Genomic DNA, 288,358 nt, shown 5'->3' with positions numbered 1-288,358 from the left:
GCCCCAGTTGAGCCCCTAATGCTGTAAACTTGGACTGTTATAAAGAGCTTACCAAGACTTCTTGGCTCAATCTCCTCTTCTGATTACAGCATCTTCACTGCTTCCAGAGTCATCTTATCAAAACAGCTAGGAGCCCCTCGTCCTGCTCACACACCTTCCGAGTCACCCCATTGACTCCAGGTGAGGCTGAGACTCCTCAGCAAGCACTAAGCTCTCAGCTTGCTTTCCCATTCTCGTCTCCAGGGTGCCCCTTCCCTTCAATCTAATAGAAAGTCACAGTTTTAATTTCGCCACTGTTTTCATCTTTATCACCTGTCCTCTGGATTCGAATCTCCTTTTTTTCCTCCTTCCCCTGTGACCTCATCTATAGAACTCTACCTCTCTAAGGCCCAGTCCAAATGTAGCTTGGTTCATAAAGTTTCCCAAGATTTCTCTGAGCAGAATCTGTCTTTTCCTCTTTCTGCTGCCATAGCACTATGACTACATGTAACTCAGTTTGTTTTGATCATTGTTTTTTCTATCCTTTCCATGATCTGCTTGTAATTGAAGGGCAGGGGAGGTGTCCGATTGATCTGTACCTTGGCATTCAGAGACAAGTTGTTCTACCCCTTGTCTCACTACTCTCTCCCCTGAAATTTGGACATCATTTATTTTTCTCTTCCTACATGCTACTCCTCTTGTTGATCTTGGACCAAAGGTCCTGATTTTGATTTTCTGGAAAGCCAGTGCTATTCTCCTTCCAAATCTTCCTCTGAAAGATAGTAATAACAGGTAATCTCATCAGCCCTTTTCCTGCGGCAGAAGCTGTGATCACACAAGTTCCATTTTCTCTGTCCTAAAACTCAGTGTGGTAACTCATTAAGGTCAGGAGGGCTGAATCCTGGGAAAAGTCCCATGGCCCCATTTTGCAGATGTGAGAAATGGAGGTCAATGACTACTTCTCAGGGGATGTTAAAGATAAAAAAAATCAGCTGGGCCTGGTGGCTCACGCCTGTAATCCCAGCACTTTGGGAGGCCGAGGCAGGCAGATCACAAGGTCAGGAGCTTGAGACCAGCCTGACCAATATGGTGAAACCCCATCTCTACTAAAAATACAAAAATTAGCTGGGCATGGTGGCGTATACCTGTAATCCCAGCTACTCAGGAGGCTGAAGCAGGAGAAATGCTTGAACCCAGGAGGCAGAGGTTGCAGTGAGCAAGATCACGCCACTGCACTCCAGCCTGGTGACAGAGCAAGACTCCGTCTAAAAAAAAAAAGATAAAAAAATCAAACTGCTGGTGAATAAGCATCATGGGTGATGACTATCTGGGGCTGGTATCGTGCAGGTGGTAAACAGCTATAGGTAAAGAAAGGCAGATTTATTAGAGAAAGTAATAAAATTTGTTGCAAGAAAGCAATGGGCAAGTCAGCAAGAGAGGAGCTGACTGCAAGGGGGTTTTATAGGATGGTGTTTGTGTTGGAGAAAGCTACGTGCAGTACTAATAATGCCAAGGTTGCAGTGAGCTAACTTGCAATTTTCTCTCAGCCGAAGGTCTGGTGATAGCTGGGCACAGGATGATTGTGAGTTATTTGTGCAGGAGGGCTATGTGTCCTGGACCATGAAGAAAGGCAGACTTGTAGCTCATCTGCATTCTCTTTTTGCTGTCCTCTGCACCCACCAGCCTTACTCTTTTCCCATTATCAAGACTCTACAGTGAGGACTTTTGTTGAAAACTTGAGATGCAACATTTAGATGATCCTTGGCTTTTTATATGATTGTTAGACGCTTTTAAAAATGTCACTTTACCCCCACTTATAGTCTATAATATTAGATCTAAGTGTTCTCAGAAATACTTGTCTAACTCCCTGGAGAATGTGAGGAATGGACAGAAGGTAAGTAACTGGCCCAAGGCCACATAGCTAGTGGGTGCCACATTGTGTATATGATACAGCATTAACCCAAATATAGAGAGAAGAGGAAGTTCTGCTTGAAGCTAGGGATGTTGAGGGCATGTAGATTTCCTTCCAAAACAGATAGAGTTGGCCTCTTCTCAACATATTATTGAATTGGTTGCCACAGCCACAATGATTGACTAAATTGGTCACCTAACTTAGTCACCCATACCTTTTCCCAAAACAATGTAGGTAACTGTCTCAGATTCTGCCTTTGGGACATCATGCCAGAGCCAGCTTGCAAGCACTGCCACTATAGAAAAAGGCAGTGTGAAAAGACCTGGCCAATGGGGCAGAAATGCTCCTTCTAGGCCAACTTGAAGAGTTGTTGGGAGAATTAAAATAGAGTGGCTGCAGAGGGCACCCTATAGCTCCTGACTAAACATTTAATGATGATCACCCATATGAAATACTCTTTTTTTTTTTTTTTTTTTTTTTTTTTTTAAGAAATGAGGTCTTGCTTTGTTGCCCAAGCTGGAGCACAGTAGCATGATTATAGGTCACTGCAGCCTTGAATTCCTGGGCTCCAGGGATCCTCCCACCTCAGCCTCCCAAGTAGCTGGGACTACAGACATGTGCCACCATGCCCAGCTAATTTAAAAAAAAATTATTTAGAGACAAGGTCTTTCTGTGTTGCCCAGCCTGATCTAAACTACTTTTATATAATCTCAGAACTTGCATCTGGAAGAAGCTGTAGAGATCTTCTAGTTTAACCTCTTCAATGAGGGATACCTGATGGATGGTCTGGAGTAGAGACTTGCTACTCAAGGCATGGGCTGCAGGCCAGCTGCATCAGTGTAATGTGCATACCTGGGATGCTGTGAAAATGATCTAAATGCTACTCAGGTTTCTCTGTGGAAAGGGGTACTAGCCACTCCCTCGTTGGAAAGCTTTGTTAGTTATTCCGTGTGCTGAGTTGAGGTCTTCCTCTCATGATGTACATCCCTTGGTTGGGATTCGGCCTTTTGGTGCAACACAGAGACAGTCTTTCCTGCTTTCTCAAGGGCAATTGCTCAGTCATTTGAAGATAACCATCATTTGTCTCCTGAGTCATCTCTCTGCCTAAGAAGCCTGATTCCTTCAGCTGTACATCATGACCCGTGATTTCCTAAACCTTCCCAATTTTGCTCCCCTGCCTTTGGACAGTTTTCAGGTTTATAATGAATGCAGAGCCTCCTTCCTGAAAAGATTAGAGTTGGTTTATGGCAGCAAGAGCAAAAATGCAGCAAGGTTTATTGCTGCATTTATCTTTATTCTTGATAGAAAAGGGAAATTAGGATCAGGAAAAATGAGGAAGCAAATATGATAACCGTAAGGATTAATAAAATTGATATAATCCAGCATAGAATTTGGCTTGAGCATCTAAACAGCAAAAGTGAAAAGAAATGAACAATAGTTATGGATATTTGTTGTTAAAAAGGAGAATGCATACAAGAGTTTCATGGGAGATCTGTTTTTTCTTGACTCTAAGCTTCTCCTGCAAGTCATTTATTTATTTATTTTTATTTTTATTTTTATTTATTTTTGAGATGGAGTCTCGTTCTGTCACCCAGGCTGGAGTGCAGTGGCGCAATCTCGGCTCACTGCAAGTTCCGCCTCCCGGGTTCACGCCATTCTCCTGCCTCAGCCTCCCAAGTAGCTGAGACTACAGGTGTCCGCCACCACGTCTGGTTAATTTTTTGTATTTTTAGTAGAGACAGGGTTTCACAGTATTAGCCAGGGTGGTCTCGATCTCCTGACCTCATGATCCGCCTGTCTCGGCCTCCCAAAGTGCTGGGATTACAGGCGTGAGCCACCGCGCCCAGCCTATTTATTTATTTATTTTTAAATTTATTTATTTTGAGACAGAGTCTCTCTCTGTCACCCAGGCTGGAGTGCAGTGGCACAATCTTGACTCACTGCAACCTCTGCCTCCTGGGTTCAAGCAATTCTCCTGCCTCAGCCTCCCAAGTAGCTGGGACTACAGGCGCACACCACCATGCTCAGCTAATTTTCGTATTTTTATTAGGGACGGGGTTTGGCTATGTTGGCCAGGCTGGTCTCAAACTCGTGGCCTCAAATGATCCAACTGCCTTGGCCTCCCAAAGTGCTGGGATTACAGGCGTGAGCTACTGCACCCGACCCTGCAAGTCTTTTTAAAAAATAAACTTTTAATCTTGGAATAATTTTAGATGTACAGAAAAGTTGCAAAGAGAATATGAAGTTCCTGTATACTCATCCAATTCCTCCTAATGTCAACATCTTCTAGAACCATATGATACATTTGCCAAAACTAAGGAACTAACACTGGTACATAACTGTTAGCTAAACACCAGACTTTATTTTGATTTCAGCAGTTTCTCCACTAATATCCTTTTACTGTTCCAAGATTCAATCCAGGATATCACGTTAGCTGTAGTCATCTGGTCTGCCTGTTCTCCCCTGATCTGCGAGTTTTTCAGGTTTTTCTTCGCACAGGGTTTTTATTGCTGTCCTTCTTGTTCTTGTCGGGAATGTTGAATAATCTCCTTAATAAGATTTATAACAAAAGCAGAGTCAACTTTTGTGCTCCATCTCTTGTGACACTCAGTGAAAGTTGGTATTAAACATTCCAGGGCATTTCAGTGAAAGATGATTTTGTAGAAGGGGTCAGTGGGGGCTTTCTGGTGGTTTAACCTGAACAGTAGATAGGATTGAAGTCAGAAGTGCATGACTCTAGGCCTTCCTTCTTAAACGTCACTTCTCTTAGTAAGGCTTTCTAAAAGAGGTAGGAGTAGGTAGTTTAGGGTTATATTCTCTGACAATGGCCTGAAGGGATGGTATCTGTATTGCTGATTAAGAAAAAATCCTCACCTTATAGGAAAATGGGTGATGTATGGTGGTTCATCATCATGCTGATATAAAATCTACCTTCTTTGTTAGCTTAAAAATGTACTCTATGCAGAATCCCCCCCGCCTCCCCCGGCCTGCCAGTTTTCTCTCCTTTCCATTAAACTTAGGAGATGGGTGCTCTCAAAGATTTTTTCCCCCAAGCTGTTGTTACCTGAGCTTTGGGGAAAAATAAGAACTGATGCCAAATCCAGTCCCCCACAGGAAGTGGGCCGTGGGAATACTGTGGTGATGCGGCAGAATCAGGCAGCATAAAAAGGAGCTGGGAAAGGAATGCGTCATAACAGACTGGAAAATGTGGATTATTCAGGGACAAACAGACCCTGTGGTCTGGTTGAAAGAACCTTTCTGGCAAAGCAGCCGAGTCCTCAGCCGGTGTAAGAATCTCACTGCTGATAGCAACACCTTGGCCTATTTCACACGGTGCATTATAGAATTTTGCAGCCTTGACAATAGGAATGAGTTCTCTTGCTCTAGATGAATAAGAGTTTCAGATATCAAATAAGCGGGATGGTGTTATTTGGGTAAAAATATCCATCTACAGAAATCTGAGGCCAGGTAATAGTCTAATCTCAGATGGCTTCTGAAATGCAATATTGCCTTTCAAGGATGAAACATTCTTTGTTATGGGAGTTGTACATTAAATGGTCGAATTTAACTCATTAAGTACTCCTGGGGCATTGGTGGGGGGATTGTAAAAAGAGTAGAAATTTCAGTCGGTTGGAAACTGTGACATATGTTCAATTTAACTCAACAAATAATATTTTGTGGACATGCCACGTGGCTGGTACTGTGCTAGGCTCCGGGGATACAGAAATGAGTAAGACAAAGTTTTCAACTTTGAGGGTTTGATGGCTTAGAAGGAGACAGCATAACAGAAGTTCAACATAATGTGTTAATTCAGTTCTTCTAGGTCGATGTGTTTACAGGTCATTTACGTGTTCTTTACATTGTTTGAATTTTGCGTCTATTATGGTCACTTTTGTATTGTAATATCTAGAAAACCAGTGAAATGAAGAACAGGGGAACTCTGTATCAAAAGCCACTGGAAACAGTGACAGCATTAGGTGAACATTAGAAAAGAGGCATTCCCAAAGTGCTATGGCAGCACAGATAATAGCTATTTCAACCAACCTGGGGATTAAGGGGCAGCTTCCTGGAGGAGGTGACACCTGAGCTAAATCTTGAGATAAAAGAAACGCTGGAAGTGAGATGTAGCAGCATTGATAGGAACACACAGGAATGCAGGAACGATGTTAGAACCACAAGCAGTTCTGTCCTATTCAGAGGTAAAATGTGCGTCAGCGAGTGGTGGAATGAAACTAGTAAACCGTGCTCCAGAGCTTGCATTTCGACTTTGGCTGATGGAGAATCACAAATGGTTCTCATCGGGGCCTGACACTTTCGTGTTTTAGATAAATCTCACTGGTGACCACCTGAAGGATGAGTTCAGTGAGAGACAGATTGGATACTGGGGATTCTGGAAAGATGTTGGTTGCAGAACACTGTCATGACCCCCTGTCCTTTTCTCTCTGCTAGGTTCATTGACCAGTAAGACAAGTGTGGCTCCCTATTGGAGGCTAGAGAGGGATCCCAAACACATCTGGAGCTTTGAGCATGAGAGGAAGCGCAGGCAAGGGCCCGTGGAGGGTTGCATTGGTGCACTATTATTTGCAATACTGAGAGAACACCCAAGGACCTGGGAGGAAGCCAAACTTTCTGGCAAAGCTTAGGCCAGAGCCCACTGATCCAGAGGGCACAGGCTGCTGATTCCACAGGTCTTGGTCCCCCTCAAGAGGAACCGCCCTGCTGGGTTGAACTGCTCTCTTTCCATGTGGTTGGGAGAGGACTGGTCTTCCCAAAGTCCCTGAGATACTGGGTGTCTCCTCAGGGGCTTCAGTCAAGAGGCCCTCGCTTGCCAGGCCACTGGGCCCTGACTCACAGGAGAAACAGTTCCTTCCCAAGCGGCCAGCTCCTTGGGGCCTGCAAGAGCTCAACATCCCAACCTGCATTAAGTCTTTGCCTACTTTCTTTGCAAGTCGGCAAAGAAAGGCCTGAACCATTTAGCAGGCTCAGAGGCTTGAAGCAAAACTAGCCAAAGCCAGGCTAGGGAGTGCTGGTTCAGACTTGGGAAGAAACAAGAGATTCAAAGACATCGTGTAAACCTTACTGAAATATTAGACTATATTGCAAAGGAATTGTCAAAGAGCAAAAAAAACAAGAAGTTTCTGGAAATAAAAAAATTATTTCTAAATTTAAAAAATGAAATAGGTTAACAACAACAACAACAAAATGAAACAAACATTGATTTAGTAATTTGGACAATCAAAACGGTTACCAGATCACTGATTACTTGTGGTCCCAGCTCAGCTATTAAGTGATTCACAGGTTTTAAAAGACAGCCAATGAAGTCATAGTGTTCGTGTTCTCAAAGGTTGTGTGTGTATTGCATTTTCACAATATCATCTTCTGCAACATTTCACTGAACAGATTCAGTTCTTCTAGGTCCATGTATTTGCATGTCATTTACATGGATTGAATTTGGCATCTATTATCATCACTTTTGTACTGTAATATCTAGAAAAGCATTGAAAGAAGAACAGGAGAACTCTCTGTATCAAAACCTATTGCAAACAGTGAAAGCAGCAGTTAAGGGAACATTTATAGGTTGAAATGTGTTGCAGCATTTCTCTAGCTTAAAAAGGATAGATGGCTCATAAGTGGTTCACAGAAGCATCAAAATGGAGATGAAAACAATAACGTAAACACCACAACCCAAACATAGAATGTGCAAATATAGAATGTGACTCTGTGTGCCGGAAGAAGTAAAACTGCACAATTTGTCAAAAGAGGAGTGCAAATAAGAAGTATGAGAGTAAATAAATGAGAAATTGGATTTTAATGGAAGCAATCTATTTTCTACCTGAGACTTCAAGTGCTTTGCTGAACTGGTGTTATCTCAGCCACGTGTTTACTGTCTTTAGAGCCCGAACCTATTGCCTCAGGGCTTAGTGACCACGAATTTTAATACTGAGGATAAGACACTAGACTGTCCGTGGTACAAATAGGACAATTGCAGAAAGTTTGTCTTTTCTTTAACATTTGATGATTTTCTTCTCAGGGAGAAAGAAATCAATGATGTATTATTTGGCATATTTTAAAATTACCTCCAGGGGCTGCAATGGAGCATGAAAAGCTACTTCCCAAAGAGTAGATTAGGAATCCATTCAGCACTGATGCCAAGCCCAGAGTCATCCCTCCAGCTTTTCAGTGTGATGTGCTTATTGACTTAGCATCTGACAGAGAGCTGAAAGGAGTCTTCAGTGAGTCATTCTCCACGATTTTCGTGTCCCTGTTCAACCCAAATATCTAGCACTCTCCAACACAGCCAAACTCTTGCTGCCCTGCTCAATAACTTACAACTGGTAAGTTTAGGTAAATATGGAAGAAACCAGTCAGATGTGGAATCTTGTGACACAAACTCCAAAGAGCGAGAGTTCAAACTGTCGTTTTTTTCATTGATCTGAAATGAGTAGTATTGATTTTATGTATTTTATCATAAAATTTACAATGAGTCTCTTTAGAAATGCCCTAAAATTTGTGCTCCAAATGTCCATTAAGTGGTCTGTGGATGGATAGCTAAAGTTAGAGAAATCTTGGTTTAACCTAACAGATCTTGTTAAATAAATGCTCTTCCCTTCCATACTGGATGAAGTATATTTCCTTATTCCTCTAGGGACATTTCTCTCCTGACAGCGTCTCTATTAGGGTTTTTCCAGAGAAACAAAACAGATAGGAGATATATATGTATGTGTGTATACACACAGACGTACCTTGGAGACATTGCTGGTTCAGTGAATATTGCTATAAAGTGAGTCACATGAAATTTTTGTCTTCTCAGTGCATATAAAAGTTATGTCTGCACTATATTGTAGTCTATTAAGTGTGCAATAGCATTATGTCCAAAAAACAATGTACATACCTTAATTGAAAATACTTTACTGCCAAAAAATACTAATGATCATTTGAGCCTTCAGCAAATCATAATCTTTTTGCTGGTGGAAGGTCTTACCTTGATGTTGATGGCTGCTAACTCATCAGGGTGGTGGTTGCTGAGGGTTGGAGTGGCTGTGTCAATTTCTAAAAATAAGACAACAATGAAGTTTCTCACGTTGATTGACTCTTCCTTTCAGGAAAGATTGCGCTGTAGCATGGGATGCTGTTTGATAGCATTTTACTCATAGTAGAATTTCTTTCAAAATTGGAGTCAATCCTCTCAAACACTACTTCTGCTTTATCAATTAAGTTTATGGTCTAAACCTTTGTGGTCATTTCAACAATGTTTATAGCATTTTCACCAGGAATAGATTCTATCTCAAGAAACTACTTTCTTTGTTCATCCGTAGGAAGCAACTCCTCATCTGTTCAAGTTTTATTATGAGGTTGCAGCAATTCAGTCACATCCTTAGGCTCCACTTCCAATTCTAGTTCTCTTACTATTTCCACCACACCTGCAGTTCCTTCCACCACTGAAAACTTAAAACTCCTTGAAGTCATTCATGAGAGTTGGAATAAATTTCTTCCAAACTCCTACTAATGTGGATATTTTGACCTTCTCTTATGAATCACAAATGTTCTTAGTGGCATCTAGAGTGGCAAATCCTTTCCAGAAAGTTTTTAACTTACTTTTCCCAGGTCCTTCCGGGGAATCATTATCTATGGTAGCTATAACCTTATGAAATGTATTGCTTAAATAATAAGACTTGAAAATCAGAATGACTCCTTGATCCATGGACTACAGAATGAATGTTGTGTTAGCAGGCATGAAAACCTTAATCCCCTTGTACATCTCCATTAGAGTTCTTGGGTGACTTGGTATATTATCAATGAGTGGTAATATTTTGAAAGGAATTTTTCTTTTCTGAGCAGTAGGTCTCAACAGTGAGCTTAAAATATTAAGTAAACCACGTTATAAACAGATGTACTGTCCTCCTGGCTTTGTTATTTCATTTATAGAGTACAGGAAGAGTAGATTTAGCATAATTCTCAGGAGCCCTAGGATTTTCAGAATGGACAATACATTGACTTCAATTTAAAATCACCAGCTTTATTAGCCCCTAACAAGAGAGTCAACCTGTCTTTTGAAGATTTGAAACCAGGCATTTACTTCTCTCTAGCCATGAAAATCCTAGATGGCATCTTCCTTCAATACAAGGCTATTTTACCTACACTGAAAATCTGTTGTTTAGTGAAGCCACCTTCATCAATGATCTTAGTTAGATCTTCTGGAGAACTTGCTGCAGCTTCTACATCAGCACTTGCTGCTTCACCTTGCACTTTTATGTCATGAAAATGCCTTTTTCCCTTAAACCTTATAAGCCAACCTCTACTAGCTTCCACCTGTTCTTCTGCTGTTTCCTTACCTCTCTTAGACTTCATAGAATTGAATAGAGTTAGTGCCTTGCTCTGGATTAGGCTTCAGCTGAAGGGAGCGTTGTGGCTGGTTGGATCTTCTAGTCAGACAATTCAGACTTTCTCCATATCAGCAATAAGGCTGTTTCCCTTCCTTATCATCAGTGTGTTGATAGGTGGAAGGTCTGGAGTAGCTCTTTTAATTTCCTTCAAAAACTTTTTCTTTGCATTCATAGCTTGGGTAATTGTTTGGCACAAGAGGCCTAGCTTTTCACCTATCTTGGCTTTAGACATGCCTTCCTCACTAAGTTTAACCCTTTCAAACTTTTTTTTTTTTTGAGATATAGTCTTGCTCTGTCACCCAGGCTGGAGTGCAGTGGCATGATCTCGGCTTGCTGCAAACTTTGCCTCCCTGGTTCAAATGATTCTCCTGCCTGAGCCTCCCGAGTAGCTGGGATTGCAAGTGTACACCACCATGCCTGGCTAATTTTTGTATTTTTAGCAGAGATGGGGTTTCGCCATGTTGGCCAGGCTGGTTTTGAACTCCTGACCTCAAGTGATCTGCCCGCCTTGGTCTCCCAAAATGCTGGGATAATAGGCATGAGCCACTCTGTCCGGCCTGTAGCTTTTAAGTGAGAGACATACAATTCTTCCTTCTACTCGAATACTTAGAGACCATTGCTGGGTTCTTCAATGGCTTAATTTCAATAATATTGTGTCTCAGGGAATATGGAAACCCAGGGAAATAAAGAGAGATGAAGAAATGGCCGGTTGGTGGGGTAGTCAGAACACCCACATTTATTGATGAAGTTCACCATCTTCCATGGGCACAGTTTGTGGTCCACCAAAACAATTACAATAGTAACATCAAAGATCACTGATCACAGATCATCATAACAAATATAATCATAAGAATAATGTTTAAAACATTGTGAGAATTACCAAAATGTGACACAGAGACACAATGTAAGTACCTGCTGTTGGAAAAATCTTAATGACAGAATTGCTCAACATAGGGTTAACACAAACCTTCAATTTGTAAAAACACAATGTCTGCCAAGTGCAATAAAGCAAAGCTGAATGAAATGAGATATACCTGTATGTATGGGTGTGTGTGCGTGTGTGTGTGTATGTCTTATATATCTTATGTATGTATGGATATAGATGAAGAGATATAGGGAATTGACTCATGTAATTACAGAGCCTGAAAAGTCCCAAGATGTGGAATTCAAAGACTGAGAACCAGGAGAGCCAATGGTACAAGTTCCAGTCCAAGTTCCAAGGCAGGAGAAGATCAATATTCCAGCTCCAAGGCCATCAGGTAGACAGAGAGAGTAAATTCCCTCTTACTCAGCCTTTTTAAAATTCAGGCCTTCAATTGATGGGATGAGGTCTGCCCACACTGGGGAGGGCAATCTGCTTGACTCAGTCTACTGATTCAAATGTTAATCTCATCCAGAAACACCCTTATAGACATATCCAGAATAATATTTAACCAAATATTTGGGCACCCCATGGAGCAGTGAGGTTGACATGTAAAATTAATCATTATAGGGTCCTCAGCCCTCCTCAATGAGGGATTACATATGGCATTCCAACAGTATCTATGCAAGATGTGGATGAACTCCAGAAGAGAATAGAGCTTAAGTTGTTTTTCCAAGAAGCACCACAGCCCACACAATCACGTTGATATGCTTCTAGTGTGACTGTACCATCAATTTTCTTGGTGTGCCTGGAACCTCGATGTTTCTGAATCACTCATCCACAGAAAAGGACTCATATATCAGGGTCCTTAATTGCAAGTAACAGACACTGATTCTGACTGACATTAGTAGCAAAGCAATTTATTAAAAGGATGTTGGGCAGCTCACACCCACTCACTGAGAGGCCTTGGAAAACTAGACTTGAAGGCTACATAACCAGGAGGAGCCATGATCAAAATTACTTTTATAGGATTGGTTCTATTTCTGTGTGACTATCACTGCTGCCTCTGCCACTGTATGGAGATAGCACTGCAGGCACTTCTGGCTCTGGATGAGCAATAGCCATTGTGGCCCCGGAGTTCATTCTTGGTACAATGCTGCCAGATAGAATTATCTGCGGTTTTCACTTCTTTGCATAACTGCCTACTGGCTCAAAGTCTGCAGCAGGTGTTTTGTTGTTGTTGTTGAGATGGAGCCTGGCTCTGTCAAGCTGGAGTGCAGTGGCGCGATCTTGGCTCACTGCAACCTCCATCTCCCAGGTTCAAGTGGTTCTCCTGCCTCAGCCTCTTGAGTAGCTGGGACTACAGGCATGTGCCACCATACTTGGCTAATTTTTTTTTTTATTTTTAGTAGAGACGGGGTTTTGCCATGTTAGCCAGGCTAGTCTCAAACTCCTGACCTCAAGTGATCCTTCCGCCTTGACCTCCCAGAGTGCCAGGATTATAGGCATGAACCACCGTACCAGGCCCAGGTGTTTCTTATTGGTGGAGTCTAGATCATGTGCCCATTACTGACATGGAGGAGAGCCCAGGGAAGTGAATTTCTGGAATTTTCTAATGGTTTCTAAAGTGGCAGATGAGTTTTGCCTTCTACCAGAAACTGCAAGATTGGAATTCTCTGAATTTTGCCAGTATAATGAGGACAATACAGAATTGTAGTTAAAAGTGTGAACTCTGTGTGGAGTCCAAACTCCTTGGATTCCAAAATTTGAGATCTGCCACTTACTGTATGACTTTGTCTTTTTTTTTGTTTGTTTGTTTGTTTGTTTGTTTTTTGAGACAGAGTCTAGCTGTGTCACCCAGGCTGGAGAGCAGTGGTGGGATCTCGGCTCACTGCAACCTCCACCTCCCGGGTTCAAGTGATTCTCCTGCCTCAGCCTCCTGAGTAGCTGAGATTACAGTGCCTGCCACCAGGCCCAGCTAATTTTTGTATTTTTGGTAGAGACAGGGTTTCACTGTGTTGGCCAGGCTGGTCTCGAACTCCTGACCTTGTGATCCGCCCGCCTCGGACTTCCGAAGTGCTGAGATTCCAAGTGTGAGCCACTGTGCCCGGCCAATATGACTTTGATTAAATTATGAAATATCCCTAGGACTCAGTTTTCCTATCTGTAAAATGAGAATAGTAGTGCCTAGCTCATAGGATTTGGGTGAAGATTTTCTTAGTTAATATGGATAAAGCACTTAGAACAGTGCCTGACACACAATAAGCCCTCATGTTAAATGTTAGCTCTGAAGGTGGGGCATTCGAGTGATTGTGGTCAAAGAGCATGGTAACTGTTGATCAGAGACCACTAGTTTGGTTGTCCCATGCACATAATATACTCTTCTTCCCATATTTACATTTCCAAATGTAAACTGCAAAGCTCCAGGCTCACATAGTGCAGCGGAATATAACAGAAAATATATCTGTCCCTCTCCCAAAGAAGAGTGCCCCAGAGACTCATCAGTTACCACATCTAGCTCCATTATAGGCTATTTGGATAAGCTTCATTCTCATGGACCGAGTACTGATACACCCTACATAAAATGATGAGGGAAAAGGAGAGGAACAGGAAGGATAAAATTCACAAAGATACATACATGCTTACTTGACACACCAGAAAAGAAAACATGGTGAGATGCTGTAGTTCTTGTTCCTAACCTACTGTTGAAGCCATGGTTAATAATTAGGACTTCTCTTCCAGGGCTTCCATTCCTTGTAGCCAAGTGTGTTAGTCAGGGTTCTTTTAGAGGGAAAGAACCAATAGGATATATATATATAATTGATATATATGTAAATTCATATATATGAGCTTATTAATTCATATATATGAATTTATTAATAGGATATATATATATGAGTTTATTAAGTATTAACTTACATGATCGCAATGTCCCACAATAGGCCGTCTGCAAGCTGAGGAGCAAGCAGAACCTGTCCGAGTCCCAAAACTGAAGAACTTGGAGTCTGATGTTCAAGGGCAGGAAGCATCGAGCACAGAAGAATGTAGGCTGGGAGCCTAGGCCCGTCTCTCCTTTTCATGTTTTTCTCCCTGCTTTATATTGGATGGCAGCTGATTAGATTGCACCCACCAGATTAAGGGTGGATCTGCCTTCCCCAGCCCACTGACTCAAATGTTAATCTCTTTTGGCAACACCCACACAGACACACCCAGGATCAATACTTTGTATCCTTCAATCCAATCAAGTTGACATTCAGTATTAACCATCACTCCAGGTGACGTGGGCTACTAAGAAATGGATAACAAACGTTGCAGTAGTTTTTAGTAGTGTGTTCAGGTGAAAATCCTTGATTAGGTGACATTAGAGCAGGGACCTGAAGGAGATAGGGAATGAGTGATGGGGTTGTCTAGGGGAAAGCCTTCCATTTTCAGATTAAGGTAGGTTAGGTTATTCTGGCAAATCCTGTTTCTGAAAATAGCTAAAATGTTGGATTTTTAAAATACACTTTTTATTTTGGAACAACTTTTGGCTTATGCAAACATTGTTAGGACAGTATAGACAGCCTCCATCTACCCCTCACCCCGTTTCCCTTATTGTTAATATCTTGTAGGACCACAGTACATTTGTCAAAACTAGGAAGCCAGCATTGGTACAAACCTATTAACTCCAGCCATTATTTGAATTTCACTAGTTTTTAAATTAATGTCCCTTTTCTGTTCCAGGATTTAATCCCGGGTACCACATGCCATCTACTTGTTATATCTCCTCAGTTTCTTCTGACCTGTGACAGCCTGGCTTTGTTTTTCCTGACCTTGACAGTTTTGAGTACTGGCTATTTTGCAGAATGCCTCTCAATTGGATTTTTTCTGATTTCTTTCCTTCTTTCCTTCCTTCCTTCCTTCCTTCCTTCCTTCCTTCCTTCCTTCCTTCCTTTCCTTCCTTCCCTCCCTCCTTTCTTTCTCTTTCTTTCTTTCTTTCTTTCTTTCTTTCTTTCTTTCTTTCTTTCTTTCTTTCTTTCTTTCTTTCTTTCTTTCTTTTTCTTTTCTCTTTCTTTTTCTTCTTTCTTTTTCTTTCTCTCTTTCTTCTCTCTCTTTCTTTCTTTTACCAATTTCTAAAAAATGTGTTGAAATACATATAACCTAAAACTTACTGTTTTAACCATTTACATGTGTACATTTCAGTGGTACGAATACATTTATAATGTTGTGCAACCATCATCATGATCCTTCTCCAGAATTCTTCTCATCTTGTAAAAATGGTACCCTATAACCCATCAAACAACAATTCCCCTTTTTCCCTTCCCCCACAGCCTCTGGCAACTGCCATTCTACTTTCTGTTTCTGTGAATTTGTGCTTTCTAGGTGCCTCCCTACTAGTGGAATCATACAATATTCATCCTTTTGTGACTGGCTTATTTCACTAAGCATAGTCCTCAAGGTTCATCATGTGGTAGCATGTGTTAGAATTCTCTTCCTTTTTGAGGCTGAATAGTATTGCATGGTACGGCTAGACCACACTGTGTTTATTTATTTACCCATTGATGGACATTTAGGTTGTTTCCATTATTTGGCTATTGTGAACAATGCTGCCATGAACATTGGCCTACCAAGTGTTTAATTTGAAATGTTAGATAGCTAATACATTCACATGGCTCAAAGACAAAAGAACGAATACCTAGTGGAAAGTCTTGCTCCCACCCATGCCCATGTCACTCAGTTCCCTTCTGCAACCTTTGCTATCAATTTCTAACGTGTCCTTCCAGAGGTGTATGATTTCCTTTCTTTTTGGCACAGATGACACTGACTATCCTATATACATTATTGTGCACCTGTTTTTAACAATGTTTCTTGGAGATATAAGTTAAGAGCATTCTCGTTATACAATATACAATGAATTTTGCATAGAATATCATTGTATGGATATACCATATTTTATTCAACCATCCCTGATTGATTGGCATTTAGGTGGTTTCCAAGCCTATGCTTTAGAAACACAGCTGCAATGAATAATCCTGTAGAACTGTCATTTTTTATGCATAAATATATTTGTTTGATACATTCCTGGAAATGGAATTAGTCAAAAGACATTGCATGAGTAATGTATATGTATAGAGTCAAATGTATATAGATAGATATCTATATATATCTCAAAATTACTCATATATATGTGAGTAATATATTTAGCCAAACTGCCCTCCATGGAAGTAGTTCCAGTTTATGCTCCCATCAGCAGTATGAGAGTGCCTGCCTACATAACCTTGCCAACACAATGTGTTATCCAAGATTTTGACCTTTTCTAATTGGATAGGTGAAAAAGTGGTTGCTGGTATCCAAAGAAAGACTTGTCTAAGAATGTACATATTAGCCTTATAAAAGTGTTTAAGAAACAATATACCAGTAAAAAAAGAAACAGAAAGAAAGAAAGAAAGAAAGAAGAAAGAAAAAAGAAAGAAAGAAAGAAAGAAAGAAAGAAAGAAAGAAAGAAAGAAAGAAGAAAGAAAGAAAGAAAGAAAGAAACCGGCTGTGCCAAGAATAGTGGTGTGTGCCTGTAACCCCAGCTACTCGGGAGGCTGAGGTGGAAGAATGGCTTGAGCCCAGGAGTTTGAGACCAGACTGGTCAACATAGTGAGACCCCACCTCTAAAAAATAAAAAAGACTGTGAAAATCATGCAACTCCAGGGCATCCTCCTCAGTGCCCATCTCAGAGGCACTGTGGAGGACAGTGGGCAAGGCAGCACCTCCAGGGTCCAGGACAAGGGGGCAAAGAGGCCAGTGGGCAGAGAGGGTCATTTCAAAGGCAGAACCAATGGTTGCTGGCCTGACACACTGAGGAGCTCAAGACTGCCAACCAGAGTGTCTGCTCTGTTCACTTTTAGTGGGATATGGCATGCGTGTTGTGGATGAGTGACTGCCTTGTATTTTTCTCTTTTCTGAAAAATGTTGATTCACTTATTCTATTACTTCCTTAACACTGTTGAGCAGGTGAATTAAATATATATATATTTTTTATCTAACAGATCACTAGACCTTGAGAAGACACATTTGGACCTAAGATCCTGGACTTTGAGCTGGATGTGGCACCTGGCTCAGATATTGGGGAGTTGGGGGGGTCTCTGGGTAGACCGTGGCAGACACTGTTGGATCCTTGGTGAACATTCGTCCCACTTTCCTTTGGCCTCTTCTTCCTTGTTTACTGGTTTTGTTGGGGGGCAGGTAGCATTTGCCCAGCTGAAAGTCATGAGTAGTGATGGATTTATCCCAATCCAGAAGCCTTCAGGGCAATGGTTTGTTTTTCTGGTAAAAAGAATAGATGCAACTGGTACCATCTTTTCTCTCATCTTCCTACCTTGATGCAGGCAAGCTGCCTGGACCTGCAACAGCTATCTGGTAACAATGAGGCAACAACTAAGGATGATAGGGCAGAACAGAAAAAAGGAGCCTGGGCCTTTGGCCTCACTGGGCTTCTGTACCAGCTCTGCAATTCTTATTTCCAGAGCTCTTGTTATATGATATAATTCAGTCTTTATTGCTTAAGCCACTATTAACATCAATATTCCATTGCTTAGAGCTGGGAGCATTCCTAATGTATACGCATGAATGGCTAAAGTGTCATTTCTTAATATTAATTTTTTTAAAGTGTCATAAGCTCTGATCAGTTCAGACAACCAATCTCAGGTCCCCCTCCTACTTTCCCTGAAGGTTGATTGCCCAAACCACCCTACTTTCTGTGTCATTTTTCAAGGACTGTGAAGGGTCTGAGATTTTATCCTGCTCGCAAGCTAGTAAGTCAGCTTGCCAGAGTTTCATGGATGCTGGCAGAAGATATGAGGCTCCTGGGTCAGAGACAAAGGACTCTGTTACTTATTGCAATGACTGTAGCCAGAATACCATCATTTATACTGCTTCCTTGAGCCCCAGGGATGTGAAGATGTTTAGATGATACCTGCATACACAGTGGGGTTCATTTCAAGAGAGGAATCCCAAGCCTAAGTAACCTGAATCTTTTATAATGAGTTTAAGCCTGCCTGACTTTTGCCCTGGAAGGAGACATTATCTTTGTTATTCTGCACAGAGAATCAATATGCCCTGCCTTCTGCTTCTGAGGACGTACCTCTGTTTTCCAAAGCTGTTCATTCTCCAAAATCCTTGGAGAGACACCCTGGAACAAAGACAATGACAACCTCTGCTCTAAGACATGCAGAAAGGTGAGAAACCCATGGAAATTGTCTCCCAACATCAGACTGTATTCTTAGTTAAAAGTAATAGAAATGGGCCGGGCGCAGTGGCTCACGCCTATAATCCCAGCACTTTGGGAGGCTGAGGTGGGCAGATCACGAGGTCAGGAGATTGAGACCATCATGGCTAACACGGTGAAACACTGTCTCTACTAAAAATACACAAAATTAGCCGGGTGTGGTGGCAGGCACCTATATTCCCAGCTATTCGGGAGGCTGAGGCAGGAGAATGGCGTGAACCCAGGAGGCAGAGCTTGCAGTGAGCCGAGATCGTGCCACTGCACTCCAGCCTGGGCGACAGAGCGAGACTGTCTCAAAAAAAAAAAAAAAAGTAATAGAAATGGACTCTGGCTCATTTAAGCAGAAGGAACTTGTTAAACCAATGTAAGATACAACCACTTTAGATAACTAGATATATGGCATTATCTAGTAAGCCTGGGGAGGCTCATGTGGTACGACCTATCAGTTCTACTCCTAGGAATATACCCTCTAGGAACCCTGGCACACAAAGACCAAGAGCTATGTACCAGAGGGTCTACAGCAGTATTATTTATATTAACATAACATTAGAAATAACTCATATATCTGCCCATAAGGGAATGTACAAATTGTGATACACTCTTTCAGTGGAATTCTATTAGAGCCGCAGCAGTAAAAATGAGTGAACTAATAGCCACATGTATCATCCTGGAATAATCCATAATCATAATTTTGAGTGAGATAAAGCCAGTTTCAGAAGGATACATGGAGTATGACACCATTTGTGTGAAGTTTAAGAATATACAGGATGATTGCTGTGTAGTGGTCAGGGTTCCCTAATACATAGTAAAGTATTAAAGATGCATGAAAATGGTAATGTCAATTCCAAGCAGTCTGTTGCCTCTCTATGGGGAGGCAAGCAGGATTTAACTGATTTGTCCAAGTTTTACATTTAAGCTTTATTATTGATTAAAATTGTCTAAGAAATAATGTTGGTTAGCTCAGTAGAAGGGTAGAGACATGCAGACCTGGGCTCAGAGGCCACTGAGCCAGGACCAAAGGATATAATCCCAGCACATTCCTGTACAGAGCTGGTCTGGGGAGGACACAATTGTTGTCCTGCTGAAGGCTACACCCTCGGTACCAGCACCAGGAGCCCTGGCTCTGGACACAGGTTGCCGCCCCAGCACTATACCACTCTTCCTCCAGGGGCTCAATCTCGTTAAACTTCAGAATCATCTGTGCTCTTTGCTTCCTTGCCTCGCTCACTCCTGTTTCAAAGCCTCAGCCATGTGATCATGCTCTAGCAGCAAGGGGACTGGGAAGATAATCAGCTGGCATTTTTGGCCCCTGTAGTGGGAGGTAGCCTCTGCCTGTCACTAAAATTCTTAAGATTGGGAACACCCCAAATATTGGAAGGAGGTTCAGACGCTGGGTGATCCAAAAAGTGGCAATGTTCATGACAAACTTCAATCCATGTGGTCAGGTGGAGTGTGTAAAGAAATCATCCTAGGAAACAGAAATAGAAGAAATGACAACATTCAGGTGGTGTTTTTCTAGAATGTAGGAAGAAAACAGATAAAATTTCACAGGCTAAACTTTACCTGGTTATGAGTAGTACTGAAATCTCAATTCCTCTGTCCATGGTTGTTTTCTAATGAGTTATTTTTTAAAATTAAACTGAAATGATCTCCTTTGTTAGGCTGTAAGCTCTTCAAAGTCCAGGACCCTTCCTTATCTTGGAGAGACGCCATGTTTGCTCTGGAAAGCCAGGGGTATTCAGGTCAGAGACAACTGGGCATAAATCCTGGGTCTGCTGCTGCTTAGCTGAATGGCAGTGGCTCCATTAGACAGCCTTTCTCAGTCTTGGCATCTTTAAGCCATCCCTGTACATTTTATAAAATTAATCATGGAAGAAGGAAGGGGAAGAAACGAAGATAAACCAAGCTTGCAGCACACTCAGTATTAATCATGAGGGCAGCCTGCTCTCTGACCTGCTTCCTCATAGCTGTTTGGTGCCTGTTGCCTCAGAATCACGTAGAACCTGCAAGATTATAGTTCCCCTTAACTGCTCTATAGATAACAGCTTGAATGTTATAAAGTGTTACATTTTCCATTTGAGATATTCTTTCAGGTTCTGCATACCAATGAAGCTACTGACGTCAGCTGGTCTGAAGGACCTCACAGAAGCTGACTCACCAAAGAATGCAGTTTTCATATTCTGATGATTTCATCCCCTCTCCTCTAACCAATCAATGACCCCAATTTTCCAACCCATTTCCCCTTCATGATCCCCCTAAAAACCCCAGCCTAGAGCTCCTCAGGGTGATGGATTTGAAGGTCTCCTTCCATCTCCTTGCTTGGAGCCCTGTGATCATTAAACTCTTTCTCTGTTGCAAACTCTGCTGTCTCAGTGTAGTTGGTCTGTTACTGTGCAATGGGCATACCAACCTGTTGGTCCTGTAACATCCTCATGAGCAAAATGGAGCTTGCATCCACTTCTCTGTGTGGTAAAGATGAAACTCAACGTGAATAAAATTAGAGAGTAGATGTTCAGTAAATATTTACTCCTTTCCCTTATCTCTAGGCCTTTTCTATTTCTCTTCAGGCTGTAGCACTGGGCTTAGAAAGCCCTTGGCTGGTGTTTGCTGAATGAATTTGGCTTCATTATAACATTTGTAGACATGTTTCTTCCCTTCCTGTTTGTAGCTGCCATGTGTGAGTTTATCTATAGCCCTTTTGGCAGCTTGGTATAATTCTTTTTTTCACGGGCAGCCTTTAGGAAATTCTTATATGCCAATACAACTTCACTGTTGCTACTTTTCTTCATTCGCTAAACAGTTCATTGAACAAATGGAAAAACCAGATATGTGCTTGGCTCCAGGGGTAAATGACATGGATCTCACTGCCACAAAACTGGCAGCTGCAATCAGAGGGACGGGCTTGACAATCTGTCTCCCCTAGAATGGTGAGCTCAGACAATGCGCAGCTCTCACGGCCATCTAACCCAGCAGTTCAACATACACAATTTTATTCTGCTGTTATGTCATATAATTCTCCATATTAAAAAAAGAGTTTTCAGTTGATTATGGTTTGGTTTAATTATCTTATCAGAATATTTTGAGAAAATGACATTCCTACATATGTCTCCCAACATGCCCAAAGCACAACTTTTACTTTACTTTTATTTACCATGTCTCAGTGGTCTTTTGCGTAGGAATTAGCCATTTTAAATTTCCTGCTTCGCGTAGTTTCGAAAAGCTCTATTTCCAGTTTTATCTCTACCTCTTCCTACTGAGAAGGATCATGACTACAACAACTGCCACTGAGAACTAATTATGAAGCGGCAGTGAAATTACTGTATCAACAGTCTCATTAATCCAATCACTTGGGATAAACCCTGGTGGAAATTAATAGTGGCTGTAACATAGCAGGGGATTGGCCTACCGGAAGCACAGGATGGACTGCTGAGCCCATCTGGCTCCAAATTCTGACGCTCAATCCTGTGGAGGAAGGGAAGAAAGATGGGAAGGCGCAGACTTTCAGCAAGGCTGTTGAAAAGAGGTGACGGCGTAGAGTACAGTAACAGTTGAAATGAATGAATCAGGGCTAATGTATGGACAATGTTCTAAACCATCGTGGAAAGAAAAAAAAAGCAAGTTGCAGAATGATAAAAAAGGTTTCGAAATCTACAAAACAACTCTTTATGGTATTTACATGTGCATACTTAAATAAAAAACTATTAAATAGGCCAGACTCAGTGGCTCACGCCTGTAATCACAGCACTTTGGGAGGCCGAGGCAGGTGGATCACCTGAGGTCAGGAGTTCGACACCAGCCTGGTGTCGAACATGGGGAAACCCCCCTCTACTAAAAAGACAAAAATTAGCCAGGTGTGATGGCACATCCTTGTAGTCCCAGCTGCTCGGGAGGCTGAGGCAGGAGAATTGCTTGAACCCAGAGGCAAAGACTGCAGCGAGCTGAGATTGCGCCATTGCACTCTAGCCTGGGTGACAAGAGCAAAAACTCCGTCTCAAAAAAAAAAAAAAAGCTATTAAATATACACGGGCACGACAGGTTCTGAATTCAGTACAGTGGTTGTCTCTAGAGAGGGAGGAAGGATGTGGGAGCTACCTGGGGACTCAAATGTTGCAATGCTTCAATTAAAGACAAGAAAGAGCTGAAGCAAAAGGAGGGAACATGTGTGAGGACAGGAGCTTTGCCACCCCAGGGATACAGCCAAGGTGATATAGCCAGGAGTAGATGGAACTGGATGGGAGACCTCAATCCACATATTGTTTGTGCTGTGGCTGGGTTGTGAGGACCTTGAGTGAATTTTTGCAATCATTTCTGTACTTCCTTTTGCAGAATGGAGAAACTCATATTGGCCCTGCTTCCTCAAAGTGTTTCTGTGAAAATCCTTCCTCGATGTACATAAATACATTGTGAAGACCCTTGAGGGAGGGATTCTTAGCAACCCATGAGAGCTTTAGAGCAGGTATGGTCAGGCTGGGAAAAGAGTGAGATGCTCCCAGCAAGAGACCTCTGTATTCATCAGCACTACAAAGCTTAGATGTGGAAAACAAAATCATTCCAAAAAATATGAGGAAATACCTGGCAATTACAGAGAAAAATGTCCCTAAGGCTATTCCACATTCCTTACCTTTAGGGATGGCTCCATGCCTGACAGTACCTGTTGAGACCTTCCAGACTGTTCTGTGTACAGGCTCACCGGGTAGAAGGAAAAGAAGATGAATGAGAAAAAACATCTGACGTTACCTACCTGCAGCAAATCAGTCTGCTCTTCCTCAAGGGCACAAATTGTGCAAGATTCATCTGCATGCATGAGCCTGGGGGCTCTCTATTCAGGCTTTTTACACAGGAGATTTTTAGCTTACTGGGGACATAGAGTGGATGCAGTTATGTCTTGGAGACCCTCACCTGCAGTCTCCCCTCAAAAGATGATCCCTTCAATGAACCCTATACTTGCCGCCACCAAAATTTTGACTAATCGTTTGGTTTATTTTATTTTATTTAACTTTTATTTTAAGTTCAGGCGTACATGTGCAGGTTTGTTATATAGGTAAGCTTGTGTCATGGGGGTTTGTTGTACAGATTATTTTGTCATCCGGGTATTAAGCCTAGTACCCATTAGTTATTCTTCCTGATCCTCTCCCTCCTCCCAACCCCCACCCTCTGAGAGGGCCCAGTGTGTGTTTTTCCCCTCATGTGTCCATGTGTTCTCAGCATTAAGCTCTTACTTATAAGTGAGAACATGGGGCATTTGGTTTTCTGTTCCTGCATTAGTTTGCTAAAAATAATGCCCTCTAGCTCCATCCACGTTGCCGCAAAAGACATGATCTTATTCTTTTTATGGCTGTGTAGTATTTCAGGGTGTATATGTACCACATTTTCTTTATCCAGTCTATTATTGATGGGGATTTAGATTGATTCCATGTTTTGCTATTGTGAATAGTGCTACAGGGAACATATATATGCATGTGTCTTTACAATAGAATGATTTATATTCCTTTGGATATATACCCAGTAATGGGATTGCTGGGTCGAATGGTATTTCTGTTTTTAGGTCTTTGAGGAATCACCACACTGTCTTCTACAATGGTTGAACTAATTTGCAATCTGCTTGGATTATTTTAAGACAAACGACCTCTGCCAGAGGTTGCGTTGTCTGTTGGGTTTTGGGTATTCATTGCGTTTGTCTCTGCATGTCTGTGTCCATTCTCTGTCTCTGGCTGACTTACTGTGTCTGGGTCTCTTTCCTTCCATGCTTCCTCTGTCATTTGTTCTTCTCCCCTTCTTCCTCTTCCAAGCCCTTTGCTGCTGCTGTCCACACAATTTCTTCCTGTCTTGGATGGCTGCTCTCTTTTCTCTCTTTTTCTTGAGTTTGATCTTTCTCTCCTTATCTGATGTTTCTTTGAATGTTTTCTGGTGCCCATTGGTTGGGGACCAATAAGAAGCCTCTCTCTGTTGAAATGGTCACTCGGACTCAAACTATGACTTCTTGCCTATTTTTCTGCAGGAATACACTTTGCCTTGAGTAGAGCTTGCTGGGAGAAAGTGAAGGGGAGTGGCCATCCATTTTCTTCTGCATGAGGGACGGTTCTCTCACTTCTACCAGACACCTAGAGGGAGATGAGGCCAGGACTATGCTGAGTTCTTTGCCTTTGAGATGATGCTGGGCTGTGGTTGAGAGAGTTGCTTTCAGGGAAGTAAATCCCAAGAAGGGGACGCAATATGACATTGCTGTTCAGAGATGATTATCCTTTGGGATTTCAGAGAGCAGTTCAGTAGACAGAAAAATCCTTATTCAGGCAGTTATAGCTTTTTGCTGTCGCATGTCCCTGCACAGGGTATCAAAAAGAAAAATAACAGAAAAAAATGGTTCCATTTCTCCTAAGATCTCTGTGGCCCCTTGTCTGGCCTGCGCTCACCACATTGGTATTGTGGAATGAGGACTGAATTTACTTAAGCCTGTGGAATTAATCTGCAGCTCTACACTGACAAAGGTGCAGACTGAGACATCGAACAGTGAAATAGTGGGGTTGTAAGGCCGTTTGTAGTGAGCAGACAGCGCGAGTTCAAGGTAGCAAGGAAGAGTTCCAGCTTCTTATCTGGGTCTCAGAAAATTTTTAATTTTTTTGGTCAGTGATGACAAGCACTGTGGACTACTCAGGCTCAGAAGGTTTGGCTGCTAGTTCACAACTAGATATGTTTCTCTAGTTTTTTGTTTTGTTTTGTTTTGTTTTTTGAGACAGAGTGTCACTCCATCACCCAGGCTGGAGTGCAGTGGCATGATCACAACTCATTGCAGCATCGACCACCTGGGCTCAAGTGATCCTCCTGCCTCAGCCTCCCAAGTAGCTGGAACTACAGGTGTGTACCACCTCACCTGGCTGATTTTTACACTTTTTGCGGAGACGGGCTTTTTGTTGACCAGGCTGGTCTTGAACTCCTGGCCTCAAGTGATCCTCCTTGCTCCAGTTAAGTGTTAAAGCCAGAGTTAATCTGGATTAAGAGTACATCTATGTGATGCACACCCAAACCCTCCCACCCATGTGTGTATCATGTAGATGAGAGTGTAGCTGCAGCCTGTCTAGAGTGTAGACAGATTCCCCCTTCCCTTTGGAGGTGATCCTGCCCCTGATGCATGTCCTACAGGCTTTGATGGGCACTTGCTTCTCACCAACAGGCCTAGAGCTGCCAAGTGCGTGGTTCATACCTCCTGTGGGGCTCTGTCCCACCACACTGGGAATGTACGGTACGGTCCCGTGCCCTGCCTTGCAGCCCTGGGCCATGGCTGTCTTCCTTGTTCTGGACATCAGGACATGAAGGGAGGCTGCATGGCCAAGTGGATCAGAGCACAGGCTGCAACCTCTGTGTCTGCCTCCTCATCCCTTCAAGGGGGATAATAGTCCCTACCTCGTAGAGTTCAGTGAAGATTAAATGAAATCACTTAGAGGAGGACCTGGAAGCTCAAAGACTTAGAATTGTCAGAGAGCCAGGTCAGCCTCCTTTGTTTACCCTCTCTCCTTGGGCCTCAGGAATCTTTGGTTGGGGCCTGCGGAGAGGGAGAGGTGCTCAGCTCTCCAGATGGAAGGCCCTGCCCTGGCCCCTCCAGGCCTTGCATCTCCAGGCCCAGGGAGTCTCCTCCATTAGCTCCTTGGCCTCAGGCACCCTCTCCTTGCTGGGGACCTGGGCTATTTTATTAAACTGGAAAGCACAGGTGTTTACAGGAATGTGCCTTGTCCCATCTTAGATCTGAATGAAAGCTCCAAAGAGGTTCGTCTTCCATTTAATGGCCCCAAGAAGCAGGATCTGGATGGAGAGTACAGGATTTCACCTTATCAAAAAGAAATTTCCAACAGAGCCAGCCAGAGATAGAATGGCCACACCTGGGAGAGGTTAATGTCGGCAAAGGGCAAGAGTTCATTGGGAAAGTCGTTGGAAGGACTCTGGCATTAAGTAAACAATAGGGCAAGGTGTCTTTCAGGTTGCATTCTATTCTAAGGCTCTGTGTCTGTGAAAGCCACGTGGCTCAGTGGGGCATCGTTGTTTGTTTCGTTTGTACTCTTTTCTCATCTTAGAGCACGTTTGAGTTTTATGGCAGCAAAGCCCAGTGAGGATTCTGATTCTTAGTCCCTCCCTCCTGCCTGATCACCTCCTTCCTCTCTACTTTAGCCTTTCTTCTGAAGGACACATCATTCATTCACCCATCATTCATTCAGCAGATGCCAATCATCTGCTGTGAGCCAGGGCAGGGCTAGGCTTGGAGGAGGAAATAATCTGAATGAGATGTGCTTCCTGCCTTCAAGGATGTTTCATTCTGGGATGGGCAGACAGACACACAGGACAGAGAAAAGAATTTCGTCTGTAAAAGAATTCATTTTTTGTTTGGAAATTTAGTTTTCTTAACTTGTAAGCATTCAAATGCTATTAAAAGTACATAGTAAAGAAAGTAGACATCGTCTGAAATCCTGGCCACTCTGAGATAACCACCTTTGTGTATATAAAAAGTAAAGTAGAGGTTCCTCTTCAAAGAGACTTTCCTCCCATCTAATTAGGAATAAATAGTAACTTCTCTTAGAAGCAAAATTTATTCAAAGACCTGTGCTAACATTCGTAGATATCTGCTAGCCGTCATAAAGAAATCAATGTACTTTGTGTTCTTAGCTGCCACAATTTAGCCTAAATATTTGCCCTGGCATGCTTATACTGGTCCAAGCAAGCATTAGGTCATAGCCTATTCCTCTTCCTTATTTGAAGGTGTTTTTACCTTTTTACCTTTCTGAGCATTCCACAAGTTACTCCCTCCTTCCTTTGTTCTCCTCTGCCTTTACCTCTTTTAAAAAGTTCTAAGTTGCTAGCCAATCGGGACAAATACAGAACGTGAGGTCCCGTTCCAGCCAGTGGAAACTGGACACAGCAGTAGGGTGGACATGTCAGGTTATAAATAACCCTGTCTCCTTTGTTCAGTGTACTCTAGTGACAAAACTGCTTGTGAGTGTACCTTTTCTGCAGAAAGTAAAAATGGCCTTGCTGAGAAAATTAAATTTGTGTTCAAATGCTATTTCTTTGCAGTACCCGGGAACAAGTATTTCAAACACGTATCAATTATATAAACATATGACAAAACAGATATAAGCAAAATGATGGGGTGATGCTGTGAGTACTGAAAACAGAAGATTTCTATTGGATATGGAAAGAGTAGTGATAGATAAAAACACAGGGTATTGTGGGAGTCCAGAATTAGATTGGGGGTGAAAAACATTCTAGATCCTTTTTCGTCCCTCTTTCTGCCATCCCAGTTCTTTTTTCTTTTTTTGAGACAGAATGTCACTCTGTCATTCTGACTTGAGTGCAGTGGCATGATCTTGATGTCCTGGGCTCAGGTGACCCTGCTGCCTCAGCCTCCAGAGTAGCTAGGACCACAGGCACACACCACCACATGTGGCTAATTTTCTCTTTTTTTCTTTTTTTTGTTTTTGAGACGGAGTCTCGCTCTGTCACCCAGGCTGGAGTGCAGTGGCGCAATCTCGGCTCACTGCGAGCTCTGCCTCCCAGGTTCACGCCATTCTCCTGCCTCAGCCTCTCCGAGTAGCTGGGACTACAGGTGCCCGCCACCACGCCCGGTTAATTTTTTGTATTTTTAGTAGAGACGGGGTTTCACCGTGGTCTCGATCTCCTGACCTCGTGATCCGCCCGCCTCAGCCTCCCAAAGTGCTGGGATTACAAGCGTGAGCCACCGCGCCTGGCCTCCATGTGGCTAATTTTTAAAATTATTTGTAGAGACGGGGTCTTGCTATGTTGTCGAGGCTGCATAGTTCCCAGTTCTAGTTTCCAGTCTAGTTCTCCTGGTTCCCTCATTGCTGTTTCTATTGTCCCTGCTTAGAAAAATGAATTTGCCTCTTCCCATTCAAATCAAAGAGCAAATTTATTGCTTGAAGCAATAAATGTTTGAAACATACAGATAAAAATAAATAAAGCAATAAATGTTTGAAACATGCAGATAAGATTAAAGAATAAAAACTCACATACCCATTATCCAGCTTCATCAAATCTTAATATTAAGCCATATTTGCCAGAGAATTATTTTAAAGAAATTACACATGACAGATACAATTGAGGCCTCCTGTGTACCCTTCTTGGATCTTTTCCTCTCCCTCCCTCTCCTGCCAGAGGAGATCATTCTCATGAATTCAGCCTTCATGATTTCCATTCACATTTTTATATTTTTGACACATAGGCTGTATATCCATAAAAATTATAAAGGATTGTTTTGCCTATTTAAAAAATTTATATAAATGGTATCTTTGTTGTAAATATGTCCCACTGTATCTTGGGGTTTTTTTGTTTTTGTTTTTTTGGGCTTTTTTCTCAACATTCTTTCTGGAATTTATTCAAAGCAGATAGATGTAACTCTTGTTCTTTCATTTTAAATGCCATATGGTGTTCCAATGTCTGAATATAACACAGTTGACTTTTCCATTCTTCTGTGGTGGGCATTAGGTTATTTCCATTTGGGGGGGACTTGTTTTGTTCTGTTTCTGTTATGTACAATCAACATTCTTGTACCTGTCTTTTTAGGCTCATATGTAAGAATTTTTTCAGGCCATTTACAGATTTTAAACTGGCAGATCAGAGTATGCACATTTTTAGCTGAACTGGATGTCGCCAACTTGCTGTGCAAAGTCCTATGAATTTATACTCTGATGTGCAGTATGGGATTTCCTGTTTCTCTCCATCTTTCCCAATCTTTGCCTGATGAGTGTTTTGATGTTTTGCCAATCTGACGGGTCTGAGTGTGTCCAGAGTTGGTTCCTTCCGGTGGGTTCGTGGTCTTGCTGACTTCGAGAATGAAGCCACGGACTTTCACGGTGAATGTTACAGCCCTTAAAGATGGCATGGACCCAAAGAGTGAGCGGTAGCAAGGTTTATTGTGAAGAGTGAAAGAACAAAGCTTCCACAGCATGGAAGGGGACCTGAGTGGGTTGCTGCTGCTGGTTGGGGTGGCCAGCTTTTATTCCCCTTATTTGTCCCCACCCATGTTCCATTTTTGTCCTATCAGAGTGCCCTTTTTTCAATCCTACCTGCGATTGGCTACTTTTAGGATCCTACTGATTGGTGCATTTTGCCGAGCGCTGATTGGTGCATTTTACAATAGTCTTGCCAACTACAGAGTGCTGAATGGTGCATTTTTACAGAGCACTGATTGGTGCATTTTACAATCCTCTTGTAAGACAGAAAAGTTCTCCAAGTCCCCACTTGACCCAGGAAGTCCAGCTGGCCTCACCTCTCATGAGGACATCTCATTGTTGTTTTACTTTGTATTTTCCTCATTGCCAGAGACATTGTGCATCTTTCCATGTGTGTTAGCTACCCGGGTTTTCTCTCCTGAGAACTGCTCTTCCTGTTGAGACAGCCAGATGGGAGACGGTTCCTGGAGAAACTCCAACCAGCCCGCCCACTGGGGTGGAGACTTGGGAAGTCTGAGCCATTTGCAGTGGGGAGGAGCCTGGGCCCTCCTCTTCCTGTGTGGAACCTGGAGTTCAAGCTGCGGCAGGAAGTGCTGTAGCAGGGACTCTGGCCTGAATTTTTGTGGCCATGGGACAAAGAACCCTGTCTTTTTCCTTTTGCAGGACTTTTCCTGCAACACTGTCTCTGCCCATTTTTCCTAAGAATGTCACTGGCATCTTCCCCATGAGAAGGAGAAAGCAGCCCCTGACATCCAGGAGCTGGCCTGGGACTGTCAGCAAGGCCTGTTGAACAACAAATTTCATACAGCATCAACATCAGATAAGGTCACACTGGGACCACTACGGATTAAGACAAAAACAAGACCCCTCTCTAATCATGCTGAAACGTAAATAATACAAGAACATTGTCCAAGCCACAGAATACCAGGCATGCCCCTGTGGTAGGTAGAATTGTAAGCTGCCCCCAAGATTCCGGGCCCCTGGTATACACGCACCTATCCCCAGTTACTTAGCAAACATTAGCTACTGCTGTGAAGGGAATTGACAGATGTAATTAACATCCCAAATCAATTGACCTTAACATAGGGAAATTAGGCCAGGTATGGTGGCTCACGCCTGTAATCCTAGCACATTGGGAGGCAGAGGGGGAGGATTGCTTGAGCCCAGGAGTTCAAGACCAGCCTGAGCAGCATGGCAAAACCCCATCTCTACAAAGAATACAAAAAAATTAGCCAGGCATGGTGGCACATGTCTGTAGTCCCAGCTACTGGGCAGGCTGAGGTGGGAGGATCACCTGAGTCCAGGGAGGTCGAGGCTGCAGTGAGCTGTGATCAGCCACTGCACTCCAGCCTGGGCGACAGGAAAAAAAAAAAAAAAGGAAATTATCCAGGTGGGCCTGACCTAACCATATGAGCCCTTTAAAAGCATAGTTTTCACCAGCTGGCCACAGAAGAGGAAGTTAGAGAGACACATGCGGGCTGGCCTGAAAGAAAGCAAACTCCATCCTGGGAACTGTTTACGGAGGGCCAAGCAGCAACAACTGCAGGGAGCCTCTAGGAGCTGACAGCAGGCCCCGGCCTTCAGCTAGAAGGAAAATGGGAACATCAGTCCCATAGTTGCTAGGAAATGAATTCTGCCAGCAGCCGGTGTGCCTGGAAGAGGATCCAGGGCCCAGAGGACAATGGCAGCCCTAGCCCAGGGAGACCCTGAGAGAGAATCCAGCCATGCCACTCCTAGACTTCAGTCCTGTAGTATCTTCAGAAATGGAGAGAACACTTCGGTGGTGTTTTATGGCACTAAGTTTGTGGTCGTTTGCTACAAAGCAATAGAGGACGAATCAGCATCTCCCAGACAATGGGAGTGACCACTGTGTCTTTGCCACGTACAGCTTTAGCCTGAGTCTAGTTTCCCTCCTCCTAGGTAAGAGGTATTAAGATACCAAGTCACAGTGTTCCCCCTGCTTCCTGACAGCATCCAATCTGGAGCGTTGCCTTCCTCAAACCACCTAACACACGCCCAGACCCTTAAGTCCTTCTGAACACCTTCTTACTGGGACACTCCACGCTCCCCGATGGAGTGTTTTCCTTGGCGGCAACGCGTGATAAACCGGACTCGTCCAGCTGCAGGTGTGTTCCTGTGGTCTTTGACTGGAGGATTAGGACATCCTACAAGGTGGGTACCGCAGGCCCCGGGGGACAAAGAATTGAACTGGAGATTTGAGCTTTACAACTAGCCTCGGCACTCACTGGCCATGTTATACAACAGAGTCACCTACTTTTTGGGATCTTAGTTTTTTCATCGGTAGAATGAGAAGGTGGGGCTGGGTGATCTTTAAGGAAGCTGCATGGTGGAGTGGAAAGACTTCTGGAGTCAGCCAGTCCTTGGTTTAATCTCTGTTCTGCCCTCACCAGCCACGTGGCTTTGGGTAAACATTCATTTTCCCAAGCCACATTTGCTTCAGCCTGGCCAACATAGTGAAATCCCATCTCTACTCAAAATACAAAAATTAGCCTGGCATGGTGGCACATGCCTGTAGTCCCAACTACTCAGGAGGCTGAGGCAGGAGAATCGCTTGAACCCGGGAGGCAGAGGTTGTAGTGAGCGGAGATCTCGCCACTGTACTCCAGAATGGGCAACAGAGCGAGACTCTGTCTTTAAAAAAAAACAAAACCCTACACCTCATTAACCTCCACCTGTTGGCTTCCCCTTCAGAAGTCCCCTTTCCTTCAGGTCTTCCTGGGAGTTCCCAGTGAGTGTCTTGGGGCTCTCACATGAGTGGAGAGGCTTCCCGCCCGTGCTGGACTGTGGCTTCCAGTCCTGCAGCTTCCAGTCCTGCAGCCTTAGGCTGGAGCCTGCTGCTCAGAGCTCTGCCTCGCTGGCTGTTCCACCATCATTCTCAGATCAAAGCAGTACTTCTCCCAGGCCTCAGTTTTACAAGTGTCGTCTGTAAAGGAAGACTAACAGGAGGGTCTCCCAGCAACGCTGTTGGGATCTCAAGGGGTGACAGCAAATGCAACCACTCCTGCAGTTCACCCATACCCCTTTCTCCCAGGTGGCCACCAGCATGCCCGCTTCAGCTGGACTTGAGGAAAAGTCCCACCACTCCTCTCCACCCCTTAGTTCTGTACCTGTGCCAAGTTCAGCTCATCTTGTCTAAACTTGTACTCATTAGTTTCTCCAGAGCAACAGAATGAAGTTTCTGAGGAGTCAGAGATTGTGTGATTGATTAATTGATTGATGGATTGGAATTAGCTTACATGATTAGGGAAACTAAGAAGTTGCAGGATCTGTGGCTGGCAAGATAAAGACCCAGGAGAGCTTATGTTGTAGTCCAAGTCCGAAGGTCTGAGAAGCAAGAGAGCTGATGGTGTAAATCCTGTAAATTTTATTCCAGTGGCTGGAGAAGACTCATGTCCCACCTCAAGCAGTCAGGCAGACAGAGAGAAAGAGAGATTGATTGACTGATTCTCTGTTTCCTGCTTTTTGTTCCAATGAGACCCTCAGTGGATTGGATGATATCACCCACATTGGGGAAGGCCATCCACTGCGCTCGGTCTCCTGACTCAACTGTTCATCTCATCCAGAAACCTCTTCACAGAAACACCCAGAGTAATATTTAACCAAATATCTGGGTGTCCTGTGGCCCAGTCAAGTTGACACATAGAATTAACCACTACACAGCTCTTCTTCAGGAACAACTTCTCTGTCTGGCCCTGAAATCTCTCCGCTCCCCCAGAAGTTGCCTTCAGTTAAGCCATTGTAGTTCTGTAGACATATTTATATATATTTGAATCTAAATCACCAGTAACTTGTTATCTTGACACCTGTCTTTGAGCACCCCTCTGCGTCATGCCTGATGCCATGTGCTGGCGATAGGATGGGGATGAAGGGAGTGAACTCTGCTGCTGCCAGGAGACCCTCATGGTGACAGAGGGCACCAGTGAGTGAGTACGATGATAAATAACAATAGAATCACAGAGTGTGATTGATGCCAGGAAGGAAATAAATAGAGGTGGAAGGGGAGTGGTGGTGGGACACTCACTGTAGAGCTGTGGGCCAGGTGGAACCTTCCGGAAAGCAGGTGGCTGCAGGGACAGCAGGGGTGCCCCACTTGCAGAAACTGCATTATACAGTGTCCTTGTATTCATCCATTTGGCCGCCATCGCAAAGTACCGCAGACTGGGCAGCTTCACTAACAATTTACTTTCTCACTGTTCTGGAGGTTGGAAGCTCAAGATCAAGGTGCCAGCAGGGCTGGTTTCTCCTAAGGCCTCTCTTTCTGGCTTGTGGATGGCCGTCTTCTCCCCGTGTCCTCACCTGGCCTTTCCTCTATGTGTGTCTGTGTCTTCATAGGAGGACACCAGTCCTGTTGGGTAAAGATCCACTCTAACAGCCTCATTTTAACTTAATCACCTTTTTAAAGATCCTATGTTCAAATGAGGTAGGTTAGATAGACTGGCCATAGACTCCCTTAAAGGAGAAAAAAATTTGCCAAATAGGAGGAGAGAACAAACCACCTGACAGTGTGCAAACCGCGGCCTGGGCTTGGTTCCCAGCAATGTTGGGATCTCAAGGGTTGACAGCTGGAACATCCTGCAGCAAGGAGGGAGAAGGGCAGAGGGGAAATTCTCGAATTTATTTATTTATTTATTTATTTATTTATTTATTTATTTAGAGACAGAGTCTCGCTCTGTCACCCAGGCTGGAATGCAATGGTGCGATCTCAGCTCACTGCAACCTCCACCTCCCGGGTTCAAATGATTCTCCCACCTCAGCCTCCCAAGTAGCTGGGATTACAGGCACCCACCAGCATGCCTGGCTAATTTTTGTATTTTGAGTAGAGACGGGGTTTCACTATGTTGGCCAGGCCGATCTTGAATGCCTGACCTCAGGTGATCCCCCTGCCTTGGCCTCCCAAAGTGCTGGGATTATGGGCATGAGCCACCGAGCTCAGCTGAAAATCCCTGAATTCACGCAAGCCCAGAAACCCATGCGTAGTGTCCTTGGGCTGACCTATGCTCATTATAACAGTAACAAACACGCCCCTGGGTGGAGAGTTAAGATGCTAATGAGACGTGATGTATGTACTAGCACGTACAACAATAGCATGTGTGCATCCAGGGGACCACCTAAAACATGCTTCACAGCAATGCCTGTTCCCGCCCCTTCATGAATAACCTTGTAAGCCACCCGTGAAGGGATTTCCCCATGTCAATCGGTGCTGTCTCGCCTTTGAGGGGCCCGCTTTGATCAGCTGTCAGGGGGAACTTTCACATTGCAAGAAACTCTTTTGCCAACTTTGACTTTGGTCTTGTTGTCAAATTCTTTTGTGCGGTGAAGTCAAGAACCTGAACCGACCCACTGGCAACACAAATACTGTCCCATCCTGAGGTCCTGGGGGTTAGGGCTTCACCATAGGAATATTCCAGAAAACACAATTCCACCTTTAACAACCCTGTAGGGCTTGGTCTAGACAGTGTTGGAGTTCATCCTAAGTGTAACTGATCTGAGAAAATTGAGTTCTGTAGATTAACTGAGCTATGTGGAGTAAAGGCTAGGCTGATGTAACAAGGTGACCCAATGACATTTAGTGGCTTTAAGAACACAGAAGTTTATTCTTTTTTTTTTTTTTTTTTTTTTGAGACAGGGTCTTGCCCTGTTGTCTAGGCTGGAGTATAGTGGTGCCACCATAATTCACTGCAGCCTCCACTTCCCAGGATCAAGTAATCCTCCCACCTCAGCCTCCTGAGCACCTGGGATTACAGGTGCACACCACCAAGCCTGACTAATTTTTTTTGTATTTTGTTGTACAGACAGGGTTTCACCATATTGCCCAGGCTGGTCTCAAACTCCTGAGCTCAAGTGATCTGCTTTGGCATCTCAGTGCTAGGATTACAGGTGTGAGCCACCATGCCTGGCCAGAAGTTTATTCTCTCAAGTTTAGGTCCAGGCTTCTGTCTTACGACCTCACCCAGGAGCCTGGACTAGTGAGTGCCATCCTCAACAAGTGACATGAGAGTTGCACATGTCACTTTCAACTACAACCCATAGGTTAGAGCTGAGTCCCATAGACACACCTGGCTGTAGGAAAAGTTGGGAGATTTTGCCTCTAGCTGTCCAATCCTGCATCCAAAAAGCAGGAAGAAGAAACTGGAGGTCGCCTAGCTTGGCGGAGTCTGCCCTGCGTAGCTGGGATTACAGACGTGTGCCACCATGCCCAGTGAATTTTTGTATTTTTAGTAGAGACAGGGTTTCACCACTTTGGCCAGGCTGGTCTTGAACTCCTGACCTCGTGATCTGCCCGCCTCAGCCTCCCAAAGTGCTGGGATTACAGGGGTGAGCCACCGCGCCCGGCCCCCATCTGATTCTTTAGTGATCCTAGAGAAAAGTACACCTTGGTTAAGTTCCATATGATTTCCTCTGCTAATTTATTAACTTTTTCATTTGCTCCCAGGAGTCAGCTATGAAAGATAAATGTATCCCGTTCTTCGAGGAGAGCCTTGGTTGGAGACTGAGGCTATCAGTGGGAGGGGACTTGCCAGGAGACAGAGCTTCAAACCCCAGCTCTGCTACCGAGGGCTGGAAGTTAATTGAGCAGAAACATGAGTTAGTCAATTGTCATTCGAGTCAGACCACGCGGCGGCCACACTATATCATCAAAGCTGAGGCATTCTGGGAAAGACTATGATTACCCCCATTCATTATGCTGGGAGTCTTTAGACACTTCAAACACGCTAGATTACAAAGTTGCTGGGGCGGAACCTGGAAAAGATAAAGTTATAATTGAAAGCTACTTACGTGATATATTTTAAATGACTTTGACTTTCTACTTCTAGGCATGTTAAGAAATCTCAAATAATTGTTTTTGGCCGGAGCTAAATTTAGACCCTCTGAGATGGATGGCTGTGTCGTGCTCTTGCTCAAGGAATGTTAATGGTTTCTTGTTGTTTCCTAAGTGCTGTCGCTTAGAAAACACAGCGCCTACTGTGTGCGTGCCTCTGACAGGCCCTTGGAATTATTTTCTTTAATCTCCGTGATACCCTTGGATAAGGTTGTCAGATTTAGCAAATAAAATATGGGATGCTCCATTGCATTTGAATTTCATATAAACAATAAATTTTTAAAGTAAAAGTAATCCCAGTGCTTTGGGAGGCTGAGGCAGGAGGATCACTTGAGGCCAGGAGTTTGAGACCTGCCTAGGCATCACAGCAAGACCCCATCTCTACAACAAAAATAAAATAAAATAAAATAAAATAAAATAAAAGCCAGGAATAGTGGCAAGCACCTGTAGTCCCAGCTACTCAGGAGGCTGAGGGGGGAGGATCACAAAAGCCCAGGAGGTCGAGGCTGCAGTGAGCTGTGATCATGCCACTGTACTCCAGCCTGGGCATCAGAGTGAGTCTCTGTTTCTCTAAAGAAACAACAGCAACACAAATTAAAAGTATGTCCTAAATATTGCATTGGACTTACTTGGGCTAAAAAAATTATTTGTCTGAAATTCAGATGCATCTGGGTATCCTGCATTTCATCTGGGAACCCTACCTGGGAAGTAGATGGTACCATCTGCATTTTTCAGACGAGGAAATGGAGAGTCAGGGAGTCTTACTTGGGGTCATGCAGCCAGTAAGGGCACAGCAGGGTGAAACACAGTCTTTTGGATTTAGAAGGCTGTGGTCTCACCAGCATACTGTGCTGCCACTCAGTGGCATGTGCAGACCATACCATTGTCTCCAGCCTGTGCTTCTCAACCCTCCTGACCTGACCCTAACATATCCGCCCCCCCCCTCCCCCAGTTTCCTCTTCACTGCTCTGCTCACCTCATCCAGGACCCTTTACTGGCAGTGAAGGGGGCGTTCTGGTTCTCAAGAAGCTCCTGACCCACACTTTGGGTCCATATGTGCTGACCCAATGTGGAAACACTATTCACCAAAACTAAGACTTGCCGAGTGCCTGCTGTATACCTACAGCCAGCTCAGCCTTTCCCACGTGATATCCGGCCACCAGCAGGTGATGCAAAAATTTTAGGTAGAACAAGGTTGAACGTTCTTGAAATAGCAGTGTGTTTGTCTTAATGAGTCATAGGAAAATCATAAGTTCCCTACCGGCCTGCACGCATCAGGGTTCGTGGCTGATTGCTCAGGAGGAGTAACTGACAGAGTCTGGCAAAATCAGATGGATGGCCCGGGTGACCCAAGCTGGTAGAAAATCCTGCATTCCTGCCCTGGAGGCCTCCAGACCTCAGCATCATCCTGTATATAATAAGGGGGCTGAACTCGTGGTAATGAGGTGCTTGGCTCATGTTTATGGAGCATTTGCGTGGCTCCAGACACTCTTATATGTGACACTCATGTACCCTTTTTGCAGCGGAGAAAACAGGATGGATGGGTGTAGCAGCAAGTCCAGCCTGCTGGATTTTGCCTTCTCTCTGTTTAATCTCACACCTCCCACTCCAAAACAGTGCCTCTCAGCAGAGGGGATCCTTGGTAATGTCTCAAGTTATTTTTGGTGTTCAAAACCGGGAGGTGCTACTGGCGTCAAGTGGGTGGCAGCCAGGAATGCTGTTTAATATCCTACAATGCCTGGAATGGCCCTCACCACAGAGAATAATCCAGCCCCAGATGTTGTTAGCGCAAGGGAGAGAAACCCCACTCTAAACCCGAGAGAGGAAGAGGGGCAACCGCCCCAGACACAGTGTCTTCCTCCAGCCACCCACCATCCTGCTTTCACATATCCATGCCCTGCTCAAGAACACTCAATGGCTCCCTAGTTCCCGTGGTCTGACCTTATGTTCAAATTCACGGCTTTGGAGAAGGGTGTGGCTGGTGCTGTCCCACAGGCCAGAGACACTGGGCATGAGCTTCCTATTTCCATCACACCTGACCTCCAGGTCACCTTAAGAAATTAAAAATCTACTTTTCATTAAAAAAGCACAAGGTCCTGTTCAATAGAGATCAGACAGGTATACAAGTTATTATAGTTGTATATATATCAAGTGATAAGTGTGGGGAGTTGAGGAAATAATTTACTCTTCCTGCGAGGGCTGGCAATGCCTCATGGGGCAGATGACAGTCAAGCTAGGTCTAGGAAAATAAGCAGGGATCAGCAGAGAAGGAAGAGGGGTTGTTCTAGGCAGAGGGTGGGGAATGACATGCTCCGTTGAGGAATGGTGAGCCTCTAGGGGCTCTGAAGCTGTGGCGCTCAGGCTTTTGTGAACCTGAACATCACCTGGTGAATGTGTTTGCAATTCTGTCTGGATCTGCGCGTGGGTTCGGGAGTCTACACTTAAATCAGTACGCAGGGTGATTTATTTTCTCTTTCTCCCTTCCCTCCCTCTCTCCCTTCCTTCCTTCCCTCTTTCCTCCCTCCCTTCCTTCCTTCCCTCCTTCCTTTCTTCCTTTTCCCTCCTCTCTCCTCTCTCCCCTCTCCTCTTTCTCCCCACCCCCTTTTTTTTCTGAGGCAGGCCCTCATTCTGTTGCCCAGGCTGGAGGGCCGTGGCATGAACACGACTCACTGAAGCCTCGACCTTCTGGGCTCAATTGATCCTCCCGCCTTAGCCCCCTGGGTAGCTGGGACTACAGGCTCACACCATCATGCCTGGCGCATTTTTGTATTTTTGGTAGAGATGGGGTTTTGCCATTTTGCCCAGGCTGGCTTATGAACTCCTGGGCTCAAGCAGTCTTCCTGCCTTGGCCTCCCAAAGTGCTGGGATTACAGGTGTGAGCGACTGCTCCCGGCCCTCAGGTGATTCTGATGCAGGTGCTCTACCAAGAATTCTGAGAAACAGGCTTCCAGGGAACACCCAGAGAAGAAGCTGAAAGTGCAGACTAGACCAAGGGAACGATTTGTATGCTCGGTTGAGGAGTTATGATCTTGTTTTAACTGAAAGACAACCTTAGACTCTCTTAAGGAAAGGTCAAGACATCGTCTCCCAAAATAAAAATAGAGGTGTTTCTGGAAGTTTAACTTTGAAAAGATTTCAAATAATGAAATTAGAGCAATTTTAGCTGGATCGCTTGAGCCCAGGAGTTTGAGACCAGCCTGGGCAGCATGGCGAAACTCCATCTATACAAAAAATACAAAAAAAAAAAAAAAAAGAAAAAAAGAAAAAAAGCAGGGTGTGGTGGCACATACCTGTGGTCCCAGCTACTTGAGGGGCTGAGGCAGGAAGATTGCTTGAGCCCAGGCGTTCGAGGCTGCAATGAGCTATGATTGTGTCACTGCACTCCAGCCTGGGCGACAGAGCAAGACCCTGTCAAAGAGAACAAAATTAGAGTCATTTTGACAATTCAACTAGATGGGATGTGATGGGAGAATTTCATCTATAAATTTGGGACTGAGATTAAATTCCAAGGATCAGCTGGAGACAAGGAAGCTGGCCAGCTGGACGTGTGGGTTGATGAGCTTTCAGATGCTTAACTTCCATCTATCACAGAGCTGGACCAAGCATCATTTTTCCCTCTTTGGTGGAATACTTAGCTGATAGCATTGGGAAACTGGTAGCTGATTCTTTCAGGCTGAAGAAACAAGTATATTTGCCTTCATAGCACTTTGAAAGAAAGTATCCAGTGGACATAATGTCATAAATGATAATATGATTTCTGTTTTCTGAGTTACTCATGTAAAAATTTATTTTTATTGTAAAATGAGCACACATTTATTTACAAAATACAGGAAAACACTGAAGAGTAGAAGGAAAAACATCATTCCTATCCTTATTTTCCAAACAAAATCCATTACTTTTCTAGTTTTGAAATAGACGATTAATTGTCATTTGATGTTACTTTCAGTTTGGACTGACTTGGTATGCAAGTGACCCCAGCTTATCTCAGAAAAGGTGACTTTTTTTTTTTTCCTGGCACAGACCTGAATGAATGACCTAGTTTAAATTACATTCAATTTGACAAATATCATTGAATGCCTGCCACGTGCGTGGTGCTGAGTTAGAGCCTGTGGTGGTTACAAAGATTAATAAGACACAGCACTTGACGCGAGCAGGTTATAAACTAGCAAGAGAGGCAGACCTGTGTAGAACAAGATAGGAGGATAACCCCAAGGTCAGCAGACAGAAGCTCATTCCATGGGCTGTTGATATGGAGGGTGGGAGTGAGAAGTATGAAAAAAATGTTTTGAGATTGTGGCATTTGAGCTGGAACGGAAAGGGCTCCTTGGCGTTGGACCGTAGAATCTGCAGGGAAAAACAATGAAGAGGTGAAATACATGGAACTTGGCAAGGGTGGCTATTGTGGCTTGAGTATGTAATAAATGGAGAATTGATTCATCAGAATTCCAAGTAGCTGCTCTCCACAAAAGAAGAGGACTTGGAGAAGAAGAGGGGGCTTTAGAAACTAAGGAGAGTCACTGCGACACAGGTGACAGCCAATGATGGAAGAGGAAATGCCGGTACAGCAACGTGGCAGGGAGGTAGGGAATTGTGTGTGTGCATGCATGCATGTGTATGTGCATAGGCGCATGTGTATGTGCATAGGCACATGTGTACATGTGGATGCATGTACATGAGTGTACACGTGTGTGTGGATGCATGTACATGAGTGTACACGTGTGTGTGGATGCATGTACATGAGTATGCGTGTGTGTGGATACATGTACATGAGTGCGTGCATGCGTGTGGATGCATGTGAGTGTATGTGCATGCATGTGTGTATGTGTGCATTTGTATATGTGTGAACATGTGTATATGCATGTCTGTGTGTGTGTGTGTGTGTGCAAGTGCATTTGTATATGCATGATATGGTTTGGATATGGTTCCTGCAAATCTCATGTTGAAATGTAATCTGCAGTGTTGGAGGTGGGGCCTGCTGGGAGGTGACTGGATTATGGGGGTGGATTTCTCAGGAATGTCTTAGCACTATCTCCTTGGTGCCGCCTTTGTGATAGTGAGTGAGTTGTCATGAGATCTGGTTGTTTAAAAGTGTGTGGCATGCCCCCCGCCCAACCTCTTGCTCTTGCTCCATTCATGTGAAGTGCGTGCTCCCGTTTCACCTTCCACCATGAGTAAAAGCTCTCTGAGCCCTCCCCAAAAGCTAAGCAAATGCCTGTACCATGCTTGCTGTGCAACCTGCAGAACCACAAGCCAATTTAAACTCTTTTCTTTATAAATTACCCAGGCTCAGGTATTTCTGTATAGCAATGCAAGAACAGCCTAATACAATGTGTGTACATGTGCACATGTGTGTGCCTGCATGCTCGTGCATGTGTGCATATGTGTGAAGACAGAGAAGGGAAGAGACTGACTTTTGGAAGTTGCTGTTACTGAAAAGTAATTGATAAAGAGAGAGTCCAAAGAGGATTCTAGAGACCCTTTTGTATGACACACCTTGTAAAATTCATAAGCCGCTCTTTCTCATCTTTAAGATTATCCTTCAAGAATTTGCTGTTGGATTTTGCTTTTTTTTTTTTTTTTGAGATGGAGTCTCACACTCTCCCCAGGCTGGAGTGTGGTGGCGTGATCTTGGCTCACTGCAACCTCTGCCTCCTGGGTTCAAGCAATTCTCCTGACTCAGCCTCCCGAGTAGCTGGGATTACAGGTGAGCGCCACCACGCCCAACTAATTTTTTTGTATTTTTAGTAGGGACGGGGTTTCACCATGTTGGCCAGGATAGTCTCGATCTCTTGACCTCGTGATCCGCCTGCCTCGGCCTCCCAAAGTGCTGGGATTACAGGCCTGAGCCACCATGCCCGGCCGGATTTTGCTTTTTTTTTGGATGAGTTGACAGACAGAGTCAGATGGCCCAATTATAGTCTGACTTCCTATCTAATTTTTAATAGTGGGTCCTGCAAACTTTTCAATTAATTGAGATGTATTTTTATTTCCTTGTTCTATCACCCTGTATCAGCTATCTGTTGCTGGGTCCAAAGCACCCGGAACTCTGGCTAATCAGAACTATTTTATGGCTTATGACTCTATGGGTCAGGTATTTGGGCAGGGCTCAGTGGGTTCAGCTCTCTGCTCCAAGTGTTATCAGCAGGATCAGCTGGGCTGGAGGACCTAGTATGACCTCCCTTACATAGATGGAGTCTTGGTGCTGGCTGTCTGCTGCGGCATCATGGGTCTCTTTCCTGTGGCATCTTCTTCCCCATGGTCTCTCATCCATCAGGTCTCACTCTCCATGTGGCTCCTCCCTCCAGCAGGAGAGCCTGGACCTCTTTACATGGTAATTGGGTAAAAAAGGAAGAGGAAATGGAAGCTGCAGATCTTTTAGTTCTGGAACACACACAATGCTGCTTGTACCACATTCAGGAGACCACAGCGAGTGTCAAGACCCGCCCAGATTAAAGAGGCAGAGAACTAGATACCTCCTCCTGGCAGGAGATGCTTGAGAATGTCATGGCCATGATTTCTAATCCACCAAATATCCCAATGACATTCCCGGGGTTCTTTTTGGTCCCTGGCCCTGCCCTCTCTGGGAAAGTCTCCCTGCCCTAAAACACCCAGCCTCTCTAGGCTCCATGCCTGCACCACAGCCAGCCTGAGTCCCATGTGGATGGGACAGGGCACCGGGTTGGGGCCATGCATTATCGATCTCCATGGACCGCCTCTCTCCATCTAGGGAAAAATTCAATTTCCCAGAGAATTGACGTATCCACTGGGGCGTGGTTCAACGTTAACTTCTTTCCAGTCTGAGACTGGAAATGAGAAAAGTGCTCCAAGTGCATGAAACACAGTAGGAGGAGAGATTTGAAAGCCAGAACTACAGAGGATCTCCAGGTCTCTAAACATACCAGCAGAAAATCATCCATGACTCTTCTTCTCCTTAAATGGGAAAGATCTTCACATTTCCATTTGTAATTTGCCAATATACATTTTTCTCATATATTTTACAAAGTTTATGTTTTCTTATTCTAGAAATAATCTGTTATTGTTTGAAAAGAACTTAGAAAATTCAGAAACTTATATGGGAGAAGGAAATCATGCCTAAATCTTACTACCTTGAAATGGCCACTGTTACTATTGAAACTATCAGGTGGAATATTAGGTAATACGAAATGATATTTTTAACTACATATTGGCTATGACACATAATAAAACAAACACTTGCGAGTCTACCACCCAACTTAACAACTAGGACATTGCTACATATTATGTACTCCATATTAGGGGTCCCCAGCCCTGGGCCACAGACGGGTATTGGTCTGTGGCCTGTTAGTTACCAGGCCACGCAGCAAGAGGTGAGCAGCAAGCGTGTGAGCAAAGCTTCACTGGTATTTACAGCCATTCCCCATCGCCTGCATTATTGCCCAAGCTCTCTCTCCTGTCAGATCAGCGGTGGCATTAGATTCTCATAGGAGCGCAAACCCTATTGTGAACTGTGCATGCAAGGGATCTAGCTTGCATACTCCTTCTGAGAATCTAACTAATGCCTGATGATCTGTCACTGTCTCTCATCACTCCCAGATGGGACTGCCTAGCTGCAGAAAAACAAGCTCAGGGCTCCCACTGATTCTATATTATGGTGAGTTGTATAATTATTTCATTATATATCACAATGTAATAAGAATAGAAATAAAATGCATAATAAATGTAATGTGCTTGAATCATCTGGAAACCATCACACTCCCCTGTCCATAGAAAAATCGTCTTTGTGCTGGGCATGGTGGCTTACACCTGTAATCCCAGCAGCTTGGGAGACCGAGGCAGGTGGATCACCTGAGGTCAGGAGCTGGAGACCAGCCTGGCCAACATGGTGAAACCCTGTCTCTACTAAAAGTACAAAACGTTAGCCAGGCATGGTGGTGGGTGCCTGTAATCTCAGCTACTCAGGAGGCTGAGGCAGGAGAATCGCTTGAACTCGGGAGGCAGAGGTTGCAGTGAGCCGAGATCGCGCCATTGCATTCCAGCCTGGGCAACAGGAGCAAAACTCCATCTCAAAAAGAAAAGACAAGACAAGAAAAATTGTCTTCCATGAAACTGGTCACTGGTGCCAAAAAGGTTGGGGACCACTGCTCTATATTATAAGTGTATAAATATATGTGATATATATTAATAATATAGATGATATACAATATGTATATATTATCTACAATGGATATGTAGATAATATATATTACTATGTTACTGTATTCCTGTATTATATATACTATGTATATATTACATAATACATGGTACACATAGTAGATTGTCTTTTATGCATATACAGGTTTCGAGGTGGGACTAACCCAGGAAGATGCTACCAACATAAGATGGTCAAGTGTGGTGTCTCTCAGTTGAGAGTCCAAGGTTATCAGCTGGCAGAAGCACACCCAATGGCATGGAAACTTCCAGCAACTTCTCACAGATTCCACCCCCTGGCCTCCCTGCAAGAGGCAGACGGCAGACGTCATTGTGAATTTTGTGTTTGTTACTCCCTATGTACATGTATCCTAAATACCATTTTGCTTGGTTGATATTTATATTTGCCATTTTAAGCTTCATAAATCACAGGCAGCAAGCCTGCCTGTCCATTCCAGAAGGAGGCATGGTCTTCATGATACTGTGCAGCACACACACCTGACTTGCTCTGGAAGGAGATACTCTGTCTACCACAGGTTTTCACCATACAGACATCCTTGAAAATATACCCCGGAAGTAAGGGCTCTTTCTCAAGATGTGCAGGATTGAGCAGCTCGTGGCTAAGTGTCTCTCAACAGGAATTCATCAGCGAGCTGCACAGGCCCGACCTATTCTGCTCTCTGCAAGCTGACATTTTAGCTGGGGAGACCGGACTTTGCATAAACAAACTCAACAGACTGTCTTTGGTACACTGAAGGAGTTACAAAAGCATCAAGGTGAGACTTATTCAGGAAAACATGACTAAGATGGGATGGTTAAGTGAGGCCTCTCTCAGTGGAGAGGCAAGCAAAAGTTACCAGCTGGCAGAAGCAGGCCGCAGGCAGTGGGAACCGCCTGCACGGCTGTTCAGAGACACAGGAAGCGTGGTGTGTATGGGAGCTGAAAGGCTGGTGGGTCTGGAAAGCAGCGAGCTGGGGATAAAAGAGGCTTGAGGCCTTGAAGCCATGGTGAGCAGTCTGAGATTTATTGTGAATGGGTATGAAAGGGTTTTACACAGGGGAGTGATAACAATCTGATTTGCATTTTTGCTAGGCACACTTTGCTGCCCACACAGAAGGGATTGGAGGGGTTTTTGAAATCCTTGACAAGTCTCTGCTGTTTCTGATTGAATTTTTAATCTATTCATTCAACCTGACATCAGATGGGCTTTGACTTCCACATTCTCAGAATTAAAACTGACTTTTAAATGTTATCGTGGGTTTGTCTGTAGCTTCTAGTACAAGCACATCACTTTTACTTATCTCCCTCTGCTCTCTTCTTGGGCACTTATGTGCACTCCTTCTGGTTGGTTCAGAGAGGTGCAAAGACCCCAGCCAATGTGGGGCTGCAGATTCCTTTAGGATGGAAAGACAAGGGAAGGAAGTGGCAGCTGAGCAATTCGGACTTCGTCATGGTATGCAGGCCTTCACGCAAGGGAATGGGAGATGGCATTCAGCTTGAAAGCCGTATTGAGCAGGTAGCCTCTGGGGAAAACAGCCAACGATTTCATGCTTTGAAATCAAGCAGACTGAAGTCTGTGTGCCTGGATCCTACACATTTGCTTTGAGGGTTTGGTTTGGATTAGACCTATAGGTTTTGTGGCGGATGAAGGTGAACAGGTCATGATGGGGCCACTCCCAAGCTGGGGATTTCTTGGAGGGCTCCCATTGAACTCAAAATATGTACAGATTTCCACACTTTGAGCCATAGCCCATCCATGTTTTGTTTTAATATCAGCATGCTTTTTTTGGTTTGTTTTTGTTTTTTTGTTTTTTTTGAGATGGAGTTCACTCTTTTGCCCAGGCTGGAGTGCAATGGCACTATCTTGGCTCACCACAACCTCCGCCTCCCAGGTTTAAGCGATTCTCCTGCCTCAGCCTCCCGAGTAGCTGGGATTACAGGCATACACCTTCACGCCTGGCTAATTTTGTATTTTTAGTAGAGATGAGGTTTCTCCATGTGGGTCAGGCTGGTCTCGAACTCCTGATCTTAGGTGATCCACCCGCCTCCACCTCCCAAAGTGCTGGGATTACAGGCGTGAGCCACCACACCCGGCCTATCAGCATGCTTTAAGCTGGGTGTCTGGAGTACAACTGGTCCTGTTGGCCTTCGGCTTTGTGTGCGTGGACTCGGAGTCGTGTATGCCCCGGCATGAACTTCTGTCAGTTCTCGGCTTAACCTCACATCTTCCCTGAAGCCTTTGCTTCACGCCAGCCCACTCCTGCCTCTCACGAGTTCCTGGGATCTCCTGCACTTCTCCTTCATAAGATGACACAGTCGTGCTGGTTTATCTTCTTCTATTCTATTTTATTATTTTTTTCAGGGATTTACAGTAGATGGAAATTGTGCTGATATAATGTCTGTCTCCCTCTCTAGGAAAAGCTCCAGGAGGGTGGGAAGTTTTGTTCATCTTGATCATTCTCTGAAGGTGCCCTTTCCTAAAACAAAAGTGTTGACCTGTTTACCTTTATCTTTCTTTATTGTCTTAGGGCCCCATCTGTCTCACTGATCTTCAGACCCCAGCATAGAGTTGTCACCTCATGACCTTGTGAACAAGGGCACAGGTGTCGTGGAAGGGGCAGGTCAGAGACTCACGTGCCTGTGCATGGGTCTCAGCTCCCCCTCTTACAATGTGGGGGACCTTGGCCAAGTTTCTTGGAGACTTAGTTGCTTTATGTGTAAAAAAGAAATACAGTCTAATGATGCGTTGGGGGATCAATGTGGGAATGAAGCAAGTTAGTACTTGTGAAGTGTGTGGTTGTTTTTGTTGTCTTGCAGCAGCCGAGGCTCGCTTTCGCCCTTCTTAAGGTTTGCGGGGCTCCTCGTTTGGAGGGCGTAATAGCAATACTCCTGTCCTCATCCTGCAGAGAGGCTTCACCTGCCAGAATCCAATTCCTTCTTCATCAGGGACCTCACGATTGGCCACCATCTCTCAGCCTGTATTTTCCCCAAGGGGTCTAATTTTCATATCCTTCAAAGATGTGAAAATTACCTCCCTACAATTTGGGGGAACCCTACATGAAGTCCTGTGTTGTCACAACCAAAGAGGATTATTTTCCCTGTGGGAGGTGTCCTAGGAGCTGCCTTGAAGATAGCACTGAGCTGGCTGGGCACGGTGGCTCATGCCTGTAATCCCGGCACTTTGGGAGGCTGAGGCAGGTGGATCCCTTGAGGTCAGGAGTTTGAGACCAGCCTGGCCAAAATGGCGAAACCCTGCTTCTACTAAAAATACAAAAATTAGCTGGGCATGGTGGTGCATGCCTGTAATCCCAGCTACTCGCAAGGCTGAGGCAGGAGAATCGCTTGAACCCTGAGGGCGGAGGTTGCAGTGAGCCAAGATCATACCATTGTACTCCAGCCTGGATGACAGAGCAAGATTCTGTCAAAAGGAAAAAAAAAAAGGAAAATCAGAAAATAGCTCTGAGCTATTAGGAGCAACTGGCTTTAGTATTCTGGCTCAGGAAGCACATGCCAGTCAATCTAGTGCTCACAGTCACCCTGTGAGCCTGGGGTCAAAATTATCTTCATTTTACAAATGAGAACACAGATTGCCCTTGTTCTTTCCAGAGGCCAGAAATCGAGAGAGCCAGGCCCTCCGCCCCCAAAGCCCTGGCTCTGCGCTAAACACATGGTTGATTGGAAGCGTTGGCCTGATGGCCCCTGGGGCTCATAAAGGTGAACTGGCCTCATTCCCAAGTTCATCTGATTGATCCACAAAAAGCGTCCATGGCTTCATTCTGGACTTTTGATGCCCTGCCTGATTTTTGCTGATAGCTTGCTTGGGCAGTGATTCTGCGTGGATGGCTCCTACTTCTGAAAAGCCTGGTGTTCAGGGCTGTCTCATGAATTTAGAAGGCTCCTATCGGCTTTGGGAAAGTGAGGTAGGGATGGAGTGAACTGGAGTTCTTGGCCACAGTTTTCCTCATCTGTTGCAGCTTCTCTGCTGTCCAGGCCACTCTATGCACAATTGTTTCCTTCTTGGCTCAAGATGCCAGAAGATTGGATCAGTCAGGGTTCTCTAAAGAAACAACCAACAAAAGATACTAATCTTTCTCTCTCTCTCTTTTCCTCTCGCATCTATCCATCTATCATCTATCATCCATCTATCTATCCATCTACCATCTATCTCTCTACCTACCTACCTATCCACCTGCCTACATTTATTTTAAGGAATTGGCTCCCACAGTTGTGGGTGCTGGCAAGTCTGAAGCTGGCAGGGAAGACTGACAGGCTGCAAATTCAGGTAACAGTTGATGTTGCAGTCCTGAACATGAATTCTGCAGAACAGGCTGGCTACTCAGGTAAGCTTTCTATGCTGCAATCTTCAGGAGAATTTCTTCTTTTCTGGGAAACCTTGGTCTTTGCACTTAAGGTCTCCAAGTGATTGGATGGGGCCCACCCACATTATGACAGGTAGTCCGCTTTACTGGAAGTTTACTGATTTAAATGTAATCATATCTAAGAAATAACTTCATGGCAACATCTAGACTGGTGTTTGGCCAAACAACTGGGCACTGGGGCCCAGCCAGGTTGACGTGTCACATTAACCATCTCACAGCGAATGTGGGACTCAGCCACCCCAGTATCTGTGGTCACCGCCCATGTTTGTCCTCCTCTCCTCCTGCCGCCTGCCGAAAAATTCACTAATGTTTGGATGACTCTTTACTTTCTCTTCTCCTTCCAGAATAATTCTGGGCACTGTCTCAGGCTTCCATGCTTTTCTTGCCACCTCTACTTGCCCACCTGTCACCTATGAGGCTCTGAGGCTGTTCTAAGTTGGACCAAGTACTCTAAGATGAATCACTCTCTTTGCTACATCTGTTCAAACTTTCTCTATGGACTTTTTTAGAAAACCTGGACCATGCAAATCATCTTCACAAAACTTGTCCAAATGCCAAGAAGGCAAGGAAAATTAGTGTTCATTCAGTGTTTACAATGACAGCTAATATGTTCATAGTAGATAACATTTATGATACAGTAAAATTGTACATTCATGTGTTTATGAGTATATAATGGAACCTCTCTTTTAATTAGCATGTATGGTATATTTATGGTATATTTATGCCAATTCTTGCATAGATTTTTCTTGTAAGTAATATAAGAACTGATTTATAGATGGTGATATGGTTTGGATTTGTGTCCCCACCCAAATCTCCTGTTGAATTGGAGGAGGGGCCTGGTGGTGTTACTAGATGGAAGGTCTTGACTGTGAGTTGTCCAGGTTCTTGGCATGTTGAACAAATAATTGAACAAAATGCACAAACAAAGCAACAAAAGAATGAAGCAAAGAAAGCACAGATTTATGAAGTGCAAGTGCACTCCACAGAGTGGGAACAGGCTGGAGCAAGCAGCTCAAGAGCCCCCGAGTTGCAGTGTCGTTTAGGGTTTGTATTAGGCTAAAAGACTTTGGTAACACTCCGAGGTGCCCTTGAAAGGCCTCCAATTGGTTACACCCTATGAAAGACTGGCCCATGACCAATCAGAGGCTGAAGTGAAAACTCCTGTCTTGTTATCATAGGAACTGGCTGCACCTGCTGTTCTTCCCATATGCCTTAACCCTTGATTACCCTAATTCCCTATTCTCCTGCCTCAGTGGGAGGTGATTGGATCATGGGAACGGATTTCCCCTTGCTGTTCTCACGATAGTGAGTGAGTTCTCACGAGATCTGAGCATTTAACAGTGTGTGGCGCCTCCCGCTTCGCTCTCCTGCTGCCATAGCAAGATGTGCTTGCTTTCCCTTTGCCTTCTGCCATGACTGTGAGTTTCCTGAGACCTCCTAGTCATGCTTCCTGTTGAGCCTGCAGAACTGTGAGTCAATTAAACCTCTTTTCTTTATAAATTAGCCAGTCTCAGGTAGTCGTTTATAGCAGTGGGAAAATACACTAATACAGATGGGATGTCTTTGCTTTCAGTATGTTTATGGTGCTGAATCAGTTTCCAGTTACAATATTATTTCCATGAGGGAACCAAAGGCTGTTTTATTACCTGCTTTTATGAAATAGTTCTCCAGAGTTCATGTTGGCAAGTGTGAAGGTGCCTAGTGACCTTTGACCCCTGACCTTTCCCTTCCCCTCCTCCTCTTCCTGCTCAGCCGTGCCCCAGTGTTGCTGGAGGGTGGCACCCAGTTACCTCTGGTGTTAAGAGAGAAGTACAGATGTCTATTCTTAGGTCTATATCCTGAGGATCTGATTAGATCCATTAAAATGGGATGTTTGCCTTGTAAGAAGGAATTTGTGTGTGTGTATGTGTGTCTTGAGCTCACATCCCTGCTTATTTTTTAATGAAAAAGAGTCTTCAAACAAATACTGTAATTTGACTTTCCAGCAAAAGCCCCAGGTCCTGGTTTACTGATTTATTTGGAAAGTTTTCCAGTGGGAAGTGCTTGCGGCAGGATGGGAGCGGCCGAGTCCTGGGGGTGGGGGCGGGGCGGGGGACCAGTTGAGGTCAATTGATTAATGAAACAGGGGCCCAGAGGGTTTTGAGGCAGAGAGAGTTGGGAAATGGAGGAGTTGCTGTTGTCTAGGAGGCTTCGGAGTGGAATAAAATTGGCCTTGAATGGGCAAGGTGGTTATAGAATTGAACTGGGGTCCGCTTGCCCTGTGCAGAAAGTCCAGAAATCCCCACCAAGGTCGCAAGGACAGAAAGGAAGGCGTTTATTTGTGGGGCGCCAAGCAAGGCAGACCGGGTAGCTATTGCTCAAACCATGACCTCCCCCAGGGCTTAATTTCAGGAAAATTCGGGGTTTAATTTCAGGAAAACAAAAGCTACAGGCAAAATTGCGAATCAATACCTGGAGTTCACACGTCGGATTTGGCCTAAATGGGTGAGATACCTTAAAGTGGGGGCTTTCTGGTCGTAGGTAGAGTCAAAGATTTTCTGATTTGCAATTGGTTAAGGAAGAGAAGCTTTGTTTAAAAATTTGTAGCCAGATGAAAAAAATGTTAACTGGCTCCGGATGTGACTCCCTCCAAGCCCCTCAGGAAGAAATTAGAGCAAAGAATGTTGGTCAGAGCTGAGTCCTCAGTTTCCCTGTATCTGAGGTCTACATGCCAGTGGGTCCATACATATGTGGGGTTCCTGGGTCGGGGGGATCCAGGGACATTTGTTAAGATATATCTTAGTTTGTCTAGGGAAACCAAACATCTCTGAATTCCAACTTCCCTTGGCTATCATTTTAGGCTACTATGATCTTCTTACGAAGTTGCATGTTTGCCTCTCTGGGCTAGTGACTTGCCTGGAGTTTCCCTTGAAGGAACCCAGAATTTTCCTTTATTTCCATGCTTGGGGCAGTGGAGGTCGGGGCATGGGCCCTTAAAAAGTGGGGGGTCCCTGGATGGGCGCAGTGGCTCACGCCTGTAATCCCAGCACTTTGGGAGGCCGAGGCGGGTAGATCACGAGGTCAGGAGTTTGAGACCAGCCTGGCCAAGATGGTGAAACCTCCGTCTCTACTAAAAATACAAAAGGTAGCCAGGTGTGGTGGCGCGTGCCTATAATCCCAGCTACTCAGGAGGCTGAGGCAGGAGAATCATTTGAACCCAGGACTCGGAGGTTGCAGTGAGCCGAGATCATGTCATTGCACTCCAGCCTGGGCAACAAGAGCGAAAACTCACTCTTAAAAAAAAAAAAAAAAAAAAAAGGTTGGTGGGGTGAGCAGTCCCTGCTGGTCTCCAGCTTAGTTTGCATGGAGAGGAGTGGGGGGAGGGAGGGCTAGAGCAGAGGCTTGAAGGTGGAAATGAGTGTGGCCAAGGGGTGAGCTGGGAAGTGAGCCCTGTGAGGTGGAGGGGGGTTGTGAGAAAAGCTGGACAAGGAGCTGGAGGCTGACCACGTTGGGAGGTGATGGTCAGATGGAAAGAGTTGGACACAATTTCTTTCCAACATCAGGGAAGAGGAGTCAGAGAAGGATCTTAGATAGCAAAGAAACAGAATGAAGTTTGTGTTTGGGAAGAATGAATCTGGATGGATTTGGGGGGCAGGGATACCCTTTATTTAAATTAGAAAAATTACTTCTGTCCCTTTCATACATATTATTGATGAAAAGAGTCACACTGTAAAATATTTGAAGAGATTTATTCTGAGCCAAATATGAGTGACCATGGCCTCCAACAAGAGAAATTCTTATCCTGCATGGGGTTAGCCTCATTCCATACTAGGAGCTTCCATCTTTCTGGTCAAAGAAAAGCCAGGAAGCCTGGATTTTGGACTCTTTAGCTCTGTATTTTGTTTAGCTCTGTATTTTGTCCAAATCGTTTAGGTTTCTCTCTCTGTTTACTTTTTTTTCCCCCCAAGACAGGGTCTGGCTCTGTAGCCCAGGCTGGAGTACAGTGGCACCATCACAGCTCACTGCAGCCTTGACCTCCCAGGCCCAAGCTGTCCTCCCAGCTAAGCTCCCCGAGTAGCTAGGGCCACAGGCATGTGCCACCATGCCTGGCTAATTTTGTTTTTTTGTAGAGAAGGGGTCTCACTCTGTTGTCCAAGCTGGTCTCGAGCTCCTGGGCTGAAGTGATCCTCCTGCCTTAGTTTCCCAATGTGCTGGGATTGCAGGCATGAGCCACAGCACTCAGCCCATTCTTCCTATCTTAACTGAAGACTGGTTAAATTGAAAATCATATGAAAATGTGAAGACGTGTAAAAGTACTAGGAACTCTATGAGTGAAGATGGTATCGATTTATCTGGGGATACAAGATCCTTAAGATAAGGAAGGGAAGCTAATACACACAGTGCCTTGTATGGGTCAGGCCTTCATAAGCATCCCCTCATTTAATCCAGTCTCACTGCATCCTTATTTAACCCCGGGAGGAAGGAACCACCTTTAATATGTGATGAACCTAAGGTCTAGAGGCAGAAGTCATTTTCCCAAGTTACACAGCTCACAAGTGGCTGACACAGAATTGTAGCCAAGGGTGATTTGATTCCAAGGCCAGGCTACATCTATGTTAGTATGCTGTGGGACCCTTTGTTGGACATAGCTTGCTAACAGGCAAACCTTTAATGGAGGATTCAAGGTGGATGTATTAGTTTACTCAGCTGCCATCACAAAGTACCACATACTGGATGGCTTCAACAATGGATACTTATCCTTGCGCAGCTCTGGAGACTGGAAGTCCAAGGTCATGAGCCATCAGGGTTGGTTTCTCCCGAGGCCTCTCTCCTTGGCTTGGAGATGGCCGTCTCCTCCCTGTGTCCTTACATGGTTGTGCATGTCTATGTCATAATCTTCCTATAAGGACACCAGTCATATTGGATTAGGGCCCACCCTAATAACTTTATTTAACCTCAGTTACCTCTTGAAGAACCCTATGTTCAAGCACAATCCCATGCTGAGGAACTAAAGGTCAGGGCTTAAACATACGAATTTCAGGGAGACACAATTCAGCCCATAACACTAGATAAATTTAATTCCTTGCTTCAGTCAATTTTAGTTGATAAAACTCTGCACATTGGCTATCTAAAATGGGGGACCACTTTGCAATTGCGTACTACATTGGTTTTGCAATGGCTTTTCAGATTGGAAGCACCTTACCATTTTGAGCCTCATTTAACAATGCGGTGAGACAGATGGAAGCGATGTTATTGATCTTCCAAAGAAACTAAGGCTTAGAGATTTTCTATGACTCATTGATGGACAGATTAAGTCGGGGGCACTTTTTGCCCCCCTGGCAACAAAAATTGAAACCTGGTATTTGTACATGTGGTAAAAAATATTGAAACAGTTGGCACAATGCTGTCCCAAAGACCTTACACAAATTATAAAAGACACAGTGAAAGAAAAATGGTTTTAAATTTTAGGAAACTAAATTCTCTATAATTATACTCCAAGGAATTTTCAGTTTTGTGTGCTCTTTCCCTACTGTGTCCATATTTTTACATAGTTGCAATTATCGTATATATCCTCATGTAGTCTGTGTTTCCACTGCATTTTTTTATTTTGAGATAATTGTGATTGACAGGCAGTTGTAAATAATGCAGAAAGATTCCATGTTCCTTTAATTTTCCCCAATGGTCACATCTTATGAAACTACAATATTTTACAGTGCAATATTACAACCAGAATATTGACATTGAAATAGTCCAGATACAGAACATTTCCATCACTACAAGGATCCCTCATGTACCCCTTTTATAACCACCACCATCCTCACTAATCTCATCTCCATTTCTATAGTTTTTATAATTTCAAGAATATTATATAAATAGAATCATACAGTATGTAAACCTTTGAGTTGGCTTTTTCCACTTAGCATCATTCTCTGAAGATTTATCCAGATTGTTATTGATATCTATCAATTGTTATTAATAGTTTGTTCCTTTTCATTGCTGAGTAGAATTCCATTGTGTAGATGTACCATAGTGTGTTTAACCATTCACCTGCTGAAAGACATCTGAGTTGTTTGAAATTTTGTGCTGTTACAAATAAAGCTGCTTATAAACATTGCATGCAAATTTTTGTGCACACGTAAGTTTCATTTCCCTGGGGTAAGCGCCCAGGAATGCAGTTGTTGAGTTGTATGGTGGTCGTGTGTTTAGTTTTTTAAGAAACTGCCAAGCTGTCTGCTAGAATAGCTGTGTTACTTTACATTCCCACCAGTAATATATGAACGATCCAATTTCTCTCCATCCTTGTTAGCATTTGGTATTGTGACTATTATTTTTAAGTGATTCTCTTAGGTATGTAGGGATATCTCACTGTGGTTTTAGTTTGCATTTCCCTAATGACTAATGTTGATAAACATCTTTTCATGTGCATATTTGCCACATATACATCCTCTTCAGTGAAATGTCTTTTTATGTCTTTTACCCAGTTTCTAATTGGATTGCTTGGTTTTTACTGTTGAGGTTTAAGAATTCTTTATATATTCTAGTTACTAGTCCTTTGTTAGATATATGGTTTGTAAACATTTTCTCCCATCCTCTTAATGGGATCTTTTGCAGAGTGAAAGTTTTACATCTTGGTGAAGTTCAATTTACAATTTTTGTAAATGGATTGTGGTTTTGGTGTCAAGTTTAAAAACTTTGTCTATATCCTGATGATTTTCTTATAATTTTCTAAAAGTTTGATAATTTTGTGTCTTACATTTAAGTCTGTATGCTACATTTAAGTCTGTAAATTTTGTATGAAATGTGAGGCTTTGGTCAAGTTTCATTTTTTTTTTTTTAACCTATGGCTGTCCAATTGCTCCAGCGCCATTTGTTGAAAAAGCTGTCCTTTCTCCATTAGATTGCTTTTGCACTTTTGTCAAAAAATAGTTGGGCATATGTGGGTTTATTTCTGAGTTCTCTATTCTGTTTCAGTCATCTGTGTGTCTATTCCTCCATCAATACCACACAGTCTTGATTACAGTTGCTAAATAATAAGCTGACTCCGTCAAATTTATTCTTTTTTTCGAAATTGTTTTAGCTGTTTTAGTTCCTTTGCCTTTTATATAAATTTTAGATTGTTCTCTAAAAAATTCTTACTGGGATTTTAATAGGAAGTACATTAAACCTGTATATTATAATTTGGGGATAATTGATAATTTTATTATGTTGAGTCTTCCAATCCATGAACATGATATTCTTGGATTATTGGTATGTATCTTCATTTATTTAGATCTTTGATTTCTTTTTTCAGCATTTTGTAATTTTCAGCATATAAGACCTGAACGTGTTTTGTTAAATTTATACCTAAGCATTTCCTTTTTTTTTGAGTGATTGCAAATGGTATTGTAATTTAAATTTTTGTGACCCTGTGTTTATTGTTGGCCATGGGCAGAAGAAATAGAAAGAGGTAGACAGAGAGGGCAGCCAGCTGGAGAGGGCTAAGCTACAACTGTACATTGAGCATGTGGGCACAGTGCTGGTGGTGCCAATCCTGGAGGCAGGTTAGCGTGGGCTCTATAGCCCCAGGACATACTTTTCCCTTGATTTCTTCAGGTGCTCCTCATCCAGGTCTTGCATGAACTCGGTGTCTATGAGGAGGGCAAGGATGCTGAAGGAAGGTGACTGGCCTGTCCCAGGCCGTGGTAGCCAGTCCTTGGTGTCCTCCATCAGCCACTGCTTGGTGGCATCTGGGACCAAAAGTTGGAGCAGCTGTCCATTCTGCTGTGCTGCACTGCCAGCAGGTGGGGGTGCCCTGAAGGGCCAGGCCATCTTGTTGAGGAAGGTGCTGGGTGCAAGCATGAACTGCAGGGCGTTTGTGGCAGGAACCAGAACCTCCTGTGGTTTGCTCTGAACTGGCTGAGACCTGCTGAGACCCAGGCAGAGGCACTTTATGCAGGCTCAGGTCATTTGCCTCCAGGAGTGAGCCAGGAAATGGAGAAGGGCACATTGAGGTCCTTGCCCTTTTGCAGCTGGAAGCCTCAAGGTGCTGACCTCTCCAGCAATGCTTTGAAGAAATCCATGATGCCAGCCCCTGCTTAGCCCATTGGGGAGCTGCTTGGCATCAGGCTCCAGGGAGCCGCATTAGGATTGGCTGCCCATGTTCTTAAGTTATTTTAAATTTGCTGAAGTTCGTTTTATGGCCCACGATGTGATCTATTTTGGTATATGTTCCATGGGCACATGAAAAGAATGTGTATTCTATTGTTGAATATAGTGTTCTACAAACGTTAGATCCTGTATTGTCTGATATTTCTATCTCCTTCCTGATTTTCTATGTAGGCCTATCAATGTTTGAGAGAAGAGTGTAATTATGAATATATCTATTTCAATTTTCAGTTTTTTCTTCATACATTTTGAAGCTCTGTTTGGTGCATTCACATTCAAGGTGCTATGTCTTCTTGGTAGACTGACACTTATGTAATGTTTCTCTCTGTATCTAATAATTTTCTTGCTCTAAAGTGCATTATATCTGATGTTAATACAGCAATTCCTGCTTTCTTTTGATTAATATTTGTATCATATATTGTTTTTCATTGTTTTACTTTCAACCTGCTTACATTATTATATATATACAGGTAGATTTTTTTTTTTTTTTTTTTTTGAGACGGAGTCTCACTCTGTCACCCAGGCTGGAGTGCAGTGGTGTGATCTTGGCTCACTGCAACCTCTGCCTCCTGGGGTCAAGCAATTCTCCCTGCCTCAGCCTCCTGAGTAGCTGGGATTACAGGGGCCTGCCACCATGCCTGGCTAATTTTTGTATTTTTAGTAGACCCAGGGTTTCACCATTACATTGTTATATTTGATGTGAGTATCCTGTAGACATCATATAATTAGATCATTTTTCTAATTCACTCTGATAATCCCTGTTTTTTGATTGGTGTATCTAGATCATTTATATTTAATGTAATTATTGCACTAATTAGGACTTATATCTTTCATTTTGTTTTTTATTTTCTGTTCTATTTTTGGTTTCTCTGCTATTTTTCCTTCATGTGAGTCACTTGAACATTTTTTAGAATTTCATTTTGATTTATCTATATCATTTTGAGTATATTTATATAATTTCTTTAGTGATTGCTTAACTATTATACTGTATATATAGAACTTACCAGTCTTTTGCCACCCACATTTTACCAGTTCATGAATTGTAGAAACGATCTCCCTTTATAGTCCTTTACCCTCTCTGTTTACAATATAATTCTTTAATATTTCCTCTACATATATGTACAACCACAGCAGATGGTGTTATTATTTTTGCTTCAACCCCATTGAACATAATTTAGAAAACTTAAGTAAAGTCTATTATATTTCACTGTATTTTTGTTTATCATGTTCTTTACTTCCTGATGTTCCAAAGTTTAAGTTGTTTCCTTTCTGCCTAGAGAACTTCATTTAGCTAAGACAAATCCCCTGTAATTTGAGTTGTTTCTCATTATAAGTAAGATGTCATATTTTTCTTGATGCTTTCAAGATTTTAAGTTCTTAGAAATTTGACTATGCTATGCCTTGGTGAGGATTCTTCTGAGTTTATCCTATTTGGAGTTTTTCTTGAATCTGTAGGCCCTCTTTTGCCAAATTTGGAAAGTTTTCAGCTATTACTTCTTCAAGTAGTTTTTAAATCCAATCCTTTTTCTCTTCTCCTTCTGGGACCCCAGTGATACAAATGGTTAGATAATTTGTTTTAGTACCATAGGTTCCTGAGGCTCTGTTCATTTTTATTTTCAGAACAACTTTGTTGTTCAGACTGGGTAGCTTCTATTGCCCTATCTTCAAGTTCACAAATTCTTTCCTCTGTCCCCTCTCTTCTGTTGTTGAGCCCATCCATTGAGTTTTAAATTTGGTTATTTCATTTTCAGTTCTAAAAGTTTTGTTTTTGTTCTTTATATCTTCTATTTTTTGCTGAGATTTTCTATATTTTCATTTGTCTAATGTGTATTCATAATCACTAGTTGAATCATTTTCACCATGATTGTTTCAAAATCTTTGTCAGGTAATTGTAACATCCCTGTCATCTCAGTGTTGTCGTCTATTTTCTTTTCAAAGTCAGTTTGAGATCTTCAGGGTTCTTGGTATGATGAATGATTTTTTAGCTGAAACCTGGACATTTTGGATATTATGTTACGAGACGCTGAATCTTTGTAAACCTTCTGTTTTAGCTGGCTTTGTCTGACACCCTTCCAGCAGGAGAAGGGAGGATACTGTGTTGCTATTGCCAGGTGAAGGTTAAGGTCCAGGTTCCTCTCTCAGCCTGTGTTGATAACCTCAGTGGGGAGTGGAAGGGGTTCCTCGTTACTGCTGGATATATGTAAGAATTACTAAGCTTCCACTAATGCCAACTTGACTGGGAGGGGATTGAGTAGCCTGTTGTTGCTCCTCATGTAGTCACCACTAACACTTTATTTTCTGGGGAAGGAGAAGCTGGTCTTGTTACTGCTGCTTAGTGGTGAAAGTCTTGACTTTTCATCAGGCAACCTCTGACACCACCCCACTGGGGTGAGGAAAGGGTACCTCATGACTACCCCAGGTGGGGGTAGAAGTCCAGGCTCCCCATGTAGTCTCCACTGACACTACAGGAAGTGGTGGTGATAAAAAAAATCATTATCACCTGGAAGGTGCTTAAAATCCTGAACCGTCCTCAGCTTTCTCTGACACCGCCTGGTTTGGAGGGCATTAGGGGCAGCTTGTTGTAGCTTGGTGAGGGGGGATGTCTAAGCTCTCGACTTGGCCCTTGCTGGCATGGGTGGGGTTGGGGTCATAGTTTCTTTCTTTGGTGTTTGGCTGGAGTAGAGTGGTGGCTGTCTTCTTGGCTGTCCCTTTCCTGTTGTTTGGCTAGAGAGCAGGCTTTGATTGGGGCTTTCTTGGTTGATATCAATTTGTGCTTCTGGGTTGGCAGCTTCTTCAGTCCCAAGTCAGCAACATGTGGAGCAAAAAGAAAACCCAGGGAGCTCACCACCAGGTTACTTGGAAACCACATTCCCTACCTAGTTGGTTTTCTTTTTTCCACCTCTTAGTGTCTTCTATTTGTTTTACCGTCACTGTCCAGAGTTTAGTAGTACCTCGCAGAGGGATAAGGAGAAGTGTGTCTACTCCATCAGCACAGAAGTAGAGGTGCTTACTGCGCATTATATCACACAATGGTTTATCTTTCTATGTGTCTTCATAACCTGAACTTATCTATTCCCTAATTTTCAGTTCCCATTATACTTATTTCACTGTAGTTGTTTCAATATACTAAACAAATGCATTACATAACGTATTACAGTAGTCCCCCCTTATCTTCAGTTTTGGTCTTTGTGGTTTCAGATATTCATAGTCAACTTCAGTCTGAAAGCATAAGTGGAAAATTCTAGAACTAATTCATAAGTTTTAAGTTGCACACTGTTCTGAGTAGCACGATGAAATCCATGACATCCTGCTCTACCCCTTCTACCTCACAGAAAGAAGGGTGACTACCACACAATAAGATAGTTTGAGAGGGGGAGAAGAGATAGAGACCACATTCATATAAATTTTATTACACTATATCGTTATAATTGTCTTATTTTTTATTATTGTTTCTCACTGTGCCTAATTTATAAATTAAACGTTATCACAGATGTGTATACATATGAAAAAAGTAGGATATATGAGGGTTTGGTGCTATCTGTGGTTTCAGGCACCCGCTAGGAGTCTTAGCATGTATCCCCCATGGATAAGGGGGACTGCTGTAATGAAAACTTAGTTATAACATCGTTAGGGTTCTAAAGAATCCTTTTCAACTTCAGATTTATAACGGTCTGAGGAGCTGAGACAAGTTAATTCTGTTCTGGGGACTGACCCTGGATGTTACGAAAGCTGAAGTCTGTCCAGTGTGAATTTCCGTACGGACTTCTCTTCAAATAATTCTTTACATTTTATACATTTTTAAAGCATTTTTATATCCCATCTCACCTCTCTTTGTGTATGCTTTCTTTAGCATAAAAGTTTCTTTCCCACAATTGGGTTAAAGTTTCTCCTTCCACCTGTCCCTGGCAGCCGCCTCTCCCTGCTGGGCTTCCGTGTGGGTCTGCACCTGTGTCCTGTTGTGCACACTGTTCCTGCTTTGTCATTTCTGTAATTCACATTTCTCCTTCTAGACTTCCTGCCCCTTCAAGGTAGAGACAACTGTGCCCTATTTGTCTCCCTGTGCCCCATATATATTACTGGTTAAACATAGACATAACCTGATTTTGTTTTTTTGAGATGGATTCTCACTCTGCCACCTAGGCTGGAGTGCAGTGTGTGCCCTCAGCTCACTGCAACCTCTGCCTCCCGGGTTCAAGTGATTCTTCTGCCTCAGCCTCCCAAGTAGCTGGGATTACAGGCACCTGCCAGCATGCCTGGCAAATTTTTGTATTTTTAGTAGAGACGGGGTTTCGCCATGTTGGCCAGGCTGGTCTCGAACTCCTGACCTCAGGTGATCCACCGGCTTCGGCCTCCCAAAGTGCTGAGATTACAAGTGTGAGCCACTGCTTCCGGCATAACCTGATATATGAATAAATTAATTATTTTATTTGACCCCCCCCCATATCTCACGGGTTGTGAGGTATACAGCTTTCTCTCCCAAGGGGGTGCCTACACATCCCTTATTATTTACATATCTATTTGACTTTGGGGAAATGTGGTAGAGTTCAAGGGGCAGGGCATTAGGAGTCAGCTTTGTGTTCCAGTCCTTGCTTTGTGTCTTACTGTGACCTCAAGTCCTTTAACTCCTTGGAACCTCATTTGCCTCATCTGTAAAATAAGAACTATAACACTCAACCCTCAGGATTATTCAAAAGGTCAAGTGGTATATCATTTATTCCTTTCTGCCTGTTCACTTTTAAGCCTTCACACTGAATACTTTGTTATCACTTGGGAGATTTCTCGAAGACTTTAAAAAAACTAATTCTTTATTCATTTCTTCCGCTTTCCCCCATACTCCCCAGAGAGAAGATGGTGAGATTTGGGGCCCCTAAATAGCCCCCGTGAGGTTCCTGAGCCTCGACAGATAAGGCAGTATCTTTCTGTATATTCCCAGAGGGCAGAGATAACAATGGGCTCTATTCACAATGCTACTGTCAAAATGGTATGTTGCAAAATGAATTTCCTTGTTACTCGGAGAGAAAGAACAGTGTTTCTCCTTGACTTTGTAAGTGTCCCCTTCCCTATTCCGACATCCTTGCCAAGTGTATCAATACTTTTTTACAGTGGAAAATAGCATTTCTTCTCTTTAGAGGATCTGATTCCCAGCTTGGTGCCAACCAGTTGCATGTCGTCCTGATAAATGGTTTACTTTTTATTAGCAAAATGCAAGTGAGATCAATTCTTTGCTCTAAGACTGTCTACTGGATTTTAAGTTGTTGGACCTTGAGCATAGCTCTGGCTGAAATAGGCTCAAGATGTAAAAATCCACACACCCGCTGCCTCTGTACTCCTCAGGAGAGGAGCTGTAATTCACATCCACAGGCAGATCAATACTCCTGTGTCTATAGCCGCGAGCAATGTTTCCGCAGCATGGTACCCACAGTGCTTATACGTCGGGAAGTCTGGTTATTGCCACTGTCTCTTTGGCTAGTTAAGGATTGTAAAGCTGTATACTTTCAAAACAGTCATGGATGTGTTCTGACACTGAAGGCGTGATGACATATTAGTGTTCCGTGACTGCTGCAACAAATTGTCATAAACTTGGTGGCTTAACACTACGGAAGTTTATCCTTTCACAGTTCTGGAGGCCAGAGGTCTGAGATCCATCAGCTTACACTCCCAGTGGGGGCTTTAGGGGAGAACCCCTTCCCTGCCTCTTCCAGTATCTCCTCCTGGCATTCCTGGGCCTGAGGCTGCATTGCTCCACTCTCTACCTCTTCTTCACATTGTCTCCTCTCCTGCATGTGGGTGTCTTCTCTTCTGTCTCAAATCTCCCTCACCTGTCTCTTGCAAGGACATTTGTCACTGAATTTAGGGCCGACCTGGATAATCCTCCTCTCAAGAACTTTAACTCAATCACATCTGCGAAAAGCCTTTTCCAAATCAGGTCACATCCACAGGTTCCAGAGATTTGATGTGGATATCTTTTTTGGGGAGGGTGCCTTTTGGTCTTCTACAGAGGAATAAGAATGACTTCTAATGGGATGACTTGCAGATATGTTCTCTCTAGTTCCATGCCTTGATGTTTGGAAACACAGAAAGATTTTTGTAGACAGGTACACTAGATGGTTCTAGGGAACGAAATGGCTATGTGCCTATATGGGTGCTATAATTTGGATTATTTAATTCCAATAGTGAAATCTCACTAATTTTAGATATTTTGCAGTGGATGTGATTTCTAAGACTCAGATATGCAAAAACAAAATGCTTAATTGTTTCCCTTTAATTTCTATCTCAAGCTTCATTTGCCTGAGAGTAAAAAAAAAAATCACTTTTTTTTTTTTTTTTTGAGATGGAGTCTTACTCTGTTGCCTGGGCTGGAGTGCAGTGGCATGATCTTGGCTCAATGCAACCTCTGCCTCCTGAGTTCAAGCGATTCTCCTGCCTCAGCCTCCCGAGTAGCTGGGAGTACAGGCATGCGCCACCACCAGCTAATTTTTGTATTTCTAGTAGAGATGGGGTTTCATCATGTTGGCCAGGCTAGTCTTGAACTCCAGATGTCAGGTGATCCACCCGCCTCAGCCTTCCAAAATGCTGGGATTACAGGTGTGAGCCACTGCGCCTGGCCTCAAGTCACTTTTAAGCAGTCTTCAATAATTTCAGTCCTGGGCCAGGTGCGGTGGCTCACACCTGAAATCCCAGCACTTTGGGAGGCTAAGGCGGGCGGATCACAAGGTCAGGACATTGAGATCATCCTGGCTAATATGGTGAAACCCCATCTCTACTAAAAATACAAAAAATTAGCCAGGTATGGTGGCAGGTGCCTGTAATCCCAGCTACTTGGGAGGCTGAGGCAGGAGAATTGCTTGAACCTAGGAGGCGGAGGTTGAAGTGAGCTGAGATCACGCCACTGTACTCCAGCCTGGGCAACAGAGTGAGACTCTGTCTCAAAAAAAAAAAAAGAAATTTTTTTTTGTTTTGTTTTTTGACTCCCTTTAGGTTTAGAGTCAGTTAGAGATTTCCCCTATGCCTTGACCTTTTCCATGGAGTTCTAAGTTCCCGGTTTAAGTGGACTGCATAGTGCAGTGGTTACAAGTGAGCCCTCCACCCTACATGGCTTGCATTGAAAACCACCTCCTCTACTTTTTACTTCCTAATGGGTGATCTTAGCATTGCAGGTTGCCTTCTTGGGAAGCAGAGTATGAAATGCAGCATGTTGGCCAAGGAGTGTCCTTGGCATCAGCTCCTGCAGAAGGAGCAGGAAGGCATCCAACTGTGATGCAGACCCAGTGACAGCCTTTGCCCACCCCACGGGAGCCCTGGAGCTAGGATGACCCTTCGGAGTTGTCCCACGCTGGGTTGCCCTGAGAACTGATAAGATCTTGGCAAGGCAGCTCTCTGCCTTGGGGCAATCCCTTAAGGGGCTGACAGCTGGAGGCCATCTGCTAATAGCCCCTGGCAGCAGTGGATCTGGGTGGTGCATCCCTGTGTTCACTACACCGTACCGTCATGCTGTTTGGATTCGCTTCTTCATCTTGTGTTCTGGGAGCAGCTACTCCAGGATGCCAGTGCCCCTGTTCTTCGTCGGGGAAATGTGGAAGAGGAGGGTTTGTGGAATGAGCTGTAGTGCTCATCTCTGCAGCTGGTCTCCTGGCTACCCGAGGACTCATCTCCCTCTTCCAATCTCCATTCAGGATCCCTTTCTGCCTCGGCTAGCACCTTTGCTGGTCCTGGCAGTTAACATGTGGCCTAACACAGGCTGTTACCTCTGAGGCAGTCTGAATCCTGAGCACCACCCCCTGCTCAGGCTGACACTCCTGCCATTCCTGGTCCATTTGCTGTCAAACTGGATAAGGGAGTGCCGAGAGGTGACCAAGTGGACCCGTCCTACCCCCATTTTGTCACAGCATCCCTACCTCCTCCTGATGACCAGGGTCAATTAGCCCTGCTGGATTGTTATCTCTCCTTGTTGCCTGCTGGTCGCTTGGCATGAGATGTTAAAGTACCCAGGAGGCACGGTCACAGCTTAAACTTCAATGGAAGTTGCTGTGTCCACTGGAAGAAGAGTTCTCCATCTGGGAACCATGAGTTGCAGAGCCCAGAGTTCTGAGAACAGAAAACATAAATTCCTCATTGGCCACTGAGAGGGATGGCACACCCCTTGACTCCAGGTCATGAATCCTTCCCTTTGGGTCTAGCACCATATAACAGTTTCCATTCAAAATGGAAATGCCCTGGGGTACCCATCATCTGAAAGCATCACTGTCAAGCTTTGATGTCTAAGTTGTTATTGATCCTGGCACTATTCCCGGCCCTGTGTGATCCTGGCCTCTGTTCCCTCTAATCCTCTCAGTGGGTCTTCCCCCAGCCTTGGATAGTTTCATCACAGGTGTGTATTGACTAGTGCGTGCTGAATACTGAAATCCAGAGTTCTCCTGCTGTGCAGTTATCTCCTTCAAACTCCAGCTGCCTTGGTCCCTCCAGAGTCTGGGATCTATCTCCCCAGCTTAAGGGGTTTACCAGGTTCCTTCTGTTGTCACGCGGCTCTCTCCTGGACACCCTCCCCAGGCCTTGCCCGAGACCATCACAGCCTGGCTCTGTTTGCTTCTCATCTCTCAGGGATCAAGTCCTTCACCACTTTACTGCCAATCTCCTGAAAACCACTTCCCATATATTTTGTGCAGTCGTTGATTCTTTCAGCATAGAGGATAAATCCCTGTGGAAGCAGCATTTGTGCTGGGGCTTTTGAAACCTAAAGGTTATTATTATTATTTTTTCTCCTTCAGTTTCTCCTTGACCTCTTTGCTTTTGGGGCAATGTCAGCCTGGAACTTCCTGGCCTGAAAAGCAAAGGGTCACAGGTTGAAGTAACGATAGGAAAGGCAAAACCAAAAATAAATATTCCTTAACAGTGTCCCTTTTGTTCTGCCAACACTGCGAGTCAAACCATTTCTTTCACCTTGATCAAGTTTTATTGTCATAACTGAGGAAGAGACACAGAAGGTTCTGTTGGTGTCTGAAGTTTATTTATTCTTGATTTTATTTTGTGGGGGAAATTGCCCACCTAAGCACATGAGTTCTTTGAGAAACAAGTGTCCCATTTCAGAAACTTTAAAAGCAGCTTAAGCCAATTCCAGTGTGCCCCACAGATTTCTCCCCACGGTGGCTAAGATCCATTTCTGCTCGCTTTAATGTTGACGGGCTTTGCTTTCGCTGGTGTGTCTGGGTCTCTAAAGCCAAGCATCCACCAGCGCACGTTCTTGGCCAACATGCCTTGCTGGTTGCGGGGGTGGTGGCGGGGAGAGAAACATGGCCTCTCTCTGCAGGGTCCTCATAAATCTTGCTCTCTGTGGGTACCTTGGGGAAAGTGGAGGTGAGAACTCTGGGATTTAGACCCCTTTCAGCATCTAGCTCTGCAGTGCCTGACTTAGAAAGTCTCAGCTGCTCTAAATTAATTTTGGAGGAGTGTGGGGACTTGGGTTAAGTGGCCTCCACTGAGGTACGCTGAATATTCATTGCAGTTGATCTCCAAATGGCAAAATGTTAACATTTAACATTCAGCTGAAGCTGAATTGAAGGCCAGTTATCACCATCAAGGAAAAAACAGGTACAAGAATGAATCTGACATTTTATTAAGAATTAAATTTGTTGCTGTTACTTACAGTGGAAAATGCACATTTACTATGTATGGCCTCCAACACAGCCGTATAAAAGTCTTGGCATCTTGGTTAGACATGTATATACCTTCTACACAATTATAATTGTGTATAACATAATTTAGCTTTTGAGAGTACATTTAAAAAAATTCAGTAAGTATGAGTAAGACTGTATAGGATTCAACACTGTCTAATTCAGGTAAAACAGTACCTAATTTAGGTACAATAGTAAAAATTAAAAATGAGTAATCCAGCTTGTAGTGATTTTTCTATTTCATCCTTTTATACTATGATCACCCAAGGCTGCTTTTTTTGGTGGTGAAATTTTAAAGCAAGCTTACCTCAGTACCCAGGTATCTCCTTATATAAAGGCAATCAAATACAAAAACATGATAAATACTATCAGTGTGATTAATAGCTTAGTTTATTAGCTGTTTTAATAAAATACAACTTTATAGTGAAAATAATATACCGAAGTAGCTTTTTTTTTTTTTTTTTTTGAGACAGAGTCTTGCTCTATTGCCAGGCTGGAGTGCAGTGGTGCAATCTCAGCTCACTGCAACCTCTGCCTCCCAGGTTAAAGCGATTCTCCTGCCTCAGCCTCCCAAGTAGCTGGGACCACAGGCGCACACCACCACGCCCAGAATTTTTGTATGTTTAGTAGAGACAGGGTTTCACCATGTTGGCCAGGATGGTCTCAATCTTTTGACCTCGTGATCTGCCCGCCTTGGCCTCCCGAAGTGCTGAGATTACAGGCGTGAGCCACCACGCCCAGCTGGAAGTAGCTTTTAAAAAGCATTTTTAATGATATGCTTACAAAATGACAGATGTAGGTGAAAAAAAAACCTCAGTAATGACAATATAATGAACCAGTCTCCTGGGAGCAAAGCTGAACACTACAGAGACAGGCTGGCTGCTTAAAGTCAAATTAGCTTCTTAATACCATGGAGATCCTACTTGGAAATTGTACCAAGGTGGTTTCTAAGTATCACTGGTCTTAGTTTAATAATGCAAAAATTTCACCTTATCAGCTATTTTAAAGTTTCTGAGAAAAATTCCTTTGGTTCTAATGGCATAGACTCTAGTACTACCTGCCCTTTCTGATGGACCTTCCTTCTCAAGGAAGGTCTTACTGTATCACCCAACGTGAAATCATACAGTTCTTTTATCCAGGAATTGTCATGGAGGAAGTTGTCATCTTCCTCACTAGTAAAAGGCTCCTCCCAGGAATGTTGGGGAAATCTTGATATTCATTCTGAGAAACCACATCGAGGGTAAGTAAATTCAGGGGCCCACAATACCAGTATGTTTCATGTTGATGCAGGATTTTTCTTGGTCAATTTGTCGGCTGTGGACCTCTGGCCAGCAATGCCCCTACCTGGGCCTTGCTGGGGCATGCTACCTGCTGTAGGAAGCACTCCCCACCCGACTCAGCCCACCAGGCTGGCTCTGGCTTGTGCACTGGCTCAGCCCTTGGCCGGGCTGGGTGTGGTGCCCTAGGTCACCTGTGTTATAGCTTGTACCTGCATTTAGGAGTTCCTGAGCTCTTGTCCTGCATCCACGAAGGAGGAGAGGATATGCCGACAACTGAAGGGTGAGGAGGGTGGAGAAGAATTGTATTGAACAATGGAACAGCTCTCAGCAGAGAGGGAATGTGGGGGTGGTCCCCTATCCCCACAATCATGTGGTTTCTTTCTCAGTGTGACTGAGTCTGGGGCTTTTATGGGCTCAGGGTAGGGGAGTGCATGCTGATTGGTTTGTGAGTATGCAAAGAAAGGCTGAAGCAAAGCCACCACTCAAAGGTGGGCATAGCAGTGTAGAAAACCAATTAGGAAAGGGATGAATCAGAGGAAAGCATGCCAAATGTGAAGCAGGTTCTCAATCTGGTCTGTGGATTTGACTTATAGCTTGATTTTTCAGGCTTTAAACTGTCTTCAGCTTTGGAGTTGGGGTTTCACTGGGGACCCACTCCATCTGCCTAGGCATTTGGCTACCTCCTGTTACTCCCAATGTCCCTTTAAGAACATGTAAAGTTCAGCTATAAGATGTCCAGAAATCGGATGCAAATCTAGAATAGGTAAGGATACTAGTAATGTATAAACTAAAGATTGAATTCCCAAACATAGTAAGTTGTGTCAAAAGTGACCTGGGTCACAGTATTGATAATTTTTAGATAGGAGATTGGTTTGGGGCTCATGAACAGAGGTTGAAAGGCATAAAAGAGAGGCTGAAGAATAACCCATATTAACTATCTGAAAATGGTGTAAAAGGTCAGCCCTCAAATCAGTAGGAATATCTACATCAATGTCATCACCTCTGAGCTATCAGTGATTGTTCCATGTGATACCTATTAATGGAAATCAAATGTAGAACCCCAATAGGAAGACTAGCAAACATTTTAAACTGCAATTCCACATAGCTCTGTAGTGGCCAAAGGTGTTATTTTGGGAAACCTCATGAATAGCCAGAGTCATAGAGTGGTTAATGCAGCTATCAAAGGCATTTGCCCAAAATATGACCCATTTCCAGTCCAAGTCTTTTACTAAATAAAACACAACCAACTGGGTGAGAACCATCATAATTACACTTCACACCAGGTTGGGATCAGGTTTCATTTAGGATTTTATCTCTGGGTACCTTGCCAGGATCTCCTGGCACCAATTAATATGGGCTATGGGTATAGACCCCATAGAAGTCTTCTGTGTGACATGGTTCCCTATGACAGTGGTGGCTCACAGCTTCCGATTAGATGTTGTTTAGATGCATCATGAGTTCTATTAAACATAAGCATGCATTTTCAAATCCAGTTGTACTCGAGATGTACAATGTCTCTGTACACAGCTGAGCTGATGATGCCAAGATGGGCTTTAGTAAAAGGTGTTAGAACCGTTGCTGAAGTTCTGGATTTTGTGCAGTGGTTCCATCTTCTACTTTGACACCTACAAAACCCTTAAGGCACTGAAATTTAGGAAGTAAAGGCCAGGTCACATTCATTTAGTTGCTGAATCAAATGTGTAATACCACTATAGTACAAAAAACCTGTAAGTGTTCCAAAATGTGCCCCAATACAGAATTTTCCAGCCTTGGGAACAGAAAGGAGAAAGATGCCTGTTGATTATATTTGTTTTTCTTTGTGAGTTTCATATGAGGAAAATCACTAAATCATTTTGCCTGTTCTCCCTAATGATGATAATTTCAGAAAGCCCCAAAATAAACAGAGCTTCTCGTTTACTGGTTCCAGGTGATGTTTGATCCTCATGGGTGCTGGCTCAGGCTACATGGTGGCAACAGCATGGATCTTTGTGCAAAACACATTTGTGTGCTCTGATCAAGGTCTTCTATACAAGCTCTACTGGACATAAACACATTTTTGGCTACGTTTCATTCCAAAAAGAGATTTTGGCCGGGTGCGGGTAGCTCACACCTGTATTCCCAGCAATTTGGGAGACCAAGGTGGAAGGATGGCTTGAACTCAGGAGTTCAATACCAGACCAGCCTGAGCAACATAGTGAGACCTTGTCTATACTAAAAAAAAAGAAAATTAGTGGGATGTGGTGCATATTTGTAGTCCCAGCTACTCAGGAAGCTGAGGCAGGAAGATCACTTGAGCCTGAGAGATGGAGGCTGCAGTGAGCTATGATCTTGCCACTGCACTCCAGCCTGGGTGACAGAGTGAGACCTTGTCACAAAAACAAAAAACAAACACCAAATGTAACCCCAAAGAGATTTTATGTGACTGCAGCTTTAAATTATACTTAGTAGTGAAATGAACTATACTCCTGCAGCTAAATACCTGATTGAAACACCTCTTTCAATTATCTGAGTAAACTATAGAATACAAATGAAAGTTATTCCTATGAAAATATCTGGAGGGCAAAGAAAAAAATTAAACTATGTTCCCAAATAAATATTTTAAAGGGAAATAGGTTGACCAACCTCTGAAGGTCGGACAACATTTGCTAGCTGTAATCCTGTTCCCCACGAGGCTGCAGTTGGGCCACAACATTGTTTTTGTTTCCTGCGTCAGCACTGTCAGAATGTTCCTCATGGGCTGAGGATTTTATCTTGTTCTGATGAGAGAAGGATTCCCACAGAGACCCAAATGACTAGTGTGTTAATCTGCTAGGGCTGCCATAACAAAGTACAGAGACTGTAACAAGTACAGAGACTTTCAACAACAGAATGTATTGTTTCACATTCTAAAGGCTAGAAGTCCAAGATCAAGGTGTCAGCAGGTTTGGTTTCTTCTGAGGCCTCTACTTGGCTTGTAGACAGCCACCTTCTCCCTGGGTCCTCATATGATCTTCCCTCTATGTGTGTCCCAAAACAATAGAATATACACTCTTCTTATCCGCACATGGCACATATTACAAAACCAACCACACACAATTGTCTGTAAAACATTTCTCAACTAATTCAAAGAACCCGAAATCAGGCCAAACATACTCAGACCACAGCATAATAAAAATATAAATTAATACTAAGAAAATCATTCAAAATCATACAATTACATGGTAATTAAATAACCTGCTCCTGAATGACTTTTGGGTAAACAATGAAATTAAGGCAGAAATCAAGACATTCTTTGAAATGAATGAGAACAGAGATACAACATACCAGAATCTCTGTGACACAGCTAAAGCAGTGTTAAGAGGAAAGTTTATAGCACTAAATACCCACATCAAAAAGTTAGAAATATATCAAATTAACAACCAAACAACACACCTAGAGGAACTATAGAAACAAATGCAAATCAACCACAAAGCTAGAAGACAAGAAATAACCAAAATCAGAGCTGAACTAAAGGAAATTGAAATGCAAAAAACCATGCAAAAGATCAACAAATCCAGGAGTTTGTTCTTTGAGAGAAAGAAAAAAATCAGATTGATAGACCACTAGCTAGACTAATAAAAAGATCCAAATAAACACTATCAGAAATGACAAAGGGGACATTACCACTGACTCCCCAGAAATACAAAAAACCCTCAGAGACTACTACAAACACCTCTATGCCCACAAACTAGAAAACCTAGAAGAAATGGACAAATTCCTGGAAACATAAAATCTCCCAAGATTGAACCAGGGAGAAATTTAATCCCTGAACAGACCAATAATGACTTCTGAGATGGAATCAGTAACAAAAAGCCTACCAACCAGAAAATGTCTAGGACCAGACAATTCACAGCTAAATTCTACCAGTTGTATAAAAAAGAGCTGGTATCATTCCTACTGAAACTATTCCAAAACATTGAGAAGGAGGGACTCCTCCCTAACTCATTCTATGAGGCCAGAATTCTCCTGATACCAAAACCTGGCAAAGACAAAATTTAAAGAAGCCTTAAGGTCAATATCCTTGATGCACCTAGATGCAAAAAATCCTCAGTAAAATACTAGCAAATCATATCCAGCAGTGCATCAAAAAGCTAATCCACCACAATCAAGCAGGCTTTATTCCTGGAATGCAAGGTTGGTTCCACATACTCACATCAATAATTGTGATTCACTACATAAACAGAACTAAAAAAACCATATAATCTCAATGCAGAAAAGACTTTTCATAAAATTCAATATCTGTTCACATTAACCCTCAACAAACTAGGCATTGAAGGAACATACCTCAAAATAATAGCATCTATGACAAACCCATGGCCAACATCATACTGAATGTACAAAAACTGGAAGCATTCCCCTTGAGAACCAGAATAAGATGAGGATGCCCACTCTTGCCACTCCTATTTAACATTGTATTGGAAGTCCTAGCCAGACCAATCAGGCAAGAGAAAGAAATAAAAGGCATTCAAACAGGAAGAGAAGTCAAACTGTCTCTCTTTGTAGATGATTTTATACATAGAAAATCCCATAAACTCCGCCCAAAAGCTCCTAGAAATGATAAACAACTTCAGCAAAGTTTCAAGGTAGAAAATCAATGTACGGAAATCGGTAGCATTTCTATACACCATTAATGTCCAAGCTGAGATTCAAATCAAGAACACAATCCCATTCACCATAGTCACAGACAAAAAATAAAATACCCAGGAATAGAGCTAACCAAGCAGTTGTAAGATCTCTACAATGACAATTACAAAACACTGCTCAAAGAAATCAAAGATGACACAAACAAGTCAATAGGAAGAATCAATATTGTTAAAATGCCCATACTGCCCAAAGCAGTCTACAGATTCAGTGCTATTACTATCAAACTACCAGTGACATTCTTCACAGAATTAGAAAAAACTATTTTAAAATTCATATGGAACCAAAAAGGAGTTCAGGTAGCCAAGGTAATCCTACGCAAAAAGAACAAAGCTGGAGGCATAACGTTACCTGACTTCAAACTATACAAGACTATAGTAACAAAAGCGCATAGGACTGGTACAAAAACAGGCATATAGACCAATGGAACAGAATAGAGAGCCCAGAAATAAAGCCACACACCTACAACCATCTGATCTTTGACAAAGTTGACAAAAGCAAGCAATGGGGAAAGAATTTCCTATTCAACAAATGGTGCTGAGATAACTAGCTAGTCATATGCAGAAGACTGAAGCTGGATCCCTTCCTTATACCATATACAAAAATCAATGCAAGATGGATTAAAGACTTAAATGTAAAACCTAAAGCTATAAAAACCCTAGAAGATAACCTAGGAAATATCATTCTGGACATAAGAACTGGCAAAAATTTCATGATGAAGACGCCAAAAGCAATTGCAACAAAACCAAAAATTGACAAATGGAACCTAATTAAACTAAAGAGCTTCTGCACAGCAAAAGAAACTATCAACAGTAAACAGATGACCTACAGAATGGGAGAAAATTTTTCAAACTATGCATCTGACAAAAGCCTAATATTCAGAATCTATAAGGAACTTAAATTAACAAGCAAAAAACAACCCCATTAAAAAGTGGGCAAAGGACATGAACAGACACTTCTCAAAAGAAGACATACACGTGACTAACAAGCATATGAAAAAATGCTCAATATCGCTAATCATCAGAGAAATGCAAATCAAAGCCACAATGAGATACCATCTCACACCAGTCAGAATGATTATTACTAAAAAGTCAAGAACAGATGCTGGTGAGGTTGTGGAGAGAAAGGAATGCCTATACACCGTTGGTGGGAGTGTAAATCATTCACCATTGTGGAAGACAGCGTGGCAATTTCTCAAAGGCCTAAAAACAGAACTGCCATTTGACCCAGCAATCCCATTACTGGGTATATACCCAAAGGAATAGAAATCATTCTATCATGAAGTTACATACACATGTCTGTTCATTGCAGAACTATTCACAATAGCAAAGACATGGAATCAACCTAAATGCCATCTATGGTAGACTGGATGAAGAAAGTGTGGTACATACACACCATGGAATACTATGGAGCCATTAAAAAGAATGAAATTCTGTCCTTTGCAGGGGCATGGATGGGACTGGCAGCCATAATCCCAAGCGAACTGATGAAGGAACAGAAAATCAAATACTGCAAGTTCTCACTTATAAGTGGGAGCTAAACACTGAGTACACATGGACACAAAGAAGGAAACAATAGGCAATGGGGCTTACTGGAGGATGGAGGTTGAGAGAAGGGAGAGGATCAAAAAACTACCTACTGGGGTAGGGCACGGTGGCTCACACCTGTAATCCCAGCACTTTGGGAGGCCAAGAGGTTAGGAGTTTGAGATCAGCCTGGCCAACGTGGCATAACCCTGTCTCTACTAAAAATACAAAAATTAGCCAGGTGCGGTGGTTCATGCCTGTAGTCCCAGCTACTTGAGAGGCTGAGGCAGGAGAATCGCTTGAACCTGGGAGGCGGAGGTTGCAGTGAGCGGAGATTGTGCCATTGCACTGTAGCCTGGGTGACAGAGCAAGACTCCGTCTCAAAAAAAAAAAAAAAAAATTAGCTATTGGGTACCATGCTTATTACCTAGGTGACAAAATAATCTGTACACCAAACTCCTGTGACATGCAATTTACCCATATAACAAGCCTGCACATGTACCCCTAACCCTAAAATGAAAGGAAAAAAAAGAAAATTTAGAACATTTTACGAGTATGTCACTTTCATAAAGGAATAATATTGCCACATCTTAGCAATTAGATTGTTCTTGCTATTGCTATATTGCACATCGGCAATATCAAATAGTGCTTGCTTTTAATGGTACATTAAAGAAATATAATTAATTCTCTGTGCAGAGCACAAAATAGTATTTTAACGAGCATGTATTTTAGATGTACCTAGGTACCAAGGCTTCAAAGCCTGGGCAGATCTGCAAGCCCTTTCAGCAGTCTTTAATTGCTGAAAATAGCATTCTACAACAAACATATCTACATGCCCTTTGTTTAAAATTTAAGCTCCTTATAGATTCAAAAGTACAAGGGATTATCTTAAAGTATTCTTAAGTCTATTGTTTTGAATCTGATTAGTAAAAACAAAATGTGTTTTGGGTATCTCATTTTTCTCTATCACATTCCTAATTTCTTATGTTTTACATGCTTTATGTCTGAATCAAAGGTGATTTATCATAAATAATTAGTACAGAATGTGTTGGACTTTTTAAATACATCAGGTCTCCCTCTGTGGCCCAGGCTATAGTGCAGCAGCATGATCATAGCTCACTGTAGCCTGAACTCCTGGGCTCAAGCCATCCTCTTGCCTCAGCCTCCCAAGAAGCTAGGACTACAGGTGCACACCACTGTGCCCAACGAACTTTTTATTTTTTGTTTTTATAGATGCAGGGTCTCGCCATGCTGCCCAGGCTGGTCTCAAACTCCTGGCCTCAAGTGAGCCTCCCATCTCAGCCTCCCACCTCAGCATCCCAAAGTGTTGGGATTACAGGCATAAGCCACCATGCCTGGCCCAAATATTTGGTTTTGAAGTTTGCCTTCTTAAGAAATTTTGAGAGCCCAGAATCTGAACCACATATTACAGAAATTTCTTGCAGACTCAGGTTTGGGAGTCTAAAGTTTGTTTTTACAGTCATAGGCTCTTAAGGCTAGGCCTGAATTTTTTTTTCCCTGGTGGCAATACAATCCAAAATTATTGATGAGCTATTTTACATTCGTTTCATACCAAGTCTTTGAAATCTGGTGTTGATTTTACTCTTAGAGTACGTTGAAATTCAGGCTAGCCACAGTTCTGGTGCTCAATCACCACCTGAATTGGACGGCATAGTTCTGGACATAATTCTCAAACCTGCCTTCTTTGTTTCCTTCCTCACACTCAAGGGTTTCGTTTTCAACTGAATGAGAGCTACCTTGTGAACAATATTCTAATCCAATCCTTGCTGCAGTGCTGAATCCCTCTGAGTAGTGAAGAAACTGATGGATTGTTTAAACTCCCATCCCCAACTTTTATGCTCTATTTCCTTGTCTCTGTTTTCAAATCAGGCGTTTTTGTCTGTGCCCAGTTCTGTGTAATATCTGCTAAATGCTGTAAATCAAAACTGACACACACTAACACTCTGGCTAGCCACCCATTTTCCTTAGAACTACGGGGTCATACAGGTCTACCTTCCAAGTTATCACATGTGACAGTTTTACCTAACGATTTGCCACATGTCGATTTGGCCAACAAAAATCTATTTTCTTGCAGCTTTGCCACTGCCAAGCTATGGTCACTTTTGGGGTTTTATTATGGCAGCAACACGCTTCCAAATATCAGTCTCTGATTAAGAATAATCCTAGCTTCTGTAACAAAATAAACCCTCCAAATTTCCATGGTTTTCCGCAATTGGAGTTTATTTTCTGCCCATCAAACAATCCAATTGGTGATCAGGTTCCTTCTGTCTCATGGATCTTGCAACCCTCTGCATCCAGCCAGCGGACAGGGAAAAAGAGTGTAAGGGAAGTTTGAGGGCTCATTAAAAAAGCATTGGCCTGAACTTGCACACATCACCTCTGCTCACATTTCGTTAGTTAGATGCGGTCCTCTGGTCACACAAACCACAAGCAGGGCTGGGAAATATAATTTATATGCCCAGGAGAAAAAGGAGAGAGCGAATTTTGTTGAGCAGCACATATTCCTACCATAGTTTTTTTTGTTTGTTTGTTTTTTGTTTTTTTGTTTTTTTTGAGACAGAGTCTCGCTCTGTCGCCCAGGCTGGAGTGCAGTGGTGCGATCTTGGCTCACTGTAAGCTCCGCCTCCTGGGTTCACGCCATTCTCCTGCCTCGGCCTCCCGAGTAGCTGGGACTACAGGCACCTGCCACTACGCCCGGCTAATTTTTCTGTATTTTTTTTAGTAGAGATGGGGTTTCACTGCATTAACCAGAATGGTCTCGATCTCCTGACCTTGTGATCCACCCGTCTTGGCCTCCCAAAGTGTTGGGATTACAGCTGTGAGCCACCACGCCCAGCCCCTACCATAGTTTTTATTAATATATGAGTGGGATTGGCCTGTAACTTTCCTTTTTAATACATTCCTTGTCTGATGTTTGATATGAAGGTTAAACTCAGTTATGCTAGTTGCAAAAAGATATAAATTGGGGAGTATTTCTCCTTTTACCTTCTTGGAAGTGTTTGGGTAAGACGGAAATTTATTCCTGAAATGATGAGTAGATTTTTCCATTAAAGTTGTATGACTGCTTCTTCATGGAAAGATTTTTAAGTGTTGATTCAGTTTGTTAAGCAGTTATGAGATGATTCAGTCTTTCTATTTCTTTTCATTTTGGTAGACTTCACTTTTTAAGGAAATTGATCCATTTCAACTAAGTTCTCAAATTTAGCAAACTTGTTTATAATATAGTCCCCGTATCTTTTTTATTTCTGCATTGGCAGTTATGTTCCCTTTTTTGTTTCTAATATTATCTACCTTTTTTAGGAAGTTACTTGAGGATGTTTTCCAGCAAATCCAGAGGGTAAGCCAGGAAAGGTGAAAACATGGAAATCATAGATTCAACTCTAGAAGGCAGGGCAGGAAAGTTCTATGAGACAGCTGTGTGGGAGACTTTGAAAGTCCCAGCTCACAAGGCAGAAGACAACCAGAGGTAGAATGAGAGTATGATTACAAGGTTGGGAAAGAATTGAGAATATAAAGACAAATAATTAAGGAAGAAAGGAAAGGAAATGAGAAATTTAAGGGAAAAAACCTACACAAGAAACATATAAGCCAACATAAAATGTGGCATTTTTTAAGGAGCCTTATAAGGTGGCTTTTTAAGGAGCTGATGGGATGTCAAAATAGAGGATATATTTGTCCCTGATGCTACAGATATTCTCTTTAAAATGGTCTAGTGTTGTGAAATTGAATCCACAGAGAAATAAATGTAATTCCAACACATTACGCAGCCCAGCATGGAACAATATTTGCATAGTCACAGTAATAAAATCTTTCCTATTGGTTTTAAATTTCAGAGTGATCATATGAGTGGAAAACATTTAGTTGAAGGACAGAGGCAAAATTTAATAAGCCTTGAAAAATATAAAAACATGAACACACAGCCATCATCATAACGTATATCTTTATACATATATTCAATTATTTCCTTAGAATAAATTCCCAGGGGCCGGATGGCTGCAAGTCTGGGTGCTCATTTATAATTAATATTTGGCTAAATCAGCATCCAGAAGAGTGTAGCAGGTAAAACTCTCCTGGTACGTTTCCCTGCTCCCATCTGCTTCCATTCCTCCAGGAAATCCTCAGTGTTCCTGGCCCACTTATGGTATCCTTCTTCATTTTCCATTCCTGCTGCAGGTATTTCCCCCTATATTGATATTTATTGGATCATTTCAAAAGATTTTTGCACTAGAGGGGAGGTAAAACATGTGCCCTCAAATAATGTTGAATCCATGACTCCTCTACCAGATTTGAAAAATATTGGCTGGGCATGGTGGCTCATACTGTAACCCCAGCACTTTGGGAGGGCGAGGTGGGAAGATTGTTTGAACCCGGGAGTTCAATACCAGCCTGGGTAACATGGCAAGACCCTGTCTCTACAAAAGTAAATTAGCCTGGCGTGGTGGCGCATACATGTAGTCCCAGCTGCCCTGGAGGCTGAGATAGGAGGATCATTTGAGCCCAGGAGGTCAAGGCTGCAGTAAGCCATGATGATGCCACTGCACTCCAGCCTGGGCAACATAGCAAGACCCTGTCTCAACAAAAAAAAAGGTATACACACACTCACACACATAATTATTTCAAAAAATTTTGCACTAGATAAGAAGTAAAGCATGTGATCTCAAATTATCTTGAAGCAAGGAGTCCTCCAACAGATTTAAAAAATATAAATTTTTTTCTTCCTGATTATAAAAGTAATGCATGCTCATTGTAGAAACAGTGTGAAGCAAAGAGAAAATAGGTAGTGCCTGTCAGCTTTCAAAAAGGCTGAGCAGCCTGCCGTATAGAGAGTACGTTACGAGCCTTTTGGAACCTCATCTGCCAGGACTGAGAAACAGAAAAGAAACAACCGCTTTCTCCTTGTTTGCCAAATGTATTAAGAGACAAGGATCATCCTTATTTGCTTTGTAATGTTCCCAAATGAAGCAGCAAGGTTTTATTTGGATATTTTTGTGTTGTCATTGATGCTCTTAAATTTCACTTTAACATCTTTCTTTAGCCTCACTTTTGCTGAACAATCAGTCAATAACCCAGAACCCCCACTGGCCGTGCCTGTTCCTTCATGCAGTGAGAGCATTCAGCTGGTTAATTTAGAACTGTTAATGACTTAAAAATCTATATGAAACGTATGCTCCATCAGTCGGTGCTACCCGATTGCCCCCAGCATGGGGAAAAGAAGGAACTCTAAAGCCATTTAGATCCAGGCTTGATATGTCAACACCGGATGTCACCAGGGGCTCCGGCACCCCCTGGAAGTCTGGCTGAACTTAACCCAAACTCCTTTCCACCGCCTGGGACGTTAAGCTTCCTCACTCTGGCTGCCCTGGCTTTTCTGGTCTTTCTCCCACGTTCCTACTTCCAAATCAGCAGCTCTGATCCACAGGCCTCTGGTCAATTTGGTGACTAAAGATTCATGGGGAGCAATCGTCTCAGGCACTGGCTCACTTTCTGACCTGGCTGTTATCTCTTCTACTTCCTGCCACCTTCTCCCACTCACACAAGTGATCCCCCATCTTCAGGGCTTGGAAAGGGCACCCCTTCCAGGCTCTTGCAGGATCTCTTACCAGGAACAACCCTTCATTATATCAGCCTGACTATCCCAGCCTTGCCGAGATCCTGGTGGATTAAAATGTCTCCATCTTGGATTAAAGACTTAAATGTAAAACCCAAAACTATAAAAACCCTGGATGACAACCTAGACAATACCATTCTGGACATAGGAACAGGCAAAGATTTCATGACGAAGATGCCAGAAGCAATTGCAACAAAAGCAGGAATTGACAAATGCAATCTAATTAAAGAGCTTCTGCACAGCACAAGAAACTACCAACAGGGTAAACAGACGACCTACAGAATGGGAAAAAACTTTTTCAAACTATGTATCTGACAAAGGTCTCATACCCAGCATCTATAAGGAACTTAAACATTTACAAGAAAAAAACCAAACAACCTCATTAAAAAATGGGCAAAGGACATGAACACTTTTCAAAAGAAGATATACATGTGGCCAAAAAGGTTATGAAAAAAAATCTCAACATCACTGATCATTAGAGAAATGCATATCAAAACCACAATGAGATACCATCTCCCACCAGTCAGAATGGCTATTATTAAAAAGTCAAAAAAGAACAGATATTGGTGAGGTTGTGGAGAAAAAGGAAAGCTTATACATTGTTGGTAGGAGTGTAAATTAGTTCAACCATTGTGGAAAACAGTGTGCCAATTCCTCAAAGACCTAAAACCAGAACTACCATTTGATCTAGCAATCCTATTACTGGGTATATACCCAGAGGAATACAAATCATTCTTTCATAAAGACACTTGCACACATATGTTCATTGCAGCACTATTCGCAATAGCAAAGTCATGGAATCAACCTAAATTCCCATCAGTGGTAGAACAGATAAAGAAAGTGTGGTACATTTACACTGTGGAATACTATGCAGCCATATAAAAGAATGTGAGCATGTCCTTTGCAGCAACATAGATGAAACTGGAGGCCATTATTTTTAGCAAACTAATGCAGGAACAGAAAATAAAATACTGCATGTTCTCACTTACAAGTGAGAGCTAAATGCTGAGAACATGGACACATAGAGGGGAACAACACACACTGGGGCCTGTTGGAGGGTGGAGGGTGGGAGGAGGGAGAGGATCAGGAGAGAGAACTAATGGGTACTAGGCTTCATACCTAGGTGATGAAATAATCTGTACAATAAAACACACATGACACAAGTTTAGCTATATAACCTGCAAATGTACCCTTGAACTTTAAAGTCTCCATCTTGTTACTGTACCTTGTTATTTGATCAGAAATCACCTGAGTGATAGTTTCTTTTGTATTTCAGCTTGGCAAGCTGTAGCACCCAGTTATTTGATCAGCTATGAATTTAGGTGTTGCTGGGAGGGTACTTTATACATGTGGTTAACACCTACAGTCAGTTGACTTTATAAGTAAAGGAAATTACCCTAGATAATGGGGGTGGGTGGGTCTTATCCAATTAGTTGAAGGCCTTAAGATCAGAAACAGGTTCCTCTGGGAAGAAGAAATTCTGCCTCAAGACTGCCTGAGCTTCCAGGCTACTGTCTTGTTATGTGGATTGCAGATTGGCTAGCCCCACAATCAGGTTAGCCAATTCCTTAAAACAAATCTCATTATATATCTGCACATATATATATATATACACACACACAAACACTTACATGTATATATATACATAATACACATATAAACATATGGGTATATATCCTGTTGGCTCTGTTTATACATATCTACACAGGCTGAGTATCTCTAATCTGAAAACTGCAATGCTTCAAAACCTGAAGCTTTCTGAGAATTAACATGCCATAAGTGGAACATTTCACACCTGACCTCGTGTGGTACCTCACAGTCAAAATGCAGGGGCACAACCCACAGTCCCCAAGGGAAAAAAGGCCCTTCCAGCCCCCTTCAGCTGCGCTCTATCTTTTCCTCAAATGCCCAGGCTCAGCGACGCAAGCACACCTACAAAGGGCAATACAATGGCCCATGTGCAGGCTGGATGTGCACAAAATTATTTAAAATATTGCATAAAATTACTTTCAGGCTATGTGTATAAGATGTATATGAAACATAAATGAATTTCCTGTTTAGACTTGGGTCCCACACCCAACTTATCTACTTGTTATGTATATGCAAATATTCCAAAATTCCCCAAAATATGAAATCCAAAAAACTTCTGGTCCCAAGCATTTCAGGCAAGAGGTATGCCACCTGTATATCCTGTTGTCTCTCTGTGTGTGTGTATGTCTCTTACTGGCTCTGTTTCTCTGGAGAACCTTGACTTACATACCCTATATATTTGTTTGAATTATACAAATAAGGCATGTATATTATAGAAAATTAGAAATTACAAACCAAAAGAAAAATCTTAAGAGCAATTTCACCACCATAAAAGAATCACTATTAACCTTTCAAGAGGTATGTGTAGGTATATATTTCAAAAACGTACACTGAAACATTTTTGTAAGTAGATGTTCCACTTAAGGTGTTATTAATAGCAATGTCAGTAGGAATAGATCTGCATAATTTTACCCCTTTTTTTTTCTTTTTTGAGACAGGGTCTCATTCTGTTGCCCAGGCTGGAGTGCAGTGGCGTCATGATCATGGCTCACCGTAGCCTCGAATTCCTGGGCTCAAGGGATCCTCCCGCCTCAGCCTCCCAAATAGCTGGGACTACAGGCGCATGTCCTCATGTCGGGCTGATTTTTGTATTTTTTGTAGAGATGAGTTTGGGCTCAAGTAATCCTCCTGCTTTGACCTCCCACAGTGCTGGGATTCCAGGCATGAGCCATTGCGCCTGGCCAGATCTGCATAATTTTAAATGACTACCAAACATTACATCCCTTGATTATGCCATAATTTGTATAATCCTTCCCCTACTGTTAGAAAATCACATTGTTTCTGTGTTTCACGATTGTAAGCAATGCTGCAAAGAACATCCTAGCCCACATCTTTGTGCCTGTGTTGATTGTTTCATGGGGATAACTTCTGCCTCCCTCATATACCCCCTCACTCTCCTACACACACAAGATATTTTCTACAAAATAGTAATTTCCTTGGGCTAATAGCCTCTGTAAGTGGGGTTTGTGGATTGCTAAAGCTGGAAAGACTAAGGTTCTAATCAAATCTCATCATTCTACACATAAATGCAAGCAGGAGAGGGGAAGTAATTTTCCCAACTTAGCCAATTGAGAGCAGATCAAGGCTGAGAAGCTAGCACTCATGACTGTGCTTTCAGATGAGTAGATTCCACTTTGTTCAATTGCTGATTTTATCTCAAGAAAGCATTACACCCTGCCCAGGTAACATCCTTCAGTTTGGTGAAAGTTGACAGAGTAAATGCTGGTAGCATTTTTGCCCCTCTGAAGCCAGCCCAGTGATGGATGAAAGAGAACAATTTGAGCCCTCAATTTCTTTGACTTTTTGATGAGGTGAGCTATCCTGCAGGCAAGATAGCTGGTTGCTGCTAAACCAATATTTAGAGAAATTGAACTGAGAAGTTGTAATTATTCATGGCAATAAAATGTCTCTTCTATTAGAAAAAAGGTTTTACATTATGAAAGCAATATATAGTCTTTAAAGCTGGACATTTTGAACAGTAGGAAGAGAAACTATTCATAGTTGTATTATGCAAAGATGGCCACTGTCCATTGCTTTATTGAAAGGGAAGGATTTAAGTCACAAAAATAACAATTCTCCTTGCATCAAACTCTATTCAAGACATGATGATGCTTTCACTAGATGTCTGACAGAGATACCCAGAGTGAATCTCAGTCTTTTTTTTTTAAGTGAAGAATGTTTTTAGTTGGCTATTGCTTCATAACAAACCTAGAATCTCAGTGGTATACAACAACAAACATTACTTTTTCTCCCTCCTGGGTCTGTGAATCAGCTTGGATAGCTGTGCTTCAGGCCTGCAGGTATTGAACTGGGCTCTGGACTGTTGGTTGGAATCAGTTCTGCTCCATGTGTATTTTCATCTTCCTTGGACCAGTGGCTACCTGGAGTCTGTTCTTTGTTCTTTTCTTAATCTTACTTTTTCAACTTTTATTTTACATTCTGGGGTCCCTGTGCAGGATATGCAGGTTTGTTACATAGGTAAACATGTGCCGTGGTGGTTTGCTGCACAGATCAACCCATCACTTAGGTATTAAGCCCAGCATCCATTAGCTATTCTTTCTGATGCTCTCCCTCCCTCTGCCCTCCCCCAGCTGGCCCCAGCGTGTGTTGTTCCCCACCACGTGTCTGTGTGTTCTCATCATTCAGCTCTCACTTGTAAGTGAGAACATGCAGTATTTGGTTTTCTGTTCCTGTATAAGTTTGCTGAGGATAACAGCTTCAGCTCCATCCATGTCCCAGCAAAGGACATGATCTTGTTCCTTTTTATGGCTGAATAGTATTCCGTAGTGTATATGTACCACATTTTCTTTAACCGGTCTATCATTGATGGACATTTGGGTTGATTCCATGTCTTTACTGTTGTCGATAGTGCTGCAATGAACATACAGGTGCATCTATAATAGAATGATTTCTATTCCTTTGGGTATATACCCAGTAATGGAATTGCTGGGTCAAATGGTATTTCTGCCTCTAGATATTTGAGGACTTGCCACACTGCCTTCCACAATGGTTGAACTAATTTACACTGCCACCAACAGTGTAAAAGCATTCCTTTTTCTCTGCAACCTCTCCAGCATCTGTTGTTTCTTGACTTTTTAATAATCACCATTCTGGCTGGGGGCACTGGCTTACGCCTGTAATCCCAGCACTTTGGGAGGCTGAGGCGGCAGATCATGAGGTCAGGAGATTGAGACCATCCTGGCTAACACGGCGAAACCCCGTCTATGTTAAAAATACAAAAAATTAGCCGGGCGTGGTGGCAGGCGCCTGTAGTCCCAGCTACTCAGGAGGCTGAGGCAGGAGAATGGTGTGACTCTGGGAGGTGGAGCTTGCAGTGTGCTGAGATAGTGCCACTGCACTCCAGCCTGGACAACAGAGTGAGCCTCTGTCTTAAAATAATAATAATAATAATAATCACCATTCTGACTGGCGTGAGATGGTATCTCATTGTGGTTTTGATTTGCATTTCTCTAATCAGTGATGTTGAGCTTCTTTTCATATGTTTGTTGGCTGCATGAATGTCGTCTTTTGAGAAGTGTCTGTTCATGTGTTCATGTCCTTCGCCTACTTCTTAATGTTTTTTTTTCTTGTATATTTAAGTTCCTTCTCAGCTTTGGGTATTAGACCTTTGTCAGATGGATAGATTGCAAATATTTTCTGTAGGTTGTTTGTTTCTTTTGCTGTGCAGAGGCTCCTAAGTTTAATTAGATCCCATTTGTCAATTTTTGCTTTTGTTGAAATAGCTTTTGGTGTTTTCATCATAAAATGTTTGCCCATACCAATGTCCTGAATGGTATTGCCTAGATTTTCTTCTAGGGTTTTTATAGTTTTGGGTTTTACATTTAGGTATTTAATCCATCTTGGATTCATTTTTGTATAAGGTGTAAGGAAGGGGTCCAGTTTCAATCTTCGGCATATGACTGGCCAGTTCTTCCAGCACCATTTATTAAATAGGGAATCCTTTTCCCGTTGCTTATTTTTGTTGGATTTGTCAAAGATCAGATGGTTGTAGGTGTGTAGTCTTATTTCTGAGTTCTCTATTCTGTTCCATTGGTCTGTGTGTTTGCTTTTGTACTAGTGCCATGCTGTTTTGGTACTAGTACTAGCCTTGTGGTATAGTATAGTTTGAAGTCAGATAGCATGATGCCTCCAGATTTGTTCTTTTTGCTTAGGATCACAAAAAGAACCTGCTATTCAGGTTCTTTTTTGGTTCCATATGAATTTTAAAATAGTTTTTTCTAGTTCTGTGAAGAATGTCAATGGTAGTTTAATGGGGATAGCATTGAATCTATAAATTACTTTGGGCAGTATGGCCATTTTCCTATTCATGAGCATGAAAGATTTTTCCATTTGTTTGTGTCCTCTCTGATTTTCTTGAGAAGTGGTTTGTAGTTCTCCTTAAAGAGGTCCTTCACTTCCCTTGTTAGCTGTATTCCTAGGTATTTTATTCTCTTTGTAGCAATTGTGAATGGGAGTTCATTCATAATTTGGCTCTCTGCTTGCCTGTTGTTTGTTTATAGGAATGCTGGCAATTTTTGCATGTTGATTTTGTATCCTGAGGCTGCTGAAGTTGCTTATCAGCTTAAGAAGCTTTTGAACTGAGACAGTGGGGTTTTCTAGTTACAGGATCATGTCATCTGCAAACAAAGATAAATTGACTTCCTCTCTTCCTATTTGAATATCCTTTATTTCTTTCTCTTGCCTGATTGCTCTGGCCAGAACTTCCAACACTGTGTTAGGGTGTTGATTTGAGATCTTTCTAGCTTTTTCATGTGGGCACTTAGTGCTATAAATTTCCCTCTTAATGCTGCTTTAGCTGCATCCCAGAGATTCTGGTACATTGTCTCTTTGTTCTCATTAGTTTCAAAGAACTTCTTGATTTCTGTGTTAATTTCATTATTTACCCAGCAGTCATTCAGGAGCAGGTTGTTCAATTTCCATGTAGTTTTGTGGCTTTCAGTGAGTGAATTTTTTTTTTTTTCATGGTTCTTGAAAAATTTTTTTTTATTATACTTTAAGTTTTAGGGTACATATGCACAATGTGCAGGTTAGTTACATATGTATACATGTGCCATGTTGGTGTGCTGCACCCATTAACTCGTCATTTAACATTAGGTATAGCTCCTAATGCTATCCCTCCCCCCTCCCCCCACCCCACAACAGGCCCCAGTGTATGATGTTCCCCTTCCTGTGTCCATGTGTTCTCATTGTTCAATTCCCACCCATGAGTGAGAACATGCAGTGTTTGGTATTTTGTCCTTGCGATAGTTTGCTGAGAATGATGGTTTCCAGCTTCATCCATGTCCCTACAAAGGACATGAACTCATCATTTTTTATGGCTGCATAGTATTCCATGGTGTATATGTGCCACATTTTCTTAATCCAGTCTATCATTGTTGGACATTTGGCTTGGTTCCAAGTCTTTGCTATTGTGAATAGTGCCGCAGTAAACATATGTGTGCATGTGTCTTTATAGCAGCATGATTTATAATCCTTTGGGTATATACCCAGTAATGGGATCACTGGGTCAAATGGTATTTCTAGTTCTAGATCCCTGAGGAATCGCCACACTGACTTCCACAATGGTTGAACTAGTTTACAGTCCCACCAACAGTGTAAAAGTATTCCTATTTCTCCACATCCTCTCCAGCACCTGTTGTTTCCTGACTTTTTAATGATCACCATTCTAACTGGTGTGAGATGGTATCTCATTGTGGTTTTGATTTGCATTTCTCTGATGGCCAGTGATGATGAGCATTTTTTCATGTGTCTTTTGGCTGCATAAATGTCTTCTTTTGAGAAGTGTCTGTTCATATCCTTTGCCCACTTTTTGATGGAGTTGTTTGTTTTTTTCTTGTAAATTTGAGTTCATTGTAGATTCTGGATATTAGCCCTTTGTCAGATGAGTAGATTGCAAAAATGTTCTCCCATTCTGTAGGTTGCCTGTTCACTCTGATGGTAGTTTCTTTTGCTGTGCAGAAGCTCTTTAGTTTAATTAGATCCCATTTGTCAATTTTGGCTTTTGTTGCCATCGCTTTTGGTGTTTTAGACCTGAAGTCCTTGCCCATGCCTATGTCCTGAATGGTATTGCCTAGGTTTTCTTCTAGGGTTTTTATGGTTTCAGGTCTAACATTTAAGTCTTTAATCCAACTTGAATTAATTTTTGTATAAGGTGTAAGGAAGAACTATGTGATGAATTCACAAGCCTCAGTAACCGATTCAATCAACTGGAAGAAAGGGTATCAGTGATGGAAGATCAAATGAATGAAATGAAGTGAGAAGAGAAATTTAGAGAAACAAGAATAAAAAGAAATGAACAAAGCCTCCAAGAAATATGGGACTATGTGAAAAGACCAAATCTACGTCTGATTGGTGTACCTGAAAGTGATGGGGAGAATGGAACCAAGTTGGAAAACACTCTGCAGGATATCATCCAGGAGAACTTCCCCAATCTAGCAAGGCAGGCCAACATTCAAATTCAGAAAATACAGAGAATGCCACAAAGATACTCCTTGAGAAGAGCAACTCCAAGACACATAATTGTCAGATTCACCAAAGTTGAAATGAAGGAAAAAATGTTAAGGGCAGCCAGAGAGAAAGACTGGGTTACCCATAAAGGGAAGCCCATCAGACTAATAGCTGATCTCTCAGCAGAAACTCTACAAGCCAGAAGAGAGTGGGGGCCAATATTTGACATTCTTAAAGAAAAGAATTTTCAACCCAGAATTTCAGATCCAGCCAAACTAAGCTTCATAAATGAAGGAGAAATAAAATCCTTTACAGACAAGCACATGCTGAGAGATTTTGTCACCACCAGGCCTGCCCTACAAGAGCTCCTGAAGGAAGCACTGAACATGGAAAGGAACAACTGGTACCAGCCACTGCAAAAACATGCCAAATTGTAAAGACCATCAAGGCTAGGAAGAAACTGCATCAACTAACGAGCAAAATAACCAGCTAACATCATAATGACAGGATCAAATTCATAGATAACAATATTAACCTTAAATGTAAATGGGCTAAATGCTCTAATTAAAAGACACAGACTGGCAAATTGGATAAAGAGTCAAGACCCATCAGTGTGCTGTATTCAGGAAACCCATCTCACGTGCAGAGACACACATAGGCTCAAAATAAAGGGATGGAGGAAGATCTACCAAGTAAATGGAAAACAAAAAAAGGCAGGGGTTGCAATCCTAGTCTCTGATAAAACAGACTTTAAACCAACAAAGATCAAAAGAGACAAAGAAGGCCATTACTTAATGGTAAAGGGATCAATTCAACAAGAAGAGCTAACTATCCTAAATATACATGCACCCAATACAAGAGAATCCAGATTCATAAAGCAAGTCCTTAGAGACCTAGAAAGAGACTTAGACTCCCACACAATAATAATGGGAGACTTTAACACCCCACTGTCAACATTAGACAGATCAACAAGACAGAAAGTTAACAAAGATATCCAGGAATTGAACTCAGCTCTGCACTAAGCAGACCTAATAGACATCTACAGAACTCTCCACCCCAAATCAACAGAATATACATTCTTCTCAGCACCACACCGCACTTATTCCAAAATTGACCACATAGTTGGAAGTAAAGCATTCCTCAGCAAATGTTAAAGAACAGAAATTATAACAAACTGTCTCTCAGACCACAGTGCAATCAAACTAGAACTCAGGATTAAGAAACTCACTCAAAACCGCTCAACTACATGGAAACTGAACAACCTGCTCCTGAATGACTACTGGGTACATAACGAAATGAAGGCAGAAATAAAGATGTTCTTTCAAGCCAATGAGAACAGAGACACAACATACCAGAATCTCTGGGACACATTCAAAGCAGTGTGTAGAGGGAAATTTATAGCACTAAATGCCCACAAGGGAAAGCAGGAAAGATCTAAAATTGACACCCTAACATCACAATTAAAAGAACTAGAAAAGCAAGAGCAAACACATTCAAAAGCTAGCAGAAGGCAAGAAATAACTAAGATCAGAGCAGAACTGAAGGAAATAGAGACACAAAAAACCCTTCAAAAAATCAATGGATCCAGGAGCTGGTTTTTTGAAAAGATCAACAAAATTGATAGACTGCTAGCAAGACTAACAAAGAAGAAAAGAAAGAAGAATCAAATAGATGCAATCAAAAATGGTAAAGGGGTTATCACCACTGATCCCACAGAAATACAAACTACCATCAGAGAATACTATAAACACCTCTATGCAAATAAACTAGAAAATCTAGAAGAAATGGATAAATTCCTCGACACATACACCCTCCCAAGACTAAACCAGGAAGAAGTTGAATCTCTGAATAGACCAATAACAGGCTCTGAAATTGAGGCAATAATTAATAGCTTACCAACCAAAAAAAGTCCAGGTCCAGATGGATTCACAGCCACATTCTGCCAGAGGTACAAGGAGGAGCTGGTACCATTCTTTCTGAAACTATTCCAATCAGTAGAAAAAGAGGGAATCCTCCTTAACTCATTTTATGAGGCCAGCATCATCCTGATACCAAAGCCTGGCAGAGACACAACAAAAAAAGAGAATTTTAGACCAATATCCCTGATGAACATCGATACAAAAATCCTCAATAAAATACTGGCAAACCGAATCCAGCAGCACATCAAAAAGCTTATCCACCATGATTAAGTGGGCTTCATCCCTGGGATGCAAGGCTGGTTCAACACACGAAAATCAATAAACGTAATCCAGCATATAAACAGAACCAACGACAAAAACCATATGATTATCTCAATAGATGCAGAAAAGGCTTTTGACAAAAATTCAAAAACACTTCATGCTAAAAACTCTCAATAAATTAGGTATTGATGGGACGTATCTAAAAATAATAAGACCTATCTATGACAAACCCACAGCCAATATCATACTGATTGAGTGAGTTTGTTAATCTTGAGTTCTAATTTGATTGTGCTGTGGTCTGAAAGACTGTTATGATTTCAGTTCTTTTGCATTTGCTGAGTGTTTTACTTCCAATTATGTGATTCAGTATTAGAGTAAGTGCCATGTGGTAATGAGAAGAATGTATATTGTGTTGTTTCGGGATGGAGTGTTCTATAGATGTCTATCAGGTCTGCTTGATCCAGAGCTGAGTTCAGGTCCTGGAATCTCAGTCTTTACTGTGAGTCTTCAAATGACATAAGAATGACAGAACTTGTAGTTAAGGACAACAGAGCAATGCAAGGCAGCAGCATAGTCCCAAATAGATGTGTCTTCTTGCTGAAGTCACTGTAGTGGGGGACATACAATTTAAGGAACCTCTGGGTCTTACTAACTGATGTGGCCAATTGGACTAAAAACAATAACTATTAAGAAAAAATGGACCCAACCACAAGCAACTCAATAAAAAAATAGGCAAAGAACCTGAAGAGGCATTTTCCCAAAGAAGCCAACAAGCACATGAAAAGATGTTCAACATCATTAGACATAAGGGAAATACAGATCAAAATCAAAATGCGATACCAGTTTATACTGACTAAGGTGGCTATAATAAACATCATAATAATGAAGGACATTAACACATATTGTTGAGGATGTGGAGAAATGGGACCCATTGCTGGTAGGGATGTAAAATAGTGCAGCCACTGTGGAAAACAGTTTGGTTGTTCCCCAGAAAGCTAAGCATAGAGTTACCAGAGAACCTAGCAATTTAACTTCTAGGTACATACCTCAAAGAATTGAAAACATAGATTCTAACAGGTACTTGTACACCAATATTCATTGCGGCATTATTCACAATAGCCAAAAGGTAAAACAACTCAAGTGTCCATCAAAATATAAATGTATAAACAATGTGGTATATTCCTAGAGGGGAATATCATTCAGCCTTAAAAAGGAATGAGGTACTGGTACATGCTACAAAGGTGGATGAGTCTCAGAAACATGCTGAGTGAAAGAAGCCAATGATAAAAGACCATATATTATGTGATTCCATTATATGAAATGTCCAGGACATTCAAATCTATAGAGACAGAAAGTAGATTAGTGATTGCTTAGGGCTGGCAGGGGTAAGGGGGTGATGGCTAAAGGGTATGGTGTTTTTGTTTGTGGAGGTGAAAAATTTTAAAACTTGTGGTGACGGTTGCACAAGACTGTGAAGATACTGAAAACCACCTGAATTGTGTACTTTAAATGAATGAATTGTATGGTGTTTGAATTATATCCCAATAAAGCTGTTTTTTAAAAAAGACAAAATTAGTATAAATATATTTATAGCTTACATTTCAGATTCAGATGTCTAGAACAAATCCAGGATAATTATTAGTGTGGAACTCTGTGTATAATTTTACAAGAGTAAGTAACAACAATAAGGAAACAGAACAAAAAGTTATGTTCACAGCTTGTCGTCCAAAAAAACATACCACCTGGCATTACGTTGCAATCATTTTGCTTATTAATATTAATATGATAATGATGAAAACTGGAAATATTTTATTTTGCATTTTGGCTAAAAGTACATACCCTGGAGGCCTTTTTCTGATCTTTTCCTGTATACATGTGTGTCCATGAGTATGTATCTATGCGTATTATGCATATACTTTATGCATAATAAATACCTGAGATGCATGCAAATATGTACACACATGTTTGACTGCATATTTTAGTTATTCATATGCAGGGATCTGTGCAATTTGCTGGCCAGGTCCTTGTTCATTCTCTAATGGCTGCATTCGCTGTCTTCACTTAGCCCTGGATGTGTGAGTAATCTGTGCCTGACTCTGTCGAGACGTGTAGCTGCCCAGGTGATTCAAATGTGCAGCTGGAGTTGGGAGCCTCTGGTCCCGGGTGCCCATCAAGACACGAGCAACCGAAGGGCCTGGCGCGGAGCCTTCTTCGGCTCAGCATCTAATTCCTTCTGGGTTTCATTTTCTGTCTCCCTGATGTCTTTTATAGTCTAGCCAATCCACTTGTTAATTCAAGCAAAAAAAAACTCGTGACAAAAGTTTACGTCCTGAGACTAAGCATGGAGCCTATTAGAATGGGGAAAGTACAAGGGAAAAATACAAGGAAATGACTCATTTTTAAAAAAGCACTGACTGTGCTACATGTTGATGGTTTGGTCTCAAAGGCTGAGGCAGAACACATGCACATTCCAACAGGGGCAAGGACAGAGTCCAGACAGGGCCTGGTCTGCATGGGGGCTGGCTTCACTGGGCCTGGGCCTGAGGGAGCCCCGTGGTCGTCTATTGCTGGGATGTGCATTTGGGGTTTTGTTGGAAATACCAAGGACCGCTCAGGAACACTCATTCTTATAAACGTGGCAATTCTGCTGTTAAATTAATTGAATATGGTAAAGCAGACAGGAATCTTGATCAGCCCTCCCGAACCTGTATCAGCCCCATCTCCTTCCCAACTCCTTTATTAACTGGGCATCTTTTTTTTTTTTTTCACATGACCTTGAGTATTAATTAATTAATTGATTTTATTTTAGATGGAGTTTTGCTCTTGTTGCCCAGGCTGGAGTGCAATGGCACGATTTCGGCTCACCACAACCTCTGCCTCCCGGGTTCAAGCGATTCTTCCACCTCAGCCTTCCCGAGTAGCTGGGATTACAGGCATGTGCCACCATGCCGGGCTAATTTTGTATTTTTGGTAGAGACGGGGTTTCTCCATGTTGATCAGGCTGGTCTTGAACTCCTGACCTCAGGCCATCCGCCTGCCTCAGCCTCCCAAAGTGCTGGGATTATAGGTGTGAGCCACCATGCCCAGCCTTTATTCTTTTTTTTTTTTGAGACAGGGTCTTGCTCTGTCACTCAGGCTAGAATGCAGTGATGCACAGATAAGGGGGCTGGCAAGCATAAGGGGGTGATGATGAAAGAGAATGGGATTTCTAGCTCACCGCAGCCTCTGTCTGCTGGGCTCAAGCCATCCTCCCACCTCAGCCTCCCGAGTAGCTGGGACTACAGGCACCCGCCACCATGCCTGGCTAATTTTTTGTATTTTTAGTAGAGCCCGGGTTTCACCATGTTAGCCAGGATGGTCTCGATCTCCTGACCTTGTGATCTGCCCCCCTTGGCCTCCCAAAGTGCTGGGATTACAGGTGAAAAACACTGTACCCAGCCTAGTTTATTCCTAAAATATTTTCCCTTAAGATTTTTTAAATAGATTTCATTTTTTAGAGCAGCTTTAGGTTCACAGCAAAATTGAGCAGAAAGTACAGTGAGTTTCCATGTTTCTCCGGCCCCTACACCCCCACAGCCTTCCATGTTATCAGCATCCCGCACCAGAGTGGTGCTTTTGCTGTAATTGATGAATCTATGTTGACACATTATCACCAGAGTTTACATGGTTTACATTAGGGATCACATGTGGTGTTGCAGACTCTGAGTTTAGACAAATATATAATGACCTGTGTCCACCACTGCAGTATCATACAGAGGAGTTTCACTACCTTAAAAATCCTCTGGGCCGGGCGCGGTGGCTCACGCCTGTAAACCCAGCACTTTGGGAGGCTGAGGCGGGCAGATCATGAGGTCAGGAGATCGAGACCATCCTGGCTATCACGGTGAAACCCTGTCTCTACTAAAAATACAAAAAATTAGCCAGGCGTGGTGGTGGGTGCCTGTAGTCCCAGCTACTTGGGAGGCTGAGGCAGGAGAATGGTGTGAACCTGGGAGGCAGAGCTTGCAGTGAGCGGAGATCGTGCCACTGCACTCCAACCTGGGCGACAGAGCGAGACTCCGTCTCAAAAAAAAAAAAAAAAAGCCTCTGTGCTCCACCTGTTCATCCCTCTCTTCCTGGTAACTTTTGGCAACCACTGATCTTTTCACTGTCTCCATACTTTTGCCTTCTCCAGAATGTCATATAGTTGGAATCATACTATGTAGCCTTTTCAGATTGGCTTCTTCTACTCAACAATATGCATTGAAGTTTCCTCCCCGTCTTTTCATGTCTTGATAGCTCATTTCTTTTTAGCACTGAATAATATTCCACTGTCGGATATACTGCAGTTTATCCATTCACTTACTGAAGGACATTTTGGTAGCTTCCAGTTTTTGGCAACAATAAAGGTGCTATAAGTATTCATGAGCAGACGTTTGTATGGACATAAGTTTTCATCTCACTTGGGTAAATACCAAGGGTACGACTGCGGGGGAGGTATGGTCAGAGTGATGTTTGGTTTTGCATTCCCACCAGCAATGAATGGGAGTTCCTGCTGCTCCACATCCTCATCAGCATTTGGTGGTGTTGGTGTCCTGGACTTTAGCCATTCTAATAGGTAGATAGCTTATGGTTGTAAATTTCATCTCCCTAAAGACGTAATGTGGAGCATCTTTCCACACGCTTGCTTACCATCTATATCTCTTCTTTAATGACGTGTCTGTTTAGGTTTTTGGCCCCCTTTTATTCGAGACAGGGTCTCACTGTCACCCATGCTGGAGTGCAGTGGTGCGATCATGGCTCATTACAACCTTGACCTTCCAGGCTCAGGTGATCCTCCCGCCTCAGCCTCCTGAGTAGCTGGGACTACAGGCATGTGCCATTATACCTGGCTAGTTTTTTATATTTGTTTTGTAGAGATGGGGTTTCACCATATTGCCCAGGCTGGCCTCAAACTCCTGGGCTCAAATGATTCACCCACCTTGGCCTACCAAAGTACTGGGATTACAGGTGTAAGCCACCATGTGCAGCCCAGCCTGGCCCATTTTTAAAATCAGGTTGTTTATTTTCTTATTGTCGAGTGTTAAGAGCTCTTCCTATGTTTTGAATATACATCCTTTATCAGATACGTCTTTTGCAATATTTTCTTCCAGTCTGTGGCTTTTCTTCTTACTCTCTTGATAGTGTCTTTCACAGAGCTCAAGTTTATTTTAATCAAGTTCAGTTAATCAATGGGTTCTTTCATGGATCTTTGTCTTTGGTGTTGTATCTAAAAAGTTATTGCCATACTTAGTCATGGAAATGTTCTCCTGTGTTACCTTCTAGGAGATTTACAGTTGTGTTTTACATTTAGGTCTGTGATCTATTTTGAGTTAATTTTTGTGATGGGTGTAAGGTCTGTCTCTAGTTTCAATTTCTTTTTTTTTTTTTCATGTCAATTGCTGGCCATTTTTTTTTTAGACAAAAACATTCATATGTCTTAAAGGAGTGTTGCATTTTTCCCTTTGTGGGAGCCTTTTCAAAGTCACACTGTTCAAAATTATTCTTAAACAATTTTCAAAACCCATTAGAGAAAGGTTTCCTCACAGCCTCAGTCAGGGGCATGAACTTCTTATCACCTGGAAACAGCGTGGGCTTCAGCCAAGCACAGATCTGTTCTCTTGTTGATCTGATTTTCTTTTCTTTTTCACTGTGGTTAGTAGCCAGGCAAGGCAAGGCATTTATCAGTGACAGCCAGTCTCAGTAAACAATGAGTTGGGGAAAAGGTTACTGCCAACTTCGGTTCAGCCAGCAGCCATCGTATGGGGCCACGGCCAGAGAAACAGATCCGAAATTGTCTCGAAGGGAAAACACAAAGCAGAAACTACTGAGCGGGGTAGGAGGGGGCATCGGTGATTCAGTGCTTTATGGCTCCTTCCGTGAGTCACCAGAGAAGCAATTTTCTCTCAGGGATGGTAAGGACGGTTAGAGATGGGGGCCTGGTAAGTTGAGCTGCGTCTAATTCTGTAAAGTGAATAAACCACATGGAAGGTGGGCTAAGCTGCAGTCTCCTGGCCTCGGGTGGTCAGGCTTGGATGAATGGGTCGCCCAGCAGCAGGTGGCTTGGGGACTTTCCCACAGTGGGCTGTCGAGGGCTGATCAGTGCCTTGGTGGATAGGGGAGGAGAGTGCCAGGTAAGCATTGCCATTCCCTCTTCCCCATTGCTTCTACTTTTCCCTCCTGGGCTCATTCCATCTCTCCCCTCTCCACCACTCACTTGGTTCCTGCCCTGTCTCTAGACCAGGGTTTTGTCTGAGCTTCCTTCAAATGGTATCATTGAGTGTCTGCTCTGAGCCCAGACCCTGGACCAGCACTGGGCCTGGGGGGACATGAATGGATTAGAGAGCAGAGGCACAGGATGTGTAAGACCTTGTCCCTTTTACAAAGGGCTGGAGGGGAAGTGCAGGACATGTCAATATCACCATGTTGACATCAGGATAATTTTTAATATTTGTGTCTCGATCATCATAATGTCAGAAAACACATGAGTACACTTTCATCTTTAAAAGTATCAGGCATCTGTATTGATATGCTTGACATTCACTGGATATATACTCTCTGAAAAGATGAGTGGTTGCCTTTGGGAGGGGCAGGGTGGCAGGGGATGGGGTATAAAGGAGACTTATTTTTCACGATATATCCTTTGTCCCTTCAGAATTTTGTCCCACGTGGATGCATATCCTAGTGAAAAATCAGAATAGATAAAGGATCAAGTGATGTGCAACACAGACCCCTCCTCTATACCCTGAGCATCTGCGGGGCTGAGGGCAGTTGAGGGACAGGGTAAGGGTTAAGGAAGTCTATTATGGATATTTTGTGCCAATTAAACATAAAATAAAACCTAAAAGGCAATAGTGCATTTACATTTTGATATGACTGTTTGGATCCTGCCACCTTAAAACGTCTTCCATGCCAAAATAGTCTCATCAAGTCCATGTCCTACGTCAGCACATACACCCCCCCAAAAAAGGTACCACTTTGCACCACTGCAGTGCTAAGGAGTAGCATCAGCAATGCTCGCAGGACCATGGTGAGCTCAGATGGCCCCGGAAGGGAGGTGGGAAGGGGGTAACTGAGTTGTGTTTTGGGGCACAGAAGAGGCACGCACTGGGCATCTTGCTGACGTCAGTGTAGCTGAGCGGAGAGAGGGAGGTGGGGACATGGGAGGATGCAGTTCATTTTGTAGGCAATGGGGACCTCCTGGGTCATCCTCTGATGCCACATCCTAACTGTGTATTGTTGAGCAAGCTACTTAACCTCTCTGTACCTCATGTTTTCTCATCTATAAAATAGGAGGCTGGGCGTGGTGGCTCATGCTTGTAATCCCAGCACTTTGGGAGGCCAAGGCAGGCGGATCACTTGAGGTCAGGAGTTCGAGACCGGCCTGGCCAACATGGGGAAACCCCGTCTCTACTAAAAATATAAAAATCAGCCAGGCTTGGTAGCATGCTCCTGTAATCCCAGCTACTTGGGAGGCTGAGGCAGGAGAATCACTTGAACCCGGGAGGCAGAGGTTGCAGTGAGCTGAGAGTGCACCACTACACTCTAGCCTGGGCGACAGAGCAAGACTTTGTCTCAAAAAAAAAAAAAAAAAAAAAAGTAACATGATGAGATCGATGTGAGTTTTGAACATATGCCTATATGTAGAGATCTTAGATAAATGCTAGCTATTTTTGTTTGATAAATGCTAGCTATTGTTGCTTTTATGATTGTTACAGGAAGGTTAATCTGACAAGTCGGATTAAAGGAGGGAGAAAATAGAGGCAGACAGATCAGTTAGGAGGAGCAGGGAGAGATTTGTTAAAGCATACAGAATCCAGCTAGACAGGAGGAATGTCATAGTGTTCTGTAGCACTGTGGGATGACTTAGTTAACTATAATATATAGTTTCAAGTAGCTAGGAGGAGGATATTCAATGCTCCCAACACAAAGAAAGGATAGATGATTGGGATGATGGATATGCTAATTTTACCCTCATCTGATCGCTTACATTGTACGTATGGAAGCATCACTATGTACCTCTAAATATTATGACTATTGTGCATCAAAGTGATCAAGGCAGTGAAAACTCAGATGAATATTAGAGAAAAATTGAGGAAAGAGCTTAGTAATTAGCTACATATGCAGGGTGAGGAAGGGAGCAAAGTCCAAAGTGACTAAAAGCTTGGAGTCTGGGTGGTTGGGAGGATGCTGAAGCCATTAACAGTGGTTCAAGTCAAGAAGGGCAGTGGTTTTGTGGGGATGGAGGGAGCGGAGTTTAATTTTAGATGACTTTGAGGCAACACTGGGACATGACAGCAGAAATGTCAACAGTGCAAGTAGAAATGGGTGACTGGTGCCCATGCAGAGGGTATACGGTTGCCACGAATAGATTCACAACTCAGAGTGGAGTGTGTCCATGTAGGAAGGGTGGGGGAGGAGGGAGGCTGGACTGCATAATGTTATACAAGCCAAAGGGAGGGAGGCACCGTAACACCCCTGGGCAAAGGGGCCCAGGAGAATAAGCACTGGGAACAAGACCTGGAGGGTGAAGCAGGAGGTCGATGTTGACATTTTAAAGCACAGAAAACTTTCTAGTTATGACATTTCAAGTAAAATATTAAAAGCAAGTTAGACAATATGAAGCCGCTTTGCTTACTTTTGTGTTGGGCAGGATAAATCATAAAGAGAAACAACACACAAGAAAACAACAGGCCAGGCGCGGCAGCTCACGCCTGCAATCACGGCACTTTGGGAGGCCGAGGCGGGCGGATCACAAGGTCAGAAGTTCAAGACCAGTCTGGCCAACATAGTGAAACCCCATCTCTACTAAAAAACACAAAAAATTAGGTGTGGTGGTGTGTGCCTGTAATCCCAACTACTCAGGAGGCTGAGGCAAGAGAGTCACATGAACCCAGGAGGCGGAAGCAGAGGTGCAGTGAGCCGAGATCTCCCCATTGCACTCCAGCCCGGGTGACAGTGCAAGACTCTATCTCAAAAAAAGAGAAAGAAAAAGAAAAAGAAAACAACATCAGCTGGACCACAGTATGTGCTGAGTCAATGTCTCTCAGCTTCATTCCAATAGTTCCCCCATCTTAGATATTTTCTTCCCATCCTTCCCTTCTTGTCATTCTTCCAGCAAAGATTTATGGAACACCTTCTGGTGCCAGGCTCTGGGAACACAAGAACAGGTGAGGTCCCCAGGCCTGGGGCAGTTCACAGGAGGAGAGTCCCAGGACCCTACCACTTTATGCCACTGTGTCACTGTGGGATACTATCTTTGTTTAAAGGATACTGCATTTGTTACTGTTCCCCACTCCCCGACCCTTCCAGTCCACTTGCTGCTATAGTTTGAATCCTGATACTGAGTTCTCAGATGTTCTCTTGCCTTCACTCTTTTTTTTTTTTTGAGATAGGGTCTTGCTGTGTTGCCCAGGCTGAAGTGCAATGGTGCCATCACAGCTCACTGCTGCCTCAACTTCCCAAGCTCAAGCAATCCTCCTGCCTCAGTCTCCCAAGTACAAGCACTGAAGGCATGCACCACCACACCCAGCTAATTTAAAAAATTTTTTGTAGACACAGGGTCTTGCTATGTTGGCCAGGCTGATCTGGAATTCCTGGGCTCAAGCAATCCTCCTGTGTCAGCCCGCTAAAGTTCTGGGATTACAGGCATCAGTCACTGTGCCTGGCCTGCCTTCACTCTTATTTAGCCTATTTCTTTCTAGAACTGGTCTTTCTAACCTGATGTTGAGACACCTTCCCAGGCTGGGTCCTCCCCGCTACTCTGCCTGGAATTCTCTTTCCACGCCTGCTCCCCTGCTCCACTCCTGCTCCTCCCTCACAGCCCTTCCCCTAGGAGGCTTCCTGGATTCTCCTGACTGAGTGGGCTCCACTAGTGTTCTATAGATTTCCCTGCTATCGTGGATTCTTGGTGATAAATGAATAGAGTCAATGAACCAGCTCACAGTTATAGAATGTGGCTGAACTTGCTGTGCAACTTCCAGAGCCCATGAGTGACAAGAGGATTAAGTGAGATTTCAGGATGTGCCACGTGTGATTCGCTGCCCCTCTCCATGCCTGGTGTGAGTTAAGCATGCATCTTCCAGATCAGTCCTATTTTCAACTCGGTTAAGATTTTTTTGAGGTTGGTTGCAGTGGTTCATGCCTGTAATCCCAGCACTTTGGGAGGCCGAGGTGGAAGGATCATTTGAGGCCAAGAGTTTGAGACCAGCCTGGGCAACATAGTGAGACCCTGTCTCTATTATATATATATATTATATATATATAAAAAACGTATATAATATGTATGATATATATAACATATATCATATATAATATATATAACATATAACATATATAACATATATTATATAACATAATATATAATATATAACATTATATATAACATAATATATAATATATAACATAATATATAACATAATATATATTATATATAACATAATATATATTATATAACATATTATATATATGCTTTTAAAAAATTTTCTTAAATGTTTTAAAACCAGATTAATAAATTTATATAAATTCAATATCTTTATTTTCTTTTTATGTACTTTAAGTTCCTGACGGGGCAATTTATGACTTCAGCAAGCAAAAACCTTTCCAAGTAATCCCCCTTTTTTTTTTTCCTGAGACAGGGTCTCATTCTGTCATCTAGGCTGGAGCGCAGTGGTGTGATCATGGCTCAGGGCAGCCTCAAACTCCTGCTGGGCTCAAGCGATCCTCCCACCTCAGCTTCCTGAGTAGCTGGGACTACAGGTGCAAGCCACCACACCTAGCTAAATTTTGTATTTTTTGTAGAGATAGGGTTTCACCATGTTGCCCAGGCTGGTCTTGAACTCCTAAGCTCAAGTGATCTGCCCTCCTTGACCTCCTAAAGTGCTGGGATTACAGGTATGAGCTACAGTGCCCAGCCCCAAGTAACTTTTCAAAAGTCTTATAAATCTAACACATTAAAAATTTAAATACAGCAAATCTCAAGATTTCTTAAACATTCCAGCATTGTTGACAAATGTATTCAAATTCTGTCACATCTTTCCATTAAAAATCCTAAGTCTAAAAATCAATGCCTGTTTTAAATTGGAATCACAGCTGACCTGTCAAATAATCTGAAATGTCGAATTCTCTGAAAAGTGACACTTTAAACTCCAAATACAGAAAGGATATCTAATCTTAACCGCAAAGTACTGACACTATGGGTTTCATTTCACTATAAACTCTTTTGTGGCTGAAAATGGCCTCACCCTGTAAAAAATCCCAGGCAAAAAATTCAAGTCTAAATCCTTTAGTTCCAGAGAAAGGTCAAACTCTATGGTGCCAACATCTTGGTACAGAAGAAAAAGTGTCTGTTTTCAAAGGGGGTAATAACTTATTAAAACAAAAGTGATAGTTAATTTTTTTTTTCAATTTAAAATGGAAATCCAGTGTTGTCCATGTGCCTGCTAATTGAACAGACTGAGCTGGGAACACAATCAGAATGTTGCTATTATTTGAACAAGCCCAGCTGATGGGAGGTTCTCAAAGGGCAACTATTATTTTGTTTCCCCAGCCCTGGGATGAAAACCTCAGCCTCCTCTGACTTTTATGATTTGTCTTAGGTAACAGGTGTCCTTCCTTCTCTCCGAGCCTCTCAACACGATCTCAGTTCAACAATGAGAACGGCCCATGCCATATGACATCCACATTTCCAGGGTGGGACTTCCATTCTTCCAGGGAGGGCCTGCCACAGGGGCACCAGCACTTCCTCCCATTTCCTGGAGGAGGAAGGGCTGGGGTGCTGGGGACAGAGGTGAAACAAGGGAGGCAGGGGCCTTATGAGCCTACACTGGCTCTGCGTCCCCTGGGTCCCCACAGAGTTGAGTGGGGAAGGAGGCTACTCCCATCTGTAGTCTTGGCCACTTACTCCTCTGCAGCCCTAGGGATGTGGGGTGAGAGGGGACTTTCAGTTTCTCTGTGCTGGGACCTCTTGGCTGGGACCTCTCTGCCCCTCTATGAAGCCCTTTTGGACAAACCCTAGACAGCCCATTCTGGCTTCCTCTCCTGCGTGGCTCACTTGTCTCTTTTTCCATATCTGTAAGCATCAGGCAAACTTAGTCTTTTTTTTTTTTTTTTTTTTGGTGACAGGTCTCACTTTATCACCCAGGTTGGAATGCAGCAGCTCAATCATAGCTCACTGCAGCCTCAAACTTCTGGGCTCCAGTGGTCCCCCTGCCTCAACCTCTCCTAAATCACTGGGACTACAGGTGTGTGCCATCAGGGTTCACACCTGGCTGATTTTTAAAAATTTTTTGTAGAGATAGGGTCTTGCTATGTTGCCCAGGCTGGTCTCAAACTCCTAGGCTCAAGCAATTCTCCCACTCTGGCTTCCCCAAGTGTGGGGAGTCACTGTGAGTCACTGTGCTAGGTAGGCCCTCACCTCTCTTTAACGTTAGTTAAAAGGGAGGATGGAATGCACACATCTAGCTCCAGGTGGAAACAATACTAGACGTGTGTGTTCCATCCTCCATTTTAACCCAGAAACTTCCATTCTTTTCTGTAACAGTCACTCCCAGAGTTACTTAGTTCCAGTTTTCTATTTAAGCAGATTGATTTCTTGCTACTAGTTCGTCCTTTCCATATTGTCCCTATTCACCAGTTTTTTATTTGGATGTATCTGTTGTCTGTATATTTTAATTAAGAGGTCTTTCAAGAGCCCATTGGCAGTTGTTGTGCCAAGAAGTGGCTTGGAGCAGGTGGTGGGGGGCAAACGATGTCTGCCAGGCCACGTAGCTTCTCCAACCCAACTGCCAGTCAGAAACTTTGTTTTAGAAATTCTAGAGGAACCACTGCTCTTAAGTATGAATCTTCACAAGTTTGCAAATGTCAATTTGTTTTGTGTGTGTGTGTGTGTGTGTGTGTGTGTGTGTGTGTGTGTGTGTGTGTGTGTTTTGAGACAGGGTCTTGCTCTTACCCAGGCTGGAGTACAGTGGCATAATCATGGCTCACTGTAGCCTCCAACTCCTGGGCGCAAGCGATCCTCCTGCCTCAGCCTCTGTAGTAGGTAGAACTGTAGGTGTGCACGACTACAGCTGGCTAATCTTTTATAGAGAATGGGTATCACTATGTTGCCCAGGCTGGTCTCAAACTCTTGAGCTCCAGGGATTTTCCCACCTCAGCCTCTCAAAGCGCTGGGATTACAGGCGTGAGCCACTATATTGGGCCAGTTTGTTGTCTTCACACTCATTTCTCTGACTAGCTCTGTGGCCTTGGTTAATTTACTGAGCTGTTTTGAGCTCGAGTTTCTCATTTGTAAAATGGGGACCTTAATTCCTCCCTCTGAGGACCGTCGTGGGGCAATACCAGGCATGACTGCTCAGCGCATTACTTCCCTTTCTTCCTCTCACCAAAATGTTCCTGTACTTTCTTTCCTTCAGGTAGATGTAGGTGATCCTTTGCTTTCTGCCTCAGCACCCTAGACATGTGGTGACCCAGATCCTGTCTCTTCAGAGCTGGACAGAGGCAGAAGCAAGCCTGGCCCCCAGGCATCTGGATGTTCCGCCATTCTTTCTTGGGGAGTCCAAGCACTGAGAGCCCCTCTGCTGCCGCCTGCCCTGATGATGACAGCAGGTACCATCAAGTGTCCCTGGTGGTCACGTTTTCTAGCCTTGCAGACAAGATGACGAGCGTCTCTGCAGGGCTGCAGCTGGTGCAGGGATCTGACTTGACGCAGTCCCTCACATCAGGGGAAAAAAGATAACGTACAGTCACCTCTCACCTCAGTAAAGGGTGTCACGCTCCAGTGCCTTCCAGTGAGCAGGCATCTTGACATTTTGTGTGATGGGACTTGTTCATGATTGAATGTGCTGCTGCCCTCTGGATGAGAAAGGGCATGCGCTAGCCAGGGAGGCCTTCCCCATTATGAGTGAAGGACTGAAAGGCTTGGTGGCGGGACAACCAAAGAGGCGGGGGGGGGGGGGGGGGGACAAACGGGGCCAGCCATGAATGAGTGAGTGATTGTAGAAAAGAAATTAAAAGAAGTAAATCTTGGTATTGAGTCAACAGATTTGTGCTTCACATCTGATTCTAGGTATTGTGATGATGAGAGTGTGAGATTAGAAAGGCCCACTGAAATCAACCACGCACCTGCAGACAGGGGACCATTAGGTAGTCACTGCAAAGGATGGAGTAGCTTGAGCCAGGGGTTCGAGACCAGCATGGGCAACACAGGGAGACCTTGGCTCTACAAAAAAATAAATTAGCAGGGCGTGATGGTACGTACCTGTAGTTCCAGCTACTTGGGAGGCTGAAGCAGGAGGATCATTAGCCCAAAAGTTGGAGGCTGCAGTGAGCCAAGATGGTACCACTGCACTCCAGCCTGGGAGACAGAGTGAGACTGTTTCTCAGAAGCAAAAAAAAAAAAAAAAAAGCCATCAAGTAGATCTATACTGAAATGGAAACATGCTTACTTTACATCTTGTAGAGTAAAAAAGAAGCAACATGTACAATATGACTCTTCTATGTAAAGCCGATTGCATGTCTGTGTGTGTCTGTGTGTGTGTGTGTGCGCACGCGCGCGCGGAGAGGTGGCTGGAAGGACATTCATTACAATGTTAACCACGGCTGGCACTGATGGTGGGATTTCAGGTTATTTTGTGCCTTTCTGTCTGATTTCCATTTGTTATAATGAGCGTATATAATTTTCAGAGCCCCCAAGCGCTATTTTCATTTAAATGAAAAGAGCAGGCTCTTTCTGTACTTTGCATTCTGTCTTGAGGAAATCATCCACTTCCTCTCTCGCCAGTTGGAACTGCTGGGATGCTGATAATAGGGCTTCTCTCACAGGCTGCCGTGAGGGTGAAATTCACATCTGAAGGCACAGGCTCTGTCTGTTAGCATCTAACATAAGCTGACTGGAAATGCTTTCCTCTAAAAGAGGAAGAGTGGGGCTGGGTGGGGTGGGAAGGGCTGAGTCACTGACTCGGTCTCAAAGCTTCCATCTTAGCATTTAGTGGCTGAGACCAGGGCCGCTGCACTGGGCCACTCCGGGGTCCTATTCAAACTATAGTATACGCAATCCCCAGACATTTGGGGAATGGCACTGTGACTGCACCTGGGTGCCACAGTGGCTTCCTGTGATGCCAGGCTCAGAGATGAAGACACCAGCCTGCCTTCCTTACTTAAGTAATGGAGACAAGGTCAGACGCAGTGGCTCACGCCTGTAATCCCAGCACTTGGGAGGCTGAGGCGGGAGGACAGCTTGAGTCCGGAAGTTCAAGACCAGCTTGGGCAACACAACGAGACCCCTCCCGCTTCTATAAAAAAATCAAAAAATTAGCTGGGTGTAGCGGTGCGTGCCTGTAGTCCCAGCTACTCGGGAGACTGGGGTGGGAGGAGTGCTTGAGCCTGGGAGTTTGCACGGCTAGTGAGCCATGACTGTGCCACTGCACTCCAGCCTGGACAACAGAGTGAGATCCTGTTTCAAAAAAAAAGAGTAGTGGAGACTATTCACCTTACCTTATTGACCTTGAGGACGGCGGGGGCTGTGGGGATTTCCCAAGATGAGGAAGGTGAAGGACCTGAGGCAGAGTCCAGGGCCTGGTGGAGGCTCAACAAATAGTCCTTTGTTCCCCTGAATGATGAGACATTTTCCAGGTGGACAAGAGGGGAATTAGGTGTGTAGAGACAAAGGAGATAAAGCTGCACATCTGGGTGACGGCAGTGAAGGCAGGATAGAGAAAAGCAGCCGAGTGGCAACTTTTTCACAGGCATGGATTTGTCCACATTAAAATCAGTTTCTTGAAACATCATTTTTGGAAATGCCTTCACAGAATGCAACACAAACCTATTACTGGTGTACACAACTCCAATATATAGAAAGGTGTCCCCTGCCCATCCCAACCCCTGCCACAAATGGCTGCCAGACTCCCTAGGCGGACACAGCCACCAGCTCACACTGGGATCGGCAATGTGTGCTGCTACTGGACAACTTTCCAGGAAGCCACTCCAATGACATAGGCATTTCAAAATGCTTTTTGCTGTTGCAATCTCAGCTAGGATCTTGGCCCTCAAGGAATGGATTTGACAATGTGCAACCCTGACATGGGCTTCTAGAAAAACTTAAGATTGTAGCAAAGAATCAGAAATTCTATTGTCAGCAGAGAAGCTCCCTCATTGAAGAAAAAAATGGGCTGACGATTGCACTTGTTAGATATTAGTAATCAAAGCTAGTGCGTCTATAATATGCTTCCTGTTCTAAGAACCCTGCATACATGGGCTTCTGTAGTCCTCACTCCCATTTTACAGATGAAGAAACTTTGCAGGGTTGACTTGCCCAAGGTCACACATCAGCAGAGAAGCCACTTCAATGGGGGCAGCAACAATTATTGGTATATGTCCTGGTTTATGCAGTGTCTCTCAAATGCCACATCTGATTCCTGTGCTTGCCCCAGTGACACGTGTTTACAAATAGGGAAATGGTAGCTCAAAATGGGGAGAGGCCTTGCTCAAAGCTTCATAGTTAATGAGGAAACCAGGTTTTCAGATTCCAGATCTTGTGCTTTTTTTTTTTTGTAAACTCAGGGGTCTGTGAGTTCTTTAGGGGCAAGATTTTCTGTTTTCAATGTGATAATCTTGAAAACAAAAAAGCCAAAACCCCATTGGCACTGAAAATTTGCAATCTGAAACATGTTTTAGGAGAACAGGCGTTGTTTTTGAGTTGTCTTTGCAGCACTTTAGGGTCTGCAGAGATGGAAAATGGAAAACGGGTTTGCTTGTTCCCAAATGGGAAGAACAATGAGTTCTACCAGGTCCTTTCATTTGGTGATAATGTATTTTAAAAATCTCATTTTCTCTTCAAATTTATTTCAGTCTGTTTTTGATATGACTTGAATTAAAAAAAGAAAAAAAAAAAAACTTCAGGTGATGTGCCAGAAGTTGAGCTAAAAGCAGAGCTTTCTGGATTGGAGGTGGTTGCTAAGGAGTCCTTCCATTCAGATGGGATCAGGCTGCAGCTGTGATGGCTTCACACTGAGGCCAGCAGGATCATGCCCAACTGAGCTTTCTTATGAGGTGGCCCCACAGGCCTCGGAGCAGACAGACCAGCCGGACAGTGGAGGCGCCAAGCACCATCCATACCAGAACAAGCCCTGGCAGTCACAAGAGAAGTGGAAGCTTCTGGTGGCAGAGGGAGGCGAGAGCTCTGACACCCGGGGGAAGCTCCCCAACTGCTGCCGTTTTGCACAGGCCACAAAATACGGCAAGGAAGGTCAGGGATGAGCTAGAAAGAGGGATTCTCGTGAATCCTGAGATAAAACCAGGATTCAATAATAGCTGACAGCCATCAGAAAGGTGCAAGTTCCTCTCATTTTGTTTCAAATTCCCTAAATTGTCATCTTTTGAAGTGAACTTTCCACGTGCAGGTCTTTTTACCATTTCACAAAAGCCCTTCTGTACGTTATGTGTGTGGATCCACTTGGGCACCTAGGACAGATGAGAAGGTCGAGGCCCAGAGACTTTGCGCTCCAGGGCTGCGTGGCTGGTTCTGTTTCCAGCATCACAGCTCTGACAGCCAGCGGGAGTATGCTTTATTGTTTTATTTTTATAGGGTAAAAAAGCCTAATTGAGAAGTAGCTAAGTCCCTAAGCGACACTCATGGAAAGCCGTGGTAGTTCCACAGCGAGCCCATAACAAAGCCACTGCCATTTGCCTCATAGCAGTTTAATGAAATGGCAAACATCACCCAGGAGGAAATGAACAGTAACATAGATTGGAAACTGAAACCTGCATATTTGTGGCAAATGCCACTACATTTACAGGGAGAGAAAAAAAACCACATGACTCTTCTTCGTATGTTAAAGACTTTTTATTTTCAAGCCCTTTCAGAGGAATCAATTCCTTTAAACCTTTGTAAAATGCCACAGGAGCCAAGGTTAAGCGATGCTTTTAACTTAGGAACTGACCCTCTCCAGGCAGAGTCTCCAAAGTAGACTACCTCGAAATTTCAAAGAGGCAGTTCTACAAGAGGAGCCTTTGAAGAAGCCAATCCTGTTTTCCCTTGTTTTGCTTTCACACATGGGTTCAACTTGAACTCTTACCTTTCTCCATTTATAACAACCAAAATCCACCTTAAAAAATTAAAGGCTGGGTGCGATGGCTCATGCCTGTAATCCCAGCATTTAGGGAGGCCGAGGTGGATCACCTGAGGTCAGGAGTTCGAGATCAGCCTGACCAATATGGTGAAACCCCATCTCTCCTAAAAATACAAAAATTAGCAGTGGCGGGTGCCTGTAATCCCAGCTACTCAGGAGGCTGAGGCGGGAGAATCGCTTGAACCCGGGAGGCGGAGGATGCAGTGAGATTGCGCCACTGCACTCCAGCCTGGGTGACAGAGCGAGACTTTCTCAAAAAAAAAAAAAAAAAAAAAAAAAAAATTGCAAGTAATGGCTTCTGTGGAAGCAATTCTTGATTTAGGGGCACACAACCTCAGACTCCAGCCGCTCAGGATAGACAAACAGGAAAGCCAAACGCTCTCTGGGGACCCCACTTGTGGCTGCCCACACTGCTCTGTAGTTGCCAAGAGGGTGGGAAGTAGAGACAACAACGAACGTGAAATGAAGCTCTTTGTCATCGCTGTCTCGGATGGTGGACTCCCGCCTGGGAGAGGCTGGTGGCTGGCTGCTGCCAGGCTCACACCCCCACAACTGCAATTCCTCTTTCCCAGTCACACTGCTATTTCTAAACACTGGCACTGTAATCAGAATGATTTCCATGAAAACAAAAGCTCATTTTCCTAACTTGCGCTCCAATGCGTATATCGTTAAAGGCCTGAGATCAGAGTCTGGCGGTTTTCCTGTTTCAACCTGACTTTCTGTCCCTAGGGTATATAAATAAACTACTCCTAAGTTTGCTCCTCGAATGACAATCAGTTTTATTGCATGAGTTATGGTGTCCAAATGAGTTAATTTGCTTTTGTCACCGTCTGAGTCAAAATAGGCCACCTGCAGGCCTCATGCAAAATGTAGAAACTGGATAGATGATTTAAGCCTCAAAAACGCAAGTGATTTTTTTGGGTGCACGCAGGAGAGGGCGGATCTGGGGTGTGGTCAGCAGATGACCAGCCGTGGCCTTGAAGGCAGTTTCCAGTCTCTGCAGCTGCGGGATGAGGGTGAAGCCCCCTATTTGCTCTGCTCAGCCTCTCTGTTGAGTATTTAAGAAATCCTGATTCCCCGTGTTCTGCCAGGGAGGATACTGCAGAAAGGTGGACTGGTGTGGCCATTATTTCAGCATCTTCACCATGTACGGGCCTTGTAATCTGTAGCCGATCTTTCTATAATAATTCCTGGTGCCGACCCCTGCAGAAAAATCGAAGTAAAAAAGGAGCGTTCACTTTAGTAATTCTCAAAAGTCGGCATGTGCTTCCCTCAGCCTTATACCCTCTCCCACCCAGAGACCAAATTCTCTCCCACATAAAATCTCAGTTTAATAAGTTTGGAACATTATTACTTTGAATTCAGGCTGCATTAAAATATAGAAACTGCTAAGTGGAGAGAAGTCTCTTTCCCTGATTTTTAACTCAAGCTCAAGGTATGTGACACACACACTCATAGGCAACAGCAAATGTGCACACCCGTGTGTCGGAGGCTGCGTATTCACTATCCTACTGGCAGCACCAAGCACTACCTTAGGTGCTACGGGTGAACAAGAAGAGGTGGATTTACTGTCTGAGCTGCCTATGCTCCAGATGAGGCCAAATGATGGACGGTTTCCCAGAAGTTTTAAAGAGAGAAGAGTGGGGAGAAAAATGGGATCTCTACTCAGCCCCAGTAGCGAAGGTACACTTGTGGCTACTGTCAGAAGTGTTGGAAGTATACAAGGATTAACAGGAAAAAGTGTTTTCCTCATTAGTTGGTGTCAAAGAAGCAGGTTTGTTGGAATGGCCCTGGCTCATGAAGTGTGGTTTGTGAAGAGAAGTGTAGGTTTTCCACACCAAGCAACTTGTCCAGTTCTCTGTTGACACCAACTGGGTGTTCTACAATTTAACTCAATTTGGACCCTACCTACTCTGATGAGCGCAAGGCCCCCCAGTTCCAAGCTCAGTCCAGAGACTGCCCCCAACTTCAGACACCAATTGCAAGCAGAGGGGCTGCAGGTTGCCTACAACTGCTGTCCGACTTGGCCTACAAATGGAGGGTTCCTACAAGCCCCTCCTCAGATTTGATAATTTGTCATAATGGCTCACAGAGCTCAGGGAAACATTTACTTACATTTACCGGTTTATTACAGGATATGATAAAAGATACAAGTGAACAGCCAGGTGAAGAGGCACACAGGGTGAGGTCTGGGAGGGTCCTGAGCACAGGAGTGTTTGTCCCCACCGCGTTGGGGTGCACCATGCTCCCAGCAAGTGGATGTGTTTGCCAAAATGGAAAGTTCTCTGAACTCCATCTTTTAGGGATTTTTATGGAGTTTCATTGTGTAGGTATGATCAATTACTAACTCCATTTCCAGCCCCCTTCCCTCCCTGGAGGATGGAGGGGGGGGCTGAAGGTTCAACCCTCTCCTTATGGCTTCATCTTTCTGGTGACAGGTCCCCACCCAGGAGCCCACCAAGAGTCACCAGCTTAGAACAAAAGATGCCCCCTGAACCCCTACAGCTCAGGAAATTACAAGGGTTTTAGGAGCTCTATGTCAGGAACCAGGAACAGAGACCAAATATTTTTTATGATGTCTCAACATTCAAGGAACATGAACTAGTTGAAGTTGGTACTAAAGGTCCATTACCCCTGCATATTGGACGCATTCCTCAAAGAGCCCGGCTGTCTGTATCTGGGAGTGAGATAGCTGAGGCTGGGCGGGGAGAGTTATCAGCAGCACCTGCTGCAGGCACTCCCTCCCTCCCTCTCTCCCTCCCTCTCTCAACGTCCCTGCACTGGGCTTTGGAGAAGTGCATCTCCTGATTCTCCTCTAGCTCGCTGGCTGCCCTTCCTCGGTCTCTTTGCTGGTTCCTCCTTGTATCCCTAACTGAAATCACTGCAATATGCAGCTCTTCTGTGCACGCACTTCCTGTGACACTTAGCGTAAACCTGTGTATACACTGGCAACCCCTAAATCTGTCACTCAGCGCTCTCCTTGAGCCTCAGATTCATCCACAGGTGCTGCACGACCCAACTGAATGTCTACATTGCACGGCAGGTGTAGCAGGTAAAAAACCCAACTCCTGGTATCCTGCCCCCCAAGCTCCCTCCCGCAGGAAGCTCCCTCTCTGTAAATGGCCACTCCACCGCCAGTTGTTCAGGGCAACTCATTCCCATCTTTCTGTCAAATTCCAAATCAAGAGACTTGAAGAAAATGAAAGAGGAAGGACTGAGGCTACATGGGGGGGTGGGCAGGCAGGCGGGGGACAGGATTCTAGGGAGCAGGAAAAACAAATGTGAAAGCCCTGAGACGGGCGTGCACTCAACTTACTCAAGGAACAAGGAGGCACCATCATGCAGGTCTCCTAAGGAATCTGGCTTTTATTCTGAGTGAGATGGAAGAATGAGAGGATGCTGGTCAAAGGAGGGACATGATCTGACTGCTGTTTTGAGAACAGAATGAAGGCTCCAGGAGGGCAGGAGTTTTGTTTTATTCACTGTAGAGCTGCCAGTACCCAGAGTGATGCCTGTCACATGTGAGGTACATGGTAAATACTTGCTCACTGAGTGGATATGTGACCAAGGGCAGAAATAGGGAGACCCGGTAGGAAGCGATGACAATAATCCAGGTGGGAGATGGTGGTGGCTTGGGCTGAGTCACAGTGGTGAAAAGTAGCCGGAGACTGGGCACATGTGGAAGGCAGAGCGAAAAGAATCTGCCGATGGATGTGGGGTGTGACACGGGCCAAGGCGACTCCAAGGTATTAAGCCTGAGTAAAGGAAGAGTCTGGAGAAACAGCAGCCACCATTGCCTGGCAGTGAGGAGATGGTGGGAAGAGCTGCAAAAGGAATCAGGAGTGGGGCTCCGGTCAGGCTGCATGTGGAATGGCTGCTAGACATTCATGCCAAGATGCTGGACTCTGATTTTGGAAGCTTTTGTTGTTCTTAAAGAGACACAGGGAGTGCTATGGGTTAGGTATTTGTCTCCTCTGAAACTCATGTTGAAACTTAATCCCTATTACTGAGAGATGGGGCTATGAAGAGGTGACTAGAGTGTGAGGGCTCTGCCCTCATGAAAGGATTAATCTATTTTTTTTTTTTTTTTCTTGAGACGGAGTCTCGCTCTGTCCCCCAGGCTGGAGTGCAGTGGCGCGATCTCGGCTCACTGCAAGCTCCGCCTCCCGGGTTCACGCCATTCTCCTGCCTCAGCCTCTCCGAGTAGCTGGGACTACAGGCGCCCGCCACCACGCCCGGCTAGTTTTTTGTATTTTTAGTAGAGACGGGGTTTCACCGTGGTCTCGATCTCCTGACCTCGTGATCCGCCCGCCTCGGCCTCCCAAAGTGCTGGGATTACAAGCGTGAGCCACCGCGCCCGGCCAGAAAGGATTAATCTATTCATGGACTAATAGGATAATGAGTTCTAGTGGTTTTACAACAAGAGGAACAGAGTCCTGAGCTGGCACGTGCAGCCCTGCCACTGCGTGATGCCACGTGCTACCCTGTGCCACTGCAGGACTCCACAGAAAGTCCCTACCTGCAAGAAGGCCCTCACTAGATCCAGCCCTTTGACCTTGGACTTTTCAGCCTCCAAAACTATAAGAAATAAATTCCTTTTCAGGTATTCTGTTATACGCAATTGAAAATGGACTTCGCTAGAGAGGGATGGTCTCTTTTCTTGGATGTTGCTTTGCAAGGTAATTTCGGACTGGGGCAGTTGTCTTGCAAGGGGCTGAAGTGGCCGATGCAGAGTGAGAAGGCAGAGCCACCTGGCTCCTTTTTGAAATTGCTGAACCCTGAATTAACCAGTCCCAAAGCTTCTCTATATATTTCTTATGAAATATTTTCCATTTGGGTTTAAGCCATTTTGAGGATATTTTTGATTTTAAGTATACAGCTCGGTGTTGCTAAATACATTCACGCTGTAGTACAACTATCACCACCATCCATCTCCAGAACTCTTTATCTTGTAAAGCTGAAACTGTACCCACTAAACACCAACCCTATTCCCCTTCTCCCAATCCCTGACAACCCCCATTCTACTTTCCGTCTCCATGAATTTGACTCCGGTAGATACCACATGTAAGTGGAATAATACGGTATTTGTCCTTTTATAACTGGCTTATTTCACTTAGCACAATGTCTTCAGGGTTCATCCATGTTGGGTATAAGTCATTGAGTTGAGTTTTCTGTTACTTGTAACTAAAAATATCATAACTGACAAATAAGCTTGAGGACAGGAAGAGAAAAACAAATGAGGTCAAGCCACTATTTAAAATCAGAATTCGGAGTAATTCCAAACACACTGCTCTCCTGCTTAGAATCACTAATGATGTGTCCCAAGATAAAGTTCAAATTCCTTAGCCTGATCCACAAAGTCTTTCCTGCCCAGACTCTTCAACTTTAGTTCCTGGCACAGTTGACTAGGTCCAGGATCAGCAAACCAGGTGTGGTGCGGGCTCAGCCACTGCCTCTGGGCCCTTCCCTCAGCAGCCGCCCACTCTGTCTGCAAAGCCACTCCCAGCCACCCTCCCACTCATCCCCCACCAGGAGACCTGTACAGATACTTCCCCTATCTACAAAGAAGCCAGAATTCACACTGCTCTCTCTCCAGGCTGGCTGTGTGCCTTAATTAGAGTTCCATTGTTTTAGTAATCACACTGAGCAGGTCTGTCTCCCTCCCTAGGATGTCAGCTCTTTAAAGTCAATGGCTTCTATCATCAGTGTCTGGCATATAATCAAGATGCAATAAATGTTTGCAGATCTCATATGCTGTTCAGCTATTCTTATGTTGTGTATATACAAAGAAATGTGTTCCTGGAGGATGTATTTGAAAAAAAAATTGGCTCTATGTTGGGTGTTGGGTAATGGAATGATTCAATGTACAAGAGCTGAAGGGCAGGACGACTTCTTAACCTAAGTACAAATTTCCTGCCTTGTTAGCTGAGAGATTAAGAGGCAGCTTCCTGACATATTATTATCTCTATCTAACAAAAACTGCCTCAAATCTTTCAGAAATATTTCTGGCTTTTTATATTTCTATTTTACTTTTACAAAACAGATACTGTTTTCCATGGAATTAAAACAATGTATCTTGGAGAATGTCAAACACACAAAAGTGCAGAACACAGTGCACTGAACCCCCCTGCACCCATCACTCAGCTTTAGCAGGGACAGTTCACCCAGGAGATCTCTCTCTCTTTTTTTTTTTTTTGAGATGGAGTTTCGCTCTTGTCGCCCAAGCTGGAGTGCAATGGCACGGTCCTGGCACACTGCAACCTCTGCCTTCCACCCAGGAGACTTTTAAGTTTCGAGCTTTCTACTGACGTGAACTTAGAAAACATCTGTAACATTTCCTTTTGGTTCTGCTCAGCTCAGTTCCTGGAAACATGTTTAGTTTTGCTCTTTTATATGTCCTCTGTCAAATGAAAATGATGGCCTAATTTTAAGATGGAAGATGTGTAATTGTTGGTCAAAGTGTTTTACTTCCAAAAATATGCATCAACCTACATTTGTCTACCATAAATGGCTGCAGAGGTGAGAGAGAAGAGTTCCTTACATCTAACACAGGACCGGACAGTCCTTGGATAACCAGAAAGTTCAACAATCAAGAGTGCCCTGATTTCTTAGGCATGCTGGTTAAAAGAGCTGCTTTACTGGGGTACATCTAAGCATTTCTCATCATGATTCCCACGGAGCTACAGCCTCCTTGGGCCTTCTACTTCTTCCTTTCTACAGGGGGTGTGCCCTAGAAACGATTACCACCTTGGGCAGAGGCACTCAGGCCTCACGATGGGCCTTTTGGAGGAAAGCTGTGTATTGAAGTTCTTGTCCTTATTTTCAATAAGACGCGGCAGGCCTGAGATGGAACACTGTCTCCGGGTCCTCTGAGAAGTACTGGCATCCAGGGGAGGGAACTCCCCCTCTAGTCAGTCTGGACTCTAACCTCTGCTCACCTAAAGAGCTAAATTTCTTTCTGCCTCTTGTTTTTTGAAAGAAAAATTTCCCCTGTTTCTACAACCTGCAGAACAGTTTGGGAAAGGCATTACCCCTGCACTTAGCCACCAGGGCTGGGTGAGGACCTTGCTTTGCTCTGATCCCCTCTCCATGCTCAGCAGGGCTCCCAGAAAGTCCTCTGTCATAGTAACTTTCCTTTTGTTAGCCAGCCAAGAAAAAGCAATCATCCTTCAGAGCTGACGTCAGCCACCCTCCTGGACTGACGTGTAGGCTGCCTGGACCGTCTCCGAGCCCTCAGCCTAACTGCTCTGCCTCCCCTAGAGGAGAGGTGCCCACAGGCTGTACAAGGAGCCAAGTGCTCCACCCGATGGCTTGCATGGGGTTCTGCCAAATCCCTGGGATGGGGAATGTGCAGGAACTCACTCCATGCAGCGGCCTCAGGGTGCCCTGCTACAGAGCTAGCATTAAGAACAGCAGGAGTGGGGAGAGTCCAAATGCAGGCTTTGTTTTGTAGCACTCTGGGAGGCCGAGGAGGGTAGATCACCTGAGCTCAGGAGTTCGAGACCAGCCTGGGCAACATGGCAAAACCCTGTCTCTACTAAAAATGCAAAAAATTAGCTGGGTGTGGTGGTGAGTGCCTGTAATCCCAGCTACTTGGGAGGCTGAGGCATGAGAACTGCTTGAACCCAGGAGGTAGAGGTTGCAGTGAGCTGAGATCTTGCCACTGCACTCCAGCCTGGGGGACACAGCAAGACTCTCTCAAGAAAGAACGGCAGGAGTTGCGGGAGTCCAAACACTGGCTTTGTTTTATCCTCCCAAGTTCCCTCATCTACACCCTGAGCCTTCCTGCATGACCTTTTCCCTACTCTGTAGGCAGGATAAATATTTTATCTTCCTCACTCTACCAGCAGTGATGATGAGATGAGTTAGGTGAAAAAAGAATACCTTGCAAAGTGCCTAGAGTGAACAGCTTCTGTGGTGGCCTCCCCTCTGCCTCTGCCCCAGGACATCCACCTCTTTTGGGAGAAGAAAACAAGCCTGTTTATTTGTACATGAGCTTTACTATATGTAAGTTATTAAAATGACTTCCACTGCACAGTTTAGATCAATTACAGATAGACCCATGGAAAGGGGTTACATTAAAGGCAGAGGACACTGCTTGCTCTGGGATGGGCCGAGAGGAGTAGAGTCATTCAGCACTCAGTGGGAAAGCCCCTTTCCCAAGGATGACCTCTGGCTACTGTCCAAGGCTGGCTGCCAAGAGCCCCTGGCCTCCCTGTGAATCTCCAACCTGGAGGAGACCCAGGGGTACAGAGTCTCTCTGATCCTTTTCTGAACCAAATGTCCTCAAGCCCCTCATGATGAGAAAGAAATCCTCTGCTTTGATTCCATGTCCCTCTCCAAAAGATACACACCATGTGGCTTAATCTGCTAACTCGAAGGATTCGGGAAAGGGGGAAAATCACAGGCAATGCATATGCCAGAGCCTGGGCCCCTGGCTGCAGGAGCACGCTCATCCTGGGCTGTTCAATGCTCTTTAGTAAAAATGAGAAATCAAATCACACAACCTTAGACTAACCAAAGGCCAAAAAAAAAGGGGGTGGGGTGGGGTGGGGAACAAACCCAGATGTGTTTTTTTGTTTTTGTTTGTTTTTGAGACGAAGTCTCAGTCTGGTCACCCAGGCTGGAGTGCAATGGCACGATCTCGGCTCACTGCAACCTGTGCCTCCCAGCTTCAAACGATTCTCCTGCCTCAGCCTCCAGAGTACCTGGAATTACAGGCGCACGCCACCACGCCCAGCTAATTTTTGTATTTTTAGTGGAGACAGGGTTTCAACATGTTGGCCAGGCTGGTCTTGAACGCCTGACCTCAGGCGATCCACGCACCTCGGCCTCCCAACGTGCTAGGATTACAGGCGTGAGCTACTGTGCCCGGCCGCAAACCTAGATGTTTACTTAAATTCTGCTGTGATTCTATTTTAGAGAGAAATTGTAGGGGAAAGAGTGGGGAGATGGAGTAAGCCATCTGTGTGGTACCTGAGTTCGGTGAAACAAAGAAAGAAAGAAAACCACTTGATAGCTGAGTGACTACAAAGTTAGAGGGAGATTTAAATACCTGCCAGGCACTGGATTGCTAGAGGCTCTCCATGCACTAATTTATTTAAAATGTAACAAGATTGCAATTATTGTCCTAGGAGAAAGGTGAGTTTCAGAATGGGTCATAACTCAAGGCCACACTATAGGGAAGTAGAACTGTAACTGAGACCCCCAGCCTGCCCGACCCCATGGCCCAGAGCATTTCTAATGCGCCTGGCACCTATGTGATGGGGTAGGCCCACCCAACTCCCCCGACTCTGGTCTTGGACCTCTAGTCTTCATGGGAAAGCACATCCCTTCTTTTCTGGTAAAGAAAGGACTTGCCATTTGTCTTGATCACCTCACCTCCTGTATCTGTGTCCAGTTTTTCAATGTCCTTTGAAAACTCATTAGATGAAACAACCATGGTGGCTATTTCCATTTTTAACAATACGGCTTAGTAAGAAACAAGAATAAATCACAGAAAAGGGTCTGATAACAGGCAATAAGAAACTTTGTAAACAGATTCAGCTTACAAATGTGAGAATGGGAAGGGGGATACTTTTCAGTAACAACTGATAAATTGCAGTCACCATTTCTAAAATGACAAGCACTACAATACAGAGTTTGGAGGAAAACAACAAAGAAGGCTCAATGATGGAAGCTAGAGGCAGGGCAGAAAAGTCGGGAGTATTTAAGCTTAGTGAACAGATGACTTCAGGCTTGATTATGGCAGACAAAATTAAAAATAACGCTCCAGCCAAAGACGATGAAAATATTTGGACAAAACTGAAAATGTTTCTGCTAGGAAAGTATCAGAGACTGTTAAGAGCTCTTAATTGTCAGGCCAAGAATAAGGAGAAAATGGGAGCTTCCAGAAGGGAGTAGAAGTGTTTGTGTCTCAGGGTGTTTGATCTAGGAAGGGCACCTGAGATACCAGGGGCGTGGGAGCGGTGTCTTGCAGCCACCAGAAGCAGAGAAGCAGTCATAACACTCCCCCAGCACCCTGCTGTTTAGGAGGTGTGTAAACAACTGAGAGGCAGAGTTGCTTCTGCACCTTAAGGAGGCTCAAAGAGATGGAACATGGGTCTAAATTCAGAGCCTGGCACAGACAGGGACCCAAGCATAGCACCCCCTCTTCTGGATTGTATTCTGAAAGGCTCTGAATTGGGAGGAGGGACTGGTGTGGTGGGGATAGGAATCTTCTAGATAAACCAAAGCCTTGGTCCTAGACAACTATGACTCTGAGATGCCTGGCTAAAGGAAACAGGTCTTCCTTGGAGGAAGCTAGCATCACCTAGGTCTAGGTCTTGAAGTATTCCTGAAAGCAAATTCTCATATAAAATGCTCAGCAAATGATAAAAAATGATAAGGTACACTTTGAGACAGGACATGACAAGAAACAGCAGAGACTCCAGATGTGACATTACTTGACACAGACTGCAAACAGGTATGCTTACTATGTTCAATGTCTGAAAACAACTGGAAACATTAAAACATGACATTACAGAATGGAAAAAGATACCAGAAATTTAGGAAATGTTAAAGTGTGGGACCAATGCATCAATGGATGGGTCTAGCAGATCAGACACAGCTACATTAGTAACCTGAAAGATTAAGTCAGAAGAAATTATGGACAACAAAGCAACGTTGGTGGGCAAGAGGGTTAGACACAGTGGATACAATAAATAGGTCTAAAATATGTTTAACTGGAGTCCTAGGAAGAGAGGTGAGGGAGAATGGGATAGAGTCAATACGCATGTGTTACAGGCTGCAAATCACACAGAACTGATTTTAAAAACCAGTTCACTGATTAAAGACGCCCAAGGAAGCCCAAACGGGAAATCTGTACCTAGAAATATCCTAGTAAAACTAGAGAAAAACCAAGACAGTGAAGACAGTCTGAAAGAATAAAAATAATGTATTTTTTAAAAAAAACCACAGAAGTAGCCTGAGGGAATATCCTCAAAGACAGGCAGCTGATTTCTTACCTGCAATATTAAAAGCCAGGAAATAAGGGGAAGATAGATACAAAGTACTGAAAGAAAATACCTGCAAACCCAGAATTCTTTTTTATTTTATTATTATTATAAGTTTTAGGGTGCATGTGCACAATGTGCAGGTTTGTTACATATGTATACATGTGCCATGTTGGTGTGCTGCACTCATTAACTTGTCATTTAGCATTAGGTATATCTCCTAATGCTATCCCTCCCCTCCCCCCATCCCACAACAGGCCCCAGTGTGTGATGTTCCCCTTCCTGTGTCCATGTGTTCTCATTGTTCAATTCCCACCTACGAGTGAGAACATGCGGTGTTTGGTTTTTTTGTCCTTGCAATAGTTTGCTGAGAATGATGGTTTCCAGTTTCATCCATGTCCCTACAAAGGACGTGAACTCATCACAGAATTCTATACCTAGTGAAGACGACCTTTAAGACAAGGGTCCCCAACCCCCAGGCCACACAGCATTTACAGCCACTCCCCATTGCTCACATTACTGCCTGAGGAGCAGTAACCACCTCCTGTCAGATCAGCAGTGGCATTAGATTCTCAAAGGAGCACATATCCTATTGTGAACTACACATCCAAGGGACCTAGGTTGTGTGCTCCTTATAAGAATCTAATGCCTGATGATCTGTCACTGCCTCCCATCATCCCCAGATGGGACTGCTGAGTTGCAGGAAAATAAGCTTGGAGCTCCCACTGATTCATATAATTATTTCATTATATATTACAATGTAATAATAGAAATAAAGTGCACAATAAATGTAACGCACTTGAATCCTGAAACCATCACCCCAATCCCCTTACTATCTGTGGAAAAACTGTCTTCCACAAAACCAGTCCCTGGTGCCAAAAAGGTTGGGGACCACTGCTTTAATAATAATGCAAAATAAAGACATTTGTATACGATCAAAACTGGAACAACTTGCTACCAACTAAAGGTATAAAGAAAACAATGTGTGCAAACTACCGAAATATCCATGAACAGTAAAACAGATAAACTGTAGTACATCATGGAGTCCTACATGTCAATGAAAATGAAGAAAATACTTTAAAGATATAGCAAAGATAGAAGAGCAAAGAAGTGGTAAATACACAGTTGCCCCTGGTATATGTGGGGGGCTGGTTGCAGGACCACCCTTATATACCAAAATCTGCACACACTCAAGTCTTGCAGTTGACCCTGCAGAAGCTGCGTCTATGAAAAGTCAGCCTTCTGTATACGCAGGTTTCACAGCCCACAAACACTGTGTTTTCAATCTGTGTTTGGTTGAAAGAAATCTGAGTATAAGTGGACCTGTGTTGTTTCAGGGTCAATTTTATCAGTAAATCTAAATGAATACTAACTGTACATAATAATAATGATATCTTGTGGATTTTAGAAAAACTTGCACACACATGTGCACACAGCAACTTCAGAAAGAAGATCTCCAAATGGCCAGTAAACACATGAAAAGGTAGTCAAAATCATCAGTCAGTTATCAGGGAACGCAAATTAAAACCACAAAGAAATGCCACTCATATTCATCAGAATCAAACAACTAAAACTCATACATTTCCTGTAATAGTGAAAAATTGTAGAAGCACTTTAGAAAGCCACTTGGCAGAATCCTCAGCTAAATCTATGTACTCTCTACAACCCAGCAATTGCCCTCTTAGGTATACATTCTACAGAAATATGTCCTTGTGTCCCAAAATACATGCACAAGAATATTCATAAGTCTAACCTGGAAACCCAGCAAGAGTTAAGACAGATAAAATGTGACCTATCAGCGTAATGGAATCCCATATATCAATGAAAAGGAATGAAATACAGCTACTACAATGTTGACTCAATCTCACAGCAATGTTGAGCAAAAGTAACCAGAACAAAACTATGCAACAAGAAAACTAGACTATGTAGTTAAGGGATACATACTTACGAAGAAAATATCGAAAAAGTTAGGATACTGGGAAGGAAGAGGGAAGGGCCAACAGAGGCACTTCTTGAATGCTGGTTATTGACTAAGTGGGGGGTTAGAGAGTGCAATGGTCTGAATGTGCATCCCCCCCAAAATTCGTATGTTGAAACTTAATCCCTAATGCAATAGTATTAAGAGGTGAGGTCTTTGGGTGACAATTAGGTCATGTGGCCTCTAGAACTATGAGAAATTTCTCATTTATAAATTACCCAGTTTTGTTACAGCAGCCTGAGTGAGCTAAGACATACAGGTGTTATTTAACATTTTATAAACTCTGCTATTTGTTACAGCTTCCAGTAAACTTTTAAAATGAAAAAGAAAGCAAGATTAAATAATCTCAACTATGTGACTGCTTAAATGGGGAATGAAATCAATTCTTCTCATCTATGGAAAAACAAGTGAGCCAGGGTTGTGATTCCAACTGGACAAAGAATGAACATGGAATTATTAATGTGATGTAACAGAGGAAGAAATAGTGAAGTTTAATTATCAAGTATTTGCTCAGTATGTACTAGGAGCCTGGAAATTCTCTTGGAATTCCTTAAGAAAAACCTTGGCTTAATAATTTAAATGTTTTCATGTCTGAAGCAGGAAAATGAATTAGCTGTTACAGGCGCATTCTTGTTCTTTGATGCTTACTTGTTAGGACATAGGCCACCATTCACTGCTAGTAATGTGTTCTTAGATGGAATTAAAATTGAGGCCACATCACACTCTCACAGCCAAACTTGTAAATCTATCCTTTAAAGCTTAAATTTCTGTTTTGATTAGATGCAAAACATTCAGATGATTTATGATTGTTTAATTAAAAGAAATCAGTGAAATAAAAACAGTTTTAATTGCTTTTGGGTTCAATTAATCAACTATTGCCTACTTGATATATCTACCAACATTAATACAAGGAAATATATTCATTAGTTTCATTCACTTGCTATTGAAATGAGACTTTATTATTTCTCATTGATCTCCTGCCAGGATGGCAAAATTTTACTCTTCAACAATGCACACTGATATGAAAGCTGGGAAAAGGTTTTTATCCTGAATGTTTGAAAATGAACCAATTAACTATACGACCCTAAACCTTTCAGAACTTTTTCTGCATTCTATTAAAAAAAATCATACAAAAGTTACCCATGTATAATCTTAGTTCTTCAAATTGGTTATTGCAACTAACACAGTACACATTATTCTCCATCACTGTGGAAATACAGAGTATCTCAAGAGAGTCTCCTACCCAGCAGCCTAAAGGTTCTTCTACACATTTTGAAAAGGCTACTAAGATAAGAACAAAGAATAAAAATAGATAATTTACAAAGGAGGTATACAGAATCTAAATACATACTACCATGGTAACTTACAGTTGGGTGATGCTGGTGGGTTATCTTACAGCTCTTAGAGAGTTTTTTTCTTTCAGGGAGTCTGGCCCACAATCATCTGATTCAAAATAGGGTGTCTCTGTTCGTATCAGTGCAGGATGTTTGCTATGTCACACATCATTCTCACTTCTTTACTCATGTCAAAAATCATTAGTGCGTCTCTGCAGACGTTAGACTGTACCATCTTATAACCTGGTAGGAAGAGGGACCCCTTCTATTTATAGTATCTTTAAATACAGACTTCAAGAGGGAAAATGGCAAGGTAGGAATTTTCAGAGATTCATCCTTCTGCTAAAACGATGATTAAGCTGGAAAAAAATAATTGGAACCAACTGTTTTGGAATGCTGGCACTTGATAAGATACTTATAGTGACTAGGGGAGTGTTTGATGAGGGAGAGGCTGTAAAACTTCACTCAAGGAACAGCATGCTCAAGCCACCAACCATCCCCCATTCTTTAGCTCCACCGTAGCCACAAGAACGGTAACTTATTTTCCTGGAGCAGCAGGCTGGAACTGGAGTGGGCAATAAGGACCTAGTCCTCCAAAAATGTGGGGCTGTGTATTATGTTCACTTTGGAGGTTCCTGGAAGGACCAGTGCAGACACTTGTCTTTGTTTTGACCCCATCTCGCTTCCTTCATGGAGTGTATCAAAAGATTTGAAGAGATACATATCCTTTTTTCTTTTTTTGAACCAGACATTTAAGAAAAATCCCTCTCAGGTCACAGGCTGATCACAGAGATAAGAACAGAAATTTCAGTGAGTACACACACAATGAACAACACAGACTTTGCAAAAATAGTTTGGAAAAGTCACTAGAAAGGGCCGGGTGCAGTGGCTCACGCCTGTAATCCTAGCACTTTGGGAGGCCAAGGCAGGTGGATCACTTGAGGTCAGGAGTTCGAGACTAGCTTGGCCAACAAGGTGAAACCCCGTATCTAATAAAAATACAAAAAAATTAGCCAGGCGTGGTGGCACATGCCTGTAATCCCAGCTACTAGGGAGGCTGAGGCAGGAGAATAGCTTGAACCCAGGAGGCGGAGGTTGCAGTGAGCCGAGATCATGCCACTGTACTCCAGCTTGGGTAACACAGCAAGACTGACTCCATCTCAAAAAAAAAAAAAAAAAAAGTCACTAGACAAATGCATGATTACAGACCTCAAAAACAACTCCCCAGAAAGAGAAGAATGATTTCCAGAGTTACCACATTATACTAGTTGTGTAGTTCTCAGTAGTTCAATATAAAATTGTAAAGCATACAAAGAACAGGGAAGAATGGCTCATTCACAGGAAAAAAGAATTTAACAGAAATTATTCCTGAGGAAATCCAGACATTGGGATTACTACTCAAAGACATTAAATCAACTGCATTAAATATGCCTAAGGAGTTACAAGAAACCACAGACAAAGAAAGAATATCAAGGGGATACTGTTAAAAAGAAGGAATGTCAATAGGCAGGAATTATATTAAAAAATAGAAATTCTGGAACAGAGATGTATGATAGTAAAAATAAAAAATTCACTAGAGGTGTTCAATGGCAGTTATGAGGAGGCAGCAGACAGAATCAGTGAACTTTAAGATAATGCAATTGAATTTATCTAGTCTGAGGAGCAGAAAGAAAAAATGTAGAAAAATAAAAGACGTGGGGGATACCATCAAGCATACCAATATATGCATTGTTGGAGTCTCAGAGGGAGATGAGAGACATAAAGGGTAGAAAAAAATATTTAAAGAAATGGCTGAATACTTCCCAAATTTGTTGAAAGACATGAATCTATACATTCAAGAAGCTCAGCAAATTCCAAGCAGGATAGACTCAAAGAGATCCACAATGATCACAATATGAGTCAAACTGTTGAAAACCTGAGAGAATCTTGAAAGCAGCAAGTGGCAAAATGAGTCATCACATATAAGGAATCCTCAATTAGACTAACAACTGATATTAGAAACTATGGAGGTCAGAAGGCAATGGGATGGCACATTTAAAGTGCTGGCTGAAAGAGAAAAGTAAATCTGCCAATCAAGAATTCTATATCCAACAAAACTATCCTTCAAGGATAAAAGAGAAATTAGGACATTCCCAGAGTAAGAAAAGCTAAAGAAGCTTATTACTACTAGACCTGCCCTATAAGAAATGCTAAAGGAAGTCATTAAACCTGAAATGAAAGAATAGGCAGTAATTTGGAACCATATGAAGAAATAAAGAACATTAATAAAGATAATTACATAGGTAAACATAAAAGCTAGTATTATTGCACTTTTGGTTTGTAACTCCTCTTTTCTTCCTGTATTATTTAAAAGGCAAATTCATTAAACAATAATTTTAAGTCTAGGTTAATGGATACACAGGTATAAAGATGTAATCTGTGACAATAACAATACAGAGGGGGAGGGACAGAGATGTATAGGAGCAGGGTGTTTGCATACTATTAAAACTAAGTTGGTATTATTCAAACTGTGACTGGAGGCTTCAAATGTTAATTATGATCCCCAAGGTAACCACTAAGAAAACAACTAATAACCAAAAGAGTCATAGAGTGATTACATTATCAGAGAAAACAAATTTTAAGTCAAAACAGGTTACAAGAGACAGAAGACCATCATATGGTGATAAATGTTCAATGATCAGGAAGATTTATACAATTATCAACATACATGCCCCTAACAACAGAGCCCCAAAATATATGAAGCAAAACTTGACAAGCCTTAAGGGAGAAATAAATAGTTCTACATTAAGACTTGGATACTTCAATATCCACTTTCAACAATTAATAAAAAAAATTAAGACAAAAGATCAATAAGGAAAGAGAGAACAACACTTTAAACCACTTAAATCTAACAGAGATATATAGAACATGCTACCACTAATAGCAGAATGTACATTTTCCATAAGTGCACATGGAACATTTTCCAGGATAGATCATATGTCAGGTCAAGAAAACATGTCTTAATAAATTTAAAAAGACTGAAATTATATAAAATGCCTTTTCTGATCACAAAGAAATGAAACTAGAATAACAGATGGAAACTGGAAAACTTGTAAGTATGCAGAAATTAACACATTCTTAAACAACCAATGGGCTAAAGAAGAAATCACAAGGAAAACTGGAAAACACCTTTAGCAAATGAAAGACAAAATGCAACATTCCAAAACTTATAGGATGCAGCAAAAACAGTGCTCAGAGGGAAACTTAACAGCTGTAAATGCTCACATTAAAAAAGCAGATACATATGATCACATTTGGGATTTTAAAAGCAGATATATCTGAAATCAATAACCTACTCTACACCTTAAGGAACTACAAAAAAAAAAAAAAAAAAAAAAAAAGAGCAAACAAAACCCAAAGCTAACAGAAGGAAGAAAATAATAGATTAGAGTGAAGATAGGGAATAAAAAAAAATCAAAATCAAAAGTTCATTCTTTGAAAAGATCAACTAGCAATGTTTACCTTAGATTGGGTTAAAAAAGAGAAGACTCAAATCACAAAAACAGAAATAAAAGAGGGGGCATAACTACTTCCTGTACAGAAATAAGAATTCTGTAAGAAAATACTATGAACAACTGTACGCCAACATGTTAGATAACCTAGATGAAACAAATTTCTAGAAACATAAAAACTGACTCATAAAGAAACAAAGTCTACATAAATATATAACAAGAAACTGAATCAGTAATAAAAAATGTCCCAATAAGAAAAAGCCCAAAATCAGATGACTTTACTGGTAAATTCTACCAAACAATTGAAGAATTAATACCAATCCTTCTTAAATACTTGCAAAAAACTGAAGAGGAAGGACACTTTATAATTCATTTAATACAGCATTACTCTGTTATCAAAGCCAGATAAAGACACTACAAAGAAATCTATAGACCATCATCCCCTTAAGAATACAGACGCCAAACTCCTCAACAAAATACCAGCAAACTGAATTTACCAGCATATTAAAAGGATTATATACCACAACCAAGTTGGATTTATCCCTGGAATGCAAGGATAGTTCAACACACAAAAATCAATGTAATAAACCAAAATAGAATTAAGTGGGAAAAAAAAATCATACAATCAGCTCAAATGCAGAAAAAGCATTTGACAAAACTCACAACCCATTCATGATAAAAACACCCAATACATTAGCATAGAAGGGAACTTCCTTAACATTGTAAAGGCCATATGTGAAAAACTCAGACAGTAATATCATGCTCAATGGTGAAAAACAGAAACCTCTCCCCCTAAGATCAGAAGCCAGATAAGGTTGCCCATTTTCACCACAGTACTTAAAGGTTCTGGCCAGAGGAATTAGGCAAGAATAAGAAATGAAAGGCACCCAAATTGGATAGGAATAAGTAAAACTATCTCTATTCAAGATGACATGATCTTGTATGTAGGCAATGCTAAAGAATCCAAAATTATTAGACATATGACACATACAAAATTATTAGAGCTAATAAACAAATCTAGCAAAGTTGCACAATACAAAATCAATATGGAAGAAAAATGTTTTATTTCTATATGCTTATAATGAACAATTCAAAAACAAAATTTTAAAAATCTCACAATAGCATCAAAAGAATAAAATATCTTTGAATAAATTTAAGCAAGGAGGTACAAGACTGGCACATTGAAAACTACAAAACATTGCTAAAAGAAATTACAGAAGACTAAATAAATGGAAGGATATCCTGTGTTCATGACCTGGAAGACTTAACATTGTTAAGATGATGATACCACCCAAAGCCATATAAAGATCCAATGCAATCCCTATCAAAATCCCAATGGTGGCTTTTGCTGAAATAAAAACAGCCATGTGAAAAATCATATGGAATTTGAAGGAACCCAGGAATGCCAAAAACAATCTTGAAAAAGAAGCACAAAGTTGGAGACTCATACTTCCCAATTACTACAAAGTTACAGTGATTAAAACAGCATAGTACTGATGTAAAGATGGACATATAGGCCAGCAAAATAGAACTGAGAGCCCAAAAATAAACTTTCACTTCTCTTTTCGATTGATTTCTGACAAGGGTGTCAAGAGCATTCAATGGGGAAAGAAAAGTCTCTCTCACAAGTGGTGCTAGAAAAACTGGATATCCACATGCAAAAGAATTAAATTAGACTCTTATCTTACATCATATACAAAAGTGAACTCAAAACAGGTCAAAGATCTAAATTTGAGAGCTATAACTTTATATAAAGCCCTTAGAAGAAAACATAGAGGAAAATCTTCATGTCCTTGACCTTGGCAATGGTTTCTTAAATATAACACCAAAGACACAAATAACAAAATTAAGATAGATAAACTGGACCTCATTGAAATTACAAACTTTTGTGCATCAAAGGAAAGTATCAAGAAAGTGAAAAGGCAACCCACAGAATGGAAGAAAACATTTGCAAATCACATATTTTATGAAAGTCTAATATTCAGAAAATATGAAGAACTCCTACAACTCAACAACAAAAAGACAAACAATCCAGTTAAAAAATGGGCAACAGACCCAAATAGACATCTCTCTAAAGAAGATAAAAATGACAAAGACATTCAACATCATTAATCATTACAGAAATATAAGTCAAACCTCCCACAGAATGCCATTTTATACCACTAGGATGGCTATAAAAAAAAAAAAAGAAAAATCTCAAGTGTTGGCAAAGATGTAGAGAAATTGAAATCCTTGTGCACTGTGGATGGGAATGAAAAACAGTGCAGTTACTGTGGAAAATAGTTTGGTGGTTCCTCAAAAAGTTAAACATAGAGTTACAATTTGACTCAGCAATTACACTTCTGGGTATATAGGCAAAAGAAATGAAAGCAGAACTCAAACTGGTATTTGTACACCCTGCAATATTATTGACAATAGCCAAAAGGTGGAAACAACCGAAATGTCTATCAGACTGATGGACGAAATGTGGTATATAAATGTAATGGAATATTATTGTGCCAAAACAAGGAAGCAAATTCTGAGACATGCTACAGCACGGATGAACACTGAAGACATTATAGTAAGTGAAATAACCCAGACATAAAGAACAGATATTCTATGATTCCACTTCACAGAGACAGAAAATAGATTAGAGGACTGTGCGGGGAACTGGGTGTTACTGCTTAATAGGTTCACAGTTTGTTTAGGGTGTTAAAAATTTTAGAAATAATGGTGATGGTCATACAACACTGTAAATGTAAATAATGCCACTGATTTATATACTTAAAAATGGTTAAAATGGCAAATTCTACTTTACATATGATTTATCAACTCCCCAAATGAAAAAAATTTTCTTACAGTGCATAAAATTTCTCCATGTGTTTGTAGGGGGAAAATAAGTATTTAAGGGTAGGAAATCTCCAGAGGGAAACCATGTATCCTCAGCCCAAAAACAGGCTTCTGTGTTCCATTACCTAGAAGAAAAATATAAATGGCCAGCACATGCACCTAAAGCATCAGGTATAAAATAGGGTTGCAAGGGGAAACAGAGAGGCATGTCCTCATGGAAGACAGACGGCACACAAAGGGTCAGGTGCAGGCTGAGTTTTGTTGGACCTGCCAAGCTCTACCTAGGAAAGTGTGAGGTGTGATTCTGTTGCCATGCTTGACTATATGAAAATCTGATACTAGGGTTGGGACAAGAACTCCCGAATTTAGGTCTGCCCAAAGGGTCTATCTTTGGAGAAGGCATTAGAGGTACTGGATGCCTACTAATCACAAAGCAATGGAGATGTATTCCACTACAGCTGACAGCATCCAAAGATGGCTGCCTTCTCCCTTATGGAGATGGAATTTACTTCCTTTTCCCTTAAATCTCGCCTGGCCCAGTGACTCCAACCAACAGAACAGGGCAGAAGATACATTGTGGTAGGCAGTCTCTAAAATGACCCCCAAAGTTCATCACCTAGGGTATTCACAGACTTGTGTAATCCCTTCCCCCTGAGGGTGAGGTGGACTCATTAACACTCTTCTGAGATTAGGTTATAAAAATACTATGGCTGCCATCTTGAAAGAGCTCTCTCTCTCTGATCACTGTCACTGAGAGAGCAAGCTGTCACATTATGTGAAAAGCAGCCCTATAAATGGGCCCATGAGGCATGGTGAGGAACCACAGCCCCAAGACCAACAGCTTGTGAGGAACCGATGCCTGCCAAAAACTGCACAGTGAACTTGGGAGGGGATCCTTCAGCTCCAATGGACTCTTGAGATGACTATGGCCCCAGCTGACACCTTGACTGCAGCCTTGTTAGAGATGTTGAGCCAAAGGCACCCAGCTCAGTCACTCTCAGATTCCTGATCTACAGAAACCATGAGATAAAAAATGCTTGTTGTTTCAGCCACCAAGTTTTTGGGTAATTTATTACACAATGACAGATAATATAGACATTCTAGGATTTCTAAGACCAGGCCTTTGCTCCTCCCTCTTAGAACCCCAGCTATTTTGTTATTAAGAAGCCCAAGCCACATGGAGCAGACATGTGGACAAGAACCAAGCTGCTCATATGGACAGCCCCAGTCAGAACTGAAACTTCAGACACACCATCCCAGCCAACTGGCTGCCATTTAAGCCACCCCAGCTGAGGCCCTTGACATCACAGAACAGAGAGGAACCATTCCCTCTATGCCCTGATGAATTTCTGACCCACAGAATCATTAAGCAAATAAGAGGGTTGTTGTTTTAAGCCACTAAAATTTGGGGTGGTATGTTATATAATAATAACCAGAACAAACACTAATTATTAGGATTTGCAGTGAGGCAACAGATCACACAGGTAGAGATCTGGGGCATGTGGACTGCTTTATTGAACCCCAGCAATTTATTCATGAATAGTGGACAAGTGGACAGTGGTCTGCTTAGGGACTAGAGGACTGGGTGCATAAGGAAATGATCCCATGGCCACAAACTACAATTCTAACAGGCACTGTCTTAGAAATGTGAGTTGTTTAACAGCTTAAGCCAGGCCAACTAAAGAATAAGAAATTCCTTGCATGTGTTCTGTTGGAATTAGAAACCTCTAAACTAAAAGGCTCCACAAAACTAGTATCTTGGTTGCTGCTAAGGAAGGCAGCACCAGTATTTTCCAGCATTATTCAGTAATACCTGTTCACCCAAAGAAGAACCTGCCAAATCCCTGCCTCTAACAGGTCTAAAATAGAAAAGCTTTATCAAATTGAATGAATGAAGGCAATGTCAAATATTTAGAGAAAAGAATAGTACTATTCATATTCAAGTTACACTGATAAGGAGTCAACATTGCAACAAACTATTAAAACAGACTTTCTGATAGACAGCTGGTATGCTACTGGTACTCACTAGTAGCATAGGGTACGCCACTTTTGGAGAGGGCTTGCTTCCTCAGAAAAAAGCCTGTAAAGTGTCTAATTTTAAATAAAGGTAGTCATTCATCTCAAAGCTTCCAGACCTTTCAGGAATGTTATTAGGAATCACATGATATAACCCTATTCCTCCTAAGCAATATCCATAAACTGAGAGGAACAAGAATGGGGAGAAAAAGTCTACAAATGTGCTGTGTATTTACACTGGCAAGGCTGGACTTCAAGATCTCAATGTGCACACTCTGAAACGTAAGAGGCTGGACTGCATGGACCTGGGATTAGCAATGGCATTTGCCAAATGCTATACTTCAAATGCCAATCAGCCACTCCAAATCAGTATCACTAGCTTCTGCCTGGGAAATGTCACAAAAAATTCAGTTGCCTCCAAGATCCAAACAGTAGAAACTCATTAGTGGCCTATTCAATAATATTCAAAACATGTGTACTAATTAACATAGTCTGTGATGCCAAGTGAGAGATGGTCTAATGCACTTCATGTGCGGTGTACTACAAAATGGTACCTGATTCACCTTCAAATGAGTAAATGTCAAGTCATGGAATACAGATTCCTGGGAGGAGCTACGCAACAATGCTGCCACAGTGCAGCTACAACAGACACCAATTAGCAAACACCTAGCTAATTCATTATCTAGCAAAGTAGTATTCCGTGTCATCAATTCCAGTCTGATTAATAATGATGCTGAAATTGAATTCTTGTAGTAAAGAAATACTTTATATTGTATCCATTGTCTTTAAAAAGGTATTAATAATGATTTTAAAAATACTACTGGAACACGCACCAAAAAAGAAACATATATGATCATTGTTAGAATACCAAAATGGAACAGAGGAATATACAGAACCCAGAAAATGTACATTTAATTAGGGGACATTTAGGGGATAATTTGTCACAAAGGAAGTACAAAGGGACAAACACTCTTTCCCTTCCTTTCTGAGAAGCCCTAGACTAACACACGTGCAGGTGCCACAAACTGGTCTGCCTTTGGCAGGCTTCCTGTGTCCATTAGCAAATAGATATGCTACAATGAAGAAATGCTTTTCCAGGCATTTTGGTAAGAATTATGAGTCCATTTTCAGACAAACCTAGTTATGAATGTACCCTTCTTTTCAACTAGAGTATAATGCAAGGAATAAAACTATCTTCTCCTGAGACTCAGGGAGATGTGTAAGTAGCCTGGGAGACAGGTGAAGGTCAAATAAGTAAATCTCAGCCATTTGTAGTTTAAATGTTTCAACAAAACAACTGCTATTTTCTGCCCACATATGATTTTATTAATCAGTGGTTCTGGCAAACAAGACCATTAACTGCAGTCCTAGAAAGCCATACTGGATTGTATAAGGCACAGGTACATTTATTTTCTGACCAGGAGGCACTGTGATGTAGTTTTAGGGTCATATAACTAAGACCATCATGATTAAGGATGATTTTATCTCCATAGTGACTCGTTTATCTTCTCTCCTCTCCCCTTCTCTGGCTTTTTAATAGATTTAAACAAAATGGCTATCAGTCTCTGACTTCAGTGATTTCTGTCATCGACCATTCAGACATTTTCCTCATTCTTCACCATCACTGTGTGATACATCGGCCTTGTACGATTCTTGGCCAATGGCCATATTAATTTTCTACTTGAAAGGACACAAATAGAATAGTGCTTATGATGAAGCTAGTCAGAGGAGCTTGGGGAATAGCTGGTCATCTTGCTGCATAGCAATTAGCTTGGCAAACTGAAACAGTCACACGACTGGATCTGATACCTAGCCAAAATTGCCAGAAGAAAAAAACTCATTCTGTTGGGGGTGTTAAAAGGCTTTTTAAATAGTGACTATCACAGTTATATTTGCCCTTTTGGAAATGGTACAGGCAGTGTGACATCAGAGATCTCCGTTTCCACGGTGATTATTAGTGATGGCATTTCAGACGTTGTGGTTAGCTTCTCCAGTATAATTCCTTGCACTTTACATCATAAGAGAGGAGACAGAAAAACTGCTCATGTTAACATTTTTAAAGGAAAGAATGCTGATCATCCAAGTAGATAAACATTGTGGTTTTTAAGTAAATATAATTTGTTAACCTTGAACAGATGTGTGTTGATAGAAGCTATATGGATTAAGCTGGCAAATGATACCACTTGGAATTAATAGGGACTAATTAATTGCTTAGATATTTGGCAGCAATTAGCTGTTATTTCTTGCCTACACGTTATTTTATAAACTGGTGGTTCTCATAACACTGATTTGTCCATTTTTATATGTAAAAAAATTATATTTTCTTACTGTGAAGTAATTAATCTTGAGTTACGAACTAATCTGGAGTCTAAGTAGGGAGAAAACTTATCTTCCTCTGTAGTCAAAGATAATCAACGAGAGGAAGGTGGGTGAGTTTCCCATAGCCCAACACGAACATTCACGCAGGGCAGGGTGACATTTCACACATCTTCTTTTTTCATATGTCTCTTCATTTCATACGTGACCCCTCAATACACGGTGACTTTGATGCTGATGAAACTGAACATTTCATTTTTACTTTAATTTTCACATTTAGAGTTGATGGTTCACTTTAAAACACAGTTCACTAAGAAAAAAATAGAATAAACCTAAAGGCCTCTCTTTCAAGAAATTGCTTCATTTGATTTTGATACACGAGAAAGTTTTCAATTCTCATGTAGCCATAAAGGTAGCTGTCTTTTTAAAAAGATAATCTGCTATAAAATATACAGTGTATACCTATAAACAAAGTCTACTGAAGTAGTACAGATAAAAAACCAATTTGTTTTTAAATACAGAAAAAAGAATACCCAGAGTCTTTCTATAGTGACTCGAATCAGATCTACTGTGTAGTTCATAATATTGCCTAGAGGCTGAATCCAAGATTATAAACCCAAGTTACAGAGAAAATCTGGCAAGATGAAGGGAAGTCATAATGAATCAAAATGCAATTTAAAAAAATTCTACCTAAATGCATTACTCTTACACAAGAGTAACCAAAATGATAAATGATTCTGTCTTTCCCTTACTCAAGCTTACTAGTTATGCCAGGACAGAATACCTAGGCCACCACTGTGTACAACTTATACAAAAGCCTACAGACCTGGAACACGGATGGATTTACAAACTGAGGACAAGGTCCGAAAAAAAGTAAACACTTAGGTCAAACAGTATCACCAGTTGTGGCCTAAGTTAATAGGCATTCACAAAGCACAGGATTAACTACCTATGGGAAACTATCACCATTTTCATCAGCAAACACCCAACCTACCATGAGACCGAGATCTATTATTGATGAAATTAAAGAGTCTCTTAATATGGCCCAGAAAAGGTCCCACCTACAATTTAATTAGGAAAACATAATTGGTCATGCTGAGAACTAAAGAAGATACTAAGGGGTAGAATTCTAGAGTCAGAACTGTAAAAGATAACCACATCCACTTTTTTAAAATATGGAAATAAAGGCCCACGGAGAGCAAGTAGCTTAAGTCAAACAGAAAGTCCAGGCCTACGTAGTTTCCTCTATAGAGAGCAATAGTGGGGCTTCCAGGCAGGGTGACAGGAAGTAATGCTTACGGCATCCTCCCTCCTGAACTCACTAGAGTCCCAAGAAGGCATTCCAGGGCCGTTCCTACAGAAACCCACTGGTCAAAAGAAACCCCTTGTATAGAAATGAAGTAGACCTATCATAACAGCTGACAAGAGAAAGGTTCTTCCCTGTTAATTTGAGCAAGTCTCTTCTTGTTATTTGAGAAACTCTACATGCAGATGATCTGAAATTGAGCTATTATTTAGATTATGATAAAAAGCTAGGGAGATGGATATGGCAGAAAGAGGGCAGATGCTGATTTCCACTTAGAAAATGGAAATCACCCCGCTCATAAAAAGCGGAAACTGAGGCTCTTATGAGCAATTGGATATGACCTCAGGCAAGTCAGGGGTCTTCTCTGCATGCAACATCGTAAAAAGACACAGATGTCATGAAGGCAGATGAAATAATGTAGAGCAGTGATGGAATATGCATGCTCTTCCACTTTAAATTTGATTAGGTTCCCACAGACACCAGAAAGTCACTTGACTATTATCAGACTCTGGGAGTGTAGCACTGCCAGGATCACAGAGCGTTGTCGTTATCTCAGTGACTGAAAAGAGAATACACTTGGAAGAGAATACTAAAGCCTTGCTTGTGTACAAAGTGTGGTCTGAAGACAGCATGGTATCACCTGGGAGCACAGGCCCCACCCAGGCCCACTGAGTCAGAGTCTACATTTTCACAAGATCTCCAGGTGATTTGTAAGCACACTGAAGTTTCACAAGCACTTTACTGCAACACTGACAGTGCTCTGACAAAAGGGGCCATGGAAATTTCAGGTGTTATCAACTCTACACAGACGCATGTGCAGAGGGGTTCTAAGTCAGTCTGGCCCTTGCCTGGTACTTCTGATCAACCACGGGTTAAACAGTTGAGAAGTAAACCTTTTTTTATTACAGGAAACGGTACCAATCAAGTGAGCCTTGTTTAGTTACCTCTTCTGTGTGCGATGAAAGATAACAGAAAAAAAAAATAAAGCTAGACATGTTAAAAAAAAAAAAAAAACAAAAGCTTTAGGAATCTGTCTGGATAATGCCAAAAACCTCAACCACACTAAATGATTATAAGTGAGCCTGAGTCATTACATTTTCATAATTATAATCATTAAAACCCAAGCATGGGTATTGATTTACTGATTGGCAACAACTTATTTATTTATTTATTTATTTAAAAACCTCATTTCAACTTTCATTTTCAGAAGAGATGATTTTCTCAGAAGGCGTATTTTAGCTTTAGGAATGTAGTAGTCTAATGGGAAAACAAACATGCTGGATGAAAAATAACCTACATTTTGATCATGGCTCTCACCCTGTTAACTTCTTACTGGGAACAGCGATTTCTGTAAGGATACACTATGGAACAGCAGATGTGAAAGGGGTCTACGTCATTTCTTGCTCCACTCACACATGCTGTACTGAGTTTTCCTTTTCATGCCCACTTCCCCAGTGACCTGCTGTCCTAGATAAGGAATGGGGAAGCTCCTGATGGGGTTCAGAACACACTACCGCAAAAGACGGTGCCTTGGCATACTGAGTATCTTAACGTGAAGGAATCAGAAAATGACGGATGCAGGAAGGACCCTCTGACCTTCCCCTTCCTTCTCCCCTGACGCAGGTCATGAGATGCTCATGAGGGAGGTGCCCTCACACCACCTGGAGCAAACAAACACCTTCATCTCTGAAGGCAGAGGGGCACCTTGAGGGATCTAAATGAACAGACCTTGCTAAACATTCCCGTTTATCACCCTTAGCTCTTACTCCTGTGTCCTGTCTTATTTTTTCATGACTTTGCACTTGTATAAACACTCAGGTTCAGCCATTTCTTTGGGTCTTTATTTCCTTATAAAGGCTTTCTTGTTCCATAAAATTTATATGCAATAAATGTGCTTTTCCCCTGTTAATCTGCCTTTGTCAGTTTAATTTTCAGACCCAGCCAGGGACCCTAAGAGGGCTGGGGAAAACTTTTTTACTCCCAAACAGGGGAAAGCTGTTCCCCAGGATTGAAGTTACTGAGAACAAAATTGAAAGAGCAAGAATTTGGCCTTTAAACAGCTCGTACTGGCAACTGAGTTCTATTTTAATTTCTGAACAACAGTGATAATCTCCACAATAGTGAAAAACACTCATGTTTTTCTCCTGTCCATATCATCAAATTCCATTTCCTCAGATACAGTAAGCGGGCACAGCACAAAGAGGAGGCAACCATGCTGACCAGTGTGACAGAGAGTGCAGAAGAGGGGATATGGGTCACAGGTCCTGACTCTCAGAGCGCTCGGAAATCTATTCCACTAAACTGCTTTTGTGAATTTTGTTTGAGCACAAGTCCTTCGCCAGTCAGCTCAGCTCAATTTTGAACGTAATAATCATCAACGGGGCAAGAGGGTACCAACATAGTTTTCACTGTGGTGCCAAGTTCAAAATGGGAAGGAATCATGAACTTCACCCTCCCCCAGTTACCTGATATCACAGCGATTTTCCCAGACCCATGTTCTTCTCTAGCTATTCTTTCTGCTTCCTCCATCAGCAGCATGCCAAATCCCTGCACGGAGCAACAAAGGGGAGTGGGAATTAAAAAGGAAGGAAGTTCATTAAGAGGGGTCCATAAAACAAGAAGGCTATATACTTTAGTAGTTGCTAAAATCTGTTAAAATAAGAGTGAAAAAGCCCACTTAAGGGAGTAAGGAAAAAGAAACCATTCAATCATACCAAAGGTACACTGTAGCAGACAATTGAAAAAGGTGTAACTTTCGAACAAGAACTACCAAAAGGTATTTTGTGGATGATGTAATCTATTCATAGGAAGACAGTAATTCCCTCTCAAATTCTGTCTGTTTTTAGGTAAGTTCTAGGCAATCTCTAAATGATGGAAGTCTGGGGCAATATGTCTTTAATTTCTTAGTCACCTCTCTCCTTTTTTTTTTTTTTTTTTTTTCCTCTTGAGACGGAATCTCCCTCTGTTGTCCAGGCTGGAGTGCAGTGGCTCACTGCATTGGGCGAGATCACTCTGGCTCAATCTCGGCTCACTGCAACCTCCGCCTCCCAGGTTCAAGTGATTTCTCCCATCTCAGCCTCCCGAGTAGCTGCGACTACAGGCACATGCCACCACGCCCAGCTAATTTTTGTATTTTTAGTAGAGACAGGGTTTCACCATGTTGGCCAGGCTGGTCTTGAACTCCTGACCTCAGGTGATCCACCTGCCTCAGCCTCCCAAAGGGCTAGAATTACAGGCGTGAGCCACCACTCCCGGCCACCTCTCTACTTTCTAAGAGTTGAGAAAACAGGCAAAATTATTAAATAATCAATTTTGGCTCCTATATCATATCCACCATTAGTTTTTAACACATTTTCTGGAAATTTTAAAAAGTGAGTTATTAAGGTAGGTTATCTGGGGTTAGAATAGGGTTCCCCTATGTATAATATGGCTTAACCTTAGGAAGTGTTTCATAAGTGCTTTCCCATCACCATCTAACCTGACTCCACAATAAGTTGACCCATATGAGATTGCCAGTATTAGACGATTTCTTACTTTCAAAAATACTAACTGCAGGCCAGGCACAGTAGCTCATGCCAGTAATCTCAGCACTTTGGGAGGCCAAGGTGAGTGGATCATCTGAGGTCAGGAGTTCGAGACCAGCCTGGCCAACATGGTGAAACCCCATCTCTACTAAAAATACAAAAATTAGTCAGGCGTGGTGGTGCACACCTGTAATCCCAGCTACTAGGGAGGCTGAGGCAGGAGAATCACTTGGACCAGGGAGGCGGAGGTTGCAGTGAGCCAAGATCACACTACTGCACTCTGGCCTGGGTGACAAAGTGAGGCTCTGTCTCAAAAAAAACCAGTTCCATGTGGTTCAATCTGTTATATTCCAACTGACTGAATCTCAGTTTATCCTTTCCTCCCAGAAGGATACAATTTGGAGAGAGTACGTCTCTGAACAACTAAAACACTGGCTCCTCTGTTTCTATGCTTCTCTTTCCCCTCTTCTGCTCCTCTGCCTCTTCCTCTTCTCTTCACCCCATTCCTTTTCTCTTTTCCCACTTAGGCAGTTTCTTAGAATTCAAATAGAAATGGAATACAGGATACCTGATGCTGAAATTTAGTAGGATCCCGGCTGCTCACAGGGACCACACTTCCATACACATGCAGCTCTCGTACTATGGAGACACCTCCACCCAATTCGAAACGGAAAGTTTCCTCTGAACACTTGCGTAATCGTAGGAGGCCAATCAAAATGTCTTGATCTGGGTCTTCGTATGACAAGAATGTTTCCCAGCCACCATTTGCAACATAATCTCTCCTTACCAATTCAACCTATTTAGTAAAAAGCCACAAAGAAATTATTCAAAATTAAAGAACCAAATTCATTTTTGTAATTGTATGTATTTATTTAGGTTAATATCTAGTTAGGGATAAGGAATGAATAATCACTAATTATGTTTCTTTTTATTTGTCTACTCTCAAATAGCACCAAGATTAAAGTTCACACCTTGTTCATGGACTATTATAAAAGGAAAATAACTGTATAATTTCACAAATACTTGAACTTCATTAACCTTGAGACTCTTACAGAGATCCAGCTCAATAAAGGCTTCCATGCATTTGACTCCCCATGAAGAGTCTCTTAATGTAAAATTTCAAAATCACGTCACATGCGTAGCTCTCAGGAGCACCCTTTTGTCTCAAAACTGTCAGGTGCTCAATGGTTTGGGTTTCATCTTCTAGTCCTTATCGCCTCCACTGAAACCTATCTTTGGGGAAGAAAAATGTGATGCTGGTTACCTGCACCTTGATGAAATTTCAAGGAAGTATGGCCTCCCACAGAGCACTTAAATATTATGCATAATTATGGGATAAAAATGTTAAAGAAAGTTCAATCATGGAGGGTAGCTTTTGGGGGGAAGCTTTGTGGTAGCAGTCTGCACAGGCTTTTGGCTCTTCAGCTCATTGTATAAATGGCTCTTGTACTTTTCTTAAATAGAAGCCATATATAACAATATGCACGCACAGAGAAAAGTATACACGTGGACATGGCCACACGCAGAAACACTCGGTAGATGGGGAGATGGTACCCAGAGCAAGGTGAACAATTCAGACTAACACATATTCCTTCTCAACAATGTTTGCTAAATAACAGCACAAGAATTTGGCAAATTGTGTTGGGTCTACTTTTTCTCTCAAAAGGTCCTAAATGTGAAAAATGTCAATTAACTGATTCATGCTGAGAACACAAACATCAATGCAGAGATCATCTATTCCAGCCTTTCTCAAATGGGGTTCCACAAGAGAATCAAATCCTACAGAAAATCTGGCATACAGCTAGACATTATGAGTATAAGAGAAAAGTTAATTCATTACATACCATGAATGCCTTAAGGCATTATGCTTAATTTTTGTGGAGCCTGTGGATAAGGGCTCATCTATTCATTTGCTTATCACCATTGGGCAATGGCTGAATAGTTACACATAAAGAGAGAAGCAGCTCATACTATGCTCTTCCCAAATGTAGCTCGTAGTCACAGGGGACTATTTACAATTGAATTTATTTTAAATTAAAAATTTAGTTCCTCATTTGTACGAGCCACATTTCAAGTGCTCAACAGTCACCACCATATTGGATATTGGATAGCTCAGATCATAGAACATTTCCAACACTGCAGAAAGTTCCATTGGACAGTGCTAATCTAGAATGAGGTTCAGACTTCGTTTTCCTAATCTGGCTCTTCTAGAATTCTCATATTTGGCTTTCATGGTTTGACACCAGTATCTAATCCTTGATTAGTCTCTGCTCTTAGTTATTCACTCCCGGGGCTCTGTCCTTGGTTAAGAATATGTGGGCTCAGGGTTGGCAAAGATCTAAGGACAGTACCTAGGCCCTCTATGACATGAAGAGACTAACCTGGTATGGCCGTACTTTGTGATGAATTTCTTGGATTCCAACTTCTCTGGTTCTCACATCTCGACACTGTCAAAAAAATTGGCGGGAGTGGGGTGGGGGGGTGGGAGGGGCACAAATATAAAACTGGTAACTAATTCAATCTTTATTTTTATTTAAACCTCTCCACCAAACCCTGGGCTCAAAATTAAGTTTGCATATAACTTACAGTGAATAAAAGAGCTGAATTTCAAAATAAAACCACCTTTAATCAATCTGAGGATGGGGAAACCACAGTAGGAATGTATGAAGTAGTACAGCAGTGCTTTTAAAATAAATTTAGAATTCGAAAAAGATCAATATACAATATAATCTTAGCAGTAAACAATGTAAATCATAAAAGTAAGAAACAGGTTTGCCTAGGGGATATAACTATCTGAAAGTACAATCCAGAAGTATGTATATAAAGAGTAAAAAGTAAATTCCTAAATTTTTAAAACCTCCATTTTATGGCAGTTAACATTTTTAGCATCGCCATATTTGTATCATTTTAGGAACATCCAAAAAGTACATGTTGAAGAATGGCTTTTTTTTTTTTTGCAAGAAGGGCACTGTGGAAGAAAGGAAGGGAAAGGAGGGAGGGAGGGAGGAAGGAAGGAAGAGAGGGAGGGTGGGAGGGAGGGAGGGAAGGAGGGAGGGAGGAGGAACCTAGAGCCATGTATTACATACTCTGAAGCACAATCACAAATGGCTCTTTGAATATCTAAGAAGGCATGGAGCTGCCTGCAGACAATGCCAATGCAATGCCTGGTCTGCATGGCCAAGCATCTGTGATGTGGCTCTCACTTCTATTCCACAACCCACAGTGCATGCTACGCTACCAGACAGTTACAATTACATAATCCTTTTCATTATTATAAATTACTGTAATTATTCAATTATATATCTTATGGTGTTATTTCCCCCCAATAGAACAAACCATAAACATTTTCTTCCAGTAAGAAAAGATCACTGTGGGAAATTTGATGATGTCACATAAGCTTTTCTACTAATAGTATATTTATGAAGGACTGCTATATATGTACAGAACTCCAAGAGAAAAATAAGAGCTTATTATTCGGTTGTAGAAAACTAAAGCTACTTCCACACCCCAGGAACTAGCTCAAGATAATGCTTTGCTGATGTAGAGTCCATGAATTCCAGTAAACAAAAACTATACAGCAGACGAAGATGATCAATCTCTGTAATTATTAATCTATTTAATGTAGCTGCTGTCCTTTCACTACAATAGTTCTATATAGTAGCTAGCATGGGAATGTATTACTGTTCCATGTTCCTTAATGAACATCTGCATGCTGTTTCTCTCTTTTTTTTTTTTTTTGGCATGCTTTTTTAAAGGCAGAGATTGGTGTGTGCTTATTTTCTGCTCAAGATGTTGCCTATAGGAACTAGACATATTTTGGCTACGACTGAATTCCAGCCTTTGGACTCAATCCCAATTAGCTTTAATAGAGGCTAACAAGGCTTATGAGGGGTAAGGGTTAAAGAAGACGGATGGATAATGAGATTGTTGGGATAACCAGGCCAGGTCAGTCACCTTGGCCTTCTTGAAGGTCAGTGGCCTTCTTGGAGGCGAGAGGAGATGGAGAACACAAACAGCTGGAGCCTGGGAGGCAAAGCAGGCACACAATCTTGTTTGGTGTCATTTGCTATTTTTCTGGAACATAAAATTGTTCACTTTTTTTTGGTAGAATATGCCAATAATGTTCACAAACTCTCCCCTGAACAATCTTCTGAAAAATTTTCTCCATAATAATTTGAGTGAGAGAATAAAATGTCTTAGGTAAGTCCACAAACACCATATGCAATCCTTGGAACCATGTCTTTCAAAGTGTGGCCCACATCTGAATTGTGCATGAGAACCATGAACCTAGTGCTGGATAACAAACAGATAGGTCCCATCCCAACCTACTGATCCAGAATCTCTGAAGGCAGAGCCCAGGAGTCGGCCCTTGGTCTCAACACCACTCCTGGTTTATCCCTTTAGCAGCTCTAAGAAGTTCCTGAGCACTGGAGTTTCAAACCTTCCTATGACTTAAGAATTTCCCACAGAGACTGTTAAGTTGCAGGTTCTTGGGCTCTTTGTACATCCTGGGCCAGCACAAAGGAGATGTTTAGTAAATATCTGTGAGCGAAGAAGGGACTTTAATGGCCAGAGGGATGGGAGACTGGTATATGTGGGGCAATAGCAGTTTTGGCAATTATTTCATGCACATAATACTTGTCTTTTTGAATGATTATGCTTTCTTTTCAGGAATCACATCTCCTTTTTCTTCAGTCAATAACTGAATACCTAATACTTCAAAAGAAAAACTGTTTTTAAAAACTGGAGTGGGGCACACAGTTGGCAATCTGAGCAGGCAGAAGAAAGCAGAAGGGAATGAAGGAACAGGAGGCAGCCCCTGCACCACTGGCTTCAGCTCTGACACGGTCCAGTGACTATGCCTTCAGTATCTGGGGGCTTTCTGACCTGACCCGCAAGTCTGGTTTTAGGGGTGGTAGTGGCAAAGTCTTTTGTGTTTCAGATTCCTCTTTTTCTCAACAGTTGTGGCCTGACCTCCATATTTGCTCTTACCTGTGTTCCGAGGTCTTTCATTCTTGCGAGTGCCAGCTCTCTCAGGTTACCATGCTCTACTCCTGAGCTAACTAAAGGCATTGGAATATCCCTGTATACAGGAGAAAAACATAAGCTGTTGCAAAATAGAAATCATTCTCCACAGCAGTAAGGCAAGGATATTAAAAAAATTAAAAAGAACAAAAATAAAAAAGCAAGAAACCTATGAGGCCGACCAGGAAGTCAGAGGCAAAGCCTCCTAACGAGGGGCTTCTCTATGCCTCAGCTTTCTCATCAAGGAAATTATGATCTCCCCTGACCTTCAGGGTTTCTGTGAAAGGCACCTGATGGAAATCACTTTATAAAATTACAGAGTGCTAAACAAATGACTGAATGCCCAATAACCATTTGTAAAGATTTTTTAAGTAAAGAGACATTTTTACCAAATCAAGAAATAAATTTTTTCCGTTACAAAATTTGTTCAACAAGGTAGCTTACATTTTCCCACACAGCTGCTGAATGACAAGTAACTGGGATGCTCAAAAGCCTGCCTTAGCCAACAACTGGTCTCAAAAATTAAATCTTTTTTCCTTGTTTCTCAAAAATCTAAGTTAAAAGTGACTGTGCATTAGAGGAATAACAGCTTGCCTAAAGATAAGAGGAAATAAAATTTATTTCCTGGCATTAATACAGCATAAAGTGCCAGGCATCAAGGAAACTTCCATCAAGAGCTGAAGTTATGAGTTCCATTTTAGTTGCTCCAACACTCTCCTCTAGACAAAAATCAGTATCTAAAGATAAAATAGTTAACAAAATCTGAAGTAAAAATATGCTCGGCACATCTGCTTCCTATTCAAAGACAAGTCTCTAATTTATTTTGTCTCCTATGTGGTTGATCAGAGGAAAGATGTGGAGAATATGCCAATTGTCTTTTCTTCTCATTTTGCTTTTGAATCAACTTGAGTCTTTTCCTCCTCTTTTCACTTATCCCTTCAAATGTTAAATACAATTAGCTAATTCATCCATTTGATTTTAATAAGATATTCCTCCAGCAAAAGTATCAAAAGTCAATCAATTAGCTTTAAAAGCTATACAAATAAGTCTGTTAGGCTCTGGAAGCCAGGAGAGTTGCCATGCAAACTCTACAAATCAAAGATAAGTCAAAATTCTTTAAGACAAAGACACACTGGAGGGTTCAAAGTGAGAGTGACATAAAATGTATATATTAGAGTGACAAGAGTTAGCATATATGGCTTACTTACAGTTATCAGTAAAATAAATTTCTATCTTTGGAACTATGATTTTCTTAAAATCAAATACATTTTAAAATTAGTAATCAGATGACGCTAAATGAAGGCTATTAAAGTAAAAAATATGGTTGATTTTGGCAAGGAACATATGTATATTTTTAAAATTTTACTGTTTCAGATTGTATAAGCCAAAGTCTTCTAAATGCCCTTTTTTACCCTGAAATAATTTATAAAGAACTCACAAATATATAAATTATTAAATATATGGCTATACATCATATATATTAAATATATGGTTATACATCTCATATATACACATATAAGAAATATATAAAACTTAAAATTTAAAACATCATACACGGCACAAAGTTAATCTGATAAAGTCAGTGGCAACCAGTGTTAGTGCCCATTACAGGACAAATACATTTAATTCTTGTTATTCATGATAGTTATGCTGTTGTGGATACTGAATTAGTGAATACTAAAGCATTGTCCACAGGGGATATACAGGGTTAGGTTCCTGTGAGCCCCTAAAACATCTTCAACTAATCAATGCATAACCTTGTTTGATGCATGTTTCTTGTTTAAAGGCACCTTATTTAACATATAGATGATTCATTAACATTGAACTCATGGCCACAGCACTATAACTCATGGACAGCGCTATAACTCAAAGCAGCTTACCTAACGCATGTAATTTCTCTAAGTCACACAACAGCCTTCTTGCCTTTAGGAACATGAGATAGCATCTCAGGACTACACTTGGGGCAGCGCTCCTCTCTGTGTCCTTAGTTAATTAAGAAGAAAATGAATGAAGAGGTGCGGAATACCATGGATGGCTGGACATGGGAAGAGAGCAGAGGCCTAAAGGTAGGGCTTCTGTGGGTTGAAGGATGACTCTATGTAGGAAACTGGTCACTGAGAAGTTAATTACCCAATGCACCAAAAACCAATTACAAAATCTCAAACCCTTAAAAGGTAACATCAGCTCTGTTACGATAGGTAGAAAACACGGTTTTTAAGAGTCTCCTTTGTAGAATGGACTCAGCAGAGATAATCCAGGACAACAATGTGTAAGAGACTCGCCCACGGAGCCTACCCAGCCCACAGAAGGGGCTGCAGAACCCATCTCTCAACCAACAGGACAACTTCCCTCTATTAGCTCCCCAATCATAAACGATGCTCTGTTGTCCTGCTCTTATCCTACTGCCCCTTCCCTACATCCAAATTAAACTTCCTCCTTACCTATGAAGAAACTGATTTGCTTATTAATCCATATGCACAACTTTATACTTCCTCTTTTCACTGGCACACAGAATCCAAAGAACTGTTCTAATTTCTAAACAGCATACTTTGAAACTTGATAGGGACAAATGTGGACAGGTATTAAACACATGGAATTCATTAATCTGATAAGTGGCAAAGGTAGAAAACATTAACCAAAAATTCATCTAGACAGACTGATAATTTATAATCACAAAAAGCTGAGGCACTTTGGAGCCTTAATTTGACATTAGGGAAGAATATTAGGCCCTTCTTTGGTACTTTAAGTTCTCTGCTGGCAAATGACAATTTGGTTAGGCAGACCCCAAGTCTGCCTCATTATGGAACCTACTAAAGCTTGCAAATGACATGTAAACCCCACAAGGATTTTCTAGGATATGACATCTGGTAAATCACCATAGTCAGAGCTACCTGGATGTTCAGTAATGGTTTCAAAACTAGGATATAAGACCTACACATTAAAAATCCTTTATGGTGCCACAACAATTCTATGAGAAAATAATAGTCTTTTCAACAAATGGGCAAAAGAATGAAACTGGACCCCTACCTCATGCCATATACAAAATTTACTCAAAATGGATCATAGACCTAAATGTAGTAAGAGCTAAACTACACAACTGTTAGAATAAAACACAGAAGTAAACTTCATGCTGCTGAACACTTTTTTTTTTTTTTTTTTTTTTTGAGATGGAGTCTTGCTCTGTCACCCAGGCTGGAGTGCAGTGGCATGATCTCAGCTCACTGCAACCTTCGCCTCCCAGGTTTAAGCAATTCTCCTGCCTCAGCCTCCTGAGTAGCTGGGATTACAGGTGCCTGCCACCACACCTGGCTAATTTTTGTATTTTTAGTAGAGATAGGGTTTTGCCATGTTGGCCAGGCTGGTCTTGAACTCCTGACCTCAGGTGATCCGCCTGCCTCGGCTTCCCAAAGTGCTGGGATTACAGGCATGAGCCACTGTGCCCAGCCACTGCTGAGCTTCTTATACATGACGCCAAAGGAAAAAGACTACATCAAAATTAAAGATGTCTGTGCTGCAAATCATACCAATAAAAAAGTGAAAAAAGTAACTCACAGAATGAGAGAAAATATATGTAAATCATATATCTGATAAGGGACTTGTATCTAGCATATATAATGAACTCTTACAACTCAACAACAAAAAGACAACCCAAGTGAAAAACAGGCAGAGAAGGGACTTCCAGTTTCTGGTTCTGCATTTAAGGAGCTTGCAAGTTGCTACTCCACTTGAACAAGTAGAAGGTCAACCGTCTGAAAAGTCAACAACTCTTCTTGGACCTATAAGAGGGGAAGACACAAGGTAAACTACTGCCCCGGGAGCGGAGAGACAGACAGGCAAATAGAGGGAGTTGTGGCTTCCCAGAGCAGAGATCAGAGACTCCCTAGTGGAAGTTGTGGCTTAACAGAGCAGAGACTCCTGAGTGGAAACTGCTGTGAGAAACCAACACTAAGGTAAGAAAACCTGAATTGTAACTGATGAACTGCTGGAGGCTCAGACAAGTCTGAGAGTTAAAAACTCCGGGTGGACCCACTCACAGGCCAACTCCTACAATATTGAGAGATGTACCTCCAGTAGCTTGGCCAGGTCCCCACATTAAATATCAGAGAAATAAACCCTTCTGCTTCTGGCTGGGAGAGGGGAAAAGAAACCATTTTGAAAAATGACCTAGCACTGCTTTTCTTAATAAGGCCTTCCTGCAGGAGAAACTAGTTAACCAGAGCCTAACTGACCTGGGGGAAGGAAATATCCAACTCCTGCCCACTCTAGTCATCCTGTCCCATCTAAGGGGGTAGGAAAAACCGAGAAACCCTTGTGAAGTTCACAGTCCAGAGGCACAGGCTCACTGAAAGACTAAGACCTAATCACAGGACTAGTGAACACTTCTCCCCCGTCATCTTACCATCAGGTTACTATAAGCCTATTTACAGCAATTCCTTTTACCTAGAACATTATATGTCTGACTATGAAGAAAAAATTAGAAGGCATACCAAAAGGCAAAAGACACAACTTGAAGAGACAGCAAGAATAAGAAACAGACATGGCAGGGATGTTGGAATCATCAGACCAGGAAGTTAAAACAACTATAATGAACACGCTGAAGGCTCTGACGGAAAAGGTGCCAGCATTTAAGGACAGAGGGGAATGTAAGCAGAAAGATGGAAATCCGAAGAAAAACTAAAAAGAAATGCTAGAGATCAAAAAATCACTGAAACAGAAAGAAAGAATGCCTGTGATGGGCTTAGTAGTAGATAAACACGGCTGAGAAAAGAATCTCTAGGCTTGAGATATTATCAAGAGAAACTCTGAAAATGGAAAAGCAAAGACAACAAAGACTGAAAGAAATAGAACAGAATTTCCAAGAACTGTGGGACAATTACAAAATGTGTCACACAGGCCGAGTACGGCGGTTCACGCCTATAATCTCAGCACTCTGGAAGGCCGAGGCAGGAAGAGCACTTGAGCCCAGAAGTTTGTGACCAGCCTGGGCAACATAATGAGACCACATCCCCACAAAAAATGGAGGCACACGCCTCCAGTCCTGATTACTTGGGAGGCTGAGGTGGGAGAATGGCTTGGGAAAGAGTGAGACCCTGTCTCTAAAATAAATAAAAGGTGTAACATATGTGTAATAAGAACACCAGAAAGAGAAGAAACAAAATAACATAAGAAATATTTGAAACAACAGTGACTGAGAAATTCCCAGAATTAATATCAGACACCAAACCACAGATCCAGGAAGCTCAGAGAATACCAAACAGGATAAATGCCCCCCAAACCTACACGTAGGCATTTCATTTTCAAACTACAAAAAATAAAAAGAACATTCCTGAAAGAAGCTGGGGAGAGGTAGAAACACCTTACATATAGAGAAAAATAAAAATTATATCCAACTTCCCCTAAGAAACCATGCAAGCAAGAAGAGAGTACAGTGAAGTATTTAAAGTCCTGATAGGAGAAAAAACACCCGCCACCAACCTAGAATTCTGTATCCAATGAAAGTATTCTTTCAAAGGATAATAAAGGAGAAAAAAAGGCTTTCTCAGACAAAAATTCAGGGAATTTGTTGCTAATAGATCTGCCTTGCAAGAAACGTTAAAAGAAATTCTTTAGAGAGAAGGAAAATTATATAGGTCAGAAACTTAGACCCACATAAAGAAAAATGTTGAACAAAAATAAGGGTAAAATAAAACCTTTCCTTTTTCTTATTTTAAAATGATCTAACAGGGTTTGTTCAATAGCAACAATGTATTCAATTATGTATGTTGCTATAGATAGCTTATGTGTGTGTATATACATACATATATACAAATGCTTACTTATGCATGTATTTAAGTGAAATGAATGACAGCAATGACACATGGGACAGGAGGGAGGAATTAGGATTATTTTGTTATTATAAGGTATCACGTTATCTGTGAAGTGAAGTGGTAAAGTGTTATTTGAAAGTGAATTTAGATTAGTAGTAAATGCATATTGCAAATTCTAGGGCAACCACTGGAAAAAAAGAAGTAAAAAAAGAAGAATAACTGATATGCTAAGAAAGGAGAGAAAATGGAATAATACATAATGCTTAATTAAAACCACAAAGGGCAGAAAAAGAATGGAAGACAAAAATAGAAACAAAGAACAAGGGCAGCAAAAGCAGTGCTTAGAGGAAAATTTATAGCACTGAATGCCTATATTAGAAGAATAATCTAAAATAAAAAATCTAAATTTCCATCTTAGGAAACTATAAAATGAGTACATTAAACCCAAAGTAAGCAGGAGAACATAAATAATAAGAATTAGAGTGGAAATTCATGAAATTGAAACAGGAAATCAACAGAGAAACAAATCAATGAAACCAAAAACTGGTTCTTTGAAAAGACCAATAAAAAGTTGATTAGCCAAGCTAACAAAAAAGAGAGGACGGAAATGCCTAGTATCAGAAGTGAAAGAGGAGACATCACTATAGAGCCCATGAACATTAAAAGGATAACAATGGAAAACTATGAACATTCTATGCCCACAAATTTGATAACCTAGATGAAATGGACAAAGTCCCTGAAAGATACAATCTGCCAAAACTCACAAGAAGAAATACTCGATCTGAATAAGACTATATCACTGGTGAATTCTACCAAACATTTAAGCAAGACTATACCAATTCTCTACAATCTCTTTCAGAGGACAGAAGCAGAGGGAATACTTCTTAGTACTTCTTAAGTCATTCTGTGAGGCCAGCATCCTTAATACCAAAACCAGACAAAGAACTTAAAACTACTGTCTGAGTCTGTTCGAGCTGCTCTAACAAAATACCATGAACTGTTTAGCTTATGAACAACAGAAATTTACTTCTTCTAGTTCTGGTGGCCAAGATTAAGGTACTTGCATATTCAGTGCCCGGTGAGGGCCCACTTTCTCACAGATGGTGCCTTCTTGCTGTGTCTCACATGATGGAAGGAATGAGGCAGTTCTCTGGGGCCTGTTTTATTGAGTAACTAATCCCATTCATGAGGGCTCTGCCTTATTAACCTAATCACATCCCAAAAGGTCCCACCTCCTGATGGTAAGGATTTCAACACATGAATTTTTTTTTTTTTTTTTTGTGGGGGAGGAACATTCAGATCACAGCAACTACAGACGAACATCTCTCATGAACATAGATGCAAAAATCCTCAACAAAATATTAGCAAATGAAATCCAATGTATCAAATGCATAAAAAGAATATGTTGAAACCAAGTGCGATTTATCGTAATTCATCAAAACAATGAGCTAAAGTAGAAAATCTCACGATATTAGTCGATACAGAAAGTGCATTTGACAAAATCCAACACCCATTCGTGATAAAAGCTCTCAGTAAACTAGGAATAAAGGGGAACTTCCTCAACTTGATAGAGAGTATCTAAAAATGCCTATCGCTAACACCATACTTAATGGTATCCAGTGAGAAAGTCTTCATTCTCACTGAATGTGTCCAGTGTTTCCTCATGACCAGAGGCCATGAATTCTTGGCAGGAATACCACAGAAATGATGCCCCGTCTCAGTGAATAATATAGGCATGCTATATTGACCTGTTTCATCACAGGATGCCCTGGTCAAGACTGTGTCTGCCGGCTATCTACACCATGGTCACCATTTCCCCCTTTACATCTGAGTAATATTTTATGGGGAGAAATGACAATATCATGACGACACCCTGTTCCTCATCAAACCTACAACTACTAGTCTCACATCGACTGATGACTCCTGTCTCTATCACCTTTCCTATAATGGTTGCCAAATAGTGACTACTTCTACCATCCCTTCTATATTTACTAGTTGACCCTGTATGTAAGGAAGACTTTTCCCTTCTTTCCTATTTATCTATTCATTTATGTGTATCAGTATAAACTTATGGATTCCTATTTTATACAAGTTTTTAACTAATATTAACGTTATTTATTTTGTTGCTGACATTAGATTTTTGCCAGTGGGTATGCATTCAGGCTGGTTTCTGGGTCCTTCTGACATGACCCCGTCATTCTTTGATTATTTACTTACTCTCTGGAACGACAAGACGTTCTATGTTCATCCTGTATGTTTGCTGCCCAGCCCTGGAAACAGTCATTTTTCTAGGCACTGATTTCTTTTAGTGGAGAGTGGTATTTAGAAACTATGATCTTGGAACTCACTGTGTTCATTACTGCTGGGGTGTTACTGCCTCTAGAACCTCTCAGTATACACTACTAAGAAATATATGCATGCATACACACATACACACACAGAGAGAGACATATATTTATATATATAAACATACACGCTATAACTATTTCTATATATAAATTTTTAAACCCATAAGTTCATACTGATAATTCCAATACTAACATGGTACCTTGGTGTTCTTTTCAGCTTTCACCTTTTGTCTGTAAATCCCTTTAGGGAGTGAGAAAACTGGCTCTCCTTATCTTTAGGACATCTACTCATTTGCTAAATCAAATAACTTCTTTGCTCTATGTAACTAATCTCCCAAAAACTGCAGCTGCCATCTCTGCACTCCCTCCCCTTACCTCTGCATCAGTCAGGTGCCAGGTATGCTGCTGGCCACGCTTTAGGGGCACTGTCTCCACAGGCAGTGGGAAGGGGAGATGGAAAGGCAAGGGGAGATGATCTCTATAAATACTTAATAACAAACTGGTACTTTCAAAAGACATTAAAATTTCAATAGACGTAAACTCTCTAGGGAAAGTTTTACATACAGTGTTGGTAAGCAGAACTGTATGATAAAAAGACCCAGGAGGCTGCTACAGAATCTGTGGGGCCCGGTGCAAAATGAGAACATGAGTCCTTGTGAAAAAAATTATTAATAATTTCAAGACGGTGACAGCAGAGCATTAAGCCAAGTGCAAGACCCTATGAGACTGCATGGGTCACATATCCTTGAAGCTGGCCCTGATTACCAGAGAGCACAAGTCAGTGAGGATCTGGTAACACAGGCATTCACGCTGATGCTGACAATTCACAAATGTCCTTAAATTTACGTCTGCCACTATGAGAATGCAACATGGATTCAATGGTCTTTGGTAGTATCGTGCCGCAAGTATACCAGATGGAAGTTTTTCCTCATTAAGGAACAGAAATGTGGTAATTGCCAGTTTCAGTGACAAAATCTTTTTCACTGAAAATGAAAAGAGATAATTCTATGTATGCTGAGCATGTTCAATGGACAGAGTACTGCAGTACGCAATCTGGACTATATAAGCAGGCATTGTTACAGTCTTCTAGGAGTTGAAAACCTCGATGAGATAACTGACTGAGCTTGCTACATTCATCTAGGTAGGAGTTAAAATTATTTTTAGGTTTCTCCATTTGATTCAATCTAGTTCCACTTTCTTGGCCTGAAGATCGACTACATACAAGAATATTCACTGTTCTATTTCAATAGGTAACATTTCAAGCTTAGAGGTGCTGATATTTGCAATTTGCTCATCAGAAACCTTTCAAGTGATGTCTAGGCCTTTTTTTGTCTGCAGTTGCTCATACATCAGAAACATGTTTGGGTTGTGAATTGGTATTCCTATTCTAATGTTTCACGATGATTTAAATATCACATCGGCAGATAGCTGTCAAATAGCCTGAGGGCAGCAACAGTTTAATGTGGCTCCATCATGTGTCTGGACAGAATTTTACTTTTAATCATTGGCTGTACCCTTCAGGGCTAGAACACAGAATCTTCTATTAGGATTCTGCTTCATAAAAACACCCTGGAAGATGTTACTGACTCAACTGTCATAAAACTAAAAAGTATAAATAGTCTTTTTTAAAAAAAGGTAATGGGTAGGGCAGGGCAGGGAAAATAACCAATTAAAAACATCAAGTAATCTATCAGTAAACTACAGTAAAATTTTAAAAGTGTGAAACATTGTGTTCCCACTCAAATTATCTTCCTTTCCTCCATTCTCCCTTCTGATACCTGCCTAAGTTCCTTCTCGGCTGGGCGTGGTGGCTCACGCCTGCAATCCCAGCACTTTGGGAGGCCGAGGCAGGCAGATCACCTGAGGTCAGGAGTTCGAAACCAGCCTGGCCAACATGGCGAAACCCCATCTCTACTAAAAGTACAAAAATTAGCTGGGCGCGGTGACAGGAGCCTATAATCCCAGCTACTCAGGAGGCTGAGGCAGGAGAACAGCTTGAACCTGTGAGGCGGACGCTGCAGTGAGCTGAGATTGTGCCACTGCACTCCAGCCTAGGTGACAAGGGTTAGACTCTGTCTCAAAAAAAAAAAAAAAAAAAGTTCCTTCTCCACATAAACCTTGTAAGTTCAGCTTCACCAGTCAAGTGTGTTGCCTGTAATTGGTGGAAGCTGCCACTAGGTGAACCTCCATAGAGGCTAGGCAGATTTTCTAAAGGCACAGAACAGAAAGACACAAATGATTTTCCTTTACAATGATTTAAAACAAAAATAAATAAACTATAATTATTAAAAATCATCTGGACTAAATATCCTTGGAGGAGACTTTTCTCCTTTGCCAGTGGTTTCTTCCTAGCAAGACATAACTAATATCAAATTAAACAGAGTCAGGGTGCTTAACTGTAGTCTTAGACTAACAGCAATTTTCTACAGTCTCAGAATTGCTCTAAAACTTTAAGGCTGAAGCTAGAAAAAAACATTGCTGAGTAAAATCCCCATGAGTCTCTCTTCCCAAATCAGAAAGTTTCTCAGCCACTTGATGCTGTATAAACACTCAGCCTTCTCATACACATTTGGCTATAAAGTTTAAGTTAGCAATTAACATTTTTCTGAGCACTTTTATTTCAAAATTTTACTATCTAGCTTTTGACAGGTTTCTTTTTTAATTTTTTTTTTTTTTTTTTGAGACGGAGTCTCACTCTGTCACCAGGCTGAGTGCAGTGGCATGATCTCAGCTTACTGCAACCTCTGCCTCCCAGGTTCAAGCAATTCTACTGCCTCAGCCTCCCAAGTAGCTGGGATTATAGGTGCCCACCACCACATTCGGCTAATTTTTTTGTATTTTTAGTAGAGATGGGGTTTTGCCATGTTGGCCAGGCTGGTCTTGAACTCTTGACCTCAGGTGATCTGCCTGCCTCGGCCTTCCAAACTGCTTGGGAAAACAGGCGTGAGCCACCGCGCCCAGCCTGATACAAGTTTCTTTCTAAAAGTCCAGACATTTTAGATAATGTCTGAATTCCAAAATTCTAGTTACCAAATTCTAGTTATATCTGAATATAAATTTTAAAGCACTTTGAAATGGAATTTCAGGGTTTTTGTTTTTGGAGACAGGGTCTTACTCTGTTGCCTAGGCTAGAGCGCAGTGGAGCCATTACATCCTATTGCAGCTTTGATCTCCCAGGCTCAAGTAACTCTCCCACCTCAGACTCCTGAGTAGCTGGGACTACAGGCATGTGCCACCTCGCCTGGCTAATTTTTAAAATGTTTTTATTTTTTGGTAGAGATGGGGTTTCACCATGTTTCCCAGGCTGGTCTTGAACTCCTAGGCTCAAGTGATCTACCCGCCATGGCCTCCCAAACGTGAGCCACTGTGCCTGGCCGAATTTAAGGTTTTTAAATAGAGAGATGAAGCTGTTTTACTAGAACACAGCTATCAGATTGTTATTACGTGCAAAGTGTCTTATACGAACATGAATGTGGCCTCTTGGTTCCCTACTCTCCTATTCGCCTGATTGAGGAAAGAATTCAAAATGAGGCAACATTTATGAACTTTTTCTGAGCTTTCTCAATAAAAAGACAATATTTATAATCTAAATTTCATGACTGGCAAATTAAATATAAACAGACAACTGATTTAAGAAGAAACACAAATAATAGTTACAAGGGAAACTAGGGAAATGCAAATTAATACCCTTAATTAAATAAAATAAAAATACTATAAAGCACCCAATTCTATAGAGGTTGTGATAAAACCAGTAAATGTTTACTTTAAACTGGTATAATCCCTTTGGAAAGTCATATCAATATTCATAGCAAAAACTGTAACATTTATTTATTTTCCCCTTGTTCCAGAAAGGATTTAAGAAGTATAATAATAATGAAAAGATGCTTAGACCCCTTACCATGCGTAATCCTTCTCCCAGATTATACTACCCTAAGAGATTACTTCAACAGCAGTAGAAAGTTCTATGTACATGAAGTTTAGCTGTAGTGGGGGCCAGGATAATTACATTTAAAAAAGGAAGAAGAAAGCAAAGAAACCTGGAAGCAACCTAAATTTCTAACAAGGCGAACAGTTTACTAAAAAAGACAAATTAAAATTGCAGAGTACTATGCTGCCATTAAGTTTATAACCATGAAGATTATTCCAAATCCTTAGGAAATGGAACATGAAAGTGCCAACAGCAAATTTGCCAGTGTATAAAATATACTGATATGTAAAGATGCACTCCAACTTTGTAAGGAAATTTTTGGAAAAGTAATGTTAACTTGTTATTAATACATATATTGAAAGTGGTTTAGTAGTTTTACAGAGAAAACATTATTTTGCTCATGTAAATAGAATATTTTATGGCTAGAAATCAGGAAGAAACATAAGTTCTGGATAATTAGTAATATTCTACAGACTGCTGGGGGGGAGTATAAAATCACATGATCAAAAAAGAAGTGTATGAGATCATGGAGTGGTGCTACACAGCAGAAGCACAAGATGTAATACATTGACTAGAACGTGAAATCTCATACGCTACCTCAGCACTGCATACGCCTAGTCTAAAATTTCAGTGATTTCAGTGGCTGTTGAGAATAAAAAGCAAGTTCCAATATAAAATAAATCTGAATCATTTTTCAATGTGGTATATACAAAGAAATGAGTAAAAAGGAAGTAGCAAAATATAGTAAGTATGAATGAGTTCTTACGCAGGCAGTCACAGTAATAGTTTAGTAACACTCAATGCAAAACATAAAGTAACATAATGCATCTGAAGGAATTCTCCTCATGCTTACAAAAAAGTAAATGCTTTACTGAACCTCAGTCCACAGTAAGCTACATTAAAAAAAAAAAAGAATTCTAACAGAAACGTGTGTAAAAACAAACATCAGTTACATATCAAAAGCACCAAAACTACATAAAAAATAAGAAAACAAAATGGAAAATACTATGAAGATATTAGTCTTTGTACTAAAAAATCTAGCAAATGATCATATTCACAGTTAACTACATTATCAACCCTAAAGCATAAAAACCTGACATCACAGCTAGACTCTGGATGACTCTCTTCACCAATGGCATTACTGTGTTAGGAACCGAGTCATCGCTATCTTCAAACAATAAACTGTCCTCAGGCTCATCGAGGACGTTACTGATTCCACATTTTGAAAGAGATTGCACCACTGCCTCTTGTTTTACAGTATTCCATTACATTTTAATCCACCCACCTATGTGTGAAGTAAGAGTGTCACTTCGAAATCTTAAGCCTACATCCACCTGTACCACTCCTCACTCACAAGCTCCTTAAGTGATGTATTGATAGAGAAATATATGTGACAGTTGGGCCTCCTGAAATTAGAGCTTGTGGACTCTCCTATGGGCCAATTCTCCGTAGGAGAAGTGTCACGGGGTCATATCAGACGAACTGAGAACAGCCAGGTTTCCTTAACAGGCCTCATAGGTTGCTTATTAATAATGTCATGCCTTTCTTATCATACAACCTTTTGGTTGTATCATATAAGTGTTCTCCACTCTTCCTGTCATCACTCCTTTACATTTTTCCTATAGAGACTATTTCTGCTGCCCTTGTTTTCTTCAAGTCCTTATTTTCTCAGTTGTTGGTAGGCCAGGATAATGTCACATAGTGGTATTTAAAAGTGTATAAAATTAAGCTTTTAATGGTATAGCAATGTCTCTGCTGCTTTTGACTCATCTGGTTACAGCAGAAAGAAATTTAAGCTGAAAACGAAGGGAGAAAATGCAAATTCTTCATCTGATTGCCTGTGGGATCCATGCCTTGTTACTTTCGGTATTTCTGGATGTGAAATTGCTAACTATTTTGTGCTATCTGTTGCCATGCTCTGCGGCTGAGAAGCTGCATCTTTACTGCTCTCTGGTTGCTTGAGTCAGTTATACATGCAAATCATCTTCTTCTTTTGTCTCTGTGAATGCTATTTACTGCAGCTTTGTTGTCTACTGTATTAATTTAGATTTTGAAACAATCACAAAGTTAAAAAGTCCCAAGTGCAGTACAAATAATTATTTTTCTGAACTATTTGAAAGTTAATTTGCAAATAAGATGTCCCAACGCCCTGAGGATACTTTAAGTATTTCCTACGAGGATATTCTCTTACATAACCACGAAAGAACCATCAAAATGAGGAAGTTAACATGGATACTTCACTAGTGTCTAATCCCAGACCCCATTTGAGTTTCACCAGTGTCCCAATAAAGTCCTTTACAGCCAAAGGACCTAGTTCGGAACCTTGTATTTAATTGTCATGTCTGTGTAGTCTCCTTCAAGTTGGAACTCTTTTCTTCATCCTGATACTTTTGAAGATTACGGGCCAGTTATGTTTTAGAATGTTCCTCAATTTTGTTTTGTCTAACGTTTCCTGACTATTGGATTCAGATTGTGAAGTTCTGGCTGAGTAACAGAGAAGTGATGCTATGTTCTCAAACCCTCTATCAGGCAGCCTAGAATTGTGATTTGTCCTATTACTGATAATGTTCACTTTGATCAGCTGCCAAGTTTTCCCACTATTAGGTTATTCTCTTTCACTCTGCAATTGGTAAGTATGGTGGGGGAGATACTCTGAAACTATGTGCAGTCGGTAGTCGGTTCTAGTTCTGTTAGCAGGCAGTAGTAAACGTTCTACCAAGTGTCACCAACACACTTATATTGTATACCGAGCAATTGCTCCTAGGGAAAATACAAGGTTAGGTTCCTGTGAGGCACTGGTCACAATATTTTTGTCGACTGTTTAATACATAACCTTGTTTTATGTGTGTTTCTGTTTAAACACACCTTATCTTATATATATTGTTGATTCATGAACACTGAACTCATGGCCAACGGCACATCACTCATGCCTGAACAAAGCTTACATAACATGTATTCTCTCCAGAAGGCACGTCACAGCCTTCCTGCACTCAGGAGCAATAGCCAGCACTTCAGTACTATGCTTGAGGGCCACACTAAATGGCAAATCCTCAAAAAACGCACAAAACTTTGAAAAACATGGCATGAAACAGACTGCAAGAAGGACATTGGCTCCCAGTGTGAGCATTGAAATGAGAAGGCAGAGCACCACCTGTTTGACCTCAGCTGGTGACAACGCTGGGCAACTCAAATTTTTCACTGTTAAGCATGCCCAAGAATGACTGTGAAAATGCCAGTATTGGATTTGAGTCACAAACGAATGTTAGTGAGTAGGAAAATTTGCAAATAAGGAATCTGAGAATGATGAAGACTGACTGCAAATATTATATTTCTGAATCACACTTCTAACTTATTAATTATGAATATTGGTATAAACTGGTGGATTCCTATTTTATTCAGCTGGTTATAATCTGTTAATATCAATATTTATTTTGATTCTCAAATTGTCCCAGATTTGGCCAGTGGGAGCCCTTTAAGCCAGCTTCCCTCTTCTTCTTTGAACACTTCCTTACTTTCTGGCACAAGAAGTTCCTTTTAGTAATGGAGAGCATTTAGAGACCAAGATCTAGAAACCAGCTGGGCTCACTGGAAACTAAGTACACTCATTGCTATAAAACACACACACACACACACACACACACACACACTTACAGCTGTCCCTCGGTATCCAAAGGGGATTGGTTCTAGGACTCCCAAAGTCCCTCATGGATGCTCAAGTCCCTCATATAAAATGGTGTAGTATTTGCATATAACCTATGCACATCCTCCTGTATACTTTAAATCACCTCTAGATTACTTTTTTTGAGATGGAGTTTCACTTTTGTCACCCAGGTTGGAATGCAATGACATGATCTCTGCTCACTGCAACCTCCGCCTCCCGGGTTCAAGTGATTCTCCTGCCTCAGCCTCCTGAGTAGCTGGGATTACAGGCACCTGCCACCACGTCTGGCCATTTTTTGTATTTTTAGTAGAGACAGGGTTTCACCATGTTGGCCAGGCTGGTCTCGAACTCCTGACCTCAGGTAATCCGCCCACTTCGGCCTCCCAAAATGCTGGGATTGCAGACGTGAGCCACCACGCCTGGTCTCTAGATTACTTATTGATATCTAATACACTGTAAGTACTATAACTAATTGATACACTGTATTGTTTAGGGAGTAATGACAAGAAAAAAATCTGTACATGTTCAGTACAGATGCAACAACCACCCACTGTTTTTTCTGAATATTTTCCATCTGCAGTTGGTTGAATTTGAAGAATGCAGAATCCGAGGATGTGAAGGGCCGACAGTGTTATTATTCATTACATTTACACTTATTTCTACATCTACCTATATGTTGGAAACCATAAGTTCACACCACTATCTCCTGTTCCAAAATACCGCAGTGCTCACACTAATTTTCTCCTTTTTCAACTTTTGTAATTGACTTCTAAGATAACAAAAAAAACCTAGCACCCATTATCCCTAATATATCTGCTAATTAGATTAACTCCTTGTAAGTAACTGGTCTTTTCTTGCTGTTTCCTCTTCTGCATATACCCCCAACCCACCCCTGGAGGACGTACAGCTCTGACATCCTGTACCAGATACCAGATCTGCCCTTGGTGAGAATGAATGCCCTTTTCGTCACATTCTGACTTCATCAGCCTGCACCACGCCTCTGCCTCCTGCATGTGAATGAGTGACCTTCTCACCCTGCTCTGGACCGCTGTGGCTCCCTGCCTCCTGCACATGGACACCTACACTGCTCCGCACCACCTAATGTCTTTTGGACTGAATTGCTTCAGAAGGGTTGAACGACAAGGGGAAGGGCCACGCGAGCAATTTCAACAGTTGATTTTTCTATTAAAATCTCCTTAGTATTCTTAAGTGTATTTTTAAAAATAGAGACCATATAGGCAATTTAGATCCTGCAGTTTGGCCAATGATTTTAAAACTGTGAGAAATCAGTATGCAGCAGAAGTATCATGTAAATGTCCTTTGACCTTCAAGCAAGTCCGTTACTTTATATCCTTGATAATTTTCCTTAAGTAGTTAATTAGGCTTGTTTTCAGTGTTCATTGCTTTACATGATCAGTCACACAGTTTCTGTGCTCAGTGGAGTCCTGCTCTAGCAGCTGATTGTAACGCATTTGCAGTCTCCTTCTGGCCTTGCATTCGTAATATTGGAACCTGGGTAGTTTTTGGCAGGGTGATGGGAATGTGTGTGTGGGAACTGGCTTTGTTAGGATTGTAGGTATACAGGTAACTTTATGGCTTCTAAAATTTTTCTGTGATGTTATGTTACGTTTCCAGTATATATGTATGTATGTATGTAAGTACAAATAGGTAAATAAGGTTCCTGATCGTAAATGAGATCTTACTTTCTCTTTTCTAGGAAGAAAGTTCAGATTATTTCATTTTCTTCAAGCCATCAGAAATATGTCACCTTTCCTCCATATTTACATTAATATCTGTAAAGAGTGATTGTTGCTACTCTTTTTCTTTCAGAGGCTCTAGAACAGAGATTGCACACTTGGCCACACTTCTTATGCTCATACCCATTACTGCATCTAGATGGAAGCAGACCTGGAAGAGGAAACACTGAACTAGACCATAAGCTGCTCGGAAGCAAGCACCATGCCTATTGACCATCATGGCTCCGTCTCCAGGCTCATGAATGAATGGGTAGATAAATAAATATGATATTGGCAAAGTGGCTTAGACATGCTATGATTTTCATCCCTCTCTATTTACAGATAGCATTCCAGCTGTCTTATTTCCATTAAAAAAAATCCAAAACCCTCAATATGAAATCAGACTATTTCCATGAGAAATGGTAAACAGACTAGTCACCAACTATTTTAGGAATAAAAGATAACACACTACCTCTGCACTCGATACACTCGAGTCCATGGAGGCACGAGGGCTAGGATCCGAGCCACCAATTCGACCAGGTCACTAGGAGAGTAACTCTTATATCTTCCTGATTTCCAAAGCTCATAAAGCCCGGTCCCACGAATCACCAGGGTAGGATAGAGTTTCAGACCATCGGGACGAAAAGCAGGGTTCTCAAAAAACTCCTGTGAATAGAGAACAGAAAATGACTTCTCCATTAGTTATGCAGAGATCACCGAAGGTGAAATCTCAACCCTTGACAGCTTCTCTGGCACACCCAGTAGGCCCTGGGGTAGTCTTTGCTTCTGACCAGGTAGGGCGTACAGACAGAACAGAAACTCCTTGTTTCTGTAGCCTCACTGGGGCAAAGCAAGTGTGTGCTGGACTGCACTAGGCCCTCACCATTCCAGCTTGTCTCCTGCACAATCTCATCTCATGCCACCCCTCACCATCTGGCCTTTCCACTCCTGCAAAGGCAATTTCCTTTGCCTGGAAAGTTCATCAATTTTTCTTTATCTAGCTCATCTTCAGGTCTCAGTTTGAATGCCACTTCTTCAGAGAGGCCCCTCTGACCTTCAAATACTAGCTGTCCCACTTAAAAAAAAAATCCCATTGAACCCAGTATTACCTCTTTCTTATCATCACATGATAATCTATTCAATGTCTGCCTTCACCTCTAGAGTATATCTTCCTTTAATAATGGAATATACTTAATTACTTAAACATTTCAAAAGTTGTGACAGAGATCATCTAGCTTACAAAATTTAAAATGTTTACTACAGGGCCCTTTAGAGGAAAAGTTTGCTGATCCCTGGATATGACTACTCTGTCCCTAAGCCAACTGGCACCAACCATTCCTATCCTGGGCTACACGTTGTCCATTTGTTATCTGGACACTGAGCAATACATCTAACTCAACTACTTTTGGCACAGTCATTTCTTATACTACATCACCCCAGCTGGCTGCTTTCTTTCTTTATTTTGGGATGTAGCAATGAGACACCAGGCATTCTCCTTTCCATGACTTTGCACTGATAATTTGCTCTAATCTTGTTTTTCATAATATATTTTGGAGAAATGAAAGTGGACTCACAGTCCCCTCTCACTCCCACCTCGGTGGGAGTATCTACTCAGCTGGCAGGGCTCTATCTTGTAAACTGGAAAAATCCTTTTTATCTTTGCCACATTATTCTTCCAAAGCTCTTCATTGTTTAACTTGCTTTACAAAGAAATATAACAACAGACTTTTCCATCTCTCATTGACATCTGTCACATTCTTAAATGCTGTATTCTTTATGTACTATTTAGTTTCAGAGATCTTCTGTAATCGTGTGATTTTCCTATAACATTTATATTTTAAAGAATCATCAGGTCTTTAATAAATATTCTGCAGCCATCCCACAAAGAGCACGTATGGAAGCCATTGTTCACCCAGTCTGAATCCACATTTGAACATGGGATTTAGAAAAGTATTTCTGGTGCTTGTATAGTAAGTTTCGGAGACATATGGGCTGATACATTCTTTTGGAAAGAATGAAAATTGATTGGTTCTCAATTTTCGGTTACGCTAGAGAATTTAAAAAAGTGTTTCTTTTCTTTCCCTCCAAAACCACACTAAAGTAACAGGGGCCAGGCGCAGTGGCTCACACCTGTAATCCCAGCACTTTGGGAGGCCAAGGGAGGCAGATCACCTGAGGTCAGGAGTTCAAGACCAGCCTGGCCAACATGGTGAAACCCCATCTCTACTAAAAATACAAAAATTAGCTGGACGTGATGGTGCGCACCTGTATTCCCAGCTATTGAGGTGGCTGAGGCACGAGAATCGCTTGAATCCAGGAGGCGGAGGTTGCAGTGAGCCAAGATCGTGCCACTGCACTCCAGCCTGGGCGACAGAGTGAGACTCCATCTCAAGAAGAGAAAAAAAAAAAAAAAAAAAAGGAACAGGAAAGAATTTTTTAAAAAGTATAAACCCAGAAGAACAAAGAGAACAAGAAAGGAGGCAAGAATGAGACCCAAGATGGCAACAAATTCTTCAAAGACAGAAACTAGGAAGGCTTGTGAATGACTTTGCAAGTAAAGAAAACAGTAAAAGCAGACAGTAACGAAAGGCCTGCTCAATCACACTGCAGAATCCCAGAAAGGCTCATGGATCAGAGGTACCAAGAACTGGGCAGGATGGAGGAGAGACATGGAAATAAAAACAGGGGTACTGGATCAAGTGTGTACATAGAGGGAATTATCCGTTAACCCTTAGCCTTTCCCAAACAGGCAGATGAGAACATTTAGTCCCTGAAGAAACTGGAAAGCTTCTGCGCTATGAGATTCCAGGTACAAAGGAAGGTCTAGATGAAGACCAAGGCTGAAAACAGGGAAAAGCCAGCACATAGACTGGTGGACTCTCCGCCCCACTCTCTGGATGTCAGCAAAAAACTTCCTGAGATATACTCAGGCCACCCAGCCCAAAGCAGGAAGTTGGGAGAATTCATCTCTGGATGAATCAAATGGATCTACGTAAGAGTTCATGATACTGACATTTAGGAATCCCCTAAAGAAAGGAGCGCTTATTGCTAAAAGAACATTCTTCAGTGAAGCACACCTGCAAGCTAGGCACACAGGCCTTGCCATCCGGTTTTTCAATCCCCTACTCTTAAAAGCATAAGAAATCGCTTTAGGCCAGGTGCAGTGGCTCACGCCTGTAATCTCAGCACTTTGGGAGGCTGAGGTGGGCGGATCACGAGGTCAGAAGTTCAAGACCAACCTGGTCAACATGGTGAAACCCTGTCTCTACTAAAAATACAAAAAATTAGCCAGGTGTGGTGGCGGGCACCTGTAATCCCAGCTACTCAGGAGGCTGAGGCAGGAGAATTGCTTGAACCCGGGAGGCAGAGGTTGAAGTGAGCCAAGACTGTGCCATTGCACTCCAGCCTGAGTGACAGTGTGAGACTCTGTCTCAAGAAAAAAAAAAAAAGGGCATAAGAAACTGGCTGAAGATCATCATAAACTTGGGGAAAGCCTAGAACATTAAGGGGCCAACCAAAACAAAAACAAAAGGCACTTGGAGGAAACAGAGGCATTGCATACAGAAAAATAAAATGTATAAAAAATATCTGTAACAAATTTCTTCAGAGAAATAAGAAAAGATAAATTACATCCACAATACAAGACCAAGGTGCTGTAGAAAACTGAGAAACCAAATGTAGTTTTAAATTTCGCTTCTTTGAAGATTAATTACTTTGAGAACTTTTTGATAGGTTTATTGGCTATCTGAATATTCTCTTTTGTGAAATGCTTGTTCAAATTTTTTGCCCATTTTCCTACTGAGCTGTTTGCCTCTTCTTATCAATTTCTAAAGCTTATTTATTTTAAAACAATTTAATCTGTAGAGAATTCTTCTCTAGAAAGAACTCAGATTTTTCATTTTAGCTCCCTCTGTTACTCTTTACTAGGACACATTAGAAAAGAAATATGATCCACCCATATTCCCTGTGAGTTTCCCTGCAAAGATTACAAACAAGCAAATAAATCTGTTTACAAGAAGGGTTGTCCTTGCAATATTATTACTGAACTATTCCTTATGTTGAAGACACCAAGGAAAATACCTACTGAGACTCAGCTATTTGCTATGGCTTCCTACAGTATGAAACATACTATATTTTTCAGGAGCACTTAAACTTTATGAGTTCTGGCTATCCTATTGGTCCCCCTAGGAGCTGTGCTAAAGAAAAGTGTGTTTCACACTTGGACACAGGGTGGGGAACATCATACCCCGGGGCCTGTTGTGGGGTGGGGGGCAGGCGGAGGGGTAGCATTAGGAGAAATACCTAATGTAAATGACAAGTTGATGGGTGCAGCCAACCAAAGTGGCACATGCATACCTATGTAACAAACCTGCACATTGTGCACACGTACCCTAGAACTTAAAGTATAATAATAATAATAAAAAGTGTGTTTCAGGTGCCTTTTTGGCCTGGTGTCTGAGCACCTGGCTATTAGTTACTGAGAAGAGGATACTAGACTCACAGTCTATTACACAGCCATTGTGGGGGAATTACAAAGAGGGATATCTGTGAATTAATGTTATCTCATAAACAGGTCCTCAGGTGCAGTTCACCAGCTTAAAAAATAATAAAAGTAAACTTCTTGAGAGGAAAGAATTATTAACTTCACAAATAAGACATGGTAAACTGCATTTTTCTAAACAGAGCAAATTAAAAGTACTTTTATAGATGAAATAACTTGATAAATATTGTCATCATCTTAAAACACACTTGCCCTATCGGAGAATCTGAAGAAAAACAAAAGGCCTGACCAATCTCATTTCCCACAACAAAGTTAACATGGATCAAGAAACTGTGAGAGTTAAAATAACAACAATAAAACAACCCAAAGTTAAAATTCAGAGAACAGAAAGGCAGTTCTAAGCTTAGAAGCATTTGAAGAAAAAAAAAAAAGAAAAAAAAGATCAACTTAATGGAAGCACAAGTAAAAGGTCAACAATAGGTTAAGGAAAATATTTAAAACAAATATAAAAACGAATGAGTCCATAATCTCCTTACCTAGAAAATTCATATAAACTAATACTAAAAATATTCTTATCCCAACAGAGTAATGAGTCAGAGGATAAAAACACACAATTCCAAAAAGATGAAAGAAATGTAATTAGTAAATACAAACTTGAAAAATACATTATTACAATTTCAAAATGCAAGTTAAAATGGCACTTTTATTGATCAAACTAGCAAACAGTAAAATATATGTACATATGTGCATATGCATGTATAAGCATATATAGAAAATAAACAGGAGAGAATTATTTGGGAAGAAAAACTCTGCTGAAATGAGTATAAATTGTTATAACTCTCTGCAAAGCAACTTATTAATACAGTGAGATTCTTAAAATGTTTCTACCTTTACCTGATAATTCTACTCCATGGAATTTATCATAAGCAGATAAACCTAAATACTAAAAAAAATTATACACATGAAGTCATTTACCTGCAGTGTTTTTTAAATAATATTTAAAAACCAGTATATCTTAAATTCTGAAAAACTTGCAAGGGGTTAAGCAAGGTATGACATATTAAATTAAAAAGACATTTAAATATGTTAACATGTTAACAGAGACCAGGCTACAACATGGATAAATGCTTGTTATAATGTTAAGTGAAAAAACTATTACAATAATTTCCTATGTCATATATATTTGTATGTCTGTGTTATATTTGCATAAACAAACTCACCCCCCAAAAAACCTAAGCATAGAAAAATCTTGGAAAGAATTCATTAAAATGTTAAGAGTTTTGTCTGATGGGGCTGTGGGTGATGTCTCTTACCCTACTGTGTTTCTAATATTCTATAACAATGGAAAACACCAGCAGTAAACAAGCAACAAGAGCAGATGGGATAAGAAACATGCAGAGGCATTCTGAATGCACCTGGCTGAAGTCACACTTACTGTGAACTGTTCAATGTCTCTTTCTAGTCCCACATTTGGCAGGTCAGGCATCATATGGGCCACCACTTTGAAACCGGAATCTTTGGCCAGATGAAATGACTCACACACTGCCTTCACAGTGTGGCCCCTAAGGAAAGAAAATCACTACCTGTGAAAATCACTACCTATTTGTGTAACATCTGTTACACAAATAAATGGGTGACAAAGTTAAAACAAGAAACAAGGGGAAAACAATCTCTGAGACAGGTAACAGAAATTCCATAACCAAAATCATATGGCTGGGGGAAAAGACATCTCAGAAAGTCATTTTTTACATCCCCACCTCTCAAGAGGCCTGGAAGTAAATAACTTTATTTCTGAGATATTTCTCAGAAATTCCCTTACACATCTACTTAAAGTCTTGAAAGTAAAGCATTGGGGTAGCAAAAGTTAATGTGTATTAAAATTATTTGGTTTAGCATCACCAGTCAAAATAAGCTTATGAATGTAAACACCTGTATTAAAAATTAAAATGAGCTCAGAACCATGCAGAAGTAGCAAGCTGCTATGTTCTTTCCTTTAAAGATCTTGTGAAATTATTTGTAGACAGCGAGGAAGAGTGAAACCTATGATACAAAATAGATGTCACTGGTGGGTTTGGAGGATCCTTAAATAACAGCAGAAAGAGAGAATGACTTAGTGAGAAGGCAGAGTCATTTGGGGTCACGTGGATAAATCATCTTAACTTGGCATTCTAGAGCCACATCCAGCAGGAAACAAGTCCTAATGATAGTTTTGGGCAACTAAACTGAAGCCCTGTGGCGATCCTTCTGCCACCAAGGTGTTCCCATTCATGGCAGAAGGATCCTAGAAACCACAGACTCCATCTCACTCTCTCAGAATGCTCCCAACCATTTCCATGGCTTCAATTTCTAATGTCTTTTTGCTGATGACTTCCCAAATCCTAGGACAAGGCCAGGCCTCTCTCCTGAATTCCAAACCCTAATAACCAATACTTTAAAGCAGCACTATTTAAAATGACAGCCACTAGGCACATGTGGTTATTAAAATTTATATTTAGAGAATTAAAATGGAAAACTCAGTTGCAGGCACAGAACATTTTGATCGCTGCTGAATTGTCTATTGCCTAGCCCTGCTCTAAAGCAAACCTTCACTTGGCTATTCCACACGTATCTGAAACTTAGTGTAGCCAAATGAAACCCATGTTGTCTCCAAGCCTCTTTGACTTCCCATTCTCTCTTATCCTCACTTCCAATCAGTCACCAATCACCACCATTCACTTCTTTCCAGGACATCAGTATTTCCTGCTTAATTTCTGTAACAGCCTCGTACCCGATCTCCCTTCCAACTTGCTCGTCTCTGACCTGCCCCTTACACTGTAAGCGATCCTTCTAAGCTGCAGATGTGCTTCATCACATTGTAGCTTTATGCCTGCTGGTGGCTTGCTCCATTAGATTAATGTCCAGCCTCCCTGGGCTGACTCCTCAGGCCCCTAATAATCAGCCCCTCTGCCTGCTTTTCAGCCTCACCTCTTATCACTCTCCTATTTCACTTTCTAATCAAACTAAGCTACTCCAAATTCCTCAAATGTACTATGCACTCCCATCTCCAGGAGTTCGTATTTTCTTTCTGCCTCAATCTTCCTCTTCTGCACCTGACCAACTCAGACTCTTCCGTGAAGTCCCAACTCAGATGTCCAATTCTTCAGAAAGCTTCCCCTTCCCCTCCATCTGCACAGCTGTCTCTCTAGCACAGCCTTTGAGGGCTATAACACTCCACAGTTTCCCTGGTTGAAGCCTTTTCTCACATAAGAGCATCCTATTCGGTTACTCTTTCTTAATTAAACATGATATCCATGAGATTCTTCCCCATGCTAAAAAATATTCAACAGATCTCTATTCCTTAAGGGAAAATTCCATCCTCCTCGGCCTGGCATTCCTCTTGGTTGTTTCTAAGACGCTGATCAGTGCTTGTCTCCCTAGTTCCCCTTTGCTTCCTTCTCCTGGCACAACACCAATCACATCTACCCAAATCCTACAGAATAAAGGGGACTTTAACATTCAACTCAACACATCCTTCCTCCAAAGCCCACCGTTACAATTCTCAGTCAATCATCTCAGCTGCCTAATAAACTCTCAATTGTCTCCCCTACTCCACTAATTCAGCAATTAACTGTGAAGTTCCTTATACAGTTAACCTTTCACGGGTATTTTCTTTTCAACTAAAAGATATATTTCTAGAGGGAACAAAATAAAGCTCTAACAACTCTTACTTCCTTCTTTCCTTGCAGTCCCAAATTTCTCAAAGTTTACAACCATGGCATCACCAAACTTTTTGCTAGTTGGTATCTGTTCCACAAAAATGAATCTCTTAAACATTACCCTGATGTCCTTTATAGTCAAACTCTTTTCTCTGTTCTTGGCCTTCTCTCCTGCTTTAAACTACTAACCCCAAGTCCTCTCCCCTGCTTTCTATATGGACAAGGCTGCTTAGGACAAGAAGAGGGAGAGAGATGAGCGTGTTTACAGGCTGCTGGAAAAGACCCACTAGAGAAAGACTGAAAATGAGGGAAAGAGGGGATGGAATTAAGAGCACAGACAGAAGAAAGAACTTTGAAAAGGAAGAATACCCATACTTCTTTCCCTAAGAGTGGTCAGAAGGAAGAAAGGCTGGGTATGAATGTAGAGAAAATTGGTGAAGTTGGAGAAGACTTGTGCAAGATCACCTACCACCATCTTACCTGTTGGTGTCTCTAGCCACATCTTCATAAACGCTCTGCACCCCAATCTCCAGCCTTGTGCAGCCATAGGTCAACATGTCACTTAAATGCCGCTTCATGCAGTAATCTGGTCTGGTTTCAATAGTAATTCCAATACACTTTGTGAGGCTTCTCTCAGAATACCTGTAGAGCAAATCTAAAATAATTAACCTGTTGCAGGTTTTAAGACATTACTCCGTCTCAAAAAACTGCCTTCTCTCTGTCCTCCTAGTATGAGATAGTGGTAAAGAGTGTAGGCTCTGGAGCCAGGCTGAGTTCAAATCCTGGCTCTGCTACTTCCTAACTATGCACATGAGGATGCTATTAACCTCTGTGCTTAGGTTCCTTTAACTGCAAAATGAGGATAATATACTATCTACACCTCATAGGACTGACGTGACTGAGCTAGCATAGTAATGTTATTATCATCATTATCATTATTATTCTCCTGCAGTAAGCTGCAACCATAATCTCCTTGAAAGCAGTGATTTCAACTGTGAAAACCTATTTTTCAATTCCTAGCAACCATTTTTCACATAAGTGAAAACCATCTGCATTATTTATTTCCCACTCTATATTTTTAAGTCATTTTAAATGAAAGAAAAAAAAGGGGGGAGGGCATATGTAATGATTATAGGAATATTTTAGATGAAATGTCTTCTATATACACAAAAGCCTTTTCACCTAGTCTGTTCATCTTAGCAATGATTTACGAAATTACCAATCATTTTTGTCTTTTACTAAAACCACGTATCAGAGTAGCGAGCACCACTTTAGATTCATGCTGTCTGAGTTAGTGGCCTTAATGCTGGCCAAAGAGGCAGAGAAGTCTCTTGCTAGCAGGGCTAGTGAAGTGAGGGGATAGGAGCTCACATTTACAGAGGCTGTTGTGGGCCAAGCTCTGTGCCACACACTCTAGTACTGAATCCTCCCACCAGCTCTATGAAGTGTGTCCTATTACCTCCATTTCACAAGTGATAGAACTGAAGCTGAAAGGGAGTAAACAGCGTGTTCAAGGGCACAGAGCTAATAAAATCGGAGTCAGGATCTGAAGTTGGGTCCACCTGACTTCAAAGTCCTTGCTCTGTATTCCAGTTCCCACACTGCTTAGACAACTCAGCGTGGACCCACCACAGACTTCTCTGCTTTTCAACATCTCTCAATTTTTTTTTTTTTTTTGATTCGGAGTTTCACTGTGTTGCCCAGGCTATAGTACAGTGGCACGATCTTGGCTCACTGCAACCTCCACCTCCTGGGTTCAAGCATTTCTCGTGCTTCAGCCTCCCGAGTAGCTAGGATTACAGGCGCGTGCCACCACACCCAGCTAATTTTTTTGTATTTTTAGTAGAGACGGGGTTTCACTATGTTGGCCAGGCTGGTCTCGAAATCCTGACCTCAAATGATCCACCTGCTTCGGCCCCCCAAAGTGCTGGGATTATGGGCATGAGCCACTGCGCCCGGCCAACATCTCTCAATTCTTAGAACCCAATCATTCTTCTTAGTGCACCCTTCTACAATGTTCTCAATTTTGGGGGGAGGATGAGAGAAGCCTTTAAAAAAAATTTCCCATTTATTTTCCTTCTTTCTGAAGAAGTTCATTGCTCTTTACTGAAAAGTAAAAATCATAAAATTTCTGTAATTTTTGTAACTAATTCAGTGAGGTTCACTCTTTTGCTCTTAATTGTCAATAAAAATGGACTTATTTATTGCCAATAATAATTAAGAAAGCTAAGAATCACCAATCTAGAGAACAAATTCTCAAGTCTTTCATTCTGGACATTTGAACTCTTTTGCATTGTTTATTTCTGTATTCCACGAGGTTTTAGGTAGGATTACCAGAAGCAACAGGACTAAAGGTAAACAACTAGTTCAAAGTCACTAAAAGATGAACTATGAGACAGAAAAAGGGCTCAGATCTTATCAAATCTTGCCTAAGACAGGATTCAAACTAATTTGGCTTCTCTGAAACAATAGAATCATCAGGTCCTGTGCCTCTTAAACAGGTGGGTACTAAGGCACGCAGTAACAGGAGTACATGATGCCACAGGAGAGAAGTAACACACCTTCCTCCAGCATCAATTATTGGGTTTGAGGGAAAACATTTTTCAAATAAAAATAAACATTCATATATTATGGAGAAGGCACACCATACAAAGGTTGAAAAAAAAAACAAACCCAAAAAACCCCAGAAAGCAAAAAGCTCTAAATGACTACGTTTTTAAAAGTAAATGAGAATATCCTAGAATGAGGCATTCCAATTGGTATTTTTAAAAAACCTGCAGTATTTCTTAAAAGTGATACCATTAAGTTAGCAAGCATGGTGGCATAATAGTAGCTTACATCACTGGGAAAAACTAGAGGGGAGGCAATTGCACAAATGGGAATTTGGGTAGAGGAAAGAGAAAATTTATTAGCTAGTCTTCCTATTGCAGAGTGTCAAAGGCCCCACCAAGGACATAGAGAGGACACTGCTGCACAAGGTCTCTTTATAAGTCATCAGAATATAGTACAGGCCACAGAAGGAAACCTTATTCTCAAATAATAATTTAACTTCATTTCAAAAATGTCTTTCCTCAGGCGGGAAATGTCATTACCTTTTGCAGCAACAGAAATGGAGGAAGAAAAAAACAACTCAAGTTTTGAAAAGTCAATATTTTACATTTATAAAAAGGCTTTCACTATATTTCCTCTTTCCAGAATTGTATTTTCATCCGAAAAGCAATTAAACAGAAATTTGTATCAAATTGGAATGACAAAACAATGAATTTTTCCCATAGGCTTACTGTATTCTCATGAAAATTTTTTGATAATACTATATCTAATCCTACATCTCATTAAATCTGATTCTTCATTTAACAGAGATGTAAACATATCAACATAACTGTTCTTTAATATGCAAATATGTGCATACAGGCTTTCAACCAATCTGTGCTGACATCTTATGGCCTGGTATTAATATGATCCCCCTGTATCATTTAGGTAGCTATCCAACAGTATGTGCCACTTAGCCATCCAAAAGCATGGCTCTCCTTCAGTACCTAGTTCAACTCCCATACCTCTTGGGGGCTACAAGTTCTTTGGCATGCAGCAACTCTGTCAGCTTCTCAAGAGACAAAGCCAAGACTCAAAAGGGATCCTCTGATTCCAATTCCACTGCTCTTTTTGTGGTATTACAGGTTCATTTTAAGCCTGTATAGCCCAACACTGTGGGGTTATGTTGAATCCTACGCTTTTCTGTATGCCATAGGAGTGGCACTAGCTATAAAAGATGCTATGTTCTCTGTGAAGCATAGCTTAAGCCAAAACCTTATGTTGACAGAATTTTTAAAAATTGTGGAGCAGGGGTGAAGAGAAATGGGACAATAACCCAGGAATTTAAAAGCAAACAAAAACCAAAGGCTACCAGCCTTCAAAACAGAGCTCCAATACATTTCTCCCCTAATGACATCTTCCCAGAACCCCTCCACCCCCAGTGAGATCTCAGTGCTCCCATTCCCAAGCACCCTGCCCACACTACAAGTAGTCTGCCTTGTTATTTGTGGATATGTCTGTCCCTCCATCTGGACAGGAAGCCCCTGAAAGCCAGCAGGCTCAAACACGTCTAGAGGCTAAAAGGCTTCAACACTAAAAATTCTCCCTTGATTAAAAACAAATTACAAATTTGAAGAAGGAATAAATGAATTAGGCATAACTTGGAACACAGGAGTTCTCTCTTCACTCCAACAGCAGCCTCCAGATACATCTACCGCTTATCTTTCCTCTTGCAAAAAGTTAACCTTAGAAGGTGCCTAGCAGTAGGCCGGGTATTCTTCAAAAAGTAAAAATATAATAGTTCCTGTCCCAGACATGCTTAACAATCTAGCTGGGGGGATAAGACATACAGGAAAAAAAAAAAAAAAAGAAAGAAAGAAATGACTACAGAACAAAAAGCTAGAAGTGGCAGAAATATAAATAGATTTAGATTATTTTTTGGGAAGCATGTTTCTATTTCTGGAAAGAAGAAAGCGACCTTTTGACAGAAGCACTATCTATTATTACCGTCTCCTTGCACTAAGGGCCCAACCAGGGGGACACTGATGGAAGGAAGATAGCACACTGATTTTAAAGTCTCTTCATTATCTTCTGGAAACTATCTTTTGTTTCACTCCAAGAAGCTGTGGTATCAAAGAGGTGGGCACCTCTCATTACAAATAATTAGTGGCAGCTCCTCTTTCAAAACCTCTGTCCTTACTGCAACTGGATGTGCCTGAGTCTAGTCTTGCTTAAACTCTCACAAGAACTCAAGGCTCAAGTTCCTGAACGGCTTACAGAATATTCCCTGTGTGGACATCCTGCAACCTCATACTCAACCTGTTCAAACCAAATTGCACGGTAAAAAATGGTACAGAGATGAAATATTCATTTTCGTTAGTCACAACATACAATCTCTTCTCCATCTACGGTCCCAAAACAAGTCAGTGGAGTTTACCCACTTCTTTGAACAGCCAGATTTGTTTGAATTGTTGATAACACCTCGAGTTATTGGTGTAACTCCTTGGCAGCAGCACCATGAACAAATTCCTCTTCTTAACTATTACCCTATCTTGAAAATACCTCAATAAAATTTGAAGTTCTGCCCAATGCTCTGTTAGTGATGCTGTAGACTTAACTGGGTTGGATGTTTGATGTGCTTGAGGATTTAAAAATAACTATTATCCCCAATCTTTTTTTGAGATGGTAGTCAAGTTCCTTCCTCAATATTGGTGGCTATGTCATGAGGTTCTATAAATTAACCACTGCCCAACACAAAATGAAGTAACAACAGAATTTTGATTTAAAAATGAGTACTACCTACGAAAAACCAACCTGGTGGCACTGCAGCTTACAGACTAATCAAAGACCCTTGTGCCCTATCACATTAGCTGGCAGGGCTTAAGATATAAAAAACAGCTTATAATATTTTGTTTGAGGTTTGATTTTTTTCATGGCTGACAAAAACTATCATTTTGTAGTCCCCTCGTGTAGCTAAAGAACCAGCAGCAACACATTATTAATAAAAAAGAATCACAGATATTGCATTCTTTTAATATTATATCCACATTGAAATTTAAGGGTTATATACATAAAAACATTATAGAAAATGATTGTCAGAACATATCTTTTAGATAAAAATTCTCATTCCATTAGAAAGCTTCAAATCATAGATGACAGAAAGGTGTAATTTTAGAGATAATGTAGTCCCATACCTCCTCATTTTTATAGATGAGGAAACTAAATCACACACACAAAATAAGTGGATTAAACCAGGTAATAATGCAAAATAATAATATAAATAAGTCTGGAGACTATGTCTCCTGATTCTTAAGGGACAGTTCTTTCCACTGCATTCACTTAGCATTTACTAAGTACCAGAATTCTATGCTTAAGGCATTGTACTAGATATAAGGAGTCCTCTCCCTTTCTCTTAAGAAGATACTCCCTATTAAAGGATATAGAAAAAATACATTATAAAGAATTAGACCATAATAGTATTCATTACAACTATTATTCTTGGCTACCGAAAACCAAAGTGAGGAGATGATTAAACTGGTAGATATAAATCAAACCATCAGCTTAAACTGATGTATCAATAATTACATCAAATGTTAACAGACTAAACACTCCAATTAAAAGGCAGACACGAGCAAAATGGATTAAAAAAAAAAGACCCAATTACTGTAGACTTCTGTCTAAAGAAATGCATTTTCAAGAGATAAAGAAACATATGGGTGGAGAGCAAATGGATGGAAAAGGATAATACATAGGGCAAACAGTAAGCACACGAGGCTGTGATGGCTAAATTAACACGAAGTAAACTGCAAGACCAGGGATGCAGAAGGACATCTCATGATGATAAAGAGGTAATTTCATAATGGTGAAAAGCTCATACATCAGGAAAACACAGCAATCATAGATGTGTATATACCTAATAACAGATTTTCAAAATACATTAAGTAAAAATCAATATAAATGAAGAGAGATGTAGAGAGTTCCTCAATCATACTTGGAGATTTCAATCTCTTAGCAATTGAAAGAACTACAAAAGAATAAAAAACAAAATTTACCTGAACACTACTACCAACCATCTTGGTTTAACTGATATTTATAGAACATGACACCCAGCAACTGAGAATACACATTCTTTACAAACACATATGGCATGTTCACCAAGAGAGACCACATATGCTGGGCCATAAAACAGTCTCAATAAATTTTAAAACACCAAAATTATACAGGGTAGGTTCTCTGGCCAAAATGAAAATAAATTAGAAAGTAATAAGATATCAAGAAAACCTCATTGTCTGGAAATTTGGAAATTAAACACCTCATTCCTATACATTCCATGGATCAAATATATATATATAAAGGGTATTAAGAAATATTTTGAATTGAATAATAATAAAATACAACATATCAAAATGTGTGGGATTCAGCTAAAGCAGTGCTTTGAGGAAAAGGTCTAAAATGACGGCCAAGCTTTTTTTTTTTTTTTTGAGAAGGAGTCTCACTCTGTTACCCAGCCTGGAGGGCAGTGGCGTGATCTTGGCTCACTGCAACCTCTGCCTCCCAGGTTCAAGCGATTCTCCTGCTTCAGCTTCCCCAGTAGCTGGGATTACAGGTGCGTGCCACCACACACGGCTAATTTTTGTATTTTTAGTAGAGACAGGGTTTTGCCATGTTGGCCAGGCTAGTCTCGAACTCCTGACCTCAGGTGATCCACCCACCTCACCTCCCAAAGTGCTGGGATTACAGGTGTGAGCTGCTGCGCCTGGCCAAGCTTTTATACCTTATTAAATCACTAGAAAAAGAATAGCAATTAAACGGAAAGAAAGTAGAATAAAAATAAAAGCAGAAGTCTACAGAGCAGAGGAAATAAACAAAACCAAAAGCTACTTCTTTGAAAAGAACAACAAAATTGATAAACCCCTAACTAGGGTAAACAAGAAAAAAAGAGAAAACACAGATGATGAGTATCAGGGTTGAAACAGGGGTGATCACTAAGATTCCACAGACATTAAAAGCCTAATAAGGCAACGTAATATCAAAATGTTTGACAAGAGAAAGTTTGACAAAATGAATGAAACAGACAAATTCCTTGAAAAACGTAACTTATTAAAATGGATACAGATGAAACAGAAAATATGAATAGCTCTATATCTATTAAATGAACTGAATTATTATCTAAAACCCTCCCATAAAGAAAATTCCAGCCCTAGATAGTTTCACTGGTGAGTTCTAGCAAACATTTATGGAAGAAATCACATTCATGTTACATGAACACTTTCAGAAAATAGGGGAGGGAACAACACATCCTTACTTGTTTTGTGAAACCTGCGTTACACTAATACCAACAACTGATACCTGACAACAAAATTATGAAAAAGAAAATTACAGACCACCACCCCATATGAACATAGACACAAAAATCCTCTACAAAGTATTAGCAAGTTGAATCCAACAATATGTAAAGATGATGATATAATAGGGTTTATCCTAGGAATGTGAGGTTTAATGTTAAAAAAAATCAAAATGATCCATATTATCACAATAAAGGAGGAAAATCATATGACCATTTAAATAGTTGCAGAGAAAGCATTAGACAAATGAGTCAATGATAAACCCTCCCAATAAACTTGTTCCATCTAATACAGGTAACTATAAAAAACCCACAGGCAACACTGCACTTAATACTGAAATAAGAATGTTTTCCCTGTATCACTGGGAACAAGACAGAGAGGCCCACTCTCACCACTTCTGTTTAACACTGTACCAAAGGTCCTAGGCAGTGCAGTAAGGCAAGAGAAAGAAAAGCATACAAATCCAAAAGGGAAAAGTAAAATGCACTGTATTTGCAGATGACATGATTGTTTAGGAAGTAAATATTAATGGATTTACAAAAATAGCTTTTAGAATTAAGTAGTGAATTTAGTAAGGTCTTATGACATAATATTAATATATAAAAATCAACTGTATGTATATATATTAGCAGCAAAAATTTGAAAAAATGAAATTTATGGCTGGATGTGGTGGCTCACGCCTGTAATCCCAGCACTTCAGGAGGGCGAGGTGGGTGGATCACCTGAGGCTGGGAGTTTGAGACCAGCCTGGCCAACATGACGAAACCCCATCTCTACTAAAAATACAAAAATTAGCCAGGCATGGTGGCGGATGCCTGTAATCCCAGCTACTCAGGAGGCTGAGGCAAGAGAATGTCTTGAGCCCAGAAGGTAGAGGTTGCAGCGAGCTGAGATCGCGTCACTGCAATCCAGCCTGGGCGACAGAGCGAGACTCCGATTCAAAAAATAATAATAATAATAAAAAAAGTTAAAAATGAAATTTACATTTCATTTACTGTAGCACCAAAACACATACAAATATTTTGAAAAAATTTGTTTACAAAAGGCTTACACAATCTCAACAATGAAGATTGCTAAGAGAATTTAAAAACCTAAGTATACAAGGAGATAGAGTATGTTCATGAATTGGAAGAAGCAATAAATTGTCAATTCTTTCCATTTGTTCTATAGTTTTAACACAATTCTAAATCCATTATACTTTTTAATAAAGCATTGGCCAGCTGATTCTAAATTTTACATAGAAATGCAAAGGACCTAGAATTTCTAAAGCAATTTTGAAAAACAATTACAAAGTTAGAAGACTCACATTACTTGACTTCAAGATATACTAAAAAGCCACAGTAATCAAAACAGTGTACCACTGGCATAAGGATTGAAAAACAGATTGATGAAACAGAAAAGAGCCCAGCCCACATTTACTGAGTCCTTCGATTTTTAACAAAGGTGTGATATAATCCAAATGGGGAAGGAAAATCTTTAAAGAAGTGATGTTAAAGCAACTAGATGTCTATATGGGGAAAAAGGAACCTTGATCCCCACCTCATACTACACATAAGAATTAATTCAAGACGGAACATAAACCTGTAAGTGAAAGCTCAAACTGTAATTAGAAGAAAACACAGGAGAATATCTGTGTGCCTTGGGAACGTGCAATGGTTTATTAGAGACAACACAGAAAAGCAATAACCATGAAAGAAAACAACTGCTAAATTCTACTTTATCAAAATTAAAAACTTTGGCTAAAAGATATCATTAATATAACAAATAGCCAAACTACAGACTGGGTTTTCATATTTGCAAAATATAGAGCTGACAAAGGACTGGCAGCTAGGACATACAACCACCCAATCAAAAATGGGCAAAAGATTTTAATAGATACTTCACAAAGGAAATATACTCAAATAGCATAAGCACATACTAAAAAAGTGTTCAACATCATTAGTCATCAGGAAAAAGCAAACTAAAACCACGAGATACCATTATACGCCCACTAGAATGGCTAAAATTAAAAAGACTGACAACACCATATGTTGGTGAAGATGTGGTACAACCAAATGTTCATACATTATTGGTGGGAGTACAAATAGTAGAGCCATTTTGGGAAAATGACTGGCAGTTTCTTGTAAAACTAAACTTATATAGCAATTCTATGTCTATTTATTCCCCCAAGAGAAAAAAATACATATAGCCACAAAGACTTATACAAGAATGTACACTGAAATTTTATTCATAATGGCCACAAACAAAACAGCTCAGGCGTCTATCACTAGAAGGATGGTAAACAAACTGTGATCTCTGCATACAATGGAATACTACTCAGCACTAAATAGGTAACAACTAATGAATCACCCAACAACATGGATAAATCTCAAAATACTACGCTCAGTGAGAGAGGCCTGCAAGACTATGCTATATGGTTCCATTTATATGAAGTTCTAGAAGAGACAAAACTAATCTGTGATGAGGAAAAAAATCAGAAGAATGGCTGCCTCTGGGAGGCGCAGGGAAGGATTTACTGGCAAGTGGGATGTGGGAACTTTCTGGGATGACAGTGACATTCTGTATCTTAATAGGACTTTGTAGCACAGGTATATGCATTTGTCAAAAATAATCAAATAGTATATTTAATATATGTGTTTCATATATATATATATATAAAACACCACAAGTTGTTTTGTACTGTATGTAAATTTACTTCGAAAGAAAAACACTGCAGACAGTGAACACTAGTCAGTGATATGCATGATGAAGTATCCGGGGAGAAGTGTACTGAAGCATACAACTTACTATGAAATGCATCAAAAAAGAGAGCGCAAGCACGCGCAAGAGACACTGATGAATGGATAGTGGAACTGATAGATATGTGATAAAGCAAGTATTGTAGAATCTAGGTGATAGGTATGTGGATGCTCACTAAAAACTGTTCAATTTTTGTTTGTTTCAAATAAAATGCTGAAAGAAAAACAGTATCAACTCTCTTCAAGTGACTAAGATTGTATCCTACGTTCTCCGGCCAATGTTAAGGATCCTGGTCACCATGTATGGAAATCTGGGTGACCAAAAGAGAAAGTAAAACGGTCAATAGAAAAAGTGATAATGAAAGCTAAGCCTCAGGCTAATTTCCCCATAGCTGTGGGGTGACTTCCCTGGTCACCTAGGCAGTGAATGCATGTTGGGGTTTCCTTTACCTTTTCTATAAGTTGTACCAAAACATCCACTTAAGTTCTTTGATTTCTACCATTTCTTCAAATAAAGAAATTTGGTACCCAGCTGTTGTCTTTGAGGTCTTGGGATGAATCAGAAATCTATCCAGGCTATCTTCCAGATTCGTTAAGTGCCGTTGTTCAGTTCTAATCACACTAATCAAAAAGAAATGAGTATTTGTATTAAACTCCTTAGTTTGGGCAGTATACTAAGGTGTGGCTCTCTCGGATTCAGACAGGACTAAGGGTTCCTGACTCTGAATGCAGTGTCTGAGTTAAATGTTTCCAATGGTTTAGTCTAGCTTTCACAGTTTTTATGAATAAAAGGCATTAAACGCTGAAAAAAAAAAAAAAGAAAAAGTGAGAGACAGGGAGTGCCAGCGTCAAAGCCCAGAAATGCAGAAGGTCCTGAGGCCTGCCAGAAACGAGGCCCAGAGCAGCAGGGCCACAGTCAGTCACTCTCATGTCTCTGTAGGTTCCTTTTGCTTCCGTTGCAGCTCTGCAAGTCTACGAAATTGTCTTCTGGGCCTGGTACCTAGCATTACCTATCACTTCAGCTTTTCTAAGACAGGTAAGAACATAGTTGGAGGATTTAAAGTCATTAATGGGGTGGGGGGGGGCGGGGGAAGAGGAAGGAACGGAAATGAATTTAAAATTCCACAGGGAGAAAGTATGACTCACTCACTTTTTAATGGGTAACCACCCTTTTCAATTGCATCTTGTGAAAACAGCCAAGGAGCATTAAAGATTGAATGTAAAACTGCTTCTGGGCAAAGCTGATTAAAAAGGAATAAAACTATTTTAAAAGGTTGTTGGAGTTATTTGGCAACATTTGCATTCTAGTGAATGGGTGACTCAGATCCCACTACCGGTCTTTTTCATCTCCAGAGCCTGATTGTTACACGATGACAGTCACCAGTAATTGTTGCTCTCTGGAGACTACTGAAGACTCTCAGTCCAGCTGATAGTACTGAGTGATTAGCACTTTGCTTGATTTAATGAGCCTTCACAAAAGCCATACCTGTTCTGTCCTTGAACTCTCCGTTCACTCAACTTTCCAATTTTTCCATCCGCAAGAATATATAACACACTGCTTGCTACTAGCTTGCCATAAATAATAACCAGGCTCTGCTTGCTGGGGCTTTTCTTTACCTTAACTCCTATTCTTTTAAGAAGCAAAACTTTAATCAGGTTCAACATATGAAAACACAGCAGGGACACCTGAGCCAACACAGCAGTAAAACTTGACCCTAACGTGAACAGACTGTTAACCTTAAATGCTGCTTGCTGACTCATAGGTCACAATATATCATTTTTAACCTAATTTAAAATTAATCTTTAAAAAACCCTGCTAAGCTAATGAAAGTCAGTTTACATCTATGTAGTCAGCAAGCAAAAGCAAAAGTAAAATAAACATGAAGTTCATCACCTTACATCTAAGAGCGGTAGGCTATGCTGTTCAAACCAACCAGTTTTCACGCATACACTCTGTGCAGGATGAGAGAGAAGGGCAAGGTCAAATCCAAACATTTCCGAGGGCCACATTATGTCAAAACCACAACTTCTCTGGGCTGCTTTTTATTTCACAATTATGCCAACACTTGAAAATACTTTCTGTCTCTAGTTCTATAGTACAAACTAGACTTATTATTTTCTCAAATACAAAGTTTCCCTCAAAACAAATACAAACTCTATTATGAGGGGTTTGTAGTAAAACTTCACCTTAACAAAGCAACAACATGCCACAAATCAGGTCTTTTTTTTTTCCAGATTATCTCATAAAAATATAGCGACTAAGAGAAAAGAGCAAAACATTTAAAGTGTGTGTTGGCAGAATTCAGTGTAATTTATGGATGGTTTTATGGCTCCCAGATTGTACTTTTATTACTTCTCAAGAGGCATTCATGAGATGTGTTGCAATGAAGACCCAAATCATAGATAAATTTTTATCTGAAAATAAAGTGTTTGTTGCCCTCTTGAGGCAAATTCAAGAACAGAAACAAAACAAAACTGGCACTGCCTAGAATATTACTGAAAGAGGCTTTCTCTTCCACAGGGCTTTTTCTACAAACAAATCATGATCTGCACTGAGCTCGCTGGACTAGACAACCCTATTTTCAACCCAATGATGGACAACTTACATTCAAGCACCATTAGCACTAGAACATTTCTGCAAAAATAAAATGTTACACCAAGAATAAAGCAAAATTTTTACTTTCAATTGATGAAAATGTCAAACTAGATACATCCTGAAAGTTCACTATGCAGATCTTAGTTGGCCTGCTTCATATACCTCAGGGGACCCAAACTGCAGGAGATGAAAAGCTTAGTGGCAAATTTTTATGGGGGAGAGAGGCAAGTCTAAGATATTTACAGCTCAATTCCACTTAATATGTAAGGTCTTTAAAGATAAGAAGATCTTACATATCAAGGTCCAAGAAATGAGTACAGAAGTATATAAGCTTGCACAGAAAAACTTATCTTGATAGATGTCCCTGCCAGGGAATTTTCAGAGCTGAATGAATTGTGGTCAGCAACCCTCCAAGAGAACCTTCTGCTGCCATTCCCGTCTCCTGGCTTTGAACTAATAAAGGTTGTTTTTCCTCAATCACATTTTATCTAAGGTATAGTTTGATTTTTCAGTATTATTAAGAGTAATTAGCTGGATGATATCATTACTCCTCTAAAGTTTGAAGACTTCAGCGTTTACTAAGCATGACTCATATTAATGATCAGTTTTTTTTGTTGTTGTTTGTTTTTTGAGACACGGTCTCACTCTGTTGCCCAGGCTGGAGTGCAGTAGTGCAATCTTGGCTCACTGAAACCTCTGCCTCTTGGGTTCAAGTGTTTCTGTACCTCAGCCTCCCAAGTAGCTGGAACTAGAGGCACCAGCCTCCATGCCCAGCTAATTTTTACATTTTTAGTAGAGAGGAAGTTGCGCTATGTTGGTCAGGCTGGTCTCGAACTCCTGGCCTAAGGTGTGGCTCTCTCGGATTCAATCTGCCCGCCCTGGCCTCCCAAAGGGCTGGGATTATAGGCGTGAGCCACCATGCCCGGCCTCTTGATCAGTTTTGAACAAGCAGTAACAATGCAGTCGCCACCTCGTCTATTACTAAAGCACCTGTAGGAGGAAGAGATCACAACGCTACAGGTCCAGATTCACGGACACAGAATTCACCTGTTGCATTCCCTAGAGTCAATCAAAGAGAAGTGGGCTGCTGTCCACACAAACTCTCCCAGCTGCCAAACCTTTCACATGGGCTCTTTGAGCTACCCCTGGTATTAAATTTTATGAAAAAGCTCCTCTCTTCTTTTCACTTTTACAAACCCAAGGAGAACAAAGGAAGTTAAGGGGGTAGGGGGAGTAGGGAGGGCACAAAAAGATGTGGCTGCCCCCAATTCCAAGAGGCAACCCTACCCAGGTCATTAGCTAACTGATCATTCATTCAAAATTCATTCACGCATTTACTTGTGCTTACTATGTGCCAAGAACTGCTTTACTTACAGGGTAATAAAAACCACTCTTAGGTCTATTCAAAATTTGGTCCTACACAAAAAATCTTAGGAGGTGGCACTATTTGAACAACCTTATAATTAGCTATATGAAACCCCCACCCCATATAAAAGAGAAGCCAGAGAAAAGCCTGAGGGTGGTAGGGAAGGAGGGCAAGGAAAAACAGGCCACATTCCTTCCAAGATCTTCAAGCTCTGATGATGTGCACACACATGTGCACATACATAACAGACACACTCACATTCTGACACCTAGCACAGCTTGTAAAATTAAGCTCTGAAAGCAAAGCTATCTGGGATTTATATCCCACTCTACCACCAACCACCTCTGCAACTTTGGGCAAATTGCTTATCTCTCTGTGCCTCAGCTTCCTCACCCGTAAAACAGGGATAATCTGAACACTTAACTCAAAGGCTTACTATGGGTATTAAATAAGTGAATATTAAACACCCATGACAACACCTGGCCCATTGTATACGGAGCAAATGTAAATATCCTCCTTTGCTGCCATTTCCCATGTCCTTTCCTCCTCAGCTCTAACGTCTATGATGACCATTATTCTGCCACCTTTTCTAAGCATTTATATACAGATATGTGTGTGTGTATGTGCATGAAAACATAAATAATGGGATCGTACTATAAGAATTGCTCTAAAAATTGCTTTTCACTTAGTATACCTTGGAGATCCACAACTCTCCCATGAGGTGGTCTCCTCCATTTACATGGTTGTCAGTGTTACCTATGAGCTGATAATCCCCAGTTTCGTACCATCAGCTCAGACTTCTCTTGTATTCAGAGCCAACCGACATCTCCACTTGAATGAATCACAAGCTCTTCAAATTTCACACACCCAAAACAGAACTCTTGATTTTCTCCCACTGAGATTTTCTCTGCCCTTCCCGCTATCTTTCTCACCTCAGTATACAGCCCTACCCTACCTTCCTACCATTTCTGACAGCCAGAAACTTAGTGTCAGGCTTGATCCCTTCTTTTCTCTTACCCCCATCTCAATCTCCTCTCCATCACCACTGCTGCTGCCCCCATCTGAGCAGGGATGGATGTAATCAGATGGCCTCCTATCTGGTTTCCCCCTTTCACCCTGGTACTCCTCTAATCCATTAGCCAGATAGTAGCCAGAATGACCCTACCTGTTAACCAGAACACGCCACTTCCCCTTCACCTGCTCCCTACTGCATTTCAAATAAAATTTCAACTCCTTAAACGCATGTATCTTGGCCCTTACCTAACACTTCAACCCCATCTCATAACGTTCTTTCTCTTGTTCACTGGGATCTGACATGGTTTGGGTGTTTGTCCTCTCCACATCTTATGTGGAAATGTGATCCCCAATATTGGAGGTGTGGCCTGGTGGGAGGTGTTTGGGTCCTGGGGCTGGATTCCTCATAAATAAATGGCTTACCACCATCTCCTTAGTGATAAGTGAGTTCTCGCTCAGTTGTTTCACGTGAGATTTGTTGTTTAAAAGAGTGTGGCACCTCCTCGCACCCGTCATGTGATGTACTGGCTCCCCTTCACCTTCCACCATGATTGGAAGCTTCCTGAGGCCTCACCAGAAGCAAATGCCAGCACTATGCTTCATGTGGAGCCTGTACAAATGGAACCAATTAAACCTCTTTTCTTTATAACTTACCTAGTCTTAGGTGTTCCTTTATAGTGACACAAATGGATTAACACAGGATCTAACCATGCTGGCTTCCTCTCTGTCCCTAGAACACCCCAAGCTGTTTCCCATTTCAGGGCCTTTATCTTATCCTTTCTGCTGTTGGCCTAACTCCTCCTTGTACTTCAGGTCTCAGCCTAAATATCACCACTTTCCAGTATCTAAAACAGTACATAGTATCTAGTGGGCCCTCAAGAAGGATTTGTTAAATAAGGAAAATAGTAACTATCCAGGTGTTCCTGCAACTCCTGAAAACAAAAACTATTTTAAGACTTTCACTTCTTAAATCACTGAACTACATACTAACCTGTAGTATTCTTCTTGCTAAAAACAAGGTGTCAAAATAATGCATAATTTTGTCAACTAGAATTCAAAATGAGTAAATTAACTTGTGGTTTGAATAACATATGATTTGACAAACATGAGTTTGTCCCCTCTAAAACTCATGTTGAAATTGTCATTGTAACAGTATTAACAGGTGGGACCTCTGAGAGGCGACCTGACCTTGTGGGTAAGATTAATACCATTATAAAAGGGTGAATTGGTCCGCTTTTTGTTTCTCTTGCCTTTTGCTGTGTGATGACGTAGTAAGAAGGCTCTTGCCAGATGCCAGCACCTTGACATTGGACTTCCCAACCTCCAAAGCTGTGAGCCAATAAATTTCTGTGCATTATAAATTACCTAGTCTCAGATATTTTGTTACAGCAGTACAAGACAGACTAAGATCCCAATCATAAACAGTTATTATTTAATAATTATGAAATATTTACTCTAAATTAGGTTTTTAAATAACAGTACCCTGTTTTGCTGATTTTATAGCAGCTAAAATACTCCCAGACCCCTTCTTGGGTGGGCTGAAAAATTCAATCAGGCCAATCAAAACTACTGTCATTCAGACCAGCCTAAGGCTGCAAAGACATTCATGGACCGTATTTGGCGAATCTCCCTATTTGAGAATACCACTATGTCAACAAATTGTATTCATTTTTTCTTTAAAAGGATTATTTCAGTGAAAGGATTATTTTCACTGGAAAAGATTATTTCAGCGAAAGCATTATTTTCACTGAAATAATCCTTTCCCATGAAACGAGAAAGATTATGAGAAGTAAGAATGTGGATGCAGGGCAGAAGGCATTCTTGTAGACTACTGCTAGGAGCATAAACTGACAACCACTCTGGAGACTATAATAAAATAAGAATTTCTTACTTGACTGCCTCGTAAATATTGTTGGAAGTATGTCCTGATAAGGCATCATGTAAATTTCGAATAAAATAATCTCTGTATTCTTCTGGAAGGGCCATAAATGTTCCACCCATCACAATAAACTCCACTTTATCCACACTATGACCAAGTTGTTTTAACTGAAAGACAAATTCATCAGCATTAGAATGATATAAGCATAAGGAACTACTCTACGAAGGCATTGCAAATCTCTTATTTTGCAGTGTTTTCATCAGTACAGTTTAAAAATCAGAAGTAATGAAACACACTTAGCTAATTCTGTGGATAAAAAATAGGCTCAAGTCTGAAAGAAAAAAGTGAGTACAACTCAAATAAGGAGGGAGAATGAGAATATAAAACAACAAATAAGAGGCTTGACTTGAATACCTACAAAGTGGAAATTTAAAAACATGAAGAATATAAACTAGAAAGCAGTAAAGACAAATATAATACAATATGCAAAATAGCAAGTATTTATTGATCATGTATTTTATGTCAGACTTGGTGGTAAGCCTAGGGGACAAAAAGGTGGCATTTATGGTCAACAATGATACATGAATGATTATGTAACATAATAAGGATTTGATGTAATGGAAGAAAAAAAGAATAGATTAGAAAGAAAAATCAAGACAGCAGTCTAAAATTGATGAATGATTCTAGGCACAGGAGGCACTTCAAGTCTGCTTTCTAAAAAAAAGTGAAAGTCTGATTAAAAATGAAATATTTAGGCCAGGTGCGGTGGCTCATGCCTGTAATCCCAGCACTTAGAAGGACCAGGCTGGCAGATCACCTGAGGTCAGGAGTTCGAGACAAGCCTGGCCAACATGGTGAAACCCCATCTCTACTAAAAATACAAAAATTACCCAGACATGCCTGTAATCCCAGCTACTCTGGAGGCTGAGGCAAGCGAATTGCTTGAACCAGGAGGCGGAGGTTGCAGTGACCCAAGATTGTGCCACTGCACTCCAGCCTGGGCAACAAGAGTGACACTCTGTTTAAAAAAAAAAAAAAAAAAAAAATTAGGTCTCCTCTACTAGGGGACAGAATGATACAAATCTTTCATTTTGTTGACTACAATAAGCCAAGATTCTAATTTTTAAAAATAGGTATTGAAATTAACACTAATTTCTGAAAATGGCAAAAAATGTATACAGAAAAACTATATATATGCATGTGTGTACATATATCAACACTAAAAGAATACTCTATTTCTATATCTATGGTTCTTTACAAGAGATACTCATCAAAATTACCCTGGTAGTTTTTTAAAATATCTTGCTAGGACCTTAAAGTAGACTTAATCAGAACCTCCCGAGGAGAAGATCTGACACGTTTTGGAGAAGTTACTCAGGTAATTCTAGTGCATTTAAGAAAAGAATCACTGCTCTATGTTCACTTCTAAATCTTGTAAACTATGCTCCTTTTTTGGTAAACATAAGCTTTTCATGCTCAATAGTTTTACATTTTAAATAAATTAACTATCATAGCTCAAAAAGAAATTGAAGCAAAGGTCAGTTTAGAACCCACTGTTTGGAAAAATGTGGGCTCCCCCAGATGGGGTCCTCTCCTGTCACCAACAATCCTGTTCCTCATACGCTTGGGTGACAGCAAAGTGGATACTAAAACTGAACAGTATTCACCAATAAGCCAATAAACAAACCCAGAGACAACTTATCCACTATGGTTATGTATTACTATCTACTTTAGACTTGGATGTGCCTACTATACATTACAACTATGGACAGTGCTTTACATTTTTTAAATTGGACAAGTTTAAAATAAACTTGTAAATAAAGGAAATCTGTATTAATGTTCAGATTTCTTGAACACTGCAAGGTCATGTACATAGTACTTGTTTTTAGTCAACTATATTGAGGTATAATTTAAATACGATAAAATCCACTAACTTTAAGTGTACAATGGATGAGAGCTGATAGATATTTAGAGTTATGTAACCACCACCATGACCATGATATAGAACAATGCCATACCCCCACTAGTTCTTTGTACTCCTTTGTAGGAAACTTCCTATTTCCACCCAACAAATCTGTCACAATACTTCTTTTTGAGACAGGTTCTTGCTGTGTCACCCAGGCTGAAGTGCAGTGGTATAATCACAGCTCACTGCAGCCTTGACCTTCCGGGCTCAAGGGATCCTTCCACCTCAGCCTTCCGAGTAGCTAAGACTTCAGGTGCACACCACTATGCCATGCTAATTTTTGTATTTTTTGTAGATGGGGTTTTGCTATGTTGCCCAGGCTGGTCTCGAACTCTTATGCTCAAGTGATCTGCTGTCACAGCCTTCCAAAGGGTTGGGATTACAGGCATGAGCCATTGTGCATGGCCAGTCAAAATACTTCTTAATCTGACTTTTGGAAGTTAAAAGTCAACACACCCACCCATTGTCCAAGAACTTTCATACATCCATATTCCACAAATTTCATACTACAAATGACTTTCTACAAATTCAAAAAAACTTAGAGAATATAAAACTCTTAAACAATAAATACAGTCTTTAAAGAAAGTAGTGTTTTTGACCTTGCTAGGCATGGCAAATTCTCCCTCCCTCAGATGGATATTGAAAACTTATAAATAGGAAAAACACCTTTTTCGTTCTTATTTCAGGTTCAATTTGAATCAAGCAACAATGGCTTCTTACTAAGTATAAACACCTAATTTTTAAAAAACATGTTTTTTAAAAATGTACCTGTTCTATTCGGTGTCTTGTCTGTAGGAAAGGGTCATATCTGGCACGGATGGCTCTCATGGAGGTTGGCTAGAAGAGAAAAATATTGTTATGCCCACACTGAATTAAAAATAAAAAGTAGTTTCAAAAGGACTGTATTTTTTAAAAAAAACTCTCCATGGTTCCAAACATTGAAAACATGGCTTGTAACCCCATTAATTTTTCTCAGTCTTGTCAGGGTTCAAAATAATGTCCTGAATCGCATCTGGCAGGTGTCCACCCACGCTGTCATAAACACCTCAACAGCAGGGTGTCTCCTTGGATCACATCTGTCTTTCGTATAAACACTTCTGGAATCCCAGGATCACCAAAGTGTTCTACTCACAGACATAGATGTGCATACATATACCAGAATCATGTAATAAAGTAACTTTTAAATAAGCTTCTAAAATACCACACAGTTTGTAATGGCTACCATCATACAGTGGAATACTCTACAGCCACGAAACAATGTACTGACATAAAGTGTTCACTAAGATATTGTAAAATAAAAGGCAAAGTGAAAGAGGACTCTGATATGCTACCTTATATGGAATCAGTCGAATAAAGAATATGTCCAGGTTGAGCATCCCTAATCCAAAAATCAAAAATGCTCCAAACCTCAAAATTTTTTGAGTGCCAACATGATGCCGTAAGTGGAAAATTCCACATATAAGTACTTAACACAAACTTTGTTTCATGCACAAAATTATTAAACATATTGTATAAAATTAATTCAGGCTAGGTGTATCAGGTGTACATAAACCCAAAATGAATCTCATGTTCAGACTCGGGTTCCACTCTCAAGATTTCTCATTATGTATATGCAAATATTCCAAAATCCAGAAAAATCCAAAATCCGAAACACTTCTAGTCCCAAGCATTTCACATTAAGGGATAGGCAACCTGTGTATGCTGTATTCCCTAAAATATCCCTGAAGGATGGGGAGGAAATAACAAACAACACTAACTGGTAGGGGGAGGAGTAAAAAAGAGTGGCTAGGGGACAGGAATGACAGGAAGCCTTTTTCACGAAATCATTCCTCTTGTATTTTAAAAAATTTGAACCCTAGAAAACAGGAAAAAGAAATGAAAACATATATGAGAAAAAAGTCACAAGGTTTCCTGGCTTCTGAGCTGTTCTGAGGAGGGTGACTCCTTCAAAAGCACCTCACTGGCCTCCTGCCTTCTTTCTGGTCTCCACTCTAACCCTTTATCTACATGGCCATCAAAATGATCTTTCAAAAAACCTAAATCGGATTGTATCATTCCCCTGCCTTAAATCCTAATAGCTTCTCATGACTTCTGCACTAAAATGGAAACTCCTTACCTTTGCTTACAAACCCCAGCTCATTTGCACTCCCAGCCTCATGCTTCCCTCACCCCCTGCACTGCACAACACCCCCATGTCTTTCCTTCCTTGGGCCTTATTCTACGTGACTTCTCTGCTAGGAATGCCCCTTCCACATACTCTTACGACTAGGTCCTTCTTGTCATTCAGACTCAACTTCTGAGAATCCCTTCCTAACGACCACAGCTAAACCATCTCAGCTGCCATCACCTTACTTGATTTTACATCTATGCTTAGCATTTTTTGAGTGCCTGATACTTCTTCTTGTTTCTTTACTGTCTACCTTCCATTATTAAAATATAAATTCCAGGCTGGGTACAGTGGCTAACGCCTGTAATCCCAGCATTTTGGGAAGCCGAGGCAGGTGGATCACTTAAGGTCAGCAGTTCGAGACCAGGCTGGCCAACATGATGAAACCTTGTCTCTACTAAAAATACAAAAATTAGCTGGGCATGGTGGTGCTTGCCTGTAGTACCAGCTACTTGCGAGGCTGAGGCAGGAGAATCACTTGAACCCGGGAGGTGGAGGTTGCAGTGAAGGAGATCATGCCACTGCACTCCAGCCTGGGTAACAGAGTGAGACTCCATCTCAAAAAAAAAAAAAAAAAAAAGAAAAAGAAAAAAATGTAAATTCCAGAAGACAAAGGGACCCTGTCCATTTTCTACTGCTAAAGTGACAGTACAATGTAGTGGTGAGCAGCACAGAGTTTGAAACCTGCTTGTCACTTACTAATAGTGTGTCTTTGGCCCAGCTATTTAAGCCTGCTATGTCCTAGTTTCCTGATTGGCAAACTGGGATCATGATAGCGTCTATCTTCAAAACACTGCAATAAGGTTTACAGTTGTAAAGCACTTAGAACAGCGTTTGGGATAAGAAGTGCTTATGTATTTCTCTAGTGGCTAGAACAATATAGGGCATTAGTAGACACTGGCAAATATTTGGTGAATGAACAGCTTTTATAATCAGAAAAAAACAAAAACAAAAAATTGTCAGAAAGTCAGTACTGGTAAAACCATACTACAGGTAAAGCATGATGCAACATTTCATCAGGACAGCCTCAAAGTTACTGTACCTCATAGCCAGTGTAAGACTGGGTGGAATACTCAAAATCAGAATCAGGTCCACCAGGGCAGTATCTGCCAGTACAACAAAAGAACAAGAATGTCAGATGCAAAACTGAGTTCAACCAGCTAGTTCCAAGCATCTACCATCTCCAAAGAATCCTGATAACAAATGAGTTTCCTTTTCAAATCCTAACAGAAGAATCTACCTTTGTAGTATCTGTAAATAATGTATTTTCTACCAAGAAGTAAATAAGATAAATATGTAAAGGGACACTATTACATCCATTTTCAAAATACTGCAGTTGTGATTATTTCAGAGGTTTAAGCTTTTCGGGGCAAATAACAGAAATGAAGTTTTTCTAAGTTTGAATCAATACTCAGTGTTCTCTTGGGAACCACACTCAAGAAAATCTTTCCCCCTTTTTATCTTCCTACCCAGAATCATGCAAACTCTTCTGCTAATTCTTTCAAATAGGTGAGTTTGAGAAATCTAAAGGTTACGTATAAGGATAATTTTTTATTTTGATACATTTCTGATCCAAATTCATTTTAAATTTCTGATGTTGAATTTAGGCAGCTCATATTCCCATGTTTCATTTATGAGTTTAAGAGAATGTGCTGTTTTGAGTTGCATATCCCAATGTCTACTGTTTTGAGTTCCATAACCTACATTTTAAAAATTGTATATTGCAACAAATTAAAATATTCATATGTTCCAATTTTATTTATTTATTTTGATATGGAGTCTCACTGTGTCGCCCAGGCTGGAGTGCAGTGGCATGATCTCGGCTCACTGCAACCTCCACCTCCCAGGTTCAAGTGATTCTCCTGCCTCAGCCTCCCAAGTAGCTGGGACTAGAAGCACATGCCACCACGCTCAGCTAATTTTTGTATTTTTAGTAGAGATGGGGTCTCATGGTGCTGGCCAGGCTGGTCTTAAACTCCTGACCTCAGATGATCCACCTGCCTCAGCCTCCCAAAATGCTAGGATTACAGGCGTGAGGCACTGCACCCGGCCTCATATATTCCAATTTTAAAGCACTAAAATATCTACCAATGGTTGCTTGTTTGAAAGAGTAATCTATAAATCTATTAAGTCGAAGTTTTAAATATTACCAGCATGTACTGACTAAGGGCTCGAGGGAGCATATTTAGTTTAATTAAAACACACACATATACAATTTAAAAAATCACCATACTTACACACATATATTTCCTGTAAAACTGATGTGTGGACATCTGTGGGGTTTGCACATCACAGCCACAACAGCAATCTATAAAAGAAAAACGAATAAAAAAGCTATTATAGGATAATTCATACAAAACTCCACAGAGTGGTTATCCCTCAGAAGGAAAGAGAGGAATGCAACCAAAGAGTGGCAAGAAGGGGCTTCAAAGCTATTGACGAAGTTGTATTTCTCAAGCTGGGCACTGGGTACAAGAGTGATCTCTGTTCAATATTAATCATCTTTAAATTGTCCATATGTATTATATATGTGAATTTATATTCCATTTTACAATAAATTAAGTACAAAATAATAAATTAATTGTTAAAGCCAGTGATTCTTAGTCTTTCTCTCTCTGATTGTCTCACTAAATAGCCTATAAGAAAAAAATTATTTATGCAATTCTATGAAATTATATATAAACCTAACGTTTGTGACTCAAACGCCTCATGAACACACTGGATCTCAATATTTGCAGCAGGGCCTATTAAACTAACAGCTTCATGTTTCAGGGTCTGGGTGTAAATAACCTCAGAGGGGTCTGACAGAGCCTCAGTGAGGTGAGGACAGGAGGCAGTGGCAGAGACGCAAGACTGGTTACATCCAGGGCACTTGGTCGAATCTGGCCATTTATGAAAGTGAATGCAAGCCAGGCTTCTCACTATCAGAGAAGTAGCTATAAACATGGAAAGAGAGAGAAGCAGAATGAACTCTGTGGGCTGGGTGGAATTAAAGGTATTGTGGTCAATCAGAGTGTTCAACATATGGTAGACTGATAAATAAATACAAATGGAAATGTGTTACATGTATGTGAGCATGTATGTATGCAGCTATACATATATATGTCCTCGCTTGGACCACTGAGAGTCTGGCAGCAGCAACACCCTGACAGCAGTAGGCACATCTAGGACTCAGGTCTTAGTTTGTAAATATCCTTCTCCACTAAAAGAAACCAGGGCTCCTTGGGGAAATGGCTGATTCCAGGGCTGGAGCAAAGAAAGTCTAAGATGAGCCTGGAACATTTTTCTTTCTTTTCTTTCTTTTTTTTTTGAGACAGAGTCTCACTCTGTTGCCCAGGCTGGAGTGCAATGGTGTGATCTCAGCTCATTGCAACCTCCACTTCCTGGGTTCAAGCAATTCCCCTGCCTCAGCCTCCCAAGTAGCTGGGATTACAGGCATGTGCCACCACGCCTGGCTAATTTTTTGTATTTCTTTTTAGTAGAGACAGGGTTTCGCCCTGTTGGCCAGACTGGTCTCAAACTCCTGACCTTAGGTGATCCACCCAGCTCGGCCTCCCAAAGTGCTGGGATTACAGGCATGAGCCACCATGTCTGGCCAAGCCTGGAACATATAATTGTGCCAGAAAGCTAGAAACTGCTCAAAGAATGATGAGGACTTTTAAAAAGACATAGAAATCACCTTGAAAAGGCTCCCATTGGTCAAGTCTGCAATAATTTGTGCATCAAAATAAATTCTGATACTAACAGATAACAACCCACCAAATATAACAACCCACCAAATAGGTAACCATTAATTCCTTCACACAAATAAAGGAGTGAACTGGGTATGTGATGAGAAACAGGGTATTTACCTGGTTTCTAAGTATTTCTCCATACAACACTTCTTAATACAAAGTGGAAGAAAATAACTTGACAGAGGGTAAGTCTGGTGGACAGCACCTTGATCAAAACGAGAAACATCGGTGACAGGAAAGCCAAACCTACGCCCCACTGGATGGGAGATGATGAGAAGAACGCAGTGCCGCTTCTGTAATGCATGGGCTGAAGACGCGTAACCTGAATCTCATGATGAGGAAACAGCTGATGAACCCACATTGAGGGACGTGCTACAAAATAACTTGCCTGAAATCTTCAAAAGTGTTAAGATAATGGAATCCAAAAAAGACAAAGGAAATGTCCAGACTAAAGAGATATGACAATTAAATCCAACAGCTGATTCTGAACTAGGTTCTGTGGGATGTTATTGAAACGGCTGGTGAAACTTAAGTGAGGTCTGAGGCTTAGATGACAGTAATGTATCCAAGTTAACAACCATGGTGTTTCAAGGAAAACACAAACACGAACTCAAATACAAACTCAAAATGGGTTACGGACCTACCTGTCTATATTTAAAAGTTGTGCTCTGAGAAAGACAACGAAAAGACAAGCCACAGACTGGGAGAAAATATCTGCATAACAGGTACCTGATAAACCATTTCCAGCTAAAATATACAAAGAACTCTTAAAACCTAGTAAGAAAACACCCAATTAAGAACAGGGCAAAAGATGTGAATAGATATTTCACTAAAGAAGATATATAGTGGCAAATAAGTATATGGAAAGATGCTCAACATCATGTCATTAGGGAATTACAAACTAAACAACAAGGAGATACTACTGTTCAACTATGAGAATGGCTAAAATTCAAAACGCTGGCTGGGCACCATAGCTCACGCCTATAATCACAGCACTTTGGGAGACCAAGGTGGGAGGATCCCTTGAGCCTAGGAGTTCAAGACCATCCTAGGTAACATGGTGAAACCCTGTCTCTACAAAAAACACAAAAATTAGCTGGTGTGGTGTTGCATGCCTGTTGTCCCAGTTACTTAGGAGGCTGAGGTGGGAGGATAGCTTGAACCTGGGAGGTTGAGGCTGCAGTGAGCTGTGATCATGCCATCACACTCTAGCCTCAGTGACAGGACAAAACCCTGTCTCAAAATAATTAATTAAATAAAATCCAAAACACCGACATCTCCAAGTGTTAGCAAGGATGTGGAGCATCAGAGCGCTCACTCACTGCTGGTGGGAATGCAAAATGGTGCAGCCACACTGGAAGAGTTTGCAGTTTTTTACAAAGTGAAACATAGTCTTACTATATGATCTACCAGTTGCACTTCTTGACAGTTACTCAAGTAAGCTAAAAATGTAGGTGGACACAAAAACCTTCACACAGCTTTGTTTAAAACTGCCAAAAACTGGAAGCAACCAAGATGTCCTTCAATAGGTGAATGAATAAGCAAATAATGGTACATCCATACAATGGAATATCATTCAGCAATTTACAAAAAAGAATGAGCTGCCAAGTCACAAAAAGACATGGCAGACTTCAATGCATATTGCTAAGTGGAAAGGCTGTATGATTCCAATTACTGTACATGACACTCTGGAAAAAGCAAACTTTATTAAAGACAATAAAACAATCAGTGGTAGTCAGGTTACATCTAGAACATGGAGAGGGAGAGGGACAAATAGCTGTTTTTTTGTTTGTTTTTTTGAGACAGAATCTCGCTCTGTCACCCAGGCTGGAGTGCAATGGCATTACCTCAGCTCATTGCAACCTCTGCCTCCTGGGTTCAAACTATTCTCTTGCCTCAGCCTCCCAAGTAGCTGGGATTACAGGTGCCCACCACCACGCCTGGCTAATTTTTATATTTTTAGTAGAGACGGGGTTTCACCATGTTGGCCAGGCTGGTCTCAAACTCCTGACTTCAGCTGATCTGCCTGCCTCAGCCTCCCAAAGTGCTAGGATTACAGGCATGAGCCACCGAGCCCAGCCACAAATAGGAGATTTTAGGGCAGTGAAACTATTTTATATGATGCTGTAATAGTGGATACATGACATTATGCATTGGCAAAACCTATAGAATGTAGAACACAGAGTGTATTCTAACGTAACTACAGGTTTTTGGTTAATAATAATGCAGCAATATTGGTTCATCAATTATAACAAATGTACCAAACAATGCAAGATATTAATAATAGGGAAACTGGAGTAGGGGTGAAGGTGCCAGAGGAAGTATATAAAATTTTCTGTCTCTGTAAACCTAAAACTACTGTATAAAATAAACAAAGCACCATCAGAGAAACAGCAAGAATAAAAGCACAGAGGTGAGAATGGCAGTAGATAGGGAATGGCCACCAGCTGTGTGTTTCTGATACTTTCGATAGATCACTCTTGTGACACTGTTAAAGATGAATTTCATGCAGGTAGGACAAAGTAGACGAGTAAGGAAATTACTGAAATAATCTAAACAAGAAATAATAAAGGCCAAAGCATTCCAACCAGTGGCAGTAGGAATGGCGAATGCATTTCACATTTTTTTGGAAACTGAGTGCACGGTGGTACTATGAACTAACATGGACAGGAAAGGTGAATAAGCAAGTCTGGTATTAGTTTTAGTTATGTTATACTTCAGGAGGTTCTTAGGCAGTCAAAGGACAGGTGCCTAACTGACAATCTGCCAGGAGTCTGAAGCTCAGGGAATGGTTCATGCTGGGAGTCAGCATACAGCAATACTAAAATCATCAAATGGATGAGGTTACCAAAGAAAGCACGTAAAGTACCCAACACAATGGGCCCAGGATAACAGAAAACACCAACTTTTAGAGGCAAGCACAACAAGGGTAGCCCTCCAAGAAAGGACAGAAATGATTAGAGATAGAAGGAGAAACAGAGAGGGTGGTATCGCAGAAGACTCGGTTTACCAGTCAGGCTGAAAGGTTGCTAAGTTTCTGTCTTCTTTAGTGGCAAACCCACACATAATGCTTTACCCTAAAAAGTCGGCCAGGCACAGTGGCTCACGTCTGTAATCCCAGCACTTTCGGAGGCTGAGGCAGGCAGATCACTTGAGGTCAAGAGTTCGAGACCAGCCTGGCTAACATGGTGAAACCCTGTCTCTACTAAAAATACAAAAATCAGCTGGGCATTGTGGCGCATGCCTATTAATCCCAGCTCCTTGGGAGGCTGAGGCACAAGAATCGCTTGAACCTGGGAGGCAGAGGTTGTGGAGAGCCAAGATCGTGCCACTGCACTCCAGCCTGGGCGACACAACAAGACTCTGTCTCAGGGTAAAAAAAGAAAAAGTCAAGACTTATCTATTACATAAAAAATGGTATTTTATTTAAGGATATGGAAGTTAATGCTAAAGAAATTGGCTAAGAGATAAAAATGGTTGCCCTAGGCTAGAAAAAGGGAGGTGAGGGGCATGGACTATCAGTTTTTCTTAACACGCTTTTTTTTTCTTTTTCCTTTTTTTTTTTTTTTTTTTGAGAAGGAGTCTCCCTCTGTTGCCCAGGCTGGAGTGCAGTGGCATGATCTCAGCTCACTGCAAGCTCCACCTCTGGGGTTCATGCCATTCTTCTGCCTCAGCCTCCTGAGTAGCTGGGACTACAGGCGCTCGCCACCCTGCCCGGCTAATTTTTTTTGTGTGTTTTTAATGGAGATGGGGTTTCATCGCGTTAGTCAGGATGGTCTCAATCTGACCTCGTGATCCGCCCACCTCAGCCTCCCAAAGTGCTGGGATTACAGGCATGAGCCACCATGCCGGCCAACAAGCTTTTCACACTAGATACAAACAAACAAAACAAAAACATTTAAGTACAAAGAAGAGGATATGAGGTTTGGTGGTACATTGTATGTAAAAGTTTTAGGGTTTAATTAGCCACTAACGTAAGGTGATCCAGGAGATATGGTCACCAAGTCAACACAAGCTGCTTGGAATACAATATCCCAATTCAAATAACAGAATGAACTTGTGGGATCACATTAGGAACAGAATTTGGTGCTGGGGACCACATGTTAGGAGGGTCTTAATTCTATCAAGTTCCATGCATGTATCTCACACTCATCTTTTTTCATCCTAGAGTCTCCATCCTAACTTAAGTCCTTAAGACTGCATACTGAGATCATACCAACAGCGTCTAGTCTTTTTGTGTCCAAACTACCCTGCATGTTGTATCCAAATTAATTTTCTGAAAATCTGCTTTGTTCATATCACTACCTTTTTCAAAACTTTTGTTTCCTATTATCTAGCTGCTTTGCCAGACACTTAAGATTTTTACAAGCTGATCCCAAACTAGCTGTTCAATGCGCAGTCCTACTCTCCTGAACTGTTAACGCCCTTCAGTCCAGCATACTCGCTATTCCCTGTGTGCACCACACCCTTCCTGTCATTTCTACCTCTGTGCCTTAGCCCCTGTGTCCTTGCTCCCACGACGCTTTGAGCCTGCTCTTCTTGGCTTATGGGTCAAGCAAGCTCTGTGGCTTTCTACTGGGCCTTCCCCAGCCCCTTTTGCTGCAGGGACATCGCTGTCCTCTGGACTTCCACAGTGCTCATAATGACCACATATAGAACTACTTTGCACCATTAACTACCTTTCAAAAGTACCTTTCATAAGCATCAATTATAGTGAAAGCTACCAGCTTAAGATGGCCAACATTTATCCTGTTGTGATTGTCACCAAGTCTAAATCTATAAAGAGGTCAAAACATCATCTACTCCTTTAATCACAATTATATTTTTTTCTCTCTCTGCTCTCCTTGCATTCAGCACAGGTCTCCACTCCAGCACATATCCTAATATGGGGACTTCATTAGTCAGAATCCCCAACCTCTACCTCACTACACGGGTGTTACATGGGGCAGGGACTTCTGCCAGAACAGATACTCAGTGTGTCGATACCTCATGAGTCGAATCACTCACCCCACTGGCAGTTCTGATGGGTTTCGCCTTTAACTTGGGAATCAAGACCTTGCGATACTGAGGAGGGACGGCAGCAATGATATCCACAAGGCGGGGCTGGGCGGAAAGGCCATATTTGGCAGCTGTCTTGATTTTCACCCTGAAAGTAAAGCATCTCACATTATCAAGATCATGGTATTTTAAGGACAAGCTACCAAGAGGATGATCTATAAACAATATCATTAACAACTGTCACTCTCCAATCCCTTCACCATGTGACAAGAATTGTTTTAAGATCTGTGACTATCAGGGAAATAGAAGAATAAAATTCACGAGTGAATGACTATTTCCCCCCGTCGAGTACCAGAAAGAAAACCAGAGGACTGTGGAGGGAGAAGGGTCCCCGGACGATGACACAATATAGATCTAGTTCAGAATAGTGCTGCAGCTTCAAAGGACTATTCTGACTCCACCTTTCTCAACCTCACCACTACTGATGTTTGGGACCACACAGTTCTTTGCTGTGGCAGGTGGCCAGAGAATTGAGGGATGTTTAGCAGCATCCTTGGTCTCTACGTACTACCATCCTTCTTCCTGTCTTCCTGTTGTAACACTCAAAAATGTCCCTAGACATTGCCAAATGTCCTGAGGAGGAAATCACCCCTGGTTGACCATTACTGTCTTAGACAAAACAATAACAACAATAAAAAAAAAAAAATCAAGGATGGCTACGCAGAACCAAATAGGAAATAAAGTACATATTTTTGAAATTTTAAAAAACACTTTTACCAGCTTTTCTTTGTGCCTCCTAGCCAAACTCTAACAGTCACCCTGTCTTCCAACTTTAATCCATCTAGAAATATCTGTGAAGTGCTCACATCGTTGTCAACAAATATTAACTGAGTACCTAACATGTACAAGAGGTTGCCTGAATACTTGGTATGTTCAAATGTGCAAGGCACAGTCCTTTCACGTTCTATGTTTACATGTTTGCAGACAGGCGTACCAAAAAAGTTAATGTATAAATGATTAAAACATATGTCATAAAACACACACACATACTAACAATGAATGCTTCCAGAGTTCAGGGAGGAATTTGATGTGTGCTGGGGAGATACTCATGGAAATGAACACAGAAGAAAGAGTAGGTCTCAGTCAGTAAAGACACAAAGACGACATGGAGGGCAGACAGGCTGATTTATGTGCAGATGCAAAAACAGGAATGCATATATTTTGAGAAATACAAGTAGACCAACTTGACAGAAAGCAGAAGATTTTCAATGTAAAGATACAGAGGTTTAAAAACTTGGAAAAGCAGGTTGAAGCCAGACTGAGAGACCTTCCAATAATAGGCTGGTGACATCTGAGGAGGGGCAAGTTTTAAGGACAATGGCAGCTTTAGCTTTAGATGTGCTAAATTAAAGAAAACAACAAATACACATAAGATGTAGAAATGTTCACTAGAAATTAAAGATTTGTATAATCAGGGGTATAACCAACAAAAAAAGGAAGAAAAACTGCTAAAGACATGGTAGAAAAATCAGTAAAATACAATAACTTTATAGTCAAAAGAGGATATTTACTTATTTATTCCTGTAGCAAATATTTACTAAGCATGAGGATTCAAGGAAGGGGTAAAATATTGCAGCATCTCAAGTATCAGAGAAGAGAGTCTAAGAAAAGGTCATTCCTGTATGTGACGATTAGACGACCTGGGGTTGGGGAGAGAACCCTTTCATTAGGGAAGATCTATGTAGAGTGAATATATATTATAGTTTAAAAAAAAAATAGATGCAGAGATGAAAGACAACTCTTATTTGAGACTGTAGGAAAGTCCAAGCTAAAAACGATTATGGAGAGGAAGTGGATGAATGTGTCGAAGAGGTTCTACAGCAGGGGAGGGCTGGATTAGATCAGGGACCTCAAAGGGAGGGTTTTCCTGACAGAAAGCTGCTGCTTCAGCTGAGACAGTAGGGAAGGAAAGTAGGATGTGCAGCGATGCAGCACAGAAGAACATGGGCTCTGGAGATGGCTGACCTAATTCCAAATCCCAGCTCTGCCAATTACTAGTTACTTATCCCTGGACAAATTATTTATTCCTGGACAAATTATTTAACTGCTCTCTGGCTCAGATTACCCACCTGTCAAGTGTGGCTGGTATCAGTACCTATCTCACAGAATTTTGAGGGGATTAACTGAGCTAATACATACGATGCACTAGCAACAGTGTCTGGAATACAGTAAGTGCCCAATAAATGTTAGAAGCTATTAGTATTCCTAAGCTAAGACAATTTTGCCATTAAGAAATGAATGATGGCTGGGCGCGGTGGCTCATGCCTGTAATCCCAGCATTTTGGGAGGCTGAGGTGGCAGATCACGAGGTCAGGAGATCGAGACCGTCCTGGCTAACACAGTGAAACTCCGTCTCTACTAAAAATACAAAAAATTAGCCGGGTGTGGTGGCAGGCCCCTGTAGTCCCAGCTACTCGGGAGGCTGAGGCAGGAGAATGGCGTTAACCCAGGAGGCAGAGCTTGCAGAAAAAAAAAGAAACGAATGACAAGGCAAGGCAGAAAGCTAAAATTCTCAACTGAAATAAAACTTGAGCTGGAAAACAAGTAGTACTAGATAATTTCATAAAAGAGATCTAAGAACAAGCTTGCTCTCTCTTTATATCCACTTACTTATTTAGATCGATGTCTTTCCCCTGCTCGTGGGCTTCAATCAGTTGTTTAATAACATCTCCTATAGTCAGCATCATCAGCTCAGCAGGGCTGAGATCTCCTGGAAAGTTAATATTCAACAATGTCAAAAATCATATCATTCAATCAAGATTTTAAAATCTGATTTAGTAGCAGTTTTCCCTCCAAAACCATACAAATATGCCAAATGAATAGCTCAAGTTCAGAAGCTGCTAAACCTCTACTGTTTACAATTTGATCATATCTTTTGTATCTTTAAAACAAATGTGGCTTTACATATATATGGGAAAAGCTCCCTTTAGAAGCATATACTCTATGAGATTATTAAAAATAAATACAGGAAAGGATACAAGGAGTAGAAACAATGTGAGGAGAAAGAACCTAATCACACAGGAAAGGACCAAAGTAATTCTCTTCCCTTTATCTCCAGAGTTGTAATTACTAATATTTGCATAATACTTTAGAGTTCATAAAGAACATTTAGATGCATGAATTCAGGTAATTCTCAGAACAGAGGCAGACAGAACGAGAATATGTGCCTATTCCATGAAGATGCTATCAAGGAGTAAAGTTGCAACTCAAACCCAGGTATCTGCCTAAGAATCTTAATGCATTTCTAAAATATTGTCTGTCCACCATCATGAACTTCTGGCAACTGGGGCTCTCGCTCTCATCCAAAGGCAACAGCAGAAGCTGACAGGTTCCTGTATGACTCCATCCACTCAAGCACAGTTGAAGGATTGGTTCAAGGATGGGCATATCTCTAAGCCAGGCCAATCTGAGCTCTTTTCCTCAAGGTAAAAAATGCCAGTCTTTTTCCAGGGACAAAAGCTGTGGGATATCAGCTTGGAAGCTGTCGGCAAGCAAGCTTCTCGCCTGTAGAGCAGTGGTTCCCAACCTTTTTGATAAAAGGGACTGGTTTTGTGGAAGATGATTTTTCCAGGGGAGCAGGGTCGTTTTAGGATGATTCAAGTGCATTACATTTATTGTGCACTTTATTTTTATTATTACTGCATTGTTTTATGTAATGAAATAATTATACAATTCACCATAACGAATTCTATTCCCATACAATCAGTGGGAACCCTGAGCTTGTTTTGCTGCAACTAGACAGTCCCATCTGGGGGTGATGGGAGACAGTGACAGATCATCAGATATTAGATTCTCATAAGGAGCACACAACCTAGACCCACCACATGCACGGTTCACAACAGGGTTCAGGATCCTTTGAGAATCTAATGCCACTGCTGATATGACAGGAGGCAGAGCTTAGGCAGTAACATGAGTGATGGGAAGTGGCTGCAAATACTGATGAAGCTTCACTTGCTCGCCTGCTGCTCACCTTCTTCCGTGTGGCTCAGCTCCTAACAGGCCATGAACCAGTACAGGTCCATGGCCCAGGGGGTTGAGGACTCATACTATAGAGAAAGCTAAAAGATAATGAAAGTATGGATGGAAGGCCCTGGCAGTTATGGAGCCCTCACATTTACTTTATCTCATTTGAACCCTTACAGTAATATGGAGGGTAGGTACTGTTACCCCATTTTATAGATGTGAAAAATGAGGCTAAGGCAAGTTAACAAGCCATCGTAAATAGCAGAGCCAAGACTCAAATACAGCTCTTTTCACCACAACTTCCATGATTTTTTCACTGTAGCACACTGCAGCTAATTGAATGAGGCAAGGCTAACATATACACAATTTTTGAGAGAAATAAAGTCCATCTGTACTCAAAGGCTAAATGCTTTCCAAACCACGTAACTCAGAACTTCCAGAGTTCTACAAAGGTGCCTCAGGGGCCATGTAACAGAGCTAGGACTGGTGGTGGTCATGGCAGAGGAAGGGAGAAGGGAAGAGGAAAATAAGGCATGGGGGAAAAAAAGGAGGGGGTCTCTTTATTTCCACCACAGCAGCTCTGCTTTCAGCTGTTTATATACTGAGGTTCTGTGTAAGAATTTATTTGGAGGGTAAAAGGGGATCAGCTGATAAGAAGAGATAAGATTTGGAAACCACTTGTATAGCTCTTGAGTGTATCAAGAACTGGAAGAGTAAATGAGTAGGAAAAGGCCTCATGAAGGAAATGGCACAGGGATCTTTAAAGATAGGGCAAGATTTGGACATGCAAAACAGAAGGCAATCCAGAAGAAATAATGTCAGGCATAGGAATTACCTATCTTTGTGTGAAACAGCACAGCCTAACTAGAATCCAGCTTTCTAACAGGGTTTAATAAAGAACAGATTACAGGGGACCCTGGACACTAGGCAAAGGCACTGAAATGAAATGCAATAGACAGTGAAGAATTGCATATTCTCAACTTTGGAAATAAAAAGATGAAAGTAATGTTTAAGAAAGGTAAGAATATTATCAGTACAAAGAATGATTCAGGAAGTGAAAAAGAATACATATAATACGGATACTACTCAAATGGCTCTTGAAAGGCAACATTGTTTTAAAAAACCCACAAAATGTAAGACAGGATCCAGTCCCAATGCCTACTGGCTGTGTGGTAAAGGAAAAGATTGACAATTTTTTTTTCTTTTTTTTTTTTTTTTTTTTTTTTTGAGACAGAGTCTTGCTCGGTCACCCAGGCTGGAGTGCAGTGGTGCGATCTCGGCTCACTGCAACCTCCACCTCCCAGGTTCAAGTGATTCTCCTGCCTCAGCCTCAGCCTCCCAAGTAGCTGGGATTACAGGCACCTGCCACCACGCCCGGCTAATTTTTGTATTTTTAGTAGAGACGGGGTTTCACCATGTTGGTCAGGCTGGTCTCCAATTCCTGACCTCAAGTGATCCACCCGCCTTGGCCTCCCAAAATGCTGGGATTACCGGCATGAGCCACCGCGCCTGGCCGAGATCAACAACTTTTGAGCGCCCATTTCCTTGTCTGTAAAATTGGGGTAATACATCCAAATTTCACAAAACCATTCTAAGACTCAAATAAATAATGTATATGAAAGCTAAAATACCATTCAAGTATTAGTTAGTGATGAAGGTGGGTTAGGAGGTTGGCGGCCAGAATGAAGAGGAATAAACTAGTTCAGGAAGTAATTTCTAAGTAAGAATCAACATGACTTGGTGACAGAAGAAGCTAAAAGAATCCTGACAGATTGAGAAGGAGCAAGTTAGAGTGAGATAACAAATTAATTTAGGGCATGCAAATATGACAAGACTCAATCTAAGGTAACTTGGACACTTAGAATTGTTGCTTGGAAGAAAGAAAAATAGCAGTTAATGTCAAGAAGCATAGTGATTAACGATGTATCTATTTTTCATTTTATGTTTTTTGAGGTCACAGATACAGCCTGACCAGCCAGCTCCATACCTAAACATAATTTTGGTCTGGGAAAGTTACTTAACTCTTTGAATCTCAGCTTCTTCATCTGTAAAATGGAAATGATATCGACTTCAAAATACAGGCTCAATAAACGGTAGCTATTATTCTGACAACCATTACCATGATTAGACCAGCTGGTCAAATGAGTGTATAGAAATAGGAACAGAACCTGTGAGAGAATATTTCAAATTTGAATCCGTCCTGTTCAAAAACCAAAGGTGGAATTGTTCATTGCTAACTCAGGAGGTAATAAAAATGGGAATAATTGCATGCACAACTGTTACACTGAATCCAAGGATAATTAAGGTTTTTTTAATATCTTAAAATATGGCTTTAAAAGAAACTCTCAAACTAACACGTCAAATGTGTCGTGAAACAAATCTTAACAAATGAAAAGTCCCACAACCCGTTATATCGACGTTAACTCCTCGGAGGGCGTATCTTGGAATAAAGGTTTCCCTGCCATTCAAACAAAAGACACCACGTGACTGCCAAAGAGGAAGAGAGGAAAGGTAGGGTGCTTCAAAAAGCAAAACAGGAAAAACGAGAAGGCTGGGGGACCAGAATGGACAGACTGACCCTACGTGGCGGGGCGACTGGACTGGGTAGCGGATTCTCGCGGGAAAAGTTCGGTTCAGCATTTGATTGCCTGGGCGTTCGCCCCTTTCGGACCACCCCTTTCCCCCATCTCCTTCCCCTTTCGCACCTTTCCGCTTCTGCCTCATTTCTGCGCCGCCGTAGCAGAGCCACCAGAAATAAAAATGCAGCCACAAACTCAGACCCCGGGGAACGCTGACAGCCACAAAGCAATCCCGCCTGTCGTAAAATGTCGGTCAATGTATCGTAAAGCTCTTCCCGGAAGCCGACGTGCACAAAGCCACGCCCCGCCCCTTGTTGCAGCTAGCCGGGTAGCAGGCGGCGCGTGAGGCCGCTAGGCTGCGATCCTGCCCCGGGTCTCAGGGATGGAGGATGGGAACGTCTGAACAGAGTGGCATCTTGGGGTTAGAAAGCTCGACCTGGGCAGTACAGCTATGGGACAGAGTTCCTGGATAGAGGCTGCGCCAGGAAGCCTAAGTGAAAGGGTGGAAGTGGATGGTCTCTTATGGAGGGGGTGTGGGAGCCCAGGGTCGTCACATCCGGGGAGGGTGGGTGGGAACGTGAATGGGCGAGATCCCGGAGGAGGAACCCTCCCATGTTGTGGAAACTAACTGAGGGCCTGGAAGAGACCAGGCGGGAATCGAGTAACAATCCGAGGTGCAGGCTTTGGGACCAGGTGGTCACCTTGGTCTTAGATGAATGGCACATATGATCGGTAACCATCGTGAAAGCTGTGGATGTCTCTTATGGAAGGAAAATAACATCTCGGGACCCTAAACTCTGCCAAAGAAAAAAGTTAAGCTTAGGGCCGGGCGCAGTGGCTCACACCTGTAATACTAGCACAATGCTCATCTCAGGAGGCCAAGGCCAGCAGATCATCTGAGGTCAGGCATTCGAGACTACCCTGGCCAATATGGTGAAACCCTGTCTCTACTAAAAATACAAAAATTAGCCAGGCGTGGTGGTGCATGCCTGTAATCCTAGCTACTTGGGAGGTTAAAGCAGGAGAATCTCTTGAACCCGGAAGTGGAGGTTGCAGTGAGTGGAGATCGTGCTCTGTTGTCCAGTGCACTCCAGCCTGGACGACAGAGCCAGACCCTGTCTCAACAACAACAACAACAACAACAACAAAAAGTTAAGTTTGTGAACTGAGTCACGCAAAAACTGCCTTCCTTCTGTTCCCAAACAGCTGCAAAGACAGAAGCCCACATATCTCCCCAGGTGGCCTCCCAGAGGAGTTTCTCACAGGGAAATTCCTTGTGAGTGGCAGAGTCTTTACCTTACAACACTTCTGTTGAATTCCACCCTGACCATGCAAATTTACAGTAGGTAGGGGACAAGGACAAGACTAGAAATCACCCTTCAGTCCACCCCAAGAAAAATGCATATTTGACTCCTTCCTCTATGTTTACTTTGTCTTCTCTAAAAGGCAGATTTGCTGAGTGTGAAATGAATGCATAGTTGTTCCTCTTTCCCCTTCTGCCTGCTCTTTCCCCTTTAAATATTGAAGTCCTCAAAACCCTGTTTGGAAAAACCATAGGCCCCAGATTCCGTGATAACTTATGTCTCTTTTTCCTGGGTGTGTCCTCAACCTTGGCAGAATAAACCTCCAGACTGAGACCTGTCTCAGACACTGGTTTACGTTCTCCAGAAAAATACACAGGCACAAAATTTTCAAAATTTGGAGGCAGGACTTGGGATGTTTTCCTGAAACTCGTCTATGATCTCCTTTGTCCATGGGCTGGAGATTAAGAACCTCTCCCATTAATAAAGACAGGAATATGTACCCTACTAGGATTCAGGTAGCAACGAGGCTTTGACCCCACTATGACACTGAAACTGGCCTTGCTAGGCTTTGTAACTTCCCAGCCTGCCAAGTTCAGTGGTATTTGTCTGACCTCATTGTCATCCTATACCAATGAACATAAGTTCTCCTTTGTAAACTAAAAATAATTCTCAGCCCAGGGCATTCCAAAGTTAAACTGAAAAAGTAGTTCAGGCCATGATGGGAAGTGGGGGTGGACATGCCTCCTTATTCCCTCCTCCTTTTTAGAATTCAGGAGCTGCTAACCAGTATTAACATCAACACAGAGACCTTAAAGCTGATAGAGCACAGAACCAACTCTTGAAGTCTGATAAGAAACATTTACGGCCGGGCGTGGTGGCTCACGCCTGTAATCCCAGCACTTTGGGAGGCTGAGGCGGGCAGATTATGAGGTCAGGAGATCGAGACCATCCTGGCTAACACGTTGAAACCCCGTCTCCACTAAAAATACAAAAAATTAGCCGGGCGTGGTGGTGGGCGCCTGTAGTCCCAGCTACTTGGGAGGCTGAGGCAGGAGAATGGTGTGAACCCGGGAGGCGGAGCTTGCAGTGAGCCGAGATTGCACCACCGCACTCCAGCCTGGGCGACAGAGCGAGACTCCGACTTAAAAATAAAAAAAAAAAGAAACATTTACAATCTATTCTCTCTGAAGCCTGCTACCTGGAGGCTTCCTCTGCATGGTAAAACCTTAGTCTCCACAACTGCGTATCTTAACCCAGACATTCCTTTCTGTTCATTTCAGGTCTATAGAAAATAACTCAACCAATTGCCAGTCAGAGAAAACTGAATCTGCCTGTGACCTGGAAGTGTTGCCCCCTGACCCCACATCAATGCTTTGAGTTGTCCCACCTTTCTGGATGTTCCGTGTGGGAGATGCGTGAGGGGAGAAGAAAAGACACGTACACAATACCTTTAAGGGTGAACAACCTTTATCCCATGTAAATGGCAAGGCAGATATAATAAGAAAATTGCAATGGGAAGGGTAGAAGGGAAAATATATATATACACCAATCAGACTATGGAGGATTTATCACAAGACCAAGAAGCAACGGCCTGGGTTCCAGACTCGAACACTACACTCACCAGACTATGGAGGATTCACCACGAGACTGGGAAGCAACAGCCTGGGTTCCAGAATTGGCCACTCCTCCTTGCACAGATGAGGAAAGGTCTCCTGAAGCTTCGGCTGGGCCTGGGACCCTAGCTCATTTTGTAACAAGTTGTTTGGCATGAGGCCCAGTCACAAGGGCCCTTCACAACTGGGCTGAAGGAACACAAAAAGGTCAACTTGTTTTTGCTATTGTCTATTGTTTTTCAATAACTAATGTGTAGGAATAGATTGAAATAGAGATTTCTCTGAAATGGCGCTGGATGAAAGCTTCAAGGGACTCACAAAACCTGTTCCAGGACTTGGTGACTATTGTTTGTGTACAGGTTCAATTGAATTCAGATTTAATATTTAACTTTGCCTCCATGCTAGACCAAACCAATATACATCTTACATGTAGTAATGTCTTATAACTCCCTAAAATGTATAAAGTCAAGCTGTAACCTGACCACCTTGGACACATGTTCTCAGGATCCCCTGGGGCTCTGTCACGGACCATTGCGAGGTGGGAAGTGGGACTGTGTTCTGGAGGCAGAGTTTGGACACTGGATCAAGTTGAGGACTAGCTGAAACAGGGCAGGGGTGGAAGCAGCTTTCCGTAAGATGCCCACCAGTATGCCATGTCAGTTTACTATTGCCGTGGCAACACCTGAACATTACCCTCCCCTTTTCATGGCAATGACCTGATGACCTGGAAGTTACCACCCTCATTCTCTACATTTCTGTGTAAATCACCCCTTAATTTGTATATAGTTAAAAGTGGGTATAAATATGACTGCAGAACTGTCTCTGAGCTGCTTTTCTGGGCACTGCCTGTGAGTAGCCCTGCTCCACAAGGAGCAGCCCCTCTGCTGCAGCTGTGCACTGCTGCTTCAATGCAAGTTGCTATTTAACACCACCAGCTCACCATTGGATTGTTTCCTGGGCGAAGCCAAGAACCCTCCCAGGCAAAGCCCCAATTTTGGGGCTTTCCTGTCTTGCATCAGTTGGTCCCTCATGGCTCAGAATAAATCTCTTCAAGTATTTTACAGAGTTTGACTCTTTTTGTCAACACTTCCATGAACATCTTTTATGACAGGGCCCTCCACTCTCTTGGTTTTTCTTCTCTTTCTTTTGTGGACTCTGTCTCTGCCTCACCTCAGAATACTAGTGTTCCACAGGGGTCACTCAGCCTTGTCTCTCCAAGGTGATCCCCAGAGCACCACGTATTTGCTCCCAGGTTTCTAGTCCAACCCCAACTTTTCCCCTATTTGATATCTTGTTAGATTTGGGTGTCTAATAGGCATCTCAAACTTAACATGTCCCAAACAGAACTCTATTATTACTCCAGATCTGCTCTTCCTTACCTAACGGCACCATCCTCTACCTCTTCCCTGTTTTACCTCAGAGAGAGGGGGAGGGAGATAGGTGGTTATAGGTGTAATTTTAAATAGGGGTTACAGTAGGCTTTATTGAGAATGTGATGTTTGAGCTAATACTTGATGTGTAGATATGTGGGAAAGACTATTTCTGGCTAAGATAATGGTTAGTGCAAAGGTCCTAGGTGAAGGCCAGGCACAGTGGCTCACACCTGTAATCCCAGCACTTTGGGAGGCTGAGGCGGGCAGATCACAAGATCAAGAGATCAAGACCATCCTGGCCAACATGGTGAAACCCTATCTCTACTGAAAATACAAAAATTAGCTAGGCATTGTGGCATGTGCCTGCACTCCCAGCTACTCGGGAGGCTGAGGCAGGAGAATTGCTTGAACCTGGGAGGCGGAGGTTGCAGTGAGCCGAGATCCCACACCACTGCACTCTAGCCTGGTGACAGAGCGAGACTCTATCTCAAAAAAAAAAAAAAAAAAAAGTCCTAGGTGAGAGGATGTCTGTGGTGTTCAAGGAGACTGAGGAGGCTGACATCACGGGAGCAGTGGGTGAGGCAATGTGAAAGAGAGGTCAGAGGAGTGGCGCATGGGGCAGGGGGCAGTGCAGCTCATGAAACACCTTGTGGGTCATTGAAAGGCCTTTGGCTTTTACCCTAAGTGAGATGGGGAGCCACTGGTGTTTTTGGCAGAGAATTGAATGGATCTGATCTGTAATTTAAAAGCATGTCTATTTAGCTGCATTGAGAATAGACTGTGGGAGGGGGTTGGTGTAGAAGTGGGGAGAGCAGGTGGGTGGCAGTTACCATAGCCAGGCCAATGATTCCCAAACTTTGCTGCAATTGGAATTGCCTGGAGATCAGTGAAAACTTTCCAGTGCCCAGATCACATCCCACACCTATTAAATCAGAATATCAAGGGGTGGGAGTCAGGCATTAGCATGTTTAAAAGATCCTGGGTTATTCCAACGTGCAGCAAAATTCAGGAACCACTGAATGAGGCCAGAGATTATTGTGACTCAAGTCAGGGTAGTCAGCAGTGAAGGTGGTGAGAAGTGTTCAGATTCTGAATATAATCTGAAGATTTCAACAAGACTTTTTGACAGATCAGATGTGGAATATGAACGGCAGACAGGAACATCAAGTGTGACACCAAAGCTTTTGGACCAAGGGACTGGAAAAATGTAGTTATCATTAGATGAAATGGAGAAAATTAGGTGGAGAGGTGCTTCAAGGGACTGGCGGGGATTGGTTTGAACTTGTATTTTCGGATGACTAGTGAACAGGAAGACACAAAAGAGGTTGACACTGGATATCAGTTGAGAGCCATTGGCATGGGAACGAAATTGAAAGCTACGAAACAGGGTGGCTGTGGAAAGGAAAGAGACCGAAGATGAAGCCTTGGGGTATTTTATTAACAAGTTGAGGAGCAAGGGAATAACCAGTGAAGGAGACTGAGGAGCACTTCCAGGGAGATGGGATGAAAACTAGGGGAGTGGTTATCTGAAAGCCAAGTGTAGAAAGTTTGTCAAACAGGAGGGAATGATCAACCAGGTCAAATGCTCCTGATGGCTCAAGAAAGATAAAGGTTGAAAATTGACCAGGATCATTGTGGACTTTGACAAGAACAGTTTTAATGGAATGGGAAGGGTGACGGCTTGACTGGAATAGGTTTATATTAGCTTGAGAGGAAAGGAATTTGAGACAGTAAGTAGAGATAACTCTTTTGAGGATTTGTGGGGTTTCGTTTGTTTTTTTGGAGACAAGGTCTTGCTCTGTCACCCAGGCTGGAGTGCAGTGGTGCAATCACAGCTCACTGCAGCCTCGACCTCCCAGGCTCAAGTGATCCTTCCATCTCAGCCCCTCAAGTACCTGGGACTACAGGCATGCGCCACCCTGCCTGGCTAATTTTTATTTTTATTTTTTTAAAAACGGGGGTCTCCTTATGTTGCCCAGACTGGTCTTGAACTCCTGGGTTCAAGTGATCCTCCCGCCTCAGCCTCCCAAAGTGCTGACACCATGCCCAACCTAGGAGTTTTGTCATAAAGAAGTGCAGAGAAATATACTAATACCTGGCAGGGAAATGGAGGTCCAGGGAGTGTTTGTTAAGGTGGAATGAATGACATCAAATCTGTTCACAGATGGGAATAATCCAGTGGAGACTGAAAGTTTGGTGAATTAGAGAAGAGGGGGAAGTACTCTACGTGGTTCTTCAGTTAGAGAGAGGGATGGAATCTGGTGCACAGAGAAGGGATTGGCCTTTAATGGGTGCATGGATAGTTCATCTAGCAACAGGCTGGAGGGCAGAGCACCGGATAGGTGCTTGGGGGTGATGATGAGGCTCTGTGGACGTTCTCATTGCTTCAGTGTTTTCAGTGAGCTCAATGGAAATTCAGCCTGAGAGAATGGAGAAACATCTAACAGGCCTAGCATTCAGGTGTCCAATAGCAGGTGCCAAGGACTACCATAAAGAACCCCAGAGGCTGGACCCAGTGGCTTACACCCGTAATCCCAACACTTTGGGAGGCCGAGATGGGAGGATCGCTTGAGCTCAGGAGTTTGAGTTCAGCCGGGTAACATAAGGAGACCTCATCTCTACTAAAGTTTTGTTTTGTTTTTGTTGTTGTTTTTTTGTTTTTTGTTTTTTTAAGCTAAGTGTGGTGGCACATGCCTGTAGTCCCAGCTGCTTGGGAGGCTGAGGCGGGAGGATCACTTGAGCCCAGGAGGTTGAGGTTGCAGTGAGCCGTGATAATGCCACTACACTTCAGCCTGGGTGACAGAGTGAGACCCTGTCTAAAACAAACAAACAAAAACAAAGGAACTCAAGAATCTTTATTTTTTTATTTTTTGAGATGGAGTCTCCCTTTGTCGCCCAGGCTGGAGTGCAGTGGCCTGATCTTGGCTCACTGCAACCTCTGCCTCCCGGGTTCAAGCAACTCTCCTGCCTCAGCCTCCTGAGTAGCTGGGACTACAGGCGCATGCTGCCATGCCCGGCTAGTTTTTATATTTTTAGTAGAGACAGGGTTTCACCGTGTTGGCTAGGCTGGTCTCAAGCTCCTGACTTCAGGTGATCTGTCCACCTCGGGCTCCCAAAATGCAGGGATTACAGGTGTGAGCTACTGGGCCTGGCCCCAGGAAGCTTTAAAAATGCTCCAAATTAATTGTAGTAATTAAGTAATTTAGTAGCATTTGTGGTTAATTGTTGAAGCTAAGAAATAGCCAGTAGAGGGGGAGCCGAGCACGCGTGACATGAATGTAAGCGTAAGGTGTGATTTTGCCTAGAGGGATCAGTATAAGACTCAGCACCTAGGATGGCATTTGTGCTGACTTTCTTTGTTCTGAACGTTAGCCTGGTGTTTCTATGGTTTTCTTATGGAAGAGGGACGTCATCTTGCCAAAAGTTCAAAGCAGTTTTTAAGACCACAGTCTCAACATTTAATCTTCAATTCTTTCCCTGTTCTGACCTCTTTACCTTCTGAATACCCTCTTTGGACTAAATACATACCTAGAGTACTGAGGGTTGTCCTGGTAATGACTGAGTTGGCCTTTAAAGGTAACATACACCCTTGGCCCAGCACGGTAGGTCACGCCTGTAATCCCAGCACTTTGGGAGGCCAAGGTGGGCAGATCACATGAGGTCAGGAGTTTGAGACCAGCCTGGCCAACATGGTGAAACCCTGTCTCTACTAAAATAAAAAAAAAAAAAAAATAGCCAGGCATGGTGACGCACCTGTGTAGTCCCAGCTACTCAGGAGGCTGAGGCAGGAGAATCGCTTGAACCCAGAAGGCGGAGGTTGCAGTGAGCTGAGATAGCGCCACTGCACTCTAGCCTGGATGACAGAGCAAGACTCTGTCTCACAAAAAAAAAAAAAAAAAAAAAAGTAACACACACTCTGAAGCTGAGGGTTCAAGGGACAACTTTTTCCCTGTATGTGATGTGATGGTTTGGGTTTCCAGACACAGCAAAGTGGAGTGGGTTTTTTTTCTTCTCTCCTGGACAGCACTTTCAAATTTTTGTTTTCTGGGTTTATTAAAAATATGAATTTAAAATTAGATGGGCGTGATGGTGCATGGCTGTGGTCCCAGCTACCCAGGAGGCTGAGGTGGGAGGATGGCTTGAGCCTGGGAGGTCGAGGCTACAGTGAGCTATGATCACGCCACTGCACTCCAGGCTGGGTGACAGAGCAAGACCTTATCTCTAAATAAATAAAGACCAAAAAAAATACTGATTTAAAATTTAAGTTCCAGAAAGATGTAAAGCGGTATATCACTCATTTCTACACTCAAACAATCCAATGATGTTTTATTTTTGGCAAATGTTATTTTTGGTGAATTTTAAGACTTTGGGTCAAGAATAACTCTATATTTATTATCTCATATCCTCCATCTCTCCCAATCATGTCTTATAGTTGGGTGTCAGGGAGCCAGTGCTTTGTTTCTCTTGGAACTGGGGCATTTTTCCTATCTGCTCCAGTGAACCAGTCATCTGAATAGTGTTCACCCTCAGAGAAAAGATGCTGTGGAAGGATGCAGTGATGCATTTGGAAAGGAAAAAAGACAGATCTGCCTACTTGCAGGAACATGGCAGAGAAGGATGCAAGATCCCTGTTTCGTGTACCATTTAGATTTTTTTTTTTTTTTTTTTTTGAGATGGAGTCTTTCTCCGTCACCCAGGCTGGAGTGCAGTGGCGCGATCTTGGCTCACTGCAGCCTCCATCTCCCAGGCTCAAGTGATTCTCTTGCTTCAGCCTCCCGAGTAGCTGGGACTACAAGGTCCTGCCACCATGCCTGGCTAATTTTTTTTTTTTTTTTTTGTATTTTTAGTAGAGTTGGGATTTCACCACGTTGGCCAGGCTGCTCTTGTACTCCTGACCTCAAGTGATCTGCGTGCCTCGGCCTCCCAAAGTGCTGGGATTACAGGAGTGAGCCACCGCGCCTGGCGAATTTAGATTTAAGTGAAAGAAGACAGCATAAATCAGTATCTGTGGGAGGAGACCGTGATAAATAGCTCCCTGATGGCAAGTCAGTTTCACTTCTGCTGTGTAAACGTGGCTTTCCGATTGTGGGCCAAAGGGCTACGTACCCCAGCTGGTTCCAAATACCTGAACCAAGGAGAAGCTGCCACCATCTCCTCTGTGGACTCCTGTAACCAAAGCAGAATTTTTTTTTTTTTTCTGTTCAGTGACATCTGGTAAGTTGTTTCTTTTATGTAATTTATACTGTAACTTGTGGTTGATTTTTAAAAAATGGACCTTAATTTTTAGAACAGTTTTGAGTTTACAGGAATATTGAGAAGATAGTTTAGAGCATTCCCATGTAATTCCCAACCAACTTCCCCTATTATCTTATATTAGTGTGGTACATTTGTTACAACTGATGAACCGATAGTGGTATGTTATTGTTAAACTAAAGTCTGTACTTGATTCAGATTCTTGATTTTTATCTAACGTCTGCTTTCTACTGTGGAATCCTATTCAGGATAGCACATTACATTTAATTATGTTCCCTTAGGCTCCTCTTAGCTGTAACGTTGTTTCTCAGACTTTCCTTGTTTTTGATGAATATGGCAGTTTTGAGGAGTATTGGTTGGGTATTTTGTAGGCTTCTCCTATTGGCATTTGTCTGATGTTTTTCTCACGATTAGACTGGAGTTACGGGTTTTGGGGAAGAAGTCCCAGAGTTAAAGTGCTGTTCTCATCACATCATATCAAGGGACAATATTGTCAACATGATTTAGGACTCTTGGTGTTGACCTTGACCACCTGGTAGAGGCAGCGCTTGTCTGGTTTCTCTGCTATAAAGTGATCCTTTCCCCTCTCCAATCTCTGCCCTGTTCTCTTTGGAAAGAAGCTGCTATGCACAGCACACACTTAAGGAGCAGGGAGTTTTATTCTCCCTCTTTGAGGATGGAGTAGCTATGTAAATTATTTGGAATTCTGCTGTATATGGGACATTTGTCTCTTCTCTCTCATTTGATTTTCTTAAAGCAAGTTATTTCTTGAGGGAAAGTGAATTTTACTTTTCTGTTTGCTTAAGTGAATTTTGGGGGTTTGGTTTGTTTGTTTTTGAGGCCTCACTCTGTTACCCAGGCTGGAGTGCAGGGGTATGAACATGGCTCACTGCAATCTTGACCTTCTGGGCTCAAGTAATCCTCCTGCCTCAGCCTTCTGAATAGCTGGGACTACAGATGCATGCCACCACGCCCAGCTAATTAAAAAAAATTTGTAGAGGTGAGAGTCTCCCTTTGTTGCCAAGGCTGGTCTCAAGCTCCTGGGCCCAAGGGATCCCCTCTCATCTCAGCCTCCCAAAGTGCTGGGATTACAGGCATGAGCCACCATGCCCAGGCTGTTTAAGTGAATTTTAGGCTATGTAAAAAGGCCAGTGGGCTAGAAATGGGGAGAATCAGGTTTTAGTTTGAATTTTACTGAACAGTGCGATCTTAGGCAAGTCATTAATCATTCCTCCCAAAAGAAAACAGCTGTTGCAGAAATTGCTGGTAGGTGTATGAATTCCTGATAAGGAGGAAGTGTCATTTTATGCCTCATTAGCTTTAACAAGCTTGGGAGAGCAATATGAGAAGATTCAAATTCGTTTTGCTAGAATTTGCTAAAGTACGTTATGAAAATATCTGCTTATTTTGCTTACCTCTTTACCTAGGGAAGAAAGATGGAGAAAAACATGTCATCCCAAAGCCTCCCTTCTACTATGAGTGCTTCTGGTGGCCACATTTCTAATGCTGAACACATTAGCCGATGTGTTAATGCTGAAAACATACCTCTTTTCCTTTAGAGATTTGGAGGCCCTTGTTTCACTTTTGCTTCTGAGCTAATGTGTTTAAATTGCTCCCTTGGGACATCCCTAGTTTGGAAGAGCAGTGCAGTGGCCAACGAGGTGGTTGGGAAATGTTGCCAACACCGAAGTTACTTAAACCTAAACCCAAACTCAAAGAGAAAGGAAATAAATTCTAAATTTCATCAACATTCTATCATTTCATTAACAGTCTCCTCCTCTTCCTTCTTTCATTCTTCAGCTTGCCTTCTTGTGAGAGCAAGAAAAAACTTGACCAAAGATTCTTTTTTTTTTTTGAGATGGAGTCTCACTCTGTCACCCAGGCTGGAGTGCAGTGGCATGATCTCGACTCACTGCAACCTCCGCCTCCCGGGTTCAAGCGATTCCTCTGCCTTAGCCTCCTGAGTAGCTGGGACTACAGGCATGTGCCACAACGCCTGGCTAATTGTTTGTATTTTTAGTAGAGACAGAGTTTCACCGTGTTAGCCAGGATGGTCTCGAACTCCTGATCTCATGATCTGCCTGGCTCAGCCTCCCAAAATATTGGGAATACAGGTGTGATCCACTGCACCCAACTGATCAAAGATTCTTTAAGGAAGATAGTACAGCATCCTCAATATGTTTGATCAATGGGGACAAGAACGGGAGTCAGCATCTCAGCTAAGGTGGCATCTGTTCCCCAAAGACTAACAGACGTGGTCTGGATGACACTAGTACTGATTTCTAGTTTAATTACCTTCACAAAATATTCGAAAAATAACATTTGTACAGATGCATAAGTACCTGTAGAGCAATTTTGCATTCATTATCACATTTAATTCTCACAACGAACTCTTTTCGATTTTTTATTTTGTTGAGATGGAGTCTTGCTCTGTTGCCCAGGCTGGAGTGCAGTGGTGTGATCTCGACTCGCTGCAACCTCCGTTTCCTGGCTTCAAGCAACTCTCCTGCCTCAGCCTCCCAAGCAGTTGGAATTACAGGCGTGCAGCACCATGACCAAGTAATTTTTGTATTTTTAGTAGAGACAGGGCTTCACCATGTTGGCCAGGCTGGTCTCGAACTCCTAACCTCAAGTGATCTGCCCACCTTGGCCTCCCAAGGTGCTAGAATTATAGGCATGAGCCACCGTGCCCAGCCGATGAACTCTTGATATAGGTATTTTTTTAAACCAATTCTATCCCATATGTGGAGAAATAGAGGTTCAGAGAGATCAGGTGATTTGCTCTGTGTTGCATTGAAGATTGGGAGCAGAAGCAAAAATCCAGGCATTCTGACTCCAAATCCCTAGTAATTTTCACTCCACCATTCACATCTGGAATATGGAAGCCCTTTGTTTGCAGATAATGTGACCATATTGTTCCCTGCTGTACCCCCAGTATCTAGAACAGTGCCTGGTGCACCATAGGTACTCACAAATATTTGTTGAATGAATTGATGAATAAATAAAATAATAAATATAATTCCTGCTATGCTTAATTTTACCATCTAAGATATATATCTATATCTATATATAGATAGCTTTATCTATATAGAGATACAAAAAATATATCTATCATCATTCATTCAACAAATTATTTAGTGCTTGCTGTGTACCAAGCACTTCCTATATTTATTAAAAGTAGAGAGTAAACCAATGTTAATGACCAAATGCCCCTTTGAGAAACTTTGCTAATTTAAGTATTTAAATTTAAGTAAGTAAATAGTGTTGGCAAGGGTTAATGATGCGAGGCAAGGTAGGGTGAAATGAGATTCTGCCTAAGGAGAATAACTAGGGGAAGAGTAAAGGACATTTGTCATTTGTAATAAACACATTGAATTTTGCATAGAACACAAAAAATGCAGTGAAAATGTACTCGTCTGATAGTCTCTCTCTCTCTCTGGCTTGTTTTACTTCTGAGGGTGTCTTTGAGTTTGCAGGCAGTAAGCCTGGGTGTGGTGGCTCACGCCTGTAATCCCAGCAATTTGGGAGGCCAAGGTAGGCAGATCACCTGAGGTCAGGAGTTCGAGACCAGCCTGGCCAACATAGTGAAACCTCGTCTCTTCTAAAGATACAAAAATTAGCCGGGCGTGGTGGCAGGCACCTGTAATCCCAGCTACTCGGGAGGCTGAGGCAGGAGAATCACTTGAACCTGGGAGGCGGAGGTTGCAGTGAGCTGAGATCATGTGCCACTGCACTCCAGCCTGGGCAATAGAGCAAAAATTCCATCTCAAAAAAAAACGAAGAACAACAAAAAAAAAAGCAAAAACAGCAAAGCAGTTTGCAGGCAGTAGCTTCAGCTTCAGTTCCTGCCTACAATTCTATCAAGTTGCTACTCTCTGTCCCCACTCAACAGCCTTCCTTCTCATGAAATACCTTTGCCATGCATTTGAGGGAACCCTCCTTTGTGGGCATTACTCCTTCCATTCCCCTATGCCTGAGCTCCAGGGGGCTTGTTTAAATAGTGCCTATTAGAGGCTGCTGAGTGTGATGAAAAGAACATTGAACTTGGAGTCAGGAAAACTGAGTTTCAGCCCTCATTGCCATAACCTTACTATGTGACCTTGGACAAGTTTCTTCCCCTTCCTGGTCTTCAGGGTCTGGATCTGTAGAAGAAGGGGCCCTAGCATTCTTTTTTTTGAGACAGAGTCTCGCTTTGTTGCCTAGGCTGGCAGTGGCATGATCTCGGCTCACTGCAACCTCCACTTCCTGGGTTCAGGCAATTCTTCTGCAGCAGCCTCCTAAGTAGCTGGGATTACAGGCGTGTGCCACCACACCCGGCTAATTTTTGTATTTTTAGTAGAGATGGGTTTTCACTATGCTGGTCAGGCTGGTCTCGAACTCCTGAACTGTGATCCACCTGCCTCAGCCTCCCAAAGTACTGGGATTACAGGTGAGAGCCACTGCACCCAGCCCGCATTCTTTATTCAATGCCATGATATGCAGCTGTTCTAATACAGGAATGACCTGCATTTGTGTTGCCTCTGTGATTTTCCTGTAAGAAAAAAGACAATAAGCAAACACAAACAGAAGAAAAGGAGAGGGAGAGAAGCAAGAATAACTGTGAAAAGTTACAATTATTTATCAGGAAACCAGTTCTGTGCGACCTTCCTATATCTAGCTGAATGTGAACAGTCTTATTTAAAAGATGCTATTCTTAGGTTCAGTGCGCATGAATGTAAATAAGCACTAAAAGCAAAACTTCAGTGTTAACCACATAGCTGAAATACAAGGAAAATAAACCACACAGGCAGAAACTTGCTTATCTGAGCAATAAATTTGGACTGTTATCAATTGCTTCTCCACAGAAACCAAATTTTCACAATGAACACCACCATTCCTTCCCTTTGGGGGGAAATAGACTGCAGGATGATTTGAAGAAGGACTATACTCCTGTGGCTCATTTTCTCCTTAATACAATGCACTTGAAATCACAGTGCTCTCGGTGTACTGCTCCTGGCCACACGGAAGCCCTAATCATTGGTACGGTCTCAGTTTCAATGACAAGTGACATTTTCAAAATGAGAATTTTCATCTTTTGAGCACCCATCTAAATCAGAGAACACTCACACTTTAAGGACTAGTTCAGTCTTTGCCTTACACATGGGAAACCTGAGGCCAGGGTGATAAAACGACTTGTCTGAAGTCCTCCAGCTTTATTGATTGGTGGCAAAGCTGGAGCTGGAAGCTTCCACACCGGATTTCCAGACTAATGTCCTTCCCACCTCATCATTTAGTTCAACCCAATGACTATATACTGAATGTCTGTACCAAACTACCCCCATTTGTTTATCGCTTTTCCTTTTTATGTACTTGGTGTTTATTTTCTTCTGTCTTCTTAGCCTTTTTGCAAATGACCCCTTTCCATTTGCCAGTGTTTTTGTTTGGTCATCAAATGATCTCTTCCCGCCAGTCTTTGAACATTGGCCAAAGGAATTTGAAGCCCAACCCACCACAACCAAATCCACATAATTTCCAATTATTCCAAATTTCAGTTAGAGTTCACAAATTACTTGTATACGAAAACCATAGATGCTGCTACGGAGGAAGGTGTGTGGTTTTCTGTCTTCATTGCATGCAGCTAAACCCAAACTAACCCCAGCTAGTTACATGCTAATGGCCCTTGCTGGACACTGTGTACTGTTGATTTAGTAAATGAAGTCAAATGAACTAAAGTTCCTGTGATTCTGAAAGAAGCCAAAACCACTACCTGTATTCCAGAATTCAGTGACCACAGCTGCTCTAAACTCAAAGCCCTTTGATTTTGTGCCCTTTAATCCAGAGCTTTCTCAATTGAAGGGCCCTAATCTTAGTGTCTGTATGACCATGACTCTTATCAACTTGGTCTTTCAGTTCTTTTATACTTTATCTGGCTCCACTGTTTCCTCCTAGAATTTGAATTCCAGCACACCAGCTGTCCTGGAGGTCAACCATGGATTTGTCCACTGGTTGGATCATACATTTTGTTTTGCTTCCAGTGCTCACTGTGATAATATGATGCCTAACATTTCATACGAGTCACTCCTTGAGCTGCTGTCTTCAGAAAACAACAGATCTTTTTCCTAGGGGTAATCTTAGTTCTGTATCTTTTTTTTTTTTTTTTTTTCTTTCAGACAGGGTCTTGCTGTCACCCAGGCTGGAGTGCAGTGGTGCAATCATAGCTCACTGCAACCTTGAACTCCAGGGCTCAAGGGATCCTCCACCTCAGCCTCCCAAATAGCAGGTACTACAGATGTGTGTCACCACAACCGGCTAATATTTTTTTTTAGTAGTGTCAAGGTCTCACTTGGTTGCCCAGGCTGGTCTCAAACTCCAGGGCTCAATCAATCCTCCCTCCTCAGCCTCCCAAAGTGCTGGGATTATAGATATGAGCCATCACACCCTGCCTAAAATTATTGACATGCATTATGGTATATTTACTCATGTTATAGCCCATCTACCTTTTTTTTCTCTTGTAACTCACCTAGGTTTTGATGTGTGTCAGCATTTCTGACTCAGTATTCCAAACAATAAATTGCTTGTGCCTCTTGTGAAATTTGGTGACCTCGTAGAGCACTTCTACTACCAGCTTTCCTGGTGAAAATTTCAAGTAAGAACATAGAATCTTGGGATTTGAAGACGGCTTAAAATTTATCTATCTCAATGTCGTTATTAGGTGGTCATATCAATATAGGTTCAGACACCTCTATAGGCAGAAAACTCAGGGTTTCCTAAGGGAGCTCATTCTATTTTGGATAACTCTGATTAGTTGAGAATGTTAAACCAAAATGCTTTCTTGTACCTTCCACCTAGTGGATCTATTTCTACCCTCTGGGAACCCTAGAAAATATGCAGGATGTCTCTTTTATTTGCAACTGTAAGGTAATGCATTTGAAGACCACCATGAAGCCCCCCCCCCCCCCGCATCTTCTGCCTTTACCTGTGTCTTCCCTTCCTCACATCAAATATTCCTCATCCCCATGGACTAGTCCTCACTGTGAGTGCTGCTTCATTTGCATACATGACTATTTATTTCTACTCTTTGCTTTACTCTTTAATCAAGGACTCGCTAACATACCAAAAATGAATTCAGGGCCAGGCATGGTGGCTCACACCTGTAACCCCAGCACTTTGGGAGGCTGAAGAGGGTGGATCACTTGAGTTCAGGAGTTCAAGACCAGCCTGGCCAACATGGTGAAACCCCATCTCTACCAAAATTACAAAACTTAGCCAGGCATGATGGTGCAATGCCTCTAATCCCAGCTACTCTGGAGGCTGAGGCAGGAAAATCGCTTGAACCCAGGAGGTGGAGGTTGCAGTAAACTGAGATTGTGCCACTGCACTCCAGCCTGGGCAACAGAGCAAGACTCTGTCACAAGCAAACAAATCACCAGATAAAAACAACAAATTTAGCTTTTAAACATCCTTTGGTGTGGAATCTCACCAAAAGCTTCCCATCTGTTACGTTATCCATTCATTCAGCTAACATTTAGTTAGTCATTGCCCTTCTTGATAGAAATGCACCACTGAAAAAAATGCAGTCCTCTGACCTCGAGTGGTTTGACCAGGAGGAAGAGACGTAAGCACAGCACAGTGTTATAACACAGGTGTGTATGGAGCAGCGGGGACATGGCGGGGAATGAGTGGGAATCAGACACCGTTTCACAGAGGAAACACTAGAACAGGATTTTGAAGCAAGAGCAGGAATTCACCTGCGAGAAGCAGGGAAGGGCACCCCACATGTGATAAAATGCTCAACAGTTCAATAGGTTACCCTGCTTTGGAGAACTGTAAGGAATGTGGGATGGTCTGAAAATGGGCTGCAGAGAGGAGGAAGAGAGAGGGAAAGAGCTCTACCTAAGACTCAGAATCTTGCACTTAATCGTGGCTCTCACCCCATTCACCTAACACCCACCAAATACAGAAGCCGTTTAGTCAGTTAATTTAATTTGGGGTTAATGTGCAAATGAGATATAGTTTCCCTAAATAACAGCCTGTGGGGCTAGTAGGACAGATCAAAGGTGATTTTGCATATTTCAGAAGGGCTGGTGACTCTGCTTTTGAAATACACGACTGAGTGATCCAAACAGAAACATCGGGTAACGGCAAGTAAGCACATTGGGTGTTCCTCACTCGTGTTCCTCAAATTCTTCCCTATGGGTGGAGATGAAGCAGCTCCAGGTTAGCAGATTCTACCCTGTCTGGGCAGTGCCCTCTGTTCTGAGCCCCCATGGGTCCAGTTCTCCCTCTATGTCCAAGCCCTATCTACTGGTGGACTGGAGACCAACTGGATCTGTCCCTTCTTTTGGATGTGCCTCTCCTCTCCCTCCTGCAGACATGCATCTCCTTCCCCAGTCAGCAGCCCCCCAAAGCAACTCCAGGGAACTCTAGGAATATCTAATGTTCCATCCACCTCCCAGATTCCTGCTGAGATTTCCTGGAACTAAATATCACTGGCACAGGGTTCAAGGCTTGCCCCAGTGGAGCACCGATGCCACCCAAAGCAGTGAAGCTATATAAATTCACCTTCACAGCTCTGGTCACCAGAGGCTTATTCTCATTTCAGTGTGACTTACCCTAAAGCTCTCAGGTAATATTGGTTTAGACTGTCTTTTTTTTTTTTTTTTTTTTTCTCAGCAGAGTCTCACTTTGTCATCCAGGCTGGAGTGCAGTGGTTCCATCTTGACTCACTACAACCCCCGCCTCCTGGGTTCAAGAGATTCTCCTGCCTCAGCCTCCCGAGTAGCTGGGATTACGGGCACCCACCACCACGCCTGGCTAATTTTTGTATTTTTGGTAGAGACGGCATTTCACCGTGTTGGTCAGGCTGGTCTTGAACTCCTGACCTCAAGTGATCCTCCCGCCTTGGCCTCCCAAAGAGCTGGGATTACAGGCGTGAGCCACTGCACCTGGCCTAAGTATTTTTGGAAACCAGTGTTCAAACACTAATCTTTGTTATATTTCCATCAAGTAGTGTACTAGGTGTTGTGAGGGATTCAGAGATAAGTTGGAATGGGCAGAAATACCGCACAAGCAGATTGACACATCCTTAGGTTTTGCTTTCTGTATTTTCAAATTCTGCTACCCCACCTGTCTTTGTACTTTGTCTTCACAGCCTGGTTCTCCTAAGCTGAGAAGAGCAGGAGTTCACGTAACAAGGAATGGCAGAAACAAAGGATGTTTTTGGCCAGGAACCACATCCAGGTAACATCTCTGCAGTATCTTCTGATGGAGGGTATAGGATAAAAGGCAAATAGGTTGGGACTATATTTCACTGTTGTCATTGTTCCTTACTCTTTATTCAGAAGATGCTTTCTCATGACAAATTTAAATAGTGAATGAAGATCAGATATTTCAACGGTAACTGAAATAGCCTGTTCATAATGAAGTGAACTGTTTGGCCAGCAGTTAAATAAGTGTGGCTTTTTCCTTAAAAAAAAAAAAAAAAGTTCCAGGCTGGGCATGGTGGCTCACACCTGTAATCCCAGCAATTTGGGAGGCCAAGGCGGGTGGATCACATGAGGTCAGGAGTTCGTGACCAGCCTGACCAACATGGTGAAACCCCATCTCTACTAAAAATACAAAAGTTAGCCAGGTGTGGTGGTGTGTGCCTGTAGTCCCAGCTACTTGGGAGGCTGAGGCAGGAGAATCACTTGAACCCAGGAGGCGGAGGTCGCAGTGAGCCAAGATTGTGCCACTGCACTCCAGCCTGGGCGACAGAGTGAGACTCCATCTCAATAAGAATAATAATGTTCCAGAAAGTCAGCTTGGACTCTCTGAAGGTAGCTTCTCTTACAAGACCCCTGGAATGACGTTAGGCGGCTTTCCGTAGAAGGAGAGATGTGGGTGCCTTGGAGCGGCTCCTGGAAGGGTGACTCACAGTGGAGTCAGTGCGGGTGGCTTCCCTCCCTCAGAAGGCTGGTATTGGGTCCCGGGAGCCAATGAGGGAGCCTTCCCTATAGGACGATGACAGGGACGTAACCCCCAGTTGCAGAAAACAGTGGCGTATCATATCCTTTGTGTTTTGAGGACTGAAGAGGGAACGTTTCCTCACTCCGAGGGGATGGATTTCCTTAGGGGCAAGGCGAAGCAGTGTTTCTGGGTTAGTGGGGTGATGCTAGCATCTGAAGCAAGCCTGAGCAGGCATATAGGAAGAGCTGCCACTTTGGGGTCCCCTCAGTTGAGCTTAGCCTAGAGGAATGGGATCGTTTTGCTTGGAAGAGTTCTGGCAGTTTCTGGCAATGCTCTGAATCATGTCTGTAATCCCAGGGCTTTGGGAGGCCAAGGCAGGAGGATCTCTTGAGCCCAGGAGTTCAAGACCAGCCTAGGCAACACAGCAAGACCTCATCGCTGGAAAAAAAAAAAAAATTAGCCAGCATGGTGGTGAGTGCCTGTAGTTCCAGCTACTTGGGAGCTGAGGTCGGAGGATTGCTTGAGCCAAGGAGGTTGAGGCTGCAGTGAGCCATGACCCTGCCACTGCACTCCAGCCTGGGGGAGAGTGGAGACCCCGTCTCAAAAAAAAAAATTTCAACAGTCAACAATGAAACCGCATCTCAGCTCAGGCTTTTGGGGGATCAGTTTTCAAAAGTGACACCTTGTGGTGGCAAGAAGGAACAGCAGCACTATATTATGCTTTCTGGACTGCCGCTATCCACCCCAACAGCTGGTTTCCTAGGAGGATTCGCTGGAGAATGCTGGAAAGGGCAAGGAAGGGCTTGAGCGATGGACAAGAATAATAAGATCTGTGATCTAAATTCAGACAAGTTTATTTTGGTTGCAATCTAATATAAAAATACTACCCTTACATGGTATAAATCCAAGATGGAATACTTTCTCCTTTCCAGATAGTTTTGCATTTTAGAAATTGAAGAACAAGTTTTAAACCCTGCTGTATTGGACTTCCTAGCCTTTGCTTTAGTTGAGAAATAAGCTTCCAAACTCTTATCAGATTCGTTGCCAGTCCTTACAATGTTGAAATAAGGGCCCTGGCTGTGTGGACTTGGCCCTTGTTTTATACACATGGCTAAGAGATTAGGCAAGCATTGTTTACCCAAAAGAGTTCCTGGGTTACAAAGTCTACATCCCTTTCCACTCTTTCCACAGACAGGTTGTGGACACATCCTGGAGTTCTGAGATGCTTTTTGGAGCACAGATTAAAGTGTTCTTCAGCCGGTAGCAGGCCTAGGGGCCTGATCAGCAGACTCTTCTTTTTTTGCCTCTTCCTCTCCGGCTCCAGCCGCCGAGCCAGCAACCACTTGGTATTTAGTTCTAAGGCAGTCCTCAAACTAAGCCAGGGCGAATTCTTGAATTTGAGCTCAATCATCATTTAGAATGTCTGAGAGGGAAGGGTCGAAGTGCAACCTCTCTCAACTCTCAGTTGTGGCATGAGCGTGGAGCATGCGGTGGCAGAGATTCAGGCCTTGGCAAATAGCATGGCTTGCACTAGAATATTCTACGGGGTGTGCATTGGCTTCCATTTGTACTGGAAGATGCAAGGTTGAACAGTGAGGGAGGGCTGCCTGAATTGTCTGGGAGATCTGTGTCTGGAGCCCTCAGGCAGAGACTGGGCCTTCTGTGTGGGCTGCCATTCTTGGGTGCCATGTGACATTTCTTCTCTGTGATTCTGCAGGGAATGACCTCAGAATGTCACACTCAGTTTTGGAGCCTCATGGCCTCCCTGTGATTCTTGGGGATCTACTCTTTTGGTTCACCTCATGGCCATTTTCTGAGACACAGGCCAGCCCCAGGAGCCCTGGGTTAGAACCATTTTCAACAAACTTCACCCCAAAGATCCAGCTCTTGCCCCTTTCTAGCCAGGTAAACACGACCAAGGGGTGTTTTCTAAAATCCATCTAAAACACAACATTTTGGTTATACCCCTTCTTTAGGATGATGGGCCCAACAAGCCCTTCACTTCATAAGCAAGGGAAACCACTTAACTGAATGAATCTCCGCAGAGCTACAAAGATCTGCTTCTAGGTAATTTCTATTCTTGCTTATTATGCAAGGAAGCAGCTGCTGATGTCTCCAAGTGAAGAAGGGAAAAAATTTCCCCAAATTTTGAAGGATCTCTGAAGGGCATCCATCCAAACTCTTGTAATGCATGTGTATTTTTTTTGTCAGTTCTCTCATTTTCCAGATGAATAAATTGAGGCTTAAGAAGATGTGATTTTTTCTGGTCACCTGGCCCCTGTTTTCCTTTGCATTCTGCTTCTAGTCACTTTCTTTCCTCGTCTGAAAAGACCTCCCAGAGGCCTTTCCTCACCGCACACTTAACCCCATCTTCAGCTTTTCTCTACACAGTTGGTTGATTTCCTAAGACTTGGCATTTGGTGAAGAACGTCCAGCCACTTTGGCTTCTGAGGAGTTGCAAATAGAAACTTTTTATCTGGGGAGATAGATTGAACTCTACATTTTGGAACTAAATGCAGACGGTCTTGTGACTCTGAGAAGTAGGAACCAAACTGGAATGATCCAACAGTGTTTTTTCCCAAATGAGTTTGTGGGCAGACAGAGCTGGAAGCAGTTCCTCTTTCTTTATTTTTATTTTTTGAGACAGGGTCTTGTATGACCCAGGTTGGAGTGCAGTGGCAAAATCATAGCCCACTGCAGCCTACAACTCCTGGGCTCAAGTGACCCTCCCACTTCAGCGTCCTGAGTAGCTAGGACTACAGGTGCACACCACCACACCTGGCTAATCAAAATATATATATATATATTTTTGGTAAGTTCGAGACCAGCCTGGGCAACCTGCTGAAACACTGTCACTACAAAAATTTGCCAGGTGTGATGGTGTGTGCCTGTAGTCCCAGGTACTCTAGAGGCTGAGGTGGGAGGATCACATTAGCCTGGGAGGTTGAGGTTGCAGTGAGTCGTGATCATGCCACAGCACTCTGGCCTGCTGGGCAACACAGTAAGACCCCTGTCTCTACCAAAAAAAAATTTTTTTTTGAGACAAGGGTCTTGCTGTGTTGCCCAGGCATGTCTTGAATTCCTGACCTCAAGCAATCCTCCCACCTTGGCCTCCCAGGCATGTAATCCCTCACGCTTTGGATTACAGACATGAGCCACTGCACCCAGCCAGTCTGTTAGACCCTTTGGGTTTGTATGCTGATAGAGGTGAGGCAAGAATACCATACCCCAACACCTATAATCTGATATATCCTCTGTTTATCTCTAGTTGAAGATGATTTATATAAAGAGCCAACGAGAAAAAGAAGGAAATCAGATCGAGACCAGCGGTTCCGAGCATTTCCCTCCATGGAGCAGAGTGCTCTTAGGGAATGTGAGTGTCCTGGAACTGTTGTTTCTACATGGTTTGGTTCTGTTCCAAGCATGTTAAAATGGTCAAAAGAAGAGGAGGTTAAATTCTGAAGCTGGATGAAACATCAAATGAACCTGTTTTGGAAAGAGAGGGCTCAAAGTCTCTGTAGCAGTATGCAGTTAGGCAATTTGTCTCCAGGCATCTCTGGGTGGGAGGGTTGTTATCAAAATAACTTCTTCCAGATTAGAACAAAGCCTGTGAAAATGATTAGGTTGGTGCTTCCGTGGGTGTCAGCATGGTGTCCTTGCATTTTTTTTTCTTTTTATGACCACAGGAGGGAAAAATCTAGAAGGGGCTGAAGCCCGTGGCAAAGCATACCATAACTTCTGTTACCAGACTTTCAGAGCAGCCTGGCTCTTTGGAGATTTTCAGAACCAATGATTGCTGTCTCCAGTGAGCCGCCATCCCTAGTGTGAGATAACCTGCTATCTTGTTTAATCGGCTTTTCATTTCATTTTTTTTTTCCCTTCTCTGCGATGTTCAACAGACACCTCCTTTGGAGACCTAGTATTTTATCCCTGCCAGGTACCTACAGGTGACATCTCTCTGTTAATTCCAGATGAAAAATTGGAATCACGGACCAGAAGGGTTTTGAGCAACACTTATCAGAAACTTATTCAGTCTGTCTTCCTGGATGACAGCATCCCTAATGGAGTCAAGTATCTCATGTGAGTCTGAAATCCACAACCCTGAAATTTTATGTCAGTGTCTTTCCTTAGGCGATTATAGGTGCTTTCCCCCAACAAGGAAAGGGACTATTTAATTAGAAACTAAGAAAAGAGGGATACAAATTTCTGTAGCTATGGGATAGTTGCCGTTCATTGAGCTGTCACTGTTAGGTAATCTGCTAAGTGCTTTATATATATTAAATATCATTTAATCCATCCAACACTCCTATAAAGTAGGAGCTATTATGATCCCTTCCATTTTACTGAAATTGAGGCTCAGAGAGGCCCAGACTTGAACAAAGTCACACCAATAGTCAGTAAGAGGGTCCAGAATTCACCCCAGGCTGTGTGACTCTGAGCTCATGTCCCCACCTATTTGTGCTCTGCTGACTTGAAGGACTTGAGTGGTGCTGAGGCTACAATTTCTCCTGCTCAATAAGACTCTGTGTTGCTCCTAACACTATTAATACTTCACCTCTGTACACATTGTATTTCTACGGTCAAGAATATGCAATTTCTGTCCAGGTGCAGTGGCTGACACCTGTAATCTCAGCACTTTGGGAGGCTGAGGCAGGTGGACCACTTGAGACCAGCAATATGGTAAAACCCTGTCTCTATACAAAATACAAAAAAAAATTAGCCAGGCATCATGCAGCGCGCCTGTAGTTCCAGCTACTTCAGAGGCTGAGGCGAGAGAGTCGCTTGAGCCCAGGAGGTTAAGGCTGCAATGAGCCATGATTGCACCACTGCACTCCAGCCTGGGTGACAAAGTGAGACCCTGTCTCAGACACAAAACAAATAAACAAAAAGAATATGCAATTTCCAGTGAATATAAACAAAGACGCCTCACATCTATATAGACATTACAGGGATTGTGTGGAATTATCATTACCAAATATTTTTACATAATCTCATTTGATCCCCAGGCCAACTGTGCGTAGTAAACAGGGATTGATATTCTCCTTGGACAGAGGAGAGAACAGAGACTCAGGTTGTAGTGACGTGCCCAGGATTCGAATTCAGTTCCTTTGCATTCTGTTTCAATGCTCTTCACTCGAAACTTTGATGATCATGACAATGCGCATTTAAAAATTCATCCAGAAATAGGCTTCTTGCCTTGATTGAAAAGCCGACAGTGGACCCAATCTACATTGGATTATTTGGAAGCACCGGGGCTGGGAAGAGCTCCCTGATCAATGCCATCATCCAGCAAGCAATGTTTCTACCAGTGTCTGGAGAAAGCATATGTACTTCCTGCATTGTACAAGTGAGCTCTGGCTGCTGTGTGCAGTATGAGGCCAAAATCCACCTTCTGTCTGACCAGGTAAGTGTTCCCTTCCTCTCTCCTTCCTTCCCTTCCTTCCTTCCTTTTTCCTTCCTTCCTTTCTTTCTTCCTTCCTTCCTCTTCCCTCCATCTCTCCCTCCTTTCCTTCTTCCTTCCCTTCCTTTTTTTCTTCCTTTTCTTTCTTTCCTTCTCACTGTCTCTCAGAGATAACATTATATTCCTTGCAAACACAGCTCATGCCTTTGTTGAATGAAAAGAGCCCATCCCAGGAGAAAGTTCAATCAAGTGAGCTGGGGAGGGGGTCTAGCCTGGTCCTTGCATTTTTATGAGACTTTGGGCAAGCCATTCCCCTCTTCGAGACCCCAGATAGATGACCTAGATTTTCTGAATATGCAGCCCCCTGGCCCTCCACAGGGGGTAATGGGCCCCTCTCTTTGTCGACATTCTCTGTATCTGTGTCAAGAGGGGCTTGGCCCTATTCTGCCTTGGCAGGAGTGGAGGGAGGAGCTGAAGAACCTGACTAAACTCCTGCACAGGACGGAGGAGCTGGGCAGAGAAGAGGCAGATGCGTGGAACAGGGATGAGGCAGTGGAGGAAGCCACCTGGAAGCTACAAATGATTTATGGAAATGGGGCAGAGAGTAAGAACTATGAGGAGTTACTGAGGGCGAAGCCCAAAAGGAAGATCCCCACCTCCAGAGTCATCACCCTCAAGGCGGAAGAGGTAGCGTCAAATTCGTTTTTTCCTTGATTTCATCCTGGGTCTCAAGTCTAACAGTTGAATCTGTTTCAGGGGACAGGCTCGTGGTGCAGTGTTTGTGTGAAATAAGAAATAAGTTGTTACCAAAATCAGAAGTATCCATAGCCCAGGTTATCCTCATTATTTATGGCTATCAAATGGGAATTTTTAGTATGTGAATGGAGGAGCTCTTGTGCACAAAAAAAGACTATTTACAGTTACTTGAGACTAATTAGGGATAGTTTGGGCTGCCAGTGATTTTTTAAGACTTATAGTGGCTTAAACAAACAGGGATTTGTTCCTTTTCTCATGTAAGAGGTTTGGGGGCAGTAGGGGTGGGGTTGGTTTAGTGGCTCAGCAATGCCAATATCAGCATCTCTAGTTCCCTTTGCCTTCAGTCGCCCCCATTGTCATGAGATGGCTCCCGAAGTGCTAGACTTCATGCTCGCCTCCTGGAAGGAAGAAGTGGATAAAAGTTTGGCATCAGCCATATCTCCCCTTTCATCAGAAAGTAAAAGCTTTCCCAGAAATACCTCTGACAAATTTCTGTGTAGATTTCAGAGTTCAGAACTGAGCCACATGGCCCTTCCTGGCTGAAAGGGAGTCCAGAGAAAGTGAAAAGCAGACTTGTCATGATTTGCTTAGACCAGTTTCACTCCACTGCCTCCCCAATCAGACAGAAAATCGGGATTCTGCTGGCATAAAAGAGGGACAGGATGGACATTCAATAGGCAACTAGTAGAACAATATTCTTGCTTTTATAAACAATGTTTATTTTAAGTTAAAATTCAATTTCTGAATTAAAACAAAATATTTGTGGAATCAATGTTCAATTTAGGAAAGCTATATATTTAAAAACCTAGTTTTTCTTGTATCTCTCACCTTTAAATACACCTTTAAAAATTTCTATTCTATTTATAAATCTAGTGATTATTGGTAAAATGGGTACAATTTTTATACATGTCCTAAAGTTTAATGTTCAGTGATCTCCTGATTAACAAAGCAAATCTTCCTTAAATATTTAATGATACTTACATAATTAATCACATTTCCTTAGGCTTTTTGCATTACAGTTAAAGTTCAATATACTTGAGCCTCTTAAAATGTTTAAATACTTGACTAGGCACACTTAAAAATCAAATGAATGAAACCTTTTCAAAGCATGTTGCTATCTCTTGTATACCTGGAAAATCAAACAAATACAGTGCCCATTTCTTATAGTTTTAAGATGAATATTACTATTAAAATGATTACACTTCTAATATCTAAAACATAGACTGAGCATGTCTAAAAAACACAATGATTACAAAACTAGTTGCTTTATCTGAATACATGCAACTTACACAAGGGTATCAATGTCTTTGCCAACTCTATATTTAGAAATACTCCTTCCCAGCGTCATAAATTTACCCACGGAAACAAGGTGAACAGAATTACCATCTCAATGAGTGGGCTTACAAATTCAGGGTTTCCACTGGAGATCCTAGAATCAGACTTGGCCTTCTATAATGATGTTTGCCCGGAACCAGTTTATTGGGCTAAGCCCTCTTGTAGAAAGGGGCTTTTCAAGCCCATGCCTTTTCCTGGACTTCTCTTTTATGGTATCTGCTCTATTTTAAAATCACAATATCCTAAAGAGCTTTTATTATCTCCTCTTCCGCGGTTTATCATTTGGTTGAAACTGATGAAATCTCTTACTCCTTACCCAGATTGCAACAAATCCAGCGATTTAATTTAACCTCTCTTAAGAACTGACATTCTTATCTTTCTTTCAGGACTATTCTATAGAAATTCATTTAGCAATGACCACCATACATCCCAAATCCTCTGTCCTCTGAAGTACCCCAGTTGACATTTACTGTCATAGTTGCTGGCATGGATGTGTCATTGTCCCAAGATGTGTTTAAGTAGGAACCGTGGTCTAAGAACTATTCCCTTTCTCACCCACCATCATTAAAATATCCTAGAAATGCCTACATATCAAGGTATTTTTTGTAATCGGAAGATAAAATTTAAAAACTCTTTTTAAGATCCAATTTCAGATCAATTTTCAGTTCGGAAAATATGGTTACCATATCACTGTTAATTTTTTATAGTCATTACTAGCTTTCTGGTAATGAAAATGTCAATTACATATTACATTAATTTTAGAACTGAATGCAGTTTAGAAGATAAACTTATTATTCAGCAATACTATAACTTCCCAAGTCCCATTTTAGCTGACATTGGTTTTTTTCATCTGTAAGGTAAGGAGCTTGAACTTCCTCATCTCCAGGGTCCTTCCTGGCTCTCAGGTTCTAGATCCTACAGACCTGATTGCAGGCCTCCTGTCGGATGCACTTCTTACCCTTACTCAGCATACTTACCATGAACCTGCATCACAGCCAACTGGGGTGAACAGAGCTGGGTGCATGGCTGGTGTGTGTGACTCTGTCCTCCTTCAGGCAGAAGAGCTGTCCCTCAAGCTGGACCCCTACATCCGCACACAGAGGAGAGATTGGGATGGAGAGGCCGCTGAGATGCACATCTGGCCCTTGATCAAACATGTGGAAGTGACACTTCCCAAATCCGACCTGATCCCAGAAGGGGTCGTGCTGGTGGACATCCCAGGCACAGGCGACTTCAACAGCAAGAGGGACGAGATGTGGAAAAAGGTGACTGTCTTTCGTAGGTTTAGTTCTCTCTTCCCTCAACTCCTCTACCCTTTCTCAAGCAACAAAGAATGCTCTGCTTTCAGCTTCAGGGATTTTATGAGTTCATTGGAATTAAATTCTTCTAATTTCTATGTTCTAAGTCTCAGGGCCCTGGCAGGATATGGGTGGCCAGGGAAAGCGGGGAGGGAGGAACCATAGGAGGTGACTATTGGAGCTGGGACAAGTGTGTGTGATGTATGAGAAAGACCAGCAATAGAGTGGCTTAAGAGGAAACAGAGTGACCAAGGACAGAATGGATCTAGGAGGCCAAGTGTTGGGGACAAAGCAGAGAAGCTGCAGCCGGTCACCGAGAACCAAGAGGCTGCAACTGTGTTTGCTGTAAGCAGCATCAGCACAGAACTGGAGGGCTGAGGAAGCTGGCGTGGCGGGGGCAGGGCGAGTCTTCCTGGGTGAATGGGAGAAGGAGCGTGGGGTCCGTGGAGGAGGGAGACTATGGAAGACATTCCTGGAAAAGTTCCGGGGTCTTTAGTACCTACTGCTCCAGAGTTTGGCGCGGTAAACAGAGGCGCTCTGGAGCACAGGGTGGGAGGAACACAGGAGTCCAGGAGCTGGAAGGGGACTGCGAGGGGGGACCAGCATCAGTGAGTTGTGAGCAGCACAGCAGCTGCCGAAGAATCCAGTTCTTTAAACTCCGCAGGTTTGTTTAGATGAATGATTGTGCACCATGGGAGCTTGTGACCACGGCTTCCAGTCACAATCTAGAGCAAGATCTAGCCTCTGCCCTGATTGTACAGATGGAGACATGAAGGCTCAGAGACGGAAAGTCACTTGTCCAGGACCACGCAGCCTTGAACTGGAGAGCAGGTTTCCTAACTTCCCTGCTGGGGCTCTATCTACCCCACCTCCCCGAGGGCACGCTCTATATTATCCACTCCCGCAGGAGCAAGGCAGTCCCTGTGTCCTTCCCCTTGGTCGGTGGCTCAGGTCTGGCCTTGTGAGCCTTAGTTTCTGCAAGACCTCGGATCCTGGTGTGGAAATCGCGAATCTTGGCTAGTTCCAGGCCTGGCCGAGAGAGCGACAGCCCAGGAAGGCTGCCAGGGCCTCTCGCTGGATGGAGCCGCGGCTGCAGCCAGTTCAGATACACTGGGCAGCCTATCAAAGACAGCAGATCTGGCTCAGAAAATGTGCTCTGAGGAGGTCAGGCTGAAGTGAGGGATGGTTCCCACTGTGCTCTGCCTGGCCCGGCTCCCCTGCATTCTTGTGGGTTTTTTTGACCTCCTCTCACAAGAAGTTACTCAAGACCCCCCTCTTTGCAGGGAAACAACACAGTCGCCCTCCCTATGTCTCTCAGGCTGCCAGCCTTGCCTTCCCTAAAACCCGTTATGAATTCAGATGTCCCTGAATCTGATCTGCCACTTAGAAGTCATGTGACTTGAGGCATGTCTCTAAGCCCCTCTGAGTCCCATTCTCATCGCGGGGGCCTGGAGAGATGCAGGTTGGGGGTGGTGGGGTGCCACCTCATCTACTCCTAAGTCTGGCAGTTCTGGTTTTATAGAAATGCTTTTTTGTATCTTCTGCGACACTAACTTTACCAAACCCTGGCAGTGGGGAGCTTTGTGTGGGGTCTGAAATTTAACCACTGCACCCTTTATGGTTGCTGTCCTTTTCTCTTGTTAGTAAACACTAAGCACCCATGGCTTACCAGGGCCATGGGGAATATGAAGGTGACGGGGGCCCTGCCCTTGAGGAGCACCCAGCCTGGCATCCTTATGGCCTTCCACTGGCTGGACCATTCTCTGCCCACTGTTGACACTACAGAGCTGGAAGCTGCTTCTACGTTTGTTTTGTTTTGTTTGCAACAGCGTCTTGCTCTGTTACCCAGACTGGAGTGGTGGCATAATCATGGCTGACTGCAACCTCGACCTGCTGGGCTTGAGCAATCCTGCTGTCCCAGCCTCCTGAGTAGCTGGGGCTACAGGTGCACACCACCACACTTGGCTAATTTTTTTCTTTTTTTTTTTAGAGATGAGATTTTACCATATTGCCCAGGCTAGCCTTGAACTCCTGAGCTCAAGTGATCTGCCTGCTTTAGCCTCCCAAAATGTTGGGATTAGAGGCGTGAGCCACCACATCTGGCCCAGAGCCCAAAGCTTTTCTAAGTTGATTATAGTTTGGGAGGCAGAAGGGCCATAATGGTTTTTATTTTCTTGCCTAAATCAAAGTCCATTCACGTATAGAGGAGAGACAGGATCCATCGTCGCGTGGCCCTTCACGAGTCTCTTTACCACTTCGGCCTCATTACTTCCCTGTAATCCAAGGGGTTTGTCTAACTTGAGAAACTGATGCTTTTTAAGCAATGATGTATGGAGCCAAAAGGTTTATGGATAGAGGGTAGAGGGCATTGAGCTGATGGTGGTTCTGGGTCCTGCACTCCCAATTCAACCAGAGCAGTTCTGCTTTTTAAAAATCAAGTTTATATGTTGGAATTCTAACTAAGATTTCATTTGAAAAAGCCTCCCCTGCTAAAAGCAAGCTGAAACCCACTGCCCTGGATCAGGGTTTCTCAATCTCTTGACATTTTGGGCTGCCAGATAATTCTTTGTGGGATGGGAGCTGGGAGGGGGCTGTCCTGGGCATTGAAGAATGTTTAGCAGCATCCTCGGCCTTTACCTGCAAGTACCCCCCAAGTTGTCGCAATTAAAAATGTCTCCAGACATTGCCAAATACAGATGCTCATTGATGTATCATAGAGTTGCATCCTGATAAGCCCACTGTAAGTTGGAATCATAACCATCATTAGCCCTGATTGTACTGGACTCACCAATTGTTCAGTAAACCCATTGTAAAGTTGGAAAGAAAAATTGTAAGCTGAATCATCACAAATTGGAGACTGTTTATATATTCTGGGGCACAAAATCTCTACTAGTTAAAAACTACTGGTATAAAGCAAAATGATGATTTAATTTTCAAATCACAAACATGTCACCCCTTTGTATGCAAAGCACTGAGGAACCACAAATAAACTCAATCCCTTAGTTGAACCAGATTTTCATTTATGTGGAGGTAAGACAAGAGTAACAATACAATTAGAGAAATGTCACAAGGCTATGCGTGATCGTCATGTGAAAGTTGCATATTTAATAAAGCAACATTCATGCCATTAATATGTTGTTGTTTCATGTTCACTGGCCTTTGCAACTTGTCATATGGTTTCTGGCTCCCTGCTGCCATCTGGTGGCATTGTCCTAAAAGTGCAGGGGCAGTCAAACATCAAAATGCTGCCGTCAGGTGACAGCTTGAGGGTTGGTGCACCACCAAACCTAGCTCTGGAAAAACAAGAATTTTCCCCAGGGGACAACTGAGATAAAGCAAGCCAGTGATGGATCTGGGACTGGGACTGGAGGACTGATTTAGGGAATTCTGTCAATCTCTAATGCCACAAACTTCTGTGAAGCCTCTCCTGTATGCTAAGCACTGGGCTTGAGGTGAGGTGGATCCCAAGAGGAAAGGTGCAGACGGTCGCTTCCCATCAAGGGGCAGAGAGCAGACCTGGTGCAGTCACTGTGTCTCAGAGGCGCTGCGGGAGGTAAGTCCAGGTGTTACAGGATGCAGAGGCCAGCCCATGCCCGAGGGGTCCTCCACAGTCTTGAGGAATAAATGGGGGCTAGGCAGAGGCTGTGGCCAGGGAATTAACAGAACAAGGCACATATGAGAAATGACGCATAGCTCAGTCCAGCTAGTGCACAGAGTGCGGTGGGGAGCGGTGAGGGGTGGGACTGGAGGGAGAGGCTTAAGGGATACATTAGGGAATCGGTACTCAGGAACTGTGACTCCATTCCTGTGCTGACACATGCCGTGGTCATGTTTTGCAGACCATTGACAAGTGCTCAGTGATCTGGGTGATCAGCGACATAGAGCGAGTTTCTGGGGGGCGAGCCCATGAAGACCTTCTGAATGAGAGCATCAAAGCCTGCCAGCGGGGCTTCTGTAGGGAAGTGGCCCTGGTGGTCACCAAGACGGACAAACTCCACTTGCCAGAATACCTAAGGTACTGCGCTGCGCTCGCGGGGATGTGGGCTGCAGTCAGGGGCTTTCCTCTGTGGGTCCCGACTACAGTAGCATGGAGCTTGACTTTGTAACGTGGTGACAGGGCTTCAGGAAGTGACTGTTGGGGAGGAAAGGAAAGGCTGGGTGACTTCCTGGGACATCAGGACCCTTGGTTGGGTTGTCTCAGGAATCTGAACCTTCCAGGGTAGCTGCTTAGGGCCAAGCTGGTGTCCCCTACACAGCTCCAGGGGTGCCACTCAGATGCAGATGTACCAGATGCAGATGGTACCTCCTGCACCGTGCTATGTGATGATCCCACCTGCTCCACAGACGTAGAAAGTGTAGACGCCCCCAAAACTAGGAGGTACAGCCTATAATCCTATCTGGTAGAGTACAGCCTTTTTTTTTTTTTGAGACAGAGTCTTGCTGTGCCGCCCAGGCTGGAGTGCAATGGCATGATCTCAGCTCACTGCAACCTCTGTCTCCTGGGTTCAAGCGATTCTCCTGCCTCAGCCTCCCAAGTAGCTGGGATCACAGGCGCCGGCCGGTATGCCCAGCTAATTTTTGTATTTTAGTAGAGATGGGGTTTCGCCATGTTGGCCGGGGTGGTCTTGAACTCCGGACCTCAGGTGATCTGCCCGCCTTGGCCTCCCAAAGTGCTGGGATTACAGGTGTGAGCCACTGCACCCAGCCCAGGGTACAGCTTTGATGTTTCAGGGTTTTGTACTCCTGAGCTTTTTCAAAATTGTTAAATTTTTATTTTTATTTTAAGTTCCAGGGTACATGTGCAGGATGTGCAGGTTTGTTACACAGGTAAACATGTGCCATGGTGGTTTGATGCACAGATTAACCCATCACCTAGGTATTAAGCCCAGCATCCCCAGCCAGTGACTCCTGAACTTTTTAACTCACTTGGAGCAGGTCCTCAAAAGTTTCAGAACTTCGGGAGAAGGTAGATGCATTCTCTAAGAGTTGTGTTATAACAAATAACAATGAAAGGTATGCATTTTTAGGCTTAATAGATGTTGATTTCCATGGAGAGCTCTGTTGTCCCTATAGTTAGGAAGATCATAACTAACCTTCTATATTGGGACAATTTTGAGAGTGAGGGGGGTGTGATTAGTCCTTAGAGGGGATCAGCGGGTATATACTGGGCTTTCCTGGATCCATGGGGTGTGTGCTCACGGGATGTGATGTCACGGAAGCGTCTCACCTCTAACAAGAGCTCCTTTACAGCCCCTCCACCATTTCCTCCACACCCACTGAAACTTAGGTCTGACTGCCGTCTCCAGGAATTCCCTTGCTCTCATGGTCTGGGTTGGAATTGCAGCTTTGTTTTTTTCCTCCTGCATTTCTACCCACCTCACCCCAGCAGAGAATATCTCCAGCCCTCCCTTTCCAATGCCAACACTAAAATTAACACAATTAGGCTGAGTGTGGTGGCTCACACCTGTAATCCCAGCACTTTGGGAGGCCGAGGTGGACAGATCACAAGGTCAGGAGATTGAGACCATCCTGGCCAACATGGTGAAACCCCGTCTGTACTAAAAAATACAAAATAAATTAGCCAGGCGTGGTGGTGTGCACCTGTAGTCCCAGCTACTCAGTAGGCTGAGGCAGGGGAATCGCTTGGACCTGGGATGTGGAGGTTGCAGTGAGCTGAGATCGTACCACTGCACTCCAGCCTGGGCAACAGAGCGAGACTCTGTCTCAAAAAAAAAAAAAAAAAAAAAATTAACATAATTAAATCTAATTTATTAATGGTAAGCATTTATTGAACACGGGTAGGGGCTGTGGATTCAGAGGCACATTGCCCAGTCTTTGAGCTCACCATCTAAAAGAGGGTTAAAGGTTATACATGAAGGGACAAGCCAGGTGCTATGGGAACCCAGGGTGAGAGGGCTGCATTTTTGACTGGGACAGGGAGTGAGGTCACAGAAAATGTTCACAGCTGACAAAACGCTAGCTGGCCGTTGAGAAATGAAGGCACTTTTTTCAAGTGGATGCTGGAGATGGGTCAGAAGAGAGAGCATCGGGTGAAAGAAAGAACTTATGAAAAGGCACAGACACAGAGGAGTGTGTGCTGCTTTTGGGGAAAGTCGAAAGACTGCAGTGACACATTGTAAAAGTTAAGTAATTGTTACATTTTTCTAATTTCATTTCAGGGAAGAAAAGGCGGGAAATGTAAGTATGAACTAGTTTATTTTTATTTTTATTTTTAAATTATTATTTATTTATTTTTTTTTTTGAGACAGAGTCTCGCTGTGTCACCCAGGCTGGAGTACAGTGGCGCGATCTCGGCTCACAGCAACCTCTGCCTCCCAGGTTCAAGCAATTCTCCTAACTCAGCCTCCAGAGTAGCTGGGATTACAGGTACCCACCACCATGCCTGGCTAATTTTTGTATTTTTTAGTAGAGATGGGGTTTCACCACGTTGGCCAGGCTGGTTTCGAACCCCTGACCTCAGGTGATCCACCTGCTTTGGCCTCCCAAAGTGCTGGGATTACAGGCGTGAGCCACCGCACCCAGCCTGAACTAGTTCTTTTTAAATAATGCTTTTTATGACTGATATTACAGCTGGCTCTTGAACAACGTAGAGATTAGTGTGCCAACTCCCTGCTCAATCGAAAATCCACACATAATTTTTGATTCCCCAAAAACTTAACTACTAATAGCCACCGTTGATTGGCAGTCTTACTGATAGCATAAACAGTTGATTAATACATATTTTGTGTATGTATTATGTTCTGTATTCTTACAATACATAAGCTAGAGAAAAGAAAATGTCATTAAGAAAATCATGGCCGGGTGTGGTGACTCATGCCTGTAATCCCAGCACTTTGGAAGGCTGAGGTGGACGGATCACGAGGTCAGGAGTTTAGACTAGCCCAACCAACATGGTGAGACCCCGTTTCTACTAATGCAAAAATTAGCTGGGCGTGGTGGTGTGCACCTGTAATCCCAGCTACTCAGGAGGCTGAGGCAGGACAATCACTTGAACCTGGGAGGTGGAGGTTGCAGTGAGCTGAGATCACGCCACTTCACTCCAGCCTGAGCAACAGCGAGACTCCATCTCAAAAAAAAAAAGAAAGAAACAAAGAAAGAAAATCATAAGGAAGAGAAAATACATTTACAATACGGCACTGTATTTATCAATAGCATCAGTTTACTTCATTTGTTTATAAGATGAATCGTACATCTGAAATGACAGGCAACAGCAGCTGCAGACCTCAATCTATGGTATGTATGAAGCGATTTAACTTTTTCTTGTAATGTCATGACTTTTCTCTGCTACTTGGGAGCCCCTCCAGGATCACTGGACTTCACATAGGTCCGATGGTGTTATTCAGGATTTAGGGTATTGCACTAAACAGGCTGAAAAATACATGAGAACTGCAAGAGATCACTTTTTATTGCCAGATGCAATTTACTAGAGCGATGAACTGCTCACGTGGAGATGATTAGTATCACATGGTGTTTGGCGTTTTAAGTGGATATTTGCAACACTTGAGCTCACCACAACAGCAACAGGAGGTGGCTCTGAAGTTATTACAGTAGTATAGTGTGTACTACAGTTAATTTTATGTAGTTATGATTTAATACTGCATCTTAATGTTTGTTTCCATTTCTCTTGACTGCAAATGGTGCCATGTAGTCTATAGGTGTTTACAGAAGTTTTGATAAATTTTAACTTTTCATGATAAAATCGTGTGCATTTCATGGTAGTACATTATCAAATATAAACTGGGATCTACATCTATTTTATGCATTCATGACACCTTTTTGTTAATTTTTTGATATTTCTAGGCTACAGGGTTTGTCTGTGAGTTTTTTCAGATTGTCGCAAATCTTCAAAATCTTTTCCAATTATTGAAAAAGAATCCACATGTAAGTGGACCTACGTAGTTCAAACCCATGTAGTCCAAGGGTCAACTGTGTTTTTTTTTTTTTTTTTTTTTTTTTGAGACAGAGTCTCACTCTGTCGCCCAGGCTGGAGTGCAGTGGCGTGATCTTGACTCACTGCAACCTCTGCCTCCTGTGTTCAAGCGATTCTCCTGCCTCAGCCTTCTGAGTAGCTGGGACTACAGGACGTGCCGCCACACCTGGCTAATTTTTTGTATTCTTAGTAGAGATGGGGTTTCACTGGATTAGCCAGGATGGTCTCGATCTCCTGACCTTGTGATCTGCCTACCTTGGCCTCCCAAAGTGCTAGGATTGTAGGCATGAGCCACCGTGCCCGGCAACTGTGTATAATTCCAATACAGTGCATGCATATTTGACTGTCTGGACCAAATGAAAATCTCCCAAAAAATGTGTATCTTGCCACCTCATCATTGTTGATAACGCTGCTCTCTGCATGCTTCTATTTCCTTTCACAACCTAGCAAGCTATTCAGAGTCAGCGAGAGGCTGTTTTAGAAAGAAATGAAATGACAAAACTACAAAGGACTAGAATTCTCAAGGAAAAACTGAAGGTGAGTTAATAAGTTTCCCTATGTGTTTTTCTGTATCGCAGCAACTAGATTTTGAGAAACAAATGTATGCCTGGTATTGTGTAGTTGCAAGGGCAAAAGCTTTGGAATGGACAGTTTGTTTGTTTTGTTTTGAGACGGGGGTCTCACTCTGTTGGCCAGGCTGGAGTGCAGCGGTGTGATCTCGACTCACTGCAACCTCTACCTCCCAGGCTCAAGAGGTCCTCCCACCTCAGCCTCTCAAGTAGCTGGGACTATAGGCATGCACCACCATGTCTGGCTAATTTTTGTATTTTTTTGTAGAGATGGGATTGCACCATGTTGTCCAGGCTGGTCTCAAACTCCTGGGCTCAAGCGATCCACCTGCCTTGACCTCCCAAAGTGCTGGGATTACTGACCTAGAGGAGACAGTTTGGATTTAACTCAGTCCTACTGCTTCAGTTACGTCTCTGAGGCACCATTTTCTCATCTTTAAAGTGGGGAGATAATGATCTCTATCTCCTGTGATTGTCAGGAGGGTCGAATGAGCCTGTGGTCCACAGAGGAGTAGGCCCTGGTGAGTCTGGGATCACCATACAGTGGAGGAATTGTGGACTGCTCTGGAACACGGAGGAAAGATGCCAGGTCACACTGGTGGCATGTGAGGTGGGACTGGGGAGGTGTTCAAAGAAAACTCAGCCTCTAAGCAGAATTTTATTTTATTATTATTATTATTTTTTGAGACTTAGTCTCACTCTGTTGCCCAGGCTGGAGTGCAGTGGGACAAACTCAGCTCACTGCAACCTCCGTCTCCTGGGTTCAAGCAATTCTCCTGCCTCAGCCTCCTGAGTAGCTGGGACTACAGGCGCATGCCACCATGCCTGGTTAATTTTTGTATTTTTAGTAGAGACAGGGTTTTACCATGTTGATCAGGCTGGTCTCGGACTCCTGACCTCAGGTGATCTGCCTGCCTTGGCCTCCCAAAATGCTGGGATTACAGGCATGAGCCACTGAACCTGGCCAATTTTATTATTATTTTTTTTAAAGATGGGATTTCCACTATGTTGCCCAGGCTGGTCTCAAACTCCTGGGCTGAAGTGATCCTCCTGCCTCAGCCTCCCACGTAGCTGGGACTACAGCTCGGTAGGCACCACAGTGCTCTGCAGAGCAGAATTTTACAGAACCTGTAGTCTTTAGTAAGGTGAAAAAGTTGAGAAGGCACTTTTGAGGCAGAAGCAAGAACACCATTGACACAGGCTGCTGTGTTTGGCGAATGACAGGCGAGCTGCTTGGAAAGGCTCAGAGGGAGAGTGTGAGAGGGAGTGGACAGAGGTAAGGCCCGAGCTGCACTTAGTGTTCTCTTATTTTTACTATTTTATCACTAAAATAGGTACAAACGTACAACTTATTATCATAGTCTTTTTTTTAAATTTTTTATTTTGAGACAGAGTTGCACTCCATTGCCCAGGCTGGAGTGCAGTGGTGCAATCTCGGCTCACTGCAACCTCCGACCCCTGGGTTCAAGTGATTTTCCTGCCTCAGCCTCCTGAGTAGCTGGGATTGCAAGTGCCCACCACTATGCCCGGCTAATTTTTGTATTTTTAGTGGAGATGAGGTTTCACCATGTTAGCCAGGCTGGTCTCAAACTCCTGACCTCTGGTGATCTGCCTGCCTCGGCCTCCCAAAGTGCTGGGATTACCAACGTGAGCCACCGCGTCCAGCCTATAATAGTCTTATACAACTATAAAACTAAAACCAAGTTTAAGATAAAATATAAACAACACAACATAAGGGATATATCAGAGTAAGTACAATGTGACAGATGATATGTTTGGCTGAAACAAAATCTTCGGTATTGGATTCAATAGTAAAAACATTTGGCCGATGTCCAGCTCTATATTCAATTTCTTTCTGTATTTTGCCTTCAATAATACTGATACAGAAAACGTCTGTTGTGCAACGTGGAATTGAAAACTTCAAAGCTTTTGTTTCTAGCGCAATATCATTAGGCCTCATACTTAAGCCAAAATATTCTACCAGGCAATTCTTGAATGCCAGTTTTAATGAGGCAAAACTTAGTACAGCTGGTCTTGGTCTCCTGAATTGTTCTTGTTGGTATTAAAGAAATATGCATTGTGTGAGTGCCTGATCATATGATCCCTGAAAATGGAAACGTAGAATACTTCAATACACAATTTACAACTATGCCAGTAAACATGCCGAATTGGTTTGTATGAATTAGGGCCTGGGCAGCAATACATCAGTTTGCAGGGTTACTACAGCTGTCACTGCTATGGTGCAAGTTCTTCTGAGGCCTCCAAACCACACCTCTGATGGCAAGGTGATGCCTTCATTCTCCAACCACTTTATTTCAGTTTGAATTATTGTGAAACCTTTACTTGTGCTACATGCCGTCGTTTGGAACTTTTTTTTTTTTTCAGACGGGTCTCACTCTGTTACCCAGGCTGGAGTGTAGTGGCACAATGATAACTCACTGCAACCTTGAATTCCTGGGCTCAAACTATCTTTCTGCCCGCCCTCCACTCCCCCTGACCCCCACCAGCCCCGCAAGGAGCTAGGACTACCAGTATACCAGTATGCACCACCACATCCAGCTAATTTTTAAATTTTTTGTAGAGACAGCGTATGTTGCCTGGGCTGGTCTCTAATTCCTGGGCTCAAGCAATTCTCCTGCTTGGGCCTCCCAAAGCACTGGGATTACAGGTGTGAGCCACAGTGCCTGGCCTTGGAGCAAATTTAGTTTTAATCACAGAAAACATGACACGGAAGTTCTTTATAAGGCATTCTTTGAGTTTCCATCACTTTTTTTTTTTTTTTTTTTGGCTGGGTGTGGGATAGGCAGTCACTTTGCATATACCTCAGTATCAAAACACAACCCACCTTCATCTACATGTGGATGTCTCCCTTTCCTAGGTCCCATGAAGCACTTAGGTGTTGCTTTGCAAGAAAATCTGGAATTACTGTCCACTCCACCAACCATGAGCATTTTTTCCACTAACATCAAGTATATGCCCCACGTTTCCATTTCCAGGCCTTTCGATGTAACGGCCTGGAAAATGCTGACCTTTCAATGCTGAATCATAACATAATCTTTTAAAAGACATATTAAATGGCAGTTAAGTAATGCACACAACTCATTAGAAGGAAGGGCAACGTGAACAGCTGTGACCAAGTTCACCCATGTGCAGTGTATGAACCTCCTAAGCACCACAGCTGGGTAGCTTGGAACAACAGAAAATTATTGTCTCCCAGTTCTGGAGGCTGGAAGTCCAAAATCAAGGTATTAGCAACACCATCCTCCCTCTGAAGCTGCGGGAAGGATCTGGTCCAGTTCTCTCTCCTTGCTTCTGGTAATTCCTGGCTTGTGGCAGCACAACTCCAGTCTTCATATGCCATTCTCCTCATGTGTGTGTCTCTGTATCCAAATTTCCTCTTTTTTTAAAGATACCAGTCATTGGATTAGGGGCCCACCCTACTCCAGTATGACTTCATCTTAATACGTTTCATCCTCAATGACCCAATTTCCATATAAGGTCACATTTTTAGGTAGTGGAGATTAGGACCTCAACATGTAAATTTTGGAGGGGGATATATTTCAGCCCATAACACGCAGGCAGTGACAACCACCTTGTGACTGCTACCCAGCCTACAGCAGTTGCAAGATGCATCTCAATTTCAAAAATATTAAACGGGGAAACAATGTGCCTCTTTGCATTGATAAGCTGTAGTCACATATCAGCTGAAGTTAAGTGGTTGAAGATTGGGGATCACAATGTAGTTATGGATTTGGGTTATTAGTTTGAGATTCAAGGCTGAGACACAGGCACATAGATCCTTCCAAGATGCCTGATTTGGGCCCCATCCTATAGTAATGCGACTTTCTAGCTCCACATCTTTGCTTATTACCTGGTGTGTTATGGTTCACTTGACCTTCCCTTAAATTTTGCCTTGACCTAGTTTGTTTGTTTTTGTTTTTTTGTTTTGTTTCGCTCCTGTTGCCCAGGCTGGAGTGCAATGGCGCGACCTTGGCTCACCGCAACCTCTGCCTCCTGGGTTCAAGCGATTCTCCTGCCTCAGCCTCCCGAGTAGCTGGGATTACAGGCATGTGCCACCAGGCCTGGCTAATTTTGTACTTTTAGCAGAGACAGAGTTTCTCTATGTTGGTCAAGCTGATCTCATACTCCCGACCTCGGGTGATCTGCCCTCAACCTCTCGAAGTGCTGGGATTACAGGCGTGAGCCAACGCACCTGGCTGCCTTGACTCAGTTTTTACTATAAACTCTCACACGACTTTTTATTTTAACCTAATTCACAAAGTTTTACTGCTGATTTGACCTGATGGGATTTTTGTGCCCCTACTAAGACTGTTAACATTCTTTTACATAAGTTAGGTAAACTTTTAGGACTTGCGCAAGTGGAATTTACAGACTGAATTTTGACAGTCTCAGGCATATATTGTTTGAGGTGGTTAATGCCTTTACTTTAACATACTTTATTTTATTTACGCAGTTTTAGGATCATAATGAGCTTATAGCTTTTCACAGAACTATTGTGTTCTTTTTGATGCTCAATGTGTCACTTTTTGGCCAGTGGGAGCCCTTTAAGCTGACTCCCTTTAGCATTACTCCCCTTAGCATTTAAAAAACATTCTTGCTGTCTAGCTACAACAAGATATTCAGGTCCACTTTATTTTTCCCTGCCCCAAGATATGGACCAACTGCTCTCCAGGAATCTGGGGTTTCTTTTAGCGAGAATAACATTAAAAATAACAATTGGGCCAGGAGCAGTGGCTCACACCTATAATCTCAGCACTTTGGGAGGCCGAGGTGGGAGGATTGTTTGAGGCCAGGAGTTCAAGACCAGCTAGGGCAACATAGCAAGACCCCCATCTCTAACAACAACAAAAAGAGAGTGCTAGGGGTACACATCAAATTATTTCATACAAGTAAGGCAGTGGCAGAGTGACATCACTGCAACATAATTTTCATGACAAAGCTAGAAAAGTTGTATTTAAAAAATGAGTCATGATTTATGTCACTGATTTCAGGGAGATTTTTAAAAATTGGGTGATGATTTCTTTTTTTTTTTTTCTTTGAGACAGAGTCTGGCTCTGTCGCCCAGGCTAGAATACAGTGGCACAATCTTGGCTCACTGCAACCTCTGCCTCCTGGGTTCAAGAGATTCTCCTGCCTCAGCCTCCCAAGTAGCTGGGATTACAGGCATGCGCCACCACGACTGGCTAATTTTTGTATTTTTAGTGAAGACAGGGTTTCACCACTTTGGCCAGGCTGGTCTCGAACTCCTGACCTCAGGTGATACCTGTCTCAGCCTCCCAAAGTGCTGGGATTACAGGTGTGAGCCACCACACCTAGCCTCCCTTCTGGTTTGAGGTTCCACATTTTCTCCTCTCTCATATACAACATCTTTTTACAAACTTTAATATATTGTGTTACGTTTTATTTTGACAAGCCATGTGTTTAAGTTAGAACAGTGTCTAATGTTTCTGTTGCATAATTTAATGAATATCTACTAACATCTTGGATCCTACCTCTAGCTATAGCTGTTTCTACTTCTCTTTTACAATAATATGAACGCTTTATACTAGAGTCACTTCATTGACACTATAAAAACATTTCTTTTTACTACAATAAAAAGCATAAATGTTAACTAATCTTCAATAATTTTTAGAAAAGTTATACAAGATTTAGGTCCAGATTTTAAATAATGCAAACATCTGGACACAGCTAAGCACATGCCTTTCTTGGAACTGTTTTAAAACCCTGCTTAAACTTAATTCTACATTAATTTCATCTCCCAGTAGAAAATAGTTTCAGCTTTCCCTAAACTTTTTCCTAGAGTGAAAACTCTATCAAAGCAAAATCTCAGCAGATAGATTCTTTATGCAACCTCAGCTCACTCTATAAGGGGGTTGGTGGGGGTGGGCTTCTGGCAGTCTACACAGATATCCGTATTCCAGCCTTAACTGCATGTGCTTATAGCGTGCCAGGGACATGGCTTCTCACCAGTCCCAGTGGACTGCAAGGCGTCTACCCACTCAGCTCTTTTATGTCTTTGCATCAGAAAGAGATTGACAACTCTTCACTGCTTTCTACCTCCCTCAAATACCCATTCACGCACATACACATTCTGTAGGTGAATGTTTTTCTCTTTTTTTTTAAGTGAGAAGAATGAAAGAATATGGAATTCTGTTTCTGTATGATTCTAGTATGACTTCTCCATACCATGTTTTTCTAAGCACAAAAAAAGACTCTCTCAAATAATTCTTAATTGCCTGCTTTTTTTTTTTTTTTTTTTTTTTTTTTTTTTTTTGAGATGGAGTGTCTCTCTGTCGCCCAGGCTGGAGTGCAGTGGCACGATCTTGGCTCACTGCAACCTCCACCTCCCAGATTCAAACAATTCTCTTGCCTCAGCCTCCCAAGTAGCTGCGACTACAAGTGCACACCACCATGCCCGGCTAATTTTTGTATATTTTAGTAGAGATGGGGTTTCACCATATTGGCCAGGCTGGTCTCGAACCCCTGACCTCGTGATCCGCCCGCCTTGGCCTCCCAAAGTGCTAGGATTACAGGTGTGAACCACCGCGCCCAGCCAATTGCTTGACACTTAACACCATCATTTGTTTCAACATTAGTCTGCATTAAAATGTGTATGATTACTCACTACTTAAGAAACTGTCGCTTTTATAGGACCTTAGCCAGGTTTGTGTTGCGTTGCACTTGTAAATGTTTAACAACTAGCTCTTTGTTTAAAAACAAAAAAATCCCCCAAAACAAACAAACAAACAAAACAAAAGGCTGATGTGTATCATTTCCCAATTCCTGTGGTGTAAATAGGAGTTAGTGGAGATTAGGACCTCAACATGTGAATTTTGGAGGGGGATACATTTCAGCCCATAACACGCAGGCAGTGACAACCACCTTGTGACTGTCACCTGGCCTACAGCAGTTGCAAGATGCATCTCAATTTCCGGAATATTAAACAGGGAAATGATGTGCTTCTTAGTATTGATAAGCTGTGGTCACATGTCAGCTGGAATTATTTGGTTGAAGACTGGGTATCACAATGTGGTTATGGATTTGGGTTATCAATTTGAGATTCAGGACTGAAACAGTCCCACCATTGTCAATTTCAAGCTACCAGTGTGACGTCATTGAATGCAGAGTAGGAAAGCGATGTGTGCTGTTGGCTTTCAGGACCTGGTACGAGCTGGCTGCAGCACATCACTGCCCATTCCAGACATGTGTTGCTTTTTTGAGAAAGGATCCTGGTATTACTCCCCCTCTGAACATTTAAATACACCTTTGAACTATTTTCTCTACACATTTCCTTCTAGAATTGATATTCACTCCCAAGAGAATAGTTTCTATGCAGCAGTGTCCTCATAACTTCCGACCTTGGTAGGAGTGGACAGATGGTAACACCAGACATTGAGAACATTGTCTGTTCCCAGAGAGGGTCGTGGAGAACTGAAGTGAGTGAGCTGAAATTGGCTACAGGCTCTTGTGGGTCCTGTGCATGATTGCCTTTGCCATGGTTTGAGTTATTCTGTTTTCTGTGTGACTCTCTCACTTCAGAGAAAACTGCCAGCTGACTTCAAGGTTCTGGAAGCCTCAGGTCTGGTGTATACAGTCAGCGCCCAGGAGTACTGGCAGCAGGCTCTCCTCACCGAGGAGGAAACGGGTAATTTATGTTTTTTAAATCTCCATCACTAAAATTCTCAAGATCAAGCTTGGCACTTTGAATTTCCTGCTCTAGAACTTTTTGCGCCACACAAACAATTTTTTTCCAGCTTGCCATGGTTTCAATACCAATTGCAAATAAGGATATTTTCCTCTTTGCATTGTTGTGGTGCCAGAGACCACAATTCCTCTTGCCTCCAAATCTTACCATGGGTTGGTAAAGGTCAAATAATTGGGTTGCTGGGCGCAGTGGCTCATACCTGTAATTCCAGCAAAGTGGGTAGATCACCTGAGGTCAGGAGTACGAGACCAGCCTCACAAACATGGCAAAACCCCATCTCTACTAAAAATACAAAATTTGCCAGGCGTGGTGGTGCATGTCTATAATCTCAGCTACTTGGGAGGCTGAGGCAGGAGAATTGCTTGAACCCGGGAGGCAGAGGTTGCAGTGAGCCGAGATTGCGCCATTGCACTACAGCCTGGACAACAAGAGTGAAACTCTGTCTCAGAAAACAACAAAAAAAGCCAGGCACGGTGGCTCATGTCTGTAATCCAAGCACTTTGGGAGGTCGAGGTGGGTGGATCCCCTAAGGTCAGGAGTTCAAGACCAACCTGACCAATAGGGTGAAACCCCATTTCTACCAAAAAAAAAACCCAAAAATTAGCCAGGCGTGGTGGTGCCAGCTACTCGGGAGGCTAAGGCAGGAGAATTGCTTGAATCTGGGAGGTGGAGGTTGCGGTGAGCCGAGATCACACCATTGAACTCCAGCCTGGGTGACAAGAGTGGAACTTCGTGTCAAAAAAAAAAAAAACAGTTAGGTTATCATTTCCTTAGTCCCCGCCCACCCAGCTTCAGGCATTAGAATTGTTTCCTGAGTGACTATTGTATATTTTGTCTGTGAGGCAGTGAAAGTGTAAGGCATGGCTCTTTCTTCACAGAACTTGAAATCTGGATGAGGAGCTAATACTAACCCAAATGCAAAAACTGAAGTAAAAATAAGGCTTAGTTGTTGCTGACCATGAGTTCAATAGAAGCCCAGGGAACCTAGAGCTCTGTGTGCACTAGATACTCAGTGGAAAGTGGGTGGGCAGGCAGGATCAGGACTGCACTCTCATCTGAACTTGATATGGCTTGCAACGTGCATGCATTTTACTAGACGTGTAGGTATGTGAATGGAGGTTAAGGAGCAGAAGGTGTGAAATGTTCCCACAGATGGGGGAACTGCTTGATTAAGGGTATAAAAGACAAAATTAGCACGGTATATGGAAGGAATAATATAGAGAAATTGCCACATATGGGAATAATGGGGAAAAGGGTAGAGTGGCATCTATTATCTTCTGACTGACAATGGGTTGGGATGTGACAGGAATCCTGTCACATCTAGAATCCTGCATGTCAGAGGTTCTTGTTCCTTTCTACAGCAAGCATGGGCTATTCTGGTGTTAAGGGTTAGTTGATATAGATAGAAAATTCTAGGGGGACCGAAGGGCTGAGACTCTAGAATTGTGAGCACTTTGGTTTACCTCTGCAGGTGATAGCTGTTCAAAGGAAAGAGCCCATGTTTTCAACCAGCCTGTATTTTCCATGTAGTTTTTTTAATACGGCTAAATAAAATGAATATGCAGTATTGCTGATCTACCATTCATCACTGTCATTGATCCTAGACACGGGAAAAGTGCTTTTCAGAAAGGTTGGTTCTCTAGGCATCCAGCCCACTTGGGATCTCAGCTCTAGTTCATTCAGATGGCCACCTTGGTCTTTCAACTTTTATGAATCCTATTGACCACAAACTTCTGGCCTTTAACAATTATTTGTGCTGCCTGTGAATTCCAGAAATCCCTAAGTTAAGAGAATACATCAGGAAGAGGCTCTTGGACAAGAAGAGGAGGATGGTGACCAAGTATGTGACTGAAGCCTTTGGCCTGTTGCTCCTCACAGATAGTTTCAACTCCACGCAAAACCTGCCGGTATGGAAGACACTGGGTTTTCATGTTCTCCCCCCTTCTGGGCAGGACATTTCCTTTTACCAAGTTAGAAAATTAACTTATGATATTTTTTCTTTTCATATTAAAGGAAGATATGAAGTTCAGAGAGTCTAAAAGGACAAAAAGATAATTAGAGGGTTAAAATCATAACATTTGGGTAAAAGAGAAAGGAGTAATATTTTACCTGGGACAGATGGGCTGAGAGAAAAATGTCAAAATAGTAGCTATTTTCCATCTCTCCTGAGACTCGAACTAGGTGGAATGTGTATAAGCGATGGCAGGCGTGATTTGGCTTGCTTCTAGTGGAACACAGACACTTCTTGGTTATCCTGGAGAGGCGTGTTTATGTACACAGTCCAAAAATATTTCATCTGTCTCTGGTGCTGTCAGAATCTCAAGCTCAGAAGAGCGTAGGAAAATAATGTGAGAGGATGGAAGCTTGGAGGGAATTTCAGTAGAGTTTCGATAGTTATCTTCACTGGCAAGAATGCAGGCCTTCTGAAAAACTAGTTAAAATTACTTTTCTCATAGTAATTGACATATTTATCTCTTTCATGGATGATTTCTTTTTAACTCTAAAATAAGAGGGATAAGCTACTAGATTAGAGACTTGGGGGGTTTTGGAGAAAAACCTCTTACTGTCATCAGTCACCAGCTGTGTTGTCTCCTTATGAGAGACGGAATATACAAAGACAATGGCGGGACCATGTGTAAAAATAGATCTCTGACCACAACCTGCAGCAACCTGCCCAGAAACCAACCTCTTATCTACAATAAACAGCCCAGGAAACCTTCTGTCTGTAAGTCAGACTTGCAGGAAGTCAAACTGCTATCACTAATAACAACCCAGGAGGCTGAAGAATAACTCTGTAACAATCAGCACCAGATGGCTGGGACTTGATGAATAACTTCCCTAATCTCTGTCCCTGTTTCCAACTTACTACCAATCAGGAAAGCCAAATGTCTATGCCTAACCAACCACATTGGCTGCTCTGCTTTTAGCTAGCCCGTCTCTAGTGTCCCCAGGCCAATAGCCTCCAATCAGGGCACCCCTGAAGCCTTTCCTTTTGTCCACCATGAAGCTTTTCCACTCCCCTGCCTGCTTTTGAGTCTCTGCTAAACTCAAATGATGGTGGCCGACTCCCTTGCTGTAGTGAGCTCTGAATAAACAGCCTCTGCTTGTCCTCATTTGGTTGGTCTTCACTTATTTCCACACTTGCCTTCACCTGTCAGATGTGCACAGTCAAGGTGTTCATCTTCTTGTTATGCCGGAACAGGGAAGGGGCAGAGGAAGTACATGCATAGGGCTCTGTGAATGGTCAAGGAGCTGGTCCTGAGGATGGGGAAGGTGGGCCAATGATGACCCTGTGGGGTGGCAAGGGGAGGCAGACACTCGAGACCTGACTTCCACGTGGGAGTAAGCAGTGCCACCTGGAGCCTTTGGTTGTGTATAAAGGCTTGTAAAAAGTCTTTAGTGGTGTGGGGTCTTTCTTCTGCATAAAAGGGGCATATAGAGCAAAATTCAATCTTTTTTTAATCATATTTCTTATGACTTGTTTTGGTCTAGTTGTACAAGACAAAAACAAAACCAAACTCTTGGAATCTGAGATTTTCTCATTTGACTTTTGTCCGCTGAAATCGTTGGGGAAGGGTTTGACCTTCCAATTTCCCAAAACAGTTCTTCAGGGTGAAATTTGTCTCTCTGCCCAGCACAAGATTGCTTTTGGAAGTGCTGATGGAAAATGAATCCGATGTGGGCTGTGTGAAGTTGGTGTATTTTACAAACATTAGGACAAGGCATTTTGCCATCAAGGCCAGAAGTGCCCACCCCACACGCTTTTCTTTGCCAATATGGAAGTGCAGCGTTCAGAGGGGGCTCAGGTTCACCCTTGCAGCCAGACTCCAAGCAGTGGAAAACATAGAGGAGAAGGGGGCTGACTGGCAATTCTGCAATAGCTATGTTAGGGAGTTGCTGGCAACTTTGCTCAAAATTCCTTGGCCTTAGATATTGGTCTTACTCTTAGCTCTTTGATAGAAAGTTGGAAGGCAGGAATTTGTCAGTTCCTTTGAATTCTGAAAAATCAAATCTAACTATGTGTGTGATTGATTTTTTTTTCAAAGATGATCACTGAAATCAAAAATTTAGAATTTGAGTAGTGATTTTAAATGAGCAATCATTATTTTTAAGAATCCATATGAAGTTGATGATCACATCTCAATGTCAAATGAAGTCTGCGTTTATTCATACTAAGTGCCAGCTTCTTTGTTTCTTATTGTTCTTTTATTCTCTGCTCTTCCCTTTCTTATCATTCTTTTGTTTATTCAACAAGGATTTATTGAGGGTAAGGCATTGTGAGAATCATGCCATAGCTTTTCTTTCCATGACTTCTTTCTTCTTTCATTTTCATCACTGGTGACACCACAAATTCAAAAGAATCTAAAGGATGTCCTGGGCAAAATGCTTTGTAGAATTCTTCATGGTGAAAATCAGGGAAATTCCCGGGGTACACTGAATGCTAAACGGTCTCCATAAACTCTAAAATATATTTACTCCAAGATTCACAGAATTTTAGAGTGTGAGGTTGTTTTCAAGATCATTCAACCCAATTCACTTACTTTAAAGATGATACCATTGAGAATCAGAGAAGTTAAATCACCTGTATTAGGTCACACATCGATTCGAGAGCTAGTTCTGTCTATTTGGAATAGAATTTAAAAGCCCAAATTATCTTGCAGTTTCTCTGGGCCACTCGTTCAATCCACAAATGTCCATGGGTTTTGCTCTCTGTGCTGTGCCCTGGAATAAAAGAGCATGACTAAAAGCCTGTTCCTTTGGCAAGTTCCTGTCCAGGGAAGGAGACACAGGGAACGAGAGAGATGTCATACGGCAGGAGACGTGCTGTGGTGCAGGACCGTGGGAAGCGCAGTGGGAGCACAGGACAGAGAGCCCCACCTCTACCTGGGGACTCAGGGAAGGTGCCTCATGGGAAGGACCTTTGAGCTTTGTCTCAGAAGTAACAAAAATGAAATCAGCAAGGCCCAGAGGGCACAAGATGGACAGCACGTTTGGGGAATAGCAGCAAGTCCGGGGTAGCTACTTGGCAGGATGTGTCGGGCAAACAGAGATGGTGGTGCTAGAGAGGTGGAGTGAGTTCTGGCTATGAGGTGCCTTAAGGGCCAAGCTGGGGAGTGTGGCTCTGTCTGCTGCAGGCACTGTGGGGCCCACCAAGGTTCCCATGTGGGGAACAACACTATGAGTTCCCAGTTTGGCACTGTATTAGTCCATTTTCATGCTGCTGATAAAGACATACCCGAGACTGGGTAATTTATAGAGAAAATGAGGTTTAATGGACTCACAGTTCCACGTGGCTGGGGAGGCCTCACAATCATGGTGGGCAAAAGGCATGTCTTACGTGGTGGCAGACAAGAGAGAAATTAGAGCCAAGCAAAAGGGGTTTCTCCTTATAAAACCATCAGATCTCATGAGACTCATTCACTACCATGAGAACAGTATGGGGGAAGCCAATCCCATGATTCAATTATCTCCCACCAGGTCCCCACCACAACATGTGGAATTACGGGAGCTACAATTCAAAAGGATATTTGGGTGGGTAAACAGCAAACCATATCAGGCACCAAGGGGTCAAGGCTTTCTCTGGTGGTCACTTCCTTGTATTATTTGAATATATGTTTTCTCCCTGATTAGACTGTATTCGTTGAAGAAGGAAGCATGGATTTATTTTTGTGGTCCTGTAGCTTTGCTATGCAAAGTGTGGTCCATAGCTCGGAAGACCAGCATTACCTGAGGACTGGCTAGAAATGCAGAATCCCAGGACCTTGGATTTCAGATTTTAAGATCTCCTGTTGATTTATATGCATGCTAAAATTTAAGAAGCATTATCCTTAAAAACTGCTTCGTGCAGAGTCAAAGTTCATGAAATGTTTGTTGAATCAGATGTCATTGGAAAAATCTGTTTTAATAACAATTGGATTTCTGTGTGGATAGCTACTTCCCCAAATAGCCTGATGGATTAGACATCTGAAATAAGTTGCTGAATAAGCAGAAACTGTGACTTTTAAGAAATGAAATAAGTTGCACCAGGCAGATATTTGTTTTATTCTCTAACCCCACAAAGCCTAAAGGGGTCTGTGCACTGAGTGAGGTCTTATGGGGACAATAAAGAGAAGTCAGCTCTGAGTGATAAGCTGAATCTTGAGCTGGTGACAAGCTTAAAGAAAGCAAAGCTTGAGGAGAAGGTGCCCTTAGGGAGGGGGTGGCCTGATGCTTTTATGGTCCTTGTCCCTAGAATGAACACTTGCACATGAGTGTCCTGCGGAGATTTGCGGAAGAGAAGGTTGAGCTGCTGGAGAAGGCCATCGCACAGTGCTTCGCCTGCATGGAGCAGCCTCTGCAAGAAGGGGTCAGGACCGCCAGGACTTCTTACCGCTGCATCCTCAGGGCATGTTTGGTGGTGAGTGACCCTTCCAGGGAAAACTCGGATATTCCAGGAGGCCTGCCCGATCCCCAGGCTTCTTTTGCATCATCCCATTCTCTTCAAAAGAGATAAAGAGCTAGAGGGCCAGGCACGGTGGCTCATGCCTGTAATCCCAGCACTTTGGAGGCCGAGGTGGGCGGATCACAAGGTCAGGAGATCAAGACCATCCTGGCCAACATGGTGAAACCCTGTCTCTACTAAAAATACAAAAATTAGCCAGGTGTGGTGGCGCGTGCCTGCCATCCCAGCTGCTTGGGCGGCTGAGGCAGAAGAATTGCTTGAACCAGGGAGGTGGAGGTTGCAGTGAGCCGAGATCGCACTACTGCCCTCCAGCCTGGCGAGAGAGTGAGACTCCATCTCAAAAAAAAAAAAAAAAAAAAAGAGCTAGAAGAGTGTAGGAGAGAGTGAAAATTGCACATAACGGTTGTTCATCTGTGTCTTGAAAGGACCAAGGAAGGTACACAGTTCAGCAAAGACAGAGTGGGAATCTGGGATCTGAGGTTCTTGGATGGAGTACCAGCTCCAACAAACATCCACCTTGTAGCCCTGGGCAAAGCCCTAGACCCATTTTAAAAAAATTTCTTGGTTTTCTTCTATAAAATGAGGATGCTCAATGCTTGCCCTACCTATCTGGTAGTGTTGATGTCAGTATCAATTAGCTTATACAATAAGGAAACATCTTGTAACCTCTCACTTGGCAAACAAATTGTGGTTTTATTTCTTAATTAGTTGTATAGAGTTTCTGAAGGATGAAAAGGTAAGTGCAAGGCAGTATTTATCTAAGACTAAGGGGTGAAAAAAGAGGCCCATTGTATTAGTCTGCTTGGCCTGCCATAACAAAATCCTATAGACTGGGTGGCCTGAACCACAGACATTGATTTTCCCATAGTTCTGAAGGCTGAAAGTCCAAGATCAAGGTGTCAGCAGGGTGAGTTCTGAGGCCTCTCTCCTCTTCTGGAGAAGGTAGATGGCCACTTTCTTGTGGCATCCTCATGTGGCCTCTTCACTGTGCACTCACACTCCTGGGACCTCTTTGTCTTCCCAGAGGGACACCACACCTGTCAGATCAGGGCCCCACCCTTATGACCCCGTTTAACCTTAATTACCTCCTTACCGGCTGTGTCTCCAAACACAGTCACCCTGGGGGTTAGGGCTTCGCATGTGAACCTCAAGGGTCATACTTTAGTCCGTAGCACCCATTAAGGGGAAGATGTGATGGACAACACTGCTCATGTAGCAAAGATGACTTGGTGTCCCCCCGTGCTGGGAGAAGTGCATGGATGGTGTGTGGTTGTAGTTTTTAATGGGCCTTGGAAAGTTGGAATGTGAGCAGTGGAAAATGTGTGAAAAGGTGAGTGTGATGGGGTGGTTAGCTTCCTGGAGGCTTTTCTATGTGCACCGATGATACCAGCTTTCTAGCACCTGGCCTCTTCTGGGTGTTGTTATCTGTGTGCTTTGTGTAAAAGCCTGTTTAAATGTCTAGATGAGCCTGAGTGTGGTGGCTCGTGCCTGTATTCCCAGCACTTTGGGAGGCTGCGGCAGGTGGATCACTTGAGGTCAGGAGTTTGAGACCAGCCTGGCCAGCATGGTGAAACCCAGTCTCTACTAAAAATACAAAAACTAGCCGGGTGTGGTAGTGGCACCTGCAATCGCAGCTTCTGGGGAGGCTGAGACAGGAAAATTGCTTGAACCTGAGAGGCAGAGGTTGCAGTGAGCTGAGATGGCACCATTGGAGTCCAGCCAAGGTGACAGAGTGAGACTCCGTCTCAAAAAAAAATGTCTAGATAAGTAGGTGCATGTGCTGCAATTTGGATGAAAGGAAAGGAGGAGATTCTCTAGCACAAGACGAAGAATAAATGCTGAAAGAACCAAGAGTAAAGGAGGAGATAAGTTGGGGTGATACTGGGGTCACTGGGGAAAGTATCAGTGTGTGGACATAGGAGGATGACAGCTGGAGTGTCTTCCATGCAGTTGGGTATGGGTAGCCAAGTATCCATGCGTGTAGTATGTACGCATGCATGCACTCAGTCAGCAAATATGAGCAAAATATGCTGACTGTGGAACCAGATACTGCACCTTACCTTATCCCATCCTCACAGCCATTCTGTGAGGCAAACACCCTTATTATTATTTTAGTTTTACAGCCTTAGAGAGACTAAATACCTTTTCCATGGCCATGCATGAACTCCACATCTAACCCAGGCTGGCCTAACTTCATAATTGGACACCCAACTCCTGCTACACTCACCTGTTGTGTCTCCTAAACTACTCAGCAAATGATTGCAGCAACTTGTAGTTGCCAACCAGTTATATAGTTTAACATCTATAAATCCCCATAAATTTTGCTGCATTCATTCATTCATTCATTTCTGCATGTAACAAAGACTTTGGAATACAAGGCATGGTTGCCAAGAGGCTTCGTATCCCACATGGGCTCTGGTTAGTACCTCAGTTTCCCCATCTGCCAACTGTGTGACCGGGGACAAGTTACTCAACCTCTCTGTGCCTCAGGTTCCTCTGTGTAAATTGAGGACTGTGGTACCTATGTTACAGGGTTGCTGTAAAGATAAGTTGAAAGAATGAACGTAAAGGGATAATGCTGGGTTGACCAATGCACTCAGCATAAAGAGAGTGTCTAACAAATCAACTGTTTTTCTTATTAGGTTTCAGGGATAGAAAGATATATCCCTGCTCAGAAGAGTTAACAGAACATTTGGGGAACTATAATAAAAGGCAGCATGCTGTTGAGGACCACAGGACAGTCAGAAATTTCTCCAAATGTTTAGAGAAGGAAAGCATTCTGGTAGGGGCTGTGGCAGGCCGGAATCTTTTGGCTGCAAATCAAGAGTCCCTAACTGAAGCCATTCTTAGCCATGAGGAAGTGTATTGGCCCACGTGCCCGAGAGCCAAGGGAAGAGAGGGCCTGGGGGATGAGCTGAATCCAGTGCCTCCGTGGGCCCCATTCTTAGGCTGCTTCTCTCATGATGGCAAAATGGCTGCAGCTGTTCTTGCACTCACATCTGAACACCATGAGCTCTGGAGCAGGGTTTGTTAACCTCAGCATGATTGACAGCTGGGACTGGATCATGCTTTGTTGTGAGGGGCTGTCCTGTGAATTGCAGGTTGTTTCATCCCTGGACTCTACCCCCTAGGTGCTTGTAGCAGCCCCCACTCTTCAGTTGTGACAAAATCACTCCCGGTTGAGAATCACTGGTCTAGAGGAACAGGGGGATGGCCATTTCTGGGCCTGCTTTCGGAAGAGTGAACCTTTTTTAGAAACCTCAGCAAAGCTCTCACAGTGTTTCTTTGCCTCTAAGTGGGTCACATGCCTATTTATAAACCGATCCCTGAGAAAAGAGAATGCCTTGCGCTGAATAGCTCAGGCCTGTGTGTGTGTCCCACCCTGGAGGCAGGAGTAGAGTTCATTTTCTCCAGAAGAGAAGGACTAGGGAGGTGACAGTGAAGGAGAGATGGATATTGGAAAAGAAATTGCAGGCCAGGTTAGAGGACAGTCCAATAAACCTTCTAGAGAGGAGGTTGTTGGAGCCTGGCCCTGGAGGATGGTGGTGTGTCTTTGGGCAGAGGAGTGGAGGGGCAGGGAAGGCATTTCAGGGGAGGAAGGCCAGAAGCTGCCATCTAACTGCAATGCAAATACACAGCACAGAGTTTTGGGGAATTAGGCTGACAGCTTGCTGCAGACTTTAGACCAGGTTGAAGAGTTGGAACATAGTGAAGTTTTGAGCAGGAGAATAGCTTCATCAGAACTAATGCTTTGGGAAGCGTAATGCTTGGGGAAAAACTGGAGGCAGAGAGCCTGGTTAGGAGGTGTCAGGGTCTAACTGAGGTCTGAGGGGAGTTGGTGGGCAAGTGGCGGGTAGCTGGATAAACGAGGAATCATAGACAGTTTTGACATGGCTTTACTCTTTCTTGGGCATGAGCGAGCTGTATGTACAGTGTTAGCAGGTACATACAGTATAGACAATAGTGGTTCCGAGCCAAGCACAAGCTCATGTGGGTGATCCTCTAATGCACCTCATGTAGCGTGGTTACATAATGTGCGGGGTTGTGCACCTGTACTCCAAACCCGCTGAGTCATGATGCTCCAGAAGACCGCCTCGGCCTACTCCTGACTAAAGCACAGCCATTTCCCTTACCGAAATGTGCTTTGTTGAGATGAGACACAGCAAGATCTCAACAAAGGTTGTGGCAGACAGAATAGGAAGGAAGAGGTGGCTGGGAGGGAAAATCTGAAGGACACTCAATCAGGATTATCAACAGTTCAGACATGGGGGGGTGTGGGAAAGCAAGGTGGCAACATTTTGGGGAAGATTTGCACCCAAGAGAAAGCAAATCGCTTCAATTTAAAGATCTAAGGAGATTTGGGAGGGAGGAGCTTATCCCTTGGTTGGGGAAGCAATATGTTCGCTACTGAAGATCATGTATTTAGTGTTTCTTTGAGGTGGAATATCTAATGCAATGTTAGAAATGTGGAACTGAAGCCCAGAGAGGTGGGGCTAGAGGATGTGGCTGTCACTTGCATGGAATTGATGCACATATACCAGTGAATGGGATTGAGGAGGAGTGGAGGGAAGGACAGTGATAGGGCATCGCTTTATACAAAGGCCACGTTAAGGAAGCAAAAGAATAAAGAGGGGCAGCGGAGGGGCAGAGAAGGAAAAGCCTGAGAGGTAGCAGAAGAAGGAAATCGTGTAATGCCTATTTTCTTATTTTTAATGCTTATTTTTAGTGTAATGCTTAATTTCTTATTTTCCAACCAGAAAACTGAAGTAATAAAGTTTGTTAAGGCTGAGTGCAATGGCTCATGCCTGTAATCCCAGCACTTTGGGAGGCTGAGGCAGAAGGATTGCTTGAGGCCAGGAGTTCAAGACCAACCAGGCAACATAGCAAGAACCTATCTCTTAAAAAAAAAAAAAGTTGGGCATGGTGACATACCCCTGTAGTCCCAGCTTCTCAGGAAGCTGAGGCAGGAGGATCACCTGAGCCCAGGTGTTGGAGGCTGCAGTGAGCTATGGTCGTGCCACTGCACTCCAGCCTGGGTGACAGAGAGAGTCCCTGTCTCTTAAAAAAGAAAAAAAACGTTTGTTAAGAAGAATATCACATGCTCCTGAGAAGTAAAAAACAAACAAAAGCAAACCAGAGCCATTGGATTTGGCCATTGAGGGTTTCATTGGTGACTGTGCTAGGCAGCCACCACAGTGGCCCCAAGGGTCCTCACCTCTGGGTATTTATGCCCTCATGCAGTCTCCCCCACGTTGAATCAGGGCTGATTTCTGAGCAGTAGAATGCTGCAGAGGTGACAGTGTGTGGCTTCTGAGGCTAGGCCATCAAGGGCTATGGAAGCTTCCATGGTGGCTCTTGGGTCACTTTCTCAGGGGGACGCCTTTGTGTACTGAAATTGAGCCACTGTGTGCAGAGGTCACATGGAGAGCAGCTAAGGCCCCCGCCTGAGGCCAGGAGCCAGCACCAGCGTGCAGCCGGGTATCTTTGGAAGCAGATCCTCCAGCCTCACTCAGATGACTACGCCCCCAGCCACACCTGACCAAACCTCAGGAGAATCCTGAGCCAGAGTGGCCAGCCCAGCCATCCCAGTCCTGACCCACAGATCCCTGAGAGATGACAGGCGTTTACTGTTTGTTTTTAAGCCACTGCACTGCTATGTTCGGGGTAATTTGTTTCATAGCAATAGATAAAGAAGTGACCTTAGATAGAGCTGTTTCTATCCCATGATTGAAGAACTCAGATCACAGAAAGTGAATGAGTGAGTGGGAGCTGAGAGGATGAAGGCATGAGGCAGAGATCACCCTGTTGAGAGTTTGCTGTGAGTGGAAGAAGCAACTACAGACATTTTCGAGCGTCTCCAGGACTTTACCCCATCAACTGTCCCATCTCATCAGCCCTTAAATGACTTCTTCCTCTGTGACTACAAACATGCCCAAGGTGCCCCTATCAAACTATGTATCTTTGAGATCAGAAATTTGGGAAGACAGTTATATACTAACATCGTATCATTATTTAACATAGGAAAATAACTGAAATGTCTAAGAATAAGAGAGAGGTAAAATGAATTATTTTTCATCCATATGATACTATATTAAATGGTTATTAGTACAATTTTTGGAACTTTTTTTTTGAGATGGAGTTTCGCTCTTGTTGCCCAGGATGGAGTGCAGTGCTGCGATCTCGGCTCACTGCAACCTCTGCCTCCCAGGTTCAAGCGATTCTCCTGCCGCAGCCTCCTGAGTAGCTGGGATTACAGGCATGTGCCACCATGCCCGGCTAATTTTTGTATTTTTAGTAGAGACGGGAGTTTCACCATGTTGGCCAGGATGGTCTTGAACTCCTGACCTCAGATGATCCACCTGCCTTGGCCTCCCGAAGTGCTGAGATTACCAGGGTGAGCCACTGCATCTGGCCTGGAACTTATTTACAATGATTTGGGGATATTCTCATGTTGTAATACTAAGTAAAAAGAGCAGAGAAAAAAGAGAGAATTATACCAATTGTACAATGCTATGTGGCCATTCCCTTAAAACATGTATCACTGATCAAAAAATCACAGAGCTCTCTACTGAAATTTTAGCAAACACATTTTTACTCTCTTTACTAATGATTACCATCTGGCTGAAATTGATTAATGTCTCTCATAGGTCTAGCTTTATATTTTTCTTTCCTCTCATTTATGTATTTATTTCCCTGGGAAAAAAACATCGCCAAGACATTACAAATCAAATTGTATTTCATTAAAAGTTTAACAAAAAGTTTATGAAATCTGGACTATCCTTAGAAAATTCAAGACATATACTTATTGTCCAGTCATAGCACGTTGTCATTCATTCATTTATTTATTCATTCGATAATTTCTCATTTAGCAAATATTTCTCAAACACTAGTTAAGTTATTGCCAGATGTTGAGGACATAAAGATAGATGAGACACTGTGCCTAATCTCAGTGAGCTGATGGCCGAGTACAGGAGCCGGACAAATGAGTAAACTAACACAAACAGAATCACTTGAGAAGGGTTGTGATCCAAGTGAGCACAGGGACCTTAGGAAGCCCATGGCAGGGGCACCCAGACGACCTAGCGGCATGACCACTGTCCTCCCTCGTTTAGTTTAATCATATGTTTAAAGAGCATGTTGTCTCTACCCTTTCCTGTGATTCTTGCTAGTGATCTCTGGCCAGGGCAATGCAATTCTAATCCAGCGACCTTCCAGTTAATGCCTGCTAACTCTGCTAATTTATTGTTGATTATCTAGAGGAGTAAAGGAAACCAAGGTTTTCATCAGACCCTGAAAGCTGTTTGCCTGAAAAATGGCATCTATGCCTCCAGGACTCTGGCGAGAATTGATCTAAATGAAGCCCTCACTCAGCCCATCTATGACCAGATCGACCCTGTTTTTGGAAGCATTTTTAGGTAAAAGATCTCTCATCTTGCACCTTCGGGAACAAACATTGGAAGAATGTTGAGCCAGTCTTTAAGAATTTAGACTTTGGATCTGTAAGTGTAAAGAGTAGCTTGTAACTGGAGAAGGAAAGCTTAGTCTTTGGCAAAACACAAAAGCCTTCTTGGTTTGGTTTACTTAAAAATTTCCCATGATGACCCGGACACAGATTGAGATGCTGCTTTCAGACTAATATTACGATTCCCGTTATTTTTCGAATATCTCATACATGCAGCAGGGGATACATTTTCTTAGGGATCTGAGCCCAGGACAGGGTATTTTGACTGGAGGGAGTGGAATTAAGCAAACACATGGCCTTTAGAACTTTCTTTCTTCCTTTTTTTTTTTTTTTTTAAATGAGACAGAGTCTTGCTCTGTTGCCTAGGCTGGAGTGCAATGGCACAATCCTAGCTCACTGCAGCCTCAAACTCCTGGACTCAGGCAATCCTCCCATCTCAGCCCCCCAAGTAGCTGAAACCACAGGCATATGCCACCATGCCTGGCTAACTTTTAAAAAATATTTTTTGTAGAGACAGAGTTTCGCTGTGTTGACCAGTTTGGTCTTGAAATCCTGACCTTAAGTGATCCTCCCCCATCGTCCTCCCGAAGTGCTGGGATTACTGGTGTGAGTCACCACACCCAGCCTCAGAGCTTTCCCTGAATGCACTGAAGATGCTGTGTCTGTTTCTGACCCACTCTGCCTGCTCACATACATGGTGTGGGTTTGGGGACTGTACCTCCTTGGTGCTCCCTCCTTCCGTCCTTCCTTGACCTCTAATTCTCTTTTTTTTTTTTTTTTTTTGAGATGGAGTCTCGCTCTGTCACCCAGGCTGAAGTGGTGCAGTGGCGTGATCTCAGCTTATTGGAAGCTCCGCCTCCTGGGTTCACACCATTCTCCTGCCTCAGCCTCCTGAGTAGCTGGGACTGCAGGTGCCTGCCACCATGCCTGGCTAAATTTTTGTATTTTTAGTAGAGATGGGGTTTCACCGTGTTAGCCAGGATGGTCTCGATCTCCTGACCTTGTGATCCGCCCGCCTCGGCCTCCCAAAGTGCTGGGATTACAGGCGTGAGCCACCACGCCCGGCTGACCTCTAATTCTTTACTCCATCGACAGAAACAGAATCTCCCAGTCCCCAAGTACAGCCACCCATCCCTAGTATCTGTCCTTCCCACCGGCATTTCACATGGTTGCCCGTTGGTGGCTGCTCAAACCATTCTCCAGCCTTTGTTTGTGTCTTACTCAGAGCCCCCGTCCCTGCCCCACCTTTCTTTAAGCACGTCTTGGATTATGCCATTCCACCGATTGCACCCCCGCCCTGTTTACAATTCTGTGGCCAAACTTCAAATTCCTTAGAATGCATTCAAGACATTCCACCTGCCTCCAGCTTGCCTTTCCAACCTCTGCCTGCACCACTGCCCGGTTGCAGCCTTCTGCTGTAGCCCGCCCAGCAGGTGGCAAAGAGAGAGCAGCTACCTGTCCCGGGCACCAATGCTAAGCACTTGGCATGCATTAGCTCATCGGATGTTCCCAGCAACTCTAGGGAGTGTCTTCTGTCTTTTTACATCTGAACAAACTGAGATTCAGAAAATTGTGCGTCTTTCCCAATGGCACCCAACCCATGAGCAGAGAGCTAGGATATAAAGCTTGTGCTCTCTCCTCTGCAACCTCTCACTTCCTATTTCTGGGATATTCTGAAACCACTGTGCTTACCATGTTGTCCCATGGGTAATAATTTCTTCTTTCCACTTCCTCAGATCTTACCCAACTTTTAGGTATAGTTCAAGTTCCACCCTTTCAAGTGGATACACGTTGGCAGGGGAAAGACTGTGGGTCCTGTAGTTAAAGCAGGGTTCCAGCATGGCTCTGCCTCTTGCTAGCTGCGTGACCTTGGACACATCAGCAATCCTCTCTGAACCTCAATTTTCTCACTTGTTAAGTGGGCATTATCTCACGAACTTCATAGGTTTTCGTGTCAAAAGTCTGGCACAGCACAGTGCCTGGCACGTTATAGGGATTTGATAACTGTTAAATTTCATCTTCCTTCTCTTAAATGAATAAAAGGACACCAGCTAGTTTCATGTTTGTTTCAGCCTCACAGCAGCCACCATTCTCTTAAACTTTTTTGTCACTTTCTTCTGTAGGACGGGGAAGCCCACTAGTTCAGCTCTGATGCCTCACATCGATGCTTTTAAGCACTACCTGCAGGAGAAAATGACAGAAATTGGGATAAGAAGTGGCTGGAAATATGATAGCTGCAAAAAAAATTTCCTGATCCAGGAGGTAAGTTCCTTATAAAGTGAGGAGAGCGGTAAGGTTGGGCATGGCTTTCTTCCCAGGCCAGTTTTGTAGGTTGCCTGTCTGTTCCCTTGTTCCCTGGAGTGTCCAGGGTCTGGGAGTACCTCTTAGGAGGCGCTGTGAAATACAGAACCCAATAAGATGTGGGGAGAGCAGCGGGCCTGACTGCCTCGGAGGAGGTGTGGGACCCTTTGTTCCACTGTGAAGCAACCGACAGCACACGCCAAGGTTGCAAAGTTGACTCAGTTTCCAGGAAGAATCTTTAAAGAAGCCTCAATTGTATGAAAATTTGCCTCAACTGGAACCATTTTCACTAACCTATCATTTTTGCCAATGTTACAAAGTAGCATCCAATGCAGTGAAACTTAAAGAAGTCAATCTTTTTTGTTGTTCAATTTTAGGTCAATTTTCAGTTTTGAGGCCTCAAGACTCTTGTCTGTGACTCACTTTCTTCCAGTGCCACCCCAAATTACATGGCAAAGCTAGGGAAAGAGCTTGTATCTCCTCTGCCCCCCAGAGAGGGCCCATTCCAGGACCTTGCCTGTGCCTGAGTTCAACTCAGCGAATATTTATTGAGTAGTTTGTAGGTGCCAGGCACCATCGGAAGCACTTGGGGTACAAAGATGCTTAGAACAAAGTTCCTGCCTACAAGAAGCTCACAGCCTAGTTGTGGAGATGACAAACAGCCAGGCATCATATAAGGTGGAGATGGAGGGAATGGTGGCCATGCACTGGGACACCTGACCTGCTTCCATTGAAGGAATTGTCAACAACAGCCTCTTTTGCCACGTCTTCACAGATAAGCGCCATCCTCGGGGGCCTGGAGGACCACATCCTCAGAAGGAAGAGGAGGATCTACGAGTCCCTCACCGCCTCTGTCCAGAGTGACCTGAAGCTCTGTTATGAAGGTGGGGGCCGTGGGGGACAGCATTTCCGCCTGCTCTGGGACTTTCTGTCAGCACCTTTTGCATCCTTTTCTGAGGCTCCCTCAAAGGCCCTGTTCTCTTGCACCCTAAGTCTTTGCAGCACTCTCAGTCCACACATTGCAACCACATGACTACAGGGTGTGAGGAGCCTTCTCTGTGTGTTTTCCAGCTTTTTCTATCTACCGTTGGTCCAGACACCCTGCTTTTTCCCATACAACATCCCAGCTGATTTAGCTGTAGAATCCAGTGTCCAGGTTCTCATTTTTGTTTCCAAGTATTCACAAATACTTGAACTCACTCACTTGTGAACTCACTTTCAGGCTCTTTCCTGTTTTGGTGGCTCTGTTGTTTGAGGGGTAGGAAGTGATTTTGCAAGTTTCAGCTTAATTCAGTCATTAGGTTTTCTGAATGCTGGTTATTATCTAAACATAGAAAGTGTTATTTTTATATAAGTATGTATATGTATTTGTTGTTGTTGTTTGTTTGTTTGCTTGGCTTGCTTTTCTTTCTAAGGCCAAAGATTTCTTTTTTTGTTTTTTGTTTTTTTGAGATGGAGTCTCGCTCTGTCACCCAAGCTGGAGTGCAGTGGCAGCGATCTCAGCTCACTCCAACCTCCGCCTCCTGGGTTGAAGCGATTCTCGTGCCTCAGCCTCCCAAGTAGTGGGATTACAGGCGTGCATACTGCACCCAGCTAATTTTTGTGATTTTAGTAGAGACAGGTTTTCACCATGTTGAGCAGGCTGATCTCGAACTCCTGACCTCAGGTGATCTGCCCGCTTCAGCCTCCCAAAGCGCTGGGATTGCAGGTGTGAGCCACCATGCCCGGCCATGATGCCAAAGATTTCTAAGCAGGTCCTTGTCATGGTGTGACTGTGGCTATCATTTTTGCCAGAGGCAGCTCAGATCACGGGCAAAAAAGCATGTGAGCGGATGAAAGATGCCATCAGAAGAGGAGTGGACCGGCAGGTGGCTGAGGGCATGTTTGAAAGGGCCCAGGAAAGGATGCAGCACCAGTTTCAGCAGCTGAAGGTACTCTACGCCCACAGCCTGGATCCTAGACCCCAAGAGGCTCCGGGGGAGGAGAGGAAGTGAGCGCAGAAGGTGGAAGACATAGTAGGCATTTGGGCCCAAACGGAATAGATGCTTTCTGGGGCTTCGACTTGAGAGCTGCAGTCTTCCAACACTCTCTTGTGCCTCTCCTCTTTCCTGAGTCACCAGTAGCACAGCGACTGTAATAGCTAGACATGTGCTCAGCTATTTACAGATGTTAGCTCATTTAATCCCCAGCAAGTCTGTGAGGTAGGTACTATCATTGTTCCCATTTTATAGAGAAGAAAATTCTGACAGCGAGAGGTGTATCAACCAGCCACACAGCCAGGGAGATGCACAGCTGGGATTTGGGATCTGGAAGCCTGGCTCCAGCATGTCCAACAATAGCATGATCTCAAAACAGGTTGTTTAAATAGGGAAATGTCTTGTCTACATAAAATGTCAGTAAGTAATTATCGATACACTACTCAAGGCCAGTCAGTTATGGGACCTAGCACACATTCAGCTTTAATTTTATCTACCCCTGAAGACAGTTCCTGATGGTTTCCTTGGACCTAAATGCTTCTGCCAAGCCTACCTGGACCATCTTGCCTCTGCTCTGGGCCTCATGACTTGCCACCCCCTCTCCACCAAGCAGTAGAGATCCTTGAAGTCCATGCCACTGTGGGCTTCCTCCCTGGCCATGTGAGGCTCCACATTTTCTGCCTCAACACAGGCTGGCTGATCCTGTCTCCCAAGCCCTCAAGGAAGCTGGCCCATTGCTATCAGTCCACCTCAGAACCAGCCTTCTTGAAACATCTCCAGCCTTTTTCTGCCCAATCTCCTCCCCTCCACCGGGACTGCAGTTTTGGAAAATATCCTTCTTTACAATTCAAAGCATGTAATTCCCCTTGGAGTAGGCTAAGAGGCATCTTGTTCACCAGCAGCAGTTTAATTTCAATCCTTTAACATGTTATCGCTGTCTAAAAATTCATGGAGAAGAAATTGGCCGAACTCCATAAAGCCAGTTCCCATTTCCCCATTGTGTACGTAGACACTGGATCTTAAGACACCCAGCAAACAATGTCGCTTAAAAAATATGTATGTTGACCATGTACGAATGTATCTGAAATTACGGAAACATAAGAAGCTAAAACTGGGCAAGACCATAGAGTGTTCCCATTCTGTGATTTTTTTTTTAAAGAATGCCAGTTAACTTTTAGTTTTTTAAAATATTTTAGTTCTACACAATGGATGAAATTTCTTTTTATATGTAATGTTTGAAGATTTACTGTTTTTTTTAATTACCTCTTCGCAATAGTCCTGTAAATTAAAGAATGGAATGGCATTTTGTTGAATATACAGATCAGTCTCTGATATATTGATCGATAATGTGGCTTGCTGCTTCGTTTTCACTCAGCATGAGGTGACTCCTTCTCCTGGTTTAGGAGCTGTGAATCTCTCATTCCCTGATCTTAAAGATGAGGAAGCTGGAACCTAGAGGCCTTGAGTTACAGGTTCCAGGCCCATGGCTAGAGCTGAGATGTATGCTTAGGACTCTTGATCTAGAATCTAGAATGTTAAAGAAAAAGCATAGGAGATCCAGCTTCAAAACTAGACTCTGCCAGGCTGGAGGAAGGAGCCTGACATTTTTTTCAAAGGGAGGCAAGAAACAGAAGAGGGAAGAAAGGGGTTTTAGTTGATAAAAGGACTAAGAGTAGTAAGAAGACACTTCTCAGGCAGTTGGGAAGAATCAGACATGTACGGTAAGATGAGTGGCACAGAGCAAGTGTCCAGCAAACATCTCTCCACTGAGCAGATGCATGGAGGAGAGGATGGTGGGAGAGTGACCAGCTCTTTCCCTCTTTTTCCATCTCTGCAATTGCCATTCTCTCTGCCATGCCTTCATGCTTCCCCATTAGCTCCTGATTTGATCAGCTGGCACCAGAGCTTCAGTCCCCTACGAGTCTGTAGGCGGGGAGGGAGATGCTGTACAGATGGGAGCCCACAGAAATGTTGTCTTGCCGCCTCCTGGGCCATTTGGTGTCCTTGAAAGTGTTTCACTGTTTTGCAACTGGGTTGCAAAGCCTGACATTGGCAACCCCAGTCTGTACGTTCTGTGGCTGGGGGACTGGGTGGGGTCCCTTTTATAAGATCCACTTTTCCTTGGGCTGCACCATCCTAACAGACTGAATGTCCTTGTCGCGTAGACTGGGATCGTGGAGAAGGTGAAGAGCAGCATCGCCACCATGCTGGCCCTTGCTTCATCCCAGGGAGATGGCCTCCACAAGGAGCTTGCAGGTAAATACGCCAAAGTTTTGCCTACAGGGTGATTGTGCAGACAGCCCTGGCTGTGGTTGCTCCTTCCTGAATTTAAAGGTATTAAAGTTTAAATTTTAGGAATTTAAATTAGGAAGTTAGGAAGAATTAGCAGGGCAAGGAATGGAGATGATGACGATGATGATGATGACGATGATGATGATGATGATGATGATGAAGAAAACAACAGCCCCACCCTTTGCCCAGCACCCAACTGACAGCAAGCATTATACTCAGGCTTTGTGCTCATGGTTTCACTGAATTCTCACAGTAGCTCCCAGGGATAGATGCTGTTGCTCCATTTTGCAGATGCAGAAATAGAGGCTTACATTAGGAAATGTGCCCAAGGTCCCATAGCTGGAAAGCAGCTAATTTAAATCCACAGCTCTGCCCTGCTGTCTCCATAAAGCCTTTCTTTTAAGTTGATTCCTCCTTAAGAAAAACTTCATGGTCTGGTGATGGTGGAGAAAGGCTTCTCTTAATCCACCTGCAGCCTGGGGATGCGGCCCCAGCTGTGGACCTTGGTATAGGCAACCATGTCCCTTTCAGGCCATGGGCTCCATCAGGTCCCCGGTATAAACTGGAGAGGGTAAACTGGTACAAACAGCAGTTAAGTAATTTCTAGCCAAATTTAAAATGCACATATCATTTGGTGCAGCAACCCTACAGATATCCTTATATGGAGGGAGGGTGGCATATAGACAAGGTTATTCAGGGTAACATTCTAACATCAAAAATGGGGACAACTCAAATATCTGTAAGTAAAGCACTGCTTAAATTAAATTAGATACACGAGGGGAATACTGTGCAACTGTTAGACAAAATAAAGCAGCTTTATAGGTAGTGGCATGAAATGATCTCCAAAATATATTACAAAGTAGAAAACAACAAAGTGAGTAAATGTATATGATATGTTGCCATTTGTGAGAGGGGAAAAAAGGAAATATATATGTATATGTTTGTATGTGCATAAAAATCTCCGTGGGTTACATAGAACACTGGCAGTACTCGTTGCCTCTAAGGAGGGGAACTGGAAGGCTGGAGGGTAGGAAAGGGTGGGAGACTTGCTCTGCACTCTATATATTTTGTGCCTTTTATATTTTATGCCACATCCATAGTTGCCTGCTGAAATGAATAGATCTGATGCCACTGAGTTTGCCAGAGTGGAAGTAGACAGAGCTGTTCCCAAAGTCAGAGCCACAATGGCTGCTTCTAAACATCTGTTCTGTACTTCTCCGTCTCTCTGGGAATCTTTATGACCCATTTATGGCTGGTTAGATGGACCTCTAATCTGATCCTAACGGACTCCAGGGAAGGAGATACAACACCCTCACACTATAATGTACTGGACTCTCACGACCTTCTGTCCAGGCCTTTATAGGAATCTAAGTTTTAAGATGATAGTCATTCCAATGTGCCTTCTTTAAAGAACTCCCGCTTGCCAGAGATCTTGACCAGCTTCAGTGAAGCTTCCCCGTATCCCAGCCCTGAATAACCATTCTGTCTCTGAACTTCAAGAATTATAGCAGGTGCACTTGACAGATGGTGCTCCCCTCAGTTTGATGTCAAGTGCACCTGCTATAATTTAAGCCTATTTCCTTCTCTTCACCATCGACAACAAATGTACATCATGTCAGGGGGTCATGCTTTACAAAGAAATCTAAAAGGCAGTCCCTATTGTCAGGGCCTTACCTGGTTGGTAAGACAAGATGTGTAAGAATGTGCATCGTCAGACTGGGGAGTTTGCATTCACTCAGCAAGTGATTCTGATCACCTCCTGGGTGCCAGGCAGTGTTGTGGGTGCTGAGGACACAGTGGTGACCAATACAGGCAACAGTCCCCACCTTCAAGGAGCTCACAGCCCAGTGGGTGGAAGGCAGGCAGTAAGCAAACTAATAAGTGAAATATGTGGCAGGGAAGCGAAACAGAGAAAGGGAAGAAGGGATGCTGGGGTAGGGGACAGGGTGGTAAAGGAAGATCTCCCTGGGAATGTGTCACTTAAGCAAAGCCCTGAGGTAGGGAACCCACTCAGACTTCAGATCATTATTCTTGAAGTTCAGAGACAGAGTGGTTATTCAGGGCTGGGACGCAGGCAAGCTTCACTGAAGCTGGGTCCTGGGGGAAGTCTCAAAGTTTAGGTTGATTTCAGAGGCAGTGGGGAGAAGGCAGGCCTTCCAGATATGGGACAGAACCAAAAGACTCCAGGTCCTAACTCCCCTTTGCTCATGAGTTCCATCCCTGGCCAGGCTCAGGGCCAGCTAGCCTGAGTCACCCTCTGGGGCACAGAAGGCCAAGGGGGATTGGAAAGGAATTCAGGCCTCAGTCTGAAGTGTCACTTCAAAGGGGACTGCATTAGTCAGCGTCCTCCAGATGAACAGAACCAGTAGGATGTGTGGATAGATAGAGGAAGAGATTTATTTTAAGAAGTTGGCCCACACGATGGTGGAGGCTTGGTGAGCCCAAAATCTGATGCAGGGAGGCCCACAGGACAGAGACTCCAGAAAGAGAGGCAGTTCGAGTCCAGAGGCCATCCCTGCACAACCAGGCAGAGTCGATGTTGCAGACAAAGCCCCAACCAAGGCTTGGCCAGGCATGGTGGCTCACGCCTGTAATCCCAACACTTTGGGAGGCTGAGGCGGGTGTCTCACCTGAGGTCAAGAGTTCGAGACCAGCCTGGCCAATATGGTGAAACCCTGTCTCTACTAAAAATACAAAAAAAAAAAAAAAAAAATTAGCTAGGTGAGGTGTTGGGCGCCTGTAATCCCAGCTAGTTGGGAGTCTGAGGCAGGAGAAGCACTTGAGCCTGGGAGGCGGAGGTTGTAGTGAGTCAAGATCATGCCATTGCACTGCAGGCTCGGTGACAAGAGCAAAACTCCATCTCAAAGGCCCAAGGCTGTCACTGGAGCATCCCTTCCTGCTTGGGGGAGGCTGGCCTTTGGCTCCATGCATGCCTTCAGCTGGCTAGTTGAGGTCCGCCCACACTGGGGAGGGCCATCTGCTTTACTTGAGGTCTACTGAGTTAAATGTAAATCTCATCCAAAAACACACTCCCAGAGGCATCCAGACTCACGTTTAATCTGGTATCTCGGCCCTATGACCTAAACAAGTTGACACATAAAACTAACCATTGTGAGAACATGGTTTGATTACAGATCATGGGATGAAAACCTGAGATGCCAGAGAGAGAACATTCGCTGAGAATGGGCTGTGCTGGGAGGATAAGGATTGGGGTGGGGGAAAGAGGGGGAGCCGCCTGGAGAGGAGTTAGGGGAGGTGTTATTGCGCAATGTGCTTTGTATGTCACACGCCTGTGAAGCCTTAATACAGACCCAGTGACTTCTCAGGGTTTTTCTTATGGGTAGGTTTGTGTTTCTTTTGAGGGTGACCCCATGCTGAGACAGCTTTCTGGTAAGAGGAGGAATACCTGCTTTGATGTCTGATCTGTAAGCACCACTCCAGATCTCATATTCTGGGACAAGTGACAGGATTGTTGGGGGATTTGCTTTCTGGAGACGTTTCTGCAACAGACACCACATCCTGATGTGAGCTTTCTGCTCTCCTGTAGATGTCGGGAGTGAATACAAGGAGATGGAGAAGCTTCACAGAAGCCTGAGGGAGGTCGCAGAGAATGCACGGCTGAGGAAGGGCATGCAAGAATTCCTCCTAAGGGCATCCCCCAGCAAGGCTGGCCCCCCTGGGACATCACTGTAACTCCTGGGGCTTAGTCCCGATGGATGAAAAATAAGCCCAGAGCCAGAGAATTAGAATTACTTTTTTTGTTCTTGAGAGACAGGGTCTACCTCTGTTGCCTAGGCTGGAGTGCAGTGGCACCATCACAGCTCACTGCAGCCTCGAACTCCTAGGCTCAAGCGATCCTCCAGCCTCAGCCTCCAGAGCAGCTGGGGCTACAGGTACAGGCCACCACACCTGAGTAATTTTTTTTTTTTTTTTTTTTTTGAGACAGAGTCTCGCCTGTCACCTAGGCTGGAATGCAGTGGTGTGATCTCGGCTCCCTGCAACCTCCACCTCCTGGGTTCAAGAAATTCTCTGCCTCAGCCTCCCAAGTAGCCGGGATTATAGGCGCCTGCCACCACACCCGGCTAATTTTTGTATTTTTCGTAGAGACGGGGGTTTCACCATCTTGGCCAGGCTGGTCTTGAACTCCTGACCTTGTGATCCACCCACCTCTGCTTCCCAAAGTGCTGGGATTACAGGCATGAGCCACTGTGCCCGACCCACACCTGGGTAATTTTTAAATTTTTTGTGGAGATGGCGTCTTGCTCTGTTGCCCAGGCCGGTCTCAAACTCCTGGCCTCAAGTGATTCTCCCACCTCAGTCTCTTGTGCTAGGATTGCAGGCATGAGCCATTGTGCCTGGCTCAGAATTTTTTCTGTTTTGTGAAATCTAATAGAGGACATCTCTCAACTATTTGGACTTTGTATGCAATATAAAACTAGTATGTTTACTGCATTTTATTTTATAGCCCCAAAAGAGTCATCTTCAATACCTAATGGAGTTCTAAAGCTTTAGGACAAGAAACTTTTGCTTCCGCAAAAATATCTAAACATCACTGGGCATGGTGGCTCAATCCCGTAATCCCAGCACTTTGGGAGGCCCAGGCGGGCGGATCATGAGGTCAGGAGATTGAGACCATCCTGGCTAACACAGTGAAACCCCATCTTTACTAAAAATACAAAAAATTAGCCGGGCGTGGTAGCATGTGCCTGTAGTCCCAGCTACTTGGGAGGCTGAGGCAGGACAATCGCTTGAACCCGGGAGGCAGAGGTTGCAGTGAGCCAAGGTCCACCACTGCACTCCAGCCTGGACGACAGAGTGAGACTAAGTCTCAAAAAACAACAAAACAAAACAAATATATATATATATATACACACACATACATAAAAAAACTTAAACATTATAGAAAAAACATTGCAAGATATAATACAAGCCATAAAAAGAAATTCATCCTTCAATGACGAAAAATATCTAAACATTGAAAAACTTAAGTATTATGGAAAACATTGCAAAACAAAGCTTTTAGGAATCCAATTCTGTTTTTCATTTTAATACTGATGAGACTTTAGGTAAGGAGGCAACACTGTATCCTGGAAACAAAATGGGTTTGGGAGCCAGATGAACATAGACCAGACTTCACCACTTCTCAGATGTGTTATCTAAGACCAGTACTTCCTAAACATTTTGATCTCAGGACTCTTCACTATTAAAGGACCCTGAGGAGCATTTGTTTATGTGGGTTATGTCTGTTGATATTGACTATTCAAAATTAAATAGGAGAAAATGTAAGTAATTATTTACTAACTTTTTTAGAAGTAACAATAATAAACCCATTACGTGTTAACAGAAATAGCACATTGTTATGTAAAAAGCTATTTTCAAAAAAAAATGTACTGAGAAGAGTAACATTGTTTTACACTTTGGCAAATCTCTTTATTCCCTGGCTTAATAGAACACAGCTGGATTCCCATGTCAGTTTCTTCATTCACTCTGTTGCAGTATGTCGTTTTGGTTGAGGTATATGAAAAAAATTCAGTCTCACACAGAAATACAGTTGGAATACAAGGAAGTATTTTAATAGCTTTTTCAGGTAATTTTGGGATATATTTTGATTCTACAAAGGCAGATGGCAGTTTCTTAAAAGTTAATTGTGTGAAATCTGAAAGCATTATCAGTGAACATTTTTCAAATGCTATTACATTAAAGTGCACTGGTTGATTTTGTACTTTGAATGAATTTTTTTACTAATGCATGATTTTGTGATATCAGGCATTGCTCATCTTGAAAATATTTATTTGCTGAGTTAAGTAGATATTCCAAATGTTGATGCATTTTATTGTATCATACCATGGAATCATTTTGTTAGTGTCTTCACCAATCTCATCAGGAAAGTCTTGAGGTATTGGGAAGCTGTCAAGCTCACAGTGAAAAATACAAGTTTTCCAAAATTCCGTTTCCCCCCCAAAAGCTCATCTTATCATTGCTGACAAATATTGTCAGTTGTTTTCTTTGAAGTGATAGATTCACTTTCCTCATTTTTGGGAAAATGTTTACTATATAACTACATATGATGAACCATAGTTTGTCAGTCATTATTTCAAATAAAAATGATGTTCCAAGGAAAAAGTGCCAAGTTCAGCCTGAAACTGAAACACTCAAGGAAATGCTTTTCTTTGCAGAAGTGCTTTAGGTGTATTTCCCGTTTTGTCCCACAGAATAATAAAATGACATCTACATAGATGTCCATAATTAATACAATTAATAACATAATATTTCATTTAGAACATTTTAAAGTCCAACCGACTTTTTAAAAGCCCTGCAAGTTCATGATGGTGAAAAATACAAGAGTTTTGAATGTAGTTTGGTGCCACTGCTTTGGTTCATGCCAAGGTGCAAGTGGTTTTACCCACCTTTGCTTTTACACCTTTAGTACAAGTGTCAACATGGTAGAAAAGGCAAATAACATCTTAGTATTATTATAAAAATAGTTTAACCCAGCAGACCCCACAGAAGAGTTTCAGGGACCATATTTGAGAACAGCTGTCTTAGACAAATCATTTAAACCCCCTGAGCTTCAGGTAATTTATCTGTAAAATGGTGACAATGGTAGTACCTACCCTGATACTACTAGGGTTGTCAGGAAGTTTAGGATAATGCTTACAAAATATGGACACATTGTACTTAATAGTACTTGATAAATGGTCACTATTGTTAATGGGCAGAATGGAAATAACATGGTTTAGTGGCTTGTCTGTTGGGAAACTTGGGTTCTGATCCCAGCTCTGACCAATACTAATATGACAATTCCTTAACACCTCTGAGATTTTATTTCCTCATATACAAAAGGAAAGAGAGGAACTGGATGATTAAAACATTTTTTGCTCCTTTGAAATTCTAGGATTTTAAATTCTTTTCTTTTTGTTGTAGTATCTTTTGCCTAAGTAGGAGAAAAAGGGATTTAGCCATGTAGTTATGTCTCAGTGGTTCATTTTCATATTAAACTTCCAAACACATTGAGTTCTATTGCAGTTTGTATAGTTCACTTTTCATATTTCACGAGAGGGATGTAGAGGACTTCCACCTCCAGCCATGGTGGAGTAACAGGACCAGATTTACCCTCTGGTTAAACAACAATAACAACAAAAAACAAAAACTATGAAACAACAATTTTTAGATATGGGAAAATAGTGCAACACAGTCATCCCTGAAAGAAGGGAGGGAGATAAGGTGAGGCCTACAATGCTCTGTCTTATGACTTGGTTGAGTTTCCAGACCACAGCACAGGGAGGGGAAGCCCCAAAGGAACTGAGTGGTCTCCCGGAGTTGGGGGGACAGAGATCAGAGTTTGAAGAGTCCAAGGTGATTAGAATTCACAGGGAAGATTACCATGGAGAAGAGAGCTGGACAGAGCGCTCCACAGATGTGAAGTGGGTCTCCTTTGATTCTTTATCTGAGTGCTGATTAGTATATGCCTGTGAGGAAACTACCAAAAATGAGGAAAGAACCCCTGGAATGAAGCAGGCAGAAAAGTCCTCAAAGCTCAGTTCAAGCTAGATTAGCCATAGTGGAAGACCTTACACCTGAGGCATCAAGTAGACTGATCAGAAGAGTATTGCCGGCCGGGCGCAGTGGCTCACGCTTGTAATCCCAGCATTTTGGGAGGCCGAGGCGGGCGGATCATGAGGTCAGGAGATCGAGCGAGACCACGGTGAAACCCCGTCTCTACTAAAAATACAAAAAAGTAGCCGGGCGTGGTGGCGGGCACCTGTAGTCCCAGCTACTTGGAGAGGCTGAGGCAGGAGAATGGCGTGAACCTGGGAGGCGGAGCTTGCAGTGAGCCGAGATTGCGCCACTGCACTCCAGCCTGGGTGACAAAGCGAGACTCCATCTCAAAAAAAAAAAAGAGTATTGCCTTAGCAGTGGGGTCAAAATAGTCCTCAGTGAAAGGCTGTTATGCATCCACCTAATAAAGGTTTAAAAAAAAACATCAGAAGAATCATACTGTTTCCAAGTAACTTAACTGCATCCCAGAAGAAAACATGAAAACATTTAGGCATAAAAAATTCCAGCACTCAACAATGGAAAATTGACAATGTGTGGCATCAAAACAAAAACTTCCAGGCATATGAAGAAGCAGGAAAATATGAACAATAATCAGAAAAATCAATAGAAATAGACCCAGAAATAACTCAGGTGATAGAATTAGTAGACAAAGTTGTTAAAATTGCTATAAGAAATTTACTCCGGATGCTCAAGAAGATAGAATAAAGCATAAACACAATGAGAAGAGACATGGAAGAAATTTAAGACTCAAATAGAACTTGGAGAGATTTTAAAAGTCTCAGTGTCTATATGGGATTAACAGCAGACTAGGTAGGGTAGAAGAAAGTATAAGTAAACTTGAAGACAGAGCAATAGAATTTACCCAAAATGAAACACAAGGAGGAAAAAAATGAACAGTGCATCAATAAAACATCAAGCACCTTAAAATATACATTACTAGAACCACAGAAGAACAGTAAAGATGTGGTGATATAGGAAAAAATATTTAAGAGAATAATGTCTGAGGTTTTTCCAAACTTGATAAAAATTATAAGCCCACAGATCCAAAATGCTCAATGACTCTGAAGCAGAAGAAAAATAAGAAAAATTACACCAAGACACATCATAATCAAATTGCTGAAAACCAGTGATGAAGAGAAAATCTTAAAACCAGCTGGGTATGTGGGGGGTGCAGGGGAGGCTGCAAAGGCAGTGGTGGATAATACATCCAAAGGAATAAAAACAATGACAGCAGACTTTTCCTCAGAAACAATGTAAGCCAAAAGTCAGTGGAGCAACCTTTTTAAAAATTGAAGGAAAAAAATGTTCATCTAGCAAAAAGCATTTTCCAAAAATGAAGTGAAATAGACTTTTCAGACATACCAAAGCAAGTACCAAAAATAGTAAATATGTGGACAAATATAAAATACTTTTTCTTATTTTTCTCAAATCTATTTAAAAGATAGTTTAAAACAAAACCAGTAACAATGCATTGTGGAGTTTATAACATGTAGAATTTAAATGTATGACAAAAGCACAAAGGGCAGGAAGGGAAAAATGGAAGTATGTTGTTGCAAGATTTTTATACAATATACACAGTTATATAATGTATAAGGTAAACTGTGGTAAGCTAAAGATATATACTAGAAACCCTAGAGCAACCACTAGAAAAACAAGAGAGTTATATCTAGCAAACAACTTAAAGAGATAAAATGTATATTTAAAATGCTCAAATAATCCAAGAAAGGAAAGAATAGGAAATAAACAAATGATAGAAGGTACAAACAGAAAACAAATAGCCAGATAGCAGATTTAAATCCAATCATATAAACACATTAAATGTAAATGGTCTAAAACACTAATTAAATAAGGCAGAGGTTACCAAGTTAGATTTTTTAAAAAGAAGCCCTCAGTATATGTTGTCTAGTAGAAACCCACTTTAAATATAAAGACATAAATATGTTAAAAGTAAAAGGATGGAAGATAGATATTTGCAAATACTAATCTAAAGACAGAGTTTCTATATCAACATTAGACAAAATAAATTTTAGAGCAAGGAATATTACTAACGATAAGGAGGATCATCACTGCATAGTGATAAAGAGGTTAATTCATCAAGAGGACATAATAATCCTAGTTATGCACCTAATAAGTTTCAAAATGCACAAAGCAAAAACTAGTAAAACTCAAAGGAGAAATAGCCAAATCCACAATTATAGTTGGAAATCTCAATACCCCCTCTTGATAACTGATAGAACAAGTAGAAAAACTCAGTAAGGATATTAAAGACTTGAACAGCATATCAACCACCTTCACCTAATTGGGATTTATAGAATACTCTGTAATCAACATCAGAGTGCACATTAATTTCTAGTGTACATGGAACATTTGCTAAGATAGACCATATCCTGAGTCATAAAATAAGTCTCAATAAATTTTAAAATATGGAACTCATACAGAGTATGTTCTCTGACCACAGTGGAATTAAATTAGAAGTCAATAACAAAAAGAAATCTGGAAAAGTCTTCAAATATTTAGAAACCAAACAACACACTTCTAAATAACCTGTGAGACAAGTGAGGGCTGTGGACTAAGATCGTGTTAGATTTGTATCTCTCTGCTCCAAATCTTAGTTTTCACCAGATAAAATTACCTCCTTGGTATCAGAAGCCAAAGAGTTAACTCCAGCCAGAGCTTAGAAAGTCAGAGCTGGCACTGGCAGTGGGGCTGTGTGTTAACTGTCTGAAGAATGCAACGAAGAGCTGTCAGTCAGGAAGGCTGCACTGGCAGAGTGGAACAAAAGCGGAAGAACCTGGGGCAACATCTTGAGTCCTGGTAAGAGGCTTCAGGCTAATACTGACATAAATCCAGGACAGAAATTCAGACCGATGCAATAAAAGAAGAAAAACCTTAAAAGCAAGAGTAGAATCAAGAGGATTCAGGAACTAGAAGGAGGAGATTCAGGAAAAAGGGCTGCTGGATCAATAGGTTAAAATTGCGAGCAAAAGTCTTTTGTTGTGAACCTTAATGTGCCCCAAGGGCTCCGTGGTGAGTTTGAAGTCCTAGCAGGTTCATCTCCCCAGGAAAGAGGAGACTGGCTAGAGTGAGAGAAGGTTGGGAGGTGGGCAGGATTGTGCCAGGGAAAGCAATGTTTTTTTGAAACACAGCTCTAGAAGCCTACACAGTATTTTCCTATATCCATGTATTATTTATTTATCCTTTGTGCTATTTTTGGCCACTTAAACCATGCTGTTCTTCTCCATTGTAAATAACATCATAGAGAATATGCTTAGATATAAATCTCTGTCCCTAGCTCTGATTTTATTTTCTTTTGGAAAAGTTTTTAAGAATTCTATTACAAGGTCTGAGTCTAAAAGTATTTTAAAGTCTCTCAAGTTGTTTTTCAGAAACACTGTCCATTTACAAGCAGGGACGAGAGTTCCTGTGTCACCGATTCCTCACCAAAAGTGGTTGATATCCTTTTCTGCAGTAGGTTAATAGGATGAGATTTTTAAAAGTACCACTTGCACTGCTTGGGTTGTTAGTGGTGTTGAACATTTTTCATATTTATTTGAATTGCTTCTATTTACTTATTTCTTTTTTTTTTAACTCCTCCAGTTTCTATATGAATTGCTTCTATTTAAATGGTCCTTCCATGATCTTTTCTTTTGGAGTTCCCCATCACTTTCTTTTGATATTTTTCTTTTTTCTTCAAAAGAATTTCAAACTTACAGAAAAGTTGCAATAATAGTACAAAGAACTCCTATAGACACTGTATCAACTTGTTGACATTTTGCTACGTTTGCTTTGCTGTATCTTTCTTTGCCTGTCCGTGTGTGTCTATTTGTGCATACTTTTTCTGAATGATTTCAAGGTAGGTTGCATATGTCATGTTCCTTTATCCCTTAACATTTTTGGGTATTCCCCCAAAACAAGTACACTTTCTCACATAACCGCAGTATGATGATCAAATTCAGAAAATTCAATGTTGATTATGGGTAAGCTACTATCATTTTATTTATAATCTGCATTCAAATATCATCAGTTGCCCTAGTTATAGCCAGTATGCCAACATTTTCCAGTAGAGTATCCAGCCCAGGATGCTGTGTCACATGTATTTATCATGTCTCTTTGATTCCTTTAATCTAGAACATTTCCTCAGCCTTTCCTTACCTTTCATAACATGGACATTTTTGAGAGGTACAGGCCAGCTGTTTTATAATATGTGGGTTTGTCTGATGTCTCTTTGTGATTGGGTTTAGAATATGCATCTTTGGCTAAAACAACCACATCAGTGCCCCCTGTCCCTTTTTCATAAAAATAATCATAAAAAAACACTGACAGCTTGACAATGAGGGAGGAAACTAGAAACTAAAGACCGACACAGTCTATCGTGGGTGCAGAGAAGAGTACCTCACTTTCTGCCCTGAGGGGTGATCTTTTGTAGCCCGGGAGGTGCGTATGCAGGTCAGGGAGGTTGAGGACAATCAGTGACAAGTCTCTCAGCCATTTGGCCTGGAATATCGCCTGTTTATGGCTTCCAGGGATCAGGGTGGCATGACCAAAGGTATTTTTTAAGTGTGGGTGGAGGAGGGGAGAAACGGGGGTTGACTCTCAACTGCATTTCAGCCTGTGGCAATCAGGAAGCAAATACCTTCCCATCTCAAGCTTCTCTGTCTCCCTAGTCTGGCTGAACCACCTAAGGGCCAGGTGGCTGTTTCCCTGCACAGCAGGGGAGGACAAGAGCCTGGGCCTTTGTGGCTAAGGAGAGGAATCTCCCAGGCTGAGACCTTCCAAGGCTGTCTTTCTCCTGACCTCTCACTGTCTCTGCTCCTAACAGCCCCTCTGCAGGTCTCCTGCCGAGGACCCTCATGCCCCTTGCTTTGGGGACTCTACCCTTTTCTACCTGTCAGTGGAAAACTCCAGAGCTCAGGCTTTGGCCAAAAGTCAATGGAGACCCTCCTCTGTCCGGGTTTGTCAACTCTGACATGGGAGAAATAGATTCTAATCCCACGGCTTCAGCGTCTCCAGCAAGAACTGTGGCTTTGCAGATTATCTGTGGGCAAGCACATCTTTCCACAGCAATTATTATTATCGTTTAGGACACAACACTGCCTTGTCCTGTATGAGGAGGGCTTACTCTTGGACCCTGTTTCTCGGCATGATCCTGCTAAGGGGCCTCTTTTCCACCCTATTCCGGGCTGATATCACTAAAGCCACCACTTAAACAGAGACGGGCCCTGTCTTATCCATCTCCATGGGGTGGAGCAGCTTAGATAAATAACAGCTTAGAGTAGCTCCTTTCTGATCCCCGGTTTCTCCCTTGGGAGATGCCACTTTCATCCTTCACAAGTACCTTACAATCATCATAAATGGTGACTCTTGCTCATTTCCAATGCTAAATTATAGCCAATAAGCTCTGCTTAAGAAAGGAGAGAAATGATCCTTGTTGAGGGCACATCATCCAAACTGTAATAATAAAAAGCGCCAGATGACATAAAGGAATGTGTTGTCTGTGGAGCACGGCTGCAAGGCTGGTTAACTGAAATGTTATTATTTTATTAAAATACAACACCAGCATCTCCATGCCAAGAAGAGCATTGAAAAGGGAGCCATGTTTTCATTTGCTCTGAAGGCGTCACACCATGTGCAGGCAGCGTTATCATCTGACCTTGGGTTCTTCCTTCATTCCTTTTCCCTTTCTTTCCATTCCAATTAAATTACCCAGAATAAGATGAGTTCGTGTCTGTTTATTTTCTTCTGTCTGAATACCACCCCATAACTCAATACACTCCCCTTATCTCAACCACATACTGTGATCTGATTAGGGACAAAGAGAAAATTGATAATGATCCCTGAAATCTGGATGGGACTGCATTCTAGATACCCTCTATGATCAAAACCATGTTAAGTCTATATTTTCAAATCTTGCTGCATTGTGCCTATAAAAGTTCTTTCTTTTATTTTTCCCTCTGGAAGAAACGTGGATTCTTGATGCTGGAAAGAGGACAGACAAGTTGACAGGTTATATGGCCATGAGCTTTTGTTACGGCACCACTGGGGAGGAAAGGCAGATGTTGCCTCCAGCTAGAAGACAAGAAAAGGCCCTGTTTAGCTGGTAGGGAGGAAGCTGTCACTGCTGCCTGAGACTCAGGGCCCAAGGCAACTGCTTTCTCTCTCTCTCACTCTCTCTCTCTCCTTGCCTCTTTCCCCCTCCCATTTTTTCCTTTCTTTTCATTCTCCCTCCCCCTCTCTCTTCCCCATCTCTCCCTTTCTCTCTCCCTCTCTCTCTCTTCCCTCTTTGCCCTCTCCCTTCCCCCTCTCTCTCTCCCTGTCTCTCTCTTTCCCTGTCTCTCTCTTTCCCTCTGTCCTTGCTCTCTCCCTCTCTCTTACCCCTCTCTCCCTCCCTGTCTGTCTCTTTCCTTCTATCCTTGCTCCTTCTCTTCCTCCTCTTTCCCCCATTTCTCTTTCTCCCTCTCCTTCCCCATCTCTCCCTCTCCCTCTCTCTTCCCTGTTTGCCCTCTCTCTTCCCCCTCTCTCCCTCCCTGTCTGTCTCTTTCCCTCTGTCCATGCTCCCTCTCTTCCCTCTCTTTTCCCCCCTTCTTTCTCTATCTTTCTCCCTCTCTCTTCCCCATCTCTCCCTTTCTCTCTCCCTCTCTCTTCCCTCTTTGCCTTCTCTCTTGCCCTTTTCTCCCTCCTTCTTTCTCTTTTCTTCCTTCTCTCTCTCCCCCATCCTCTTTCTCTCCCTTTCTCTCCTGTCTCTCTCTTTGCCCTCTCTCTTCCCTTCCCCTCTTTCTCTTTTCCTTCTCCATCCCTCCCTCCCTCTCTCACTTTCTCTCTCTGTCTGTCTCAGAGAAATCAAAACCTGTGGTAAAAGAAAGAAGTTTATAAAAACCTGGTAGAATTGTTGAAAACTCTGGAACTACTAGTGTCTTAGAAAGAGTTCAAGATGAGTTAAAGATTCCTACTCAAGCCCACTTGGGCGGAGCCAACATCAGAAAGTGGGGATTGATGACAGTGGAGGATTGTGCTTAGCCACACGTTTCTTTACACCTCACTGAGACTGCTCCATTCTTATAATTTTGATAATGGCATTTATTTGCTGTATTTGTGTGTATCTTAGGGCATAGTTCTCAACCTCAGTTGCACTTTTAAAGCAGTTGGGAAGCTTTTTGAAATCCTCATGCCCAAGTGGATCCCACTCCAGACACCAATATCAGAATCTCTGGGAGTAGAGCTCAGACTTAGAGTATATTTTTTTAATCACTGCTTTATTGCAACATAAATTCAAGTTCTAGAACCCCATGCATTCTATGCTTTGGAGACCTTATAATTCAGTACCCTAAAACTTGAGAAGTTCTCCCGTAAGCAGCAGACTGTGTATGTGGATCAGGGATGTGCAGAGTTACGTTTTTAACAGCCCACTGAGAACAGAGAGACACTGAGCGCTTCCATCCTTATGGGCAACCTTTCAGGCCATGAGAGAAGAGAGAGCAGTCAGTGTCCAGGCAGGGCGGGGCATAAAAGCAGAGAGAATGGAGAGGTGGGAAGAAGGAAAATGGGACAAAGGAGAAACACCTAGCTGGAGAATTTCCCTCAAGCCACCTTAACTCAGCACTCACCTTTCACTGGTTCTGAAACTGCCTTTGCAAAATTATAACTGAGGAAATTATGACAGTGAAAGAAATCAGACCTAACCAACTCTTTCTTGCTTCTAACTCTTAAGCTGTCCTTGTTCATTCCTGGGCATAGGCTGAACTAATTTTGGGAAGGAATTTAGTTCATGGTTTGACTGTGAAACAAAATTGGTAACAGCCCTTTCCTGAAAAGACCCTCTTCTTGCCTGGGGTCCAGTCTGCCTTTGCAGGACTAACACATTAGCTACAAGATTAGAAATTACAATTTGGGGGTCATGCAGCCTCTGGCTCCGAGTCTGAACCTCCCCAAATTGCTCCTGGGGATAACATCACTATTATAAAAACCTAAGATCAGTGCCTGAGATATTTTGCAAACCCTTCACTGGATGGATCAGTTGACACCACCCAGACCAGTAATCTGGCCCAACCAATTCTGCCATCGCACCCAGGAACAGAAGACATTAAGAAAATCTCACTTCCACCTCCTATTCCATTTCCAACCTGACCAATCAGCACTCCCCACTTCCCAAGCCCCTACCCACTAAATTATCTTTAAAAACTCTGACCCCTGAATGCTCAGGGAGACTGATTTGAGTAATAATAAAACTTCGATCTCCCACACAGCTGGCTCTGTGTGAATTACCCTTTCTTTATTACAGTTCCCCTGTCTTGATAAACTGGTTCTGTCTAGGCAGTGGGCAAGGTGAACCCATTGGGTGGTTACAGTTCAAAATCTCTCCTCAAAGGTTAACCCTGAAGCAGTTTCCAGTGATGGGGGCAGAGGCCAGGCTTAGCTCAGGCTGTCTTAGAGATTGAAGTGGAAGCAGAGAGAGGGGACAGGGAGGCCTTTGCTCTGCCCCACAGACCTTCAGAGAAGTGGGGCACCTTTGGTGCCCCTGCCCATCCCTCCTCCATCACTAACCACTGGCAAGAGGCTTCCTCTTTTCCCTTCCTCTTACCTAGTTACCAACTTCATACCTAGTCAGCAAACTTTTGATTTAAATTCTCTCTGTTAAAATAACTGGTGAGATTTATGGCTCTCCAGTGACACTGACTGATCCCTTGGGTAACTGGGGCAGGCAGGAGATTTGGCATAGAAGGGAGGTTGATGGGCGTGGCCCCGCCCCGATGGCCTGATGGGAAGACGCCCTGTAACCACCTGGTGGGTTCTTCCTGCCTGCTGCACAAACAAAGACCACAGCATTGCAGTAGAAAAAGAGTTAATTGACATGAGGCTGGGCATGCCACATGGGAGATGGCGTTATTACTCAAATGAATCTCATCTCATGGAAGGCTTGTAGTTTAGGAGTTTTTAAGGACCGTTTGAGTGTAGGAGTGGGGGTGGCTAGGCAATGGGTGCTTGCTGCCGATTGGTTGGGACAGAGATGAAACCATAAGGGGTCGAAGCTGTTCTCTTGAGCTGAATTGCTCCTGTGTGGGGTCACAGGAGCCATTGGCTGGTGGGTCCAAGTAGAACCATGGGTGTCAGACATGTAAAGAACCTGAAAAGATAACTCAAAAGGCCAATCTACAGGAGTGACACTATCTGTAGCACCTCCGGAATAATGGTTGGGAATCATTTATGTCTACACCTTCACGGAATTCAGGCTCATCTCTTCACTCTAGCTTGGTGGTCTCTCGTTAGCTTTTCAAAGGCTGTCGAGTTTGGGAGGAGGGCTATTATTTAAACTATAACCTAAATGTCTTCCCAAGTTAGCTTGGCCTAAGCCCAGGAGTAATTAAGGCAGCTTGAAAGCTAAAGGCAAGAGAGTGAGGGTTGGCTAGATCAGATTTCCCTCACTGCTATAATTTTCTCACTGACATAATTTTGCAAAGGCAATTTTAATCCTGCTTACCCATGTGTGTGGGTGAGGGTTCTGCCCCTCGGTGACAGACTGATGAAGGCTGAGGCTCAGTCTAAGCCTGCCCAATTTGGGGACATTGGGAGGAGAAGAAGTGAAACTTAGAACCTCAGATGTGGAAAGAAACTAAAGGCAACCCCGCATTTCCTTAGAATCACACCTGATCTCTAAAAGAGATAGTTAGGGAGGAGCCATGAGTGTGCTTACCACCAGCTACAGGGGAGCAGGGGCAGATTGCCCAGGACAGGGACAGGCCATCCCTTGACTAACATGGATCATGATTAAAAAACAAAAACAAAACTAGGGAGGGGCATGCAGAGAAATAAGAAGGAGCCACAAAGCAGAGTAATAACTTGGTAATACAAACAAGACCCTTACGGTTGAGCGTAGCCATGCATGCAGTGATTATAGGCACCATGACTGCCGTTTTGTTTGTTTGGTTTTTGTTTGTTTGTTTGCTTTTGGTGAAAAGTGCTGTTCCCCTGGGTGTAGAGCTTTAGAAATATTGGCAGTGGGCTGATGGGCAACAGACCAAATCAGACCCTAGACTAGGTTCTCTAGCTGTAAAGGAAATTTAATTATGCCTGAGAGGAGTTTACAATACTCTTGATTGAAAAATATGCTAATAAAGAGCTCAACACATGGACACAGGGAGGGGAACATCACATACCAGGGCATGCCAGGGGGCGGGGCACAAGGGGAGAGAGAGCATTAGGATAAATACCTAATGCATGTGGGGCTTAAAACCTAGATGATGGGTTGATAGGTGCAGCAAACCACCGTGACACATGTATACCTATGTAACAAACCTGTACGTTCTGCACATATACCTCAGAACTTAAAGTAAAATTAAAAAAACAAAAAGACCTCAATCTTAAGACAATTGGATGCATTGCAGATTCTTTTCCAGTGGGGAAAAAA

The 288,358-nt window shown here is 42.4% G+C and overlaps 2 protein-coding genes and 2 pseudogenes across 3 annotated transcripts; 1 reads left to right on the top strand and 3 right to left on the bottom strand.

The window, feature by feature from the left end:
- Window positions 1–56,098: 56,098 nt before the first annotated feature.
- Window positions 56,099–57,272, bottom strand: LOC100601197 (annotated as a pseudogene).
- A 9,979-nt stretch (window positions 57,273–67,251) lies between these two features.
- LOC100600860 lies at window positions 67,252–69,318 on the bottom strand (annotated as a pseudogene).
- A 38,377-nt stretch (window positions 69,319–107,695) lies between these two features.
- ELP3 (elongator acetyltransferase complex subunit 3) lies at window positions 107,696–205,713 on the bottom strand. Of its 2 annotated transcripts, XM_003272917.4 has the most exons (15): window positions 205,547–205,713; window positions 201,489–201,588; window positions 198,828–198,966; window positions 192,324–192,394; window positions 191,129–191,192; window positions 188,688–188,756; window positions 185,966–186,120; window positions 168,967–169,128; window positions 166,227–166,353; window positions 160,763–160,956; window positions 142,778–142,868; window positions 140,167–140,232; window positions 138,354–138,581; window positions 136,727–136,808; window positions 107,696–109,200 (listed from the first exon to the last, which is right to left on the bottom strand). In XM_003272917.4, exons 1-15 carry the CDS (start codon window positions 205,563–205,565, stop codon window positions 109,124–109,126), a joined length of 1,644 nt encoding a protein of 547 aa, XP_003272965.1. In that variant the 5' UTR covers window positions 205,566–205,713; the 3' UTR covers window positions 107,696–109,123. The 2 variants fall into 2 exon arrangements, with proteins under 2 accessions (XP_003272965.1, XP_030672881.1); XM_030817021.1 differs by lacking the exon at window positions 191,129–191,192 and having other exon boundaries at window positions 205,547–205,667.
- Window positions 205,714–214,764: 9,051 nt separating this feature from the next.
- NUGGC (nuclear GTPase, germinal center associated) lies at window positions 214,765–275,430 on the top strand. Its single transcript, XM_003272916.4, has 19 exons — window positions 214,765–214,924; window positions 224,094–224,182; window positions 228,159–228,263; window positions 228,862–228,970; window positions 230,072–230,294; window positions 230,748–230,978; window positions 233,438–233,647; window positions 237,520–237,695; window positions 239,860–239,878; window positions 242,079–242,168; window positions 249,761–249,866; window positions 251,700–251,833; window positions 256,159–256,323; window positions 263,626–263,783; window positions 265,954–266,092; window positions 266,907–267,015; window positions 267,926–268,062; window positions 270,273–270,363; window positions 273,947–275,430. The coding sequence occupies exons 2-19, from the start codon at window positions 224,140–224,142 to the stop codon at window positions 274,090–274,092; spliced, it is 2,391 nt and encodes a 796-aa protein (XP_003272964.2). The 5' UTR covers window positions 214,765–214,924; window positions 224,094–224,139; the 3' UTR covers window positions 274,093–275,430.
- Window positions 275,431–288,358: the final 12,928 nt, after the last annotated feature.

This window comes from Nomascus leucogenys, chromosome 8 (assembly GCF_006542625.1).
Source record: "Nomascus leucogenys isolate Asia chromosome 8, Asia_NLE_v1, whole genome shotgun sequence".
NCBI classification, from domain to species: domain Eukaryota; kingdom Metazoa; phylum Chordata; class Mammalia; order Primates; family Hylobatidae; genus Nomascus; species Nomascus leucogenys.
Note: the sequence above shows the minus strand (reverse complement) of the source record. Positions and strands in the feature narration are given on the sequence as shown.

Coding starts and splice junctions, on each gene's coding strand:
- ELP3 (XM_003272917.4), bottom strand. Junction 198,967..201,488: donor AAAGACATCGATCTAAATAA/GTAAGTGGATAT, acceptor CTTTACTTTCAG/GGTGAAAATCAAGACAGCTG. Junction 109,201..136,726: donor GAAAATCGCTGTGATATCAG/GTAACTGGGGGA, acceptor ATTTTTCTGCAG/GGGTCGGCACCAGGAATTAT.
- NUGGC (XM_003272916.4), top strand. CDS start 224,140: ATGGCAGAAACAAAGGATGTTTTTGGCCAGGAACCACATCCAG. Junction 263,784..265,953: donor GTTTTTGGAAGCATTTTTAG/GTAAAAGATCTC, acceptor TTTCTTCTGTAG/GACGGGGAAGCCCACTAGTT. Junction 266,093..266,906: donor AAAATTTCCTGATCCAGGAG/GTAAGTTCCTTA, acceptor ACGTCTTCACAG/ATAAGCGCCATCCTCGGGGG.